General features: G+C 46.3%; 3 protein-coding genes and 1 long non-coding RNA gene across 12 annotated transcripts; 2 read left to right on the top strand and 2 right to left on the bottom strand.

Annotated features, from left to right (window-relative positions):
* Positions 1-97,809: 97,809 nt before the first annotated feature.
* Positions 97,810-125,521, bottom strand: LOC103225371 (uncharacterized). Of its 4 annotated transcripts, XR_012089753.1 has the most exons (5): positions 124,956-125,521; positions 115,022-123,446; positions 114,129-114,268; positions 111,404-112,700; positions 97,810-99,201 (listed from the first exon to the last, which is right to left on the bottom strand). It is a non-coding gene; the product is annotated as an uncharacterized lncRNA (long non-coding RNA). The 4 variants fall into 4 exon arrangements; XR_012089752.1 differs by lacking the exon at positions 97,810-99,201 and having other exon boundaries at positions 109,281-112,700; XR_005243008.2 differs by lacking the exon at positions 97,810-99,201 and having other exon boundaries at positions 109,281-112,700; positions 122,722-123,446.
* GRHL3 (grainyhead like transcription factor 3) lies at positions 122,709-168,859 on the top strand. 2 transcript variants are annotated; one of them, XM_073007699.1, is made up of 16 exons: positions 122,709-122,878; positions 134,601-134,787; positions 137,824-137,885; positions 139,325-139,670; positions 139,921-139,994; positions 140,479-140,632; positions 140,835-140,946; positions 142,176-142,270; positions 144,622-144,780; positions 145,203-145,281; positions 145,401-145,534; positions 147,391-147,425; positions 149,485-149,573; positions 150,374-150,459; positions 152,934-152,998; positions 166,669-168,859. In XM_073007699.1, the coding sequence occupies exons 1-16, from the start codon at positions 122,862-122,864 to the stop codon at positions 166,853-166,855; spliced, it is 1,881 nt and encodes a 626-aa protein (XP_072863800.1). In that variant the 5' UTR covers positions 122,709-122,861; the 3' UTR covers positions 166,856-168,859. The 2 variants fall into 2 exon arrangements, with proteins under 2 accessions (XP_072863800.1, XP_007978208.1); XM_007980017.3 differs by lacking the exon at positions 166,669-168,859 and adding an exon at positions 157,168-158,767.
* Positions 159,497-215,558, bottom strand: STPG1 (sperm tail PG-rich repeat containing 1). Of its 2 annotated transcripts, XM_007980018.3 has the most exons (10): positions 215,461-215,558; positions 212,320-212,438; positions 202,565-202,702; positions 192,903-193,021; positions 185,252-185,353; positions 180,981-181,151; positions 174,901-175,009; positions 171,195-171,360; positions 163,345-163,535; positions 160,815-161,128 (listed from the first exon to the last, which is right to left on the bottom strand). In XM_007980018.3, exons 3-10 carry the CDS (start codon positions 202,632-202,634, stop codon positions 161,052-161,054), a joined length of 1,005 nt encoding a protein of 334 aa, XP_007978209.3. In that variant the 5' UTR covers positions 202,635-202,702; positions 212,320-212,438; positions 215,461-215,558; the 3' UTR covers positions 160,815-161,051. The 2 variants fall into 2 exon arrangements, with proteins under 2 accessions (XP_007978211.3, XP_007978209.3); XM_007980020.3 differs by lacking the exon at positions 212,320-212,438 and having other exon boundaries at positions 159,497-161,128; positions 215,461-215,515.
* NIPAL3 (NIPA like domain containing 3) lies at positions 215,452-271,439 on the top strand. Of its 4 annotated transcripts, none has more exons than XM_007980027.3 (12): positions 215,452-215,561; positions 220,980-221,328; positions 240,580-240,648; positions 242,461-242,632; positions 245,541-245,600; positions 249,821-249,966; positions 253,421-253,517; positions 256,764-256,899; positions 259,514-259,602; positions 261,105-261,168; positions 262,849-262,943; positions 267,463-271,439. In XM_007980027.3, exons 2-12 carry the CDS (start codon positions 221,236-221,238, stop codon positions 267,660-267,662), a joined length of 1,221 nt encoding a protein of 406 aa, XP_007978218.1. In that variant the 5' UTR covers positions 215,452-215,561; positions 220,980-221,235; the 3' UTR covers positions 267,663-271,439. The 4 variants fall into 4 exon arrangements, with proteins under 4 accessions (XP_007978218.1, XP_072863801.1, XP_037861771.1 ...); XM_073007700.1 differs by lacking the exon at positions 267,463-271,439 and adding an exon at positions 264,867-267,443; XM_038005843.2 differs by lacking the exons at positions 215,452-215,561; positions 220,980-221,328 and adding an exon at positions 217,569-217,699.
* The last annotated feature ends 16,197 nt before the right edge of the window (positions 271,440-287,636 follow it).

Genomic DNA, 287,636 nt, shown 5'->3' with positions numbered 1-287,636 from the left:
CTCTAAGAGCTGAATGTGAGCATGAATATGAGATGTATAAAAAGAAAGGTGGAGAAAATGGATTTCCAAATTTTTGACCGTCAGGACTGAAATCTCTTTTGGCATTTTCCCCAATATTTTAATCCAAAGATTTTGAAGAAATCTTTGCTTTCTAAAGATTTTAAACCATTGTTGTTTTGACTATTATTCTTCTTGCTGTTGTTTTAATGTAATGCTGGAAGGAGGCAGAGTCCAGTATAAGAACAAGGAGACCCATTTGTATGTGGGAGTGGAATTTAAGACTTTACCAACTGCAAGAACACAAACTCCAAACTGACATAAGTGCAAAAGGAATTCTGCAAGGTCCCCAGATTGAGAAGTTCAAGGACGGACGTGGCTCTGGGATGGCGCTAGTGGAAACAGATTCCGATTGGCCTGGCTTGGTCACATGACCTTCCCTGAGCCAACCAGTGTGGTAAGAAGAATGGGCTACTGTCATTGGCCTCTCTGGGTAGAATGCCCACCCTGGGGGAGAGGGGAAAGGGAGTACTCTGATTGACAGCTCCTCCAACTACAGGGAATGGAGGAAGATGGGTTCTCCAAAGGAATGTATGCTGCAGAGACAAAGAGCGTACACCCACTGCCGGGTTGCAGAGGAGGAGTCCTTAGAGATCATCCACATCAACTTCCTACCCTGAGAGTCTACACTCTTCAGCATCCTGGAGAGACCAGCTGGATGCTGCTGCTTGGACTCATGGAGTGGGGGACGAGATTCCCCTATCTTTTGGGGCTGACAGTTCTGTTTTTGAACAGTTCTAGTTAGGAACATCGCCCTTACTTTGACCTGCCTCCTTGTAATTTACCCCAGTCATCTAATTCTTCCTTTTGGGGCCTCACAGAAGAAAACAAAGCCCTTCTCCCCATGGCAGAGATGTTAAGTCTCAAGATCCTTCTTGTAGATGGTGCACAGAGGACAGCCAGTTTCCTGGTGTCAGAGCGCCAGCCTGGGAACCAGGAGACCTCAGTTCCAGCCCTCAGGCCGGCGTTAATGCAGCGAAGTGGCCTTGCTTGGAGGGAGGTATACACTGTTCCCATTTCACAGGTAAGGATACTAAAGGAAAGTTAAGGGACATGCCCGAGGTCACACAGGTGGAAATGGGGAAGCTGGAACTCACATCCAGGACCACGCAATTCCAAAGCTTCCTTTCTTTATCACTTTGTGGTCTTGAGAAAGTTACATCCTTTCTCTGGGCCTCAGTTTTCTCATTTGTAATTTGGGAACTTTTATGTGCATTAGAGTTCCCTGGCTGGAGTGCAGTGGCGTGATCATGGCTCATGGCAGCCTCAATCTCCGGGGCTCAAACGATCCTCCTGCCTCAGCCTCCTGAAGAGCTGGGACTACAGGCACATACAACCACACCCAGCTAATTTTGTTTATTTTTTGTAGAGACTCGGTTTTGCTGTGTTGCCCAGGCTGGTCTTGAACTCCTGGGTTCAAGTGATCCACATGTTTGGGCCTCCCAAAGTGGTGGGATTACAGGCGTGAGCCACAGCTGGAGGGCTTGTTAAGACACAGGTTGCTGGGGTTCATCTCCAGAGTCCCTGGTTCCATTTTTTTTCTGAGGTACGGCTTAAGGATTTGCATTTTAACCGGTTTCCAGGTGATGCCGGTGATGATGGTGCAGCCAGTCAGAAACACTGTAGTATTTGATTCTAGCTCTAACATACCGTGATGTGGGGTGGTTGATATATTTTACCTTTCTATTTAGTTTGGGCTTAGACCCCTATTTTTATTATTTATTTATTTATTTATTTATTTATTTATTTATTGAGACAGAGTCTTGCTCTTTGCCCAGCCTGGAGTGCAGTGGTGCAATCTCAGCTGATTGCAACATCCACCTCCTGGGTTCAAGCAATTCTCATGCCTCAGCCTCCCAAGTAGCTGGGATTATAGCTGTGCGCCACCATGCCTGGCTAATTTTTTTGTATTTTTAGTAGAGACAGGGTTTCACCCTTTTGGCCAGGCTGGTCTTGAACTCCTGACCTCAGGTGATCCACCCACCTCAGCCTCCCTAAGTGCTGAGATTACAGGTGTGAGCCACTGCGCCTGGTCAATTTGGGCTTAGACCCATTTTAAATGGTGTGTGTGTGTGTGTGTGTGTGTGTGTGAGAGAGAGAGAGAGAGATACAGAGAGAGAACAGACAGAGAGAGAGAGAGAGAGAGAGAGAGAGAGAGAGAGCAGGCAGCCAACATTTTGCTCTGCAGTAAACTTAATTCCAACAATTGTCGAAGGAAATTCAAATAGGTAAAGAAGTGAAGAGAACAGTTTGAAAATTTGAGTGTAAGCTTTGACTCCATCAAAACTTAACTACTAATAGCCTACTGTTGATCGGAAGCCTTATTGATTACATAAACAACATATTTTGTATGTCATATATATATACTGTACTACTACATATATTATATACTGTACTCTAGTAAACTAGAGAAATGAAAATGTTAGTAAGGAAACCATAAGAAAGAGAAAATACATTTACTATTCATCGAGTGGAAGTGGCTCATCATCAAAGTCTTCATTCTCATTTTCTTCATGAGTAGGTGGCGGAGGAGGAGGGTTTAGTCTTGCTGTCTCAGGGGTGGAAGAGGCAGAAGAAAATTCATATATAAATGGACCCTCACAGTTCAGAGCCATGTTCAATGGTCAGTTGTATATCAGTGGCTGCCTGGGGCTGGGGAAAGGGAGGAAATGGGGAATGGCTGCTAGTGGGTAGGGTTTATTTTCCAGGTGATGAAAACGTTCTCAGATTAGAGAGTAGAAATGGTTGCATGACATTGTGAATATATTAAAAACTGTGCATTTTTAAAGGTGGATTTTATAGTATGTGAATTTTATCTCAGTTGGGGGGTGGTTTCTAGGGGCGCACAGTTTGAGGGTGGCAGAACTGGGATTTGAACCCAAGGCCATGTGGCAGCCTGGGAAAGAGCCTGTGATTTCAGATCTTGGCTCAGCCCCGATCTTGGACCAGCCTTTTCTGTCTCAGCAGGCAGTGAGGCATGGTGGGGGTCGGACATTCCCTCCAGGCCCCGGCATGGAGGACTCCAAGTGTGGCCCTGCTCAAAGAATCCGAGGGAGCAAAGGTGCAGGAGTGGGAGAGGAGGGGAGGGCCATTCTTATTCAAGAACCCCCTCTCTCTTTCCTGTAAGAACAGCCAGGCTCTTTCCAGCCCCACCTTTATCTGCCGCTTCCAGGCCTGGGAAGGCCGCTGGCGCTTGACAGCTGTTCCCAGGCTGCAGGACTTGCAGCGGCAGACACGGTGTGCGCCCAGACTTTTCTGGGAACGCGTGCGCGAACCTGCTGCCCGGCAGCTCGATGGCTGGGAGCCCAGTCCTAGCTCACAAATGGGGCTCTTCTACATCCCGCTGGACGTTGTGGGCCTACTACTTGCGCTACATCCTCCTGGTTCTCCTCCCTTTAGAAAATTCTTTCTGGCTTACGCCTGTAATCCTAGTACTTTGGGAAGCCGAGGCAGAAGGATTGCTTAAGCCCGTGAATTTGAAGCCAGTCTGGGCAACAAGGTGAGACCCCCGTCTCTACAAAAAAATAAAAAATTAGCCAGGCGTGGTGGCATGCAGCTGTTGTCCCAGATACTTGGGAAGCTGAGGTGGGAGGATTTGTTTAGCCAGGGAGGTCGAGGCTGCAGTGAGCTAGGATTGCACCACTGCTCTCTGGCCCGGGCCAGAGTGTGAGACCCAGTATCAAAAAAAAAAAAAAAAAAAGTTTATTTTTCTTCTTATCTCTATCTTTCTAATAATACATTTTGAATTACACAGGCAATAGATGAATACATTTTCCTTTCAACACATTAAAATAACACTGACTCATCATTCCCCTATCCTTTCTCCCCTCCCTCTCAAAAGTAACCATTATTATTATCAGTTTGGGAGCAATATTTTCAAATATATTTTTCTATGGGCCCATAGAAAATACATGATACTGTGCATTCCTGTGTGTGGGTTTTTTGTTTTGTTTGTTTGTTTGTTTGATGCTGAGTCTCACCCTGTCACCCAGGCTGGAGTGCAGCGGCATGATCTCAGCTCACTGCAACCTCCGCCTCCCAGGTTCAAGCGATTCTCCTGCCTCGGCCTCTTGAGTAGCTGGGATTACAGGTGCCCATTACCACACCTAGCTAATTTTTGCATTTTTAGTAGAGACAGGGTTTCACCATCTTGGCCAAGCTTGTCTCAAACTCCTCACCTCGTGATCCACCTGCCTTGGCCTCCCAAAGTGCTGGGATTACAGGTGTGAGCCACCTCGCCCCGGCCCTGTGGGTGGTTTTTATATGAATTGTGTCATACTCGGTTATTCTGCTGCCTGCTTCCAGTATTTTATTCAACAGAACTTCCTGGAGAACTTCCCACAAGAGTACATGGATATCGCTTGCTTCACTGCTCAAGGTACCTTCCACGGTTCATATGTGCCTTATTTTATAAACTGTTTCTCAATGGATGTGTGGATGTTTAGACTATTTCCAGCTTTTCGCCATAAAACACCCCAATGATTACCTTTGTAATTGGTCCCATGTGCACTTCAGCGTTTTCCGAGATGGATAATAAGGAAATGTGAGTCTGCTGGGCCATAGGGTGTATGCATTTTGTTTTATTAATTTATTTTATTTATTTATTTTTTTGAGACAGAGTCTTGCTCTGTCACCCAGGCTGGAGTACAGTGGTGCAATTTCGGCTCACTGCAGCCTCCGCTTCCCAGGTTAAACGATTCTCCTGCCTCAGCCTCCCGAGTAGCTAGAACTACAGGCATGTGCGCCACCACACCCAGCTAATTTTTATATTTTTAGTAGAGATGGGGTTTCACCATGTTGGCCAGGCTGGTCTCAAACTCTTGACCTCAGGTGATCCACCCGCCTTGGCCTCCCAAAGTGCTGGGATTACAGGCCTGAGCCACTGCTGCTGGCTTGGTGTGTGCATTTTAAAATTTAACAGATACTGCAAGTTGCTCTCCATGGTGGCTGAACCAACTTCCTACCAGTAGGATATATAAAAATATCCTTTTCCTAACATTCTTGTCCATCTTAGATCTCAGCCAACTTATAATGTTTTGCCAAGAGAGGTTCCTCACTGTTCATTTGCGTATTCATGGGCTTTTTCTAGAAGTTCCAGGTTACTGGTGTAGGGGAAGAACTCAGGAATTGGGGTCAGGCAACCTGACTATCCACTGTGTGATCAACTGTAGACCCAACCTTGTCTCCATCTGCTGTGTGACCAACGCTAGACCCAACCCTGTCTCCATCTGCCTAAGAATCTTGGTCACGAGCTTCCTTTTGGTCCTCTGTTTCTTTATTTTTGAGGTCAGAGTTTCTTCCTCCTGTAGACCCAACCTTGTCTCCATCTGCTATGTGACCAACGCTAGACCCAGCCCTGTCTCCATCTGCCTAAGAATCTTGGTCATGAGCTTCCTTGTGGTCCTCTGTTTCTTTATTTTTGAGGTCAAAGTTTCTTCCTCCTCTAAGAGTCTGTTCTTCTTCCTCCTCCCAGTGCTGGAACTCTGAAATCCCTGAGTAAAGCAAGGCGTTCAGAAGCTCCCCCACTGCAATGCGCACGTGTTCCCACTGGTGGGCAAATCTTTAACTCTCCTGTTGCTCACTTAACGCATAGCGCTCCAGAGATGTTCTGAGCAGCATACAGCAGATGACAGGGACAGGAAACCAGATGGAAAGGGATTTATTATTAATTTTTCCTTCACAAAACTATACTTTAGAAAAGTGAAATGTGCTCAATGCCAAAAATTGGGAAAGTATAGAAAATTAGAACGAATAAAAATAAAATATAATCTCACTCCACAGAGAGACTCATTGTTACCATTTGTGAGTTCAGTACATAGATAATATTTTATGTATATGTTTAGTAGTTCATATTATATCGTGAGTATGTCATTTAAAATATTTTTTAAAGTTTTAACTAAAAATATTTGTTTTAGAGATAGGGTCTTGCTCTGTCACCCAGGCTGAGTGCAGCAGCACCATCACAGCTGCCTGAAGCCTTGAATTGAGCTCAGGTGATCCTTCTGCCTCAGCCTCCCAAGTAGCTGGGACTGCAGGCATGCACCTCCATGCCCGGCTAAGTATTTTAATTTTTCAAGAGATGGGGTCTTGCAATGTTGTCCAGACTAGTCTTAAACTCCAGGTGTCAAGCGATCCTCCCACCTTGGCCTCCCAAGTTGATTTTTTTTAAAAGATATGATCTCACTCTGTCATCTGGGCTGCAGTACAGTGACGCAGTCTTAGCTTACTGCAGTCTCAACCTCCCAGGCTCAAGAAGCCCTCCCACCTCAGCCTCCTGAGTAGCTGGGACCACAAGTGTGCACTGCGACTGGCCAATTTTTTGTATTTTTTGTAGAGAGGGTTTCACCATGTTTCCAGGCTGATCTCGAACTCCTGAGCTCAAGCGATCCACCCACCTCAGCCTTCCAAAATGCTGGGATTGCAGGCATAAGCCACCATGCCCAGCTATTTTATTATTATTATTATTATTATTATTTTAAATGATTGTTTTCAAAAAGGCTGTACCAATTTGGGTTCCCACGAGAAGACATGGATAGGTGAATTTTTAAACAAGCACTGTGGCCCTCATCAACCTGGACGCACACTCTGGTCTCTAAGGGATGAAACAGCTGTGCTGGGAGGGAGCTCCTCTGAGAGGGTGGTCAGAAGAGCCCCCAGGCACCACCTCCACCACGAAAGGCACCCCTCTCCCCTAAAGCTTAGATAACCAGCTGCATTTCCTAAGAGTGAGCACCAGGGGGCACCACATACCAAAGGAAAGTGGTCCAGACCATGAGACCGCGCATTAGACCTCTTAAGAGAGAACGTTTTTTTTTTCTTAGCCTGGGGTCGTCCAAGGCAGAGAGAAGCCCAACTCTCCTGGCTTCCTTGACATTCTCCTTACCTGACGTTCTGCAGCCTCTTGGGAGACTCTCGGAGGTACCCATAGGAGGCTGTGGGAGACAGAGGGTCATGTCCAGAAGGGAAATGGCAGTGTATGGCTTCACAGTAAGAGCTGGGGCAACTTCCCCGTTGTGTCTTTGATGTCTTTGCATCACCGTTCCAAGCCTCAGTTTTTCTCATGTGTCAAATGGGAGTGACAATTTCCTGCCTCGCTTTACTGTGTGTGTGTGCGTGTGTGTGTGCGTGCACGCGCGCGTGTGTGTAACTTATGCCAAAGTGCTTTGAAAAAACAAAGTTATTTGAGAAGTCCTAAGGATGTCTGCTGAGTTGAGACTAGGGTGTAGGGGGTGATATGTTTGGCTGTGTCGCCACCCAAATCTCATCTTGAACTGAAGCTCCCATAATTTCCACGTGTTGTGGGAGGGACCTGGTGGGAGATAGTTGAATCGTGGGAGCAGTTTCCCCCATACTGTTCTCATGGTAGTGAATAAGTCTTATAAGATCTGATGATTTTATAAAGGGTTTCCTCTTTCACTTAGCTCTCATTCATTCCTTCTTGTCTGCTGCTTTGTAAAACGTGCCTTTTGCCTTCTGCCATGATTGTGAGGCCTCCCCAGCCACGCGGAACTGTGAGTCCACTAAAACTCTTTTTCTTTGTAAATTACCCAGTCTCTGGTCTTTATTAGCAGCATGAAAACGGACTAATACAGGGGGTAAGGGCACATGGAACAAGACTGGTTACTGCATTAGTCCAGGGAAGACAATGGTGATGGCAGCTGTGAAGGTGGTGAGTCGTGGCTGGATTCTGGATATATTTCAAGGGGAGAACCAGTGAGATGTATTGAAAGATTCGATGTCGGGAGTGAGAGAAAAAGGGGGTCAAGGGTGATACTAAGGCTTTTTGTCTTGAGCCAACAAAGACTAGAGATGCCTTTTACCTAGTGGGGAAGGTGGTGGAGGGATGGTTTGGAGGTGCATATCAAGAATTCCGTATTTGGACATGATACATTTGAGATGCCTTTTAAGTCACCGAGTGATTGAGCAAAGACAGAAGTCAGAAAATTGAGCCTTTTTTGTGGCTCACGTCTGTAATCCTAACACTTTAGGAGACCGAGGTGGGAGGATCACCCAGGAGTTTGAGACCAGCCTGGGCAACATAGGGAGACCCCATCTCTACAAACAATTTTAAAAAATGTTAGTGAGGTGTGGTGGCACACATCTGTGTTCCCAGCTACTTGGGAAGCTGAGGTAGGAGAATCACTTGGGCCTGGGAGGTTGAGGCTGCAGTGAGCTGTGATCACACCACTGCACTCCACCCTGGGCAACAGGGCAAGACCCTGTCTCAAAAAAAAGATTTAGCCTTGATTCCTTTTCTCAGGGTCCTATAAGGATCACAGTATACAATAGATTGGACTAGATCGGAGATGAAAACATAACACACACATGCAGCCACTTCCCTTCCAGTGCCGCTGGCAGACGCCACAAATTCATCACAGCACTCAGGAATCCTCTCAACCCAGAGCTCTAGGCAGCCTCTACCAACCCGGTGGAGATGATACAAAAATGAAAACTCTCCATCATCCTGCACTGGGCGAGAGACCCAGGAATGCGGTTAAAACCATGAGCTTTTGTGCTAGAGAGGCCTGGGTTGGGTAGCTAATCTAGCTACCAGCTAACTTGAAACTTCAGGAAAAAACTGTTTCTCAGTTTCTTCATCTGAAAAATTGGATTAATAGTAGTTCCTATCTCATAGGGCTATTGTGAACATTGAATGAGATCATCCAATAAAATTATTTAGCATAGTGCCTGGGACACAGTCACCTCTTCATCAGTAAAAGTGGCAGCAGCAGCAGTAATAGTTCCTGTTGCATGGTGTTACTCCAGCTTGAACATTCCAGATACATCCGTCTTATGTTCTGTTTCTGACGTTGGACAAATAGTGTAATGTTGGGACTGTCCAGCAGGAGGCACTGCTGACATGTACTTCTCTATTGCCCACAGAGGTCCAGGAAGTGGGAGGCAGTTTTCCCTGGAGCAGTGTCCTCTGATGATTGCCCTGGCAGAGGCCTCGGGTTTTCCTCCTGGTACAGTAAACCAAGCTCTTGGCTCCTCCCAGACAGCAGTGTCTCAGCTTTCTTCCTGGGTCTGGTCATCTCTTCTCAGATCCTGTTCCTGGCCTTCTCCTGCTTATAGGCTCCAGCCAAGCCGCTGAATCTGGCAACCCAGGCCCTGGCCAACCTTTCCTTCTTGTCCAGTCCCTCAGTGGCCGCCAAGTTCCCCAAAGCCAGCAGGCACATGCAGGACGTGCCTGCTTGGAATCGGTGTCCTGCGTCCTCTCTCTTCCCCTTCAACTCTGTAAAATCCCTTTTTCCGACTCTTCCTCTTCAGAGATGGAGCCGAGCAGGACTAACCCTGCTGTGCAGATGGAACAAAAGGCAGGGACCTGTTCCATGATGCTCCCAAGCTCAGATCACATTGAGCTAAAGGGGAACCTGGGAGGTGGGTCTCCTGAGCCTCAGGCACAGGTGAGTCACTCACCACTCAGATCGCACTCATCTTCAGACTCAGGTGTTTACTGGGTGCTCACTGGGCATCTTCTGTCTCTCGGCCCTGTCAGGGCTTGACCAAGATGAAGGGAGACTGTGCTGAGCTTCTGGAGGCTGAGACTGTGCTGGGCCTCAGGAGGCTGAGACGGGGGCTGGGCCTCGAGAGGGAGAGAGGGGGACTGAGCCTCAGGAGGCTGAGATGGGACTCCACTGGGGGATGGCTGCTGTGGATCATAGGAGATAGACAGTTCTACCTACCCTGCGATAGGGGATGGGCAGCCAGGGTGCTGTCAGAGGACAGATTTCTGGATGCTTGTGGAGACCCATGAAACCACAGGCTCCCTAAAAGCACGTGTCTTTTTAAAAGGGTCCATCTTGGATCCATCTTTCCCCATGCTCACCATTGAACATGATTCCCCAGCCCTCTACAGCCTCAATATCCCTTTCTTGGCCAAACAGAATCTCTTTCCTGATTCCCTCATCGGCCCCAGGGCATACATCCCCACCTCCCACACACCCCTGCTGCACACACCCCCCTGCAGCTTAGCATCAGGTGAACTCCTGGGAAGGCCCTGGAAAGGACCCAGCAGGTGGGGGAGCAGCCTCTGAACCACCTCCCTTTCTTCCCTTGCCCTCCTGCCTCAGCCACCATCTCCTTCCATGTACTCCTCCCTTCATTCTTCCTCTTGGCGTGGCATCCACAGCCTACAGAATATCTGTCCCCAACCCTTATCGCTGTCCACTCCCAGCCTGAGTTTTATATAAGGAAGATGCCAGGACTTATCGCTTGATAAACTCCAGCGTGCCTTTGCCTCCCTCCCTCCCTCCCTCCTGCATACGAAATCTGCAATCTTTGGCATGTGTTTGTTACACAGAATGCCACCAGTGGGTCATCAGCTGTCGCTGTGAACAAACAAGAAAAAGAAAATGCAAAGCAGGCCGCTGCTCGGTGCGCCGGTGCCCCAAACCACAATGGCACACCTGGTGGTTTTCCATGGAAGGCGGCCTGAGTTCAGCCCACGTGTTGGCCTGGGGACATCGCATGAGTCAGCTGAGGTGGATAGTCGTTCTTATTTATGGTGATAAAAATACCTCTCTTTTTCCTTTACATAAAAGCAATACACATTAGCTGTAGAGTAATTAGAGCTAGAGACTTTAGCTACAACAAGCAAAAACCAAAGGCATACCTGTAACGCCTCCCCTCCCCCCCGACTCAGGCTCCTAGAAGTGATCACTGTGGGCTGCCTGGGAGGTGCGTGCAGACCACACACCTTTTTTTTTTTTTTCCACTTATACAAAATGAGCTCATACTGTACATATTGTTTTACAACCTGCCTTTTTTGTTGAACAATATATTTTGAGTAAAAATTGCTAACATTTTAGACTTACTGTGGGCCAGCCCTGTGCCAAGAGCTTTGCTTGTACATCAAGGATGTCATTTAGTCAACCCTAAGAGGTCAACTATTTACTGCCCCCATTTTACAGAGAGGACATCAGAGGGTCGAGTATTCTGTTTAGCCCAAGAGGCGGTAAGAGGTGGAAATCCCTTGTCCGGGAGGCAGAAGGCTCCAGCGCCTCAGTGACTGACAAGTCTCTCAATGGTTCAGGGCCTTGGGCTTCTCATCTGTAAAGTAAGGGGGGCTGGGGCTGAACCAGAGCAGCCTTCTCCACTGGGGAGGGGGCAGCAGACCCCACTCCCACTTACAGAGGCCACCCCCTCTGAGGCCTGCCTTCCTCCTCATTCTGAGTCTGACGCCCACTAACCTCGTGCCAAGCACTGTTCTAAGTACTAACAAACTACCTATTCTTTCTTTCTTTTTTGTTTATTTTTTAGAGACTGGGTCTTTCTCTGTTGCCCAGGCTAGAGTGCAGTGGTGCAGTCACAGCTCTCTGCAGCCTCAGCTTCCTGGGCTCAAGTAATCCTTCCACCTCGGCCTCCCAAGTAGCTCAAACTACATGCATGCTTCACCATGCCCAACTGATTTTTTTTTGAGACGGAGCCTTGCTCTGTCACCCGGACTGGAGTGTGGTGGCATGATCTCTGCTCACTGCAACCTCCACCTCCCATTTCAAGGGATTCTCCCTCCTCTGGAGTAGCTGGGATTACAGGCAGGCACCACCACACCTGGCTACTTTTTGTATTTTTAGTAGAGGTGGGGTTTCACCATGTTGGCCAGGCTGGTCTTGAACTCCTGACCTCAAATGATCTGCCTGCCTTGACCTCCCAGAGTGCTGGGATTACAGATGTGAGCCACCACGCCCAGTCCCAACTAAGTCTTTTTTTTTTTATTTTTGTAGAAACAGGGTCTTGCTATGTTGCCCAGGTTGGTCTTGAACTCCTGGCCTCAAGCAGGTCTCTCACCTTGCCCTCCCAAAACACTGGGATTACAGGCATGAGCCACTGCACCTGGCCAGTAGGTGTTATTTCTATCCCCTTTGTACACAAGAGGAAACTGAGGCACAGAGAGCTAAAGTAACTTGCCCAGTGTCATTCCATTAATAGGGGCAGAGTGAGGACCCAAACTCAAACTCTTCTGACCCCAGAGATTGTGTTCTTAACCATTACCAGTTGCTTTGCAGCATTGCTCTCCCCACAGGAAGAAAAACATTTTGATATATGTGTTCCTATGACTTAGGAAACATATATATATATATTTAACTGAAATAAAAATTTCCCAAAGTAAAAACATATCCTTACTATGCAAGATGCCCTCTAATCAATTAAAAGAAAAATCTAGCAACAGCCACTGCATGTCTTGCAAGACTCATAATGGGTCGTGAACTATAGTTTGAAAATCAGTGCTAACCCTATCCCTCTCTGCCCAAGGGGAACCCCCTTTATTGGGTCCAAAGGCTTTCGCTTGATCCTAGGAAGCAGCTGGCATAGGGACTGCGACCCCATTTCAGAGGAGAGAGAAGTGAGGACCAGAGAAGGGTAGGGCAGGTCCTGCCAAGGTCACGCAGAGAGGACTGGAATTAAGATCTAGAAACAGGCAGACGGCAAACCCGGGCAAAGCCGGCCTTCCGTGCAGGGAGCTTTCTTCAACACAGCCCCTGTCATGTTGGTAATTACCCCTTATTGAGCACCTATCCTTTGCAGGGTGTCACATACAAGGCTTAGCTCAGTTAATCTTCAGAGCAACCCAGGCAACAGAGAGTTAGGAGCCCCATGGTTTAGAGGTGGCAGCTAAAGCTCAGAGAGGCAGAGTGACCAGGCTGAGGCCACACAGGGTGCAGGAAGCCATGTCTGGTTTTGGCCCCACTGTGTTTCTAGAATCAAGCTCAGGGCCTGAAACGTGACAGGGCTCGGGAAACGTGTGTCTGTCTGACTCCAAAGCCTTCTCTTTCTGCCATTGCTCTGTGGTTCCCACTAGCCCCCTTTCTGGGAGGCATGGCCCTGGGGCGGGGCAGGCGCCAGGGTGCTTGGAGGCTTGCTGGGCGAGGGTCCCTGGAGTGACACTCTTCGCTGAGTTTCGGTTCCAGGTCCCTGCATGCTTGCCTGGCCCTGCCCTGTCAGCTGAGAGGGAGGGCGGGAGGGATCTAGACCGCTCCCCTGGGCTGGGGTGGAGGAACCCGCCTGGCGCCTGGGCTCACACGGCCTCTCCCACCCCTCCGCCGCTCCTGGCTCACCTCTCACTCCCAGACTGGCCCTGGGTCTCCCAGGGGGGCCAGAGAAAGGCCGGTCCTACCTCCAGCCTGAGTTTGATTCCCATCCCTGGGGCTCCCTCTCACTTCCCCAGCCCCAGGCACAGGGAGTTCCTACCCGTTCCCCATAAGAGAAGTGGTTGTGGGTGAGAGGGTTGAGTCTCAGGGTTAACCCCAGGGCTGAGCAAACAGACTTGGTCTTGCACTGTGTTCCTTTTGGGCTGTGCACTGTTGGTGAGTCTCCAGTCCCCACCCCCAAGGTACAGTCCCTCAGGTAGCCCTACCTTCCCTGAGCAGGAAGGGGTCTGAGCTCCTAGCAGGAAGCCCGGAGCTGAGTCAGGAGATGGTTCTAGACCTGGGAGGGGAGGAGGGGAAGGAAGGAGGAGAGCTAGAGGCCAGGGCAGAAAGCCAACAGCTGGCTTGGACAGGGCATTGTGTGGTTTGGAAGGTGCCATGTGTCCCAGGGGAGTGGCATTTTCACCTCCACCCTCCTCTCTGCCCATCTGGACCCCACCCCTCCACTTTAGCTGGCTCCACACTCCCTCCCTGCAGGAAGTCTTCTCAGGTGGACACCACCCCACACTGCCTGGCATCACTTTGCATCCCCTGGGAGGGAGGGAGGTGAGGCTGAGACGAAGCCCAGTGATATCTCACAGTTATGAGCCTCCGCATCGTAGACGCCCTCTTCCAACCCAGGCGCAAAATGCTGGATCCCTCTTTGGAAATGGCCTCAATTTGCAGGTGAAATACCCACACACACATACACACACGCACACACACGCACACACGCCCCTATCATTACTGGGGAATCCTATCTTGGTTTTGGCTAGGAACAGATGTTTCCAAATTAAATTCTGGAGGATGTCCATCCATTTTTACCCACCCACCTAACCGTCCTACCTCAGATAGATTTGGGATCACACGATTTAAGGATTAAATGATACAAATCCGATTTATGGAATGCAGACTTTCTCAGATCCTTTATAGTTAATGCACCTTGTGAATCTCTGAGCATCTGCAGTTTCCCAAATTTGCTTGACCTCAGAATTTTTTTTATTTTTATTTTTTATTTTTTGAGACGAAATTTCGCTCTTGTTGCCCAGGCTGGAGTGCAGTGGTGTGATCCCGGCTCACCACAACCTCCGCCTCCCGGGTTCAAGCGATTCTCCTGCTTCAGATTCCTGAGTAGCTGGAATTACAGGCATGCGACACCACGCCTGGCTAACTTTGTATTTTTAGTAGAGACGAGGTTTCTCCATGTTGGTCAGGCTGATCTCGAACTCCTGACCTCAGATGACTGCCCGCCTTGGTCTCCCAAAGTGCTGGGATTACAGGCGTGAGCCACTATGTCTGGCTTTTTTTTTTTTTTTTAAATATAGTAGAGCATCTCTTGGGTCTAGAATGCTATTGAGCACCTGTTGAGAAATGCTAGGGTACAGAATATTCTAGAAAGTGCAGACCCACCTTAGCATTGAGTTATAATTATAATAACACAACATACTTCCATGGACTGGGGGCTTACTCTATGTCAGACTTTTATGTGCTAGATATCAGCCCATTCTCAAAACAGATGGTGAGACAAGCATTATTCTGGAAGGAGGGAAGAATATCTAGGTCATTTGGGTGAGGTAATTTACCATAAGCTGCCAAGCTATGGATCTGGCATTACCTGAGTGATATTTCAAATATTTATTGCCCTAGATAGCACAGGCACTGACCCACGTATTGGAGATGGGAATGTGCCGAGATCCCCCGGTGGGCTGGGCATTAGCCCTTCAGTCACTGGATTGTGGAGAGGTCTGGAAGGCTTGAGGGTAGGGGATAGTACCCCTGGAGAATCAAGAAGGTTGAGAGACCCTTGGGGGACTCAGGACAGCAGCTGCTTATGAACCAGTTTGGAAGCATTTCAGTATTTTGCCAACTTTGTGGATGTCCCGGTGCTGACTGTAAGCCTGGACCGGACCACCGTAAGCACCCTTCCCGCCCGCTGGGAGGAAGCAGAACGCTGGGTTCTGTCCAGCAGCACATTTTGGTTTCACTTGCAAACTGAGAAACAACCCAGGGTAAAGATTAGGCAGATATGGGTGTGAATCCCAACTCAGATTCTTTCTAGGCACATGGCTTTGCTTTGGACAACTTCTGGCCCTTTCTGAATCTCAGTTTCTTTACCTGTAAAGTGGGGAAACGTATTGCTCGCCTCATTGGGTTGTGAGGATTAAATGAGGTGTTACCTGTGAAGCCCAGCACCTGGCATATGTTGATTGCCCTGCAAGTGAGAGCTCTCACCAATAAGGACTGTTGACGTTAATTGTCAACAAAATTGTGAGCTGTTTCAGCCTTTTGTTGTTGTTGTTTTGTTTTTTCGAGACGGAGCCTCGCTCTGTCGCCCGGTTTGGAGTGCCATGGCCCATTCTCGGCTCACCGCAACTTCTGTCTCCTGGGTTCAAGCAATTCTCCTGCCTCAGCCTCCCGGATTGCTGGGATTACAGGTGCCCGCCACCGTGCCCAACTAATTTTTTTGTATTTTTAGTAGAGATGGGGTTTCGCCATGTTGGCCAGGCTGGTCTTGAACTCTTGACCTCAAGAGATCCGTCCCCCTCAGCCTCCCAAAGGGCTGGGATTCCAGACATGAGCCACTGCGCCCAGCTCAGCCTTTCTTTCGGGAAGAGAGCATAGGTTTGGGACTTTTCATCTGCCAAATCCTTCTTTCTGGACACTGTCAGACTGTAGATTGAGCAATGAAACTGGAAGGTAACATGAGAAATATGACCATGAGCAGCTTCAAGTTGTTGTTAGATTGGCTTCTGCAACATGCCACCTTGCACAGGTGCCTCGTGAACTTGGACAGAAGTACATTTAGCCAATCAGAATGTAGCAATGGAGTGTTCCTGTATAGGTCATCCAATTAAAGTACAGCAATGTCCCTGGCTGTTTATCCAGTTAGAACTTGGCCATGTTCTGATCCTGTGCAGGCTGCACAATAAGGACTTGGATCTGTTGTGTGCTGGTCAATCACACATACAGAGCTGCTGGTTTGATCTCTGCCAGAGCTGAGTTATCATCATGAGTTAAGAGAGCTCTTTAAGGCCAGGCTCCGTGGTTTGCACCTGTAATTCCAGCATTTTGGGAGGGCAAAGCAGGAGGATAGCTTGAGGACAGGAGTTCAAAACCAGCCTGGGCAACACAGTGAGACTCCTGTCTCTACAAAAAAAAAAAAAAAAAAAAAGCCAACCGGGCATGGTGGCTCACGCCTGTAATCTCAGCACTTCAGGAAGCCGAGGCAGGCAGATCATGAGGTCAGGAGTTTGAGACCAGCCTGACCAATATGGTGAAACCCCGTCTCTACTAATAATACAAAAAATTAGCCAGGCATGGTGGTGTGTGCCTGTAGTCCCAGCTACTCGGGTGGCTGAGGCAGGAGAATTGCTTGAACCTGGGAGGTGGAGGTTGCTGTGAGCTGAGATTGCGCCACTGCACTCCAGCCTGGGTGACAGAGTGAGACTCCATCTCAAAAAAATAAAAATAAAAATAAAAAATAAAAAATTAGCCGAGGGTGGTGGGACACACCTGTAGTACCAGCTACTCAGAAGGCTGAGGTGGGAGGATCTCTTGATTCTGGAGTTCGAGGCTGCAGTGAGCTGTGATTGCATCACTGCACTCAGCCTGGGCAACAGAGTGAGACCTTGTCTTAAAAAAAAAAAGCAAATTAATATTAATACTTAATAATAAAATTGCTAGTGTTGTTTATAACAAATATTATTTGTTTTATTATTTCCTTGACAAAAACACTTTTTAAAATGACCTATGCCCTTTGTGAGAAGGTCTCTGGAAAGGACACGCACTGGTTAGAAAATTGGGAATGGTTTATTTTAAACAACAAAAGCAGCCCACAGTCCTCATGTGGACCTTTGCAGAGGGCCTCACAGCCAGGAACTTCCTCTGACCCCTGGGTGGCCTCGACCAGGCCCTTCTCAGTGGGAGCGGCCTTGGCTATTTGTGAGTGAGCTGCCTGCCCATTGCCCATGGGTCAGTCCATGGGTGGTTTGGGTCCTCTGGCCAGGGTGGCACCTACCTCAAGGCCAGTCACCTGGAGATAGGGGCCAGGTTGTACAGACTTGCCACCCACTTCCTGGAGCAAACAGCTGGGGGTGATCCCCAGAGGGGATGTACACATAGCATACTCCCATTCCAGCTAACGGCCCCAGCATTCTTACGGCTGTCCAGATGAGGCCTGGCTAATTACTGACCAGTGGACAGCGGCGACTGAATCCCCGGCAGAAGCTGTTGCCTCTAAACAGTCCAGGGGGTCCTTGCAGCCTGGGGGTTAGTTTCTTTTTGCCCACCCTGCAAAGAGGTAGCATTCACCATTAACCACAGAAAGAAGGATTTGTGTTCAGTTCAAGGAAGTCTTACAGTTCTCCAGGGGTGTCCGGACTCTGAGATGGGGCCTCGGGAGCCACAGTTTGTTCTGCACAGCAGAGAAGCCTGCCTGCCCAGCTCAGCGTGATCCAGCTTCAGAGGCGGAGCGCCAATGGATGGGGTGTTTGGTCAGTGAGCAGAAGGCAGCATGTGTGGCTGGCTCCCGGGGCAAGTAACTCTCCCTGCCTGGCCTCGGTGTCCCTATGTGTCAGATGGGGATGCTGGAAGACATGATTTCCAGGGTCCCTCAGTCCTTGCTTTTAGGTCTCATGCCCCTTGTCTGGCCATGTCCAATGCTCCCTCTGCTCCTCAACCAACACCCTCTTTCTTAACCAGACAGGCATCCTCTTGACCCTACTCCCCTCCCCTCCTCCACAAAGCCCTCTCCACTTTCCTTCTCCTGTGCAAGCTCTGTCCAAGCTGCAAGATCTGACTAAATTGCTTCTCCAGGAAGTCTGAAGCCACCTCTGGCTACATCAGTGCTCATGAATCTCCCTCTCTCTGGGTGGTTCCACATGCAAAGCCAGAACCTTTGAACTTCTTCCAGGTTTCTGGAAGAATAACAGTTAATACTAGATAGCACTGCCTGTGTGCCAGGAGCTGGAGCAAACCTCAGGCACATGTTAACACATGTCATCCTCACAGCTCTGCTCTTATTCCCGATTTACAGATGAAGAAAGTGAGTCCGGAGGGATTAAACACCTTGCCCACAGACACACAGCCAGTATGTGGTGGCTGTAGTTGGCTTCAGAACCGTGCTGCCCAGGAGGGCGGCCTCCAGCCCTGAGTGGCCACTGAGCACTAGAGATGTGGCTGATGTGAACTGAGACGTGCCGTGAGTGTGTAATGGACACCAGGTTTTGAATGGTTGGTGTGACAAAAAGAATGCACTATATCACATTAAGATTCTTATGTTGATTTCATGGTGACATATTTTCCATATATTGAGTTAAATAAAATATGTTGTTAACATTAATTTCACTCCTATCTTTACTTTTTGATATGGCTATAAGAAAATTTAAAATTATATAGTTAAAAATTAGGGTTAGAATTATGTAGTTGAAATTATGTAGACAGTGCTGTTCTAAAATCTGTGTGCATAAGCTCTCTGCTGTACTGCCTGTCTCTTGGGTAAAGGTGGCGATAGTGGTGATGGGGGTAGTGACGGCGATAGAGGTGGTGATAGAGGTGGTAATGAAGGTGGTGAGGGTGATAGAGGTGGTGATGGAGGTGGTGAGGGTGACGGAGGTGGTGATAGAGGTGCTGATGAAGGTGATGAGGGTGATGGAGGTGGTGAGGGTGACAGAGGTGGTGTTGGAGGTGCTGATGAAGGTGATGAGGGTGATGGAGGTGGTGAGGGTGACAGAGGTAGTGATGGAGGTGGTGATGGAGGTGGTGATGGTGATGGAGGTGGTGATAGAGGTGGTGATAGATGTGGTGATGGAGGTGATGAGGGTGATAGAGGTGGTGACAGAGGTGGTGATGGAGATGGTGAGGGCGATGGAGGTGGTAATAGAGGTGGTGATGGAGGTGGTGAGGGTGATAGAGGTGGTGACAGAGGTGGTGATGGAGATGGTGAGGGCAATGGACGTGGTGATAGAGATGGTGATGGAGGTGGTGATGGAGGTGGTGATAGAGGTGGTGATGGAGGTGGTGATAGAGGTGGTGATGGAGGTGGTGAGGGTGACAGAGGTGGTGAAAGAGTGGTGATGGAGGTGGTGATGGAGGTGATGATAGAGGTGAGGGTGATAGAGGTAATGATGGAGGTGGGAGGGTGATGGAGGTAGTTATAGAGGTGGTGATGGAGGTGGTGAGGGTGATGGAGGTGGTGATGGAGGTGGTGAGGGTGATGGAGGTGGTGATGGAGGTGGTGAGGGTGATGGAGGTAATGATAGAGGTGGTGATGGAGGTGGTGAGGGTGATGGAGGTAGTGATGGAGGTAATGATGGAGGTGGTGATGGAGGTGGTGAGGGTGATGGAGGTGGTGATGGAGGTGGTGAGGGTGATGGAGGTGGTGATAGAGGTGGTGAGGGTGATGGAGGTAGTGATAGAGGTAGTGATGGAGGTGGTGAGGGTGATGGAGGTGGTGATAGAGGTGGCGATAGAGGTGGTGAGGGTGATGGAGGTGGTGATAGAGGTGGTGAGGGAGGTGGTGAGGGTGATGGAGGTGGTGACAGAGGTGGTGATGGAGGTGGTGATGGTGGTGGTGATGGATAGAGGTGGTTATGTGATAGAGGTGGTGATGGTGAGAGAGGTGGTGAGAGGTGGTGATGGTGATGGAGGCAGTGACAGAGGTGGTGATGGTGATAGTGATAGAAGCGATGATGGAGGTGGTAAGGGTGATGGAGGTGTTGATGGTGATGGAGTTGGTGATGATGATGGAGGTGATGATGTTGATGGTGATAGAGGTGGTGACGGTGATGGAGGTGATGATGGAGGATATGGTAGAGGTGGTGATAGTGGTGAGGTTGATGGAATGTTACTGGTAGTGGGGTGGATGATAGATGAAGCCATCTTACTATGGTCTGAATGTTTGTGTGCCCCCAAAATTTATATGTTGAAACCTGAACACCAGTGTGAGGATATTAGGGTATTAGGAGGAGGGCCTTGGGGGGTAATTAGATCATGAAGGCACAGCCCTCATGAATGGGATTAGTGCCCTTATAAAAGAGGCCGCAGAGAACTCCCTTGCCCCTTCCGCCAGGTGGGGATGCTGTGAGAAGCCGTCATCTGTGAACCAGAAAACAGGTCCTCACCAGATGCTGAATCTGCTGGCACCTTGGTCTTGGACTTCTAGCCTCCAGAACTGTCAAGTACAAATTGCTGTTGTTTAGAAGCCCCCCAGTTTATTAGCATTTTGTAATAGCATCCTGAACAGACTAAAACATCTCATTACAGAAGCTAATATTTTAAAAGAAATGCATGTTCATGCACCTAGTGAACAAAATATGCTGTGCACCTACTGTGTGCATTTTGCTGAAAAATACACGTCCACTGTAAAAAAAATGCAAACAATACAGAGAAAGTGAAAGTTTCTCTGTGTTCTTTTATTCTTTTACTTCAGACATTGCCACTAGTTACAAGGGAGTACAGTCTTTCAGCCTTTTTTTGTTTTGTTTTTTGTTTTTGTTTGAGATGGAGTCTTGCTCTGTGGCCCAGGCTGGAGTGCAGTGGTATGATCTTAGCTCACTGCAACCTCCGCCTCCCAGGTTTAAGTGATCCTCCTGCCTCAGCCTCCCGAGTAGCTGGGATCACAGGCATCCACCACCACGCCCAGCTAATTTTTGTGTTTTTAGTAGAGACAGAGTTTCACCATGTTAGCCAGGCTCGTCTTGAACTCCTGACCTCAAGTGGTCCACCCACCTCGGCCTCTCAAAGTTTTGGGATTACAGGCATGAGCCGCTGTGCCCAGCCTTCCGGCCTTTTTATGTATACAGAAACATGAGGAAGATATATACTTAAAAATCAATGGTTTAATAATATTTATGCAGTTCTGTAACCTGTTTTCTCACCTGGCAATCTGTCGTGTCTATTTTTCTCATCAGTATACGTAGATTTGTTTTATTCTTTTTACCAACTGCATAGTATTCCCCTGCATAATTCTGTCAAAGTCAATTGATGCTCACTCAAGTTGTTCCTAGTTTTTACTATTATAACCAGTGATACAATGAACATCTTGTATAGAGGTCTTTGAACTTTTGTGCCAGCATTTCTATAGGATCGAGTTGTAGAAGCAGAATTGCTGGACTAAAGTGTCTACACATTTGCTATTTTGCCTCAGATTGCAAATTGGTCCCTCAGAAATTACCCTCTTGAACATGCTATGTGCAAGTTCCTACTTCATCCTATTTTAGCTTCATCCACTTTTGCTAGGACAGGTGCAGTAGCCTGTGAACAGCCTTCCCACATTCCCCTTGCTCCCCTCCATCTTCTGTCCTTACAACAGCCAAAGTTGCTTTTTTGAAATACAAACCTGACTACATCATTACCTCCCACTTCCCCCAACCCAAACCTTTGGGGGCCACACTGCCTTTATGGCAATGCTTTCCCATGCCCTGTGAGGCCCCACGGGACCTGGCCTCTGTTAACCTGGCCAGCTTCTCTGATGCATGCTTCCTCTCTACCTCTGCAGCCACGCCAGTTATCGAGTCTCCTGCACTCTGTTCTTTCCCACCTCAGGCCTTTGCCTGAGCTGTATCTGCTGCCTGGAACACCCTTTCCAGCCCTCATCCTGCCCTTTGCTGTTTGACTCCTACTTATCCTTCACCTCTTTGTCCAAAGGGCACCTCCTCAGGGAAGCCCTCCCTGATCTGAAGCTTAGACTAGTCCCTCAGGGGATGCCATCCCTCCTTCAACACACCTTTTTCTATTGGTGAGTACCTGTTTGTCTGTGTGACTATCCTCTTCCTTGAAGGAAAGGGTCACTCCTCACAGTACCCCCCAGGCCCCAGAGCAGTGTCTGGTTCCCAGACACTCAGTAAAGATTTCTCCAGAACAATTTTTTAATCATATAATTGTTCATAAAATTTTGACCTGTGAAATAGGTTTTTGTTTGACCCTCTCTGCAACCTTGCAAAGGAAGCAGGGCTTGCAGTACCATTGGCATTTTATAAGGGGGAAACTGAGGCACTGAGAGGCAAACTTCTTCATCTGAAATCATTCAGCAGGTAAATGGCCAGGGCGCGGGACTCAAACAGCTCTCCCGATTCCAGCTCTTCCACTGACATTTTTCACAGCTGAGCTCACGTGGGGCTCCGAGTCCCTCCTTTACTATCTTCAGAAAATTCCCTCTCTCTCAGTTTTTCTTTTGCTTCTATTGCTACGTCTTCGATCTGGCCTTTTATGATTCTGAACAATAAGAGACTCACAGACGTGCTAGAGGGAGTCGACCCCTTGCAGACGGGGCTCAGGTGCCTCATCTTACACACGACAGAACCGGGGTGCAGAGAGTGCTCATCACCTGCTCATGGAGATGCCCACAAAGCATGTTCATGCACCTAGTGAACAAAATATGCTGCGCACCTACTGTATGCGGGTCCCTGCTCTCAGCACTGAGGACGCAGCAGCAAACAAGAGACGCTCAGTCCTTGATCTCAAGGAGCTGACATTCTACAGGGAAAAGACAATACATAAACTCAGTAATTTCAGAATATAATGTGTGTCATGGAGAATTTTTTTTTTTTTTGAGACGGAGTCTTGCTCTGTCGCCCAGGCTAGAGTGCAGTGGCCGGATCTCAGCTCACTGCAAGCTCCACCTCCCAGGTTTACGCCATTCTCCTGCCTCAGCCTCCTGAGTAGCTGGGACTACAGGTGCCCGCCACCTGCCCGGCTAGTTTTTTTTGAATTTTTAGTAGAGACGGGGTTTCACCCGGTTAGCCAGGATGGTCTCGATCTCCTGACCTCGTGATCCGCCCGCCTCGGCCTCCCAAAGTGCTGGGATTACAGGCTTGAGCCACCGCGCCCGGCCGAATTTTTTTTTTAAAGGAGAAAGGGATACAGAGTGACTGACCATAGTGGTCAAAGGGGTCTCTCTGAGGAGCTGACATTGAGGTGAGACATGAATGATGGGAAGGAGGGAGCCATCAAAAGTTCTGGAGAAAGAACATTCTAGGGAGAGGAAATGTTAATGCAGGGGGCACAGCCAGAAGCCCCAGGTGCCTCGTGCAGAGTGAACAAGGCTAACAGTGGGGGCTGAAGCAGAAGGAGAGGAAGGCAGGGGCCAGAGCAGACAAGATCTGGAGGCCATGGTGAGAACAGTGGCTTTTCCTCTATTGTGACATGAAGCCAGCGGACAGTTCTGAGCAGGGGAGTCATACAATCTGATTTGCATTCTTAAAATACCACTCTGGCTGCTGTGTGCAGAAGGGCTATAGAGGGGCAAGGTGGACAAGATGGCACATTAGAAGTGGTTGGTAGCACGGACCAGGCTGGTGGAGGTGGTAGAAGTGATGAGTTGGATGCAGGACATATTTTTACAGTGGACCCTGCCAGGCTCGGTGGCTCACGCCTGTAATCCTGACACTTTGAGAGGCCGAGGCTAATGGATCACTTAAGGTCAGGAGTTCGACACAAGCCTGACCAACATGTGAAACCCCATCTCTACTAAAAATACAAAATTAGCCAGGTATGGTGGCACATGCCTGTAATCCCAGCTACCTGGGAGGCTGAGGCAGGAGAATTGCTTGAACCTGGGAGGCAGAGGTTGCAGTGAGCCAAGATTGTGCCATTGCACTCCAGTCTGGGTAATGAGAGCGAAACTCTGTCTCAAAATAAACAAATAAACAGTGGACCCATGAGAATTGCTGATGGACGGGATGTGGGGCGTGAGGGAAAGGAGATGAATCCAGGGTGCCTGCTGGGGTTTTGATCTGAGCACTTGGAGGGAGGGGTCGGCTGAGGCGCGGATGGTGAGCAGGTATGAGGGGGTGGGGCTCAGATTTTGATTGGGGACTTGTGAAGTTTGAGAGGTTAATGAGACACCCAGGCGGCCCAGGAGAATGGACAGGTGGGTCTGTAAATCTCGGCTGGGGCAGAGGTCCACAGATGTATGCACTTGAGAGGCATCGATGTAGAAACAGGACAGGAAGGCCACCCGCCTGCTGACTCCCCGCCAGATGCTCCTTCCCTCTCTCACTCCTGCAACCCTCCAGGCAGATCTCCCGGGAGCAGGCGGCCAGGTGGGCCCCTGTGGAGATGCAGGGCCCTGCCTTCTGCTTTCCCCTCCTGCCCTGGCTCTGGTCCCTTGGCAAACAGCCCTGAGCCTCCTGGGCTGCTAGATTTCAGAAAAGCGTTCCAGTTTGGCAAAGTAAACACAGTCGAGGAGAAAAGCAACACCTTGCAAAACAGCGCCAGGCCCCCAAAGGAGAATTTTCTTGGTCTTTTCTTTAACTTTCAGCACTGGCCTCAAGCCAAGAATGTGTCCTGTATTTTCTTCCTTGGTCCCTCCCCAGTGCCTACCCCATCCCTGGTGTCTAAGATCTCCAGGACACTAATCTGCCAGCATGAGAGCAGAGCGGCTGTGCTGGGAAGCCCCGGAATGGCAGGTCCTCCTCTTTCCTCCCACAAAGCCCAGGGCTTCCAGCTCCTCAGGAGGGCAAAGAGGGTGGCTCTCGAGTGGGACTGCCTAGCTCTGAGTCCTGGCTTGGCTGCCTCCTGCACCTACAAGCCATGTGACCTCAGGCAAGTTACTTCCCTCTCCGTGCCTCAGTTTCCCACCCTGTAAAATGAGGATGATAGTGGTTCTACCTGATAGGCTTGCCTGAGGAATGAATGAGCTGCTATATGCAAAGCTTAAAATACCTGACAAGTAGGGAGGACTCCATAAATTATAGCAGTTCTTACGGTTGCCCTGGGCTTGGACAAGATAAAGAACACAGGCCCAGAGGGGTGCTGCCTGAGTTCTAGGACCAACTCCACCCCATACCACTCAATCCCTGAGTGCCTTGGGGAGGTCCTCTCTAGCAGAACTCCCTCCCAGGATTGTGGGGCCTACAGGGTCTGTGCCTGGAACAGAGGCCTGAGTGCACAGGGGATGTTGACTAATGGAAAAACAGCGGTGCTTGCTTACCTGGGCTCCCTAAACCCAGTTCAGGCCTCTGACCTCAGCCCAGCCTGAGAGGGACTGTCAGGCTTTGCCCACATTCATCATGACGGTGCCTGAAATCCCACCATTATTGCTTCACTTCTTTGGCTTAAGACTTTGCCCTGGTTAAAATACAGAGAGCCCAGGAAAGGGTCACCCATCCAGTTTTCTGTCATTTGTCCCTAGTGTAAACGAGTTTGTTAGCTGTTTTTCTGAGAGCAGGTATGGGAAGGGCAAGCATGCCCTCCCTCCAGGCCCTCCCCTCCTCTGCTTAGACCCTCAGGACTTCTGCTGCCTGCTGAGGGGAGTCCAGGCTCCCCAGCCTGGCCTGCAGCCCATATGGGGTCTGGTCCCCACGCGCCACTTGTGTGCATTCCCAACAGGCACACATGCCCCCATGGCCAGCCTGGATTTCTCCTTCCCACTCACTTGGGCTTTCTGGCTTTGGTGCCTTTGCTCATTCAAACCTTGCCGTCAAAATTCCGTCCCATTGCCCCACCCTACCATGCGGTTCTTTGCCTCTCTTGGAAGCTTTGTGTCAAAGCTTCTCAATCTCAGTGTGCTCCTGACATTTGGGGAAATATCATTCTTTTTTTTTTTTTTTTTGAGACGGAGTCTTGCTCAGTCACCCAGGCTGGAGTGCAGTGGCACCATCTCAGCTCACTGCAACCTCTGCCTCCCGGGTTCAAGTGATTCTCCTGCCTCAGCTTCTGGAGTAGCTGGGATTACAGGCACCCGCCACCATGCCCAGCTAAATTTTGTATTTTTAGTAGAAATGGGGTTTCACCGTGTTGGCCACGCTAGCCTCGAACTCCTGACCTCAGTGATCTGCCCACCTGGGCCTCCCAAAGTGCTGAGATTACAGGCACCACCTCCTCAGGGGACTCCCCAGACTCCCCACCTAGGACCTTCTCCCCCAGCAAGTTGCTCTGTTCCTTTATCCCACTTTATTTTCTTTGCAGCCTTTATCGTGATCAGAAACTATGCTCTCTGTTTACTCACTTCCTTGCCTCTTCATAATCTTCCCCAACCAGAATGGTCAGCTTCTCATGCAGGGGACTCTGTGCTGTCTACTGCTGCCCCCTCAGAGCCAAAACCTGTACCTGGCACACAGTAGGCATCCGCGCCCGGCCTAGGGTGGGATCGTACTTGATTGTGGGAACCATTCTGCTCATTGTAGGAGGTTTAGCACGTCTCTGGCTTCTACCCACTAAAAGCCAGCTGCATCTCTCCAGGTCGACAAACAAACATGTCTCCAGACATTGCCAAATGTCCCCAGAGGATGGCAGTTACAGTGGCCCCTGGTTGAGAACCACTCACTGATGTATAGTATATTGCATATTGCAAAGGGACTGGGGCACCCGGGGTCGCACCTGGCCCTGCTCCTGCTGGCTGTGGGGCTTGTGCGGGAGCTATGTGAGCCTTGGCTTCCTCAGTTGCAAAGTGGGCATAAAAAAGCCTGTCTCGCAGATGACATTGACAAGTGATCATTGTCGCAAAGTACCGTATCTCACTTTTAATAGGTGCTTGAAAAATTGATGCTAAAATTCAAATGACAGCAATGCAATCTGACTTGGGCTAAATTCTTCCTCCCCAGTTTTCCTCATTGCAGGAAATGGCACCCACTCCGCAGCCCGGTTCAGCCAGGCCCCACACCCTGGAGTCTTCCTTGATTTCTTTCTTTCTTTCTTTCTTTTTTTTGAGACAGGGTCTCACTCTGTTGCCCCCGCTGGAGTGCAGTGGCACGATCACAACTCACTGCAGCCTTGACTTCCTGGGGTTCAAGTGATCCTCTCACTTCAGCCTCCTGAGTAACTGGGACCACAGGTGTGCGCCACCATGCCTGGCTAATTTTTGTATTTTTTGTAGAGATGGGGTCTTACCATGTTGCCTAGGCTGGTCTTGAACTCCTGAACTCAAGTGACCTGCCTGCCTTGGCCTCCCAAAGTGTTGGGATTACAGGCATGAGCCACCATGCCTGGTTATCTTCCTTGATTTCTATACCCCACATCTGTCATCAGCAAATGCTTTGTCACTTTGTCCAAAACCATCCCAAATCCAACCGTTCACCCCAAATCTCTCTCTCCCACAGACAGTATAGCAGCTCCACGTGAGCCTGATTCCACCCCACCCCTCCAATCCACTCTCCACAGGCAACCAGAGGGTCTTCTTCAGATGTGACTCGAGTCAAATGCGCAGGCCTTATGGTGGTCTTTACCTGACCCAGCCCTGCCTACCTTTCCTCTGCTGGCCCATGGGCGTCATCCTCACTGGCCTTGTTCCTGAGACAGAATTGCCTGTAATCCCAGCACTTTGGGAGGCTAAGGCGGGAGGATCGCTTGAGCCCAGGAGTTCAAGACCAGCCTAGGCAACATAGTGAGACCCCATCTCTAAAAAAAACAAAAAAAGATGAGGCAGGAGGATCACTTGAGCCCGGGAGGTCAAGTCTGCAGGCAGCCGTGATTGTGCCACAGCACTCCCACGTGGGTGACAGAGTGGGATCCTATGTCAAAAAAAAAAAAAAAATTGCAACCACTGCCCCCATGGCCTGGGCATTTGGGGGTGCCTGCCTGGCACACAGGGTCTCAGCGCCAGCTGACCAGGGTCTTCATGCCTGTCATGTCCCTGCTCCCGCACCACCTCCTCAGGGACCTCCCCAGACTCCCCACCTACAACCTTCTCCCCCAGCAAGTTGCTCTGTTCCTTTATCTCACTTTATTGTCTTCGCAGCTTTGATCGTAATGGGAAACTATGCTCTCTGTTTACTCACTCGCTTGCCTCTTCATAGTTTTCTCCAACCAGAATGGTCAGCTTCTCATGCAGGGGACTCTGTCCTGTCTGCTGCTGCTTCCTCGGAGCCAAGAACTGTACCTGGCACACAGCAGGCACCTCATAAGTGCTCTGTGGAATACAAGACTCTAGCTGTAAAGTGTTGACCATCTTGGAAATGCAGCTCAGATGCCATCTGTCCCCACCCTCTCCCCAGATGGAAGCCACCAAAGCCTCTCTCTCTCTCCCTAGGCTAAGCCCTGTGGCCCTGTTGTCAGTTCCTTACGGAATGTGGCCCATGTTCTCAGACCCACAGTCAGCTCCCGGAGGGCAGGGCCAGGTCCTGCTGATTCCTGTATCCCCACCGAGCATGGCACTTGTTCACACCCATAGAGAAGGCTCGGAGTAAATACAGACCGGGGCAGTGGGTACCCAGGAGGAAGTGCAAAGAGCCCCAGCACTTGCTGTTTGTTTTGGGGCAAACGCACTCCATCTCTCATGCTGCAGGGATTAAAGATGGATGCAAATTCTCCGACATGCCTCCCATGGACCTAAGGGGCCTGTAACTGCTTTGACCAACAGGAAACAGCAGAAGTGATGCTGGGCCAGGTCCTGGCTCAGACCCTGAGAGACTACAGCTTCACTTCCTGTCATTTGGAGCCTTGAGTGGCCAGGTGAGAAGGCTGACCACCTTGCCGCAGATGAAGAGGGGCTCGGGTGAGCCCAGCCTCACAGCAGCCCCCACCGAGCTGTCAGAGGTGTGAGAAAAGCTGGCGGCCCCTTCAGATGAGGTCAGTTGAGTATTTCCAAGTAACCTCAGTCAACGCTACATGAAACCAAAGAATTGCTTGAATTCCTAACCCACGAAATCCCAAGATATAATAAAATGCTATCTTAAATCAACAACTTTGTAATAGGTTACTGGGACACATGTCAACTCTGATCTATGGGAGGTGGCTGCCTGGGACGCTCCCTTGAGCAGGCATCTGAAGCCGAGATGGGTTTGTTTCGGTGAAGAAGGGTTCTGTGATCTGTTAGTGATGTCTGCCATGAGCACAGGACGGGAGATGTGGAGTTAGCTGTGCTGCACATTTCATATTCCTGGCAAATTGTCTGTCGACTACAGTAGGGCATAATTTAATTTCATTTAATTTTTTTTTTTAAAGACAGAGTCTTGCTCTATCATCCAGGCTGAGTGCAGTGGCACAATCTCAGCTCACTGCAACCTCCGCCTCCTGGGTTCAAGTGATTCTTGTGCCTCCGCCTCCCACGTATCTGGGATTATAGGTGCACACTACCACACCCGGCTAATTTTTGTATTTTTAGTAGAGACGAGGTTTCACCATGTTGGCCAGGCTGGTCTCAAACTCCTGATCTCAAGTGATCCACCCACCTTGGCCTCCCAAAGTGCTGGGATTGCAAGCGTGAGCCAATGCGCCCGGCTGATTTTATTTAATCTTCATGGGTCGCGTTTATCATCTTCATTTTGTAAGTGAAGAGACTGAGGAACAGAGAGATTATGTAGCACATCCCAGCTAGAAGGTCCCCCAGCTAAAGGCAGGCAGAGGAGGGTCTGTGGCCCCAAAGTCCACACTTTCCCCGCAAAACCAGGTAAGAACACAGGTGTTCCTCGGAGACAAAACTGTTCTCCATGGCAGGTTCACAGACCCGCTCTGTCCTGATTGATCACAGATCCCTCCCCATGTCTTCCGTCTTCACCAGCCCTCAGTCCTTGTGACCAGGTCTGGCTCTACTCAGGAACTGGGACAGCTGGCACTAGGCCAGCGTCACCAGCGCCCCCAAACTGCTGGGTTTCCCCTCTGTCATGGGAGGCTGGCGCTTAGGTATCTCTCAAGGGTGGAACCAGACAAGTGTATAAAGAGCTTAACGAAATACCCGTTTCACAGCTCTCAGAGCCAGGCAAAGCTAAGTGCTCTGTGCAAAGTTCTTGGAGAGCAATTATGAAAACCTTTCTTGGGGGAGTCGGAAGCCTTGTGGTGGGGGTGGGGGTGGCAGGGAGTGGGAAGAGGGAGGAGCAGGGTTGACAGCTTAGGCCCGGCTCTACCCCTTCTTGGAGGTGTGATCTTGAATAAATGATTTCTCCATTCCTACCCTCAGTCTTTTCGTCTAATTCAAGTGGGGCTAATTAGACCTACTTTGCTTGGTAATTTTTAAGACAGAGGATTTAATTAAGTGAAGTTCTTTGAACAGTGCTTAGCACACACTGGTGCTTACTAAACTTTTCTTATGAATGAATGAATGAATGAATGAGTGAATGAATGAATGAACGAGGATAACTGTTGACCGTGCTGAGGTGTATATGCGGGTCTGAATCCCATACTGGTTTGGCTGGCTTTCTGCACTCACTATGCCTGGAACAGAGTAGTCACCTAATATATATTTGCTGAAAAAATTCTTCTAAGTCCAACTTAAGGAAGTTTTCAGGCACACACACACAAAAATCATACACTGCATTCCAAAGTAGATAGAATTTATTCAGGTGATGATAATACCTCAAGTCTTCAGACCCAGTATCAGGAAGCCTCATCTGTGAACCAGGAAACAAGCAGAAAAGACCTCTGAACACACGAAAGTATAAAGTTCATGTGCCAATACTTATGACTTCTTTCCTAGAAATACCCTCTGACTCTCATTTGTAACCTAGTTACTCTTGGTTTACAAACAACTTTCATTAAGGTTTTCAAGCCCACCTTAGACTAGAAGAAGCAAGCTGGAGAGGAAGACATCCTGGAAGATAGAGAAGTACTTGTACAGAAACAATTCCAGGTTGGGCATGGTGCTCACGCCTGTAATCCCAGCACTTTGAGAGGCTGAGGTGGGAGGACTGCTCGAGCCCAGGAGTTCGAGACCAGCCTGAGCAACATGGCAAAACCCTATCTCCACACAATATACAAAAATTAACCAGGCGTGGTGGCATTGCCTGTAGTCCCAGCTACTTGGGAGGCTAAGGTGAGAGGATGGCTTGAACTCAGGAGGTCAAGGATGCAGTAAGCCATGACTGCACCACTGTACTCCAGTCTGGGTGACAGAGCATGACATTGTCTCAAAACAACAACAACAAAAACAACCAAAAAGACAAAACAAACAAACAAACACAATTCCAGCAGGAAGTTGGGCTTCAAATCCATAAAATAGGAATAACAAAAATTCAAGAAAACCCCATGATAATGTAAATCCAGGTCAACTGCCATTGGCAATTGGCTCCAGGTCCCTAGAAGTCAAGACCGGCAGGTGGCTATACATAAGCTAATGCGAGATTGCATTTGAAAAGATTGGAGTTTGTGGGCCCCACTTTCAATGTTCTGGTGGGGGTTCTTCTACGGCAATACTTCTCATTTATTGAGGACTTCATATATTCCAGGTGTTTTATGTACATGTCCTCATTTAATTTTACAATCAACCTATGAGATGAATACTGTTATCCTCTTAATAGAGAGCATGGCTTCTCATCCTTGGCACTGTTGACTTGTTTGCGGGGCTGTCCTGTGCGTTGTAGGAAATTCAGCAGCATCCCTGACCTCTGCCCACCAGATGCCAGTAGCAACCCCCACCTCCCAGTCATGACAACAAAAATTGCCAGATGCCCCCGGCACAGAATTGGCCCCAGGTGAGAAAAATTAGAAATGTGGGAACTGAGGCTCAGAGAGGGTGAGAGTTGTCCAAGATCACACAGCTTGCAAGTGGCTGGGCTGGGATTTACACCCAGGTCCACAGGTGCCAGGCAGAGCACAAGCTCTGAAGCCCTAGAGATTGTGCGTAAGTTACTCCACAGAGATTGCCAGGAGGCTCCAATGGGATCATATCTCAGAATAGAAGTCGTAAGTGGCTGTTCTGAAGCCATCAGTGGCTGACCTAGGCTCGTTGGGGATGACCTTTACACTTGGGGACAAATTCCCCTGAACTGTATCCTTGGTCTCCCTGACTGTCTCCTCTCCTGCATTTCCATAGAGGTTTCCTTCCCACAATGTGGAAGCAGCCATGACGGACCATATCTGGGGCCTTGGTATCCCATTTTTGTTAGGCAACTGGTGTCTTTAAAGGGTGAATTTTGGGAAGAAATAATACCTCTTCTATCTGGGTTTATGGGGCTACCATCTGAACTGGCTGTCCTACTGAGGCCATAAGTCAAGGATGATAGTTAGGGTTAATGGAACCCAAGGACCCCAGTGAATTCAGCGGGGCCCGTGTTGAGGATTCCCAGGCCATAAGTGGGCTCAGCGACGAGCAGGGCCATCTGGCCTGGGTGCGAGAGGGGGAGGGTGGCAAGCTGTTTCCATCCCTGCCTTGGGATTAGAGGGCGTTGATCCTCTGGCAGGTCCTGGGTCAGGAAGGCAGGGCTTCGGCAGAGGAAGGGGCCTCTGCATCCTTCTGGGCCTCACTCACTCTTATCTGGGCCTGGAGGAGCTTGAGTGTTTTGGTGGGGTATGCTCTGGGGGATGGAGTGGGGCCTCCTGCACACGGAAGTAGAGAGGGAGCTGAGCGCTTGCTGAGGCTGCTGAATCTGAGGCTGAGTGCTGTGGCAGGTGACACAGGTAACTTCGTCTCGTGCGGCCGTCTGTGTTTATTTCCCTCCTATCTCCCTTCCCCCACCCAGGGACTTAGTGACTTCTTGTTTATTTTTAGTTTTTTGAGACAACTTTGTCACTCAGGCTGGAGTGCAGTGGTGTGATTATAGCTCACTGCAACCTCGATCTCTTGCGCTTGAGCGATCCTCCCACCTCAGCCTCTCAGTAGCCAAGACTACAGATGCGCACCACCACACCGGCTATATTTTTTGTATTTTTGGTAGAGACAGAGTCTCACTATGTTGCCCAGGCCGGTCTTAAACTCCTGGGCTCAAGCGATCCTTCCGCGTTAGCCTCCTAAACGGTTGGGATTACAGGTGTGAGCCCCTGTTCCCATCAACCTCTTGTTTAAAAGAGCTCAGCTGTGCTATGGGGAATGAAGGCAAGAGCTCCGAGGCTGTGCTTTAAGCAGACCACCAAAGGGAGCTCTGTGCTCCCTTCCCCAGGACAGCAGGGTTCAGTGAGAGGTCCCCAAAAGAGGTGGAATCTCGAAGGACAGGACTTGGAGCTGTCCCCACTCCATTAACAACTGTGGAGGCAGAGGACTTTGGCCAGAAGATTCATCACAGAAACCACCCTCCCCACGGTGAGCAGCTGGTTCAGATCTTGACCTAGAGGGATTGGGGAAGCACCCGAAACAATTTCACCATTATCTAGAAGGATGGCTTCACACACATGCAACAGCCTATTGGGAAGGTTTTTTTTTTTTTTTTAAGACAGGGTCTCACTCTGTCGCCCAGGCTGGAGTGCAGTGGCACCATCTCGGATCACTGCAACCTCTGCCTCCCGGTTCAAATGATTCTCATACCTTAGCCTCCTGAGTAGCTGGGATTACAGGTGTGCGCCATCATGCCTGGCTAATTTTTGTATTTTTAATAGAGACGGGGCTTTGCCATGTTGGCCAGGCAGGTCTCAAACGCCTGGCTTCAAGTGTCCACCCACCTTGGCCTCCCAGAATGCTGGGATTACAGGCATAAGCCACATGCCCGGCCACCATACGCTATTACCAGTGGTTTTTCCTGGGGAAATAGAATTTTGCATGACTTGTCTGTAGTTTTTCATTGTTTGTGTGCTTGCCTGTTAACAAACATAGAGTCAGTCTTCCGTATCCATGGGTACCGAATCTGTGGGTTCAGCCAACTATGTGCCAAAAATATTCAGAAACAAAGATGGGTGGTTGCCTCTGTACTGAACATGTACAGGCTTTTTTCCTTGTGGTTATTCCCTAAACAATACACGATGGCAACTAATCACACGACATTCATATTGCATTAGGTATTATAAGTAATCTAGAGATGATTTAAAGTACAGGCATACCTTGGAGACACTGCAATGAAGTGAATATCGCAGTACACTTGAGTCACACAAATTTTTGGCCTCCCAGTGGTGTGTACACTATACTGTAGTCTATTAAGTGTGTAATAGCATTATGCCTAAAAACAATGTACCCATCTCAATTAAATAATACTTTATGGCTAAAAAATGTTAACAATCAGCTGAGTTTTTAGTGAGTCTTTTGGCTGGTGGAGGGTCCTGCCTTGATGTTGATGGCTGCTGACTGATCAGGGTGGTGGTTGCTGAAGGCTGGGGTGACTGTGGCAATTTCTTAAAATAAGACAATGTAGTTTGTTACATTAATGGACTCTTCCTTTCATAAAATATTTCTCTGTAGCATGCGGTGCTGCTTACCATTTTCATCCATGGTAGAACTTCTTTCAAAGTCGGAGTCGATCTTCTTAAACCCTGCAGCTGCTTTATCAACTAAGTTTATGGACTATTCTAAATCCTTTGCTGTCATGCCAACCATGTTCACAGTATTCACACCAGGAATAGATTCCATCTCAAGAAACCACTTTCTTTGCCCATTTTTAAGAAGCAACCTCTCATCGATTCAAGTTTTATTATGAGATGGTGGCAACTCAGTCACATCTTCAGACTCCGCTTCTAATTCGAGTTCTCTTCCTGTTTCTACCACATCGGCAATGACTTCCTTTACTGAAGTCTTGAACCCCTCAAGGTTATCCTAAGGATTGGAATCAATTTCTTCAAAACACCTGTGAATGTTGGTATTTTGACCTCCTCCTATGAATCACAAATGCTCTTAACAGTATCTAGTAGAATGGTGACTCCTTTCCAGTAGGTTTTCAATTTACTTTGCCCAGGTCCATGAGAGGAATCACTATGTATGACAACTATAGCCTTACAAAATATATTTCTTAATAACAAGACTTGGAAGTCAAAATTAAGGCCAGGCACAGTGGCTCACACCTGTAATCCCAGCACTCTGGGAGGCTGAGAGAGGTGGATCATGAGGTTAGGAGTTCAAGACCAGCCTGGCCAAGATGCTGAAACCCCACCTCTACCAAAAATTAAAAAATTAGCTGGGCATGATAGTGGGCGCTTGTAATCCCAGCTACATGGGAGGCTAGACAGGAGAATCGCTTGAACCAGGGCGGCAGAGATTGCAGTGAGCCTAGATCACGTCACTGCACTCCATCCTGAGTGACAGAGCAAGACTCCGTCTGAAAAAAAAAGAAAGTAAGTCAAAATTACTCCTTGACCAATGAACTATAGAATGGATGTTGCGTTAGCAGGCATATAAACCACATTAATCTGGTATCTCTCCATCAGAGCTCTTGGGTGACCAGGTGCATTGTCAATAAGTAGTCATACTTTGAAAGGAGAATCTTTTTTTTTTTCTGAGCAATAGGCCTTAGCAATGGGCTTGAAATATTTTGTCAACCTTACTGTAAACAGATGTGCTGTCATCCAGGCTTTGTTGTTCCACTGACAGAACACAGGCAGAAGAGATGTAGCATAATTCTAAAAAGCCCCATGAATTTTGGAATGGTGGGTGAGCACCGGCTTCAACCTAAAGTCACCAGATGCATTCGTCCCTAATAAGAAAGTCAGCCTGTACTTTTAAGCTTGGAAGCCAGGCAAGGCATTGACTTCTCTCTAGCTATGAAAATCTTAGATGGCATCTTCTTCTAACAGAAGACTGTTCCATCTACATTGAAAGTGTAGCCGCCTTCATGAATGACCTTAGCTAGGTCTGCTGGAGAACTTGCTGCAGCTTCTACATCAGCACTTGCTACTTTGCCTTGCGCTTGTATTTTTTTTTTTTTTTTTTTTTTTTTGAGACAGAGTCTCGCTCTGCCACCCGGGCTGGAGTGCAGTGGCCGGATCTTAGCTCACTGCAAGCTCCGCCTCCCAGGTTTAGGCCATTCTCCTGCCTCAGCCTCCCGAGTAGCTGGGACTACAGGCGCCCGCCACCTCGCCCGGCTAGGTTTTTTGGTTTTGTGTGTGTGTGTTTTTTAGTAGAGACGGGGTTTCACCGGGTTAGCCAGGATGGTCTCGATCTCTTGACTTCGTGATCCGCCCGTCTCGGCCTCCCAAAGTGCTGGGATTACAGGCTTGAGCCACTGCGCCCGGCCGCCTTGCACTTGTATGTTATGGAGATGGCTTCTTTCCTTAAACCTCGTGAACCAACCTGTGCCAGCGTCAGACTTTTCTTCTGTAGCTTTCTCGCCTCTCTCAGCCTTCATAGAATTGAAGCACGTTAGAGTCTTGCTCTGGATTAGACTTTGGCTTTAGGTAATGTTGTGGCTGGTTGGATCTTCTATCCAGATCACTCAGACTTTCTCCATGTCAGCAATAAGGCTATTTCACCTTCTTATCATTTGTGTGTTCACTGGATTAGCACTTTTAATTTCCTTCAAGAACTTTTCCTTTGGGCTCACAAGCTGGCTCACTGGTGCAAGACGCCTAGCTTTTGGCTTATCTCAGCTTTCAACACATGCCTTCCTCACTAAGCTGAATGATTTCTAGTTTTCAGTTTAGAGGGAGTGACATGCAACTCTTCCTTTCACTTGAACACTTACAGGCCGTTGTAGAATTATTAATTGGCCTAATTTCAATACTGTTGTGTCTCGGGGAATAGGGAGGCCTGAGGAGAGGGAGAGAGATGGGGAACAGCCAGTCTGTGGAGCAATCAGAACCCACACAACACTTACGGATTAAGTTTGCCATATTGTATGGGCACGGTTCGTGGCATCCCAAAGCAATTACAATAGTAACATCACTGATCACAGATCACTGTAACAGATATGATAATTAGAAAGCTTGAAATATTGCAAGAATTACCAAAATGTGATACAGAGACATGAAGAAGGATCGTGCTGTTGGGAAAATGACGCCAGGAGACTTGCTTGACACGGAGTTACCACAAACCTTCCATTGGTGAAAAACATGATATCTTCAAAATGCAGTAAGATGAGGTTTGCCTGAATATGGGAGGAGGTGCATAGGTTATATGCAAATAGGAACCTGAGCATCTATGGATTTTGCTATCTTCAGGGTTTCCTGCAACCAATCCCCCACAGATACTGAGGGATGAATGTATATTGCCTTGAGAATAAGAAAACAACCAAACATCTTAGTTTTAAAAACATATATATTTTTTCTGAGTTTTGCATTTTTGCCCTATATTTTAAAGTAAATCTTAAGCACAGCACAACATTTGATTTGATTTGTATTTTGGAAGGTTGTTTTGCATAAGTGAAAACCACCTGAAGTCTTATGACATGAGGTGAAGGGTGAAAAATGATTTTATTAAAAATACAAGGTAGAGGCCGGGCACAGTGGCTCATCCCTGTTATCCCAGCACTTTGGGAGGCCGAGGCAGGCAGACACTTGAGGCCAGGTGTTCGAGGCCTGCCTGGCCAACATGGCAAAACCCTGTCTCTATTAGAAATACAAAAATTGGCTGGATGTGGTGGTGGGCACTTGTAATGCCAGTTACTCGGGGGGCTGAGGCAGGAGAATCGCTTGAACCCAGGGTGCAGAGGTTGCAGTGAGCTGAGATTGCACCACTGCACTCTAGCGTAGGCGACAGATGAGACTCCATCTCGAAAAAAAACCAAAAAAAACACACACACAAAAAAAAACCAAGGTAAAATATGTTTGTAAAGTGGGAAATATGTTTTCCTCCCATCTAATTACTGCAGAAGTTTCCAGAGTGTAAGAGATGCTGAGCCCTGTGCCGGGTGCTTCAGAGAGTGGTGCAGTGGCTGGGGACATGGCTCCAAAGCCTGACAGTCAGGTTCTATGGCCAGTTCCCACTCAATCACCAATCACGGGAAGTTTCTCAACTCGGGAAGTTTCTCAACCACCCGAGGCTCAGTTTTCTCACCTGTAAAGAGAGAAGAATCATGGTGGTATCAGTGCAGGACACAGAAGTCATTCAGGGTGTGGTAAGCAAGATTTAACACATGGAATGAGGGGCTTACAAAATGATTTGAAGGGCTGAGGGAGCAAGTTCTAGGGCCTCCAGAAACCGCATTTAGAATTGACCTTCTGGGGAGCTGTTACCTCTGGGTCCTGCTCAAGACAAACACCCTAACTGCCAGTCAGGAGGTGGGAAGGCAGATTTAGAGGCCACCACTGCAACTGTTATTTATTTGTTTGTTTATTTGTTTTTGTAGAGACAAGGTCTCACCATGTTGCTCAGGTTGGTCTCAAACTCCTGGGCTCAAGCTATCTGCCTGCCTCAGCCTCTCAAAGTGCTGGGATTACAGGCGTGAGCCACCGCACCTGGCGTGCAGCTACCTCTTGGCACCCATGCATAAGGGCCACTGGAGACTACTGGAGAAAAATCTCGTATTTCCCAAACTTTGCATGTCAGAAGAAATAACTAAAAAGAGAGGGGAAAGAGGCTTTTCCTCTTTTCCACCCACAAAAATCACACTAGAGCATCTAATTGGCAGAACCTAATTCATATCCAAAATCCTAGGTACAAGGGAATCTAGGAAAAGCAGTTTTTAGTTTTCTAATCTTGTCAATAAAAGGTGACACAGGCCGGGCGCGGTGGCTCACGCCTGTAATTCCAGCATTTTGGGAGGCCGAGGTGGCTGATCATAAGGTCAGGAGATCAAGACCATCCTGGCCAACACAGTGAAACCCCCTCTCTACTAAAAATACAAAAAATTAGCCGGGCATGGTGGCGGGCACCTATAGTCCCAGCTACTCGGGAGGCTGAGGCAGGAGAATGCCGTGAACCCAGGAGGCGGAACTTGCAGTGAATCGACATCACGCCACTGCACTCCAGCCTGGGCGACAGAGCGAGACTGAATCTCAAAAAAAAAAGAGTGACCTAGTCTGGGTCCTGTGAGAAGCAGAGGACAAGAATTAAACATGCAAGGATTTTAGTAGGGGAAATGCCTGGGAAGAAAATAGGGAGCGAGTCAGGTAAGGCTTGGAGAGCCCTCAGATTGCAAAGCAAGTTTGACTGTAAGTGAAGAAAAGAGGAGAGAGGGTTGGGTAGAAGAAGCATTGTAGGCTGTGCAAACTTGGAAAGTTTCTGCAAAGCCGACTGGGAGTCCTTGAACCACAGTTGGTCGCGAAGCAAGTCCCACATCCCCAAGGAATGGATCTGGTTAGTTAAATATCCCTGCTCTACTCAGTCATGGATAGGAACATCCCATGGGGATAGATTTCAAAGCACAGCCGTTGAGACTCTGGGCGGTTCCATTACCTGTAATAGGAAGTTTGCAAGGCAGTGCTCATGGCTGCCCCTCCAGGTGCTCAAGGGTGGAATGGAGTTTGAATAAGTGAATCCACAGCACCCACCCTGATAGCAATGCCTGTTTCCTAGGGTAATTTGAGGGTTAAATGAGATAATATGAGCATAGCAGTAGAACAGTGCCTGGCATACAGCAAGTAAGTGCTCAGGAAATGTTAAGAGTTCATGGGAGCTTCAAAAACAAGGAGACCCCGTCTTGATCTCCAGGTCCTCCCCACCGTCTGTGGGAGACCATGCTGAGCATCCTGGGAAACAAATCCTCATAGGAAGGTGTGCTGCAGGCCTAGAGGGTATACACTGGCTGCGCGTCCTCATCAGCAGGGAAGCATGTCACAATATGGATGGGCTCCAAGCCCCACCCTGGATGTTCTGATTCAGCTGGTAGGGTGGCTGTACATAGGTTTCACATGAAACCTGTAGTTCTGAAGCCCAGGAAGGTTTGGGACTACCATGGGGAAAGAAGGCAAGAAAGACTTTGAAGAAGAGATGGAGCAAGATGAATAGGAGTTGAAAGTGAAGGAGCGAACATTCCAGGTGGAGGGAGTACTGCCTACAAAGCAGTGTGGTTTCAAGGAACTCAGGGTGTTTGGGGGAACCACAAGGATCTCAGTGTGGTTGGTTGTAGGATTGTTTTTCTCTTACTGAACATTTACTAGTGGCCAGGTTCAGCCCAAAGGTCCTAGCATGTCTGCATCACTGAGTCCTCTCAATGGCCCTATGAAGTCGGTATCATTATCACTCCACTTTGCAGATGAGGCAACTGAGGCTCAGAGAGGCCGAATGACTTCCTCCAGGTTACACAGTTTTTGTTTTGTTTTGCGGGGGATGGAGTCTTACTCTGTCACCTAGGCTGAAGTGCAGTGGCATGATCCTGGCTCACTGCGATCTCCACCTCCTGGGTTCAAGTGATTCTCTTGCCTCAGCCTCCTGAGTAGCTGGGACTACAGGTCCCAGGCATGCCACTATGCCTGGCTAATTTTTGTATTTTTAGTAGAGATGGGGTATTGCCATGTTGTCCAGTCTGGTCTCGAACTCTTGACATCAGGTGATCCATCGCCTCAGCCTCCCAAAGTGCTAGGATTACAGGTGTGAGCCACTGTACCTGACCTACAGTTATTTTTAAGATGAAGTCAAGCCAGGTGTGGTGGCTCATGCCTGTAATCCCAGCACTTTGGGAGGCAGAGGTGGGAGGATCACTTGGGGCCAGGAGATCAAGACCAGCCTGGCCAACATGGCAAAACCCCATGTCTACACAAAAATACAAAAATTAGCTGGGTATGGTGGTACACGCCTGTAATCCCAGTTACTCAGGAGACTGAGGCACTAGAATGACTTGAACCTGGGAGGTGGAGATTGCAGTGAGCTGAGATCACACAACTGCGCTCCAGCCCAGGAGACAGAGAAGACTCTCAAAAAAAAGATGAAGTCAAGGCTAGAATCCATTTGTGTCCAAAGCCCCATACTGTTGACACTCCTGGGAGAAGCTGTAGGAGCAAACGGGATCTGTAAGGGACATGTGTGTGTGTAAAGTGTGGCATCTAAGAACACAAGTTTCCATGTCATCAGAAGTGGGTTCAACCTGCCACTCATTGGCTGTGTGGCCTTGGACAAGTCATTTAGCCTCCCTATGCCTTGTCTTCATCTCAAAAGTGAAGTTGTGATGCTCACCTTATGTGATGACACGCATTATAATAGGAAAAGCACTCAGCACAGGGCCGGGTACACAGGAAACACACTGTGACTGGGAACTGTTACTACTCACTTACGCAAATGCATCAGGACTTCAACTTGCAGGTAATGAAGAACCCAGAAGCATTTCAAGCAGGGAGATTGTGAATACCCCTAGAGGCCTACTAGGGAGTAAAACCTCAAGTTAAAGAAATGCCATGCAAATGGTGAGCTTTCAGGCACCACCCAGTCGCCAAGGAGGCCTTGGGGCAGGTGTGAATTGCAGATACAGCTGGCTTTGTGCAGTTCAGGGAGTCTCACCACGTCGTCCTCAGTACCCACCCCCACCCCACCCAGTGCAGCAGAGAGCAGCTTAAGTCACCCCAGAAAATCTGAGATGCTTCCCCAGCTGAGCTGGGGAGAAAGCCATCTCACAGTGCCCAGTGTGACCATGTTGGTGCCACAATTTGATAGAGATTCAGTGTATGAGACCGTTCTTGCATTGCTATAAAGAAATACCTGAGACTGGGTAATTTTTAAAGAAAAGAGGTTTCCTTGGCTCACCATTTCCCAGGCTGTCTGGGAAACATAATGCTGGCATCTGCTCAGCTTCTGGGGAGGCCTCAGGAAACTTACAATCGTGACGGAAATTGGAGGGGCAGCACACACGTCACATGGCCAGAGCAGGAACAAGAGAGCAAGGGGGGAGGAGCCGCACACACACTTTTAAACAACCAGATCTTGTGATAACTCACTATTGCGAGAACAGCACAGGCGGGGGTGTGTGGGGTGGTGCTAAAGCATTCATGAAAAATCACCCCCATGATTGATCACCTCCCACCAGGCCCTACCTCCAACATTGGGAGTTACAATTCACATGCGATCTGGGACCAGATCCAAACCACATCACTCAGTTCCTTAACTATTAAGATAATACACCAGAATGTGAAGTGTCGTTATTCCTTGGGTGGAATCACTGGAGGTTCTTTCTCACCCCCTTGTGTTTTTGTATATATGCCACCCTGAGTATGTGCTGATTTTGTTTTGTTATTTGGAAAAGCAAAATAAATGTTATTTAAAAAGACGAAAAGAATCCCCTCTGTGGGAGACTGACTCACACCTCCCATAGTTACACAGTGAGGGGTACTCCTCTGCAGGAACAGGGCAGTGAAAAACGTGAGAGCTGCCAGTCCTTTGTCCTCATCTGCAAACCCATGATGCCTTGTGTGTGGTTTAAGGCAGAGGTCTCCAAACTTCTTAGTCTCCAGACCACTTTACACTCTTAAAAATCACTAAGTGATGAGGCACAGTGGCTCACACCTGCAGTCCCAGCAATTTGGGAGGCTGAGGCAGGAGAATCACTTGAGCCCAGCAGTTTGAGATCAGTGTGGGCAACATAGTGAGACCTCATCTCTACAAAATATTTAAAAATTAGCCAGGCATGGTGGCGAGTAGCTGGGACTCCAGCTACTCAGGAGGCTGAGGTGGGAGGATTGCTTGAGCCCAGGAAGTTGAGGCTGCTGTGAACTGTGATGACACCACTGCACTCTAGCCTGGGCAACAGAGTGAGACCCTATCTCAAAAAAAAAAAAAAAAAAAAAAGAGAAAAGTCATTGAGTTTTGTTATATTTGTTGCTAATTGTCATACTAGAAAATGAAACCGAGAAATTTTAATTAATTAACTAGTTTATTTATTTAAAGTAGTAGTTCTCAACCAGGGGCAGTTTTATCTCCCAGGTGACACTTGACAAGGCTGGAAGCCATTTTTGTTTCTCACAGCCGGGGATAGGGCATGCTACCAGCATCTAGTGTGTAGTGAGGCCAGAGACGCTGCTAAGCATCCGAGATGCATCCTACCATACACAGATGTGCCCCCCATAAACAGAATTGCCTGGCCCAAATGTCAATAGTGCCAAGGTTGAGAAACTGATTTAAAGTGAGGATAATAAATTCATCACACGTTAACACAAAACATAGTTTTATAAGAAATAACACAATTTTCCAAATTAAAACCAATTAAAGGAGTGGCATTATTTATTATGCATAATAATGTAATAATACATTATTACTGTATTTTTGCAGGTCTCTTTCATGATTGGCTTCACAAGAGACAGCTGGATTATTTTTTCTCCTTTTTTTTTTTTTTAAACAGAATCTCACTCTGTCGCCCAGGCTGGAGTGCAGTGGCACAATCTTGGTTCACTGCAACCTCTGCCTCCCGGGTTCAAGCCCATTCTCATGCCTCAGCCTCCTGCACAGCTGGGATTATAGGCATGTGCCACGATCCCTGGCTACTTGTTTTGTGTTTTTAGTAGAGATGGGGTTTCGCCATGTTGGCCAGGCTGGTCTCGAGCTCCTGGTCTCCAGTGATCCAACTGCCTCAGCCTCCCAAAGTGCTGGGATTACAGGTGTGAGCCACCGCACCGGATTCTTGTATCTACTTCCGCATTCAATCTGTTGCAATGTCACAGAGCTCCCGGAAAACTCCATTAAATATTTGTGAGTGAATGACAGTGATAAAGACATCATCTCAGGGTGATTATAATGGTTTTGATCTTGTGGGCCCCTCCAACGGTCTTTGGTAAAAGGTGAAACATTCAAAGGGACTTCAGGATGCCCAAGGGTCCACAGACCACCTTTTGAGAACTGCAGCTATAGGAAGATCTTCCCAGATGATTTCCAGAAACAATTAGTGTGTTTTGGATGTGAACACATCTGGCTCTGCTGTCCTGGGAGGGCAGTTGGGGGAAGGAATGGGGAAAAACCCACTGAGCCAGCCTCACAGACCCCACCCCTCCCTTCTCCTCAATGCTGTCAGCTGCTAGACAGTCAGTCATTGTAATTTCTAAGGCCAGATCTCACGTTTCACCTTGGGGGCAGAAAACAAGAGGCTGGAGGAGTGGGAAGAAAAGAAAAGAGGAGAAAAAGTAGGGGGAAGTGGGCTTCCCTGGCTGCTTCTGAGAGCGAAGAAGGCGTGCTCGCTGCTGGCCCTGGGTCCCTGTGGGGTGTGGGTGTGTGTAGAGGGCCCATGCCTCACCTTGCCCATGAGCCCAGCCCTGGGAACAGCAATCGAGGTGGCCCGCCTGTCTCTGAGTCACCCACCTGAGTTTCACAGGATGTGATAGGCTAATTTTGACAAGGAGAGAGGGAGCCCCAGCCTTTGAGGCTCAGGAAGGGTGAGCCAGGCTGAGACCAGCGTCTCTATCCTTATCTCTGAAAGGAGCAGTAGATCCAGGTCAGAGGCCCACCAGCTCCCCTGACCCTGCACTGCCCCCAAGGCAGGCCCTTCACATTCCTGGGGTGGAGGGGATGGAGGGTTCCAGCCACCACACTTCTAGGAGCTGGGGAGACAGCAGCACAGAGGGCATTTATGGAATACTTACTGCATTCAGGATCTGAGCTCATTCTTTGTTGTGACTGCCACCTTTAACCCTCAGAATAACTGGTACTTTGGGAACTGTTGTTATTTCCATTTTAGCCATGAAGACAACACGGCCCAGGGAGGAAAGAACTCGTTCAAGTTCCATGCCAGGGAGATGCAGAGCTGGGATTTGATCAAGGTTTGTCTGGCTCTGAAGCCCAGATTCTTAACCTCTGCCCTACAAGTTGTGCCAAATTACTCATGTACTCATGTGCTCAGGTGTTACTCACATTCCTGATTGTGGAGGGCCCACTCTGAGCTCTGTGCTAGATGCCAGAGATACAGACAATAAAACGCACTCCCTGTCCTCGAAGCTCTTGGTCTACCAGGTGGGAGGCGCGGGGAGTGTAGCATTGAGCAAGCGGACAGGTTATCGGAATGGATTGTACCCAGTGCTGTGATGGGGTAAGCAGAGTGTGAGGAAGCCAGAAGAGGCTCCGGTTGCAGGATGGGGAGAAGGAAGCTAGAGTGGCATCCCAGAGGAGGTGACGTATAAACTAATGACAAGTAGGGACCCCCAAGCAAGGGAGAAGAGGAGCATCTTGGGGTCACATACCACATGCCCCTGCTCCCACTTTTGACTTGTTGCTAGGACACTACTTCCCAGCCCAGGAGGGGTTCCAGGATTTCTATTGCAAGCCCCCAGCCCCTATTTACCTTCTGTTTCTGGGGCGAGAACCAGATGGGACCCTCGCTGGTAGAATACTAGCAGCCCCTTCCCCTGTAGGAAAGGTGGGACCAGCAGTGGTGGATGGGGTCTCAGGGTGGCTGCCAGGCCCCAGGGGGCAGGAGGCCAAGTCATCTTTTCGAGTAGATATTTGTACATGAAGCACTCTTTCCAGGCACTAACCTAGGCGCTGGACATAAAGTATGTCATTGGAATTTTACAATCCTGGGAGGATGAATTTCTTAAAATATGAAAGCCCTTTCACTAAAGACCTTACATCATTTCAAGCTCACATACTTCGAGACTAATATCGACAAAGGTGGCTCGTGTGTTTGTTCACCTGCCAAAGTGACCTGAAAGCTATGATGTGAAGAGGCTACAATTTTCTTGGTCTGCCTGCTATGAAATTATGCAGGTTTTGATACATTAACCACACCTGGCTAATTTTAAAATTTTTTGTGGAGACAGGGTCTCACTTTGTTGCCCAGGCTGGTCTCAAACTCCTGGGCTCAAGCAATCCTCCCATCTTGGCCTCCCAGAGTTTTGGGATTACAGGTGTGAGCCACTGGGGCTGCCCCGAAATCATAGTTGATATAAACAGAATAGTCTCTATGTATAAGATTTATATCTTCTGTTAATTGAAGGCCTTAATACAGCCATCCAAGGCTGGTTTACTGACCTCCAACCGTCAGCAAGGGAGATGTCTGGAGAAACATGAGGGAAAAGGAAAACACATGCAGAGAATCAAGGGGATTTATTGGGTGACTTCCAAGGAGCGTGTGTGGGAACCTTGCGTCCACTCAATGCACAGCACCTCACAATATGCTTTTTTCATTTAACATTCTCCCTGGACCTCTCTCTAGGTTGACTCTTGTGATGCTACCTCATTCTTGTTAATTATTTCATACTTTTTCATTACATGGCTGGGTGACTCGGTTCACCCCTTCTTCCACTGATAGCATCCAGGTCGTTTCTGATTTGTTGCAGTGATTATTGCAGACAATGTTGCAGTAATCATTCTGAGATATATGTCTTTAAAGACTGGGCTGTGCTAGCCCGTTGTACTAGTGTGTTCTCATGCTGCTAATAAAGACATACCCGAGACTGGGTAATTTATAAGGGAAAGAGGTTTGACTGACTCACAGTTCAGCATGGCTGGGAGGCCTCAGGAAACTTACAGTCATGGCAGAAGGGGAAGCAATCATGTCTTTCTTCACATGGCAGCAGCAAGGAGACATGCCAGACAAAAGGGGGAAAAGCCCCTTATAAAATCATCAGATCTCCAGAGAACTCACTCACTATCACAGGAACAGTATGAGGGCAACTGCCCCCATGATTAAATTACCCCCCACTGGGTCCCTTCCATGACCAACAGGGATTATGGGAGCTACAGTTCAAGAGAGATTTGGGTGGGGACACAGCCAAACCATATCACCCGTGTAGCATCTTTGTGCAAATTAGCAAAAAATGCCCGTCCTGTAGACACCAGCCTGTAATAAAGTAGGCAGCTTGGCAAGTGGAGTGTAGGCCGAATTCCAGCCCTACATGCCCCATCAATCTGGTGTCCTTCTTGTGCAGTGAACAACCTGCGCATCCTTACATGATTGTCTCATCTTCCACAGTCTGTTTCTTTCTCCCCCTGTAGGATGGCTCCCTAAACATTAGACTGCCAGGACGAAGGGTTTGTGTGCTTTTTTTTTTTTTTTTTTTTGGAGACAGAGTTTCCCTCTGTCTCCCAGGCTGGACTGCAGTGGCGCAATCTCAGCTTACTGCAACCTCCACCTCCTGGGTTCAAGCAATTCTCCTGCCTCAACCTCCCAAGTAGCTGGTATTACAGGCATTTGCCACCATGCCTGGCTAATTTTTGTAATTTTCATAGAGACAGGGTTTCACCATGTTGGCCAGGCTGGTCTCAAACTCTCGACCTCAGGTGATCCACTTGCCTTGGCCTCCCACAGTGCTGGGATTACAGGCGTGAGCCACCGCGCCCAGCCCTGTGTGCATTTTTAATCATAAAATATTCTGCTACATTTTTATGTGTATTTATAAAATTATATTTGCTATCTTGGAAGGTGCTTTTTAAGTATATTTCGATCCAACATATTTGGACTGTCTTTCCTGTTACTACCAATTCTATTTTTGTACAGTGATTTTTCTTAACAGCTTTTGGGGTATAATTGGCGTATAATAAATTGTACCTATTTGAAGTGTGCAATTTCATAAATTTTGACATATGTATACACTGTGAAATCATCACCAGAATCAAGAGAATTAACATATTCATTGACTCCAAAGGCCCCGTGAAAACCTCGCCTTCCCTCACTGGCCCTCTCTCTCCATCCTTAGGCAGCTTACTCATCTGCTTTCTGTCACTATCGTTTAACTGTTCGTATTTCCTGGATTTCTGTAGAAGTGGAATCAAACAGTATGTACTTTTTTCCATCTGGCTTCTTTCAGTCAACATAATTATTTTGAGATTCACCCATGTTGTTGCATGTATAAATAGCTCACAGCCGGGCACGACGGCTCATGCCTGTAATCCCAGCACTTTGGGAGGCCAACATGGGCAGATCACTGGAGGTCAGGAGTTCAAGACCAGTCTGACCAACATGGTGACATCTTGTCTCTACTAAAAATACAAAAAATTAGCTGAGTGTAATCCCAGCTACTAAGGAGGCTGAGGCAGGAGAATCTCTTGAACCCGGGAGGCGGAGGTTGCAGTGAGCCGAGATCACGCCATTGCATTCCAGCCTGGGTGACAGAGTGAGACTCGTCTCAAAAAAAAAAAAAAAAAAGCTCATTAATTTTTATTGCTGAATAGTATTCCATTGTCTGAATATACCACAATCTGTTTATCCAGTCACCAGTTGATGAACATTTAGGTTGTTTCCAGTTTAGGGCTATGAAAAATAATGTCCTCTTATTCAGATTTGCTCTGAATATGCATGCACAAATCTTTGAATGGACACAAGCTTTCATTTCTCTTGGGTAAATCCTAGGATTGCAATGGCTGGATCACATAGCTGGGGTATATTCAGCTTTTTAAGAAAATCCCAAACTGCTTTGCAGAGTGGTTGTACTATTTTACATTGCTAGCAACAGTGTGTGAGAACTCTGATTGTTCCACATCCTCACCAACACTTCATACAGTCTTTTTGGCCGGGTGCAGTGTCTCACACCTATAATCCCAGCACTTTGGGAGGCTGAGGTGGGAGGATTGTTTGAGCCCAGGAGTTTAAGACCAGCCTGGGCAACATAGTGGGACCTTGTTTCTACAAAAATATTAAAAAATTAGCTGGGTATAGTGATGCATGCCTGTGGTCCCAGCTACTACTCAAGTCAGGCTAAGTGGGGAGGACGGCTTGGGCCCAGGAGGTTGAGGCTGCAGTGAGCCATGTTCACACCACTGCCCTCCAGCCTGGGTGGTGGAACAAGATCCTGTCTAAAAACAAACAAAAAGCTATAGTCTTTAATTTTCACAACTGTATGTTGAGCATCTTTTATGTGTTTACCATCTTAGCACTGTATTTGGTGAAGTGTCTCTTCAAATCTTCTGCCCAGTTTTAATTGGGATGTCTGTTTTCTTACCATTGAGTTTTCAGAGTTCCTTATATGTTCTAGATGAAAGTCCCTTATCAGATATATGATTTGCAAACATTTTACTGTTTGTATTTTACTTTTGCATTTTATCATTTTTATTATGTTTTACTTTGTATTTGTTTTATTATCTTTATGTTTGTGTATCTTACTTTTTTTTTTAGACAGAGTCTCATTCTGTCACCCAGGCTGGAGTGCAATGGTGACAAAAAACTTTTTGATAAAGTTTTTCATGTTTGTTTGTTTGCATATGAATATCCACTTGCACATTGCTTTTAGTGGTGAGAAAGAGCCATTTGCCAGCAAAATTTTTCCCCGTTCTTCAAGACAAATACTACCTTAAATGCTTTACTTTCTGCAGTGTCTTGTCCACTTGGGTACTTGGTGTTTGTTGAATGACCGAATGTGTCATTAAATATTGATGAACCAACGTGGTAGGCCTGGTGGGCTGCTCTCATGCAGGCTAAATCCCCCAAGACTTGGGAGAGTAATCTGAATTTCGCGTATGGCCTCAGGTGTTTGAAAATGCACTCACAGAACATTTAGGCAGGAGGACCAGATTCCCACTTGCCTGTGTTTCCTGAGAATGATGATGAAGGATCCCACATTGATGCTTATACAGAGCTTGATTCAGGCAATCACAGAACTAGAGCTTCAGGACTGGAAGGAATCTCAGGGACCATTGCTCCTTTCTCACTCCCTTCCCTCTCCTCCTTTCAGGGGAGGCAGGACAACACTGTGGTTGAACACAGACTTCAGAGCCCACAGACCCGGGTTGGAATCTGCCTATCCTGCCAGTTGCCCACATAAATCATGCTGTCTCTAACTCACCTCTGGGCCTTTGCACATGCTGACCTGCCTGCCCGAGCCCTCTTCCCCAGCTCCTTGTCAAGTAACACCTTCTCTATTCTTGGGGCTCAGCTTAGACTTCATTTTCTCTAGGGAGGCTTCTCTGTCCACTGCCCACCGTTTCCTCCTGAGCTAAAGACTTGCAAAACATTCTTTCTGTTGAGCACACCACTCACCATGCTGCCTTGGAATTGTCTGTTTCTTGTCTCTGTCCCTCAGTAGCCTGTGAGCTACTCACATGCAGAGATCCCATGTAATTTTGCATAATCCATTTAGCTTCTCTAAGCCTCAGTTTACTGACTTCTAAAGTGGGGATAAAATAGCATTTCCCTCACCAGGTCATTTTGTAGATTAAATGAGATCATCCCGGAAAATTCATATACAAGCCTTGATTTAGTCCTTGGCACACACTATGTGTTCAAGAAATGGTTTAAAAGGATGATGATGGTAATAACGACAATTGTATTTTTCAACACTTGCTGCTATAACAAATAAGCAACAAAAGTCTCAGAGGCTTAAAACAATAGAAGTCATCCACTTCTGGGTATATGCCTCAAAAAATTAAAAGCAGGCACACATATTTGTACACTAATGTTCATAGCAGCATTATTCACAATAGCCAAAAGGTGGAAACAACGCAAATATCCATTGACAGACAGATGGATACATGAAATGTGGTCTATTCAGAGAATGCAATATTGTTCAGCCTTAAAAGGGAAGGAAATTGGCCAGGCATGGTGGCTCATGCTTGTAATCCCAGCACTTTGGGAGGCCGAGGCTAGTGAATCAACTGAGGTCAGAAGTTCAAGACCAGCCTGGCCAATATGGTAAAACCCCCATCTCTACTAAAAATAGAAAAAGTGGCCTGTAGTCACCACTGCACTCCAGCTTGGACGACACAGCGAGACTCTGTCTCAAAAAAAAAAAAAAAAGGAGGGCGTGGCGGGCAGATCACCTGAGTTCAGGAGTTTGAGACCAGCCTGGCCAACATGGTGAAACCCGGTCTCTACTACAAACACATAAAAAATTATCTGGCCGTGGTGGTGGGTCCCTGTAATCCCAGCTACTCAAGAGGCTGAGGCAGGAGAATCGCTTGAACCTGGGAGGTGGAGGTTGCAATGAGTGAAATCATGCCACTGCACTCCAGCCTGGGTGACAAGAACAAAACTCCGTCTCAAAAAAAAAAAAAAAAAAAAAAAAAGGAAAAGGAAGGCGACTACAACATGGATGCTACAACATGGATGCTACAACATGCTACAACATGGATAAATCTTGAAGACTCTATGCTAAGAGAATTAAGCCAATTTTAAAAAGACAAATATTATATAATTCCATTTACATGAAGTACTTAGAGTAGTCAAATTCATAGATACAAAAAGTAGAATATGGTGATGTCAGGGACTGGGTTGGGAGGAGATGGGGAGTGGTTATTTAATGGGTACAGAGTTTCAGCTTTACAAAGGAAAGAGTTTTGTGAACAGATGGTGGTGATGGTTGAACAACGGTGTGAATACCATGAGCTGTACCCTTAAACATGGTTAAAACGATCAATTGTATGTTATGTATTATCACACAAAAAAAGAATGTTAAAAAAGAGTTCATTCTTCACGGTAGTTATATCTAAATGAGGGTGCTCTGTTTGGGGACTCTCTTCCATGCAGTAACTTTAGGGACCCACTTTTTTTGGCATCTTATGCCTCTGCTAGCCATCTTCAACGTGTGGCTCCCATTGCCAGCCTAGAGCAGGTGCTGCAAACTATCCCCCTGGGCCAAATCCAGCCAGCAGCCTGTTTTGTATAGCCCTAGACCTAGGAATGGTTTTACATTGTTAAAGGGTTGTGACTAAGGCAGAGAAAGAGAGGAGAGGAAGGATGGAGCTAGGAGAAAGGAAAGGGAAGAGGAAAGAGAAAGAGAAGAAGATATGATGGAAACTATTTGTGGCCTGCAAAGCTGAAAATATTTAGTATCGGATCCTTTACAGAAAACATTTGTTGGCTCCTGCCTTAGAAACATTTCTATTCTAGGTAGCTGAGTGGTCCACATCACCTACATCCATATTCCATTGCCTGGAACTATCATGTGGTCATGCCTGACTGCAAGGAAGTCTGGGAAATGTAGTCCAGCTGTGTGCCCAGGAAGAAGAGGAAGTGAGCTTGGTGACCATCTGACAATCATGACGGTGATGAACATCATGGTTGTCTCTCGCTGTTTCATCCAGTGGAGGAGTCTTTCTCAGCCCAGATTAGTCCAAGTCACTCATAGTGATTCCCTCTCTAGTGACTGGTTAAGGAACCTAGGCTGAAGCTGGCAGAGAATGGCGTTCCTTGGGCAACAGTTATGGGCTCAGCGGTGGGCAGGGGACCCTGTCCCAGTCAGACTGAAAATAACTTTTGTTTGACGGTTGAGGAAGAGGCACTCTTTCTTCCTCCAGCTGTGAAGAAGAAAGCATGTGGCGAGAGGAAACACTAAAATCAGAAGGTGACCATCCTTCAAAGGTTGCAGAAGGAACCAGCCTTAGGCGGGACCAGCACTGTGCCCTGCAGAGCAGAAAGACAGGAAGAAGCTGGGACCCCGCAGGCTCTGTGGGGCTGCTACAGGACCAGCCCTGAGGCCTGCCCAGCCTGTGGACTTCCAGTGATGAGGCCCATAAGATCCCTCCTTGTCGAGGCCACTTTGAGTCACAGTTTCTATTACTCCCAGCCAGAGCACCCTTGCTGATCTGATGGCTTCTAGAACAACCTTGTCAATGGCCAGAAACCCCTCAGAGCCCAGTCTCTCTCCCTGGTTAACAGGTAGAACTGCTGTCAAGGTTTTTCATGTATGACGCCCAAATTCGCCTCTCCACATCTTCCACCCATTTTCCCACAGCGTCAGAACTGAAGGAGCCAGGAGCCTCCATTTTGAAAAGGACTTTTCATTTCAGCATCTACAAAGCTTCACTTTTGAGATTTCCCTTACAATCTGTGTTTTTATTTGCCAAACTTTTTTTTTTTTTGAGACCAGGTTTCACTCTGTCACTCAGGCTGGAGTGCAGTGGTGTGATCTCAGCTTACTGCAACCTCTGTCTCTTGGGCTCAAGCAGTCCTCCCACCTCAGCCTCCCAAGTAGCTGGGACTACAGGTGCATACCACCACACCCGGCTAATTTTTGTAGTTTTTGTAGACATGGGGTCTCTCTATGTTGTCCAGGCTGCTCTCGAACTCCTGGGCTCAAGCAATCTGCTCACCTTGGCCTCCCAAAGTGCTGGGATTACAGCTGTAAGCCACTGTACCCAGCTACCGAACATTTCTAAGTTGGATTTTAAACAATTCAATTTAAAAAAATTATTATTCTTAGCAATAGTGTCCATGCATTCTTGGGTGAATCATTATTAATTTTTCCTGAGGTACCTTAAAATAAATGTATACATATGCAATTATTAACAGAAAACATGAGTCTGAACATGAACTGAAATCATCTCCTGGCTCACACTTCAGGAAACTCAGCATTCACTGATCTGGGTGGGTTTGTTTCCTACAGAACTGGGACCCCTTGAGGGCAGGGGACACATCTTCTAAATCTCATTTATGCTTCAGAACAATTCTTTGAAAAAGGGATTCTTATCCTCTTTTGCAGATGCAGAAACTGAGGCCTCGGAGAGGTGAAGGGACTTGTCTGAGGCCAAGCAGGGAGTAGATGGCAGATCCAGGGCTGAGTTCTTATTTTGAAAGTAAATTGTTCTTAGAGAAGGCCTTCAGGGACCATCTAGCACAATGCTCTTTCCTTCCCTTCCTCAGGACACTGACCCAGAGAGAAGTGACTTGCCCAAGGTGCCGTAGAACCAAGCCTAGAACTTCTAGTCCAAGACTATGTCTATTGTGCCACATTGCCCATTGCAGTCCCTCTGGCTTGTTCAGAACACAGCTATGGAGATTTCACCAGATTTGTCATCTGCAGATTATTTTTTTTTTGAGATGGAGTCTTGCTCTGTCGCCCAGGCTGGAGTGCAGTGGCCGGATCTCAGCTCACTGCAAGCTCCGCCTCCCAGGTTTACGCCATTCTCCTGCCTCAGCCTCCCGAGTAGCTGGGACTACAGGCGCCCACCACCTCGCCCGGCTAGTTTTTTGTATTTTTTAGTAGAGACGGGGTTTCACTGGGTTAGCCAGGATGGTCTCGATCTCCTGACCTTGTATCCGCCCGTCTCGGCCTCCCAAAGTGCTGGGATTACAGGCTTGAGCCACCGCACCCGGCCTCATCTGCAGATTTTGAGGCACTAACTAGTGCCATAGCTCAAGGCCTTGTGTGTGAGTGCCTGTCAGATCTTTGTGGCTTGCTAAAGACAGCTGGACACTGGGCTGGTGCTACAGCCAGTGCCTATAATATGAACCCTGTCATCCTTGGAGAAGCACAAGATAATCTTTCAGTTGTGGGCATATGATGTAGACTGGGGTAGTGGTGTGCTGTTCAGGAAAAAAACCAACTCTGATCTGTTGCATTTGCTGATTTCTATGCTGTAGAGACTCCCACCACAGCTAGTTTTAAGCTATTACTCTAACTTTACTACATGCAGAGTTAGGAAGAGATGAACACAATGGCTCTGGAGAGCTGGTTCAAGCTGGCTTAAGCACACTCCTAGATCAGACCAATCAGAGTCTGTCTTACTAATGAGCATGACTGTCAACTGCATCACTCCAGGGGTGTCCACTGGACATGCCGTGGGCTGCTGTGGTTGTGGGTAGGCACAAGGGCAGGGTGGCCTCTTCCTCAGCCTCTGCAAGTCTCCTGACCCCCAGCCCAAGAGACCTTAAGTAAGATAGTAATGTCCATTGTTTATTAGCTACTCTCAGCTCCCCCTTTATTAACTGTCAGAATTCATTTAACAAATAATACTCTTTATTTTCAAATAGTTTCAGACTCATAATAAGTTGCATACAAAAAGAGTTCTTGCGTACCCTTCACCCAGCTTCCCACAATGATAACATCTTACACAACCAAAGTACACTGTCAAAACCAGGAAATTGACATAGGTACAATACTGTTAACTCAAAAACAGACCTTCTTTGGATTTTACAAGTTTCTACATTACATGCACTCTTATGTGTGTGTGCTCGTGTTTCTCTGAAATTTTATCACATGTACAGGCTTGTATAACCATCACCACAATCAGGATACGGAACTGTTCTATCGCCCCAAATAAACTTTCAGAGCTTTTTTCTAACAAAAATGCCCAAGTATTAGAATGAAAACAGCATAGATTTTGGAGTCAGTCCTATTATTTTCAAATCCTAGTTTTTTCCACTGTGTGACCTTGGGTACATAGTTTAACCTCTCTGAGCCTTACTTTCCTCATTTCCAAAATGTAGGATTGACATAAGGACTGAATTAGAAAATTACTTCTGTAGAGTGCCAGGGATATAGTAGATGCTCAACAAGTGTTAGTTCCTTCCCAGGCTCAAAGGAAAAGTCTGGGCCCTTATTCATGCTGAAGATTCAGGGGCATTAATGAATTCTGTCTTCAAGACCCTGGGTTCCATATACTAATATAATATTTGGAGTTTCATCTCTTAGTAAGAAAACTCCAAGACCCAACATGTGGTCAGGTGTCATTTTGCTGAAACTAATGTTTGAATTCCACAAGGGAGGCTGGAGTTTGGAAGATAGTGGTTTATTTGGCTAATAAGCCTAACAAAGCCCCCAGGATCTGCATATCAGCAATGGCTTTGCCATTACCTCACTACTTGTGCTAGTTAAGTAAATGAAAAGAGAGTGAAGAAGTCTAAAAAACTGCTGGTTCCTAACGTTTAGATGCATTCAAGTAGTCAATGCCAAACATAGGAGGAAGCTAATAATGATAGCCACATGCTGGGCACTGTTCAGGGCTTTATGTGTGTGAATTAATCAAATCTTCACAAATACCCTATGAAGTAGGTACTGTTATCATATCCATATGTTATCATAGATGAGGAAAACCAAGTCAGCGAGAGATTAAATGATCTGCTCAGGGTTACTGCATTAGTAAGAGGCACAGCCAGAATTTGAACTCAGGCGGTCTGGTTCTAGAGTCCACACCCAGACTGACCATCCCACACTATTCATGAGAATAAGCCCACCTCATGAATTCTGCAGAAACAACAAAGAAAGCATTAGAGAAAGTATTCCAGCTAGGGCTGCTCTAGTACATGAAAACAAGAGTTTTGATGCTCCCAACACCCTTTTATTTAGCACCTATTACATGTATATATTGTGCTAGGTCCTGGGAATAGAATGCAGAGGAAAAGTATGCATTTGGCTCCTGCCTTGCTGGAGCCCACAATGCAGTGGTGGTGCCAGACACCAGTTAAGGAATCATAAAAGTCAATATAAAATCATAAAACTGCTTCAGTAGTGTGCTGAAGCAGTTCCCAGTGCTCTAAGGGCCTGTGAAGGAGGGTTTTGGTCTAGTCAGGATGGTCAGGGAAGTCATCCTTGAAGAAGAGATAAGTGTGCAGAGATCTGAAGGAGAAGCAAGAGTTATTCAGGCAAAGAGGGAATGAGGGCGGCACCTCTGAGAAAGCATTCCAGGAAGAGGGAGCAGGAAGTGCAAAGATCCCATGATGGGAGGAAGCAAGGGTCACTCAAGGAAGTAAAAAGAGCTGTGGCTTGAGGGGAGAGACAGGAGAGCAAGTTGTGAGAGGGCCTGGAGGGCCACATGGGCCACAGGAAGGCTTCAAGAGCAATGGAAATCCTTCCAGGAAGTTCCATTGTGCGCTCAGGGGTGTATGTAGGAGACCCAATACAGTTTGAGGAAGCACCAAAACCACTGAATTCTGACAATCCTGTGAGTGCCGTTCTCTTCCCTCTATAAATGAGAGGACTGATGACCCAGGGTCCTCAGAAAGTCTCCGCGTACAGCCCTCTATCCTGACAGCATTTCCTCACCTCTTCTTGTCACAGCCCCTTTGGAAATCTGATGAAAGCTAGTGGTAACCCTCACCACCAGGAAACTGTACTCACACATTTTGAAAATCTTGCAAACACTTTCATGGGACTCATGAAACTCTTAAAACCCTCCAGACACTTAAAACCCTCCAGAACCCCTGACGAACTGATTTTAAAAGAGAATCCAAATTCCAGGAGGCCGAGGCAGTAAATGATGAATTCAAAGAGATGAACTGTCAAATGGGGGAATTTTAGGCAATAACCTAGATCAGGTCAGAGGGTGAGAAATCGGGACAGTTTTCTGTTGTGATATGAGCTCCCAAGTGTCTAGGCCCAAATGGATGAGCTATGCCATCCATCCATCCACCCCTCAAAGTATTCATGGGGCACCTCCCCACCCCCACCCCGTACCAGGTCTTGTACTCAATTCCGGGAGCACAGAGATGAATCAGACACAGATCCGGCCCTTGAGGACCCCAGTGGAAGCAGACTTAGCCACAGATAATTATTTTCAGGTTAATACTAAAATAAAGGCAACTGCAAAACACAAAGCAAGGCCCAACAATTCTTTCCTTGCTGGGGCTTTAAAATATACCTCTTACAGATGAGAATATGGTAAAAAACAACTGGAAGGAGAGTGTTATGAAACTCTTAAAGTCTTAAAGTTGCGGAGGGATTATCTTCACACTAGAAGCCCCCACTGCTCGTAATATACCTGGGGGAGAGCTGGGGAAGGAAGGAGTTGAGAATCAAGAGTTAAAGGGCTGGAAACCTTTGCATGTCCCTAGGCTACTGACTGCCCCCTAATGACAAGCTACAGAAGGCAGGGGCCAGTCTTTCTCTTCCTCAACCATTGAAAGGGCCCATTTCATCTGGTGAAAGGTCAGCCCCGGACCAAGGCATGCAGGAAGGCCAGGGCAGCATCACAGACCAGGCAGACATCAGGGCGAGATGGAGCGCTGACCTCAGGGATCCAGGTGAGCCTTCCCTGCCTCACTTAAGGCCACCGGACAGGAGGTGTGGAGTTGGAGTTGAGTAAAGGCCCGTGTGGGTCTGTCTATTCCATCCTCTCTTCTCACCCTTCAACCTGAATTGCAGATTACCGAAGAACTGGAAGAGGCTAAGGTTCTAGTCCTGTCGTTGTGGATCCTGGAGTTTGTGATGTGTTATCTGAGGGCGTGTGAGATAGTTCATTTGACAACTGATAATAGCCATTCGTCTATATGCCGGGCACTGAGGTACTTTCATCTCACTTAAACCTCTTAAGTTCACAGAGCTAGAAAATAGAAGAGGAATTTGAAACCAGTGGGCCAATTCCAAGGCCTGTGCTTCCAACTACTATACTCCTCTGTCTCCCACTGAGAGAGAGCTTGTGAGAACTGTGAGTTCCTCGCAGCACTCAGTGATGGCCAGAGTGGCATTGTCCTAAAAAGCCATCTGCTCTCGTCCTTCCTGCCCCAGAGCTCCAGCAGTCTTCCCAGAGCTCTACATCCTCACCTCTTTTGCACGCTATCTTCACCTCTTTTGAGGCATGGATATTTTCTACTTTGTATTACATTTCTGCAACTGTTTTTCTCTTTCTGCAAGGAGGCAGATGCTCTTTGTGGACACGGGCACATCTGCATCATCTTGATGCCCCTCTTGGTGCTTGAGTCACGGCAGCCATCAATCGAGTCTTATCCAGACTTCCAAGTAATGCACGGGTAATTTCCACCATCTTGGTCTTGGATAGGCAATGCTGCCAAGCACACAAATTCTGTTCCAGGGCCACAGAGGACACCACTCTGGCCAGTGCCTCATAAACGTGCGTGTGAAGGATAGACTCGAGTCCATCTGCACATTAATGGCCGTGAGGAGCTGGCACATAGGGAAGAAAGCCAGGTCAAGCTGTGAACTGCAGAGGAGTCTTGGACGTTACGGGAAACGGCTCCTTCCCAGCTATAGCTGGAGCCAACCCTGTCCCCTGGGTGACCTCATAGCCCGGCCTCAGCTAATTGGCTCATGGTGATACAGAGAGGCGTGCTGGTGTAGAGGCTCTGTCCAATAGGAGAGCTCAATGTTGGATAGTGGCAAGCAGACCCAATCAGGGCGTTCCATTAGGAGCTCAGCCGCTTGGTGCAGCCTCGGACTGGAAATTTACACTCAGCCGTTAACACCAAAAGTGGTTTTTCTGGGCCACCATGTTTGCCTGTGGAGATACGGGCACTCGCACCCACAGTCGGCTGCATGAGGCCGTTACAGGGTTGCTGCAGGGCTGGTGGCACCCCCAGGCTCTCTCTCTCTTTCTCTCTCTCTCTTTTTTAAGTCCAGCTGAATATCATAGGTGCGCTCTTTGGGGGCCTTGTCCCTGGAGTTTTGCTATTCCTGTTCCGTGATGTGGTCTCTGTCTCCTCCAGGAAGCTTGTTGTCACTGCATTCTGTTCTTCTAAAAAACAGAGAGACCTGGGAAATTGAATAAATTGCACAGTCACGCAGCTATGATGGAGCAGTTAGTATTCCGTACCGGGTCTGTCTTACACAAGTCCACTCTTAACCACGTAAGACAAAGTAGCAGAGCTAAGGAGCAATGTTTGCTCATTCTGCCTCCCAGCAGAATTTCACAAAGCCCTTGACTCTGTGACAGCGCAGTCCTCCTACTCGTAAGATGATGAGCGGGATAGAGCACAAGTTCCCACATCTCTTGCCCGAATTACAGCATTTTTAGAAAAAAATAAGTTCAATGATCCTGGCTGGCCCTTGCTTCTTCCTCTGCATAAGATACTGACGGGACTAATGATTGTGCCTCAGTAATCTATAAGCACATGTACCCTCACACCCAAACTTTCATAAGGTTTTGCTCTAATGTAACTTCTGAGTAGGTTTGATGTAACTTCTGAGCACATGCAGAACCACCCCTATCTTCATATAAACTGGACTTAAATAGTGTTTTGAAGCAGTCTAACATAAACTCTCTGAAAGACTACCAGGTTGCAATCCTCTTAATAAAACTAATTATTAGGCAGGGGACGATGGCTCACAACTGTAATCCCAGCACTTTGGGAGGCCAAGGTGGGCAGATCACCTGAGGTCAGGACTTCGAGACCAGCCTGGGCAACATGGTGAAACCCTGTCTCTACTAAAAATACAAAAATTAGCCGGGCGTAGTGACACACGCCTGTAATCCCAGCTACTCAGGAGGCTGAGGCAGGAGAATCGCTTGAACCTGGAAGGCGGAGGTTGCAGTGAGCGAGCTCGCGCCATGTCACTCCAGCCTGTGTGACAGAGCGAGACTCCGTCTCAAAAAACAAAAAATAGAAAAAGTAAAACTATTTAAATGCCTGATTTTTCTTTAGTTGGCAACCACAAGGCTGTAGTGTTCCCCCTAGGTGGTCTTGGAACCCACGCTGTCTTGCACAACCCAACGAAGTCTTTGTCAGCCAACGTCCCTGAGTACATCCCTCTCATCTCCAGTTCACAGGCTCAGAGAGGTGAAGTGACTTGCTCAAAACTGCACAGGCACTGAGTATCAGAACCCAGTTTTGCACCCAGGTCTGTATGATTCCAAGGTCTTCATAATTACAGTTCAAAGTAAAACTGAGCTTCTGGTTAGAGTCTTGTGTGGCTGGATACTTCCTCAGTGTTTGCCTTGGCTCACCACAAACCTAGAAGCATAGGGAGGGCATGACATCTGTATGCTGGGGTTTGGCATAGGGCTGAGCACAGAGTAGGTCATGAATACATGCAGGCTCCGTGAAAGTATTCTCTCTCGTCTCCTTGCTTCATTGCCCAGTGTCATGATTAGGTCACCTAGGAGACACAATTACCTTAGTATAAATCCATCAGTTCCTCAAAACTAGTGATTGAGAGTAAAACAGTGAATGACTGGTGAGCCTATTGCTTCTTGGCAGATCCGTGGTGAATTTCTCATCAGACTTTCAAGGCTGGCAGGTCGACATAGCACATGGGAAAGAGCACAGGCTCAGAAGTCAGAAAGGATTTCAGACCTTTCCTCTAATTTACTATCTGTAGGACTGTCTGGTTTCAGTTTCTACCATCATATGTAATAATTATCAACTTGACAAGTACACAGCACATTCATTTCCAAATGTCCATATATATATATATGTCAGCTAGGAAAGTTGGTCCAAAAAGAGGACTCATTCCTGGGTCTCCTAATTCGGGGTCTGATCCTTTTCTCCAAATTAATGTCTCAATCTTCGTAAGCCATACTTGGGGTCAAATCCTGGCTCTACAACTTTTTCGTTGCCTGATCTTGATTGGGCAAGGATTGCATGGAATAATTAAATATAAATATTAAGTACAGTCATGATTATAGTATAGATTGTAGTTTTCTGACCCTGCTACTGAATGTATAATCCTTGAAGGCAAGCCTTTTTCTTATTCATCTTAGTTACCCAACTAACTAAGTAGCTCTGGCCACACACACAGATACATTTACTGAGCACCTACTACACGCTGAAGCACTTACTACATGCCCACTGTGCTGAAGCCTCCATGTGCATCATCTCTTCTACTCCTCACAGAAATTCTGTGAATGGATCATATTACCCCATCTTGCAGATGTGGCAACTAAGGAACAGAAAGTTGAAGTAATTTCATTAACACAGTGCCAAGTTCCAACACAGGTCTGCCTGATTCTGGAGCCCACGTGGTTGATCGCTGTGCCACCCAGCTTTGCTGAGAAGTTGTTCAGTAACCATGATATATGGGTGATGAATTGTAGAGTTGAGTCAATCAACAGCCAGTTCAGGCAGCCAGACCTACAAAGCGTGTGATTTTGTCATCTGTGTGTTCTTACCTCCAGTGACATCTGAAAGAGGTCTTCCTCTAGTCAGGCTCTCTTTCCCCAGAGCCCTGGAGTTAGGCAGCTCTCTTGGGGCAAAAGCCTGCCTCCTGAAGCCTGGCCCGGCCCCCCAGTGAAGGCAGAGGGCTTGGCGCTGTGCTGAGTGCATATTAGGCATTCAGGACACCTTGTCAGCTGATGGAAAGGTCAGTTGGTTGATGCAGAGAGCCTATGGGACACAGCCCTAGTTGTGAAACTGCTCTTAGTTTCAGAGCAGGGAGAATTTCTTCCTGCCCACCTTAGAAGGGAGGGCTGCCTCGGGGCCAAACACCCTCATGGGAATTGAGAAACTTATAAGGACAGATGCAGGTGTGGTAGGTGGTCCTGAGATTTTCCAGTCCCTTCCCCTCTCCCTGTCCTGTGAATGTCTCCACAGCCATCCTAATAATCATACGGTGCACTGGAGTTCACAACATGCTTTCACATATGTGACCCCATTTTTGAGCCTTACAGCAATGCTTTGTAGGTAGGTGTGGATGGGAAGCAGCATGGCCTGGTGGCAGAGCCCAAGTTGTAAAGTCATCAGACCTGGTCCAGATCTCAGCTCTACCACTTCATCGCCTTATGACTTTGGGAAATTTTCTAAACCTCTCTGAATCTGGACTTTCTTTCTCTGTAAAATGGGGATAAGAATAGTCCCTCTGTCACAGGGCATTGCGAGAAGTAGGTGCCATTTGTAAAGTTTCCAAGAACCCAAAAAATGAATATTTTAAAATTAGGTATGCCTTACATATTTATTAGATAGTGTGTTGCCCCTTGGATACATGACTTGCCCAAGGTCACTCAGGTCGTAAGCAGCAGAGCTGGGACTCACACTCAGTTTTCCTGGTCCTGAGGGATGGTAGCAGTCCATGCTTATTGTATTCCAGCTGACCTGAATAGGATGGGAGAAGTGTCCTTGCCTGTGTTCATATCATGCTTCTTAGGGATAGGAGTAGACATCAAGTTGGGGAGGGGTCTAGCACTCAGAGGTAGCAGCATGGAAGCAGGGCGGGATGGAAGGTAACCGAGAGCCCCTCTGCTGTGCCTGGTGTCCTTCCCAGCTCCCTGCCTGAGGTCTCCTCCCTGCCTGTCCTCTGCCTGAGGTCTCCTCCCCCTGCCTGTCGTCTGCCTGTTGCTGTAACTTTCCATTGTCTTGGTGGATTTCCCAAGATGAATGCACCACACCTCAAATGAGCTGTTTGACAAATGATAGGATGCTCTTGGTTCATCCAATGAATGAATATTTATGAAGTCTCCACAAGGTCTACAACCCTGTAATCAGGGCTGGAAGGCGGAGATGCTGGACAACAAAAGATCTGGGCCCGCAAGGATTTTCCAATACAGCAGTGGACCCAAAATCAGTACTGGGCGGATGTATTTCTGTGCCCTCCACCTACTTCCTAATTTATACCCACTCAGCATCAGTCCCTCCTTTTAACTCTGCACGTAGCAGGTGGAGCATGGCTTAGGTCTCCGAGGGCTGCTTGGCTGGGTGGGTTTAGAGAGAGCCAAGAGCAGACGGCTATTTAACATTCCCTGGGAGAGGGAGGAATGAATCATAGTTGTCTTGGGCGGTGAATGTCAACTGGCCCTGTCACTAATCAATACTGGGCCCAGGAGTGGTAGATTCTCGAAGAGAACCAGGGCAGGGTGTCCTCTACATCCCCAGCTCTCAGGCCTTACCTGGAATGCAGCTGGCTTTCTGGGAAGGCAAGATGACAGGGGGAAGCTTGGATGCTTTGGGTCTCATATTGGAGCCTTTTCTTGAGCCTAAGGTCTTCTTTGTGCCAGCCTATCACCTCCATAGCATGTGACAAATTTAAGAATGTGCTACTTCCTAGGCCTCTGGGACCCGCTTTCTTGTCCTTTTTCCTTAAAAAGAAATGAGTCTAAACCATTTGGAAAAAGGGAAATGTAGAAAGAAGTTTTAAAACCATATTTAGACCCACCACTCAAAGCCAACCACAAGTTTTGGCGTCTTTTATTTGAATCCTTTAAAAAACACTTTGACATTATGCTAAGTGAAGTAAGCCAGTTACAAAAAGGCAAATACTGCACGATTCCACTTCTGTGAGGTATCTAAAGTCATTCAAACTCATAGAAACAGAAAGCAGGGTGCTGGCTGCCTGGGACTCAAGAGAGGGGAATGAGGAGTTGTTTGGTGGGTATAGATTTTCGGTCATGCAAGATTAAAAAGTTCTAGAGCTGGCTGGGCATGGTGGCTCACGCCTGTAATCCCAGCACTTTGGGAGGCCGAGGCGGGCGAATCATGAGGTCAAGAGTTCAAGACCAGCCTGGCCAACATGGTGAAACCCCGTCTCTACTAAAAATACAAAAAATTAGCCAGGCATGGTGGCGGGCGCCTGTAATCCCAGCTACTCAGGAGACTGAGGCAGGAGACTTGCTTGAACCCGGGAGGCAGAGGTTGCAGTGAGCCAAGATTGTGCCACTGCACTGCAGCCCCGGTGACAGAGTGAGACTCTGTCTCAAAAAAAAAAAAAAAAAGTTCTAGAGCTCTGTTATATGACAACGTGCATATAGGTAACACTACTGTACACTTAAAAATAGTTAAGGGGTAAATTTATGTTGTGGAGTTTTTTGTGTTTTTTTTAACCACAATTACAAAAAACACTTTGCATATGGCTGCTCTACCAGATATGAAGTTTTTTGTCCTGCTGTAGTCACTTAATGTAAAATATTAAAGCAAATCTAAATTTTTGCTGCCATTATTTTGAATGGATACATAATACTTCACTAGGTTGAGACACTATAATGTACCTCACATTCCCCTTTGGGACACTGTGGTGGTTATTCCACTGTGTAAGTAAGGATGCAGTGAGAATTTCGTATATGAAGGTTCTCCCTATTCACAGTAACCGGAGCCAGTCTCCCTGAGGAGGAGGTACAGGATCAAAGGATATCAACATACCCGTGCTTTTAAGACACATTGCCAAACTGTTTTCCAAAACAGTTCTGCTAATTTCTACTCCCACCAGCCAGGAATGAGAGTTCCTCTTTCACTACACCCTTGGCAACCTTGGCTACTATCGTTTTCTCAAATCTGGGCTGATTTGGTAGGCAACCATTTGCATCTCGTTTTAATTTTTATTCCTTCGATAACTAACGAGACGGAACATCTTTCCATGTGTTTGTGAATTGCTTATTCCTGTCTTCTAACCTTTCCTTCCTTCATCCATTTAGCTTTCGGCGCCTTCAAGGTTTTTCTCGTGGAGTTGTGTAAGTTCTCCCAGGACTGAGTTTCTGCTACATCGCAGCCTGGGATGGCACAGGCAGCATCCCCTTCTCTAGCCCGTTCCCCCTCAGAGGGGCCTGTCCGCATCTTCCTAATTCCTATACATTCTTCAAGGACCAGTTAAGGCTCCACTTTCTCTCAAAAGCCTACCCTGCCAGCCACAATCTCTATTTTTCTTCCCCTCTCCACTTTATTTAAGCACAATTCGGCATTTTAGAACGTGCTTATATTTTCAGAATCGTTCAGATTGGGTCTCTGTGTTCTACCACATCCTATCTGCCAGGAAGTGTGGGTCTCTCCTGCACTAGTGCAGTGCTAGGCACAGATAAGTGAACTTGGCAGCAACCTGCCAGTTCTAAAACTAAAGCCTATAGACTTCCTCTGGCCTCTGGCCATCCATAGACTTCCACTTCAGGAAAATCATGGTGTTTTGATGACGGCTCCTCTACTGACTTAATGGGACTAAATTCTTCGCCCTTGCTGGGCCTTTGTTCCCTCAGTTGGCAAATGGGATGATGGCTTTTACCTCACTTGGTGATGTGAGGATTAAATGAAATAATTTGAAACAAGGGTTTTGAACACTTCTTGGTATAAAATAAACCCTAAGAAAAACTAAACAGGAGCTATTACTGTTTCTTCACCACCATTCATGTCTCTCCCTTCCTTCAGAAAACTTGATTTTTCCAAGATGTCATCTCTACTGGTTTCCTACTGTCACTGCGATGAATTACCCCAAACTTAGTGGCTTAAAACAACAAAGATGTATCCTCTTACATTTCTACGTATTAGAAATCTGAAATGGGGCTGGGTGTGGTGGCTCATGCCTGTAATCCCAGCACTTTAGGAGTCTGTGGTGGGAGGATCATTTGAGGCCAGGAGTTTGAGACCAGCCTGGACAACATAGTGAGACCCCATCTCCACAAAAAGTAAAAAAATTAACCAAGTGTGGTGGTGCGTGCCTGAAGTCCCAGCTAGTCAGGAGGCTGAGGTAGGAGGATTGCTTAGGCCTGAGAGGTTGAAGCTGCCGTGAGCTGTGATTGTGCCACTGCACTCTAGCCTGAGTGGCAGAGCATGACCTTGTCTCGAAGAGGTAAAAATAAATAAAAATAAAGAAGTCTGAAGTGGGTTTTGCTGGATCAAATCCAGATGTCATCAGGGCTGTGCTCCCTCCAAGGCTCTGGGGAAGAACCTGTTTTCTTCTCTTTATCAATTTCTAGAGGTTGCCTCCATCCCTTGGCTTGTGGCCCCTTCCTCTATCTTCAAAGAACATCACTCTAGCCTCTGCCTTTGGTCCTCACTTCTTTCTCTGTATCTCTGACCCTTCTGACCATAAAACCTGGTGATTACATTGGGCCCACCCAGATAATCTCTCATGTCAAGATCCTTAACTTAATTACATCCGCAAAGTCCCTTTGAGCAGGTAAGTTAACATATTCACAAGCTCTGGGGATTAAGACTGCACGTTTTGGGGGCCATCATCTAGCCTGCCTTCCTATTCATACCTATTGATTTGGCCTCCACAACCCTGTGCACTTGGCTCTTCTGCATCCTCCAGGAAGGGGCGAGAGGGAAAAATGAATGGTCCCTGAGCAAGCCCTGTGGTAGGTGCCCTGATTCACCTGGGGATAGAGATTCTTACATTTCCACAAGGAAATGGAGGCTTAGAGAGGCTCAGTGCTTATCTAAGATCACACAGCACAGCCAGGTTTAGAGCCCTCCCGGGCTGGCTGACTCCAGATCTGTGTTGCTTTCACCACCCAAGGATGGTGTCTCACATTCAGGGTTGTTCTCTATTCATTTAAATTCAGTTCAACACATAGGTCTTGAGGAAGGCACCATACAGTAGATAACATAGTTTTCTGTAATTTTATGTAAAATAGTTTTCTGATTTTAGGCAAGTCATGTGACTGTCAACCTTAGTTTCCTCCTGTGCGAAAGGAGGCGGAGGTCATAGAAAAAAAGAAGGCCATGAACAACCACTTCTCAGGGGAGGAAACTCAAACGGCCAGGAAACACATGAAACGATGCTTCACCTCATTCATAATCAAGGAAATGTAAACTCAAACAATAATGAGAACCTCCATGGTTCTTGTTGCCTCATCAAGTGAAATTTGACCTTTGAGATGATGTAAGCTGTGGGCTCTGTCTCTTTGTCTCTTGGTCTCCCCTACTTTTTTCTCTTCCTTTCTTTCTGTTTTTGTTGTTGTTGTTTGTTTTTGAGAAAGGGTCTCACTCTGTCACTGGAGTGTAGTAGCACAATCATGGCTCACTGCAGCCTCCGCCTCCTGGGCTCAAAAGATCCTCCCACCTCAGCCTCTCAAGTAGCTGGGACTACCAGTGCACACCACCAACCGCAGCTAATTTTTGTGTGTGTGTGTATTTTGTTTTGTAGAGACTGGGTCTCCCTGTGTTGCCCATGCTAGTCTTGAACTCCTGAGCTGAAGCAACCTGCCTGCCTTGGCCTCCCAAAGTGTTGGGATTACAGGCATGAGTCACTGTGCCTGGCCTGCCTATGTTTCTAGAAGCAGATAGTGTGCTCCACAAATGCTGTTGGTGGCTTCAAACCCATCATCCCAGCACTCCAAATGTTCAATCTGGTTTGGGAGAAAATGCCTGAGAGTTGATCCCACATGTTGATTTAAACTAAAACCTTCAAAATGTTTGGAGGAAGTAGAGGGATGAAGTGTGTAGTAAGGAAAAGGAAGAGTCATCTCGGGCCAGCCCATCCTGTTTCCAAGGGAAACCTTGTTCTCAAGACAGGCACCTAACAGAATTGCCTTTTCAATTTATCTGTTTACTCATGTATTGTTTATTCACTCGTAATCCGTATGAGGACAGGGACCTCATCTGTCTTGTTCATTATATTTACGATATTGCCTGGTGCATAGGAGGTCAAGGAATGTGTGTCAAGTTGAATGAAGGAATTGCTTCTCTCTGGACCTCAGTTTTCTTACCTGGAAATTGATTGGGCTGAACTTAGTTTTGATTCATTGGTTGGTTCATTGATTCATTCAAAAATGTTGATTAAGCCCTTCTATGCCAGGCCTTTGCTAGATGTTAGGCATATGATGTTGAAAAAAGCAGACGGCAGTCCCTCCCACCCTAGAGTTTTGATCCGACCATGGAGCCAGACATCCACTACTTTCATACAATTAGCTTTAATGATACAGTGTGATAAGTGCTCCAAAGGAGAAAATACAGAGTTCTATGGGGGCATTTGTTTAACAGGGGAAACCTCTAAATTGAAAAATTGAAACACCTTGTTAGAACTGCCAGTCCTCAAGCGAACCTATTTTTTTGATAAGCAAATGAATGTCCCCGTGATGAAGAGCTCCAGACCAGTTGAAGTGGCTAAAATCCCACGAAGTCAAGGGTTTGCTGGACCCCACCCAGGATTCCCATCACATGGGGCTGTGGTCCCTCCAGTTCCACCATCAATAGGTTGGAACTCACCTTGTTCAGGTACCTTCACCAGTTCTCCATTTCCAGACTCCTCACACTAGAATCGAGGTCTTCTGTAATCTGACTCCCACTTTTCTGGTGAGCCTTATCCGTCCCACACTGTGCACCCCAACAATGCTGGGCTGACCCCAGCATTGCCACTCATTACCATGGGGCCTGGGTCAGGACCTTGGTTTTGTCACCGGTGAGATAATGGGATTGGACTAACATGATATTCTGGTTTTATAAATGGTATATGATCCTGGGATCACTCCCCCAAAGCACTGCACACTTTTCACCTTCATGCTTTTATCCAAGCTATACTGTCTGCCTGGAAGACCACAGTTGCCACCTGCGATTTCTATGAGATGAGACTGATATTCTAGATTTCTCTCCTTCACGATGGAGCTCAAATACCATCTTCTCCAAAAAATCCCAAGAAATTCTTTCTCTGTATTTTCAGAACAATATGCTTGACACTTTATTAGGATACTTATTACCTTCTACCATGCATAGCTGTGTACAGACACTATAATCTAGTGTTTGACTGTGGACTCTGCAGTAAAACAAACCAGGATTCAGGTCCCAGCTTTGCCATTTATTAGCTGTGCAAACTTGGCAAGTCATTTAACTCTCTGAGCTTCCATTATCTTATTGTGAAGTGGGAATTATAAAGCCTTCACTGTGTTGTACAAACTAAATGTGAAAATAAACAGGAAGCATTTTACAGTACTTGGCAAACAGCAAGGGCTAAACCCACGGTCACTCTCTCCTACTACATCCTAAGTCCCTTTGTAACAGGAACCAGAGCTTATCTGTTTCTGTACCCTGCCAAGAGAGCTTCAAGAAGAAAAGAGAAATGAAGTAACCAATGATTGCACATCTACTACAGGCTAGGCATTGTCTTGTATATACATATTCCTTTTAATTCTCACAACTCATTGAAGTAGGTATTATAATTACTCCCATTTTACAGATGCGGGAATTGAGGCTCAGAGAAGTGAAGTGCCTTACCCAAGGCCATGCAGATGATAATTGGTGGAGCTGAGATCTGAGCAGGGATGTGTGCCTCCAGAGGACAAACTGGCTCTGAGTAATTCAAATGAACTTGTTCAGCACAGCTTAATAGGTCTCCTAGAAACTATTCCTAAAGTTTACGGCATTGTCAGTTTACTTCTGTTTCCCATATGAGAGTGTAGGTTCCTTGAGAGCAGGGTCTGTGTCTTACTCCTCTGTATTTCCCATAGCCCCAAATATCTACAAGTGTGCCTTAGACATAGGCATTTGCTGCATGGATAAACAGATGGATGGGTGGACGGATAGATGGAAGGATGGATGGATGGATGGATGGACGGATGGATGGGCAGAGGAACCAATGACTGCATGAATAAAAGAGTCCCCAGAGGAAGTGCTTGCCTACCGACCATTCTGCTTGAATAGCTCTCTGCTCCCTTCCCCAGGGATAGCCCAAGGGCCCAGCTGAGAGTGGAAAAGAGTAGGGAATAAAGTACACCCCATGTGACCACTAAGTTATCATTATGGTGGACGCCACAGTGGTCAGATTCCAGCTGCAGGAGTCATGCCGGCTTCTGGCCTCTGGAATGCCACCACGGTGGGGCAGACTTCTTGGTGACCATTAAGTGTGGAGCCAGGGCCTGATTCATGCTGCAATCTTTCCTCCCCCTTTCTCTCCACCAGCACCCACAGCCCCACCCTGATTCTTGACCACAAGGAGAGAGACCAGTGGTCAGATTTTGCCACAGAGCCACCACATCCCCAGAGAGGGTTTTGGCCCAGAAAGTAGGTCAAAAGCCACTGCCTCTTTATGGAAATAGTAGCAAAGGCCCAAGATGCTTAATCACCAGGCTTACCTGATGGTATCACTGTCTCCCCACATACCCGGGAGGGAGGGAGGGAGCTGTGGGCGATGTGAGTATCCCCAGCCCACATTCACCTGGGCGGGATGAAGGAGATGATGTGTTCAAAGGGCACACATCACCTGTAGCACAGGGCCTGGCCTGTAGTAAGCGCTCAGTAAATGGGAGCTGCAATTATTAGTGTTACCAATTATCATTAAAGGTAATTAACTGCTACTGAAGTGGTGCTTCACTCTGGCTACATCTAGAAAGGATTTTAAGCCCATGGTTTGGAACCCAAGTCCATGTCACACCCCTAAGTAATGAAAATAAAAGGTAAAAAGGCAAGATTGTGTTTACTTAGTGCCAGGCAATCCATAAAGTAGAATCCAGGGCAGCTGTTAAGTCACTGGGTGGTGCCATATTTTTTGCCAGTATTTGGACTGCAGTGCCTAGGTGCCCAGCTGTGAAGTCAGAGGGACTGTCAACTTAGTGCCAGTCACTTATGCTTCCAGAGCCTCAGTTTCCCACTCTGCAAAACTAATATACAAAGTCCTACCTGTGGACTTATTGAATGATTAAATGAGCACAGATACCCCCAAGCTTAGCCACAAATAAGATCCCTGGAATAATGATATGAATACAAATCCCTGCGTTTTCAGGACCATAGCAGGTGGGTCTAATACCTTAGACCACAGACCTACTTTGGGGAACTGTGAAGTCAACCTATACATGGGCTTTGCGCAGTTCTTGGTGTTAGTAACTTCTCAGTAAATATAGTCATTCCTCGGGGTCTGAGGGGGATTGGTTCCTGGACCCCTCCAGGATACCAAAATCTGAGGATACTCAGGTCCTTGACATAAAATGATGTAGTATTTGCATATAACATACACACATCCTCCCATATACATTTTTTTTTAGGGGATAGGGTCTTGCTCTGTTGTCCAGGCTAGAGTGCAGTGGTGTGATCACAGCTCGCTGCACCCTCGACCTCCTGGGCAAAAGCAATCCTCCCACCTTGGCCTCCTGAGTAGCCAGGACCATAGGTATATGCCACCATATCCTAATTTTTTTGTACTTTTTGTAGAGACAGGGTTTCACCATGTTGGCCAAGCTGGTCTCAAACTCCTGAGCTCAAGCCATCTGACCCCCTTAGCCTCCCAAAGTGTTGGGATTTCAGGCATGAGCCACTGTGCCCAGTCCCCTCCAGTATACTTTATTTTTTATTTTTTTGAGACAAAATCTCACTCTGTCACCCAGAGTGGCATGATCTCAGCTCACTGCAACCTCCACCTCCTGGGTTCAAGGGATTCTTGTGCTTCAGCCTCTTGAGTAGCTGGGATTACTGGCATGTGCCAACACACCTGGCTAATTTTTTGTATTTTTAGTAGAGATGGGGTTTTGCCATGTTGGCCAGGCTAGTCTCGAACTCCTGACCTCAAGTGATCTGTCTGCCTCTGCCTTGCAAAGTACTAGGATTACAGGTATAAGCTACTCTGCCCAGCTCCCTCCTGTATACTTTAAATCGTCTCTAGATTACTTATGATACCTAATACAATGTAAACTCTATGTAAATAGTTGTTTTATCATATTGGTTTTTATTTGTATTATTTTTATTGTTGTAAAGTTATTTGTTATTGTATTTTTAAAAATATACTCTAAGTTCTGGGGTACATGTGCAGAACATGCAAGTTTGTTATGTAGGTATACACGTACCATGGTGGTTTCCTGTGCCATCAACTCATCATCTACATTAGGTATTTCTCCTAATGCTATCCCTCCCTTTGCCCCCCACCCTCTGACAGGCCCCGGTGTGTGATGTTCCCCTCCCTGTGTCCATGTGTTCTCATTGTTCAACTCCCACTTACGAGTGAGAACATGTGGTGTTTGGTTTTCTGTTCCTGTGTTACTTTGCTGAGAATGATGGTTTCCAGCTTCATCCATGTCCCTGCAAAGGACATGAACTCATCCTTTTTCATGGCTGCATAGTATTCCATGGTGTATATGTGCCACATTTTCTTTATCCAGTCTATCATTGATAGGCATTTGGGTTGGTTCCAAGTCTTTGCTATTGTGAACAGTGCTGCAATAAACATACGTGTGCATGTGTTTTTATGGTAGAATGATTTATAATCCTTTGGGTATATACCTAGTAATGGGATTGCTGGGTCAAATGGTATTTCTGGTTCTAGATCCTTAAGGAATCACCACACTGTCTTCCACAATGATTGAACTAATTTACACTCCCACCAACAGTGTAAAAGCATTCCTGGCCAGGCATGATGGCTCAAGCCTGTAATCCTAGCACTTTGGGAGGCTGAGGCAGGCAGATCACGAGGTCAAGAGATCGAGACCATCCTGGCCAACACAGTGAAACCCTGTCTCTACTAAAAATATAAAAATTAGCTGGGCATGGTGGTGCACGCCTGTAGTCCCAGCTACTCGGGAGACTGAGGCAGGAGAATTGCTTGAACCCAGAAGGTGGAGGTTGCAGTGAGCTGAGATCATGCCACTGTACTCCAGTCTGGCAACAAAGCAAGACTCCATCTCAAAAAAAAAAAAAAAAAAAGCATTCCTATTTCTCCACATCCTCTCCAGCATCTATTGTTTCCTGGCTTTTTAATGATAGCCATTCTAACTGGCATGAGATGGTATCTCATTGTGGTTTTGATTTGCATTTCTCTAATGACCAGTGATGATGAGCTTTTTTTTCATATGTTTGTTGGTTGCATAAATGTCTTCTTCTGAGAAGTGTCTGTTCATATCCTTTGCCCAATTTTTGATGGAGTTGTTTGTTTTTTTCTTGTACCTTTGTTTAAGTTCCTTGTAGATTCTGGATATTAGCTCTTTGTCAGATGGATAGATTGCAAAAATTTTCTCCCATTCTGTTTATTCTGATGATAATTTCTTTTGCTCTGCAGAAGCTCTTTAGTTTAATTAGATCCCATTTGTCAATTTTGGCTTTTGTTGTCATTGCTTTTGGTGTTTTAGTCATGAAGTCTTTGTCCATGCCTATGTCCTCAATGGTATTGCCTAGGTTTTCTTCCAGGGTTTTATGGTTTTAAGTATTACATTTAAGTCTTTAATCCACCTTAAGTTAATTTTTGTATAAGGTGTAAGGAAGGGGTCCAGTTTCAGTTTTCTGAATATGGCTAGTCAGTTTTCCCGATACTGTTTATTTAATAGGGAATCTTTCCCCATTGCTTGTTTTTGTCAGGTATGTCAAAGATCAGATGGTTGTAGACATATGGCATTATTTCTGAGGCCTCTGTTCTGTTCCATTGGTCTATATATCTGTTTTGGTACCAGTACCATGCTGTTTTGGTTACTGCAGCCTTGTAGTATAGTTTGGAGTCAGGTAGCATGATGCCTCCAGCTTCCTTCTTTTCTTAGGATTGTCTTGGCTATATGGGCTTTTTTTTTGGTTCCATATGAAATTTAAAGTAGTTTTCTTTTTTTTTTTTTAATTATGTGAAGAGAGTCAATGGTAGTTTGATGGGAATAGCATTGAATCTACAAATTACTTTGGGCAGTATGGCCATTTTCACGATATTGATTCTTCCTATCCATGAGCATGGACTGTTTTTCCATTTGTTTGTGTCCTCTCTTATTTCCTTGAGCAGTGGTTTGTAGTTCTCCTTGAAGAGGTACTTCACATCCCTTGTAAGTTGTATTCCTAGGTATTTTATTCTCTTTGTAGCAATTGCGAATGGGAGTTCACTCAAGATTTGGCCCTCTGTTTGTCTATTATTGGTGTATAGGAATGCTTGTAATTTTTGCACTTTGATTTTTTATGCTGAGACTTTGCTGAAGTTGCTTGTCAGCTTAAAGAGATTTTGGGCTGAGACAATGGGGTTTTCTAAATATACAATCATGTCATCTGCAAACAGACACAATTTGACTTCCTGTCTTCCTATTTGAATACTCTTTACTTCTTTCTCTTGCCTGATTGCCCTGGCTAAAACTTCCAACACTATGTTGAATAGGAGTGGTAAGAGAGGTCATCCTTGCCTTGTGCTGGTTTTCAAAGGGAATGCTTCCAGCTTTTGCTCATTCAGTATGATATTGGCCGTGGGTTTGTCATAAGTAGCTCTTATTATTATGTATATGAGATATATTCCATCAATACCTAGTTTATTGAGAGTTTTTAACATGAAGGGGTGTTGAATTTTATTGGAAGTCTTTTCTGCATCTATTGAGATAATCATGTGGTTCTTGTCATTGGTTCTGCTTATGTGATGGATTACGTTTATTGATTTGCATATGTTGAACCAGCCTTGTGTCCCAGGGATAAAGCTGACTTAATCGTGTGGATAAGCTTTTTTTTTTTTTTTTTTTTTTTTTTGAGACGGAGTCTCGCTCTGTCACCCAGGCTGGAGCGCTGTGGCCGGATCTCTGCTCACTGCAAGCTCTGCCTCCCGGGTTTAGCCATTCTCCTGCCTCAGCCTCCCAAGTAGCTGGGACTACAGGCACCCGCTACTTCATCCGGCTATTTTTTTGTATTTTTTAGTAGAGACGGAGTTTCACGGTGTTAGCCAGGATGGTCTCGATCTCCTGACCTTGTGATCCGCCTGTCTCGGCCTCCCAAAGTGCTGGGATTACAGGCTTGAGCCACCGCGCCCGGCCCCGTGGATAAGCTTTTTGATGTGCTGCTGGATCTAGTTTGCCAGTATTTTATTGAGGATTTTCACATCGATGTTCATCAGGGATATTGGCCTAAAATTTTCTTTTTTTGTTCTGTCTCTGCCAGGCTTTGGTATCAGGATGATGCTAGCCTCCTAAAATGAGTTAGGGAGGAGTCCCTCTTTTTCTACTGTTTGGAATCATTTCAGAAGGAATGGTACCAGCAACTTTTTGTACCTCTGGTAGAATTCAGCTGTGAATCCGTCTTGTCCTGGGCTTTTTTTGGTTGGTAGGCTATTAATTACTGCCTCAATTTCAGAACTTGTTATCGGACTATTCAGAGATTCGACTTCTTCCTGATTTAGTCTTGGGAGGGTATTGTGTTCAGGAATTTATCCATTTCGTCAAGATTTTCTAGTTTATTTGTGTAGAAGTGTTTATAGTATTCTCTGATGGTAGTTTGTATTTCTGTGGGATCATTAGTGATATCCCCTTTATCATCTTTTATTGTCTATTTGATTCCTTCTCTCTTTTATTCTTTATTAGTCTGGTTAGTGGTCCATCTATATTTTTCATCTTTTAAAAAACCATCTCCTGGATTCATTGATTTTTTGAAGGGTTTTTAGTGTCTCTATCTCCTTCAGTTGTGCTCTGATCTTACTTATCTCTTGTCTTCTGCTAGCTTTTGAATTTGTTTGCTCTTGCTTCTCTAGTTCTTTTAATTGTGATGTTAGGATGTCGATTTTAGATCTTTCTTGCTTTCTCCTGTGGGTATTTAGTGCTATAAATGTTTCCCTCTAAAAAGTGTTTCCCTCTAAACACTGCTTTAGCTGTGTCCCAGAGATTCTGGTATGTTGTGTCTTTGTTCTCATCGGTTTCAAAGAACTTATTTATTTCTGCCTTAATTTTATTATTTACCCAGTAGTCATTCAGAAGCAGATTGTTCAGTTTCCATGTAGTTGTGTGGTTTTCAGTGAATTTCTTAATCCTGAGTTCTAATTTGATTACACTGTGGTCTGACAGACTGTTTGTTATGATTTTTGTTCTTTTGTGTTTTCTGAGGAGTGTTTTACTTCCAACTATGTAGTCAATTTTAGAATAAGTGTGATGTGGTGCTGAGAATAATGCATATTCTGTTGATTTGGGATGGAGAGTTTTGTAGATGTCAATTAGGTCCACTTGGTCCAGAGCTGAGTTCACGTCCTGAATATCCTTGTTAATTTTCTGTCTCATTGATCTGTCTAATATTGACAGTGGGGTTAAAGTCTCCCACTATTATTGTGTGGGAGTCTAAGTCTCTTTGTAGGTCTTTAAGAACTTGCTTTATGAACCTGAGTGCTCCTGTATTGGGTGCATATACATTTAGGAAAGTTAGCTCTTCTTGTTTCATTGATCCCTTTACCATTATGTAATGCCCTTCTTTGTCTTTTTTGATCTTTGTTGGTTTAAAGTCTGTTTTATCAGAGACTAGGATTGCAACCTCTGCTTTTTTTTTTTTTTTTTTTTTTTTTTTTTTTTGTCTTGGTAAATTTTCCTCCATCCCTTTATTTTGAGCTTATGTGTGTCTTTGCACATTAGATGGATCTCTTGAATACAGCACACCAATGGGTCTTGACTTTTTATCCAATTTGCCAGTCTGTGTCTTTTAATTGGGGCATTTAGCCCATTTACATTTAAGATTAATATTGTTGTGTGAATTTGATCCTGTCATTATGATACTATCTGGTTATTTTTCCCGTTAGTTGATGCAATTTCTTCATAGTGTTGATGCTCTTTACAATTTGGTATGTTTTTGCAGTGGGTGGTACCAGTTTTTCCTTTCCATATTTAGTGCTTCCTTCAGGAACTCTTGCAAGACAGGCCTGATGATGACAAAAATCTCTCAGCATTTGATTGTCTGTAAAGGATTTTATTTCTCCTTCGCTTATGAAGCTTAGTTTGGCTGGATATGAAATTCTGGGTTGAAAATTCTTTTCTTTAAGAATGTTGAATATTGGCCTCCACTCTCTTCTGGCTCGTAGGGTTTCTGCAGAGAGATCCACTGTTAGTCTGATGGGCTTCCCTTTGTGGGTAACCCAACCTTTCTCTCTGGCTGCCCTTAACATTATTTCCTTCATTTCAACCTTGGTGAATCTGACGATTATGTGTCTTGGGGTTGCTCTTCTTGAGGAGTATCTTTGTGGTGTTCTCTGTATTTCCTGAATTTGAATGTTGGCCTGTCTTGTTAGGTTGGGAAAGTTCTCCTGAATAATATCCTGAAGAATGTTTTCCAACTTGTTTCCATTCTGCTTGCCACTTTCAGGTACACCAATCAAATGTAGGTTTGGTCTTTTCACATAGTCCCATATTTCTTGGAGGTTTTGTTTGTTCCTTTTCATTATTTTTTCTCTAATCTTGTCTTTACACTTTATTTCATTTAGGTGATCTTCAATCTCTGATATCCTTTCTTCTGCTTGATCAATTCAGTTATTGATACTTGTGTATACTTCATGAAGTTCTCGTCCTGTGTTTTTCAGCTCCATCAGGTCATTTATGTTCTTCTCTAAACTGGTTGTTCTAGTTAGCAATTCCTCTAACCTTTTTTCAAGGTTCTTAACTTCCTCTCATTGGGTTAGAACATGCTTCTTTAGCTCAGAGGAGTTTGGTATTACCCACCTTCTGAAGCCTACTTCTGTCAATTCGACAAACTCATTCTCCCTCCAGTTTTGTTCTCTTGCTGGCGAGGAGTTGTGATCCTTTGGAGGAGAAGAAGTGTTCTGGTTTTTGGAATTTCCAGCCTTTTTGCGCTGGTTTTTCCTCATCTTCATGGATTTATCCACCGTTGGTGTTTGATGTTGGTGACCTTCGGATGGGGTTTTTGTGTGGACATCCTTTTTGTTGATGTTGATGCTATTCCTTTCTGTTTGTTAGTTTCCTTAAAACAGTCAGGCCCTTCTGCTGCAGGTCTGCTGGAGTTTGCTGGAGGTCCACTCCAGATGCTGTTTGCCTGGGTATCACCAGCAGAGGCTGCAGAACAGCAAAGAATGCTGCCTGTTCCTTCCTCTGGAAGTTTTGTCCCAGAGAGGCACCTGCCAGATGCCAGCTGGAGCTCTCCTGTATGAGGGGGCACCCACCAGATGCCAGCTGGAGTTCTCCTATATGAGGTGTCTGTCAATCCCTGCTGGGAGGTATCTCCCGGTCAGGAGGCATGGGGGTCCAGGACCCTCTTGAGGAGGCAGTCTGTTCCTTAGCAGAGCTCAAGCACTGTGCTGGGAGATCCACTGCTCTCTTCCCAGCCAGCAGGCAGGAATGTTTAAGTCTGCTGAAGCTGCGCCCAGAGCCGCCCCTTCCCCCAGGTGCTCTGTCCCAGGGAGTTTTATCTATAAGCCCCTGACTGGGAGTGCTGCCTTTCTTTCAGAGATGCCCTGCCCAGAGAGGAGGAATCTAGAGAGGCAATCTGGCTGCAGCGGCTTTGCTGAGCTGTGGTGGGCTCCACCCAGTTCAAACTTCCCAGAGGCTTTGTTTACACTGTGAGGGAAAAACCACCTACTCAAGCCTCAGTTATGGCAGATGCCTCTCCCACAACCAAACTCAAGTGTCCCAGGTCGACTTCAGGCTGCTGTGCTGGCAGCGAGAATTTCAAGCCAGTGGATCTTAGCTTGCTGGGCTCCATGGGGTGGGATATGCTGAGCTAGACCACTTGGCTCCCTGGCTTCAGCCTCCTTTCCAGAGGAGTGAATGGTTCTGTCTCGCTGGCGTTCCAGGCACCACTGGGGTATGAAAAAATACTCCTGCAGCTAGCTCGGCATCTGCCCAAATGGCCACCCAGTTTTGTGCTTGAAACCTGGAGCCCTGGTGGTGTAGGCACCTGAGGGAATCTCCTGGTCTATGGTTTGCAAAGACCATGGGAAAAGTGTAGTATCTGGGCCGGAAGGCACCATTCCTCAAGGCACAATCCCTCATGGCTTCCCTTAGCTAGGGGAGGGAGTTCCCCAACCCCTTGTACTTCCTGGGTGAGGCAATGCCCCACCCTGCTTTGGCTCGCCTTCCGTGGGCTGCACCCACTGTCTAACCAGTACCAATGAGATGAGCTGGGTACCTCAGTTGGAAATGCGGAAATCACCCGCCTTCTGTGTTGATCTCACTGGGAGCTGCAGACTGGAGCTGTTCCTATTCAGCCATCTTGTCAGCCACCCACTTGTTACTGTATTTTTAAGAAATATTTTCCATCCACAGTTGGCTGAATCCTTGGGTACAGAGTGCTGACTATAAGTTGTTATCCAAAGCTTCAGAGCTGTCCTTGAACCCCCTATTCCTTACCTCTGCAAGTACCTCTTTTGACTTACTTCAAAATTAAGTCTAAATCCAGCCAGGGTTTGGCATGTCTATTGCTGCCACTCCAGTGCATGCCACCCAGATTCCTGCAATTGTTCTCCTTGCTTCCACTCTTGGTCCCTGCAGTCCCCACCAAGCAGCCACAGTGATCTTGATCTTCAGATGGCTAAATCAGAGCATGACACTGAAAGAAAAATCCAAGCCCTTCCCCAGGATCTGCAAGAACTGGCCCCTTCTGGTCTCTCCACCTGTGTGTTGATCAGCTCCAGCCACAGTAGCCTTCTTGCTGTTCCTAGAATGGACCATGCTTGCTCTCACCACAGGGCCTGTGCACTTGCCAATTCCTCCATTTTCCTGCCAGGATGTGGTCAAGGCTGTCCCATTCTCATGACTCACACTTCAGCTCACACATCCCTTCCTCAAAGCAGGCTTTATGTTTTAAAAATGTTTATTCATTTATTATTTTTATTTTTTGGGATAGAGTCTCACTTTGTCACCTAGGCTGGGGTACAGTGGCATGATCTTGGCTCATTGCAACCTCTGCCTCCCGAGTTCAAGTGATCCTCTCACTTCAGTCTCCTGAGTAGCTGGGATTACAGGCACCCGACACCACGCCTGGCTACTTTTTGTATTTTAATAGAGACTGGGTTTCACCATGTTGACCAGGTTGGTCTTGAACTCCTGACCTCAGGTGATCCACCCTCCTCTGCCTCCCAAAGTGCTGGGATTACAGGCATGAGCCATTGCGCGTCACCTAAGCAGGCTTTTATGATCCCCTTTTCAATGTTGCCCTCAACACATGAGCATCACTTTCTTCATAGTAACATTTGAAATGATCATTTTCAGTGGTTTATGGTTTGATAGCTCCTATGAGGGGCAGATCTTATCTATTTTGTTCAGTTTTATGTTCTCAGAGCCTAGAGAGAGTGCCTAGAAAATATTTATGAGTATCATACATATTTTGCTAAATGAATGAATAAAGTTATGATGACTGTGGTTATTGTAACTTCTTTTCCTTTTCAACAAGCACACCCTGAGATATTGTAACTCCTTAAAATGTCTGCAGTAAGCTTAAAAGGCAATGGTAGGTTTTTTTTTTGTTTTTTTTTTTTTTTAATGAGATGGAGTCTTGCTCTGTCACCCAAGCTGGAGTGCGGTGGCAGGATCTCGGTTCACTGCAACCTCTGCCATTTTCCTGCCTCAGCCTCCCGAGTAGCTGGGACTACAGGCGCCCGCCACCACGCCCAGCTAATTTTTTGTATTTTTAGTAGAGGCGGGACTTCACTGTGTTAGCCAGGATGGTCTCTATCTCCTGATCCACCCACCTCGGCCTCCCAGAGTGCTGGGATTACAGGCATGAACCACCGCGCCTGGCCGATAATGGTAGGTTTCAAAACAGTATGGCACTATTTTCCCTTTTCTAAAATTTTATTTCCAAAAACATATGCACACACATATCCATGTTTACACATACACATGCATATAATATACATAACACACACACACATTATACATACCCAAAGTATACACAAACATCTATAAGGGGATACATAAAAATATTAATTCTTTTCTTTACAATCAAGATACATATGTTTTAAAATCAGAAATAATCTGTAAAACAATTGCCATTTCAAAAACATCAAAGTTGAAACAATGTTTTTGATAAAGAAAACAACCAATAGGAAAAGGAGAATGTCCCAGGGCCTGAGCTTAAGCCAACGAACATCCTATTTCATTTTATTTCCAAATTCCTGACAGCCAAAGGGGTCTCGTGCTGCTCCCAGACATCACGCGTGCTGGTCTGGAGAGATGTGCTCTTTCCTGGTGTTCAGCTCCGGGAGGAACAGAGAGAGCATGGGAACGTTGAGATAAAGGGCGTTGTGCAACGTGGTGAACAATGTCCTCAGCTTCGCCAGTGACACGGACACATTCTTCATGAACTATTTGTCACATCCACCCTCTATAAAAACTGGGGTATAACATCAAATCACAACTCAGCGAAGATATTTTTGCATGTGGCAAAACTCAAGTGCTTGCATCCATTGCCCAACTCATGGATGGAATCACAGACGCTTATACAATGCTGACAGCCTGCCAGGCTGTGTGCTGGGTACTTTACATACATTAGCTGCTTTAATTCTCATATTAGGAGATGTGCCCTAGGAGATGGGCACTGTTACGTTGCCATCATCATACCCATTTTACAGATGAATAAACTAGGTACAGAAAAGTTCAGCAACATGCTGAAGGTCATACGGCTGGTCAGTGGAAAAGCTGAGATTTGAACCCACGCAGGCTGGCTCTGGCACTCTGGGCTCCTTACCACGAAGCAATACTGCCCCCCAAAAACCAGGGGCCCGGGGGAGTTACGCAGTCCTTTCGACTCACACTGACTTGTCTTACTGTCCACCCAGATATGTTGACACTCGATTAATTTAACCAGCCCAGCCAGGCATATTTCACATGGCACCGTTCTTTAATTAAGCATGGCTAAAGGCAACTGGCTTGTAGGTTTGGCACAGTAGTTTAGAATGGTAGGAATGTGCGTTCTGGGAGCAGATTGCCTAGGGTTTGAATCGCAGCTCTAGCACTTTTAGCTGTGTAACAGGAAACTTAACTGTTCAAGCCTCAGTTACATCATCTAGAAAATGAAAGAACTAACACTGAGGTTGTATTGGGGTTGTGGAGATGAAAGGTGGTCATCACTATGAATGTACCTGTCCTAATACCCAATTCTGTTGAGAAGGTATGTGATAAAAATTAGTTATTGAGAGGCCAAGCCCACCAGCCATTCATTTATTCAATTTCCTCTTCCATAAAATGGGGAATAATCATACTTACTTCACAGGGTCGTTCAAGTAATTTAATCCAATAATGAATGTACAGTGCTTAGCATATGTACTATCTGTGCTTAAAAGTCAGGTATCATTGTTGTCATCACTTGCTGCTAGTATAACAAGGTGGGCAAGAGTGGAGGCTTGGCCAGGCACAGTGGCTCACGCTTGTAATCCCAGCACTTTGGGAGGCCGAGGTGGGTGGATCCAGGAGTTCAAGACCAACCTGGGCAACATCATGAGACTCCATCTCTGCTAAAAATACAAAGAAACTAGCTGGGTGTGGTGGCACTTGCCTGTAGTCTCAGCTATTCAGGAGGCTGAGACAGTGGAATCAACTGAGCCTAGGAGTTCAAGGTGGCAGTGAGCTGTGATTGGGCCACTGCACTTCAGCCTGGGTGATGGGAGTGAGACACTGTCTCAAAAAAAAAAAGAAAAAAAAAAAAAAAAAAAAAAGAAAGAAAGAAAAGAAAAAGAAAAAAGAAAAAAAGACTGGGGGCCCTTCAAAGTCACCCAAGCTGGGCTCAAACCATGGATTCCGGGGCAGGTAACATCATCTCTCTAAACCTCATTTTCCTCATCGAGGAATGGGATAAATAACAGTCCAAATGTGACAGTGTGTGTAATGCTTTGGCATGCTGCCTGGCAATTAAGCCCTTCGCTACTATTCTCTCTAATGTGTGTTTACTGACTGCCCACTTGGTCCTAAGCACCTGTCCCTCTTGGGCAGGAGTGGGCTGGTCCTCCATCTGAGAAGTCCTGGGCTGGGGTCAAGGGTCTCCATTTGAGGATCCTTGGCTTGTAGACCATCTGGTCCATGGCTGGCATACATACCACACTAGAATGACCAGCTGCCCCCAGGAAAGCCAGCCCGGGTCCTGGCAGACTGGGTGGGTGGAAGACAAGCTGTCTTGAAGCTCAGGAATGAGCACATCCTAATGCCTCTGAGCTTGGCAGACACCTTTGGGAAGCGGAGACCCATCTTCAGGGCCAGACACCCAGCCCCAAGTCCTGGCCTGAGGGAAGCTCTGGTCGCCAGCACCCCGAGCAGTCACTTTGTGCCTGAACAGAGCTTCCTTTGTGTGGTGGCAGCAGTGGATAACTGCTCCTGGGTGACAGGTTACTCACTGAAGTGCAATCCCTGATTTAATAACTGGAGCAATTGCTAGGCTGCCACAGCAAGGCTACCGTGTTGGCCTCCAGGGGCAGGTGCCACAAGGGTTGTCACTGTATCCTGGGGAGGACCCCAGAGCCTCCATTCCAAGACGTCCAAGCTACATCCATTATCTGCAGTGGGGTTTGAAACTTCAAGAAGGGGCTGGGTGCGGTGGCTCATGCCTGTAGTCCCAGCACTTTGGGAGGCTGAGGCAGGTGGATCATTTGAGGTCAGGAGTTCAAGACCAGCCTGGCCAACACGATGAAACCCCATCTCCACTAAAACATACAAAAAGTAGCCAGGTGGTAATGGCATGTGCCTGTAATCCCAGGTACTTGGGAGGCTGAAGCAGGAGAATTACTTGAGCCTGGGAGATGGAGGTTGCAGTGAGCTGAGATTGCGCCACTGCACTCCAGTCTGGGCAACAGAGTGAGACCCTGTCTCAAAAAAACAAAACAAAACAAAAACAAGAAGGTCCTCAGAAAACCCTGGATGTCTTCAAGCTAATGGATCTAAAGTTTTTCTGGTGCTAACAGCAACCCCGCCCAGCAGGAATTATCATCTGCGCTTTGTAGATGAGGAAACTGAGGCTCAGAGAGGTTGAAGTTAAGCAAGTCGCCCAAAGGACCTCAGCCAATCCAAAAGCCTTTCTTGCTGTCCAGTCATGACATCCCTGGTGGTGTTGAAAACAGGGGGAGCCTGAGGGTACTGATTAATCACCACCGCTTAATCTCATTGAAAGCAGTTATTAAGTTGGTGCAAAAGTAATTGTGGTTCTTGCCATTACTTTTAACGGCAAAAACTCAGCAACTTTTGCACCAACCTAATACCATGTGGCAGGCTCAGGGCCAAGCAACAAGTGTGTATTGTCTCCTTCCATCTCAACATCACCTCCCCTGAGAGAGATGTCATTATTCCTCTTAACAGAGGAGAACACTGAGACCTATGGAGGTTACTTGTCCCTGATCCCACAGCTGGTAAGTGGCAGAACCAGAATTTGAACCCACATTTCTCTGTGAGTAAGACAGATGGTGAATTATTACCACATACTGATTGAAGCAGGAGTTGGTAACATGGCAAGTCTTTTAAAACCCTTTTTTATTAAGTACAATACACATATGTACAGAAAAGTGTAATATACATTATAGAAAAGTGCACCAATCATGAATTTTCGCAACCTGAACACTGCCATCCACACCAAGGTGCAGAAGCAGAACTTTCCCAGCAACAGACACACACACCCTCATCCCCCTGTCCTGACCGTTATCCTGACTTCTAATCTCATCAGTTCATTTTGTCCTCTAGCTAAATGAAATCACATATCATGTGTCCTTTTGTGCCTGACTTCTTTCATACATTATGTTTGTTACAGCAAGTGTGTTTTTCAACGTTTCATTATAAAAGTTTTCAAACATCACAGCAAAAGTTGAAAGCATTTTATAGTGAATATCCTTAAACTCACCATTTAAATTTTACTATGAATGTTGTACTGCACTTGCTTTTCTTTCATATAAAGCCATTCTTTTAGACTTTCATTAATGCTCCAACTTCATTATGAATTTACAAGTAAATTGCAGGCATCAATACAATTTCCTTAACTACTTCAGCATGCACATATATTTGCTCACAACTTTTATCCTTTTGATGTAAAATTTATGATGAAATGCACAAGTGCTTTTTATTGAGTTTTGATAAATGTATACACCTGTGACCCCAAACTCTATAAAAATAAAGAACATCCCCATCACTCCAGAAAGTTCCCTCATGCCCCTTCCCAGTCAATACTTTCCCCTCCAGCACCCTAGGCAACCCACTGTTCTAATATTTTTCCACAGTGGATTGGTTTTGCCTGTTCTGAAAATTCATATAAATGGAATCATACCTTGTATAATCTCTCATGTAAGGCTTCTTTCATTCAATGTAGCGTTTTGAGATTCATCCATGTTGTTCCTGCATATCATTAATTCATTCCTTTTTATTAATGGGGAGTATTCTTTTGTAGGCATATATTGCAGTTTGTCCATTTTTCTATTGATGAACACCTGGGCTGTTGACAGTTTGGGGCTATTATGAGAAAGGTGCTATGAGCACTCTTGTACAAGGCTTTTTGTGAACATATGCTTTCATTTCTTTTGAGTAAATACTTAGGAGTACAATGACTGGGTCACAGGGTAGGTGTATGTTTAATTTTATAAAAAAAGACAGATCTTTTTCCAAGGTGGTGGTATCACTTTATTGCACCACCAACAATGTATCACTTCACCACCAACAATGAATGAGAGTTCTAGTTGCTCCACAGCCTCATCAACATTTTTTCTAATTTTTTTTTTTTTTTTTTTTTTTTTTTTGAGACAGAGTTTGCTCTGTCACCCAGGCTGGAGTGCAGTGGCATGATTTCAGTTCACTGCAACCTCCACCTCCCAAGCTCAAGTGATCCTCCCACCTCAGCCTCCCAAGTAGCTGGGTCTACAGGCATGTGTGGCCATGCTGGGCTAAATTTTTCTATTTTTCGTAGAGACGGGGTATCACTAGGTTACCCAAGCTTGTCTCGAACTTCTGAGCTCAAATGATCCACCCCACCTCAGCCTCCCAAAGTGCTGGGACTACAGGCATGAGCTACCACACCTGGCTGGTATTATCCATCTTTTTAATGTTTCTGGTAGGTATGTAGTAGCATCTCACTGTGGTTTTAATTCACATTTTTATTAAAAGCACCTCTTTCTCCAGATGGATACAGTTCCTTGCCAAGGCTCACAGCTTAGCAAGCAGAGTACATGCTCTGTCATGCAGAGCACAGCCTGCCCAATGACCCATGGTGGCTGTGCTTCAGGTCTCCATGGTGCCTACTGGGCAAAACAAACAGGAGGCAGCCCTTGAAGTACCATATTTATTTTAAAGAAAAATAGCATTTATAGTGGTTGACAGTGGCCTCTGCAGTTAGACTGTCTGGGTTCAGACCCCAGCCTCACCACATACCAGCTGTGTGACAATGGACAAATTACTTCCCACTTCTAACTCTTCATTCCCTCACATCTATTCATAAGTTTGTGGTGAAGATTAAATAAGACGGAACATGTAACATGCCTAGCACAGAAAACACTAGTAAACATTAGTTGTTTGGTTATTGTTCTATCTGAGTAGAAAAGTTACACGCAATTTCTACAAATCATAGAAAATGAAGAAAAGTAGAAAGAAGCTTAAAGTTACTATAACCCTGACACCCAAAGATAACTGTTATTAATATTTGGCACATTTTTCTAGTATTTGTATATAGGATTAAAATTTTTATTATTATTATTATTTTTATACAGTCTCACTCTGTCACCTGGGGAGGAGTGCAGTGGCATGATCTCGGCTCACTGCAGCCTCAACCTCTTGGGCTCAAGCAATCCTCCTGCCTCAGACTCCTGAGTAGCTGGGACCATAGGCACACACCACCATGCCTGGCTAATTTTTTCATTTTTTTGTGGAGATGGGGTCTCACTTTGTTGCCTAGGCTGGTCTGAAACTCCTGGGCTCAAGCTATCCTCCCACCTTGGCCTCCCAAAGTGTTGGGATTACAGTCGTGAGCCACTGTGCCTAGCCTAGAATTGTTTAAAAACACCAATGGCATCATACTCCGTATACAATTTCATACCCTCCTTTCTATATTTAACTCTATGTCATTAACATTTTCTCATGTCATTGCATGTTCTTCAAAGCTCCACTCCTAAAGGCTGTGGAATGTTCCAGCAACAGGTGCTGCACTGTGTCAGGTGATAAAGCAGTGGGTTGAAGATCAGTGATTCCAGAAACAGCCTTGCATCCTCTTGACTACATGTGATTATTCCCTTGGGATATTTTTAAAGCCTTTGATAAACATTATCAATTTGGAGCACCAGGTCAAAACCACATCTTTTCACTTTTTCCTAAATATAAAATTAATGCAGTTTGTGAAAAGAAGAAACAATACATGATTGTGAAAAATAGAGTGAAAGCCCCCTCCCTCCCCAATAATCTCACTAGTAAAGAAAAATCACTTTGATGTACATGCTCCCAGACCTTCTATTCCATACATATGCAACCATAGATATAAGTACGCTAACCCAAGAGTAGAAGGGGATGCTGGAGTCTGCCTGTGCCTGGTTCAAGTCCTGACTCTGCTGTGTATTCACTGTGTGACCTAGGGCAAGTTAATTCACCTCACTGTGCCCTGTCTTCAAAAATTGCTTCATTTGTTTCTGGAGTTATTTTTCAAATATCTCCAGGTTCCTCAACATTCTCAACCCTGAATGGATACAGGAGAGTCTGCTGGAGTCTGTACCTGAAACTGGGCCAGGGATGCCTTAGCCCTTTGGACCAGATATTCCTCCCGTGCTGCTGTCCTGGAGGTCCCTGGACCACAGGCGAGGTTGAGGTTCCCCAGCTTTGCAGCAAGTAAACATTGATTCACTTGGGCACACGGGGTAATTGCACAAATTGCCCATGCAGATGGGTGCCTCATGCCTAGTTACCCAATGCTTACCAAGGTAGGTGTGGTTACCCCAAGACAGGGGGGTGCCCAGGCCTCACCCACTACTTGGAGGCCCCACTCATAGTCATCATATCAGGGAGTATGGGGGATGCCATTTGGGGCCTCCTCAAAAAAGACACCACCTGCTCTAGCCCAGGAAGTCAAGCTGTGGTTGCCCACCTTGGGACAGTAGGGACAGCTTGCTGGGCTTGTAAATAAATGTGGAGCAAATCACAGTGAATGACCCACACCTCACTTAGGCCTTCACCAGGCATTGCCAAATGCTGCCTTCTCTTTACTCGCCCAGGAGCCCGGGCACATTGGTGTCTTCATTATTTCCGAGTGGATCTTATTCAATAACCCAGGGAAAACCAACAATGTGACTAGTTAAAATCTTAAGACACACTCTGTTTTGTATCTGTAGACTCTACTGAGCTACTTCCTCCGGGAAGAAGGAATTGGGCCACTTGTTGGGTTTATTTATTTACTTATCTACATGCATCTGGACAGTTTTGCATTATGATTCATTCTGGGAAAGCTGTATCAGATGGGACCACATCCAAGGAGGAACCGGGTTGGGAAAGGATGCTGGAATCCCGGAATCGCCTCCTCAGTCACCTCAGAATCAGGATTCTTCTCTTTTTTTATGATTTCTCCTTCACAATGAGTTTCCTCCCCAGAAACCTCACTAACCCTGAAACTTTTTGAACATTTTCCACAGGTAAAGGAGGCTGGTCTTCTGGACTCAGCTGAGTCCTGGGTGACTCAGGCTGAGTCCTCAGGAAAACCCCAGGGGCTCAGGATGCAATGTGCAGAGTCCCAGGCCGGTGGCCCAACCTCCTCAAGCCTTGTCTCCTCATCAGCAAAATAAAAAGTTCCCTCTTAGGGTGTTGCAGTTTTCAATACAATCACACTGTGGATCAGGCTCACTTCGGGGCCATTGCACATTCTGTTCCCTTTTTCTGAGATACAATTCCTCTCTTCCCATCACCACTCCAGCCTCTCAACTTGGTTAACACCAACCATCCTTCCAGCTGTAGTTTAAATATCATTTCTGGCCAGGTGCTCATGCCTGTAATCCCGGCACTTTGGGAGGCCAAGGTGGGCAGATTGCTTGACTCCAGGAGTTCAAGACTAGCCTGGGCAACATAGACCCTGTCTCTACAAAAGTAAACAAAATTAGCCCAGTGTAGTGGTGTGTGCCTGTGGTCCCAGATACTCAGGAGGCTGAGGTGGGAGGATTGCTTGAGACCGGGAGGTTGAGGCTACTGTGAGCTGTCATCATGCCATTGTACTCTAGCCTGGGTAACAGAGCAAGACCCTTTCTCAACATTAAATAAATACGTAAATATTATTTCTTCAGAGAGCACCTCAGCCCAGTGCAGATGCACAGTTCAAAGCACACACAGTCCCTTGAACTTTTCCTTCTCAGCCTCATCACATCTGTAATTTAAGTAACTCTTTGTTTAACATCTGCCTCCTTGGCCCAGCCCGGGAGCCCCATGGGGTAGGGCTGGGTCTCTGTTGCTCACCCCTCCATCCCACTCCTCATGCAGGTCTGGCACTAGTGGGCACTTGGGAAACACAAGTGGCCCTTTCAGAACCCAGGAGATGGCCTGTGGATCTGGAACCTCCAACACCCACATGAGGTCCTTCGACTTGGCCTCTTGCGTATAACGTTCGGGCCAAGGCCATGGAGACAGTGGCATAAGCCTTGGCATTCAAGCTGTGCCCCCCTAGAACTTGGGGTTCAGTCAGTTCCCTGATTCTGTGGTCAGATTAGGGGTGGGCAGGCCCAGACAAGCCTGTTCTGGAGCAGAGGCCGCCGGGGCGGGCAAACCCTGAGCCTCACCCACGCTGCTCCGTCTCCGGAGCACACGCAGGCTGCTACATGCCTAAGGAAATGCGGCAGCTGCTCCCCAAATGCAGCTACACCCCGACCTCCATCTTGAGAGAGAGGAGAGCCTGTGGTGGAGAGTGCGGCCCCAGCAGGCACCTGTGCTGATGGGAAAACACACAGACAGGTCAACGAATACACGTACACGCACGCACATACAGACTCTACTCGGAGACAACTTCTGGGCAAGGCCCAGCCCTCTGCTGTGGTTTTGCTTGGGCCCAAATATTTCTCTTTGTTGATTTATGAGCTGAGGAGGGTGAGAATCCCGATAGGCACAGCCCAGGCACAGGGACTTGGTTGTCTGTGTGCCCTGGGGAATTACATTGAGAATAAGAACAATGCCAACAGTGGCAGCTGCCAAAGCTGCCTTTTAAAATCAAAGACTTATATGTGCCAGGCACTGTGCTAAGCCCTCTGTACATGACCAATCTTTACTGAGGGCCCACTGTGCTCCAGGCTCTGTGTAAGGCTCTTGGGGCACAGCGATGAACAGAGGAGGTATGAAGTTGTGCCTTCCTGCAGGTTATGGTGGGGAAAGGCACATAGTAAGCGAAACAAACAAGTAACTTACATAGCAGGTTAGAAGGGGCGTGTGCTATGGATGGACATAAGGTAGGAAAGGAGGAGAGAGGAGTGGAGTTGGGCAGGGGAATGCTGTGGTTTTTTTTTTTTTTTTTTTTTTTAATGTTTTTATTTTTGAGACTGGGTCTTGCTCTGTTGCCCAGGCTGGGGGGCAGTGGTGTAATCACTGCTCTCACTGCAACCTCAACTTCCCAGGCTCAAGCCATCCTTCCACCTCGGCTTCCCGAGTAGCTGGAACTACAGGTGTGCACCACCACGCCCAGGTAATTTTTTTTTTTTCTTTTTTGTATTTTTTGTGGAGACAGGGTTTCATGTTGCCCAGACTGGTCTCAAACTCCTGGGCTCAAGAGATCCTTCCACCTTGGCCACCCAAAATACTGGGATTACAGGCGTGAGCCACTGTGCCCCACCTAATGTTGTGGTTTTAAACAGCCTGATCAGGCTCCCGGAGAAGGTGACATTGTATCGTCTCAGGTCACCTTCTTAATAAGCTCCTCTGGTCTCACTATTATCATCCCCATGTTATGGCTGACAGAGCTGAGGCTCAGATGGGGAACAGATGTGCTCAGAGGGTCTCAGTCTGTGACAGCAGAGCTAGGATTTGAACCCAGATCTCCCTGATGTCAAAGCATTAGTTAACCAGACATCCTGCCTTCTGGCACCATGGCCTGCCCCTGCTTGCCACAGCCCTCGGGGTGCAGGCCTTCCAGGACCGGGGGCTGTGTTCAGATTCCATCTGCTGGGTTACCTGCCGGGAGAGGGCAGCTGCTGAGTCTCCCTAGGGCTGGCATTCCTGCTAGGCATGTGTCTCCAAGTCAGACCTGTTTGGGCTGCACAGCCCAGCCCCTGAAAAAGTTCTTTTGTGCTTTCTCAAAGGGCCTCACAAGAGGGTTAAACGCCCTCACATTAGTGCTAATTTGGGGCTGACTTTCCTATTCAGCCAGGGACAAAGCGGTATTTGCACAAGGACCTGAGGAATGGGACCACACGCACTGCCAGGGAGCGGGGGCTCTGTGCCCACCGCCCTCCGCCCACCCTCCCTGCCTTCACAGGCACCTATTTCTCTCACAGGTAACTGGAGCTCTGCTGGGATTCTGCGTCCTGTGGCTCTAGCTCTGCCCGGAGATTGGAGCAAGTCTTGGCCCCAGTCTTTCCCAGTGAAAACCCTCTATGAAGGGATGGAAGGGCCCATTACAGATCCCTATTGTCATGGACAAGAAATGTTTGTCATCATGAAAAAATAGAAACAACCTAAATGTCAATCAAAGGGGCAAATGGTTAAACACATAAGAACGAACATTCACATCACACAGATATTTAAAAAGAGTGAGGCTGGTCTCTGGACACAGCAACACAGAAAGCACATACAGCCTGCTGTGAAGCAAAAAGATAAAACTGCAAAAGAACATACACAGTAGGATCCCATTTAGGTTCATTTATTTTATTTTATTTAATAATTTTTTTGAGATAGGGTCTCCCTCTATTGCCCGGGCTGGAGAGCAGTGGTGCAATCTCAACTTACTGCAGTCTTGAACTTTCCAGCTCCAGTGATCCTCTCACCTGAGCCTCCCGAGTAGCTGGGACTACAGGTGTGCACCACCACACCTGACCAATTTTGTGTATGTGTGTGTGTGTGTATAGAGACACCTGTAATCCCAGCACTTTGGGAGGCCAAGGCAGGTGGATCACTTGAGCTCAGGAGTTTGAGACCAGCCTGGGTAACATAGGAACACCTCATCTCTACAAAAAATGTTTTAAAAACTGGCCAGATGCAGTGGTTCATGCCTGTAATCCCAGCACTTTGGGAGGCTGAGGCGGGTGGATCACTTGAGATCAGGAGTTCAAGACCAGCCTTGCCAACATGGTGAAACCCGTCTTGATTAAAAAAAAAAAAACAACTTAGCTGGATGTACTGGTGCACGCCTGTAGTCCCAGCTACTCGGGAGGCTGAGGCAGAAGGATCACTTGAGCCTGACGGGTAGATTGTGCCACTGCATTCCAGCCTGGGCAACAGAGTGAGATCCTGTCTCAAAAAAAAAAAGTATAAATGTGTATGTATGTATGTGTGTGCATGTGTAGGAGATAGACAGAAGTACATTGAATGAAGAATTTCTGTGTTGTTCTGTACAGCTGACACTCATTACTTATGGTAGTTCTCCTCCTATAAAGTCACCGCAAACACTGACTTCCCAAATACAGAACCATTGCTCCTAGGATAAATCCAAGGTGAAATTCCTGTGAGCCACTGATCACAACATTTTCATCAACCAAGCAATATGTAACCCCGTTTTATGTGTGATTCTGTTAAACACACTTGATTTAGTGTAAGTTGTTGCTTCATTAACATTGACCCCACTATAACTCATGCACGAATGAAGCTTATCTAACATGTATTTTCTCTCTGTAAGGCACACCACAGCTTAGGAACACTAGACAACACTTCAGCCCTACACTTAGGAGCTATTTTATTATTTATTTATTTATTTATTTATTTTGAGACAGGGACTGGCTGTGTTGCCCAGGCTGGAGTGCAGTGGTGTGATCACGGCTCATTGCAGCCTTGATCTCCCAGGCCTAAGTGATCCTCCCACCTCAGCCTCCTGAGTAGCTGGAGCCACAGGCATGCACCACCTTGTCTGGCTAATTTTTTTTATTTTTGTAAAGACAGGGTCTCACTATATAGCCCAGGCTGGTTTCCAACTCCTGAGCTCAAGCGATCCTCTCAGCTCGGCCTCCCAAAGTGTTGAAATTACAGGCATGAGCCACCGCACTCAGCCTTGGGGCCCATTTTAAACAGCAAAATCACCCAAAAAAGCACAAAAAGTGAAAAGTGCAGAATTAAATAGAGCATGGTATGACATTTGTTGACTGTATGACAGCTGAAACAAGAGGGCATGGCCTTGCTTTGTTCAGACTCAGCTGGGAATGTAGCATCGGGCAACCCAAAGTTTTTGCTGCTCCATGCATGTGTGTGAAAGACAGTGAAAACCCCGTGATATTGATTTTGGTGTTGCAAATATATTTTAGCGAGCAAGCAAATCTGCAAATATGGAATCTGCAAAGGATGAGGATCGACTGGTGATACTTTTGAGGTTCGACTTGGCATTCTACAAGCTCCCTGGTGCCACGCCAGGCCTCTGGCCAGCTGTGTGACCTTGGGTGTCAATATCTCAACTAGACTTCCTCTCCTTTGCAGAGTCGTTGTGAGAATTAAGTGAAATGATGTCTGTAAAACACCTAGCACAGTGCCCGACACATAGTAGGTGCTAAAAAACCGGCCATTATGATATGGTTCATGCCTGTAATCCCAGTGCTTTGGGAGGCCAAGGAGGGAGGACCACTTGAGGCCAGAAATTCAAGAGCAACCTACCTAAGCAACATAGCAATATCCCCTCTCTAGAAAAAAAATTGTTTTTAAACATTAGCTGGGTGTGGTGGTGTATGTCTGTAGTTCCAACTTGGGAAGCTGAGGCAGGAGGATCACTTGAGCTTGGGAGCTGGAGGCTGCAGTGAGTCATGATCATACTGGTGACACAGTGAGACCCTGTCTCATAAAAGCAAAAAACAAAAAAAGTGCATTGTTACTATTATCATTATTGGCCCGGGACCCTGTGTTCTATACTCTGGGTGGCAGGGTGGTTGTAACCAAGGTTTGGGGACGGTCTGTCTGCAGCAGAACTCTGGGCTGGCATCATTTTCATAAATTCATTGTCCCATTCAGCCCCTCTCTGGGTACTCGGAAAATAATCTGAATGTTGAAATTTGTAGGCAATAAAATGATTTCATGACACAGGCCAAATCAGGACTTTTCTCCTTTGTCATGACACCTTTCTCCTCTCCTCTGCTGTGGCCCTGGCTCTCCACTCTCCCCTTGAGCTTCCCATGGCACTACTTTGCATGGATCCCACTGGGTTATGGTTAACATTCAAGAGTCCTGGGCACAGGGCCAGGATGGCAACTCGTCCACGGCAGGAAGCAGCTTACACATCAGTATTCCCCATACTCAGCACAGGGCCTGGCACAGATCAGTGCCCTGTGAAGGGCCATGAGTTGAAAAAATAGTGACCTAGAGTGTACTGGGCATCTCACCCAAACTTCCCTGACACAGAATAGAAAGCAATGAACAGAGTTAGCACTCAATATGTATTTGTGGCCCGGGCACGGTGGTTCACGCTTGTAATCCCAGCACTTTGGGAGGCTGAGGCAGGTGGATCGCTTAAGGTCAGGAGTTCAAGACCAGCGGGGCCTGCATGATGAAACTCTACTGAAAAAAACAAAAATTAGCCAAGCGTGGTGGTAGGTGCCTGTAATCCCAGCTACTGGGGAGGCTGAGGCATGAGAATCTCTTGAACCCACGAGGCAGAGGTTGCAGTGAGCCAAGATTGTGCACTGCACTCCAGCCTGGGTGACAGAGAGAGACTCCATCTCAACAAAAAAAAAAAAAAAAAAGGATTTTTGGAAGCAGGGAGGAAGGGAGGAAAAGGAAGGAAATAAGAGGCATGCCTGACCTACCAACTGGATGATCAAAGTATGAAAGAACCAAGAAACAAATGAAATGGAATTCCTCTCGTAGCTCTCATTCTCTGGAGAGCTCTCCTTCTCATCATTGGAAAAGGAGAGAAATTAAATAAGTTGATCTTTTAAATAATAAGCACTAGCATAATAGGAGTATTTACCATGTGACCAGCTGTGTTCTGTTCATTTTGAGTGTATTAACTAATTTAATTCTCACACCAATTCTAGGAGATGTATTTCTGTGCCCTTTTCACAGATGAGCAGACTGACGCTCCAGGAAGCCAAGTAACAAGCTCAAGGTCATGTGGCTGCTCAGTGGAGCAGCTGGTTCCAGAGGCTGCCCTCTGGGCTGGGATTACTTTGGTCCCTCCGAGGTGTTTCAGGAGGTGGACCCCTGCACAGGTGGTGATGACACAGGCCTGGTATTGTGTCCTGCTCATCCTGTTGCTCAGATCCTCGGGTGTGGACTCCTTTGCTTGCCTCTTGCCCATTTCTCCACAGTCTAGCTCTAACAGACATTTTCAGTTTGATCTCCTTCTACTTCCTTTCCCGTACCCGATGCTGCACCCAACCCAGCTGCTCCCTGTTCCCTGCTCACACCCTGTGCATTCTTGTGTCTAGGCTTTTGCTGCTGCTGTTCCTTCCTTGGCCTGGAATGTGTTCTACCACCCCCGACTCTCACAATCATCCCCACCTCTCCAAGTCCAATTCAGGTGCCACTTTGCCTGTGAAGCCCTTCCTGGCCGTCCGTTTAAAATGTATTGCGCCTTGCCCTGCTCTGGGCTTCAATAACTAACTCTTGATCATCTCCAGCCCCCAACATCCTACCCTAAGAAACCTTCATTGACCAGCGGCTGGACTGAATTGCTTCACCCCTCCCCACCCCAGATGTTGAGATTTGGGAGAGCAAGGAGCTCTGTCTAGCTCACATCCTGTCCCCGCTGCCCAGCATAGGACCCAGCATAAGTACACTGACAGTTAAAGATGGTTAAAAGTGACCTACTCCGTGTTCAGCCACTAGCTGATGATGACATGCTGGTGTCCCTCACCTTCCGTTCCAGGATTCCTTCAGGTTCCCTCAATACACTTTCCACTACAATCCTTGGCCATGCTGTTCCTTCCACCTGGAATGCTCTTCCTACTTCGGCTGCTCAGAGAATCCAGTCTTTCCAAGTTCAGTTCAACCTCCCTTCCTCTAGAAAGCCTTCTCCCTCCTTTGCCCCAGAGCTAAATCACTTCTTTTGCGTTGTCTCTGCACTTCACACCTGCCTGGGTGGTTGCTAAGCTATACTGCAGTGAGTTTTCCTGTCTGTCTGTCCCAGGTGGGTCTTTGAGGCTGGGGACATGACAGACCACCTCTATGTCCCCAGGACCAGATACAGTGATTTTAAAGCATTTTTAGTGGTGGAACTCTCTCTTCAAAAGCAAAATCTATAGGTATCTCAATATAAAACAGATACAAGAAAGCAGTTCTTGGCAGAAGGGGTAAGGGGGCTGGGGGCAGCCCTGCCTGTGTGACCATCTCAGACCCACCAGGGACGCTCTCTCAGAGCTCTGGAGCTCCCGGGTCTCACAACACGGTGTGAAAACCCCTGACTCAGCACCACACCTGGAATAAGGTCGCTGCTCAACAAATTCTTTTTAAATGATTTGAAGGCCAAACACTTTCAGGATCCAAAGAATGAATTTCTTAGAGTGGAATTTCAGACACCTTGCCTGGAAGAAGAGACGCACTGGGGCTTCGGCTCAGGAGTCAGGGGTTCAAGTCTCAGCCCCCTTGCTCCCTGGCAGGACAGGGACCTCACCTCTCTGGACCTCATTTTTTTCATACATAAAATGAGAAGAAAAGTAACACCTACAGGTGTAAGGGCTACCGGTTGTGGTTATTTCTAGGCATTGGGGCTCTCTGCCCCTCTCTTCTCCCTAAATCACATCATTCATGTCCCACTGAAAAAAGATCCACTAGCCAGGCACGGTGGCTCATGCCTGTAATCCCAGCACTTTGGGAGGCTGAGGCAGGCGGATCATGAGGTCAGGAGTTCGAGACCAGCCTGGCCAACATAGTGAAACGCCATCTCTACTAAAAATACAAAAAAATTAGTCCGGCATGGTGGTATGCGCCTGCAGTCCCAGCTACTCAGGAGGCGGAGGCAGGAGAATCGCTTGAACTCGGGAGGTGGAGGTTGCAGTGAGTGAGATCATGCCACTGCACTCCAGCCTGGGCGACAAGAACAGAACTCTGTCTCAAAAAAAAAAAAAAAGAAAAAAAAGACCCACTGCAGTCGGAGTGTAGGCCAGTCTGGTATAACAATTTGAGCATGGGTCTTGGCGCCAGATCCTGGCTCTGGTCTCTGAGCCTCAGTTTGCTCATCTGCCAAACGGGGATAATAACAGTAGCTTGTGGGGTAAAGAAGGTTTGTAATATAGAGGTTAAGTGTGTGCACAGGTCCAGTTGCCCTGCTTTGAGACCTGGCTCCCTCATTTTCCAGCCCTGTGACCTTGAGCAGATTACTTAGCTCTATGTGCCTGGGCTTCTCCGGCTGTAAAAAGGGAGTAATAATAGTACTCCCCTCTTAGGAGTGGATAAAGTCATAGACATGAAATGCTCAGAACAGTGCCTGGCACATAGTAACTGCTACATATGTGTACCCAACTGATACCATCCCATGGGGCGGTTGTGAGGATTAAATTAGAATATAAATAAAACATGTCCAGCCTAGGGCCTGGTATACGGTAAGAACTCAATTCAGAGGAGCTGTTATTTAATATGACTTTGGCTCAAATTCAGCATGTTACATATGAGCTGCTAGGGTGGGGGGAGAAAAAAAACCTGGGCAGCAATTCTAGGGCTTGCAATCTCACTCTGCGATCTCCTGTGAAAGGGGCCGCAGCAGCTTCTCTCCATTTGGGTGGGTGCCCCACGGTGCAGTTCTGGGTGTGTCCTGCTGCCTGACTCAGAGACAAGTGCCCTCTCCCACCTGTCCCCCACCCATCTCCCACAGCACCCTGTGCCTGCCCATCCATGTGGTGATTAGACCTGACCCCGAAAGCAGCAAGATTTTATCACTGCCCCAGGGCCAGGGACAGCAGGAGGGGTTATAATTATGGGTTTCATCGAAATTGTGGAAATGACAAGCGCTGCTTTCTGCGGCTCCTCTAAGGGCCCTGCTGGGGCCCTCCCTAACCCCTCCCACCTGGGTGCCCCCAGAAGCCGGCACTCCCAGTCCATGGCAACCTACAGTTACTGACAACTTATTACAAGTGTTCTAAGCGTTTTATGTGAAGAATCTCATTTAATCCTCACCAATGGTATTATTTCCCCCATCTTACAGGTGAGGCTCAGGGAAGCAAAGTGACTCACCCTAAAGTATGTGGCCAAGACAGTCTCCAAGGACTTTCGGGCTCTTTGGCCCATGATCTTAACCTCTACCTGAGTTTGCATCAAATATGGCCCCAAAATCTGGTTGCAGTCAAACAGTTAGGAAACTGGGCCCCGAGTTTGGCTGTGGCTCTCACCCTGTGCGATCTGCACAGTCACGTTGCCTCTCTGAGCCTAGGTTTCCTCTTGAGTTCAGCATGAGGGCCAGAGAAGGAAACAGGTGTAAACGTCTATTAATGCCTGGGATGGATAAGGCTCCATAAGAGTCAGCTGCCATTCTTTTGCTGTTGTTGATACTGTTAGGCTTTATTGGTGGAGTGATGAAATCACCGAATACACAGACACAAAAATCAGGGCATTGGGAAACGTCTTCGTACTGGATGTGCCACGGGTAAGATTTGATCATACATTCTCCAATTTCTTCCAGATCCTGAGTCATGAAAAGGTGGGCTGAGTCATGCATGGGGCTTCCATTTTGCTTATACTGAGCCAACACGTTGTGAAATCTTTAGTAAGCAGCAGGAGCTTTAATGGAAAGCAAATTAAACTCATCCCCCGGTTTGCTGGGGGGGCGGAAGCCCGTCAGTGAACCTCTGTGTCGCTTGGTTTCTCTCTAGCTGAATGTGTCAGTCTTTTGCCGGGAAGCTCACAGTGATCATAGCATCGAGCCTGGAGCTCTTGGAAGGAAAGGGGTTTGAGAAGTCCTAGGTCTTCCTCCCCGCCTCTCCCTTTTCTTTTTAATAATGTGTTTTCTTCAGCCTGTGATAAATGACTGGGAGTGGAAGATGCCCAGTAGGGGGAGGGAAAGGGAGGGATGTTGTTTACTTATCTGCGAGCACATCGCCAAGACAAAGCTTGGAGTTCTAATACTCTCCCGTGCGTGACCCACTTCCCTCTGTGGCCCAGAGCAGGTATCGCCCTGATTTGCGGGTGACTCTGAATAATCACCTCCCTCAAACTTACTCACCTCTCCCAGCAAGGCAGGAAGGAAACACCACGCCTGGCCTTGGGCAATCCCGGGGACCAGCCAGGATTCCATTAACCCCAGAAGTGAACCCTGGGTTCCACTGGCCAGGCCCCACCTCCCAACTGCGTTGGGCTTCCTTGGGTAATTTATGAGCTTCTCCACTTTGGCTGTTATTATGCGCCTCTTGTTAATGAGCAGGCTTAGGGCATTCAGGATTTCCTTAATTAGTGTTTCCTCCTTCCGGAGTATTCTGTCTTTGGACTTTTATAGGTCGTTAACAGCCTTGCAAAGTCTGACACTGTAACAGGCAACTGGGTTTCTTTACTGGAAAGGAGAAGGGGGAGGTGGAGGGGCAGATAGAAGCTGCTTCAGGTCAAGGGGGGGCTCTTGCTCACCAAAGGCCATCAACTCACCATTTTCTGTCCCAAGGGGACAAACACAACCCATGCGGCTACACGGGACTGAGGAGATTTTGTATCTGCATTCCTTTTAAAATGGAGAGACCTGGAAATTGGTCTCCAAAGACAGCAAAGTAATGTTTCATTCACTGCTCTTGGGGGCTTCCTATTTTCTGAGCTCAGTGTGTGCAGTTGCTTTCCCGGAAGGCACGTTTTCCTCAGCCTCAAGGCCTCTCCAGCTGAGGTGGCTGAGGGAAGGACTGGAGTGAGGGGATGAAGTCCTGGTTGACAACAACACCCTTCTTTTCATACTTTAGCACTTGACACACTGGCACGCTTCATAAAACAGGTGGCAGGCACGGTGGGGCCAAAGTGCTGATTCAGTCATGCCACTTGCCTTTCATCTTGAGCTTGAACTGTTGAACAGACACGCTTAACAAGATGGAGGGGTTTATCTCCTGAAGTCACTGTGCGGAACCATATTCATCTCCCAGGACGCTGTAGGGGAACCATTTTCTAGTTATAGAGTATTAATAATTTGCCCAGTGGGCTTAAGAACTATTGATATGGTCATTAATAACAACAAAATCTATTGATATTTTTTTTGAAAAAAGCAAGCTTAGGCCAGGCGCGGTGGCTCACGCCTATAATCCCAGCACTTTGGAAGGCCGAGCTGGGTGAATCATGAGGTCAGTTCGAGACCAGCCTGGCCAACATGGTAAAATCCTGTCTCTACTAGAAATACAAAAAATTAGCTGGGCGTGGTGGCGGGTGCCTGTAATCCCAGCTACTTGGGAGGCTGAAGCAGGAGAATCACTTGAACCCAGGAGGTGGAGGTTGCAGTGAGTTGAGATTGTGCCACTGCACTCCAGCCCTGGTGACAGTGCCAGACTCCATCTCAAAAAAAAAGTAAAAAAGAAAAAAGCAAGCTTATAAAACACAGTATCTTGTCTGCGATTCCATTTTTGTGGAAAACAATCTACTATGGAAAGAATAGGTTGGAAGGTTTTAAAATATCAACATTGAATGGTGGAATAACGTTTTTAAATTTTTAGTTATTTATTGCCTTTGGTAATTCTGAAAATTTTCTCCAACAAACATATATTACATTTGAAATAAATAATAAAAGCAACCCTCCGGATATTTCTGGTAAATCCAACCCCAGCTTAGCTTAAAATTGTCTCCCAGATTCAGACAAAAATATCTCGAGGTCAGTGGCTAATTTCTGCTTTTATGCCTTCTTCAATTCAGCCCTGCTGCCCCGAAAGCCCAGGGAGTTGAAGCTAAAGATAAATCATTAGGCTGGGTGCGGTGGCTCACGCCTGTAATCCCAGCATTTTAGGAGGCCAAGGTGGGTGGATCACCTGAAGTCAGGAGTTCGAGACCAGCGTGGCCAACATGGTGAAACTCCATCTCTACTAAATATACAAAAATTAGCCAGGGCATGGTGGTGGGTGCTCACAATCCCAGCTACTCCGGAGGCTGAGGCAGGAGAGTCACTTGAACCCCAGAGGCAGAGGTTGCAGTGAACGAGATCACGCCACTGCACTCCAGCCTGGGCAACAGAGCAAAACTCCGTTTCAAAACCAAAAAAGGGAAATCATTGTTCGCCATTTGTATTTGACTCAGTGGCCCCTTTGTCCCTCTAGGCCTAGCTTCTCCTATAATGAGAGCTGTCACAGAAGGGCACGGGGCAGGAGTGGCTGTCTTTCCACAGCCATAAAATGTTTGTTTTCCCCTTGCCTCTGCTTTACCCTGAGAGGCTGGGATTAGCAACACTGTACAGTTCTGAGTGGGGCTGTTTATCAAAATGTGCTGTTTAAACCCAGATTAAGGCAACCAGGATTTTGAGTATGGAACCAGCTCTGTCTCCCAGCCTTTCTGGTCTGTCTGCTCCTCAGCCGGAGCCAGGAACAAGCAGGACCCTGGGGGAAGCCTCTCTTTATGAGGCTTCTGCTACTAAATCTCTTCAGCTTCCTCAGCTGGAAGCCTGAAGCGAAGCCTGGACAGTCTTGGCATCACTTCACCTTGAGCAAGGGGAGGGGTTTATTTAAAAAAAAAAAAAAAAAAGCTCTAGACGATCAGGAGGATGACAACAGGTCATTTGGGAGTGAAACACTTTTTAGTGATGAAGCCTGAAAAGGGATTTTGAAACCCCAGACAGTAGTTGCTTATGCGACGGGGAGAAACAGCCCTCAGGCCACCAGGGTCATTGCTCCTGGGGATGTTTTCTGAGCCTCCCTTCTGCTCCTGGTTGCAAAACACAGTGGTCTGTGCAAGAGCCCTCCAAGCCGCCGCCTGTGCGCCTGGTCCTGCAGCCCTGCTGCTGCTTCTGAGGCGATTATGTCCTCCCTAAGGAAGGCTTGGGTGAGGAGGAGGGCTGGTGAAGTGGGGCATCTTCCTCTACTTTGGAAAAGGATGACAGAGGGGACCTGCCCTTAGCTCACTGTTAACAGAAAAGGATCTCGGGAGAGGCTTCTTAGTTCTACTGGTGAAAGCTGTCAGGCTTGGCACATGGAGAAGGAAAGCAGCAGGAGGAGGAGGAAGAGGGGAGGGCAGCTGGAGGAGGAGGAGGAGAAGGAGGAGGAAGAGGAGAAGGAGGAGGAAGAGGAGGAGGAGGAGAAGGGAGAAGAGAGGGCAGCTGTGTGCTTTTGTACCACTGAACTTGCCCCTGGTGAGGTGGGTGAGAGCCCAACACCCCAGCAGTCTGGGACCAGGGCAGAAGCTGCATAGTCCAGAAGGGACCATGGCCTGTTTGTTCCTGGAAGAGGGCAGCGCATAGCTGGTGCTAATAAATATTTCAATGAACAGTCAGCCTCTAGTGGGCAGTCAGCAAATGAAGGAGTCTTGGACAGCAGCAGTTAAGAACTACTAAGTTAACTCCTAGTTAAGATTAGAGTTGGTGGATCTGAGTTCACATCTCAGCTCTGCCACCAAGAGCTGTGTGGCCTTGAGCAAAGGGGAACCGAATACCCACTACACAGGGTGGTTAGGCAGACTAAGAAAGTTCGCAGTTGACCAGATGCGGTGGTTCACGCCTGTAATCCCAGCACTTTGGGAGGCCAAGGCGGGCGGATCACGATGTCAAGAGATCAAGACCATCCTGGCCAACATGGTGAAACCTCATCTTTACTAAAATACAAAAATTAGCTGGGCATGGTGGCCTGTGCCTGTAGTCCCAGGCTGAGGCAGGAGAATCGCTTGAACCCGGGAGGCAGAGGTTGTGGTGAGCCGAGGCCGCTGCACTCCAGCCTGGTGACACAGTGAGACTCTGTCTCAAAAAAAAGAAAAAGAAAAAGAAAAAGAAAAAAAGAAAGTTCACAGTGCAGAGCAGGAGCCTGGTAAACAGTGGATAGTCAAGAAATGAACGAAAGCTTCAAACAATAACTGGGCAGCATGAGAGACCTCTGAGGGTGATGGAACCATTCTGTGTGTTGATCGTGGTGGAGGGGACACAACTCCATACCTTTACCAAAATCCATAGAACTGTATGCCATAAAGAGTGAATTGTACTTTTTTTTTTTGAGACGGAGTCTGGCTCTGTCGCCCAGGCTGGAGTGCAGTGGCGCCATCTCGGCTCACTGCAAGCTCCGCCTCCCGGGTTCACACCATTCTCCTGCCTCAGCCTCCCGAGTCGCTGGGACTACAGGCGCCCGCCACCGCGCCCGGCTAATTTTTTGTTTTAGTAGAGACGGGGTTTCACCGTGTTAGCCAGGATGGTCTCAACCTCCTGACCTCGTGATCCGCCCGCCTCGGGCTGCCAAAGCACTGGGATTACAGGCTTGAGCCACCGCGCCGGCCCTGAATTGTACTTTTTTAAACTTTTAAAAAATTGGTTGTCTCAAACATTCCTTCTGGTTTTGACATTGTATGGATTTCTTCACCTATAAGATAGAGTTGTTGCTGGAAAAAAATGATGTAATTGATATGATTCTGGATTTTGGTGGAAAGAAAAAGGGTCTGTATGGTATAGTTTCATTTGTTCACTCTAGCATCCTCTTATCAGCCTGCTTTTGGTTCCTTCAGGACTTACCCAGGGAGTGGTCAAGGATGGCCACTCAGGACCTCATTTGGTGTCCAGGGGCAGTAAGCTCTCAGAGGTACAACATCCTTTATGGTAGCCCCTGGTCCCACATGGCTATTATGACTTGAAATGTGGCTGCCTTAATGAGGGAAGTTAACTTGAAATTTTATAATCTTAATTAACTTACATTTAAATTTAGAAACCAAATCAGTGTAAAAGATTTTCCTATTAAATATAACTATTGTTTTGGTAGAACTACTTCTTAATTTTATTTATTTTATTGTTAATATTTTTTCCTGAGATGTAATTCACATACCATAAAATTCACCATTTTGTTATTTATTTTTAAATTTTTGAGACAGGGTCTTGCTCTGTCACCCAGGCTGCAGTGCAGCGGCACCATCACAGCTGACTGCAGCTTCAAACTCCCCAGCTCAAGGGATCCTCCCACCTCAGCCTCCTGAGGAGCTGGGACCACAGGTGTGAGCCACCATGCCTGGCCAATTTTTAAAAAAACTTTTAGTAAGACAAGATATCACTATGTTGCCCAGGCTGCTCTCGAACTCCTGGGCTCAAGTAATCCTCCTGCCTTAGCCCCTCAAAGTGTTGCAATAATAAGTGTGAGCCACCATCCTGGGCTTTTTTTTTTTTTTTTTACATTTCACCATTTTAAAGTGTTACAGCTCAGTGGTTTTAGTATATTCACAAGGTTATGCAACCATCACCACTGTCTAATTCCAGAACATTTTATCACCCATCCCCCAAAATAAAACCCGTATCTGTCAACCGTCTGAATTCCTCCCTAACCCCTAGCCTCAGGCAAACACTAGTCCACTGTCTGTCTCTATGGATCTGCCTATTCTGGACATTTTATATAGATGCAATCACTTAATATGTGTCTTTTGTGTCTGGCTCTTTTCAGTTAGTGTATGTTTTCGAGGTTCAACCATGATGTACTCCTTTTATGGCTGAATAATATTCCATTGTATGACTGTACCAGGTTTTGTTTATTCATTCATCAGCTGATGGACATTTGGGTGTTTCCATTTTTTTTGGCTACTAGCCCTTGAAAATATAGCATTCAAATGAGATGTGTTGTAAGGGTAAATCAGACTTACAGAAAAAATAATAAAAATACCTCAATAATTTATTTATATTCAATACATTTTGAAATAAGTTTTTTTGTTTGTTTTTTTGAGACAGAGTTTTGCTCTTATTGCCCAGGCTGGAGAGCAACGGTGCAATCTCAGCTCACCACAACCTCTGCCTCCCAGGTTCAAGCGATTCTCCTGCCTCAGCCTCCCGAGTAGCTGGGATTACAGGAGTGTGCCACCACGCCCGGCTAATTTTGTATTTTTAGTAGAGACAGGGTTTCTCCATGTTGGTCAGGCTGGTCTCGAACTCCCAACCTCAGGTGATCCACCCACCTCGGCCTCCTAAAGTGCTGGGATTACAGGTGTGAGCCACCATGCCCGGCCCAAAATAAGATTGTTTGTATATGGAGTTCAGTAAAATATACCATTGAAAAAAACAAGCCTAGAAACAAAGCAGAGGAGGTGTGACTGTAGGGGAGGGACGGCAGGGACCTTCCTCCTCAGGTCTCTTTGTTCAACTTCCTGCACTCAATGGTGGACTTAGAATGAGGGATGAGGGAGGGCCTGGGAGGAGCAGCCACTTTTGGAGTCACTGTGCCTTGGCACTTAGGGGAGCTGCAGAAAGCACAAGTCCAGGCAGGCGTTGGTAGATTTCCCCCTGGGAGGGGACTCAGGGCTGGATTAATTGAACAAAAGGAGTAACTGGAGTGGCCAATGACAACACTGCCTTCTCCTGGCACCTGGCCTGTGCCAGGCTGCGGAGTTGCTCAAGGCACTTTTTGCTCAAGTACCTGCAAGCTCCTGTGCTCCTCTCCTTTGCGGGGGAGCAAAGGCAGCAACATGAGAGGCTTCATTGTCTCTGGGAAGCAGGGCTAGAGACCAGGCCCTGCTCTGTCACTATTTTGCTGTGTCCTTGGGCAAGTTCTTTCTGCTCTCTGGGTCTTGATTTCCTCATGGGTCAGATGACAGGACTGGATTAGATAATCTATAGGGTGTTTTCCAGCTTTAACATTTTAGAGTTTTGAAAATAGTCCTGAGTCAGACAGAGATGGGATCAAAGCCTGGCTTTATCCTACCAGCTGTGTAACTTCTCTGTGCCTTGTTTCTCTATCTTTAAAATGGAGTAAATAATAAATAGTGACTTCACAGGGTTACTGTAAGGTTTAAATAAGGTAACTGTTGCCAACACTTGGTGCTTACTATTACCAAACACTGTCCTAAGTGCTTTGCACAGATGAGCTTATTTAATCCTCCCAGCAAACCCAGGTTCCTATGGTGAGAATGTGACAGAGAGGATTTTGGACCCAAGTAGTCCAGCTCCAGAACCTGTTTCCTCGTCCACCATGCTAACCTGCTTTCAGTACAGGTAGGAGGCTATGTCCTCAATAAATGCTGGAGGGAGAGGGAGGCAGAATTCTATGACTGTTAAAATACTTCTGATGGAAATGCTAGTATGTTCCCCATTAAACAGATGGAGAAACCAAACTCAACAGGACGAACTGATGAGCTCTGGACCACCACCAAAATGGTGACAGAGCAAAACCCAGATACCCTGGCTCAGAGTTCCCCCAAGTATTTGGAACTGGAGTCGATCTCAAATTACACATGCAAATCTATTGGCAGATAAGCAGCCCCAACCCAGGCTGATCTCAGAAAGTATCGCTTGGCTGATTAATATCTGAATATCAGGGCCGCGTTTCTGGAAATGCCTTTGCCTTCCTCAGTGCATATTCTCTGAATTTCATCCAGGTACAATTCCTAGTTGTTAAGTGTTACTCTTAGTAAGAATTGGCTGTCTAGGGTGCTTTTAAAATCACTCTTGGCTGCTTCTAAGATTGAGCTCAAATATTTCTTGAGTGTCTACTGTGGGCAGAGCATGTGCTAGGCACTGGAAATATGCAGAGATGAAGGAACTACTTCCCGCCCTGCCCGCTGGGAGTTCTCAGTTGAATCAGGCAGATAGAAGACATTCCCTTGCTTAAGAATAATTGTTTAAAGATGGACAAAAATGATAAAACTCAGTGATGGTGACTGTGCAGGGAAACAGTCACTCTTATTCCCTGCTGGTGGGAAAGGAACATGGTCCAAACTTTCTCGAGGGCAGTTCGATAACAGTTATCAAAAGTCATAAAACTGTGCCTACCCTTATAACCCTGCAATTCTACTTCTTGAAATTGGCCCCAAGGAAATAATTATGGCTGGGCACAAAGGTTTAGCCATAATTATGTTTGTGCAGCGTTACGATAATGAAATACTGGATACACCCTTGTACGTCAATGGGGGACTGGTAAATTAGGCATGGGTCTTCCACACGAAGGTCACCAGAGAATATTTAATGCTACAGAGGTTCACATTGTTACCCAGTGAGGAGAAAAGGCAGGATACAAAAATGCCATCAGATAGTGTGGCAGCATTTTTTCCGTAAGAATATGCCTTTTCCAAAAATTAGCTGGGTGTGATGGTGGATGCCTGTAATCCCAGCTACTTGGGAGGCTGAGACATGAGAATCGCTTGACCCCGGGAGGCGGAGGTTGCAGCGAGGCGAGATTGCACCACTGCACTCCAGCCTGGCGACGGAGCAAGACTCCATCTCAAAAAGATGAAAAAGAATATATGTTTTCTACAGTAAGAGCTAACATCTGTAGTCATTTTTAGGCATTATTTCAACCCTGTAACAGATACTCTTTTTAAAAAAATTGTTTAATAAACTCTTAACTATCATAGGTGCTCTTTAAATTATTTTTTGTGGGGAGGCCAAGGCAAGCGGATCACCTGAGGTCAGGAGTTCAAGACCAGCCTGGCCAACATGGTGAAACCCCGTCTCTACTACAAATATAAAAATTAGCCGGTGTGGTGGTCCGTGCCTGTAATCCAGCTACTCGGGAGGCTGAGGCAGGAGAATCGCTCGAACCCAGGAGGCAGAGGTTGCAGTGAGCTGAGATCATACCACTTCACTCCAGCCTAAGTGACAGAGTAAGACTCTGTCTCCAAAAAAAATAAATAGCCAGGCGCGGTGGCTCACACCTGTAATCCCAGCACTTCTGGAGGCTGAGGTGGGCCGATCACCTGAGGTCGGGAGTTTAAGACCAACCTGACCAACATGGTGAAATCCCATCTCTACTAAAATACAAAAATTAGCCGGGCGTAGTGGCGGGCGCTTGTAATCTCAGCTACTTGGGAGGCTGAGGCGGGAGAATCGCTTAAAACCAGGAGGCGGAGGTTGCAGTGAGCTGAGATCGCGCCACTGTACTCCAGCCTGGGCAACAAGAGTGAGACTCCGTCTCAAAAAAAAAAATAATCAATCAATCAATCAATCAATATTGTTTTTAGAGACAGGTCTCACTGTTGCCCAGGCTGGAGTGCAGCGGCTGTTTGGAGGTGTGACCATAGCGCACTACACCCTTCAAGTCCTAGGATCAAGTATTTCTCCTGCCTCAGTCTCTCAAGTAGCTGAGACCACCAGTGTGGACCCAGCCTCATAGGTGCTCTTTTTATCTCATTTTACAGTTGAGAAAGTTGAGGCTCTCCGAGTGTAAGAGACTAGCCCACATGTTATAGCTGGGATTGAAGTTTGGCTCTGAGAGCCTGTGCGGTTAACTCGGATGTAATTGCTTTCCTATAGGCAAAGAAAACCATACAGGAGAATAATGGTGGTTCTCTTGGGATGGCGAATTATGAATACTTAATTTTTTCTTCATTATAATTATCTGCATTTTCATTGATTTTTTTTCCTCTCAATAAGCATTGGTTGTTTTTGTAATTAGAAGAAAAAAAGTTATTTCAAATAACATTGGCCTGTTGAACTCAGAAATCACAAAAATGAAAAGCTTGAAATATAAGAGAGTTTATCCTTGGCAAGTCCTCCACCTGCCAGAGGGTTGTTTCAGATGGAGGACAGAAAACCCTAATGTCTGGTCTTCAGAACTCCAATGGAGGACCCTCATCCCCAGCCAGCCCTCAAGCCAAATCCCAAAGGGCGAGTTTCCAACCAGCAGGTTCCTGTCTTCCCATCAGCCCTGAATTCCATAGCCCAGTCTTCGCTAGCAATTCAAAGCTGGGCACCCAGAGCTCAGTGGCCCCATTCATCATGTGGGAAGCCTTCCCACCACCTCATTTCAGAGTGAGTTAGGCAGGAAAGCCCAAAGCAGGTGGCAAAGATTATTTAAAAACAAAGATTTTTTTTTTCTCCAAATTAGCTAGGGATCCCTAGAGTCACTACCCACCAGGAAATTAACCCCTTTTTGTACTCACAGGGCTGACTGGCTATTGTGATAGCTGTTCATTATGAAACTGTCCATCACAACTGCTGTTAGAGAACTACCTGCTGGGTTTCTACCACCTGAGGAAAGGAAGGCGTGGGGAGAAGGCCAAAATACCGTTGTGGGGGGTGTGGAGGTGTAAGGGAAGACACGGAGGAGGGATACAGGTGGTTGTAATCATAGTAAAAGCAGCAAAATGTTAATAAACTACAATGAATGTTTCCTGAGTACTTACACATGCTGGGGGGTTTATATGCATTATTTCATTGAATCTTCCCTTAAAACCCCATGAGGTAGGCACTGTTATTACACCAGTTTTGCAAGTGGGAGAGCGGTCAGGCTGAGTAAGGTTAAATAACTTGTTCAAGGTTATACAGCTGCTAAATGGAGCAGTTAGGATCATAAACTCAAGTCCTCCTCTTGCTAACCACCCACCTGGAGGCCTGGGGAGCTCCCAGAGAGCCTCTTCTCAGGGCGTGCTTCATATACACACTTTACACACATTTTCAATTTCAAGACTTGCTGTTTTCCAGTCTCTTGGCCAGAAAGATCTCACAAGGTTTTTTTGTTTTGTTTTGTTTTGTTTTTCCTAGATTTATGTGATGCCACTTTGGAGGTACTCAAGCTTGATGGCTTTGAGATCTGCCTGTCCTGGGTTTGTATCCTATTTCCAGCACTATACGTTGTTGTATTTCGGGCCTCAGTATTACCAATGTAAATTAGAGACTGAAAATTAAACATACATGTCCTTAATCACACAGTAACCATAAAGTTTGGAAACACACTTATTTTGCCTGTATTTTAATGTAATCGAGTTATACCATTCACATTTGTTATGCATATTTTCCTCTTTTCAGATACAGAGTAGCTCATGAGATAGATCTGAACTCATGGGAGATATATATATATATATTTTTTTATATTATAAAATTAAATATGTGTGTAAAGAACTTAGCATGCAGCCTGGCACATAATAGGTGCTTAATACATGAAAACTGCTGTTGTTTGTTGCTTTTGGGCCTTAACTCAATCTCACAAATGTTTGTTGAGTGTCTGTGTGAAGGCCCTAGAGGCAAGCTCTTATGTAGTGGGGAAGGCAAACAGACATACACGTAAATTATTCTCAAAGAAGGCAGTCTATGTTAAGCGAAGTGCTGCCAGTATAGACAAAGTGCACTGAGAGAATAAAGGACAAAGTAGTGAATTCTTGCCAGGGAGATCTGGGTGCTAAGATTTTTATTTTTAGATTAAATTGACAATACAGAGAAATGTAGATCTTCAGTGTACAATTCAATGAATTTTGGAAAATGTATTCACCCATGAAACTACCACTGGAATGAAGATCAAGAACACTGACATACCCTAAAAATCCCTTCTAATCAATCCTCACTCCCCAAAGGCAACCACAGTTCTGTTTTTTCCCCACAATAGTTTTGCCTGTTCTTAACCTTCATACAAATGGAATCATTCAGAATGTCCCCTTCTTGTGTCTGGCTTCTTTCATTTAACATGGGTGATAAGGTTTGAGCTGAGCCTGAAAGCACCACTAGGATTGAATAAGCAGCCATGGAGGCAGGGGAGAAAATATGAAGTATAGGGAATAGCTTGAGAAAGAAAAGGAGACAGATAAAAGTGAATTGGGGACTGGTGTGACTACAGAAAGGGGTACCCAGTGGGGAAGAGAAAGAAGGATGGAAAGCTAGGTTGGAGCTTTGTTTTGCAGAGTTTTCAATGCCAGGACAAAGGCATGTAGACTTTATCCTGAAGGCAACAGGGAGCCAGCCAGGGAACAGAAGAGTGGACTGATGAGATCTGGGTTTTGAGAAGATGTGTATGTGGCCACAACAGGTAGATACAATGAAGTTCAGAAAGTCTGGAGGCCTGGAGACCAGTTATTTGATTGTTTATTAGTTCATCCATTCATTCACGATGTCTGCCAACTTTGTGATCAATAGTCTGCTCATTCATTCATTCATTCATTCACTCAAAAAGTATTTATCTGGTACTGAACTCTAGATTTTGGTTTCTGGCCATTACATCTCTGGCTTTATCCATTGACTAGGAAACAAGTAAGTTTGCTAAACCCTTTCTGCTGGTTCTTCCTTTTTTTAAAAATTGAGATGGGATCTTACTGTGTTGCCCAAGCTGGTCTTGAATTCCTGGGCTCAAGCAATCCTCCTTCCTTGGTCTACCAAAGTGCTAGGATTACAGGCGTGGGTCACTGCACCCAGCCTCTGCTGGTTGTATCAAATTCTCTCCCCACCCCAAAATTCTGGGAAATCCTTTTTTTTCTAGTAGTGGGCTCATCAAATCCTGCTAAGAAAATCTTCATTCCCATTGGGTATGTCTTTTCTAAAAACCCAATTGGGCAGGTATCACCTTAGATTATTTTATATGTGAGATAATAAGTAAATAGCCCAGAGAAACAGGAAGAGTTTAAATAAATGAAGGCAAGGTCAACTCTATGCCTTCTTGGAGGGCTGGGGACAGTGTTTCCCAAAGTGTGTTCCACAGTGGATCACTGGTTCTGCAGGTTGTTATAGGATTCAGTGGGGATGGAGGAAATGAAATCATGGCCATCTCAGTTTGGGAAATACTGGGTTGAAAAACAAACAAAGTAGGTTTCCTGACTGCAGGACTTTTCAGAGGCTTGATGACTATGCCTTGTTCATTTCTAAGAAGAGGCATGAATCTTTTCTGCCTGGAACATCTCAGGCATTCCTCAGAATGCATTTCTCAGAATGCATTTGTGAGAGAATGTATTTCAGAATGTATTTCAGAATGTAATGCAGAATGTATTTCTCAGAATGCATTTGTGAGATTCGCTGACATGACTTGAGAGAAATCAAAGCAGTTCAGATCCAGAAGAGTTATGGAGCAAAATGCCCGTAAGGCTGGGCCAGAGTAGGGAAAAGCCCGGAGCAGTGAAGAAGAGGGAGCTCCTTCCACAGGAAGGCACAGGAAAAGGAGAAGGAAGTGTGCTTGAGCCTTGCCTCGCAGTTGCATGGAAGCAGGAAGAGGAAAGAAACTTCCCAGCGGGAAAAGGAACTGGTGCAGGGCTGAACTGGGACCATGGAAAGACATCTGTATTGCAGAATTCCTATGGAGGAAACTTTATCTTCAAAGTGGCTGCAGCTGGAGCCTATATTTGCTGGGCAGGAGAAAAAGGAGGAAAAAGTACATGGCTACTGGCCATGGGATGTGACAAGGACAGGGAAGCAGTGTGCTCCTTCGTGATCCCCACCCCTAGAACTGGCCTCTTTCCCACAGGCAGAGAAGTGAAGAGCGCTGAGTTCTGTCTTCTCATTGTATGGCACACTCACCTCCCTCATTGTGCTTCGGTTCCCCCAACCATCAAAGGATGAAAAGGTAGGCCTTCCAGAAAAAGAGTCTGAACCTTCCAAAGGCGGCAGGCAGATCTGTGCCTCTTCATAGCTGGCAGAGCTTCACCAATAGGCTTCAGACAGGTTTGCACACAAAGTCACCGCGGTAGTTGAGGTTCTGAAGTAACAGGGGATCTGGGTGCAAATACCAGCTCCACCACTTACCTTGAGCCAGTCACTTTACCTCTCTGGGCTTTTCATGTTTCAGGTTTTTTCACCTGAAACACTTGGGCACCAGGACCTTAGTAAAAGGTACTTATGTTTGTTAGTAACATCACTAAACTCCTCTAAAGCCCATTGTCTCTGTAAAGGGAAATTTGTTACATTAAGATGGTTAAGAGACTTTGTACTATAAGGGGCAAAAACTGGTAGAACGAGTTGAAACTGATTGTGTTTTATTTTCTGTAAATCCCACCCGTGTCATCCCCCTCAGGGTTCAAGCAGGGCTTAAGAATAACTCAGTGGAGACTCTTGTGAGTAAGGGGGATGCTGAATGCCTCCTCCATTCCCAGCATTGGTCTCCTGCTGGGTGTGACTCAGACTGCGTAGTGGGCCAGGAAGCAGGGGGTGGGGGTGTCAGAGGTCACTAGGCCCCAAAAAAGATAATGTTCTATTTCCCAGGTGGGGCCTGTTTTACAACAGATGGGGACATCACCAGGCTCTAGGGACAACATCCCTCCCTCACCATAAACTAATCCATTCTGGTCAAGTGGAGGATAATTCTTGCCCAAGGCACCAAAAAGCAGAATCCCTCAGGTCTGATGTTTGGGGTCAGCTGGTTTTCTCAGGCCTGCTCCCTTTGTGATGCAGGCTTCGCTTTTTAGCCTTACACCTTCCCTGAGGCCTCCTTGGGGCTCCAGAAAGCTTTCTGCGGTCTTGCAAACAGTTAGTTCATTCACCCTATCTGCTCGAGAAGGTCCTGCCTAGAAACTGCAGGATGGGGTGACTTTTGAAGATGGTGTCAAGGCCCTGGGGTTTATGAAATGTTATCTTGGCTGATAAAGGCATCTGCTGTTATTTTTTCCTTTGTTTTCTTTTTTTGTCACCTTCAAAGTCACAGATCTCAGACGGTTAGAAAGAACCTGAGTGACCTTCAAACTCAAACCATTCATTTCGCAGTTGAAGAAACTGGCTCAGAGAAGGAAGATGACTTGTCTGAGGTCACACAGCCAGCAAGCAGCAGAGCTGGAACTCAAACCTTGATCTCTTGCCTCTCGGTCCTGTGCTGTCTCTCCTGCTGCATAATATTGATAATCACTATGGAGCATTTACTGTGTGCCAGGCAATAAATTAAGTGCTTTATATGCATTCAATCCTTAAAACCATCCTATGAAATAAATACTACTACTAATCCCATTTATAGATGAGGAAACAGACTCAGAGAAACAAGTTATGAAGCTTAGGGTCACGGCTAACAAAAAGCTGAGCCAGGTTTCAAACCAGATCAGTCTCAAAACCCGGAGCTTGTAATCACTAACACTAATCTAAGGCATAAGACTTCTCTTTGAGGGGCTTAACTTTCAACATCCCCAAACCACCTCACAGGTTTCAGGGAACCCATAAGGACTGGAGAGAGAAAGAGGGTGAAACAAAAGGCTCCCAAACGGGTCCCATTCTGATGGGGCTATCCCAAGTTGTCACTTTAGTCTAAGAGCAGCCAAATGGAACACTGTGACCCTACGCTGGGTAATCAGTCAATTCAGAGGCCCCTGGTAGTTTTGAAATATGGCCAAACAGGCAAAGCCATAGGTTAGAGAGTCAAGCCACTGTCACCTGCCTATCAAGACTCATCTTCTTAGAGGTTTCTCCAGCGCCCATCAGTGGGTAATACTGAGGATGTCTGCACATGACCCAGGAGGTGCACATGACTGAGCTCATTGTGAAAGGAGACAGGGCTGCAGGTGAAGTATGCATATTCATAGAGTATTGGCAAGGCATGAATCAGATTTCTAAGGAGACTGGGCAGAGAGCAGCAGTCATGCTCTCATCCTCTGAGGCAGGGGAACCTGATGACTAACCCCCATCATCAGGCACATTTGCCTTGGGCTGAGTGCCCCAGGTGGCAGAAGCAAAGAAAGAGACAAGGAACTGTTTCACTGGGGTGGCAAGAGATGCCCATCCCTAATGATAAAAGACAAGGGCTGATGCTTATCAGGTCTTAACTATACACCAGAGTGGTACTGAATGTTTTGCATGTGTTACCTTACTTGCAAAAACATCACAAGTGTGAAATTATGCCTACTTTACAGATGAAGAAACTGAGGCTCAGAGAGCTCAAAGGACTTGCCCAAGGTCACACAAGTAGTAAAGGGTTGAGAGCCAGGATACAGACTCACGTAGACTGGCTCTAAAATCCAAGCTAGATGTGCTCCACCTTCTGTGTATGTGTGTGTGAGGGCAGGTAGTCGGCAGTAGAGACTTCTGCATCACCTGAAGGGTGAAATTAGAGAAGTCTAATGGACTCCTCCAACACAAGAGATTTTATGAAATTTGACAACAAAACAATGTTTCCAAACATCTAGTTGCAAGCCAAGGAAAAGTTTTCAAGTAGAAGGGTTTCATCAAGGTTCCCCCACTGGGCTTGTGTACAGGAATATACCTTATTCATGTATCTCCCCAGACTGTGGCATAGCTGCTTGAACTGAGCGCGTCCTCACCAAGTTACCTGAATGACTGCTGAAGCAACATAATGTAGCAGTTCGGCTTTGGAGCCAAACAGCCTGGGTTGAGATCCCAGCTTGGGTCCTCTGGCGCTGCATGACCTGATCAGGTTTCATAGCTTCTTTTAAGTCTCAGCTTCTGCATCTATAAAATAGAGGTGGGCACTCGTAAGGACTGAGTGAAACAGGACAGGTAAAGTATACAGACCCAGGCAGAGAGTTAAGTGCTCAAAAGACAAGAGCTGCTATTATAATTGGTGATGATTAAATAACTCTCCATACTCATTGAATGGATAAATGAATAATGCATGCGCCTAGCAATGTGACCGCATGTCCGAGCACTGGCTGAAAGGGTGAGCAGGGGCAAGTGAGGGGTGGGGAGATTGATGGTGACTTCTGAGCGGTTACCGTCCTGAGGGAAGAGCCAGAGGGGCCTGATCTTAACGTAAGATATGGTTCTTAGGCCCCTGCAGGCCACAGTTTCTAAGTCCTCCTCTTCTCCACTGCTGGACCATAGGGCCCCAAACTGATGGCCTTGAAAAATTCCCTAGCAGGCCAGCGGTGGATTCAGAAAACCCCTCACCTGAATGTTCAAGGCCCAAGGTTGAGCACTTAACCTCTGACCACATGGCCTCTGCCTTCCTAGGGGGGATACAGGGCCCAGAAAGGCCTCAGCAAAACTCTCCCTCTCCCTACCCTCTCCAGTGATATCAGATCTAAACAAACACCAATGGCAGCCTTTGAAGGAACACTCCTAAGAAACAGGACGGGTTAGGACCTTATGGATTAGTTGTGCCTATCTGAACCTCTCTAGGCAGAGCAGGTCCCTCCCTGCCCTGCCCCACCTCACCCCACCCCACCCTATCCTAGGAAGGCAGCACTGATCCTAGCCACCTACTCACTCCATTCAGCACTGGGGCACCAAGACCCTCTGTCCAAGCCAGACCTTGGCCAATTTTCCTCTGTAGCATTTCAAGGAAATCCTCATCTTAACCCTCCAGGCCCCAGTTTGACCCCTGCAGAGAGGAGGAAATACATTTTCAGTGTTGGTTGCCGTGGGGGTAGTGGGGAGAAATACGTTGTCTCCACGATGCTGTCTTTTATTTGGAAGTGGGCAGTGTCTTGTTTAATGGCCTCTTTTAAGACAGACCCAGCATAGTGGTTGGGTTGCTGGGGCCTGAGGCACAGGTGAGGGCTCACCTGCGGCCAAGGCAGCTGGGTTCTGTTCTTTCCAACAGGCCCTTTCCTTCCAGGACTGAGGCTGCATTCTCCCCGGCTCCCCTCTCCCTGGCTGCCTCCTGATCTGGCTAGTTCCTAGCAACAGAGGAAGAATCTCAAGACAGCACTCTGGCTGCTGCTGCTTTCTCTGCCTGAGCAGAGGATAAGCCTTCTCTGATTTGTTACTTTTAAATAAAGTTTCTTTTTCCTATTAACAGAAGAAATAATGTCCACAGAAACAAAAATAAAGCAAAAAATCACCACTGACCCCAATATCCATAACGCTCCCCGGGGTGAATTATTGTTTTCTCTATTCATATAAATGGATGTTTAAAAGAGGAATGGACTAATTTACTAAAAGTAGAGTAAACGGAAAACTTAAAAGTAGGGAATCAGACCCAGATTCAAGACTTAGCTCAGAAACTCCCTGAAAATAACCTTAGTAAGTTTCACTCCTGGGCCTCATTTTCCAAATAAAGATAATAGTACTTACATCATAAGGTGGTTGTGAGAATAATATGAGGTCAAACACTAAGCCCAGTGCCTGGAACATCATAAGGACACATAATTGCTAACAACTGTACTGAAAGCACAGTAAATAACTTCCATGGTACTCAGGAAGCCTCCATAGCATCCTTTTAAACTTTAGCGGGGCATGCAGCTACATTCAGGTATCTTAATTTACTTCACTGAATCTCCTCTGAAGGGTATTTTTATTAATTCTAATTTTTCAGGATTATAAACAATGCTCTGACGCATATCCTTGTAGGTAACTCTTTGCACACAAAGATTATTTGCTCAGACAAAATTCCTATGAGTGAAATTGCTAGATCAAAGGATGAGCTAAACTTGAAAGCCAAAGCTTGGACGGGCTCACTCTCCTTCCAGCAAGGAGCACGCTTGTTTTCCCTTGCCAGTACTGTGATTAGCATTTTCTTTCATCTTTATCAACTGGATAAATGAAAAAAAAAAGAACTGCTTGTTTGCTTTCAGAGACTTTTATTTTAGGAAGAGCTTTCAGGGTGACGTTAGACTCCATGATTCCTCATGTCCAAGAAAGCTCCAGGAAGGAATGTAGGTGGTGTTATTGGAAGAACTGTGATAACAATCTAAAGTACAGAATATAAAAGGGCCTGAGAGCTGCCCTTTTCATGTCCTGCTGCTCTGCAGGCACAACTTCCAGGTCCATCTATGCCTTCAAAGAAGGGCCATATTCTCATGGCCTGGTGCGGTGGCTCATGACTGTAATTCCAGCACTTTGTGAGGCCGAGGCGGGCGGATCACCTGAGGTTGGAAGTTTGAGACCAGCCTGACCAACATGGAGAAACCCCGTCTCTACAAAAAATACAAAATTATTGGGCGTGGCGGCACATGCCTGTAATCCCAGCTACTAGGGAGGCTGAGGCAGGAGAATTGCTTGAACCTGGGAGGCAGAGGTTGTGGTGAGCCAAGATCACATCATTGTACTCCAGCCTGGACAACAAGAACGAAACTGCGTCTCAAAAAAAAAAAAAAAAAAAAAAAAAGGGTCATATTCTCTGTGTAGGGTGTGTGACCTATCCCTCTGCTGAAGAACATTATAATGAAGCTTTTACTTTAAATGTTGAACGCTCAAATGAAATGCTACAGAATATTTTAATGAGCTTTGAGTGAGTGCCCAGGACAGCACTTCTGTGATCCCTTAGGACCCATAATTATATCTAGGGTGATGCTTTGTCCGAGAAGGCAAGGGTCAATCCAAAGTTCTACATGTAACCAGGGGCACTCTCTCTGAACCTGTCTAACAAATGGGGCCAACCATGCACTCTTGTCCCCTCCTCCGGGGGCAGCTGTATGGATCAGAGGAGACGAAGCACAGGAGAACACTTTGAAAAGAGCTCTGCATCTAGCAGGGACTGTTTCTAAGGGAGGCTGAGGGCTGAATGCTGTGAAGTTAGCTGTGCACTGGGGCTGGAAATGGCAAGTGGCTGAGAGGCCTTTTTTCTCAGCTGGTTGCCCCCTATAACACCAGCTATCTTTTATTGGGTACCTATTTGCCATAGATTTTATGTCAATATCTCATTTAATTTAATCCCCAGGCTGACTCCACTGAAGTATGATGGGAAATTACTTACAAACATGAAGTCATGGGTGCATGATAATAAGAGGGAGTAGAGGAATTCAAACTTGGAGGTCTTCCCTTGGGTAGTGGTGGGGGGTGGGGTAGAAGGCAATACTTAATTTGCCAAAAATGTCAGTAATGTGTGAGATTATATTCATTCATCTGTTTTTCATTTATTCAACAAACATTTATTGAACATCTATTATGTTGAGACACAGGACAAGTGCTATGTGAGATTTATTTTTCCTTGTATGGTTTCTGCCCTCCAGAAGCTTACAAATCCTATCTGCCTTGCAGATACTATCAACCAACCTATCTGCTTTTCTTCCCTCCCTCCCTCCCGTCTCCCTTCTATTTATCTATCCTAGACCTTGTTCCAGAAAGGGAGTAGGAAGCTTGAAAGGACTATTTCCACAACTTTGGGATCAGGCCAACTTTGGTTTGATTTCATCTCTGTCACTAAGGGGAAAGCCAGGTGACCTTAGATGTTATATCACCGCTTTGGGACTGTTAACGTCTTCTGTAAAACAGGGATACTTATGGCGGCTACTTCCAGGCCTCTTGAATTACATGATATATATGTCAAGCACTAGAATAGTGCCTGACACATACTGTGGACACTGTTATCTAATCCTCACAGCAATCATTTCACTGAGGACAAACTGAGGTAGAAGGAAGCAAAGTTGCTTGTCCAAGGCCTCAGGCAGTCACCCTCAGAGCTGACGTTCTTTAGTAACTTGGCCAACCATGTGACCCCATTTTACAGGTAGGAATGGGATAGAGCATCTACAGCTAGCATTACGATGTTAAGTGCTCAATAAATGATAGTAATTTTAATTGGAAAATCAAAATGAGATCAGATAGCTAAGCTCACTGCTGAGAGCCTGCAAGCCAGACAGCCTCCCATCTCCATTCCTGTGCCTCCTGGGGATCTCTGGGCAAGGACTCAGTCTTCACTCTCTTCATCCTTGCCCTTGCCCCAGGAAGGATGGGGACACAATGGTCATTTGTCAATGGGAAATTATTTTGGTTTAATGACATTTAAACTGAGGCTTTGTATAGAATTTCTAATTACAAAAGCAATGCAAGTTCAATGTAGCCCATTTGGGGGAAGACAGGGAAAATACTGAAATCCTAGTATTTCAGTGCCCACAGAGAAGCACTGTTGACATATGGGTATATGTTCTTTCAATACTTGAATATAGGTCAACAGATTTGCATTAAGAGTTCTGGATAATTAGAAAGCATTCAAGTGTTAGAAAAGGATGGCTGTCAGCAGGGTCCTCGTGTTCGGCAGCGCGTGTCCCGTCTGGTAAACGGTGCCGTCGTCGTTCAGTACACCACTTTCACAGACACACAGAGGAGCCCTGGCTCTCAGGGCTCACTTACAGTGGCCCTAACTTTTACTGTTCTCCAGCGTGCCACGGAGAAGTGTCATACTCTTTGGGAACAGCGGCTTCTGGACAGGCATGATCGTGAAAATGAGGGGAGGGATGAAGGACTGTGCAATCCTCCAAGAGGGCAGATCATAACGTCTGGAGAAAGAACATCAGTAATCTAGAAAAGCAAATCAAGATGATTTTCATAGGGAACTCTACCCTTATAGTGATTCACTAATCTGGTCTTACAGAGAGGGAAATTGAGGCTCTGAGAGGAGACAATTTACTCAGTCACACAGTAAGTGGCCAGAGGCCAGGCAGAACTTGAGCCCAGGGCACTCCCTAACTTAGTCCAGTCCTGCAAGAATGGAATCAGAAAGATGTGGGTTCAAATCTCAATTCTTTAACTTACTAGCTTTTGTTGTTGTTGTTTTTTTCTTTTAAAGAAGCTCACTGTTTGCCCAGGCTGAGTGCAGTGGCACAATTTTGGTTCACTGCAACCTCCATCTCTCAGGTTCAAGCAATCCTCCTGCCTCAGCCTCCCAAGTAGCTGGGGTTACAGGTATATACCACCATGCCCGGCTAATTTGTTTTCTTGGTAGAGACAGGGTTTCACCATGTTGGCTGGGCTGGTCTCAAACTCCTGATCTCAAGTGATCTGCCTGCCTCCTAAAGTGCTGGGATTACTGGCATGAGCCACCGCACCCAGCTAACTTTTGACTTCCAACAAATCATTTAACCTCTGAGTCTCAGTTTCTTCACTTGTGAAATAAGGTTAATACCGTCCTCATTAGATTTAAATGAGAATTAAATAAGAAAAAGAAAAAGGCTTTTCTAACAAGTATTGAGTGCTAGATGCCAGGTACAGATAATGTGCTTTATCTCATTATCTCATTTACTCCTCACAATAACCGCATAAGGGGGTAATACAGTTTTTATATACACTTTACAGGTGAGGAAACTGAGGCTCAAAGAGCTATAGCCACTTGCCTGACATCATGTAGCTAGTAGGTGGTTGGGCTGAGATTTGAAAGGCGGCCTGTGAGTCTCAGAACAATACTATCTTATCACATAGGTAAGTCTTAGCACAGTGCTCGCAAAATACAAACGCTAACTAAACAGCAGCCCTCATTATTTACTGTCGTTATTGTGGATATAATTATTATGTTACATGTAATTGGCTGGTCTCTGTTTATGTTTTTTTAAACTTTTTTTTTGTTGTTTTGTTTTTGGAATAGCTGTTCTGTTTTAAAGCTCCTCTGCAGAGGAACCAAGAGCTGTGCTGATCCATGAAGGGGAAGTAGGTGCCAGCCTTGCTTAGCCCCACGGGAGCAGGAAGGGGGCAGCAGCAAAGCATGGGGGGCATCTCTTTAAAGGCCTGGCATTTCTGGGTTGTTGGGATGAAGGAACAGCACTTGTACCTCCTGCCCAGGAGGTTAACTCCTATTGAGGGGTCTGGTGACCTTACAAACTGGCTCATGACATCCCTGCCTACCTAGCCCAGACCACCAGTCCTTCTATCCCATCCAGGATACTTCTGTGGCCTTCCTGTGTGTGGAGACATAGAAGCCCTCTGCCCTGTGATTTGGGTCTCTGCTGATCTCTGAAGATGGGCACAGGTGATGAAAGAGGCAAGACCTAGAGGCAGAGGGAGAGGACCCATTTTTAAAAGCCTAGCGAGCACAGACACGCCACCTGGAATCCCAGCCTCCCCTGAGCCCAGCCAGCATGAGTCACCCACAGCCCTTCACCTGTGGGTTGCAACACGGCTGACAGAAACTCCACAGCCTTCCAAGAGGTGGGCAGACAGGTACATACAGAGGAGTGTGCCATCCTTTGGACTGCAATAAGTTTTGCAGTTACAGTTGGCACCCAATAGCCCTTCGGCCACCAATAACCTCTGTGAAGCGGTTGGGTACCCAGGCTCTGCTCTTGGATTAAATCCCAGCTCTAGCTCTACCACTGCCTAGCTCTGCAGCTTGAGTAGTTTACTTCAGTATTCTGTACTGCAGTTTCCTCATCTATAAAATGGAGATATCAAAAGTGTCTTTCTCCCAGGGTTGCTATAAGGATTAGGTGAGACAATGCATGCAAAGGCTTGGCACAATGCCTGGTGCCTGTGGTATATGAAGCACCTACTAGGTGCTAGACACTGGAGATTCCACAGTGAGCAAAACAAAGTCTTTGCTCTTATGGAGTTTACATTCCAGAGGAAGGGAAGAAAGACAATAAACAATTAGAAAAATATCATAGGTCATATTACATTATATCATAAGTCATAAGGGCTCTGCAGAGAACAAACAGCAGTGTGATCCAGAGTGACTGAATGTCTACTTTATTAACAAGGGTGACTGAAGAGAGCTGTTCTGGGGAGGTGGTTTTATTAGCAATTATTTACTATTATTTATTAGGGTCCCCTGGGCTTCCCCCAACACAGCTTCCAGGGAGAAACCAACCTCCGAGAGTTCTCAAACCCAGTACCCCCTCTCCAGAGCCCTGACCCCACCCCAAGAGGGCTCCTTTGAATTCCCACTTTACCCTGAAAAACCTCCATAAATTGGCAGGAGTAGCTGAAACCTCATTTGCCGTTCCCAGAGAAGAGAGAGAGAGGAGTGGGCCAAGTTGAGGTTCCCAGGAAGATAGAGCAAAGAGATAATTTGCCAAAAGGTGGGGGAGGGGAGAATTGAAAGAGAGAGGGAAACAAAGATGCCAAGATCTCTGGCTTAGATTTAATTTCAAACTAATCCTGGAAGAAGCTCTTTAAAAAGCTCTAACATTCTCCTGTTTGTGTTTGTGGATATTCTGGGGTTTACCAAGCTTGTTCTTCATAGAAGACAGCTCACAGCAATTACTCCACAATTACTTCATCTATCAGGCATTGAATTTCTCCCAAGTTCCCCATACAGAACGAAGCACTTGGCGCCTGTGAAATGACCAGCTGGCTGAGGCTTCGGAGGCCCCTTCAACTTTTCTATCCCTTCTGTGCTAAGCAGAGGTATGTGGCTTGCCCACACCCCCTTCACACCCAATAAAAGCCTGGTCTCCTTTACTCCCCCACCCCCTGCCACCAACACACATCCCGCCCAGATAAACTCTTGTTTAACTCTTGTAAACTCCTCTAGAACAGTAACCCTGTTTTTCCGGCCTCAGTTTCTCCAGAACCCAGAGTAGGGTCTGGCACACAACAGGTGCTCAATGGATGTCTGCTGAATTGAGGCCACTGACTTCAGCCCAAGGGGCAGCCAGACTTGGAGTGAGATGACCGCAGATTGGATCTGGGCTGGGACCTCGCTAGCTGTGCCCTTGGGCAAGGCGCTTTGCCTCTCTGGCCTCCGTTTCCTCCCTCATCTGTAAAATGTGTGTTGAAGAGGAAGGGGGAAGCGATAATAAATCTATCACAGTGGGTTACTCTAAGAACCAAAAGAAGTCACTTGAGTAACTGTAAAAGATTATTCATAAGTATTATCTTAAAGGGGAAACCGAAAAAAAGGGAACTTATACAAAGATCTACCCGGGAAAAGTTTCTCTCTCCTTCGAGAATTCCCCAGTGGTACAGAAGGAGGGGGCAAAGAAATGTGCGGGTGGGGATGTTTCTGGGTATCTGGGACCACTAGAAACAGGAATCAAGTTTCCCTTTAAGCCAGGTTATCTGTTTGTCCCTGTACTTTTCCTCTAGTTATCTTGCTTCTTTCCAACATTTTTTTCTCCATCCCTCCTCCCTCATCTCCACCCCCCACCCCCTCACCAAGGAAGGAATTGGCCAGCTCCACCCAGCCAGTCCCCCATAGCTCCGCCCTCCTCGGCGGGCTAAGAGTTAACAGCTGCACCTGTTGAGGTATACCTCCAGTCGCGGGCACCTGTACCTGTAGCCAATCAGCGCCAGCGCTGCTGGGAACCTACCTGTCAGCAAAATCTCGACACCCAAACCTCAACATAAATCAAACACTTCCCTGGGCAGAGAATGTCTGTGTCAGGCAAGAATTAGAGACAAGCGGTCAGCAGAACCTCAGTGCTGATCGTCGGAGCCTGGGAGCAGGAAGATGTCGAATGAACTTGAGTGAGTAAACATCGGTGGATACCTGCCGCTCTCGGGGCGTGGAGGCTGGATGGGGTTTCCTGGAGGGGGAAGAGCGGGGAGGCCGGCACCGGGATTCACAGAGCAATTTGTAAGGGTAAATGAATGGGCTGACGATCTTTCTTTGGCGTGTCAAGGCAAGCCCCAGTCTCATGCTAGAGGTGAGTGTTTCCCTGGGAAAATAGTTTTTCTCATTCTCTTTGCTGAGCAGTTTCGAGCCAGGCAGGGAAACACAAGACTGAAACTGTGAAGGTTTCTGGCACCACTTTTTGATCCTCTGAAGGGGCCTTGGAAATCAGACAATCCCAGTCCCATCGAGGCTTTCTATCTTCTTGCCAAAAGGAACTTCTTTGAGGTAGTTCTAAGAGCTGTCTTAGGCAGAGTTGAGTTTCTCTAAAGGGACTTGTTTAGTGGGCTGGAACAGTCCCAAGTGGGAAGGTTACAGTGTGGTGGTTAAGCATGTGTACTCTCTGTAGTGGGCTTGACCTAAGTTCAAATCCAGGCTCTGTCCCTGGGTGATCTCAATTTTTCTGGGCTTCATTTTCCTCATCTGGAAAACAGGTACAAGAATGCTTTGTAGAATTCTTGAAAGAGTTAAGTGTGATAAATGCTGTAAAATGCTTAGCGTAAAGCTATGGTCTAAAGATGCATTCAGTAAAATGTGGTTCATCTTATTCAGAGGCAGTTCTAAGGCTGGGGAAGCTGAGAAGGGATTTTTGGTAGGTCACCTCTGTTGGCTGGCAGGATGCATGTGCTTTCCTGCCCACATCTGAGATTTAAGATCCTGACTGACTGATGCTCATCTTCACCATGGTGTCCTTCTTGGGGTCCAGACCTTAGAGAAGGTGGGATGAGGCTGGGATCTAGACTGCTTTAGATTGGGTTCAGGTTGCTGGCAGGAGAAGCCGGAACCCTTTAAACATAGGCTCTCCTTTTCCTGCCACCCTCAGAGGTGAGTGGGCAGAGGCAAGGATTGTACCATCTTTTTCCTAACTGCTCCTCAACAGACTGTTTTAAGAACTTGAAGATCTGTGGGCAGAGCAGTGCCAGGTTCTGATTGCAGACAGGATTCTATGTTCTAGCTAGCCCTTCAGCTCTTCATGTTCACAGCACAATCACTTGGTTGAACAGGCACATTTCTTTTGAATGAATTTCCCGGGGTTGACAATGTATTGACAATTGGACCACAATGAGAATAAGAGCAGGAGCATTGGTGCTGACACGTGGGTTCAAGTCCCAGCTCCAGCACTTACAGCTGTGTGATGTTGAGCAAGTCACTTATTCCTCATCTGTAAATTGTGGCCAACAGTAGTATCCACCTCATGGGGTTGTTAGGGGATTTGACAACTTTAGAATAGTGATTGCTTTTAAGGCTGGTGGAGAACATGCTAGTAACACCATTGTTCCTTCATGTAGAAATAACCAATCAATGAGCATTCCCGAACCTCTTATTTTTCCATACTTTGAACACACAAAAAAATCTTTGAGATGTGTCTCCATTCCACTTAAATTTGCTGGCTAAAACTGCGGAGGCTACAGACAGAATCTATTCATTGCTGTACGTTAGGGGGTATGTGTTCTGAAGCTGGGTTACTTGAACAGAAAGGTTTCCTGCTTTTCTCCTCCCTAATGGTTTGGATTTGAAGTCAGATCCGCTGACAGTTGAGGCTTCTCAGTTTGGGGTGGGGTGAGGGAAAACCAGTTGCCTGCTGAGTAATTGCAGGCGGACTCCAAGCCACCATTTGAGATTACAATGGCAGAGCCTGGGGGCTCGGCTGCCCCTCCTGATAAGGGGAGGACACCCGGTGCTTGGCTTACAAGTTCTGAGCTGCTGTTGCTGCTGCGGCCTCGGCATTCTCCTAAAAAGTGCCAAAGAGGACTGGCCATAGCTTACAGCTTGGGCCCTCACGGAATGGCCAACTCTGGCCAGGCCTTGATATAGTGGAAAAAGTGAGACTTGCCTGTCACTCTAAATTCTGCCACTTACCAACAGCAGGATCCTGGTGAATTTGTTTGTCCTCCCTGACTCTCAGTCTGCTCATTTGTCTGTAACACCTACCTGGCAGGAACAACTGTGAGCTCCCCAATGTGGACCGGGAGCGCCATCCGCGCCCGCCCGGTGGGCAGGCCCCAGGTGTAAGGCGGCAATTCGAAGGCTGGCCCCTGAGAAGCATGGAGGCCCCGGCGGTGTAGTTAGAAACCAGCTGGCGGTGGCTGGCGGGTGCTGAGCGCCGGGCCTTTCATGTGGTCGCAGCGCTCTGGGTGCCTGGAGCCCGCAGCCCTGGGCAGCCCCGGGCTACAGCAGGGCGCAAAGGATCCTGGGCTGCGGCCGTGGGCGCCGGAAGTCGCCGCCGACCGCCCGGGTATCGCGGGAAAACAGCTAGAGCCCGCGAGGTGGCTGCCGTCGGGTTTTCCTGAAGGTGCGTCGGGGCCCCGGGGAACTGGAGCCGCTGGCGACCTCGCTGGTGACCTCCTGTTCCCCGCTGGAGCGCCTGCCATCCCCCGGCCCTCCAGGCAGGCCCCGTTGACAGCCCAGTAGAGTTTCGCCGCAAAAGGGCTTGGCACACAGTAGGTCTAAGGCACCGAGGCAGGAGCGTCCCCCGCAGCCTCGCTCCGTGCTCTCTGGGCCCCACCACCGCCGCCGCCTGGAGTCTCCCCCCCAGCCTCGCAGAGGCGCGACTCGGTTGGGGGATGGGGCCGAGAAGCGTCGCAGTCCTGACCGCGGCCGCCGCCGCCGGTCTATCTGATCTCCAGGAGCGCCGGCTCCAGACTGCCTGGAGCGCTGAAAGAGTTAACCAGGAACGCCTCCCCGCTGTGGTTTTGTGGTCGAAACCATGATTGCCAGGAGCAAATTTTTGTCGTGCACGAGGTGTGTTATTAAAAGTCGGGGCTACGCTGCTGCTGAATGAAAAGTTAAAAGCCCTCTTTGAGTTCGGGCTATAAAACTGGCGGACTGGGCCGAGAGGCTTGAGCCAACCCTAACGGCGGCGGCCCGGGCTGCGCGGGGGTCCTGCGGCTCCACCAGCTGCTGGGAGCAGACAGGCGCCCGGACCCAGGCCAGGGGCAGGCCGCGCAGTCCCAGCAGTGAGTGGCCGCAGCCAGGCGGTCGGCAGAGCTCCCACTGAACCACCGGAGGAGTGAAGAGGGGCAACAGGGCTGAAACCCAAATGGGATCATCCAGCTTTCTCTGTTAGAACAAAAATGACAGCCAACATTTATGCAGCGCTGACTCCGCATCTGACATTGTGTCCAGTCCTTGATAAATACACGCTCTTCTTTAACCCTCCCAACGAACTAATGAGGGATGGGAGTGTAAATGCAGTTTTGCCGAAGAGGGGACCCAGACTTGGTTCAGGCTTGCCCAAGGTTTCACGGAAGCACTGGGATTATAACCGTGTTTTAGCGGAGCAGCCATAAGCCACCCTGCTTCCTCTGTGCTTAGACTCTGAAAAGAAGGCAGAGAAATACGCCAAACTGTTAAGAGTGGTTATTTCTGAGCAGAAGAATGTGGATGAATTCCATTCTTCCTATTTTTCTGTAGGTTCCACATTTTATGTATTTGTTGTATTTTACAAACCTATGTTACCTTTGGAATCGTTAGGGGGAAGAGGGAATCGTTATTTTGAAAGAGAACACCTAGAACAGTGTTCTCAAACTGTGACCCGTGGGCCAGCATCATCATCGTCATCATCACCTGGGAACTAGTTAAAAATGCAAATTCTCAGCCCCACCCTAGACCTACTGAATCAGAAACTGGGGGTACGGCTCAGCGTTATGTGTTTTCACAGGCCCTCCAGGTAATTTTGATGCGTGTCCAAGTTGTAAAACTGTTGGCCTGGAAGACCAGGCAGAGGACTGGGAAGCAGGAGGTTCCCAAATCCACTATTGACCTGCAGTGTTGTTGCTGAGTCAGCAGGCTGAGAGCTTAGTTCCAAGATCACACCTGTGTTTAAAGCCCAGGTCTGCCACCTATAGATTGGGTGGCTTGGATGAGCTCCTTAACCTGTCAGTTTTTGCGCATATAAGACGATGATAAAAATAGCCACCTCACAAGGCATGTATGAGAATAAAAAGGCACAAGGCCTGACTCTTAAATGATTGCATTCCTTTCCCTCTCTTGCCTTCCCTCCTCTCTCTGGAACTCACCGTTCCCATCTAAAATGCAGCAAATAATCCTGGCTGGCTGCCTCCCTCTCTCTATTCCTTTTGCCTCCTAAAAAGGTTAGAACAACTGACCTAGTGAAAGTCTTGAAGGGAAACTATCTCACCGTTATTTGGTGCTATTTTGCTAGGCTTTTCCAGAAGGTCAGCAAGAATTGGGAACTTTCAGGGCAGGGACTGAAAGGGGACAGAACAGTGTAGCCACATGAATGGCAGTGGCCTTCACCTTTTTGTCCTCAGCACCCAGTACGTGGTCATTTACAGAGTAATCCTCAGTAAATGTTTGTGAGTGAATAAGTGAAGGGATGTGGCACCCCGGGGTTTAGAGGTGGATTTCAACTTCTTTCACACCTCAATTGAACAACAGATGGGGGCGGGGGGCGCGGTAAGGAAAATTAGATAAGACACCAAGAGGAGAATATAGCACGAAGGAAAAATTCCCATACAGAGAAGAATTTTTAAAAGCGAAGAAAGAGAGTTTCTGCTATAATTAGGAAAGGGCACCTAGATAATTTACATGCAACTAAAAGTGTCCGCTGGAGCCTGACCACCGTCAGCTTGCCCGCCTGGCTCCTGACGATGAAGCTGGTAGTGCGTGTTCCTCTTAAATGGAAATCTGCAAGCATCAGGTCTGATTCTGTCAGCTAGGAAGAGGTATCCCAATTCATAGGCCGGAGAAAGGCTGTGAGTTGTGCAATTTGCTGGGGACTGCCCTACAACGTATTAGTAATAATAATAAAAATAGTTCACATTATTAGGTGCTGGCACTATGCTGATTGCTTTACCTGCATTATCTCATTGCATCTTCCAACAGTAATACTTCACAAAGTTGTAAAAAAATAAGACAATGATTAGAAGTTGTTGTCAGCCAGCACCTGGTACTTGGTAATCCCTCAGTGAACGGTAGCTCTCATAATAATTCTGTGAGGTTCGCATTCTCATTGCCTCACATTTTACAGGTAAGAAAACAGGCACAGAGATGTCAGGTTGCTTGCTTGAAGTCACACAGTAAGTAGCAGAGCTGGACCTGGAACCCAGGTCTGTGAAACTCTGGGCCCACTCCCATAACGATGAGTTCATACTGCCGCATTCAAACTGGAGTCATTACAGAGGCATGCCCTACACTCTGCCATTTCCCCATTGAGGCCCCCAAATGAGCCCCCAGCCCATGTGACAAGGCACATTTCACAATCTGTACACCCAGAAAACCAGATGGGCCACTGGCAGGCACGAGAACCCTGGGGCACCCCTGTCGTGCCCAGGGAACATCGTGTGTGGGGCTGACTGAAAATGATTCCTCTGTGAGCAGTTGTGTCAGGGCCTCCCTGTGGGTGATTAGAGAGTGATTGATCACCGTTAATGAGGTTGGGTGGCTCATGGGAGTCTTTAGCAAGTCATTGACTGGGAGTATCTGGGTGTCAACACCCAGCTCAGGCGGCCCCTGGGACTCTTCCTCCTCTGGCTGAAGGGAAGTGGGGTCTAGCCCGCTGGATCTGCCCTGTGCCACACACCTCCTTTGGTGTTGGGTTTTCTTCCCACCTTCTGGAAAATGGAGTACTTTCTTTTCCGTAGTTTAACTACTGAGTCCCATCCTGCTGTATGCTTCATGTCCTTAGGCAGGTCCCTCTCTGGAACTAGATCTCTGAGGTCTCTCTGCACCCTCAATCGCTAGGATTCTCACAGAAGGAAATGATACCAAAAGTTCTCAACTAATGGCTGAGACGGCATTTCCTTGGTCTTATTGGGGGTTTTAAGTAGCTCAGCCAGAAAGCAGTGGGCATTTTGAGTCAGAAGAGACTTGTTGGGATGAAACCCACGTTACCACTCTAGACTTTCACCGTCCTGGTGCCCAGAATGAGGCATGTTGGAGCCATGAAGGCTGAGGCTGACTGGACATGGAGCAACTGGCACCACACCCCTGCTGTGCTGAGAGCCAGTGAACTGGGGAAAGGTCCTATCCCCCCCTCCCAGAGCAGGGGCCCTGGCAATTTGCACTTCCACAGACTGGACGGGAGGCCTCAGGAAGTGAGGCCTATCAGGTAGACCCCTGAGCTCCTCTCTCTTGATCTTGTTGCCAACTCTCTCCTAAATGGAGAAGAAGCCAGACGGGAGACTCTGAGGAGGCGGCTCTGTGAAGGTTCTGGATGCTGGGAGCCAGAGACCTCAGTTCTACGCCTGATGCCTTGAGGTACCAGCTGGGTGGCCTTAGGCAAGCCAGTGGCCCTCTCCATGGCTCAGTTTTTCCTCAAACGAGGACAGTCATACCTTCCCTCCCTCCCTGACAAGGGCGTTGCAGGATCAGAGGTGATGACAGATGTGTGAGCACGTTGAAAAATATAACACTATGCAAATGTGAGGGATTATCAAATCTTGGATTTCCTCCTTAGTGGGCTGGCTTTCCTTAAAACAAGGTGGCATATGCAAAGCACCTGGCTCACACCTGGCACACAGTAGGCGGACAAGCTCTGGGAGCTGTCCCAGGCAGATGCCTTTGATCTTGCCTTTCCTTTCATCTGGAAGGTCCAAGGTCCTCCCAACTCATCTCCATTCTCCCTCTTCCCCTCCAGCCTTCTTCTCAACCAACATCTGTCACTCCCTTGGGTTGAGGCAGGTCAGAAGTCCTCTTGTTTCTTTTTCTTCATAGCTTTCCTCACCTATCTAATGTTAACTGCTTGTTTTTGTGGTCATGTATGTCTTGCTGCCACTAAAATGCAACCTCCATGTCAGCAGGGATGACCTCCTTATCTTTTTCTCCCAGGACAGGTTCTGGCACATAGTAGTTACTTGATAAATATTTGTTGAAAATGAGGGATGGATGGTTACGTGGATGGATGCCACCCAGGTTTATTGCTTTTTAAATCTCTCCTACATCCCTTCGTGGAAAGTAGTGGTTTTTTCCTTCTTGGAAAAGTGCTAGCCATGGAGTTCCCAGGCCAGACCCTAGGAGTCCTGGCTTCAGTCACCTAGACCCCTGCAACAGATCACCTCACATCTCTGTTGTATATTTCCTGGTCTGTAAAGTAGGGATAATAACACATCACATATGTTGGGAGGCTCTGTGAGATAATGGAAGTTGGGCAAGGTGTTATTACACTATCTCTTTTCTTTTGAACAGAACCCCATTCACAGACAGGAGGCTTGTGGGGGGATGATAAGAACCTCAGGCAGAGTCTCCCCTTTACTCCCATTTGGAGGTTCTGGGATGATGATGGTGATGATGGCTATTATTAACTGAGCAATTATTCTCTGGCAGGCTCTAGGCTAAACACATTTCTTACCTTAATGTACTTCATTTTCCTAACAACCCATGAGACAAACCTTACTCTAAACTAGCCACCCCTAATTACTCTCCATTATCTTACTATGTTAATTTTCTTCACAGCACTTATTACTAACTAAAAATAACTAATTTACCTACTTGTTTATGGTCTGTCTTCCCCAATTAGATTGTAAGTTCTAAGGAAACAGAGACTTATCTGTCTCATTTTAGTTGATTCCCAGTGCCCAGAAGAGTCCCTGACTGGCACACTGGCGCACAGAAGACACTCAGTAGACCCATTTAACAGATGAGGAAATAGAAGGGCTAAGTGCCTTACCCAAGGACATGTAGTTAACACACCCATACACTGTGACCCTGGTGCTGCCTCCTTCTATGGTGCTGCAGGTTCTGGTGTGCTGTATCTGGTAGAGATCTGATGGCAGGCTGTCCATGGCAGGTCTTCCCTCCTCCCTCATTTCCTTTTCACTTTCTGATAGTTTAGTTCAGACTTGGACAGGGACACCAACAGAGAATCTGTGGAGGCCCCGGGGAAGCTGACCTCATAGGTTGGGAGTCCCCTGGTTTCCCTCTTTCTTCTGGCCCTATCACCCATGAGTAGGACTCACTGCTTCTTAGAACTCTTTTCACATTGATCCAGTATCAGCTCCTGGGACAACTTGTTTTTTTTTTTCCCCTCTCTCTCACCTCCTGGCTCCTCAATACTCATTTGTAATCTTTAAGAGAGCAGAGAGCCAAAAGTTCTTGGATTTTAGGATTCCACACACAAGTCAATACTAACCTTATCCATTAAGACTTTCTAGAAGCCAAATGCTTGGTTCTAGAACATGAGGTTATTGGTGGCAGGAGCAGGTATGGGAACCAGGGCACTGGGACTCCCAGCCCCTGACCAGAAACTCTTACAGTCATCATCTTGCCACCTTCCTCCTGCCTTGTGTGGGTGGGAAATTCCTTTCTGCCTTGCAGCAGAGAATTAGTTCAATGTGTTTTGAGAAGGGAAATTTCCAGAATAGGAAAGGCATCTAGAAAAGAGACTAGCACAGGGGTTGAGCGCTATACTGTGTAGTCTGACAGCTCCAAGTTCAAGCTGAGCCTCCGTCACTTATTGGCTGAGTGACCTTGAGCAGGTGATGTCACCTATTTGAGTCTCAGTTTCCCCTTCTATAAAAGGAGATGATAATTCCTGTCTCTCGGGGCTATTTGTGGAGTAGATGAGATGACACACAAAAACAGATGGCACTATGTTTGCCAGTGGTAAGTGTTTAAAGTACAGAAGCTGCTGTTTATCAAGGAATCAGACTTTGACATCCCAACAGGATAGACGAGACCTTATAGGCCAGGAGACCCACCCAGGTGAATAGCAGACATTGTTCTTTTGTTTCGGTGTTACTTTGTTGTTGTCTTCTAAAATTTATCTTTTTTAAAGGGTAAGATAACTCAGCATCAAAGCTGATAATGGTCAACCCCTAGAGTCAGCAGATTGGGGCTCCAGGCCCAGACCTGCCACTGACTTGCAGAGTAACCATGTCTTGTACTACTTTGCAGCCCCTCCATGCCTCACCCCGAGCTGACCCGGAACGCAGTGATGGCTTGCATGAATTACACACTTGTTTTGTGCCAGGCACAGTTTTAAGCATTTTTCTTGTGCTGATGCATTATCCTCATTATGTTAGTGGAGGGTGCTTTTATTAGATTTGTTTACAAATGAGGAACACTGCTAAGCACTGGTGGTCCTCACTGACCCAGGGGGTGGGATCGATCAGGCATTTCCCTGCTTTTCCCGTGCCTCGTTGGTTGGGAGTTCTCATTAGCTCAGGGCTGGGCAGACAGTGAGGGTGGTCACCCTGGACTTGCTCAGTAAACTCCTCTAAACTCCAGGCCCAGGAGGCAATGAGGAGGGACCTCTTCGCACCTCTCCTTGAGGCCCCTTGATTTATAGCAACAGAAACTCAGGGTGTGCCTCCTGCACCCCTAGAACAGGAAAGTTTCTGTCATTTCTCATTCCTGTGTGACAGCTCCACCTCCCTTCCTCTCAGAGCCCAACTCCTCACACCTCGGGGCCGGTGGGATGGGAGACGCTGTCCTGGATGAAGCCGCTGGGAGAGCTGCCATCTCCTGTGTGCTGAGGTATGGCCTGGCCGGCTGTTTCCACTGCAGTCTGAGGATATGGGCCCGAGTGGCCTGGCAGCAGGAGGGTACTTCATGCACCTGATTATAGGGGTCTCTGCCCACCCACTAGTCTGCCACTGTGCCGCAGTTTTACCACAAACACATTTTTCTGCTGTGATAAAGACTGTGCCCCTGCATCAACGGAAAAGCAGTGTGGCCGAGTGGCAAGTGTGTGCCTTTGTGCTCGATAAGGCTGAGTTGAAATCCTGGTTGTCTCATGGACCAGCTGGATGATCTTGGACATTTTCTTGTTCTCTGCAAGACACAGGTTCCTTTACCTTAACAGACACAAATGATCCTTACCTTGTACTGTCCTTGTAAGAAGCAGGGCTAATGAACGCAGAACATTCATATGCATCATAGTAAGTGGCAGCCGGCCTTGTTCTTAGGTTCCTAACAAGGGAGATTTTGCCTGGCCCATGTAGAAAGGGAGGCACTGGGAAACCAGGAGACCAGTCAGTGCCCACTTCATCACTGGGGCTCTCTCTTCATAGCCTGGACCATCCCATCTTCATACACTCTTTGCTCTAAATTGAACACAACCAGAACTTTTCTGCTTCTATGCCTTTGTTTATGGTTAAGAGCACGTGCAGTAACCAGTGATTCCTCAAAATGTGGTCCCCAGACTACCAGCATCAGCAGCACCAGGGAAGTTGCTAGAAATGCACATTCTCAGCCACCCGGAGCCAGTGAATCATACACCCCGGGGGTGGGGCCCAGTAATCTGTGTGTTTTTAAATTAATTTTTAAATAAAGGACACATAATAATTGTACATATTTATGGAGTACAGTGTAAGATTTCAATGCACCTTTACATTGTATAATGACCAAATCAGGATAATTGCCATATTTATCACTTTAAATATGTATCATTTCTTTGGGATGATAACATTACAAATCTACTCTTCTAGGTATCCTGACGTATACACTACATTGTTCTTTGCTGTAGTCACCCTGCTGTGAAAGCGATCTGTGTTTTAACAAGCCTTCCAAGCCATTCTCATGCAGCTAAAGTTTGAGAACATTATTCTGTACCATTGCATCACCCTGAAGGAGCTTGAATCCCCTCTGGGCCACTCACTTACTGGGACCTTGGACAACTCTCAACTTATCTGAGCTTTAGTTTCCTCCACTGTATAATAGGAATAATAATAGTATCTGCCTTGCAGGGTTATTTCAAGTAACATGGTAATTTATGAAATGTGCTTAGCTAGTGCCTAACACATGGTCAGTGTTCAATAAAGAGTAGCTATTATTTTTACCATTCTCATTATTTTTCTGTGTTAGGTCCCTGTTCCTTCCCCCGATTGCTGAGTGAAATAATCCCCTGTGCTGAGTTTCCCCAACTAAAATGTCTGCCTGCTCCAGAAAGCCTTTCCTGATTTCTTTCCTTTGAGCCCTTGTGGCTTGTCTCTCGAGCGATATAATGCCTTGTATTTGTCCAAGCTTCTCAGCACCATTACCTGGGTCCTGCCTGCCTCTGTGTGCTTTGTAGCCTTCAACTCCAGTTCCTGGCTTCTGAGCAGCTGCTCGAAACTCTATAATAAAATTGGTCTGAAATGGCATTTCCCAGACCAGGTTCTGCCTAAGGGCTTCCTTGCCCTGGCTGTCTCTGTCATAGACCACGCTTTCTCCCAGACTTGAAATGATCTACAGCCTTCGGTGCCTTTCACAGTCTTGAGGACAACTTCTTCAGTAGAACTCATGATGGGTTATCTGGAAATTTTATTCTTATCACATTGCAGCTTGTCATTGGCATTTCCCATTCTTTACACGAATTCTCTTTGAATAAGTACCTACTATGAAAGTATTTTATTGAATCCACTCTGTAGTCTTGAAGATCAGGATGATGGCCCTCATGCTGTGGATGAGGGAACTAAGGCCCAGGTCAGCAGCTTCTACATGGCAACATTTGGAATTGATCCAACTCCAGAGTTTGTGTCCCTTCCTCTGCCCCACACTGCCTAATGGTGGCAGAAGAGACAGTTTCATGTTTTCAAAGCTAATAACTGAATTCCTGAGCGTTGGCCTGCAGCTGCCCATTCATGGACCTTCCTCTGGGATAGCCTAAATTTGACCCTCCTTACTTGCATTCAGTTTCAGGTCTGTGCGGCTGCTAAAGAACGATCCAGTCAACTTGCAGAAATTCCCTTACACTAATGAGGATGAGGCCTGGAAGACGTACCTAGAAAACCCGTTGACAGCTGCCACAAAGGCCATGATGAGAGTCAATGGAGATGATGACAGCGTTGCAGCCTTGAGCTTCCTCTACGATTACTACATGGTACGCCTGCCCCCTCTGGGCATGCCCCCCTTTTGACTGAATGGGTGTCTTCGCTTTCAGGCCTCATGGCTCAGCAGCCCACCATGACCACCCCAGCCCCTCATCTCTGGGCCTTTGCACAGTGCTGTTCCCTCTGCCTGGCACCCTCCCTTTCCCATGGCTAATCCCTACTCTCAGCTTTGGGTCTCAGCTTAAATGTCACTTCATTCATTTACTGGAGGGGAGCCTTTCTTGTCTGGGTGCCCTCAGCAACCACCATCATCATCCTTGATGCTATCAAGAATGCTTAGAAGCTTGCTGTTTACACATTTATTTCTTCCATCTTCTGCACGAGACTGAGCTCCTAGAGGATCATTACCGAGTCTTCAGCCCACCATACAGCCTGCCACACGGCGCATGACACGTGCTGACCAAGTAGACAGTGCCTGACCCACCCCTTGCCTGGTCCAAGCACGTTCTATGACAGCAACACTCTTGTACCCCACCATCTTCTTTCTGCCCCTGTCCCTCGGATCTTACATTTCCCTGTCATCCCCACCCATGTGGTATAGCCCCACCACCTGGAGCATACCTCCTGCTCTTTAACTTTCCTTCAGGGCCCTTCCCAAGGCCCACCTTCTCTTAGAAGCCATCTGCCACCTCATCTCCCTCTCCCAAGGGTCTTACTGTCCTCCCTACTCCAGCTGACATTATGTCTTTTACTGTTCTCTAACTACTTCCAGGGTCTTGGCCTTGTCTCTGGGAGGCTGTTGGCTCCTAAGAATAGGAATTAGGCCCTCCTATATCTGATAAGTAGGGGTTGGGCCAGTCAGGAATCACAAGGGTATAATACGTGATACAACCCCCCTCCCACCTCCAGTGCATGTGCCAGACATTGCTAATGGATTGCAGCCTGCATTCTCATGAAGGGTACAGGTGGCTGCAGAATCTTTGTCAATGTAGTAGTCCAGGTAGGCCCTACCCATCTGTCTGAATTGTCACAAGACAGCAAACTGACATGCTGTCCCTGGGCTGGGTAACTGCTCCAAGAAACTGTCCTAGATTGGGGGATGGGGGCACACAGGAGCCAATTATTGAGAAACTTGAAGATTTAAAGCAACCTTGTACATAAGACCTCAAACTTAACTAGCCCAAGAAGTATTTTATTCACTGCACCTCAAGAATAAAGGCACATTCTTTGCATGAACTCAGAGGCCAAGGGGATTCCAGACAGGAGAAAGCCCAAAACTATCCTCTGGCTTTGGTTCTCCTTCTGGAATGGTCTGGTTACCCTACCCTCCTTCCTCCCCAGCAGACTGGTAGCATCCAGTGAGTGTTCAGCCCAGGTCAGTGGAAGAGGCGTTTGAATGGCTGCCTCAGCTTGGGGCCATGGTAGGAGCCAGAATTCTAGATCTAGGTTCAAACTCCAGCCTGGGATTTATAGGTTGAGAATGGACCATAAATTACAACCTGACTCCTTGTCCCCTTGGGAAGAAGCCATTCCGGGGCCAGGATGGTAGAAGAGAGGCTCTGAAGGTGCCACTGATAATACTGGTTTTCGCGAAGTACAGTGTCTCAGTGAGATACACCTGCCCTGGCCTCCCCATTCCAGAGCACTCAGGATTCAGAGCAGCCCCCTGAACAGTAAGGACATGGTCTGATGGTATACAGGGAGCACTAAGTCAGGAATTTGAGACCTAGTCTTGCCACAAATGTGGCTTTGGGCAATATAGTGCTAAAGGCAACTGGTTACCATTTCTTACTGAATGTCCACCACTGTGTCAGGCACCTTCCTTCATACTCTCATGAGGTGTGATGAAGAGTACAGGCTTTGGAGGCTATGCTGGGTTGGGGTCCTGGTTCTAGCTGTAACAGCCTTAGAGACAAATGAATTAGAATGTTCTAAGATATAACAATATTATAATTATACTCGTGAAAGGTCGCATTTATATAGTGCTCTCCATGTGCTAGACGCTGTTCTGAGCGCTCAAAGTGACCCCTGAGGTTGGTATTATATTATGATCTCTGTACAGATGAGGATATGAGGAATGGAGAGGTTAAGGGACTTGTGTAAGGTCACACAGCTAGTATGTGGTAGGTCTAGGAACTGAACCCAAGAAATCCAGATTCAGAGTCCATGCTCATAAGTACTAAGACAATAGAGTCTCTCTGAGCCCCCATTTCCTCATCCAGAGAATGGTGATGATACTAGTAGACATCTCAGAGTGATTGTGAGGATTAACTTAGAAATGAGAAGGCACTTAGTATGAGGCCTAGCCCATAAGAAGTACTCTATTAAAAAAGTGAGTATTTTTTATTAACAAATATTTATAATCCCCTTTAAGTAGGTATTATAACCACTCACTTGACATATGAAGAAACTGAGTCTCAGAGAGGCGTAGTCATTTATCCAGAGTCACACTGCATTTTCAAGTGGCATTTCTAGGACTTACGCCAGGCCTGCCTGACTCCAAATTTCATGCTCCTTAACTACTAAGCTTGAGGTTCTTCTTCCCACTCCCTGACTTGGGGCTCAGACTAATCATAGCTAGAGCTCCAGCCAGTGGGAAGGACCGGAGGGTTTTCTAGTGACCAAGTGTATTAGTCTGTTCTCACACTGCTAATAAAGACATACCCGGGACTGGGTAATTTTTAAAGGAAAGAGGTTTAATTGACTCACAGTTCAGCATGGCCAGGGAGGCGTCAGGAAACTTACAATCATGGCGGAAGGGGATGCAAACACATCCTTCTTCACATGGCGGCAGCAAGGAAAAGTCCCGAGCAAAAGGGAGAAAGCCCCCTTATAAAATAATCAGATATGATGAGAGCTTACTATCACGAGAACAGCAGCATGCGAGTAACCGCCCCCATCATTCAGTTACCTCCCACTCCCATGTGATTATGGGAACTACAATTCTAGATGAGATTTAGGTGGGGACACAGCTGAACCGTATCACCAAAGTTACTCCCCTGCCTGGCCAAAGCTGCAAAAGGGGGTTGAGGCTCCTACCAGCAAAAGCTTAGCCATGCATAAATCCTTCCTTTCTCTCCTCTCAGGGTCCCAAGGAGAAGCGGATCTTGTCCTCCAGCACTGGGGGCAGGAATGACCAAGGAAAGAGGTGAGGCTTGCCCACACCCTCTGCCTCTTTGCCCTTCCCCACCTCCACCTGGGGCCTCTTCCACACAGGTTTGACTTATCCATTAGGTACAGGAGGCGCAGTGTTGAGGGCCCACAACACATTTTGGGATCCACGATAGTGTTTTCATTTCTTTTAAAATTAAAAGAAAAAAATCAATATAATCCAACTTGGATTATATTTGTCTTTATACCAATGTACTTATTAAAGATATTGTTAAATATTTTGGAAGGGGCCAGTGAAGGCAGAGCCTAGGGCTCTTGAAAGTCCTAATGAAACTCAGCTTGAAAACACACACACACACATACACACACACACACACACACCCCAGATGCCTGTAGGCCATGTGGGCTGGAGTTTACTGAAAACAAACTTCAAAGCCTTAGTAATAGAAAAGCGCTGGAGGCAGCTTTTCTTTCTGCTTCAAAACCCTCTCCCCTGCAGTCCCACAGCCTCTTGGGGAGGGAGACCTGTGTTGGGGGAGGGACATCTGGGTTCCCTTACTTCTTCCCCTGGCATTAGTGCCCCAGGGCATTGACGGTCCTTTCCTTCAGAAGGCAGCCCAGGCCATGCTTATGGCTAGATGGGCACTGGAAAGACCTTGCCTCTCTTTCTCCACTTTCTCCTTCCTGGCCAATCAGGTGACTTCTCACAAATGACCCTGTCGTGCCTCTGCTGGGAAGCCTTTTGAAAAATTCAAACAGGCATTGCAGCTCTTCTCATAACCCAGCCTGGGCCTGTATCTGGCTCAGGGCCAGTCCCCTCCACTGCCAGGAACAGTGGGTTTGGGTACATGGGGACCTTTCTCAAAACTAATTTTAAAAAATATCATTAGCTCTTCTGATTACAAAAGTAACACCAGTCTCTTGCAAAAGATTCAAACTCTTCAGAAATGTATAAAGTAAAAAAAAAACCAATTTCTATAATCCTGTACCCCTCTCCCGCTTAACAGTTTGGGGTACATCCTTCCAGACCTTTTTCTAAACATGTGTTAACTATACTCACAGATACACATTTCCCCCACCCTCCCCACTTCGTACACACCCCGCTAGGGTTGACTCCATACAGCTGTTTTGAAGTAGGGACATTTTGACACAGAGACATTTGATTTTGGCTAAAAATAAATGATTAAACTTTCAGGTTTTTGTTTGTTTGTTTGTTTTTTAAATTAACAAGTACTGTAATGGATAAAACAGATGTTGCTCCCTTAACCCTGAGCCTGTACTTGGTTCCATTCTCAACACCTCCCTGCTCATCCCCGTAGCCAGTTGGGCTGCTACAGTGACTTATTTCGTGCATGTTGGATGGGCTGAACATTACACTGGATCAAAGGCCAGTGTGTCAGTTGCCTTCCACTCTAGCCAAGGACCTCCTTCTACCCCCAGAGAGAAGTATACTGAGCCCCTTTTCTTTCTCCCCAGGTACTACCATGGCATGGAATATGAGACGGACCTCACCCCCCTTGAAAGCCCCACACACCTCATGAAATTCCTGACAGAGAATGTGTCTGGAACCCCGGAGTACCCAGATTTGCTCAAGAAGAATAACCTGATGAGCTTGGAGGGGGCCTTGCCCACCCCTGGCAAGGCAACTCCCCTCCCTGCAGGCCCCAGCAAGCTGGAGACCGGCTCTGTGGACAGCTACCTGTTGCCCACCAGTGATATATATGATAATGGCTCCCTCAACTCCTTGTTTGAGAGCATTCATGGGGTACCGCCCACACAGCGCTGGCAGCCAGACAGCACCTTCAAAGATGACCCACAGGAGGTGAGGGCCCATCCCCATTTCCCTATAGCATAGATATGTGTGTGCATGTACAGAAGGAGAGAAGATAGTGAACAGATCAGAGCTTTGGAATCCATGGGGGAAAGCATCCTAGAGCTGAGACAGGATTGCCATGTACTATTGTCCAAGTTGTACACTGTACAAGCTGCACAGCTGTAATGCAGAGCCCTGGGCTGAGGCTTCCCAGAGTGAATGTGATCATTTATTCTCTTGGGGCTGTGTTTCTCTGCAGTCGATGCTCTTCCCGGATATCCTGAAAACCTCCCCGGAACCCCCATGTCCAGAGGACTACCCCAGCCTCAAAAGGTAACTTGGTCTCCCTGGACCCTCAGACACCTGGGCAGTGGGCAGGAGGCTGCAGACAGAGCCCCACACTGTCCCCAGGGCATAGCAGGCACAATCAATTAATGAGAAGTGGGAGATGAAGGCAGATAGATAGAGGGAGAGAGAACGATTCCCACTTCCTGTCCCTGGGCTGTGACAGGGAGCTCAGAACTTGCACCTTATCAGAAAACTGAGGTTCTTTTATCCTTAGTTGCCCCTGGTTTTGTCACCTCTCAAGGTTCTCTCTAATTTTCACTGGGCCCTCATTATTCAGCAGGATTGTGGCTCAACAAAGCCATCAAATAGAACCCCAACATTGAAGAAACTGGGGCCCAAGGAAGTAAAGTTATTTTCCAAGGTCGGACAGCAAGTCTGTAACACAGCCTCAGGTTTCCTGCCCCACTGCTCTCTAGGGTACTTCCTGCCTGGGAGCCCAGCCTCACTGTCCTCTCCCTCCTCCCTGCAGTGACTTTGAATACACCCTGGGCTCCCCCAAAGCCATCCACATCAAGTCAGGCGAGTCACCCATGGCCTACCTCAACAAAGGCCAGTTCTACCCCGTCACCCTGCGGACCCCAGCAGGTGGCAAAGGCCTTGCCTTGTCCTCCAACAAAGTCAAGGTGCGTTGGCGTGGAGCAGCTTCAGAAGGGCTGGAATGGGGCAAGATATACCTCCTCCTTGGGCTAGCCACGGACCCTGGGGAAAGGCTGTTTGATAATAGCCCATGGCCACAGGGTTGGGGAAACTGAGGCAAAAGGGCAGGCCACTGGACCCAGGCTCTAGGAAGAGGCCGGGAGTGACTGTGACCAACTGTGCTTGTAGAGTGTGGTGATGGTTGTCTTCGACAATGAGAAGGTCCCAGTAGAGCAGCTGCGCTTCTGGAAGCACTGGCATTCCCGGCAACCCACTGCCAAGCAGCGGGTCATCGACGTGGGTGAGAGCCTTCTCAAGCCTCCATTCCAGCTCTTCTCTCTCCCCCCACCCCCGCACCAATCAGGCCTTTTTCTTGCTCATCCCTGTTTCCCTACCCGGCTCTGACCTCTGTCTCCAGGTCAAACACTGTGGGGTTTGCAAGGATTTGCATCTGTTAACTAGAAGTCGTGGCCTGTCTTCTGTATTGCTTTGGGATAAACAGGGCCCTGGGGACCTAGCAGTGTGAAATAAATAGGCCCCTGAGATGCTGGCCTGTTTGTCCCCATCAGGAGGCTGATGAAGACACAAAGGGACAAGATAAGGTGCAGGCAGCAGGTGGTTCAGAAGGCCTGAGGCACAGCACAGGATGTTCAGCTTTTGGGAGCTGGGCAGAGGAAAGGCTCTCTGTGGGTGCCACCTGGTCCCCATCCCTAGCCCTGAAACAAGTGGGAGGCACAGCCCCCCCTCAAGTCTTCAGCTTCTGGCTCCCTTACTCCCTTCCTGGCTGTGTGACCTGTGTCACCTCACCTTCCTGAGCCTCAGTTTGTTCACCTCTCAAACGGGCTGAGGCCAGCTGCCTTGCCTGCTTACAGTGCTGATTTCTGCTTCGGAGCTGTGTGCACTGGGGAACACGATACACACAGGGGACTGTTCAATGATTTGTCCGAGAGGCTGGACAGCAGAGTAGTAAGGAGCATGGGTTCAGGAGCCAGACAGATCGGAGCTCCAGCCCCTACTCTGCCTTTTATTAGCTGAGTGACCTTAGCCAAGTAACCAAACCTCTCTGAGCTTCGTTTTCCTCATATATAAACTGAATATTCAAAGCATAGTTGTGAGGATGAACTAAGGGCTTAGCATGTTGTAAGTGCTGAAGGAATGGTACTTGCTAATCCTACTACTTTTGCTATTGCTCTTACTACTCCTATTACTGTTGTTATTAGCATACTGCTGCTGCCGCTTCATCTGGAACTCCCAAATCACAGCCATGGTGAAAAGTACAACCTCCACCCCCAATATGATGAGTCTATTTGGCAAAGCTTGGGGTTCCCTCTGGGGCTTGGGGCAGATCTGCTTCTCAGGCTGGATCTGTTTTCCCATCTGTAATCCAGGGCACAGGAATCCCTTTTCCTCCCTGGATTGAAGTGTGGTTCTTGGGGGAGAGGATGTATGCCCCTGCCAAGAGTGAGGCCCAGTCAAGTGGCCCCAGATCCCTTCCTTTCTGACTCTGCTTCTGGTCTCTTGTGGTTTCAGCTGACTGCAAAGAAAACTTCAACACTGTGGAGCACATTGAGGAGGTGGCCTATAATGCGCTGTCCTTTGTGTGGAACGTGAATGAAGAGGCCAAGGTCAGTGCTGAGGGCAGTGGCTGGGATGGGACTGGGCTGCCCGGAAGTCCCTATTCTGGGGCAGAGGCTTTCTTGCACCTAGGAGAGTGGCATTTGCTCTGATGAGTGTACCCATGGAGGAGGCAGGACGTAGTGTGGTGTGGAAGCTCAGGCTTTGGAGCCAGGCAGGCTGGGTCTGCATCCCACCTTTCCACCTGTTGGTCCAAAGTGTGACTTTGGACCAGTGCCTTAGTCCCTCTGAGCCCTGGTTGTTTTGCCTGTAAAATAGGAGTGGCATCATAGCACCAACTGGTAGGTTGTAGTGAGGAGCAGGTGAGATAAGTAACAGGTAGAGCATACACCTGGCCCAAAAGTGGCATCTGTTGATATTACTCCAGTCCACCCATTTAGTAGATGGGAAAACTGAGCCTTCTGCATGGTCACACAGCAAGCCACTGGGGGCACCCAGGTGTCCTGACTTCTTGGCCAGTGCAGAGTGTCACATGCAGGAGAAATGCGAAGGAGTCCGGTGAATGAGGGCTTGAATCCCAGTTATCTCGCTTCTCTGAGCTCATAAAAATGAGAACAGTGACCTGCCTGCTAGGATTGGAGTGCAGACCCCACAAGATCATGCATGTCTACAAACCGGAGAGGCCTGAGAGATGGAGCCTCTGGTGATGTTTTCATGCCAGTAGTTAAGCCGTTAAGATCCTTCCAGCTTTAGTGCTTGAGCCCAGCCGCGGGCTTGCCGTGTGCTCATGGGCCTCGCTGTGTCTTAGTTTGCTGTTTAGAGAGCCGGCCTGGTGGAGAGGCACTAGTGTGGGAGTCGGGAGCTGAGTACCTTTGGCCTGTCCCTTCTCTCCCTGGACCAGGCTTACCTTACTCACCAGGTTCAGGTCCAGCTCATCTCAGGGGCATTTCTGGCCTGGAGAGGCTAGGGAGCTAATGCCTGCCTCTCTGCCTGCCTCCAGTGATGGCCAAGCTGCCTGGAGAAGATGGAGGTGCAGGAGCTCAGAAAACACAAAGGGAGCACAAAGGCAGGGATTATTATTATTCAGACAGGCACCGACTGGAGGAGGAGCTGGGGCCTCGGGTTCAGGGAGGTGGCGAGTTTCATGGGAAGGGAGAAATGGGTTTCGGTGGGGATTTTCTCACAGCCTCTTAAGCCCCCAGGCTTGGGTCTTTCTCAGGTGCGAGCTGGGCGGGGGCTACATGAGGGCAGAGCTGGCTGAGGGGGAGGTATGTCTGGCATGTGCCTGGGGGCCTGGTCCGCACAGCCAGAGAAAGAAGGGGGTCTGCTCAGACACACACCCCTACATCCTGTTTGGGTCAGGGTCATTTCCAAAGGAAGTGTTCCAAAGACCAGGGGCCAGCCTGCGGTGCAGGGGCCGGGGTTCCCATGGAGCCCCGGAGAAGGACAATCACCAGGTGATCTTGCTAGGCTTTGCCCAGCTGAGACCGACGCCAGGCGACCATCAGTTGGGCATAGGCTTTGGGATGAGACTTCCAGCTGTCCCTCTCATGGCAATAGTCACAATATATCAAGCATACACCCCCCGACAGCCTCACAAGATAGGTTTCATTATCCTCATTCTGCAGACAAGGAAACTGAGGCTCAGTGAGGTGAAAGGATTTGTCTGAAGCCACACATAGCTAGTGAGCGGCAGAGCCCAGCTTCCTGCGGCAGGTGTGGGCGGCCCCACCGCCCGGCTCACTTTGTGATGCCTCACGCCTGACTCCCTGGGGGAACAGCAGCAATTATGGCCCTGCGCAGAGCTTCTAGTTCCCCAACTGTAAGATGGGGTGACTAGGACGCTCCCTTGCTGTGTGTGGGGTGGGATCAAATCAGCGGGCAGAACCTCTCACTAGAGGGTCCTGCTGTGGCTGGAGTGGGTGGCTGGGGTGGAGAGGAGCTGTGTCTCTGGGCCAGCAGGAAAGTGGTCTGCCTGTGCTGGGGACAGGGGACTCAGCCCTTTTCCACCTCCTTGTCCTGAGTTGCAGAAAAATGAGGCTCTGAATCTTAAGCTCCTATAGGACTCTTGACATGGCCCCCAGTCTCCACCCCTTGGGCTGCCCTTGGCAGTCTAGCAGAAACTGTACCAACAGAGGTGAAGGGCCTGGGCTGTGAGTCTGGGTTCAAACCCCTGCTGCACCACACACTGCCCGTGTCACCTCACAGGAAAGTTGCCCCCACCCCGAGCATCAGCTCCCCATCCGTGAAAGAGGAGTGCTGATGTTTGCCTTCTAGGGGCCCAGTGAGGCTTAAGGGTGAGCAGGAGGCATACAGAACGCTAGAAAAACAGGATCACTGTGGGACGGTGGGGCTGGGCACCTGGGCAGGCCACTTACCCAGCGGCCCCCTCTGTCTCCAGGTGTTCATCGGCGTAAACTGTCTGAGCACAGACTTTTCCTCACAAAAGGGGGTGAAGGGTGTCCCCCTGAACCTGCAGATTGACACCTATGACTGTGGCTCAGGCACTGAGCGCCTGGTACACCGCGCTGTCTGCCAGATCAAGATCTTCTGTGACAAGGTGACTGGACCGGGCAGACCCTCTACTGGGTCCCGGGGAAGTAGAAGGGCCACGCCCTGACCCATGCATCCTCCTAGCCTCTCTGGGTTGTCTGTCTCTCTCTGTTTTTCTATCCCTTCTCCTCCTTCTTCTCTGTCTCCTCCTCCACCCCCACTCCTCCATCTCTCTGTCTGTCTGAGTTTCTTCTTTTCTGTCTTCTGTCTGTCTGCCTCTCTCATGGTCTGTACTGACCTCAGGCAAGCAGGGCCAGGCCCCACTGGTCAGGCTGGGCCAGGTAAGCTGGTACCTTCCCATTTCCTGGTCTTGTTCTGGAAAAAAGAAGGACCAGAAGCCTGGCCCATATTTAAGATGCAAAGCAGCAGCTGTGAAAGTAGCTAGCCCCTCCCAGGCCCCTGGTGACCCTCTCTCCTTCTCCCCTGCAGGGAGCTGAGAGGAAGATGCGCGATGACGAGCGGAAGCAGTTCCGGAGGAAGGTCAAGTGCCCTGACTCCAGTAACAGTGGTCAGTGGGGATCCAAGGCCTGGGTGGGTTGGTCTGGCGTGAAGGGGAGAAGGAGACCAGAGGTGGGAGGGACCTGAGTGGAAGGACCTGGGGGCACATGGGCTTCCTTCTCCCATCAGGCGTCAAGGGCTGCCTGCTGTCAGGCTTCAGGGGCAATGAGACGACATACCTTCGGCCAGAGACCGACCTGGAGACGCCACCTGTGCTGTTCATCCCCAACGTGCACTTCTCCAGCCTGCAGCGTTCTGGAGGGGTGAGGCCAGGGCTGGGGTCTCGGGGAGGGGCCGAGAGAGGGTCCTGGCTCCTGGGTGGGGCCTGCCTTAGTGCAGACCAGTGGGGAGCAGCCTGCCACTCGGCCAGTTTCAAGACCTTTATTGAATCACAGGGGTTTAAACATGTATTTATGGTCCTATAGCTTCAGTGACCTATTGAACTGAAGAGAAGAACGTTATGAAGAAACAGATTTCATAACCATTAAAATGTTCATGGTTAGGGCACACAAAGAGGAGGCTTCTGATATCTGACCCCAAATTTGACTGCAGCCACATGGAATTCTCATGGCAGCACTTGGGGTGCTCACCGTGTGCCAGGTGTGGCTCTGAGCGTTTCCCAGGCATCACCTTCCTTACCCTTCTCTACAGCCCTGTGAAGTCAGTAATAATGTCTCCCTGGATCCGTGGGGTAGAAATAGAGGCACAGAGAAGTTAAGAAACCTCCTGAGATTGCACAGCTAGTGAGTGGCAGAGCCAGGATCTGGACTGAGGCACCTGTTCAGAATCCACACCCTTCCCCACTAGCTGCTCCGCCTCTCAAGCAGCCGGGACTGAGTGCCTGGCAGCCAGGAGTGGGCTGGGTTCCCTGTGACAGCTGTCCTCCGAGAGACTGCACCGACCCCCTTTTCCAGGCACGGTCCCACAGCAATTCAGTGGCAGGGTCAAGACCCCAGAGCCTGTCTCCCAGTGCCCTTCCTCTGGAGAGTCTGAGCACTTCCTTCCTTCAGGGGTACAGCTCCGCACTGTTTCCTCAGGAATATTTATACAAATGGACCTCGGTGTACAAGGCATGTTTAGTATATTGACTTAGGACAGTGAGGTAGACAGTGGCGCTGAGAAGAGCAGCCAGTGCTGACAGAGCTTGGCACAGGTGCAGAGCACTGCCTGTGTCCCTCCTCTCTCTGCCGCCTTGGGAGCAGCACTGTGGCCCCACAGCACAGGCGGCTGTGTGAACCTGTTCTCTCTTGACTCTCCTCACTCTCTCACCAACTAGGGGCCCTGAGTAAGGAGATGACCACTCAGGGTGAAGGCCCCTGTGGCCAGGTTGACAGTCAACCTGTGGGGGATGAGGGCAGGCCAGTCTCCACACCTGTGAGCCTGGGAGAGGGGAAGCCCAGGGCAACAGCCGACAGAGAGCCTGAGTTTGAACCCCGACTCCTCCTCCTGCCGTGTGTGTCATCTCTAGAGGCTCTCTGCTCTCTCTAGGCCTCGGCTTCTTACCTCACAAGACTGGGTGATGCCTGCCCCAGACCGACAGTGCCAGGTACACTGTAGGGTCCAAGAAGAGGGCCTGTGGCCAGGCTTAGTGGCACACACCTGTAATCCCAGCTACTTGGGAGGCTGAGGCGGCAGGATTGCTTCAGCCCAGGAGGTCGAGGCTGCAGCGAGCTGTGATGGTGGGACTGCGCTCCAGCCTGGGAGACTTCCCTCCAGCAAAAAAAACAAAAAAAAAATACCCTCTTCCCATCGCCCCCTTGGCCCTCAGCTCCAACTGCCTAGATACTGGCCACAGGACCATCTGCAATTCCCGGCCCTTCTGGGCATGCTGGGGCCCAGGTGGGGCTCAGGGCGGCTCTGCTCTGACAACACAGCTTTAGCACCTCCTGTGTGTTCATTGAGTCCCTGACCTGTCCAGCTTGGGCTGGGTGATTCCTTTCCACTCAACATCTCAGGTCACCTAAGGGCCCTTGTCTGAGCAGAATGGGCTAGAAAGGCATTGTAACAGTATTCTCCCCACCTCCCACCAAAAATATTCCTCCCAGAGAGCCTCCAGCAGCCAGGCGCCCCTCTCATCTTCTTGTGTGTGATGGAAAATGTCTTTTTCGCTTCATTGCAGGCAGCCCCCTCGGCAGGACCCAGCAGCTCCAACAGGTATGGAGAGCAGCAACCACACGCCTCCCTCCACACTTGTGTCCCCTCCACACCTGTGCCCCCTCCACACCTGTGCCCCCTCCACACCGGTGTCCCCTCCACACCTGTGTCCCCTCCACACCTGTGTCCTTCCACACCTGTGCCCCCTCCACACCTGTGTCCCCTCCACACCTGTGTCCCCTCCACACCTGTGCCCCCTCCACACCTGTGTCCCCTCCACACCTGTGTCCCCTCCACACCTGTGCCCCTTCCACACCTGTGTCCCCTCCACACCTGTGCCCCTTCCACACCTGTGTCCCCTCCACACCTGTGCCCCTTCCACACCTGTGTCCCCTCCACACCTGTGTCCCCTCCACACCTGTGCCCTTCCACACCTGTGCCCCCTCCACTCCTGTGCCCCCTCCACACCTGTGTCCCCTCCACACCTGTGCCCCCTCCACTCCTGTGCCCCCTCCACACCTGTGTCCCCTCCATACCTGTGCCCTTCCACACCTGTGCCCCCTCCACACCTGTGTCCCCTCCACACCTGTGTCCCCTCCACACCTGTGTCCCCTCCACACCTGTGCCCCTTCCACACCTGTGTCCCCTCCACACCTGTGTCCCCTCCACACCTGTGCCCCCTCCACACCTGTGTCCCCTCCACACCTGTGTCCCCTCCACACCTGTGCCCTTCCACACCTGTGCCCCCTCCACACCTGTGTCCCCTCCACACCTGTGTCCCCTCCACACCTGTGCCCCCTCCACACCTGTGTCCCCTCCACACCTGTGTCCCTTCCACACCTGTGTCCCCTCCACACCTGTGTCCCCTCCACACCTGTGTCCCTTCCACACCTGTGTCCCCTCCACACCTGTGCCCCCTCCACACCTGTGTCCCCTCCACACCTGTGCCCTCTGTGCCATGCCCATTGCCCCTAGCCTACTTTTCTCCCTGTTCCTTGTAAGCTAGGGCGTGGGGCCAGAGGAGGAAGCCACAGGCTTCCTACCCCAGCTCCCAAGCTAGATCCATGCTCCTTTCTCACTGAAACTGCCTGGGTTTTTATGGGTTTGTTTTATGTGAAAAGTTGGCAAATCTCTGGCGAGACACCCGCTTGTAAAAAAGGGAAAGGAAAAGAGTCTGTGGCGGTGCAGATTCAGAGAGAAGAGGGAAGCTGTGCTGGAGGCTTAGGGGATGAAAACCCTCCATCTCCTTCCCCAACACACAACCACTGGAGGGCCTAGCTGGGGCCTAGGAAGGGCCTTCGTGTCCTTCCTTCTGTCAGCCACAGCCTTAGTGCCCTGAGCAGTCCCTTCCCCTCTCTGAGGCTCAGCCTACACGTTTGTCAGATGAGGAAAACAGCCTTGAGAGGGTGAGGAGAGTGGCATGGATATGGAATCTTCGTAAGTGGGAAAGCGCTTTATGAAGATCATTTGTTGTTATGATCAGTTTCTTCCCTATGAACAAAATGTACTTTTCAGATGGTGCTTTCACCCCAAATTGTGTCACCTGTCACCTCACAACAGCCTAAGAGTTAGGCAAGCAGGGTTATTGCCCTACTTTATGGATGAGGAAACTGAGGCTCAGAGAAGTGAAGTGCCTTCTAGTCACACAGCTGTTAAGTCACGGCAGCAGGACTGGAACCCAAGTCTGTCTTATTCCAAAGCCCACAGTCCTTCCATCCCCACTGCCTTACATCTGACCTGAATTCTTTTAAAAAGGAACGATGATGATGATGATAAGTCCACATTTATTGAGGCCCTACTGTGCATCGCAGTGTTCTAAGAGCAGTGTGCATGGTCTCCTGTGGCCTCACACCACTCTATGAAGTATTGCTATCGTTGCTTTCTCATCACCCCATTTTATAGATGCACCCAGGTCACACAGCTAGTGCGTGGCAGGGCTGGGATTTGAACCCAGGCAGTCCAACTCCAGACCTGCTGCTTTATCCCCACTATCCCTCTGCTTTGTGTCCACCCTTGTGTTTTCTTCCCCATTTCTAGGGCCCCTGGAGGCCCAGCAGGGTCTTTCAGCCTCTAGGGGCCCCCGAGTTCCTCACAAGCTCCCCCACTACCATCCCCACAGGCTGCCTCTGAAGCGTACCTGCTCGCCCTTCGCTGAGGAGTTTGAGCCTCTGCCCTCCAAGCAGGCCAAGGAAGACAACCTTCAGAGAGGTGACCGCCCGCCCTCCACATTTACTCACGGAGCCCACCCCAGCCTCCTCCTCCCTCATGATGTCCTGGAGAGGGCACGAGGAGCTGCCTTACTCCTTGCAGCTAGTTTTAGGTCAAGACGGGGGTGGGGGTAAGGAGGGCACCTCAGGCCTCTTGGAGAGACTACCACAGGACTGGTGGCTCCTGTCTCCTGAACTCGTGTGGACGTGGGCACCCTGGGCAGCTGGCATAGTCAACAGGCTCAGTATGCTGGGCGGGTCCCCCTCCCCCACTTTTTCTAATGGGGAGTGGGAGAAGGGTGGGGTTTTGATGTCTGGCTTTCTGGCTTTGACCCTCTAAATCTGTGACTTCTCGGGGTGGGGAACAAGCCCAAACCTCTGGGGGCTGTAGCTGACCGTCAGAAAGAAACCAACTGGCAGCTAGGCTCAAAAGCTTCCAGCAGCCATGAATCGAGCTATGCGCGGCACCTCACGTTTCCAGACACCGCCATCAATTCCCACAATGACTCTACGAAACAACGGACAGAGCCTCCATTTTATAAACAAATAAAGTGAGACTCCGTGATATTAAAATCACGTTTGCAAGGTCCCCTGGCTGGCAGGTAGTAGAGCAGGGGTTCAGACACCCTCACATCAGCACAGCTTAAGAAGATATGTGGGAATCTGCAGAGCTGGCCCAAGGGCCTCCCAGCTGGGCACAGCCCCTCAGCAGAAGTCAGTCTTCAAGTAACGTTTTCAGATTCCCCAGCCCCTGTTCACATTCTCTTCCTTGTACTCCTCAAGCTGCCCCTTTCTTTTCAGTTCTGTTGTATGTGCGGAGGGAGACTGAGGAGGTGTTTGACGCCCTCATGTTGAAGACCCCAGACCTGAAGGGGCTGAGGAATGCGGTAAGCTGCCTGTGAACCCCGCCCACCATGGCAGACCCCCTCTAGGCTCCTGTCCCCACTCCTCACCATGCAGTTCTGATTTCCCACAGGAGGGAACCTTGGCTTGCTGGTGGCCTACCCGTCCCACCCTGTTCAGGGGGCCTGAGGGGCCCTGCCAGTGGGGGTGTGCCTCCGCGATGTTATCTCCCAGTCAGAACCCTGACTGCACCCTGGGAATCGCACACACCATAAATCCTCCTTAATCTGATGGCTGCTATCTGACAGGCCAGGGTTTTTTGTTGGCTTTGTAAACCTGTTTCTGTTTTAATGGGAATGGAACCCAAAAAGGCCAGGCCCCAGAGACGCTCTCTTTCTTTCCCAGGGGGCCTCATTCCGCCTGCTTGTGGCTGGCTGGGGGCCACTGGCTGGGGTGGCCGAAGGCAATGTCTGTGCAAGGAGACCTTCCCCAGCCCCCTAAACCACCAGAGAGCGGGCAAAACAGCCCAGTCCTGAATAAAACCCATAGCCAGCTTTGTGGCTCCACCAAAGACTAAGCAAACAGCCTCCACCAGGGCCAGCTGTGCCTGAAGGTAGAACCACTCAGAAAAGCCAGATGGTGTCAAGATTTCAGGCTGGCAGAGTGAAAATGGCATCAAATAGTAACACTAGCTGACCTTTATTGAAGGCCCACTATGTGCCAGGCAGTTGGTCAGACATGCCGCCTGTGCTGGCTCATCATGTGCCCTTAACAACCCTGAAAAGTGGGTACTATTTGTATCTCCTCATTTCCCGAGGATACAGCCTCCGAGAGGTCGGGTGACTTGCCAAGGTTCCTCAGCTCCAGGTGACAGAGCCGGGATGCCAGCCCAGGCTCTCCTCACACTGCTCGGCTGCGTGCTCTTTACACATCGTCAGCCCTGCTTGGCATCAGCCCCAGGAAGTTGGGCTCACAAAGACCATTAATGTCACCTAAATATGGACTCAGAGGCTTTGAACAATACCTTAAAGGGTCAGTTCCCCATCTAGTGCCTGCGCTCCCTGTCTCAAGCAGCGCTTCCAAGCTGGTGCCCACTTCTGACCTGTGTACTTCTAGGAATGGAGAGTTCACTACCTAGGGGGCAGCCATGGTGTCTTTGTCCAGTTTGTCCAATTTGTGGTGAGACAGTTCCTGAGTTCTTCCTTAGACTGACTTGAGATCTTCTTCCTGGTAGCTTTCAGTCACATCATCATGAAAAGAAATAGTAGTCTAAGAACTTTTCTTGCCAGGAGGAATCTCTGTTAGGGCAGAGAATAACTGAGAAGTTGAACCCGATCCTTTTTCTAAAGTGCCAGAGAGGATGACCTCTACCTGAAACCCAGGACCTGAGGTTTGCTGCAGCTGCTAGGCAGCTGGTACTAATCCACACCGATGTCTTACAGAGCTGTTACCCTGGCACAGGCACTGGGCTGAGCCCTTTACGTATTTGTCTCAGTTCATGTGCAGAACTACCCTGTGTGTACATCCTATTACTATGCCCATTTTACAAGTGAGGAAACCTAGGCTCAGAGAAGTAGGAGTGACCTGTCCAAAGTTCTGCATGTTCAGGTGGCTCAGCTGGGACCAGACTGGATCTGCCTGCCCCAGAGGAATCTTCAGAAGCTCTGGGGAGACAGGCTGACGCTGGCTGTGTCATCTCAGGCAGGTCACTCAACAAGCCTCTGACCCATAGTCTCCTCATGCAGGGAACTAAGTTCCAACATTTTCGGATGTGATGGAGTCAGTTAACCTGGGGTCTAGGCCTTGGGTGTGTGACTTATCCTGTTTGAGCTCCGCATGCTCGCCCATCAAATGGGGTTAATAATTCCGGCCTAGACGGGGCAGATGTCTGGGCTTTCCCCTGTCACAGCAGGGCAAGAAGCATCCTCATTGCTCTGCTTCTAAAAAAAACGACACTGACTGCTTATTCAGGTCTCAGTATGCGCCAGGAGCTGTCCTAAGTGTTTAATGTGGATCAATCCACTTCATTCTTCCAGCAACCCTCTGAGGTGGGCACTGTTTCTGTGTCCACAGGTAGCTTGCACGAGGCCGGCCAGCTGGTACGTGGGTGCACCTGCAGCACTAGGACAGTTTCAGTGTCTGATGGACCAGTTCAGGGCAGTGATAGATGCTCTTCAGGATATTTTTCAGCCACTAAAAATGCTGCTTGACAACTGTTTGTTGTGATACAGGAAGGCTTGTAATAGGATGATAAGTAAAAAGATACATAAAACCAGGTGGAGCCTAGAAACATTTATACACATAACCGTACACATGACCACAAGATGGGAGACACATACTCAGTGTCTGTCTCTGAGAAACAGGGTTATAGATGGTTGTAATTTTCTTCTTCATATTTGTCCACAATATGCATATATTTTACTTTTGTAATCAGGAAGTAAAAAAAGTGATGGCATAAAAGACTTGTCTAAATCTAGCGTGGGCAGCAGGCAATGAATCACCTATCTTTTCCTTTCAGATCTCTGAGAAGTATGGGTTCCCTGAAGAGAACATTTACAAAGTCTACAAGAAATGCAAGCGAGGGTGAGTGCCTAGTTCACCCTCCCCCAGCTGGTTGCTCAGTGCTGAGCAATGTTTGTACTTGGCCTTTGTGGAGGGGCTGAGGGGCTGTGGAGTTGGGGTGGACAGCCCCCCAGCCAGGCCAGGGCCACTGGTCACCTCTCCATCTGCAGAGACAAGACATGGGTCACAGTTGGGAAGGATGGGAGTGGGAGACAAGTGGAGGGGTCTTTACATATGATCTGCTGGGTGGGGTGGAGAGAGAAGTGGAGGGTCATGTGCCAGAAGACCCAGGTTCAAGGCCACTGGGAAATCAAGCCATTTGATTATAATGATTATAGTGACCACCATCCACTTGACCACTCACTATGTGTCAGACACTAGACTGAACACACCCCACTTAACCCTCACAGCCGCACTAAGAGTCCTTATTTGACAGATAAGGAAACTGAGTCTCAGAGGTCATAAGCAGTGTTCAGGGGCAGGAGAAGTGGATCAAAGGCATGAGGCAGGCAGGCCCAACGAAGTTGCTAACAGAGCCGTAGGCAGGAAGGGAGTAGCTGGCGATGAGTCTGGAAAAGGAATTGTGATTGGGAGTCATTTTGAGGGAATCCAGCCAGGGATGCTCCACAGGCCTCCTCCACCTTTGCTAGCCAGACTAGGCCAAGAGTAAAGCTGTACCCTCTAGGGGCAGGCAGTGCCTGGCTGCCTACCGTGGGCTCCTGAGGACCGCAGTACCTTTGTTGTCTGCTCAGAAGATCCCTTGGGAAAGGGAGGTAGGTCCCCTGGTCAGAGTCAGTGAGCCTGGCCTCTGCAGCCCTTCCTGAGTAGGTGACTTCACCAGCCTGGCATAGGGCCCCCAGACAGTGAGGAATTGTCACTGCTATTGCCAGCCCAGAGGCCCTGGAACCAGAGCCCTGGGAAGTGCACTCCCAGCCCCTATGCGCATAGCTCCAATCTGATCCTCTTGCTGTGGACAGTCTAACTCCAGCGACATTTGCTAGTAGCCCCTTGGAGGTGCTCAGCCGCTTGCCCCATGGCTATTGCATGTGGATCTTCCTTTTTAGAAGACTTTGCAAAGTGAGGCAGGTTTTATACTCAAGCTGAGTCCCCATCTCATCAGGCCTAGAGGCCTGGCTGCCTTCCTCACAGGCCCAGTCCTTCCTTCCTTCCTCCTCCTTGGTTCCTACCTAGCCTTCTACAGAAGGCTGAGCGTGGGGCAAGGTGTCCATCCCTGCAGCCCCTGGGAAGGGTTTTTTTTTGCTTTTAGTCGCATACATGTCTAGTTTTTTGTGTGTCTTTTTTTCCAAGTTTCGGTTTCCAACTGAGTCTCACATGCTCTGTAGAGTGAAATCCACTTCATGGCGAAGGGCAGGCTCTGCTTTGCCCAGACAAGCCCAGCCACACTCTCCCTTCAGCACTGGTGCCCACGCCCCCTGGCTGCAGCCCCGCCTGTGGCAGGCCTCCCTCACCAATCCCACTCCAGGCCAGGCTGTGTGATTGCGTGGGGGGGTGGGAGGGTGGGGTGTGCAGAAAGGATGTTCCCCAGCCCCACTGACTGAGTTGCCAGAGGCTTCCCCTTAAGCCCCAGCCAGCTATTGAAATCATAATTCTAAAACCTCCCATTCATGGGGCACTTCCTACACACCAGGCACTGGGCTGCATCCCTCCCGAGCACCACTCACGGACCCTTTGAGCTGGGTACGATTATCTCCGTTTGTATGTATGGGGAAACTGAGGTCTGCAGTAGTTACAAGGTCATGAGTTAGGAACTGGCAGAAGCATCCCCGATTTCTAAAGCCTGTACAGTCATCCACTGTGTTATCCTGCCTCCTGCTTGTTCCTCTAACCGCTAAGCAATGTGCAAATAAAGGATACAGCCAGACTGCTCAGTTTATTTGTCCAGCACCATAGCCCAGAGCATCACTCAGCAGCCCTTCAGAGGCACCCCACACACCCCCACGGCCATGAAAACCTCAGCCCCAGGACTGTCTGAAATGTCTGAATGACAGTGTTCCCCAAAATACCTCCTAGGAGAGGAGAGTCCAGGCTCATCTTCTGCCTGCCTCCAAGTCCTCATGTGAGAAACAGGAAATTCTGATCAAAGGCCTGGTTTATTTTCATGAAACCCTCCCGAAAGTCCTCTGGACGAAGGTGGATAGAATCAGCTTTACAGGCACCACAAAGTGCTGGAAAGATGAACAAATACATTGTTTTTGCTGGCAGCTGGCCAGGGGTTTAATGTGACCCAGGACTGAAGACAGCTAGAAGGTGGAAAATAACAAGAGGCCCACATTTGGTGACAGTGGTTCTGCCTCTCAGGGGTCTGTTGTCACTGACTTATGAGAGGAGGGGTCTGTGAGCCCATCTGGAAACCCTCTTGTGCAGGTGTGAGCAGGTGTGAGCTTGGCAGGTGTGAGCAGGTGTGAGTTCAGGGTGCTGGGAGGCCCTGCTGGGGAGTGGGAGGGATCCAGCCTTCCAGCTGGTGCACATCAGGTACTTCACAGTGCCTGGCACCTAGAAGCACCCAATAAATGGCAAACAAAACCACCCTGATTTTGACAAAGCGCCCTCCCCTCTGCCCAGTTCTGGTCTCCCCTGGTCTGTTTCCGACCTCCAGTGCCCAGACAAAGAGCCCTCTGTGAAATGAAGGAACTCCAGGCAGGACCCAAGAAAGGGGAGCCTATGATTACACACTGGCAGTCAGCACTCAAACCACTGAGAGCACAAGCCTGGATCTCCTTCCTGAAAGTGGCCGGGAGAGAAAACTGGATGTGGGCCATGCCTTCGGGTCGGGGGGTCCTCGTGCCTGCCGCTCCTGCGCCACTTCAAAGAACTCTCCCATAGCCCTGGATTTTGCCCTCCTTCTATCCACTACTTCTGAACTTGTACTTATAGGGCTTTGTTTCCTTCTAAAAATGATACAGTAGAAAGAGACAGAGGTTCAAATCCCAGCCCTGCCATCTAGGAAATGTGTGACCTTAGACAAATAACTGTTTCTTTGAACCTCAGCTTCCCCATCTATGAACTGGGGTAATATAAGGATTCATCCTCCCAGTCCCTACTAGATTCAAAACTCCTGGAAGGCAGGAACTAGGTCTAATTCATCTCCATATGGTCCTTGTTTTTGAGCAAGGCCCTGCACATGGAAAGGCCTCAGTGAATATAGGGGGGAATGGGAAGATGAAGGCCAGGTGGGCAGGTGGATGGAGGATGGTGGATGGGTGAGTGTGTGGGTAGATGGTGCATGAGTGGGTGGGTGGGTGCATAGCAGAGGGTGGATGGGGATGTGAGTGGGTGGGTGCATGGTAGATGGAGGTGTGTATGGGTGGGTAGATGGTGGGTGGGGGTGTGCTTGGGTGGGTGGATGATGGATGGGGGCTATATGTGAATGGATGGTGGATGGTGAATGGGTGGGTGGATATAGCCAACTCCATTACATGCTCAGAAGACAGCAGGGAAGGGGCAAAGAGAAGATTGATGTGATCAGCTCAAGTCACATCTCGGTGGGTCCTTCATCAGGAGCAGCCCCTAGAGGGCTGCTCTTTGGCATAAACAATGGCTCTGACTCCCTGCAGGGGCCCACAGCCATGAAGGTTCTGTCTCTCTCAGGTTGACCCAGGTCCTTCCCTGGAGAATTTGGGGAGAGAGTGGGCCTAGCCCCTCAAGTCTATCGGACAATCCTCCTGAGATTTCAGCTTCCTGGGAATGGAACTGGGAGGGGCTTGTGTGGCAGCTGCCTCAGGCTCAGGCAGGCATGGCTGAGTGACACATCCAGGCCTCTTGTTGAACCCAAACCACCACCCCTCCTGGACTTGAACTCACACTTCATGTCTGAGTCCTCAATATGGTGACTAAGGGAGCACTGCATCTCCCCCAGATCTACATACTAGTTGCTTGAGTGTCCATCCTCTGGTGCACCAGGACAGAGGCAATCCGGCGTAATAGCTGTGAGCGTGGGGGCCAGCAGGCCTGGGTTGAGTTGTGGCTCGGCCACTGGGCATTGTGCAGTAAAAGAGACTGTGACTCCCCGACCTTGTGGGGTTGTTGTGACGATCAGAGGGAAAGTTTGTGAGGTGCCTAAAATGTGGCAGGTACCCACTGGGTATGACCCGTCACTCATCCTGGTCTCTCAGAAGGCCTGAAAACAGGGCGCCTGCTGTGTTCCAACCACATCCCCTCTTCCCTTCCAGAATCTTAGTCAACATGGACAACAACATCATTCAGCATTACAGCAACCACGTCGCCTTCCTGCTGGACATGGGGGAGCTGGATGGCAAAATTCAGATCATCCTTAAGGAGCTGTAAGGCCTCTCAAGCATCCAAACCCTCACGACCTGCAAGGGGCCAGCAGGCACGTGGCCCCACGCCACACACAACCTCTCCACATGCCTCAGCGCTGTTACTTGAATGCCTTCCCCGAGGGAAGAGGCCCTTGAGTCACAGACCCATAGACGTCAGGGCCAGGGAGAGACCTGGGGGATTCCCTGGCCTGAACCCCCATGGCATGCTTGAATCTGCTCCCTGAACTTCCTGCCAGTGCCTCCCTGTAGCCCAAAACAATGTCACCATGGTTACCACCTACCCAGAAGACTGTTCCCTCCTCCCAAGACCCTTGTCTGCAGTGGCGCTCCTGCAGGCTGCCTGTTAAGATGGTGGCGGCACACGCTCCCTCCCGCAGCATCACGCCAGCTGGTGCGACCCCCACTCTCCGTCTTCCTTCAACTTCAGACAAAGGGTTTCTCACCCTTTGGTCAGTTAACTTGAAAACTCTTGATTTTCAGTGCAAATGACTTTTAAAAGACACTATAGTGGAGTCTCTTTCTCAGACTTCCTCAACGCAAGATGTAAATAGCCCCAGTGATTGACTGGAACAAAGTGACCGCCGTGTAAAACTACTGCCTTGCCACTTACTGTTGTATACATTTCTTATTTACGATTTTCATTTATGTTATATATATATATATAAATATATTGTACATATATGCAACATTTTATATTTTTCATGGATATGTTTTTATCATTTCAAAAAATGTGTATTTCACATTTCTTGGGCTTTTTTTTAGCTGTTATTCAGTGATGCATTTTGTATACTCACGTGGTATTTAGTAATAAAAATCTACCTATGTATTACGTCACATTACTTCACATGCTGCACTCGTTCTTTTTGGGAGAGTCTGCTGGGAAGAGAGGGCCACAGTGGTCGGGGTCTTGCTCGTCTTTCTCCCTTTGCTCTGGCTCTGTGCTGACAGCGTGTTGTCCTGGACTTGAAGGATGCTGGGACGTGCAGGGCACCAGTGGAGCAGAGGTGCCACCTCTGGAAGGCAGCAGATTCCTGCTACGCAGATGTTTGTCTTTGAATGTTACAACCTCAGGATCATTGACTCTGAAGAGAAAGTCCTGGGAAGGGTGCAGAATGAGCTTGAAGAGGACCTCACAGCTGGGGCCAGCAGGCAGCACCCAAGGCTGGGAGCCACATGACCTGAGTCTTGTGCCAGCTCTGCCCCTATTCTCTAGGCCAAGCCACTTTCCCCAGAGCCAGCTCCTACAGCTCACAGAAGCAATCGCACGCGTCTCGTCCCAACTCTGCAGCAGTGTGGTCGTGTTGGCACACTGAAATCAGTCATGGTGACAGTCAGAAATTGACAAATACTACAAATCAAGGCCTTTATTTTCCTTAGAGAACAAATCACAGATTCAGGCTTGCTTTCTTTTCATTTATCTTTTTTTTTTTTTTCCTTGAGATGGAGCCTCACTCTGTCACCCAGGCTGGAGTGCAGTGGCGTGATCTTCGCTCACTGCAACCTCCGCCTTCCGGGTTCAAGCGATTCTCCTGCCTCAGTTTCCCGAGTAGCTGGGACTACAGATGCCCACCACCACGCTTGGCTAATGTTTGTATTTTTACTAGAGGCAGGGTTTCACCATATTGGCCAGGCTGGTCTCGAACTCCTAACCTCGTAATCCACCCGCCTTGGCCTCCCAAAGTGCTGGGATTACAGGCATGAGCCACCGTGAACGGCCAGTTTTTGTCTCTTAGTTCAATTCCTTCACTGCCTCATTTAGCTTTTTTAAGCTGCCAAGTTGAAGTGCGTCTTTCTTCCTTTGGGAGAGCAGACTTTCCAGCCACTGCTACCTGTAGCAGTTTCTCTGGTATGAAGTGCAGGACATGGTCTCCGTCGTTTGTTTGTAATTATCATCTTCAGAGCCTCAGGACTCACCGGTGGGTCTCCAAGGTCACTACAAAGTGAGGAAGGGGCTGCAGCAGGCCCTGTATATCCCCCCCAACTCCATCACCGCAGCTCTGCTTCTCCCCATTTAAATATTAGGATTTCTTGTAAATGTTTGTCTGAATAAAACTTTTTTTTAAAGAAGTGTGAAAACCATGATGCCTATAAGAACCTTCCAGCACTGACAGAGTCTGTGGTCCTAATTCCCAAGCCCCTACCTAGAGTCAAGGCTATGGGCAGGTGAGTCTCTAGCCTAAGGCACAAAAATTAAGGGGTGCCCAAAAGCTCGATAATCAAGATAAATAAGTTTAATGCAATATTTTTTAAATTAAGGCAAAAAAAAAAAAAATGCATGGTGAACAAAACATCACAGTTTTGAAGACAGGATTCGTATTACTGATGTTTCCTTTTGCCTCGGGTTCCCATTAGGCTTGCCTGCCACTGTGGGAGGGACCCAGTGGGGCACCCAGAGTTGCTCTGCCAGGCCAGGCCTCACTGTGGCTGTGACACCCCCGTGATGTCAGAATGAGGTGATGCGTGGAGGTTAAATGACAGAGGAGTGTGGAACCGCAGCCATGCTGTAGGTGCTCCGTGTGTATAAAGTTCCCATCTCCTGTCCTCCTTTCCAGCTCCCCTCCCAGAGCCAGTCAGGAAGCTGGAAGGTGTCGCTGCTCAACCTTCACCCGTCACTGGAATCACCTGGGTGGCTTTTACCCCCTCCTGCCTCCCCACTGCCCAGACCCCACCCTGGAGGGGTTAAATCAGCATTTGTGGGTGGGCCCCAGGCCTCGGTACTTTTTAAAGTCCCCAGGTGGTTACAGTGTGCAGTCAAGGCGGAGAACCACTTCTCTGGAGAGGCCACAGACGTACAGGCCCTGGAGCCTTTGTAACCTCTCAGTATCTGGCAGGGTGAATGCACAGAGAGACTTACAGTGTCAGTCAAAGTCTGCTGGGAGACGAGGGAAGGAACCTGGCAGCTCCCCACCCACCGTGCACCTGTGCAGCCTCCACCAAAACCACCAGGGCACCTTTCTTTTTCCCTCCACATAAAGAGACAAAGGCTATCAGGCCTAGACAGGCTATGTGGACTCCATGGAGGGGCCTGTAAGCCTTGAGAAAATTCAGTCCCGCCGGCAGAGGAAGTCAGGGAAAAGCGCAGCCCCTGGGCCCGGCCACCGCCATTCCAAGATGATCTCCCACTCCAAAGAAGAAAAAGGTCTAAAAGGAGTAAAGAGAGGCCTTTCCAAACAGGTGGTCACTTTAGAAAGAAAGCTGTGGACTGGTGGAAAAAGCATCACCTGCCTGCAGGTACCTTTTGCCCAGTAGACATACCGTGAGTGAGTGAGTGAGTGAGGCCAGAAAGGAACAAATGAGAAAGGCAGGAGTGAGGGAATGCATGAATGTGTAAATGAATGAAGGAATGACACAGGGAAGGGTGGGGCTTCCAGGCTTGGCCACCTTCAGGGTGGACTGCTCCTCCTTGAAGTCTGCACCTCAGGAGTCCCTTCAGTCTGTGGCAGGGAGTCGTGCCGGAAGCCAGCCTGGATGGGTGCGTGGGGAAGCAGCCAGAGGGCTCTGTCCACTCCTCCCTTCTGCTCAGGAACCCACTGGAGTCCGTGGGGCTGGGGTGCAGTCTCCAGGGAGCAATGTCTCCAGCTCAAGACAAAGGCAATGGCAGCAGTCCGGCTAGCACGCCAGGCCAGAGTGGTAGAGCCAGGCCAGAGTGGTAGAGCCGGCCCCCAAGTTGTCAGCTGCCACACACATGGTCAGTCTCCTCCTGAGGAATGTCCTGGGGAAGCTGGGCGGGACGGGCTGATGGCCGGGGTTCTCCTCGACCTTGTGTAACATCCCTACAGCACCGGGATCCATTTCTTGTCCTCGTTGTAGAGGAAGGACTGCTTTCCCGGGAGCTCTGGCTTGTACGTGGCTGTGAGGGGAGAGAGAGGAGGAGGCATTAAGAGAGAAAAGGCCTATTGCTGCAGTCTCTGGCATTCTACCTCAGAGCTGGAAAGGCCTGGGGACCCCTGTGCCAGCCCCTGTATATTACACGTGGGGAGACAGAGCGAATGGAACTGGCCCGAGGTTATTTGGCTCTTAACCGGCCCAGGCAGGAGTCAAACTCTGGCTTCCTGCCTTCTTTAATTCTTTTCAACTTCTTTAACAGAACAAAATTTACAAAACTATTTTCTATGAAATTCGAAAAGAAATTGAGTAAAGCAATATTCTTGAAGCAAGGTATTAGCTTCATGGGGTCTTGTTTTGATTTAGTTCAGGGGTTTCCATAAAAGCAGAAGCCATGACAATTGCAGACACGGTTCTCTAGGAGATGAACAGGGCTTGGGAATTGCAGCCCCAGGCGACCAGAAACTCTCATGTTGATACTGACTTGGTTAATGAGGGTCCTGTGTGCGGCCTCTCTGTTCCTATACTTGGGAAGCTGCTGAGGGGAGCCCATGGCAGTCCAGGTATATCTGAGTTTACTGGAAGCTGAGCAGGCAGATGCCGACACATACATGTGCCCAGGAAACCCCTCGCAGAAGCCCACCTTGGCATGGGTGATCAGAGTAGCAGGAGCTGCCTGTCTCTGTGTGCCAGGTGCCTAGCACCACAAATGGCATGGAAAAGTCATTCGGGCAATGCTTCTAGAGGATGTGGCCGAGCAGGGTCAAGCCAGGATCCCTGCCCATGCCCTGCCCTCTCTGGAGCTCACCCCTTGTATAGAGCATATGCATGTTTGCAATGCTGAGTTCTCCTTGACTGACCAGATGAGCCCCAGATCAAACCTCTATAGCCTTGCTGGTGTGATTATCACCACATTTGCAAGGCCAAAGCTATGAGAGTGACTTTCTCCCTGCCCAGTCTGCCTTATGTTAGTCTCACCTGTGAGTATGGAGCGGAAGGAGTCTCCCTACCTGACTGCAGCCTCTGGGGGCAAACCCAGGGCCCAGGTCATCTTGGCTCCTGAGCACAGGAGCATCGTCAACACTCACGGAAAGGCTGAGTGTAACCAAGCTGGCGGCCATCACAGCTCTGCCTTCGTCCTCCTGTGCCACCTGCCACACATGTCAGTCCCCAATGCTTTGGCCATGGTCAGGGTGTGGTAATAGCAAAAGTGCTCTATAGAGAGCTACAAATAGGTCAGGAAGCACAGAGACTGCCCATTGGAGTGAGTCCCTCATGATATTAGCTCCCAGGTAGATCCCAGATATAACAGGGGATCCCTACTTATGCTTGTCTGTAAAAAAGGCGTGGCGCTAGATGGCTGAAAAGTGCTGCTCCGTTGGACAATCCCTGGTTAATTTCATTAACAAACAAGGCACAAATGGGGAAACGCCTGGCACTGACCGCCATGAATTCGCCACGGACCTGTGGCCAACCTGCTCTCCAGGGCTTCTTCAGCTGTAAAATAACCTGGCCACACTAGACCAGTAGTCTAAATATTTTTAAGAAAAAGAACTTTTCTGGCTGGGCACAGTGGCTCACGCCTGTAATCCCAGCACTTTGGGAGGCCAAGGCGGGCTGATCAGTTGAGGTCAGGAGTTCGAGACCAGCCTGGCCAACATAGAGAACCCGTCTCTGCTAAAAATACAAAAAGTAGCTGGGTGTGGTGGCATGTGCCTGTAATTCCAGCTACTCGGGAGGCTGAGGCACGAGAATTGCTTGAACCTGGGAGGTAGAAGTTGCAGTGAGCCAAGATTGCACTACTGCACTCCAGCCTAGGTGACAGAGCGAGACTCCATCTCAAAAAAAAAAAGTAAAAAAAATTAACAATGACAAAGAAAAAGAACTTTTCTGACACACTGACAAAAGCTATGGCCTCCTTTCCCAGAAAATAATGTCTATATGTGCCAAGTCTGCAGCCAATTGCAGAGTCACAGATCCCTTCAAGACTACCTTTGAGCCTTTTAGATGTTCATGGTCCTCAGTATGAATCCCTGGCCTGGACCATCTCTAAGAGCCCCTTCACCTTAAAAAACAAAACACTTTTGTACTGTGAAAATGTGAATGGATAACGCTTCCAAATCTACTCTCATCCCTGTCACCTATTTGGGAAACAACCTATAAATCAGGGGCATGTGATGACCCAAGAATGACAATTCCAGAAGATTTGGTTTTTACAATCATTTAAAACAATCCTCTGACCTGGGCCAGGCAGGCCTGGCTGAGCGGGCACCGCTGTCCACTGGCTGGTATTAGACACGAATGACGCGCTCGAGATGAAATGCTTGCGGGGACCTAAGTAGTCCACAATCTCATACTGACCAGGACCTGGGAGAGGCGGCTTCGGGGGCAGAGGCGAAGGCTGAGCAGAGAAGTTCAGGATGGGGTTTTTCCTTTGGGAAAGATAAAACGGGAAGATGTCACTAAGGCAGTCTAGTGGGGAAGGCATAGTTTGTAGACGCAGCCAAGGCCTGCACAGCACCAGGTTGTCTGGAAGAGGACTGGACGTGGCACCTGGGCAGAGTCCTAGCTCCACTGGTAGTGAGCTGGGAACCCCGGGATCTGTTTCCTCATCTGCACATGGCAATCATGATAGTAACTACTTTGAGGTCAGGGTTGTCAGGATAAATGAGATGATGCACCTAAAACACAGCACTCAGGACAGGGCCTGGCACACAGTGAGAGCTCGGTGTGCACTGTTGGAGATGTGGAGCTAATCAGAAATGGCAGGCAGTGTATATCTCATGTGCCAACTCTGATTGATTGGTAGTGCCTAGCTGGAGTTCTGTGAAAGAAACTGAGGCCTCACATGACTCAATGCGAAGAGGCCTTGGTGAGCCACTTGTGATGTCTGCCATGGTTAGGGAAGAGAAAGAAGCATCCCACAGTCTAGAGATTTGCCATCCCAAGACCAGCAGGTCTTTAGAGGCCACCGTAACATTGATGTTCCAGAATCCTACTAAATATCATCCTGGGGAGGCAGGAGGCATGAGTGGAAAAGCACTGGGCTGGAAATCAAGAGACTGCATAACCCTTACACTTACACTGTCATTGTTTTCAGGTCTGTCTTCCCCTCCTTCAAGAAAGGGAGTCTATCTTTTATTTCTGATATTGAGACATTAAATGAAAGAGAAATAGGACCTGTACTTGAGTCCCAGCTTGGTCATTAATTCATTCTGGGCTTCAGTTTCCCCATCTGTAAAAGGAAGGAATTAGACAAGATGACCTCTGAGGTCCCTTCCTGCTGTGACCTTTCATCAGGCCTTGATTCAAAGTTCTACTGGGTTGTCAGAGATTTCTGGGCTTGTTACAGGAATCATGCTACTCTCCCAACCATGCAATAGAAGGGCTGCCTCCTTCTGGCTCACACCCAGGGCTTCTTCTAAAAGGCTTCTCACCAAAAGGGGAGAGGAGGTACTCTGCACCGAATGGCCAAAGGAGCCTCCCCCAGCGCTCAACGACCAAGGGAGCCAGCCCATCCAAGCAAAGGAGGGGACTTGGGATTCCTGGCCACGGGGGCACTACTGCACTTTAGCCAACAACTTCTTAAACACAGAGAGCTTGAGGGGACCCAAGTGATATCTTCTTCAACCTCCTTAGTTTTCTAAAAATGTTGGTGTCCAGATCCAACTGATCCAAAGTTATAGGCACGTTCATAGGAATTCTGGCATGGAACTCAAGTCTTTGGCGCCTAGCAATATGGAGGAAAGCATGATGGCGGAGGGGACTGAGTTTAAGGGTCACAAAGACCTGAGGCTGAATTCTAGTCATGCTACTTCCTGGCTGTAAGACAAGGCCCCTGATCTCTCTATAGCTTAGTGTCAGTATACACAGCATGGCATGGAGCAATGACACTAACTTTATAAAAGAGTTACGATGACTAGAGAAAAGGTATGTAAAGCACCTACTAGAGCACCAGCACATAGTAGGTGCTCAATAAAGGTAGTTGTTATTCTTCTGATGATCCCTGTGTCAGCGTCACTGTGTGCTGCTTGGCGACAGACAGGCAATTGGGCCTCGTAAAAGACTGATTTGGGGCCCTTCCACCCCAGAGTCATGCTAGTCATCATAAATGTGCTTGGGTTCACATCTTGTGGTGGAGGAACAGCTGGCGTGGATGCTTATATTTAGAACAAAGGTACCCACAGGGAAAGCGGGGACATGCTGCCTCCCTGTTTGCTGTGAATCTGCATGGAAGAACTGGTTATAGGGTGTAATCAACAACCTCTCCCCTTATAAATAAAAGCTGGCTTCTCCTTGTTCTGGCTTGCGGTTCCCCCTTCAAAACACCTCCAGACATTTGATGAGTTTGTGGCTGGCATCATAGAGAGACAGGTTTGATTCCTGGAAATTAAAGCTGGAATGAACCAACCATTGTATGAGGTCACCCCATCACTGGTCTGGGTCACTCCATGCCCAAGATTCCCACCCTGTTCTTTGAGAACACCATGAGGTGTCTGCTTTCTTAGCCAAGGACAGCCTGCAGGAGGCTGGAGCACGCTAAGTTAATGACTCACCAGTGTTCTTGGCAAGACGGGTTAGAGAGGTCCCTTGTCTTCCATTCCTTCAATATGCCCAGGAGAGGCTCAGAACCTTCAGCCTAGCTCTATGGATCTTTCATGAGCACCAGCCATGTGTGTGACTCTGGGCCAGATATGCTTGGGAATCCAGGCAGTTCTGTACTAAGACATGGACCCGAGTGTCCTTAAGGGCTTGACAATCTGCTGCCAGAAACAGCCATGACTGGTGACAACTTCAGGCAGTACAGGCTTTGCACTCAGACAGAACTGGGTTTGAATCCCCTCTTCTCCATTCACCAGCTATGTGTTCTTAGAAAAGGCTCTTAACCTCCTTAAGCTTCAGTTTCCTCATCTATAAAATGGTGGAAATAATACCTATCACCCAGATTGTTAGGAAGATTAACTAGTGCTTTACTTGTAACATTTGTTTAAAAACATGAAATCTGTTAGAATAGAGGTTTAAAAAAACAAAAACAAACAACAAACAACCAAAAAAACCCCAAAACAAACAAACAAAACTGCACTGAGAGCAGAAAGAGACAGAGACGGGGGACATTAATTCCAACAGGATGAATCCAGAAATCCACCCAGAAATCCAGAAAGTCTTCAGGTGAGGGGCATTTCCAGCCGAGGGAACAGCAGGCGCAAAAGCATGGAATGGGGAAAGCTGTAGCCGTTAGGGCAGGAATTGGGACACAAGGAGACAGACGCTGAGCACCTAGACTGCCTTCAACCCTCCATCCACCGGCGAGTTCCTGGGTTGTTCACTGGCTTCTGACCCTCCCCACTTACAAACCCTGATGAAAAGTTAAAGGCAAGATCTATGTATGGCCTCTCAATCCAGCCTAATCTCCCACGTACCGCTGCTTCCGTTTTACCTTCCAGAAACACCCAACACAACACAGTTCAGCAACTCCATGCCTTTGTCCCTGCTGCTCCTTCTGTGAGGAACACTGACTTTCCCCGCAAACTTGAATTCAATTCTTGACGTTCTCACTTCCTTCAGGGAAACTTCTCTCCTCCACCGACACCCATCTCACCACCCCCCACCTGACTGTCTTGGATGTTCCCATGCTGTGACTCAAGTGAGGAACATGAGTTTTGGAGATGGATTTTGGAGGCAGAGGGACCTGGATTCAAATCCCAACCCCACCATGGTAAACAGCCTGCACTTCACTGTAAACTCGGAGTGACACGCCCACCTGGAGGAGAGGGGGAAGGATGACGGCAGGTCGCATCTGAGAGCTCTCAGCTCAGAGTATGCGGCCCTTGAATACATTCTGGCTATTCCTTTGCACTTAAAATGTTACATTTTCTATGGCTTTTACTTGCCTAGCTCTTTAAGGGAAGGGAGTGTGTCTTCCTCGCTTTGAGGCCCCCAGCCCTATCCCAGGAACATTTGCTGAAGTGCAGAGAAAAGCAGAGGGCTGGCAGCAAGTAAAGGTGCCCAGGCATCTGAGGCTCACATGACAGTTTCATCCTCATCCAGGGCTGGTCCCTCCATGTCGAGGTGGGGCTGGCAAATCACAAAGGTCAGGTCAGATCAAACCCAGGGCAGCCCACAGTGCACTGTGACCAGGGCTTTTATGAGCCTCATTACTCAGTTATAAAAGCCAACCTGGCCCTGCCCCGTGGAAAGAAAACATCTATCAAAGACTCTGAGTTGGCCACAACTGGATTAAATGTGTTTGCAGCTTCCAATGCGAGCTGTTTGCAAATCACCTAAGAATAATGAATGTCTTAGAGGACTCAGCAGGCCACTTGGGGAAGGCATCCGAGACCCTCCAGCCACTCCCAGGCACACATTCACTCTGCCTCAGGGATTCCCAGGGTTGGGAGGGATAAAGGGGCAATTTTTCTCATCATTAAAGGGCAGCCGATTGCCTCTGGGGTGGAATGCAGTATCTATTTAACAGGGTGGCGGGTGACAGATCACAGCCGCTTGGGAGGAAGCATCCCATATCGAATTGAAAATCCCAGGGGAAGTTAAGGTGGGCCCAATCTAATTACCAAAATTGGAGTGGGGCCAACGGGGCTTGATTTTTCAGCTCGAGCTGTGACAAGACAGCGTGTCTGTGCAAATCCAGTGGCTTAAAACTCCAGGAAGCAGATCAAGGGTTAGAAAGATGACCCTGATTGTTGCACCTCCTTGCCGGGGAGCATGAGTTGGAAGGCAGTGCCTAGGAGGAACTATTTTGATCTCCAAAACTCTCACCGTGACTCACCCTAAGTCATTGAGTCACCACTGTGACGGATATTGAAGACCTCAGAAGTGAAACCTTGGCTGACGCTTCACTTTGCTTCTGAAGACACCCTGGTAGCTGAGAAATCCTCTTAGCTTTTGATTCAGCAAGGTGGCCATGGCCAAGGAACACCCGATGGCGCGACCTTTAGCTAAGGAGCTCAGAAATGCCAGTGCTAACAAACAGCCAGCCCCCAGCACAGCATCTGCCCTATGGGGCCACACTAGAAACCCTAGGGAGACACAGAAGACCTGCTCACCTGCTTTGATAAAAATACAAGTTACCATGTGAGTTTTGTGGGTTATCTCCTTTTATCCTTGCCACCACATTATAAGGTATTCTTATCCCCATTCACCAAAGACGACTTTGAATTCACTGGGAGTTAAGTGACCTCCCTTCCCCCAGGCCCACTTGGCTGGTGAGCGGGGAAAGTGGAGGTTCCACGGTACTGACTTTGGAGTCTGCGCTAATCAATTCACTGCCCACGGTGCCTCCATGGCCTCCCCAGGAGACGTGATCAGCTGTTCCCTGCCCTTCTCAGAGCCTTTAAGATGCCTGTGCAGACTTCGATGTTCTCAGGGGCAGAGGGTTACCATGCAGTGCTTCTCAGACTTATTAACCAAAGACCTTTTATTTATGAAGCATTGACAGACAGCCAGCGATCCCTAGAAGCCCCAGACACGCACCCCGCTGCACTGCCCAGTGGGAAGACGGCCCCACGGGATATGCGTGGCCACACACCCCTGAGGCCACCTAACCCAGCATTTTGCTGCAGGCTCCTCCACTTGGCTTCGAGGCTGTTCCCAGAGGAGGCTGGCTGGAGGCGTGGTGTCCTGTTCACCTGAGCCTCCGGTACAGAACTAGAAATCTATAGAGTCTGATGACTGACAAATGCAACCACCATAAAATAAGAATGATCTCAAACCATCTGCTCAAACTTGAGCAAAAGCCAGAAGATACTTCTCCAGATAAAACAGTTAAAAACCAAGTGTCCTCCACTCTTATGTTATTTCACCATTTTCCTTGAAGAAGCTTCCAAATTTGGGCTGGGGGCTTGAGCTGCCATGCCAAATAACAGCCATATTGTATAATATAGCCTAATATGTCTATAGGATATACAATAAACCACAGCTATCATTATAAGGGTAATAGCTATTTTCTTTCTTTTTGAGACCAAGTCTTGCTCTGTCACCCAGGCTAGAGTGCAGTGGTGTGATCTTGGCTCACTGCAACCTCCACCTCCTGGGTTCAAGCAATTCTCCTGCCTCAGCCTCCTGAGTAGCTGGGATTACAGGTGCACGCCACCACACCCAGCTTTGTATTTTTAGTAGAGATGGGGTTTTGCTATGTTGGCCAGGCTGGTCTTGAACTCCTAGCCTCAAGTGATCCATCTGCCTTGGGCTCCCAAAGTGCTGGGATTATAGGTGTGAGTCACCACGCCCAGCCGGTAATAGCTATTTTCCAACATCTTCTCATCGAATCTTCACGGAATCCCTACAAGATTCTTATCTCTACTTAATAACATGAAACTCAGGCTCGGAGAGAAGTCTCTGGAAGGTACAGAGCTGGGATTCATACTCTGGTCGGCCAACCCCAACACCTGTCCTCTTGACCACCTTCCTCTGGCAGAGTAAAGGAACAGTTGCTTGTAGAGACGCTGCTTGCCAGCCTGGAGGCGGGAGGTCTCTGGAGAGAGGTTTTCCAGAGAGAGAGCTGTTTCTGGAGACTGGCCTGCCCCAGCCCCTAGCCCTACAGCCTGTACAAGGCCAGCCTGCAGAGCCCTAGCCCTGGAAGGCAGAAGGGACTCCTCTGGTGGATTCCAGCGGTCTCAATCCCCTCTCCAGATTCTAAGTCCAACTTGGCAGATTCACAACTCTCACCTCTCTCTAACCGTGGTCCCCTTGCCCTAGGCTGATGATCAGACTATGCCCAATGTTGTCAGCCTCCCTGGGTTGCCTGGACTTCTGACCCACTGTGGCTATGGCTCCCACCACCTGCCTGATCTCTCTGGAGGGGCCCAGGTGGATATATGGTTGGTCCCACCTGGCCAGCCCTCCCATTGGCCAGCTCTGTCTGGAGGGGCTGCACCAGGGTGAGAGCTGAGATGGTAACAGGAGGACTAACCCTAACTGCTGTTAGTTCCAGAAGTTCTAGAACCATTCGAGAAATAAATAAGCCCTGTGAGTGTTTGAGACTCTTAGGTGAGAGTAATATAAAATGTGCAGGATATTAAACAGGGTAACACAAATCCCTGTATTTATTTTTTAAAATCTGTGTTAATATTGAGTCACCAGCTGCAATGCCAATGCCAAACATATATTTTATTTACCTTTTTTTTTTTTTGAGACAGGGTCTCATTCGGTCACCAAGGCTGGAGTGCAGTGGCACAATCTCGGCTCACCACAACCTCAGCCTCACAGGTCCAAGGGATTCTTCTGCCTCAGCCTCTTGAGTAGCTGGGATTATAGGCATGCACCATCATGCCTGGCTAATGTTTGTATTTTTAGTAGAGACAGGGTTTCACCATGTTGGCCAGGCTGGTCTCGAACACCTGATCTCAAGTGATTCACCCACCTCGGCCTCCCAAAGTGCTGGGATTACAGGCGCAAGGCACTGCGCCCAGCCAAACATATATTTTTAATTCTGAAAGCAATCCTATGAGGCAGGAATTATTCCCACTTTACAGATGAGGGCATGGAGGCTCAGAGAGGTTAGAACTCTGCCCAAGGTCACAGAGCATAAAAACAGCAGAGCTGAAGTACAAATCCAGCAGGTATCACCAACTCCAAAGTTGGGGCTTAAACTTCCATCAGTGTAAAGCTGCGAGAGCCGGACTGCTTCTCAATGTCCTGCCTCTCCAGCGAGGATCTTATGTTACAAAAATACAACAATGTCAGCACCAGGGGAATCCAGCATCACAGGGAATGAGGACAGACTTCGTCCTGAGCCAATCCCTGTGGCTCCTCACTTTGGCTGTGTGGACTTAGGCAAATCTCCCGCCAAATCCGAAGCCTTGCTTCCTCCTCTATGGGGTGAGAATAACAATTCTTTCAACAGGATTATAGTAATAATTGAATACAATTTTAAGTTCCTGGCACACAGTAGTTGCTCAATAAATATCAGGCATTCAACAGGCATTTATTGAGCACCATTATATGTGACTAAGGGCCCCTGAAGAGTGGCCTGGCATTGTGTTCTGCTAAGCAGTGACACCCCTTCCTTTCCTCTATGTTGGGCTCCTTCCCCATAACCACCTTTCAAAAGAAAGATCAGAATGATTGGGACTCACGGGAAAAGAGTCTTTTTTGGAACTTTTGTGCAATCGCCAGGGTTGTAATAACCGGGTCCCGGGCCTGTTGATGTCAGTTTTAATCCACGGTTGGTTTTTGATTTAAAACAAGACATTAATGTGTTTGGCGACTGCTTCACAAGGGATTCGTTGATATCATAATGCCCTACGGAGAAAGAAATTTTATGACAGACTAAGGAACTCTTCTCAAGTAAATAAAAAGCAGTACCCAAGAACACACTTGATGGCTGCAAGGCAACATCAGTCTAGGATGGTCAAGTGGAAGGGCTGCCCGAGATAAACAAAAACAATCCTCACCAAGCAGAGAACAGATGGCACAGGAAGCACACACTTAGCTGATTTAGTTCTCGTACTAGCCTGGCAAGATGAGTATTACTGCTTTCATTCTAAATGTGAGGAAACCGAGACTCAGAGATATTAAATAATTTGCCAAAAGACATTCATCTAACCAGGGACTTAGATAAATCTCTCCACCTTGCTGAAGCCCAGTTTTCCTTCTCTACAAAGTAAGAATAATAATTCTTCTGACAACAGAGTTGTTATGATAGTTGAATAATATTTTAAGTTCCTAGCATATAGTGGTTGCTTTGTAAATATCATGCAGTCAACAACTATCTTTTTTGTTTGTTTTGAGATACAGTCTTGCTCTGTTGCCCAGGCTGGAATGCAGTGGCACGATCACAGCTCACTGCAGCCTCAAACTGCTGGGCTCAGTGATCCTCCCATCTCAGCCTCCCGAGTAGCTGAGACTACAGGTATGTACCACCACGTCCTGAAAATTTTTTTTAAAATTTTCTTTTTTGGTAGAAACGAGGTCTTATTATTTTACCCAGGCTGGTCTTGAACTCGTTAGGTCAAGCAATCCTCCCACCTCAGCCTCCCAAAGTGCTAGGACTACAGGTGTGAGCCATCATGCCCAGCTAACATGTATGTATGGAGCACCACTATGTAGAGACTGGTCTGCTTGTCTCCAAAGCCCACACTTCCTCACCATGCCACAATGCCCTGTCTTGAGAAACTGTGACAAAATAAAATGAATTTGTGTACAAAGCTTTAAGGAAGAAGAGAATGACCAAAACTGGGGTGAAGAGGAAGCCATCTCACCGCTAAGTTGTCAGTAGCGCTGTGCATGGATGTTCTCCACTACTCTATTCATGTTAGCAATCAATTCAGAACAATCACAATTTCCAATAAGACAATACTGGTTCCTTAATTTATGGTACCATCATATAATAATATACTATATATTTATTTAAAATGATGTTCCAAAAGGATTTTTACTAACATGAAAACAGGTTCCCAGTATCAGCTGGGCACAGTGGCTCACACCTATAATCCCAGCACTTTGGGAGGGCAAGGTGGGCGGATCACTTGAGGTCAGGAGTTTGAGACCAGCCTGACCAATATGGTGAAACCTCATCTCTACTAAAAATACAAAAAAAATTAGCCAGGTGTGGTGGGGCGTGCCTGTAGTCTCAGCTACTCTGGAGGCTGAGGCAGGAAAATCACTTGAACCCAGGAGGCGAAGGTTGCAGTGAGCTGACATTGCACCACTGCACTCCAGCCTGGGTGACAGAGCAGGACTCCTTCTCAAAAACAAAAACAAAAACAAAAACAAAACAGAGGTTCCCAGTATATACTTAAGTTTTTAAAAAAGCAGATGTCAGTAGCATTTACAATATTGGATAACTCTCTCTCATATTCTTTGTTTCATATATATATTTCTACTAAAAAGGTTATAGCAACACTTGAATTACAAAATACGGAAAACAATGAAAAGCAGAAGCAAGGAATAGAAGGCATTTATGCTGCCACTACCAGAGAGAACCAGCTGCCAGGAAGCTGGGGTGGGGGGTGAGAAGGTACCAGGTATTGAACTAGATGAGCCTGGATTGAAATCCAGCCATGGGGCTGGGTGTGGTGGCTCACACCTGTAATCCCAGCACTTTGGGAGGCCAAGGCAGATGGATCGCTTGAGGTCAAGAGTTTGAGACCAGCCTGGCCAACATAGTGAAATCCCGTTTTTACTAAAAATACAAAAATTAGCTGGGCGTGGTGGCACATGCCTGTAATCCCAGCTACTCGGGAGGCTGAGGCAGGAGAATCACTTGAACCCAGGGGGCAGAGGTTGCAGTGAGCCAAGATCGTGCCACTGCACTCCGGCCTGGGTGACAGAGAAGACTCCATCTCCAAAAAACAAAAACAAAAACTAAAAGAAATCCAGCTGTGGGACACCGGGCCCACCACCTGCTTTTCTATCACCTCTGTTGGTGAAGTGGGGATAAAGTAAGAAGAGCTCACACTTTCTGAGCACATGATTACGTGGTGAGTGCCTGCTCCACGGGGCTTTGGAGCATTCAATGAGAAAATGAATGTAAGGCCCCTGGCACCCACAGGGAGCTTAACAGATGCTAGTACCCGCCCTTCCCCTCCTGTTCTGTGTTGTAAGGGGCTGGGGGCTTCTCAGGATCCCCCCCGGGAGGGAGCAGGAGCAGGTGGTGGACTGTGGAGGGGCCCGCATCCCAGGGCTCACTGGCAGGGACTCTGGCCAACCCCAGGGATGCTGGCTTTGTTCTTCTGTATAAACAGACAAGGTGGGGTTTTGCCCATGGATGATGCAAGGCAGGGGAGCATGAACTGGGGCTGAGCCTCCTAATTAGCGCTGGTTTTGTTATTCAGCTTCAGATTGATCTTTTCAACTTTAATCTGGATTTGCTGAAATCTGACATGCACTACAATTTTATCCACACCCCTCTGCAAGAGGCATGATTGCAGAAGCAAACCTTCCCTGCTCCTCCTGGTTTGGGCCCAAGGCTCCTGGGGTAACTCTGGTGCCCAAGGATCCTGGGGGTGGGGCGTGGTCTGTGGGACCTATTTGGGATAATCTAACATAATGAGTGCTCCAGGACTGGCGGTCAGAGAGCACAGGAGAGGTGCAACACCTTTCCCCAAGGCCAGCAGGGGAAACACTTGGAGGAAAGCTCTTGTTATTCCTGAATCTTGGAGGTTCCAGAAGGGACAATGGAATGATAGAGGACATGGGCTCCTTAGTGAGATCTCTCTGGGCTTGTGTCTGCCATTTACCGGCTGTGTGACACTGGGCGAGTCATTTCAACTCTCTGAGCCTCCATTTCCTCATCTGAAAAGCAGGGCTAAGTGGACAAACCTACGAGGGCAGACCTGCAAGACTGCATGGAAACCACTGAGTGGGTGCCCCGGAAACAGAGCTGCCTCCTCTGTTTCACGACTAGATGATGAAGTCACCTCTGGCATAGGAGAAAAGGAACATGGCAGCTGAGTGTAGAAGGAACAGGATGTATGGTCATGCCCTGTATCTCCCACCCCTCCCCAGTGGCTTCTGATGGCACCTGGGGTATACAAATGTGCACACTTCTGAGGTGAGAAGTCACTTCTCCACTTGGCTGCCCAGAGCAGGTATGCCAGGTCATAAAAGGGGAGGCCTGGAAGCTGCTTTGGAGGCCCATTTCCAGAGGCAGCCTGTCCTCCTGGTGGGGAGAGCTGGCTGTCTTCTCACCTCTTCTCTTTGTTCAGTACCTGCCTGCTACTCCTCCCCACCCAAAGACTAAATCCTTCCAAAGACTCCCTATGAAGAAGTAGGTGCCCTGCAAATCAAACCTGGGACACTTAACCCTTAGGTCAAGGCCAGGGCAAAGCAGCTGCTTACCTGGGGGAGGTCCTTTTTCAGCAAAAACAAAAGATCCTCTTTGGGTTTTTGACATAAACCCGGCTCGGGCACAGACGTTGTTTCTCTGCTTGCAGCAAGAGACAGAGGCCTGCGGGGAGAAAATACACCCAATGTACTCAGTGCCTTTCCTCTCTTTGTCTTCGTCATCGTGCCTGGACAAGTGGCAAATCTACGTAAAAAAAAAAATCAAACTGAAACCCGTCCTTCTTAGCAAATGTACAGATGTGAGCTGTAAAGGTCACACTGGCTGTGGCTTCCCCGTCATCCCAGCTCAAGTGGTCTATGAGTTTGTGATCCCCGGAAAATGCTGGTCGCTCAACAAGGAACAGAGCACACAGCTAGCTGCAGGCTGGCTTCCAGGCTCACTTCTGCTAAGGACAGGCTGTGTGGTCCTGCATCTGTAACCTCTCTGAAACCAAGTTTCATCATCTGTAAAACGGATTGGACAGTCGGCTCCACTTGCTGTGGAGTTCCGTCAGGGAGTAGGGGTGGGCCAACAGAGATCACCTCTAGGAAAGTGGTTTTTTTTTTGGAAGTGTGTAATGCTACACCTGAAAATTATCTTCATTTTGTTGCTACTTTTTTTTTTTTGAGACAGAGTCTCACTGTGTTGCCCAGGCTGGAGGGCAGTGGTGCCATCTCAGCTCACTGCAACCTCTGCCTCCCGGGCTCAAGCAATCGTCCCACCTCAGCCTCCAGAGTAGCAGGGACTACAGGCACACACCACCACACCTGGCTAATTTTTTTGTAGAGACAGGATTTCACCATGTTGCCCAGGCTGGTCTTGAACTCCTACACTCAAATGATCTGCCCACCTCGGCCTCCCAAAGTGTTGGGATTACACGCATGAGCCACTGCACTTGGTTTTCTACTATTTTTACTGTTTTCAGGACACACAGTCCTACCCATCCCCATCCTCATTCCTAGGTGCACTGCTCACTGTTCAAATAGCCCTTCTATAAATGCAGCATTTGGGGCACACAAGAAAGTCGTATCATTTAACATTGTGATCACATTTGCAAGCACTCCCTTGTCTCGACTTTCCTGAACTGATCAGAAATGAAGCATTCTGGCCGACTCATGAAATACATTTGAGAGTGTGTGATGTGTCCAGAACTCTAAAAATAACAGGAAAAAACCCTGAGATCATTCTTCTGTTACACATGAATCATAAATATTTTAAATACCAATTTGCAGTCTCCTGTATTCACTGGAGAACAGAGGCAATACAAATTAAACCTGTGATTGCTGGGGATATTTGCTGAATGAGTGAAACTATTTGCTAGGGCCAGGATGGTTTGATTTGCTGTGATACTCCTTTGTCAAAAAAAATGTTTCTTGAGAAATGCAGATGGCATTTTGATTTTGTGTTTACAAAGGTGGAGGAATTTAGCTTTTCCCAGGGCCCTAATGGCTAGACGGCATGCAGAGAGGGCAAACAAAGAGACCAGATGGGACAGGTTAATTACTGGACATGGGGAGTGGGGGAGAGGAGCCAGGTTGCCGAAGAGAAGGTAATAACACAGTACCAAGGAAGAGGACTCGAATAGACAAGTGAGGGATGGTGGCAGCAAAGGCAGAGAAAGGCTTTGACAGACCTCAAAGCACAGTGTGGCTAACAGGATTACTGCATTTCTACTCCTCACCAGTTGACTCAACCATTGTTCTCCTGGCCTGAAAAAAAGCCACCTGTAGACAAAACAGTATGTCAGCTTTATTTTTCACCCAGACAGAAAAGCAACTGAAAAAGGGAACATTTTTGTATACGCTGAGTGTGCGTCACTGGAAGATTTCCCCATGGGGCCAGGAAAATATTCAGCAGGTTAAAAAAGACTGAAGCAGATTTATTGTATTGCCATGGAAAGAAATCTAAGAAGAAAATGCATGTGTGCTGTGTACAGCATAATGCTAACACTGGTGGAGGGACAGAGGTAGGAGAGAATATGAAAGAAACTGCACCTGGTTTGTTTTTTGTTTTGTTTTGTTGTTTTGTTTTGAGATGGAGTCTCACTCTGCTGCCCAGGCTGGAGTGCAATGGTGCGATGCTGGCTCACTGCAACCTCCGCTTCTCGGGTTCAAGCAATTCTCCTGCCTCAGCCTCCCGAGTAGCTGGGGTTACAGGTGTGTGCCACCATGCCTGGCTAATTTTCGTATTTTTAGTAGAGGCAGGGTTTCACCATATTGGCCAGGCTGGTCTCGAACTCCTGACCTCAGGTGATCTGTCCGCCTTGGCCTCCCAAAGTGCTGGGATTACAGGCATGAGTCACTGTGCCCAGTCTGCACCTGGTTTCTAACGCAGTGGTTTGCTTTGGGAAATAGAATTATAAGGGACTTCCACTTTCTAATTCATGGGTTTCTACAGGGCTTGAATATATTTTATGATGAGCGTGTATTATTTTCAGGGTCATATTAAGACAATAATGAACAAAAAATGTGCACCTAAATGTATCTGTTGGCAGAAGGACACAATTCTGACTTGGGAAGTGGTCCTTTCTAGATTAACAACTGTATATTACTGGAAAGTTATTCCTTTGATATTATAAACACTGATGGATGCTTACTGCATCCCAGGACCTGTGCTGGGCATTGGAGACAGGAAGCCGGGTGAAGGAATAGACAGCGATTTGGGGAGAATGGCGCATGAAACACTGACGGTGGCGTCCCTCAGCTACAACTGGGAGGCTGCAGAGAGGGGCATCCACACAAACAGTCCATTCTTGTATCTGTCTCCCTAGTAGCCTGGTTGCCACTTGGGATTGGCAAAGGGGCAATGGTTAAGCCCCTTTCTGATCACTTTCTTGGACCACACCTTGCCATCTCTCCAGTTAGCATAATAGTCTCCTTGCTGGTTTTTCAGAACCCACTCTCCAACCCACACTGCAGTCCATTCACCACACAGCAGCTGGAAGGAACTTTTAAAAAAACACATCAGAATGGCTGGATGCGGTGGCTCATGCCTGTAATCCATGCACTTTGGGAGGCCGAGGTGGGTGGATTACAAGGTCAGGAGTTCGAGACCAGTCCGGCCAACATGGTGAAACCCCATCTCTACTAAAAAAAAAAAAAACAAAAAAACAAAAAAAACAAAATTAGTCGGGCGTGGTGGCATGCGCCTGTAATCCCAGCTACTTGGGAGGCTAAGGCAGGAGAATTACTTGAACTGGGGAGGCGGAGGTTGCAGTGAGCCAAGATTGTGCCACTGCACTACAGCCTGGGCAACAGAGCAAGCCCCCGTCTAAAAAAAAAAATCAGATCACACCACCCCACACCTCCAACCCCCTCATGGGCTTCCTAGGAGCCAGAGAACAAAATGTAAACTTCCTCCTGGGATCTTCAGGGCCCTGCGTGAACTGGCCGCTGCCTGTCTGGTGCCCCCTTCTCCCCCTCCTCTTGCTCATGCTACACTAGCCACTCGACCTTCCTGTAGGTCCTCGTGGGCTGAGCTCCTTGCTGTCCCAGGACCTTGGCACATGCTCTTTCTCCAACCCTGGCTCTTCCTCAATCCTTGGGTCTCAGCCTTGGCGCCTTCTCTGACCACCAAGTCTAAAGTATGTGGTACTGCCAACCTCCATATCTCCCACATATTCTCCCTCAGGCTCCAGCTGACCCTCAAATTGACCACAGTTTGTAATTATTTTGTTTGTTTACCTGTTCTTTTCTGAATTTCCCACTGGAATCTAAGCTGTATCACCAGCCTGGCACGGAGGAGCAATAGGATCCACGGAAGGAAGCCTGTCAGGGCTGGAACGAGGTGACTCTGACCTTTCCCCAGCTTTCCACCCCAGTCATCCACCAGTGCTCACTGATGTGCAAATGATGCCTTCAAGCTGGGTAATTTTGGCCAAGTCCCTTCACCTCTCTGAGCCTCAGCTTTCACTTCTTTATACTGGGAACAAGATAATCCACGTTATGGATTCACTTGTGAGTATTAAATATGATTAATACATAACTCTTAGACCAGCACTTAGTACATGAGAAGGGCTTCATCCTTCTCCTCCTCCTCATCATCATTATTTTCAGGCTCTGAGTATGCCGAGGGAAGACTGCCTGGAGTTGTACTGCCCAGTATAGTAGCCACAGGTTGCATGTGGCTATTGGCCCTGGAAATGTGGCTGGCCCAAATTAAGATGTGCTGGAAGAATAAAACATATACTGGATTTTAAAGACTCAGTACAAGGAAAATAATCTTCCTCAAATATAAAATTCATAACTTTTATATTGATTAGTGTTGAAATGATAATATTTTGGATCTGTTGGGTAAACTATATTACTCAAATTAACTTCATCTGTCCCTTTTTCTTTTTAGATGTGGCTACTAGAAAATCTTAAATGAGGCCGGGCACAGTGGCTCATGCCTGTAATCCCAGCACTTTGGGAGGCCAAGTCGGGCGGATCACGAGGTCAGGAGATTGAGACCATCCTGGTTAACATGGTGAAACCCTGTCTCTGCTAAAAATACAAAAAATTAGCCGAGTGTGGTGGCGGGTGCCTGTAGTCCCAGCTACTCAGGAGGCTGAGGCAGGAGAATGGCCTGAGGCAGGGAGGCAGAGCTTGCAATGAGCCAAGATCGCACCACTGCACTCCAGCCTGGGTGACAGAGCGAGACTCCATCTCAAAAAAAAAAAAAAAAAAAAAGAAAATCTTAGGGCCGGGCATGGTGGCTCAAGCCTGTAATCCCAGCACTTTGGGAGGCCGAGATGGGCGGATCACGAGGTCAGGAGATCGAGACTATCCTGGCTAATACGGTGAAACCCCGTCTCTACTAAAAAATACAAAAAAACTAGCCGGGCGAGGTGGCGGGTGCCTGTAGTCCCAGCTACTCGGGAGGCTGAGGCAGGAGAATGGCGTAAACCCGGGAGGCGGAGCTTGCAGTGAGCTGAGATCCGGCCACTGCACTCCAGCCTGGGCGACAGAGCCAGACTCCGTCTCAAAAAAAAAAAAAAAAAGAAAAGAAAATCTTTAATGATGTCTGTGGCTCCCATTTTACTCCTAGTGGACAGTGCTGGCCTAGCAGGCACTTATATTACTTGGGACACATTATAATTGCTTGAATCCATCATAGAAGGTGGGCAGGATCTTTGTAGTCAGAAAGATAATTATTAATTATAAATATTATGAAGGAAAAAAGGAAATGGCATAATAAATGTATAAAGCCAAAATAGCTTGGAAAATGGCATAGTAACATTAATATCTTAAGTACAATTCATGTCTCACGCACTTCAGAGTGCTTTCATGTTCGTTGCCTTATGGTAACACTGTAGGGCAAGTAGAATTGATTCCATTGTACTGTGGGGGCTGTGACTTACTTGCCTCATATTTAAGAGTAAGTAAATACCCTTCATGTACTAACAAAGACAGCCCTACCAATCTCCATGTATTGTGTGGTCCTTGTGTGACTGGTGCTGTCCTGGGCATGCAGCATACATTATCTCATTTAATATTTGCATTGACACGATGAGGTGAACATACATCCCCATTTTACAGATCAATAAACTAAGCTCTGGAAAGGTTAAGGGACTTGCCCAAGGCCACGCAGTTAGAAAGTGGCAGAGACGAGAGCTAACCAAACCTTCCTGAATCCATCTCTTAACCATCCATGCCATTCTGCCTCAGTGAATACAAAGCGATCATAATTGGCACAGCAGAGCACAACTGTTAAAACACCTATTTTCTGATATGAAAGTTTATTTTCCCTAGAAGAACCTAAAAAGTAAATCACTAGTGGCTGCAGACAAAGTGGTAAATAATACACCCATTGTTACAGATGAGAAAACTATGTCCCAGAAGGGTTACAGGATGAGAGTAATTAGAATATGTGTTTCTCAGGGCAGTGGCCTCCCCACTTCATACTGGCCTCCACATTGCCCGCCCTGATCTCTGGGGCCTGCAAACTTCCTGAAAGAGACTTGTACAGCCTTAGGCACCCATTGGGTAGTCAACAAATGCTAACTGGCTTGACAATTGCATTAAAATATGATGTCCCCAAGATCCCCTCTTCCTTTTATTTCAGTGAACCATTCATTTGATCTATATTTAGCAAGCAAAGGCAGCGTTCTTACATTGTAATAGTTTGGTGCAGGAGTTTCAAATTTGAGAACTTTCATAAAACTTGGCAACTGGAACATGCTGGAACATGAATTACTAAAGTCTCTCTTGGAAATAAACTCCGATGGGATAGTGTATGCATTCGCTGCAGGGTATTTAGAAATGATGGTGTCCAATCGGGCGCGCTGTAAGGAGACAACCAAAGGAATCAGCATTGTCACATAATATTTTGGCTCTGAAGAACAGATGTCAAAGAGATGGTGACCAGCACAAGGTCTAAATGCATTTTATAAAAGGCAAAACTCTGGCAGGTAACAACGATAAACTGACCTCGGGCTTTAAGGATCTTCCCTTGGAAAACACAAGTTCAGACCTGTACTCGCTTCTGTAAACTAACTCAAATTATTCATCTTCTGTTTGGGACTTGGCAAAAATGATTTTGCCATAAATGCATTTCCACCCAATCCTGTTCCAGGCCACTTACCCTTGACTCATCAGCTGTTGGGTAATTTACGTGATAGGAAGCTTTAGACGCTCTTCTCAGCCTAGGCTTTTCTTCTGAGCAAAATCTCACATCTTGTTTCTAAGATTAAATGATCTGAACTGCCTAAGCAACGAGTTTGCTTCAAACAAAGCTCCAGGGGGCTTGTTGTCCATCCGTGCCTCCTACTCTCCACCAAATTACTGTTTTCATCAAATCCTACAGTATTTTCACTGTTTAACAGAACCAATCCCACTCCTTTCAGAAAGCCACGATAAAATATCTTCAGTTAAAAAACAAACAGAATCAATGTTTGTCAAAAGAACAGGGACAAAAGTTACAGAAACTCAGTGATAACATCACTTTCCTCTAAGATAGCATGGCAAGTATTAGAGTCTGATAAAACAAAATATTTCCTACTATTTAATGGTCAAAAGTTTGAGAACATTGCCCTGGATTTTCTCACTTCATAGGAATCAATAACTACACCAACACAGAACATGGGTGAGCCCAAAGGAAGGCATTAGGGGCCCCTACTTCACTCTGTGGTTGGTGGTGACGGTCCTCAGCGTCTGGTTTATGGATCACCACTAGCATTTGGGTGGGTGTAGTACCACCAGAAGTGGGAGTGTTCTTGTCCAGAGCCTAAGTTGTTCAGAGCCTAACCTGCGTTCAAGCCCCAGCTCGACCTCAACCTCTTCAGTAATGGGGAGTTAACTCCAAAGCTGGTCTGTTCCTTGAGTATCCAACTCTGCCAAACTCGAATTCTAATAAGAAGTGGCCGCATGCAGTGTGTAAGGATTTGCTGATGCTCCTAGAAGTAAGGTCACCCCAGCCTTGAACATGCTTCGTCTTTTTCATTCTGGCCAAGAGTTAACCAATACCTTTGGTGGGTTTTTGTGTTGAATCCTCACGACAACCCTGAGCAGTGGATCTTATGATCATCTCTACTTTTACAGAAGCTGAACTTTCTTAGCTAATTCAGGTGGAGGACCAGCATTCTTACCCAAGCAGTCGGCCTCCACTACATGACATGGATCAGAGATCCCATTCTAAAGAGGAAAACGTCGAGTGGTATGGCCCTGGGGTAACAGCAAGCCCTTTCAATCATAGACTCTTTTTTGGTTTAGAACACCTACAACTTACATTTTGAAAATGAAAAAAATTCTTCCCAAAAAAGTTCCAGTAGAGGCAATGTTTTATAAAGTATCATAATAGAATTAGTCTCCGAGTGTGGCTACAGTAACACTCACTCACCAACACTACACACGCCTTGGTTTACTTGCCAGATCTGTGGCCTCCAATCTGGCCATACGCCGGCATTTATGAACTTCTCTCCAGCACCTACTAACTTTTCTAGAACCACTCCTGCCAGCATGCAAATACAGAGAGGCCATCAAACTCTCCGCCCACCTGCCTCATACACTTCTCCTAGTCAGTACTGTGGAAGATTCTGGAGCAAAGATTTGGAATATACTAGTAAAGCTCTTTATATCATTCGGACTTAGAGAGATGACAGGTCTCTCAAAAGGTTGGGTGTAGTTGTTTCAACAGTCATGAGGAAGTTTCAAAAATTTATAGACCCACAGAGTTTTTTGGTCAGCCTCACCCATAGTCACATTCCTACTGGTCATTCTGATCTTTCTCTGATGAGAGTTACTTTTAATTCCCTTCAAGTCTTGGGATCCAGAAGTGGAGGAGGTGCTAAAGGTGAAAGTTACTGAAAGAGGCAGTGGGGTGGGGGGATATGAAATGCTCATCCAGTTCACACAGGAATGAGGTAAGATGCAGGGATCTCCCGCTAGATCTCCATCGACCACTTCAGGCACCCATGCCCAGGTACAGGACCTTAAGTGTTTATACTTGAGTGTAACATAACTATAAATACCAATTCCCATATTTGTGAAAGGGAGGAGAGTGGGAAGCCTGAACAGCTCAAAAGTCTGCCTTCTTTGGGATTTGGTTCTGAATTTTTTAAAGGCCTGTAAGGTGTGGCTAGGTTCTGTAACACTCAGCTCTTGCCTTGGGCCCCTTCTCCTCCAGATAGTCCGGCTTTTCATTTGGAAAGTTACCGCACGCAAAGCCTTGTAGACAACCAATCATGTCCTCTGATTCAGTCTCTTTTTTGGCACCAAGGAGGAATGGGCAGTGCCATTATTTAGCAAAGAAGTTCTCGGAGAGAAAACCTAGGTGTTGCAGGAAGTATTGTTTGTGACTCAGGTGGTAACAATCATAATATTTAGCATGTTTATAATGCTTTGCTGTTTCACAGAGTATTTCACTCATTGCAATGTTAATTTGCCCAGTGCCTCCAGGGAGTCTCCACTTTCATGAGGCAACTGGGACACAGAAGGGTGACGTGCTTGAGGTCACGTCAAGAATCCACAGCTGAGGCAGGATCAGGTCTGAAGTCTTGTCTTCTACACCAGGACTTCATGAGACGGCACTTCTTTTGAATTTCTTTCCTAGCAGCGCTGGTGGCAGAAAAATAAGTAGAGGCATGGTTGTTCTGTGAACCTCCTGAGGCCGTGTACAAACTCAGCTTCTTCAGTAATGGGGAGTTAACTCCAAAGCTGGTCTGTTCCTTGAGTATCCAACTCTGCCAAATTCGAATTCCAATAAGACGTGGCTATGTTTAGTGTGTCTTAAATGATCCCTTTGTGTGGTTAAAAAAAATCAATTCCAATGTCAGGCATCAGAATACATCTGTGCAAGAAATTATTATAACTTTTAAAGGAAAAAGATGGCGTATGTTTATTAATTTAATGTTAGAGTCTGGGCTTGCTTTCTTTTCACTTTTTTTTTTTTTTTTTTTTTTTGGCGCAGGGGGTTGGGGACAGAGTCTGCCTCTCTCATCCAGGCTGGAGTGTGATGGTGAAATCATAGTTCACTGCAGGCTCAACCTCCTGGGCTCAAGTGATCCTCCCACCTCAGCCTCCTGAGTAGCTGGGATCTATGGGCACACATCATCACTCCTGGCTAATTTTAAAATTATTTTGTAGAGATGGAGACTCACTGTGTTGCCCAGACTGGCCTTGAACTCCTGGGCTTAAGTGATGCTCCCACATTGGCCTCCTGAAATGCTGGCATCACAGGCATGAGCCACTATGCTTGTCCACTTTTCACTTTTCTTCCTCAGGTAGCCTTACCCTAGTTTGTATCTTTCCCCTTGCTGTATCTATTTTTCTTGACCATTTATCTATTTTGCTGTATCTATTTTTCTTGACAATGTATAAATATTTTTAAGAAGCCTATCTTTACCCAACTCTGGTCAGGGTCATTGGCAATTCATATAGCTGCTCAATTGCTACAGCCCTCAACCAAAATTAAGTCCCATATCTTACAAAGAGAAGGAATGGGGTGGGCCAGTACATTTTGGGCCCACCGCTGGCTTTCTTTTTAGTCCTATCAGATTTCTCAATAGTTTGACAACCAATTAGATTAAGCATTGTAAAAATCATATTACACCAAGATGTATAAGAGTAACAATTTCCTGGTATGCCTAAACATCTCAGGAAAATACTTGCTTAGTCCACTCACTGATGACAAAATTGGTTTGGCAGGATCAAGTCCTGAAGATTCCTCTGGTTTCTCTTCCCACCCTGGCAATGGGTAGAGATGGGAAAAAGTTACTTAGAGACACAGGGTCCAAATTACCTGCATGAAATTTGAGGAGGCAGTTACTCTCCTAATTAGAACCATGGGCCTTTGGAGAGAAAGGACCAGATGTCCAATTTACAATTATGCAATAAATGAAGGAAATTACTGACCAGTTAATGCTTTACTCAAGAGAAGTGGTCTCACCATTGAGGGAAACATGCATGTTCCTTTCTTGGACAATGAGACACTGTTGGACACTGGTGACTGATGAATGACATTGTAGAATCCAGGACCTGGGATATCATTCTGAAAGGGAAGAGAAGGTGGCGTCATGGAGATATTTCAATTCCATTGTGCTTTTCCACAGGATTTACATCCATTAACACTGAACCTTACCATAATCCCACAGCACAGGCGCTACCACCACTTGGCGGGTGACAGCCTGGCTGTACCATTTCCTGACTTGCCCGATCTTCGGCTCAGTTACCAAATGGTGGGGCTGGAATTCCAAGCCAGGATAAGACTCCTAAAGCCCTTGCCCTTTCCACTATGCCCTGCCGCATTCCAAAAGAACACAGTTGTTTTTCATGTCATTAGAGAAATGGGCCTAAAGTGGGACACTGAACGCGGCTGATGTACAAGGCAGTGTGCAGTGATTGGGTAAGCCAGACCCACGGCAAGGGAAGGGTGAGCGATTTCACGTTCACCCCACCCCACCTGACTCAGCTTCCTCCTCAGCCTTTCAGAAGAGAAACCAGGGAGTGTCTCTGTTTATAAAGCAAAATGAAACAAAAACAACCTTCATCCCAAACCAGGCCATTTCTAACTCTCAGACAAAAAGAGGCTAGCTCTTGAGGCTCAAGCGCTGAACGATGCAGGCATGTGAGACAGAAATAAGTGAGAGGTCATTTCCAAGTTCATTTCTGCTGCGGCAGCTCATTGGGCTTTCATCGCATTTCCCATGCTAGTTACCAGGGGAAATAAATGTTGACAGAAGCTGGCTGAGCGGTGTGAAACGCTACGGATGCTCCACTGTCACAAGAGGCTCCTGGGTACCTGCTTGGTGCTAGACGCTTTTCCAAGTTGGTCTCATGTTCACCATCAGTCAGTGAGGAAGGGATTACTGCCCCTTTGATAGATGGAGACACTGAGGCACGTGAAGATGAATTTGCCCAAGGTCCCACTGCTGTAAGTGGCAGTACCTGACTTCAGTGCCAAGCGCGTGGTGTGTGCTGTCTTGTTTACTCCTCACACAAGCTTTCTACCGTGAGATATGGTCAGGGCCACTTTAAGGAAAGTGAGGCCCAGAGACATTGGGCCATAGCTAGTAAGTGGCAAACCCCGGAGCTGAACCGAGACAGCCTGACTCCAGAGCTTGCCATCTCCAATCTCTGCCACTCAGGCCTGTCCTGTCTCTACCATCCCTACTGCCTGCCTTAGGGTAGAAAGCCCAAGGTACCATCAGTACCTTCCAGGACTTTCCAGTCTGGCTGGGCAGTGTATAATTATGGTTTCATATAGGGGATAGAGTCAAAGTGCAATTAACAGGTTCTTCTGTGCTGCCTTTTAAATGCAGTGAGCCCTTTCACCCTTGCCCCATGGCAGGTAGGGACAGGGGAGCTGCTTCCTGCTTTAGGTGAGAATGATCCTGGTGGACAGAAGAGGAACTGACTGTCATGGAGAGTGAGGCAGGCAGCAGGAGGCACTGCGGAGCCAGGTACTCCAGCACCCCAGGCCAAGAGCTCAGGAGAACGCTGCTGTTGTGGATGCAGATGCAAAGGGCTATGGGGAGACAAGGAAGAGATTTTTCTAGGCAGCTGTTTTCAAGACAAGCATTAATTTATTGAGTGCTCATTGTGTGCCATGCACCGTTCTGAGGACTTTACATGTACTATTAGCTCACTTAATCTCCATTTTAAAGAAGTTGGGGCCAAAAGAGATAAGGCCCACATAACTAGTAAATGTCAGAGCCAGAACCGAGGCACTCTGACCGCAGAGTCTGCTCTTAACCACGAAACCAAACTAACTTTCAAATGAGATTGTATAGGATTAAAAAAATCCCCACTGGGTTATGAATCAGAAATTGTAGTCTCAGTGCTGCCACACGCTAAGTGATACTGAGCAAGTCACCTCTCTGGGCTTCCTTATTTGTAAGTCCAAGGTGTTGGGCCTTGGGGTGCTTTTGAGCTTCCGGAGTCCCTGAATCTAGGAAAGCTGACGCAGGAAGTGTCACTGTGACTCTTCTAGGTTAAATAGCAGACAGTGAAGACACACACCTCTAGCTCCCGGTTATCACCACGCTCTGAACCTGACCATCAGTTTGCAAGAATTTTCTGAGCACGCTTATGTGTCTGAGGAGCTAGGGTTTCCAGACAAAATACAAGACCTAAATGCCTGCTCCATCCTACCTGCCTAGTTAAATCAGAATTTCAGATAAACTGCAGATGACGATTTTAGTATATCCCATTCAATATTTGGGACATACTTGTACTAACAGAGTTGCCATTATCTGAAATTCTAATTTAACTGGACATCTTGTATTTTCATTTGCTGAAGCTCACAACCTTCCTGGGCTTTAACCACACTTTAATTCTGCCACTTTGCAAACTGGCTTGAGTCCAGGGCAAATGGGAAGAGGACTGTTACCACCTCGCCCGGAGGAACGGAGTGCTGCCTGTTTGTTCTTAGCAAGCAAAAGGACAGTCCTCCAGGCAGCAGCAGCTGGAGCTGGCCAGCGGCAGCTTGTGAGGAAAACTTAAAAATTCCAAAATGTTGCTGGTGGTGGCTTGAAACTAGCCAGGATGGGAGTATTTATACCACAAAAATGGGCAGATGCTACAACTCAGCAGTCTTCTTCAAGGAGGGTAAATGGTGGTTGACCAGCACGCCACCACCTTCGTGCAACGCCCAAGTAGGTCTCTGGGAGGGGAAGGTCAAGCATTCTCCTGCAACTTCTAGAGGTGGGCGGATAGCACCCTAGGAGAGACCTTTCGCCTGTGCGATAATAGTTCCTGCAACTGACGTTCTGTGACTTGGATGAATTTAGGCCTCTCAGAGCAAATCCCAGAAAACGAGAATCCAAGTTGTGACTGGTGTGAACTTAGCCACTCCTTGGTTTCTTGGCAAAAACCAAATAAACAAACAAAACAAAAACACGTATGGGGAGGGAGACGGGAAGAGAACTCACATTTACTAGCATACTATGGAAGCCCGGTGCCGGCTGCCCTACCAGCTGTCTCCTTCGCTGCCTCTTAGCGTGAGGATTAAAGGGGTCAATACACATAAAGCGGGTGGAACAGCACGGATGCAGCCCGCCATCATCATCACCATCACCACCATCACCATGCATGACGTTGCCTACTACTGCCTCTATGGAGCCAGGACCCTCCCTTGGGAGTCACAAACCTTCAGAGTGGGACTGAGCAGCTTATTAGCAGTCTCTTGAAGTCCCCTGAGTGGAATGGGGCAAACATACAATTTAGCAGACACTGATTGAAACCTACTGTGCATCAGGACCTGTGCTAAGGGTGGAAGATACAGGCGCAACCTGTTAGCAGCTCACAAGGTCTAGGAATGGGAGGAAGGAGACGCATCACAACAGTGCTCGTGGATGGATGTGTGGTCGTGACTCGATGGGAAATGTGCAGACTTGAGTTGGGGTCATTCAATCCATTTTTGAGGGATTTGTGGGGTCTGGAAAGGACAGCAATGACCACTGCCCAAGAAGCCCCTAGGCAGGTGGTGGAGGTAAGACAGCACACACATTAACCTCGTGTCAAGGGCATAAGACGGACTGTGGGAGGTGTTTCCACCTGGGGAAGATGTTGGGGAAACAGGATCTGAGGACCAGAAGCTGCTACCTGCGTTCATCCTCACTCTGCCCAGCCTCGACTGCACAAGCTACTTCCCCCTGTTTTTGTCTCGGGATCATTATCTGAAAAGTGTGGATAATGATGGGATGTAGCTCACAGGGTTATTATGGGGATTAAATGAGGTAATAAATGCAAAGGTCTTTGAGTGCCAGCCCAGTGTTTGCAGACCCCTTTGGAAGGGGTGCTGGTGACTGGATATGGAGAAGTCAGGCTTCACAGAGCAGGGAGGCAGGGAAGACCCTACTGTGGGTCAGATATGCAGCTGAGGGCACACTTGGGGTGGCTGTCCCCTTGAACATAGTGACTTCTGCAAACTGAACCTCCTTTCATTTAAATATCCCTGGTCTAGTGTCATATCAAGTTAATAAGTGAACAATATTAACTTTGTATGATTTCATCACAAATTAACCACTGGCTGGCTTCCCATCTGGAAGGGGAGATTTACTGTGTAATGGTATTAACATACATTTTTAAGTTGTGCCCATCTAGAGCACATAGTACCGATGTTCTACCAGTATTTATTTATTCAAGCCTGGAAGGGATGAGGTTTAGAACCATGAAATAGTCATTCCTGGCAAGGGCTTACCTACCTATTGCAACATCTTTATTTTTAGGATGAGGAAACAGAGAAGCAAAGACATTAAGTGGTGTCCTTAGGGGTACACAGTTTCGGAAACAGTGACCACAATCCAGGGTGAAGTGGAGACAGAAACACGGAGGCGGGGGTAGAAAATGTCCAACAGGCCGCCGGGCCATGCTCTGTCACACAGATCAGGCGTGTCTCTTCACCTACGCAAAGTTACCAGCACATCTGTAAATAACTCGAAAATGTTCAGGAAAACAGACTTCATTTCTAGCAGCCAAAATTGCCATTCCAGACACTGAGCTTTGTGAAGGATTCCTTGTACTCTGCAGTGAGATTCTCATGGGGAATGTGAGCTGGGCAAGGGGGCCCTGATGGTTCACTGCAAAGTTAGCCTCAGAAGGTAAGTGCACATTTCAAAGGGCACTGATTCTCTGCGTCAAAGATGTGCTACGGTGGGTCACAGGACTACTGTGAGGAGGCAGCCATGTTCGATCTGGAGCAAGGGTGTGTGCGACTAATTCTTTAAGAAGGGTGGTGAAGCCCTGGAGTTTTAAAATCTGTTTTTAATTTGTATTGCCTCACTAAATTATCAGGTGATGTTAAACAAGATCTTTAACTTCTCAATGCCTATTTCCCTCAGGAAAAATGGGAATGAACCATAGAATAGGATCTTTTTTTTCTGTTTTTATAACTTGAGGAGACCTCAAAAATTATATAATCCAAATTTTATGTTTCAGTTAAGGAAACTGAAGCCCAGAAAAGTCAAGTGATTGGTTTAAAGGCACACAGTCAGTGACAGAGTAGGACACAGAAAGCCTGACTGATGGATCCTCTGCCCTTTCCATAAAATTCCATCCTTATATCTAAAATGTTTACAAATGCCGAGATGAAAGTTTTCATGTTGTCAGGTAATACGACCACATTTTAAAAGTTAGAACCCAATCTCTGAGCAATTCCTGTCTTTATTCAATGCTGCCTGTAGGTTTGGCTACCTGCCTCCTTGGTTCGTTCAGTTGAAAACGTTCTGAGAAGCAATCATCTTTCCAAACACTAACTTAAGAAGTCAGCCCCTTTGCTTTCTGAATTTGCGTGTTCAGAACTAGATCATGGGGGATGGGGCCCATCCACGCTAGCTGACATCCTCCCCTGTCTTCAGCTTGGTCTGTTTTGCTAAGGCCTTTTCAGAAACTTGCTGACTTTCACAGGACAAAGTTACAGCTCTGCGGGCCACAAAGGCAGGCGTGGTGCAGTGTGTGGAAAGAGCAAGAGGCTTTGGAGTGAACTAGACCTGGGTTGAGGTCTAATTCTTTCAACATTGATTCAGCAAACATTTCTTTTGAGCCTCTTATGTGCCAACCCTGTGTTGTGTGACCTTGGGTGGGTCATTTAACTTCCCCAAGCCTGGGTTTCCTCTTGTGTTAAATTAAAATAATAAACCCTTCCTTTCAGCACTGTTCCGAGGATTAGAGATAAAAGGCAGTCTAAAAGTACACATGGTAAGGATAAGTAAATGGTGGCTGCTATTGTTTTTATCGGAGGCTGGGCTGCAAATATCCTAGAGATGGACAATATATTACCATTAAATTGACAAATGGGAAATCAGACAGAAAATGGGAAAGAATCAAACAGTTAAAACAGAGAAACTAGAGAGAGAAGAAAACTCCTGAGCAAATATGTATTGTCTTTAGAGAAAACCTACAAGTGATTTAAAACTGTGTGTGTGTATTTGTGTGTGTACACTCTATTCTTTATTATTTGCTTTCTTAGAATCCTAAAATATCAGAAGTGGAAGAAACTTAAAACATTCTCTAGTTCAGCGTTCTCATCTACCAAGGAGGAATCAGGTTGAGGGCACCAGGGCTAGCCAAGGCCCCTCACTCCATGCCTTGGCTCCATTCAGAACCTAGATCTCCTCATTCCCTCTCTGCCATCTGGGCAAGGTGATAGGATGAAAACCATTTTCAGAGAGCAGCAAAAGACATGTGAAATGAGGACTCCTCCAAAAGAACATTATTCTAAAGGTCTTGCTTAAATGAATGAAGGAATGAAAAATTTTTTAGATTCTAAGGACGCCTGTGAGTTGTTTCTGGTTGCTTCTGTCCCCTGATGGTGAGAGAGGAGAAAGTCAGGTCCCATAAATCCCAAAGATTAAATAAGGACCGGTCAGGAACCACGCAGAACTTTCTGGGTTAGAGAGGAAAAGAGATGCGGCAAGATTTAGGGAAGTGGGGGAGGTGGGTAACACAGGAATATGATAACATGTTGTGGTAGTGGTGGTTTTGAGATGGAGTCTCATTCTGTTGCCCAGGCTGAAGTCCAGTGGCGTGATCTCAGCTCACTGCAATCTCTGCCTCCTAGGTTCAAGCGATTCTCCTGCCTCAGGAGAGGCAGTAGTTGGGTCTACAGGCATGCGCCACCACTCCTAGCTAATTTTTGTATTTTTAGTAGAGATGGGGTTTCACCACATTGGCCAGGCTGGTCTCGAACTCTGGACCTCAAGTGATCTGTCTACCTTGGCCTCCCAAACTGCTGGGATTACACGCATGAGCCACTGCGCCTGGCTAATAACACATTGTTTAAGGAAGTTGTTTGTTGTTGTTGTTGTTGTTTTAAAGTAGGGCAGGGCTCATTACAAAGGTAATTTTTTTTTTTTTTTTCCAGACAGGGTCTCGCTCTGTCACCCAGGCTGGAGTACAGTTGCACTATCTTGCTTCAATGCAACCTCAACCTCCTGAGGTTCAGGTGATCCTCCTTCCTCAGCCTCTTGAGTAGCTGGGTCTACAGGCACGCACCACTACGCCCAGCAAATTTTTGAATTTTTTTTTTTTCTTGTGGAGATTGGGTTTTGCTTTGTTGCCTGGGCTGGTCTGAAACTCCTGGCTCAAGCAATTAATTCTCCTACCTCAGCTTCTCAAAGTGCTGGGATTACAGGCATAAGCCACCGTGCCCAGCCCTCCAAAGGTAATTCTAGATGTATTTTACTCTTCTTTTCCTCTTGTGTTATTTGAAGTCATGTGATTTCCTCTCACAAGGATGAGGAAGATTTTTGTTTTAACTTTTTACTTAATTGATAACACTTGGGAATTTTTGCAATTTTTCAGTTTTATAATAATTTTTAAAATATATTTTTTTCTTAAAATAGTTTTGGTCCAGTTCAATATTTTTGGCGCCATAAATCCGGACATAGTTGTTTTTCCCTGGATGTTCCATTTTTCAGGCTCATTCTTACAGTTAGTCCAGTCGTTGCCCCTCAGTGGAGCTGGTGCCGCAGCTCCTGGGAGCACACTGCCCTCCACTGTCCACAGAGAGACACAGCAGCCAGACAGAACGTGCCTGTCCCGCAAGGCTAAAATCCAGACTGTTTAAAACGAAAGAACCCCTAAGACAACGTCATTACCTTCTTTTGAGAAAATCTCTTGGCTTGACTACTGAATCCTTTTTTTTCTGATTCTTGTATTACTGAAGCTTGAGATTTAAAAGGAATGGAGGATTGTGTTGGATATGCAGCAGTAAAACCTAAACAACAAAAATGAAATAAAATCAAAATGAATACAAAACAATGATTGACAAATGTGGAAAACACAAAGGTGTATATTAAAGTTTTATTTTAAATGGTAGAGAAGAGAAACTTGCCTTTTGACAGGAAATAGACATGAAACAGGATTAAAAAAAAAAAAATTCCCCACTTTCTTTCCCTCTCGGCAATTTATCAGACTTCCCCCCTCCAGCTCTTACACTAGTGAGATGTGGTCACATAAAGTCCTTAAAGCAGGGCTGTCCCGGGGAAAAGCAAGGAGATGATAGTAAAGACATTCTTGCCAGGCAGGAAGGAGACAGCAAAACTATTCTGGGAGCAGCCTGGACAAGGCGTGGTCAGAGGACAGAGGAAGCGTCCTCACTGCTCCTTGGCCTAGATTCAGACACCAGCATTAGGCCGTTAAAATCGAAAGAGGTTAGGGAAATCCCAGCGTGGGGCTGGCTCTCACTTTCCAGGGCACTGTGCAAGACAGGCATAAGTTTTCGTTTCTGCTTTGAGCAGACATGGGGTTAAAAGGCAGAAAGGGCTTATCTATAGAAACTGAAGTTAAAAGCTTGTTTGTCTAGGTTGTGATGTGTAAATGCATGTCTGATGTATAAACTCCCCTCCTGCTGAGACTTCCACAACTGCTAGAACTTGGCGGCATCTGTCTGCATAGCAGGTTGATTATAGACTCTAACCTGGAAGTGTAATGGACTCTGACTCCAGTTTTCTGATGTTTGATGGCTGATAGCTCTTCAGCTTCACCACTCCCTCATTCCCTTCTGCCCCAACACTGGGCAAGTGGATGAGAAAGCCCAGTGCTCCCTCCTGTGGCAGCAGCTGGAAGTTCAAACCATGCAAACCCCTGCCCTCAGTCCAGCCCCGCTTTCCAACCACAAGAAAACCCCCAAGCCAGGCTCCTTTCCCTGCTCTCTCAAGCCATCATTGGATCAGGTTAGGAAGGCTGTGCTGCTGTCCTCAGAAGGCCTCACTATGTGGGTGATAAGCCTTTTCCTACACCCTTGATGAGCATGTGTGTGGCACCATAAGTCTTGACATCCAAACCAAATTTTGGGTGGGAGGGTGCATCCTGACTCTGTAGGCTGTTCACAACAGTAAGCCAAATTATTTTAACACCAGAATCCTAGCCCTCAGAGAGAAAATACGTGCAGAAATGGGGAAAAACAGTCAAGGGAAGGAAAGAAGAAAGTATGCGTCAGCCATAGCAGAGGGTGGTGTGTATGGAGACTATCAGTAAGGCTCATTTCTTCATCTCTGACTTTTTATAAAAAACCAATACTCCTTTTCAGAGTGGGAAGCCTGAAGACAATAGGGACCCCTCGAGGGGTACAATCATGAACCAGCTTCACAGATGAGGAAACTGAGGCTTAGAGGGATTCAGTTATTCATCCAAATCACCCAGCACTTAAGGGGAACAGGTGGGGTGTGAACATGATTTGCCTAATGAGCCCAGGCTCTTGAGCTCTGAACTGTGCTTCCTCTTCCTGAGCTGGCCTCTAGCAAGTGCTCAATAAACAGATGACTGATACAATGGGGAGAGGGACACTTGAGCCTAATCTGCCTGGGTGGAGGACAAAGCAAGTAAAAGGAGCTGAATACATGTTTAAGTAGAAAATATTTGGGGATATCAATATACAGTAAATGTATTCTTCTCCTCCCCTCCCCATTTAAGCAGATGAATGGCTGTGTTTTGGGTTTGTTTGCTTTAAGAGAGCTATACAGCAAATCCAAAGGCAGAAGCAGCTGCAAGACTTACTGGCCTTTGTTTCTAAAAACCGAAGCCTATAGAACAGCTGAGAGAGTGTGCAGAGGAGGCAGTAAAGAAAGAGAGTTGCTTTAAAAAGGTTACTGGAAGGACGTTCTCCTGGGGAAAGGAGAGGTTTCTGCCTGACTGGAAAGGAGATCCAAGGCTTCTGGCTGTAACAGAATGGCATTTATCAGAGCAGCCCTCTTGATGAAACAATTAAAAAAGTAGAATTTTTGAAAAACACTCTGGATGACTAAATTCCTATTTCTAACCGAAACGGGACTAGATTTGCCCTCCCAGCTGGGAAAAAAAAAGTTAAAAATGGGCAGGATATACAAAGCAATCAAGACACTGGACATCAGGCAACAAAGGACAGGGATCCCTGAGAGAAGCAAAATAAATGAGGTTGGCAATAAGACGGCCCCCAGCTTTCTGCCAGGAGGAAATCTCCAGACCACAGCACAGGAAGAAGGGATCCAGATGGGGCCCCGTGGACTTCCTGAGGTGAGGAAATGGATCTGGGAGTCCAGAAAGGCCAAGACAGCTAAGTTCACAGAGCAGAGTACCGGAGAAGAGAGAGCTACCCAGATGGAGAGCTATGGAGTTCTGCAACAGGGTCCCCTGAGTAAGTTCCTGGGTATTGACCGACACATGCACATGAGAAAACTACGAAGGGCTGGAGAAGGAACCACCTGGCAGAATTCAAGCGAGCAATCCCGGAGGCTTCCACAGGGCCAGGAATAGCTCCTGTTTTCATGAGTCACAGCAGGAAAACCTCCTAATTCATGGAACACAGAGGATGCAGGAGGATTTCGCCTCAGAAATAGGGCCAAATTACCCCTAGACTAAATACTGTTCTGGTTCCAGCTAACAAAGCTTTAAAGCAAGACCTGAAAAGATCAAACTGTTTCCAAACAATTTAACTGCATCTCAGAACAAAGCACAAGAATGTTTATGGGACTACAAAAACAGACAGCACCTAAGAGGTAAAATTCAAAATACCTAGCATTGATAAAAAATTAATAGGAGGAAGAAGGACAAACTATACTTCAAAGTGGGGAGAAAATAAACAATCAAAACCAACTCGGAAATGATACAGATGATAGAATTAGTGGAGAAGAACACTGTAACTGCTATACTAACTGTATTTCATATGTTCAAGAAGCCAGAGAAAAGACTGAACATATTAAGTAGACATGGAAGATAAAATGAAAAGATCCAAATCAAACTTTCAGATGTGAAAACTAAGATATCTGAGATTAAAAATACACTAGATGAGATGAATAGCAAATTAGAAGAGAAAAAGAAGATTAGCAAACTTGAAGATATAGAAATAAAACTATACAAAATAAAACACAGAAAAAGGACAAGAAAAAGGATTAGTGAGCTGTATGGAAACTTTGAGGAGCCTAATATATATGTAATCAGGCTCTCAAAAAAGAAATATGAGGAGAGAAGAAACAGAAAAAAATAGTTCAAGAAAAAATGGTTGAAATTTTTCCAAATTTGATTAAAAAAACTATGGACTCACAGATTCAAGAAAGTCACTTAACGTCAAATACAAGAAACATGAAGAAAACGACACCGTAGGCCAACCATAATCAAATTGCTTAAAAAGTGACAAGAAGAAAATGTTAAAACTGGGCAGAGAAAAAAGACATGTCACATGTGAAGAAACAAATATGAGAATGACAGCAGATTGGTATTGAAAACAACACCCTTAAGGCACTAAAAGGAAAAAAAAATAAAAGTAAAATCTGTCACCCTAGAATCCTGTACCCAGTAAAAACATCTTCAAAAGCAAAAGCAGAATAAAAACTTTTAAAAATACATAAATATTGAAAGAATTAATCATCAGCAAATGGGAGCTACAAGAAATGTTAAGGGAAGTCCTTCGAGTCAAAGAAAATGATACCACTTGGAAATCTGAATCACACAAAGGTATGAAGAGCTCTGGAAATAGTAAATATGTGGGTAAATAGAAAACATAAAACTATGAGAATAAATTGAATAATTTAAATATAACATTTTAAACATTTAAAAAGTAATGATTATAGGCTGAGCGTGGTAGCCTGTAATCCAGCACTTTGGGAGGCCTCCTCACCAAACTAGCCAGGCATGGTGGCAGGTGCCTGTAATCCCAGCTACTCAGGAGGCTGAGTCAGGAGAACCGCTTGAACCTCGGAGGCCTAGGTGAGCCAAGATTGCGCCACTGCGCCCCAGCCTGAGCGACAGAGCAAGACTCGATCTCAAAAAAAAAAAAAAGAAAACAGGTCAGGCGCGGTGGCTCACGCCTGTAATCCCAGCACTTTGGGAGGCTGAGGCAGGCGGATCACAAGATCAGGAGATCGAGACCATCCTGGCTAACACAGTGAAACCCCATCTCTACTAAAAATACAAAAAAATTAGCCGGGCATTGTGGCGGGCGCCTGTAGTCCCAGCTATTCAGGAGGCTGAGGCAGGAGATTGGCGTGAACCCAGGAGGTGGAGCTTGCAGTGAGCCGAGATCGCGCCACTGCACTCCAGCCTGGGCGACAGAGTGAGACTCCGTCTCAAAAAAAAAAGAACAACAACAACAAAAAGATATATACTATAAATTCTAAAGTATGTAAGGATCAACAAACTTTTTCTAAGGGCCAGAGAGTACATATCTGTCTATCCATCTATATCTATCTATCTATCTATCTATCTATCTATCTATCTATCTATCCATCCACCTATCTATCTAATTAATCTATATTTTGAGACAGGGTCTTATTCTGTTGCCCAGGCTGGAGTGCAGTGGTGCAGTCATAGCTCTCTGCAGCCTTGACCTCCTGGACTTAAGCAATCCTCCTGCCTCAGCCTCCCAAAGTTCTGGGATTGCAAGTGTGAGCCACCATGCCCAGCCAGATAGTAAATATTTTAGTCTTTGCAGTCTATTTATTCTCTGTGGCAACTATTCAGTGCTGCCATTATGGAGTAAAAGCAGCCACAGACAATACATAAACAAACTGGGGTGGCCGTGTTCCAATAAAACTTTATTAATAGAAATAGGCAGGGGGTCAGATTTAGTCCAACGGGCAAAGTTTGCCAACCATTGCTTTAAGGTAACCACCAGGAAAATACTACAAAGAGTTATTCCTAATAGGCTAACAAATGAGATAAAATTGAAGCATTAAAAATAACACAAGAGACAGAGAAAAGGTAAATAAAGAACAGATGGGACAAATAGAAAGCACGTCACAAGATGACAGACAAACTTATACACCAATAATCACATTAAACGTAAATACTCTAAATATCCCAATTAAAAAACAGAGATTCTCAGATTGCATAAGAAAGAAAGACCCAACTATATGTTACCTCCGAGAAACATACTTTAAATATCAACCCAGAAATAAGTTAAAAGTAAAATAATGAAAAAAGATTTATTATGCTAACACTAAGCAAAAGATAGATATTATCAGATAAAGTAGATTTCAGAGCAAAAAATATTACCTGCATTAAAGAGAGTCATTTCATAATGGGATCATTATGAGGGGTCAGCGCCTCAAGAGAACCTAACAGTCCTAAATGCTGATGTACCCAATAAAAAGAGATAGAAAATATAAGAAGCAGAAACTGATAAAACTGCAAGAAAAATAGAAAATTTCAAAATTATAGTCAGAGATTTCAAAACATCTCCCTCAATAATTTAAACAAGTAGAAAGATCAGTAAAGATATATGAAACTTGAACAAAACTATTACCTAACCTGACCTAATTGGCATTTATAGAACACTCCACCTATCAATTCCATACAAGCTGTCCCAGAAAACTGAAGAGGAAAAGACATTTCCAAACTCATTCAATGAGGCAACCACTACCTGATACCAAAACTATACGGTGTCATTACAAGAGGGAAAAAGATCACTAGGGATCAAGAGCCCTCATAAACGTAAATACATAAATTCTTAGAAAAATTTTAGCAAATCAAATCACACAATATATAAAAAGATAATACATCATGACCAACCCCAGTAATGCAAAAATAGTTTAACATTTGAAAATCAATATAATTCATCTTATTAACGAACTAAAAAAGAAAAACCAAATGAGTATCTCAGTAGATTAAAAAAAAAAATCATATACCTGTAACAGGTACTCTTTTTATCTGGCTTCTTTCACTCACCATAATTACTAAGAGATTCATCTCTGTTGCTGATATATCAATACTCCATTGCTTTTTATTGTTGAGTAGTATTCCATTGTATAAAAACATGATGTTTATTCGTTGGTGATGTAAATTTGAGTTGTCGCCAGTTTTGGGGTATTACAAATAGAACTGCTATGAGCATTTTATCTACAAGTCTTTAAATGGAGATAAGCTTTCATTTTGTGGGGTAAATGCCTAGGAGTGGAATGACTAGATCAGATGTTTAACTTTTTAAAAAACTGCCAAACTATTTATCATAGTCACTGTACTTTCGTACATCCCCACTATTAGTGCATGAAAATTTCCGCGACTTCACATTGTCATCAGCAACGGGAAGTCTTTTTAATCGCAGGCATCCAATTAGGTATGTAATGGTATCTCATTGTGGTTTTAATTTGCATTTCCCTGATAACTAATGATGCTGAGCATTCCTTCATATGCTATTTTCCCTCTGTATATCTTTTTTTTTTTTTGGTGAAGTAACTGTTTAGTAGATACAGAAAAAGCTTTTCATAAAATCTAATATCCTTTGATGATTAAAAGAAAAACTCTAGCAAACTAGGAATAGGAGCAAACTTTGTTAGTCTGATAAAAGGTGTCTGTAACAAAAGCCTATAGCAAACATGATACCAAATTGTGAAATATTAAAAGCTCTCCCTCGAGATAGGGAGTGAAACTAGTACAACTGCTATCATCCTTCTATTCAGCACTGTACTGAAGGTCTCTAGCCAATACAAATGCCTACATAAAATATATTAAAAACACATAAAATATAAAATATATGGATGAGAAAGGAAGAAATAAAGTTGTCATTTTCACAGATGACAAGATCGAATATGGGGAAATTGCAAAAGAATCTATGGATACCCTATAAGAGGTAATAGTTGGATTTAGTGAGGTCGCCAGAATCAAGGTCGATATACAAAAATCAATTAATATTTTTGTACACCAGCAACAAACAATTTAAAATAAAATTTAAAATTACCATTTATAACAGCATAAAAATCAAATGCCTAGAATAGATATAACGAAGATATGTAAGACTTCTACAAAGAAAACTCTAAAACATTGAGAACAATTTAAGGTAACTTAAAAGGATCTATACATGGATTAGAGAAGTTAATATTTATTGTAAAGATGTAAATTATCCTTAAATTGATTTCTAGAATCAATGTAATCCAAATTAGAATGAGAGTAGAGATTTTTTTAAGACATTAATAAGCTGATTGTAAAATTTTTATAGCTACCCTGATTTGATCATTACACATTGTATGCTTGTATCAAAATATCACATGTGCACCATAAATATGTATAACTATTACATATCCATAAAAATTAAAAATAAAAAAGTAAAATAAATTTATATGGAAATGCACTGGGGTCAAGAATAGCCAGCATAAACAAAGAAGCACAAAGTTGAAGGGCTTATGCTACTAAAGAGTTATTATAAAGTTACAGTAACTAGGACAGTATGATATTTGAACAGGATAAATAATCCAGAAGCAGAGCTGCATATGCCTGGACACTTGATTTATGACAAAGATAGCAACAGCAATACAGAGTAGTAGAGAATGAGCAGCCTTTCAATAAGTGGTGCTGGGTCAACATGGAAAACAACAGACTTGGGTGTCTTCCTCATACAAAAACAATTTCAAGTGAATTGTAGATCTAAATGTAAAAGGTAAAGTAATAGAGTTTCTAGAAGAAACTATCTTGGGATGGGCAAAGATTTCTTAAGTATTACTAGAATAGACATATACACTAAACATAAAGAGATTGATAAATTGGGCTATATTAAAATCAAGAGTTTCCGTTCTTAGCACATTGTTAAGAGAGTGGAAAGGAAAGTCCCAGGATAGGGGAAGACATTTACCTATAGCTAACAAATGACTTGTTTCTAGAATAGTTAAAGAACCCCTATAAATAAGGACAGAATGGTTTAAAGAACGCCTATAAATATATATTTAAAAAAAAAAAAAAAAAAAAAGAAAGAAAGAAAAACCCAGCAGAAGAAAATGGGCAAAAAAGTTGAACAGTCACTTCTCCAAAGAGAATATCCAAAAGGCCAGTCAACATGAAGAAGTGCTCAATCTCATTGATCTAAGGCAATGCAAATTAAAACTATTATGAGCTTAAAATGTTGGTGAGGATTTGGAGCAGGTGGAATTCACATATATTGCTTGTAAGGAGGTAAAATTGGCACACCTACTTTGGAAACCGTTTGGCAATATCAACTAAGCTTACCCTAAACATACCCTATGACCCAGCGGTTCCACTCCTCGGATATAGACCCATGAAATACATAAATATGTGTCCCACAAGACAAGCACAAGAATAGTTACAGAAGTTTTTATTCATAATAGCCCCAAACTGGAAACAACCTAAATGTCCTTCAGTAGTAGAATAGATAAATAAATTGTGGTATATTCAAACAAGAGTAATAAAATGAACAAATTACTGATACATAAGATAAAACAACATGAAGTTAAGTCTCTGAAACATAAGTGAAAAAAGCCTGAGAGAAAAGAGTTCATATTATATGATTCACATTTACACAATGTTCAAAAACAAACTAAAGTTGTTAATGATGTGGGAAGTCAGGATAACCGTAGTGTTTACTTTTGTGGGGAAGGGAGATCATATCTGAGAAGGGACAAGGGCTTTTGAGATGCTGCTGACATTCTGTCTTGGTCTGAGAAGTAATTCCACAGGTGGTGTCTTCTTTGTGAATATTCATTAAGCTATACAATTAGGATTTGTGCGCTTTTCCTGAATATATACTTATGCTTCAATTTAAAGAAATATTAAAGAAAAAGAGAGTGCAAAATCAGAGGATGGGAGGAAGAGAGAGAGATTCCTCTGGATTTGAGACCAGCAGTGACTCTGGAAGCCCACCAGGGAGGTGATAATAGCCTGGAAAGAAAAAGCGCTAGAGCCTAGGAGGATCTCAAAATGATGTTTCCAGTCTCAGCAATAATTCCTAAACCATAGGTATGGCCCACAATACACTAACAAACCAGAACACTAGTTTGCCAGAAAACTAGCAAAACCAAAGGGAGCATGTGAGCTGGGACACTGGGGATCTCACCAATGTGGATGGTCGACCAATGACCTGAGTATTCCTCCCCTCCCCAACCCAGCCTCCCGGGATTACACTAACTACTGGGAAAGTTCCAAACTTAAAACAGCCATGAGGGAGATAGGATTTATGCTGATAATAGCTGGAGTTATCCTTTCCAACAACCCAGCAGAATGGGGGTTTGCAGTCATACCTCAAGTTGGGTTCTAGGAAATAAAAAAAGATCTCTTACATATCTAAATTTGAGGATAGAGATTCTTACCAGATACATAGAAATAACAAGTCTGGGTTTTGTTTATTTGTTTTTTATTTTTAAAGAGACTTCCTCCTTCTTCTCTCATCCTTTCTTCTCACAGTTTCTTCCAAACAGTAGGGCCTAAAATCATCTATCTGATATGCTTATAAGGATCGCCCTGTGGATATAACCCAGGATTTACTATTCCCCCCAAATTTGCTCTTATGTACTAAAATAAGCATATGTCAGGAGCTATCTCCTCCCTGCAAAGACACGTGTACCTTTCTGTACTTCAATGGCACGTCTGGGATGTTTGCCAGTGCGTTCATTTTTCTGTGCAGAGTTGTCCATGTTAGCAAAATACTATGACGTGTTCCATTTGTTTGATGAAAAGCTCTACTGCGTGTTCTCCTAAGCACCTGAAACAGCAAAACACAGCATTTGTAGAGATCATTTCACATTGGTTAATTATTGCAAATGGGTTCTGTTCTATCTACAGAGTAGACAGAAATGGTATGGGTGCCGGCTGAGATCTACCAAGTCCAGTGACCCAAAGCCCCAAGCACACTGTGCTACCTGCAGTAGGAACTGCATAAGAAGTCACTGTTGATGTTGCTGACAGAACTACCAAAGGCTTGGCTTTTATTTTTATTTTTTGATTCGGAGTTTCGCTTTTGTCACCTAGGCTGGAGTGTAATGGCGTGATCTTGGCTCACTGCAACCTCCGCCTCTGCTCCCCCTCCGGGTTCAAGTGATTCTCCTGCCTTAGCCTCCTGAGTAGCTGGGATTACAGGTGCCCACCACCTGTAATTTGTATTTTTAGTAGAGACGGGGTTTCACTATGTTGGCCAGGCTGGTCTCAAACTCCTGACCTCAGGTGATCTGCCTGCCTCTGCCTCCCAAAGTGCTAAGATTACGGGTGTGAGCCACCACGCCTGGCCTATTTTTATTTAAATTTCGCTTTACTGAGATATAATGTATATACAAATAAAATTAATCGGTGTTAGTTGCACAATTCCAAGTTTTGGCAAATGTTTACAGTCGAGTTAAATACCACCACTATTAAGATATTAATCTATATGATGCTGAGAAGCTCCCTGTGTCCCTTTGCAGTCAGTACCCTCCCAGCCACTGCTCTGCTGTCACAATTGTTGCCTTTCTACAATGTCACATAAGTACAATCATAGAGTAGACATTCTTTTGTGTCTTTTTTCACTTAGTGTAATGCTTTTGAAATTCTTCCATATTGTTGCATAGATCAGTACTTTGTTCCGATTGTTCTACATCCTCACCAACATGTGTTTGCTCAATCTTGTTAATTTTAGACATTCTAGTGATTTTACAGTGGTATCTCAGTGTCATTTTCATGTGCTTATTTATCTTCTTTAGTGAAGTGTGTTCAAATCTTCTGCCTTTAAAACAAAAAAATTGGGGCCAGGCATGGTGGTTCACACCTGTAATCACAACACTTTGGGAGGCTGAAGCAGGAGGATTGCTTGAAGTGAGGAGTTCAAGACTAGTGTAAGCAACATAGTGAGACCCCGTCTCTACAAAAAATAAAAAATTAGCCAGCCTGTAGTCCCAGCTACTCTGGAGGCTGAGGTGGGAGAATTGCTTAAGCCCAGGAAATCAAGGCTGCACTGAGCCATGATAGTGCCACTGCACTCCAGACTGGACAGCAGAGCAAGAGCCTATCTCAAAAAAAAAAAAAAAAACCACACACACACACACACAAAAACCAAAAATGATTGGATTTCATTGGGTTATTACTGAGTTGCAAAAGTTAATACATTCTGGATACAAGCCTTTTATCATATATGTTTTGAAAATATTTGCTCCCAGCTGATGTCTGCCTTTTTATTTTCTTAACATTATCTTTTGAATGCAAATTTTAAAATTTTGATCAAATTTGTCAAAATTTTCTTTTAAGGTTTTAAGATTTCTTTTGTCAGATCTAAGCAACTGTTGCCTAGGTCACAAATATTTTCTCCTACATTTTCTTTTAGAAGTTGTATAGTTTTAGCTCTTACATTTAGGCCTAGGATCCATTTTGAATTAAATTTTGTATATGGTATTAAGGTAAGGGTCAGGTTCATTTTATTACATTTGGAGATTCAATTAATCCAGCACCATCTGCTAAAAAGAATATCCTTTTTTCACTGAATTATCTTGGCACATTCATAAAAAATCTACTGTGTGTGTATGTGTTTATTTAGATATATATAGTGCTATTTCTAGATTCTCTATTCTGTTCTTTTGAACTCTGTGTATATCCTTATACCAACAGCACACGATCTTGCTTTAGAATAAGTTTTAAAATCAGGTAGTTCCAACTTTGTCTTATTTTTCGAAATTATTTTGCCTATATTAGCTCTTGTGCTAGCCCTTTTACCATATAACTTACAGGTCAATTTCTGCTAAAAAAAAAAAAAAAAAAAAAAAAAAAAAAAAAAAAAAACCTCCCTGGATTTTGATTGAGATTGCATTGAATCTATAGAACAATTTAGGGAGAATTTACATCTTAACTTTGTTGAGTGTTATATTCCATTAATATGGTATACTCTCCATTTATTTAGATATTATTTAATTTCTCAGCAATATTTTACAGTTATCAGTGTACAAATATTGCACATATTTTCTTAAACTGATTCCTAAGTATTTCATATTTTTATGTCATAAAAATGGTCTTAAAATTTTTTAAATTTCTAACTGCTTATTGCTGGTGTACAGAAATTTAAGTAATTTTTATATATTGATACTGTATCCTGCAACCTTGCTAAACTTTTTTTTTTAGTTCTAGTAGCTTTTTTGTCAATTAGGAATTTCTACATATATAATCATGTCATATATGAATAAAATGTTTTATTTCTTCCTTTCTAATTTGTATGCCTATTATTTCTTTTTATTGTAATATTGCAATGACTAGGGCATCCAGTACAATGTTGAACAGAAGTGACAATAGTGGATATCTTTGTCTTGTTACTGGCTTGAGTGGGAAAGCATTCAGTCTTTCGGCATTAAGTACAATGTTAGTTGTAGGTTTTTTTTAATAAAACCTTGTTATCACTTCTAATCTTAGTTTCCTAAGAGTTTTTAACAGGAATAGGTGATCAATTTTATCAAATACTTTTTCTGCATCTATGGAGATGATCATATAATTGTTCTCTGTGAATATATTAATTGAATTACATTGATTGATTTTCAAATGTTAAAACAACCTAGTGTTCCTGGAATAAATGCTACCTGGTCATAAGATATTATCATATATTTTATATACTGAAGGATTCAATTTGCTAAAATTCTGTTAAAGATTTTTGCATCTGTGTTCACGAGGGCTATTAATCTGTAGCTTTCTTTTTCATTTTAAAAATGTCTTTGATTTGGGCATCAGGGTAATGCTTGCTTCATGAAATGAGTTGGAAGGTGTTTTTTTTCTCTTTTAATTTCTGGCAGAGTTTGTATAAAATTGGTGTTAGTTCTTCCTTAAATTTACAAGTGAAGCCGTCTGGGCCTGGAGTTTTCTTTGTGGGAAGATTTTTAATGACAAAGTTCATTAACTTAATAGATACAGGCTCTTCAGATTATCTATTTCTTCTTAACTGAGCTTTGGTAATTTGTATATTTCAAGAAAATTTTTCCATTTCATCTGTCATGAAACTTACTGGCATAAAGTTATTTATCATCCTTTCAATATCTGCAGATTCTGTAGTAATGTCCCTACTTCATTCCTGATACTGGTAATTTGTGTTTTACATATTTTTGGCAAGTCTGGCTAGAAGTTTACCAATGTATTGATTTTTTTTAAAAGAAAACAGCATGTGGTTTTATTGATATTTCTCTACTGTTTTTCTAAATTTTCTATTTCATTGACCTCTATGATTATCTTTTCTTTCTTCCTGCTTACACTGGGTTTCATTTGTTCTTCTCTTTCTAGCTTTTTAGGTGGAAGCTTCAATAATTGAATTTAGATCCTTCTTTATTATTACTATTATTATTATTATTTTTGAGACGGAGTTTTACTCTTGCTGCCCAGGCTGGGGTACAATGGCACAATCTGGGCTCACTGCAACCTCCAACTCCCAGGTTCAAGTGATTCTCCTGCCTCAGCCTCCCCAGTAGCTGGGATTACAGGCGCTCGCCACCACATCCAGCTAATTTTTTGTATTTTTAGTAGAGATGGGGGTTCACCATGTTGGCCAGGCTGGTCTCGAACTCCTGACCTCAAGTGATCTGCCCACCATGGCCTCCCAAATTGCTGGGATTACAGGTGGCATGAGCCACCGCACCCAGTGCCTTCTTCTTTCTTAATACATGTATTTAATATCTTAAATGTTCCTGTAAGCACTGTTTTAGTAGCATCTATTTTAACATGTTGTGTTTTCATTTTTCTTTCAGTTTAAAATATCTTTTTTTTTTCATTGTAATTTCTTTTTTATACATGGCTTATTTGAAAGTCTGATGTTTAATTTCCAAGTAGTCAGGGGGATTCTCTAGTTATCTTTTTGTTGTTGATTTGAATTTTCCTTTTGTTGTTGAATGGGGGTTTTTATAAATGTCAGTTAGGTGGAACTGGCTGATAGTTTGTTCAAGTCTTTTACATCCTTACTGATTTCCAATGTATTCATTCTATCAATACTAAGAGAGAAGTGTTGAAATTCCCATATTATATTATTGTGAATTTGTTTATTTCTCTTTTAAGCTTTGTCGATTGTTGTTGTGTATTTTGAAGCATTATTACCAGGTGCATGAACATTTATAATTTTTATGTTTTTGGTGAAGTGACCCCTTTATCATTACGAAATACCCTGCTTTATCCCTGGTAATATTCCTTGTTCTAAAGTCTATTTTTCTGATATTAACATGGCCATTCCAGCTTTTTTTTGATTACTATTAGCACACTCTATTTTTTCTGTCCTTTTACTTTTAACCTGCTTGTATCTTTATATATAATTATTGAGTTTTCTTCACACTTCTGCTGGAAGGAATGTGTCTTTATATTTAAAGATGTTTTTTTAAAGACAACATATATTAGGTCCTGGTTTTTAATCTAATCAAACTCTGCCTTTTGATTAGAGTGTTTAGAACTTTTACATTTAATGTAGCACTTGATATGGTTGGGCTTAAACCTATCAATTTCCTACTTGTTATATGAGCCTTTGTTTCTTTCTTCTTGGATCCTTTGAGATTAAGTGCATATTTCTTATGATCCTTATCTTCATTTCTGACTTATTAGCTATAATTATGTATAGTGATTGATTTAAGGTTTACAGTATACATCTTTAATTTATCACAGTCAAATAATAGTACACTACTTCACATATAATGTAAGAATTTTACAATACACTTCCATTTCCTACCTTCCATCTTTTCTGTTACTTTTGTATACATTTTACTTCTACATATATTATTAATTTCATATTGTTTTTAAGTACTCAATTACCTCTTAAAGAAATTAAAATAAGAAAAAAATGTATTTTAACTTTATCATTTCCAGTGCTTTTCAATTCTTTGTGTAAATTCAAGATTCTTTCTAGTGTCATAGTCCTTCTATCTACAGAAATTCTTTTAACTTTTCATGTAGTGCAGGTCTTCTGATACTGCATTCTCGAGGTTTGTGTCTGAAATGGTCTTTATTTTTCTTTTATTTTTTAAAGTTATTCTCACTGGGTATAGAATTATGGGTTCATAGTTTTTTCTTTTGTCTTCCTACCTCTCCCAAGAACTTTTATATTATTCCATTGTCTTCTGACATGCATAGTTTCTGATGAGAAGTCCACTGTAATTCTTTTTTTTTTTTTTTTTTTTTTTGAGGCGGAGTCTCACTCCGTCACCCAGGCTGGAGTGCAGTGGCACAATCTCGGCTCACTGCAAGCTCTGCCTCCCGGGTTCATGCCATTCTCCTGCCTCAGCCTCCTGAGTAGCTGGGACTACAGGCGCCTGCCACCGTGCCCGGCTAATTTTTTGTATTTTTAGTAGAGACGGGGTTTCACTGTGTTAGCCAGGATGGTCTCGATCTCCTGACCTCATGATCCGCCCGCCTCGGCCACTGTAATTCTTATTTTGATTCCTCTGTAAGTAATAATTCTTTTTTATCCATCAAATTTTAAGCTTTTCTGTGTATTACTTTCATTCAGCTATTTGATTTTTCCCAATTTTTTATTATGGTAAAATACACGTAACATAAAAATTTGCCATCTCAACCATTTCTAAGTGTACAGCTGAGTGGAATTCAAATTCATAATGTTGTGCAACCATCACCACTATCTGTCTCTGTAAATCTTTTCATTTTGAAAAACTCAAATGCTATACCCATTAACTAATATGGTACTTCCCCAGTATTTCCTACAATATGGTGTTTCCTCAGTATTTCCCCATTCCTTTTTCCCTGCAACCCCTGGCAACCACCATTGTATTTTCTATTTCTATTACTTTGACAACGCTATGTGCCTCTCAGCAGTTTTATTTTCATGGTACCTTGGCATAATTTTCTTTATGTCTTTAATGTTTGGGTTTGGTTTTAATGAACTTCTTTAATCTGCAGGCTATAGTTTTCATCAAATTTGGAAAATATTCAGCCATTATTTTTTCAAATATTTTTTCTACCTCTGCTCCCTTCTTTCCTGGGGCTACAGTTATATTAGATATATTTTCCCAAAGGTTATTGATATTCTGTTTATTATTTTTAAGTCTCTTTTCTCTCTGCCCTTCATTTGGGTAGTCTATATTGTCATGTCTTCAAATTCACTGATTTTTTTATTTTTTTATGGAATCTCGCTCTGTCACCCAGGCTGGATTGCAGTGGTGCAGTCTTGGCTCACTGCAACCTCTGCCTCCCAGCTTCAAGCAATTCTCTGTGTCAGCCTCCCGAGTATCTGGGTACAGGTGCCTGCCACCATGCCTGGCTAATTTTTGTATTTTTAGTAGAGACAGGGTTTCACCATCTTGGCCAGGTTGGTCTTGAACTCCTGAGCTTGTGATCTACCTGCCTCAGCCTCCCAAAGTGCTGGGATTACAAGCATGAGCCACCATGCCCAGCCAAGTTCACTGATCTTCTGAAGTCTCGACTCAGCTGCAAATCCCATCTATTGTATTCTTATTTCAAATATTGTATTTTTTCTTTCTAGAGGTTACATTTGGGCTCCCTTTCTATGTCTTCCATTTCTAGCCTCATCGTGTTCAGTTTTCTTTACATCCTTGGGCATATTTGTAAGATTCATAATAGCTGCTTTAAGGTTTCTTTATACTAATTATATAATCTGTCATTTTTAAGTCTGTTCCTATGATTGATTTTCCACTCAGATATGGGTCATAATTTCCTGTATCTTTTCATGTCTGGTAATTTTGTATTAGATATTAGACATTTTGAATTTTACATTGCTGAGTGCTGGGTTTTGACATATTCCTGTAAAGGACGTGGAACACTTTTCAGTAACTTGTAGATCCATCTGACCCTTTCAAGCTTTCAAACTGTGTTACGGCAAGTCCAGAGCAGCTTTTACTCTGGGAATAATTTATCCCCACTACTAAGGCATGACCTTTCTATGAACTATACCCAATTCCTATCTAATACCATGTCTCTCCATTCTGGTTTATGGTAACATGAAACATTCCCAGATCTGTTTAAACCCCAGAAATTGTTCAGCCTATGGTCTTTTGGTGGGTATTTCCCCAGTCTTAGTTTATTCTCATGCATGTGCATGAGAATCTTATGTGAATGTGCTAATGACCATCTTAGCACATTCTCATGCATGTGCAGATTCCTGCTCGGCCAAAAATGTAAAGAGACCTCTCTTTCAGGTTTCTGAACATTTTTGGTGCAGCTCCTTCCTTTAGGGTTCTCCCTATAAATTCTAGCCTCTTTGGCCTCTCTGAATTCTTATTTTTATCTTCTCAACTCATTTGGAATTCATTTGGATTTCCTACAATATGACCTAAAAACTGACCTCAGTACTAAATAGGGGCAATTGTAGGACTCACTTTGTTTTTCTTCCTTCAGGGATTATTATACTGTGCCTGTTGTCCATTGTGAGTTGTTTAACATATTTAACTACTTTTTAGTTGTTAATAGCAAGGGCACAATGTAATTTCCATAGCAATTATTTTTCATTAGCAGACTTGGGTTTCATTTTGCCCATTTTTTTCCCGAAGGAACTTATACCATTTACATATACTAATGAGTAAAGGATTGAATAAATGATCTGATGCTCTACTAGTCCCTTTCCCCACAGTATTTTTCCTTACTTTAGTCTGTAATCCTCACAGCAGCAATTCTCGACTTTCTTTGGTGGACAATCTATACCAAAAATTTGATATTTAATAGAATTATTGACAACATTCTTCAAGAAATTAAGAGATTCAAAACAACAGAAACAAGTCAATAATGATCAAAGTACAATCATCAATCCAGCTTAACAAGGTCTTTTAGTGTCTACAAAAGCAGCCGCTAGGGCTGGGTGCGGTGGGTCACTCCTGTAATCCCAGCACTTTGGGAGGTTGAAGTTGGGGGATAGCTTGAGCTCATGACCAGCCTGGGCAACATGGTGAAACTCCGTCTCTACAAAAAATATAAAAATTAACCAGGGATGGTGGCATATGCCTGTAGTCCCAGCTACCTTAGGGCCAGGGCAGGAGGATCACTTGAACCCAAGAGGTCAAGGCTGCAGTGAGCTATGTTCATGCCACTGCTCTTCAGCCTGGGTGTCAAAGTGAGACCCTGTCTCAAAAAATAACCAAAGCAGCCACTATTCATTTACCACCCCTCAATGTTATACCATTTTAGTAAGAACCATCTACTGCCCTAGCTTTAATAAAGCTGTTATTAAAAAATGCATTAGTGTTCCTGAATTATGAGTGATTAGAAAAATAGTAAGCTTCCTGTTATACAGTAGTCCACCTTGTCTGTAACTTCATTTTCCAGTTTCAGTTACCCATGGTCAATTGTGGTTTGAAAATACTAAATGGAAAATTCCAGAAATAAATAATTCATCAGCTTTAAATTATGGACCATTCTGAGGCATGTGATGAAATCTCGTATCGTCTGACTCCACCCCACCTGGGATGTGAATCATCCTTGTCCAGCACATTCAAGCTGTATTTGCTACTCCACCATTAGTCACTCAGTAGCCATCACGATTGTCAGATCCACTGACATGTTGTCTCAGTGCTTGTGTTCAAGTAACTCTTACTTTACTTAATAATGGCCCCAAAGCACAAGAGTACTGATGCCAGCACTTTGGACATGTCAAAGAGAAGCTGTAAAGTGCCTCCTTTAAGTGAAAAGGTGAACGTTCTTGACTTAATAAGGCAAGAAACAACTGTATTCTGAGGCTGCTAAGATCTATAGTAAGAACAAAACTTTTATCCATGAAATTTCAAAGGGGAAAAAAATTGGTGCTAGTTTTGGTGCTTCACCTCAGACTGTAAGTAGCCACAGAGCATGATAAGTGCTTACTCAAGATGGAAAAAGCATTAAATTTGTGAGTGGAAGATATGAACGGAAACAGTCTGATTGACAGTAATCAGTTTGGGTATTATCCATTGTTTCACTGGCATCTACTGGTGGTCTTGGAACATATACCCCTTGAATAAAGGAGGACTACTGTAATAATAATGTATGTACACTGTCAACATTTAAGAAAATATGATAAGTTACAACAAAATTTTAAGTAATCCCCAATCCACAGCCGGGCACGGTGGCTCACACCTGTAATCCCAGCACTTTGGGAGGCCGAGGCGGGTGGATCATGAGGTCAGAAGATCGAGACCATCCTGGCTAACACAGTGAAACCCCGTGTCTACTAAAAATACAAAAATTAGCCAGACATGGCGGTGTGCGCCTGTAGTCCCAGCTACTCAGGAGGCTGAGGCAGGAGAAGGTCAGGAGGTGAAGGTCACAGTGAGCCAAGATCGCACCACCGCACTCCAGCCTGAGCAACAGAGTGAGACTCCATCTCAAAACAAACAAACAGACAAATAAAAAACAATCCCCAATCTTACCACCAAAAGACTACACTATTCCAGTCTTCTCACTGCATACCTGTGAAGGCAGGATGAGAGCAGGTGCAGGCCAGATGTGAACAGAGCACTGCCCAAATGTGCCTCACTGGTCCACTTGCTTGTATAACTGTTCATGACAGGATGGCATGGGCCTAGAATCTAAGAAAGAGCCGTGAAGATATACCACCTTGTGAATCAACAACATATGTTTAAGCAATTCCTAGGTGGGGGCCAGTGCAGCAGTCCAGAGTATCCAGTCCTGAGTTCAAGATTATGCTCGGCCACTTAGCTCTGATTCTGGATGAGTCACTTAACCTTCTGAGCCCATTTCCTCCTCCATAAACCGGGAGTGATAACAGTACCTTCGTCTCAGGCTGATCCATGTGAAGTGGTTAATACTGCCTGTCCTGCAGCAGGCTTGTGTTAATGTAGGGTTTTAATATATGCACAGGGATATCAAATTAACAACTTAAAATAATAGCTATCATTTATTGAGCCTGTACAGTCCTAAATGTCTTCTATAGAATACCTCGTGCAATTTTTACAACAATCCAGTGAGGTATAATCCCCATTTTTCACAGATGAGAAAACTGAAGTTTGGTGGGGGGTTAAGTGACTTGCCCAAAGTCACATTAGAAGAAAGGTGGAATCAGGCTTTGAACTCAGGAAGTCTGACTTCTACTCACTCCTTAACCTCTAATAATCTCTCAGGCAGCACACACTAAATATTAACTTGCTAAATTTTGACATTTAGTACCCGAGTGGGTATGATTGGTTTGTTGTTATTATTTTTAGAAACAGGATCTTGCAGTGTTGTCCAGTTGCTAGAGTGCAGGGGTGCAATCAGCTTACTGCAACCTCAAACTCCTGGGCTTAAGTGATCCTCCCACCGCAGCCTCCAGAGTAGCTGGAAGACTACAGACACCAGCCACCACACCTGGCTAGTTTTAAAATTTTTCGTAGAGACAATTTCTCACTATGCTGCCCAAGCTGGTCTTGAAATCCTAGCCTTGAGCAATCTTCTCACCTCAGCTTCCCAAAGCACTGGGATTACAGTGAGCCACAGTGCCTGACCTGGTTGGGTTTCTGAAGTTAGAATATTATATACAGTTTTCAAAATATGAAGCAAATAAGGGATGGCTGGGTGGGGGGCAAATATTTGACTCTTTTGAATATTCACAGAATGCTAGGTTTCATCAGAACACAGTTTAAAAACTCCTGGGGGAAGTTCACTGTTGGGCAGTTCTAATTGCTAGGAAGTTCCTTCCTGAATCAAAGCTGATTCTTTTTTTTTTCTACCCGTCCTAATTCCCACCCTTGGAATCAACTCAAAATAAGTCTCATTTCTCTTCCACATTGGTGATTTTCAAAATGCAAGTCAGAGTCTGTAGTCTTTTGTGAAGTTTTAGTTTGTCATATGCGTGTGTACGCGCTGGATGACAATATAAAATGCATTTACCATGAGTCACAGTCAAACTGTTTGAAAGCCACTATTCTATATGACTAGTCTGTAAGAATTTGAAGGCAGTTGTCATGCCTCACCACCTAAAGACTAATCTTCTTCTCCATGGGACCTCCTTGGCTTTTGCATATACCTCTGTGTTGCACGGGGAGCTCCTTTCTTCACCGTACTGGGGCATCATCCTGCGGTCCTGTCACCAAATTTACAAGACTGTCTGTTCAAACCTTCTTAGGCATGACTTCCCTGGCCACCCTCTCTTAAGAAGCACTAACTAATCTCTCTCTAGCCCCTTACTCTGCTTTTTCAAAGCACTTTTCACTACCCAACATTATATTGTATGTTTATGACTTTATTTATGATCTTCCCCAAAAGAAAGTTCATCTCTGAATCTTCAGTCTATTTCCTGGCATACAGTATTTGCTCCTTTGGCTGGGAATGGTGGCTCACACCTGTAATCCCAGCACTTTGAGAGGCTGAGGGGGAAGGATGGCTTGAGACAGGAGTTCAAGGCTAGCCTGGGCAACATAGTGAGGCCCTGTCTGTACAAAAAAAATAATAATAGTAATGAGACTTTTTAAAAATAGTATTTTCTCCATAAATATTTGTGGAATGAACGAATACTAGAGGTAGACCCTTTTTGGCAATTGTGTGTATAGATGTGCTCATAGTATCTTTCCTGCAGGAGTTAGATTCCATAAGGACAGCTCACATGGTCACAACTATAGGCACAGTTTCATTTTATCATCTTTTATGTTTTTAAAACAGTTATATATGCTAAGTATTATCACATAGTTTACATCATACATGTTACTGTACAGGGTATATAAACATGTACTAAACTATGTATACTTTAGATGGAATTTTTTTGGATGTCCTGAGTAGTTTCGACCGTAGGGATTTTTATCTACTCAGTTATAAGCATCTTGAAAGCAGTCTACACTTTTTCAAAGCACTCTCAGGTAAATAACCCATTCGATAGTCTTCGTTGGCTGAGCAAGTGTGTCAGGGAGCTGGAAGGAAATTTAGTGGCGCGCTAGTAACCACCAGGTTCCAATCTCACCCTTTTATTGTACAGATGGGTAAATCGAGGCCCAGAGCAGGGAAGTCGTTTGCTGGGGGACACCCCCTGAGCTGGGGGTGCTTGCGGAATTCCAGGGCCGAGCTAGGTGGAGCCCCGAGGGCGGGAAGAAGCCACCATGGTAGTTGCCCCTGCGTCGGGGCGTGTCCTCGGTGGTTCCACCCGAAAAGTGGTGACAGCTGGGGCTTGCCTGCTCCACCGACCTCCTGCGAGAGGCGTGGGCGTCCGAGCCTTCTGGCTCCGCCTCCGCGAGTGCGCAAAAGTTGGGAGGCTTCAGTGCCTGGCAGTGGGTGGACGCCAAAGATCTGACCTGTCTTTGAACCTCCCAACTTTTGCGCACTCGCGGAGGCGGAGCCAGAAGGCTCGGACGCCCACGCCTCTCGCAGGAGGTCGGTGGAGCAGGCAAGCCCCAGCTGTCACCACTTTTCGGGTGGAACCACCGAGGACACGCCCCGACGCAGGGGCAACTACCATGGTGGCTTCTTCCCGCCCTCGGGGCTCCACCTAGCTCGGCCCTGGAATTCCGCAAAAACCTGGAGGTCGGGGGATCTCCGTGGGCGTCCCACGCGGAGGACATGATGCGCCGCGTCCTCTTCCCCACGATCTCAAGAAACGGTCCCCCCGCCGGAACTGCCTCCTACCTGGTCGGGTCCCGGCGGCTGAATCTGGCCAGCCCAACCTCCCGGTCGCTATGGCAACCACAGGCCTAACATTCGCAAGTCCACCTTCCGCCGTCCCGGAGGTAACTCTAGCCAATGGCATCCTCTGTTTCTTTAACGTGAAAAGTTATTAACCAATCATTAAAGGCGTTTCAAAGTCTGCAGCGAAGCCGGCCGAATTTTAGGTTTTAGGTTAATTACATCCGGACCTGTGGCGGGTTGGGGAACTAATAAGAGATTTATCTAGGCCATGCCTCAAAAGTCTTGTGATAAACCAAAAGCCTTAGAATTTTGCTCACTCAAAAATCTTGCTTCAGAGAATATACCTAAGAGAATTAACATGCATCCAAACCCTGTTTCTTTTTTTTTTTTTTTTGAGACAGAGTCTCTATCGCCCAGGTTGGAGTGCAGTGGCGCAATCTTGGCTCGCTGCAACCTCCGCCCTCCAGGTTCAAGCGATGCTCCTGCCTCAGCCTCCTGAGTAGCTGGGATTACTGGCTCTCGCCACCACGCCAGGCTAATTTTTTTGTATTTTTAGTAGAGACAGGGTTTCACCATGTTGGCCAGGCTGGTCTCAAACTGCTGACCTCAGGTGATCCACCCGCCTCGGCCTTCTAAAGTGTTGGGATTACAGGCATAAGAAACCACATGCCGCCCCAAGCCCTGTTTCTAACAGCACAAAAAAAAAAAAAAAAAAAAAAAAAAATTGACATGGGCGACTATACAAGGGCAGCCACTTGGTATTCCAGGAGACCCTCTTCACACACTTCAGGGCAGGGTGGTCGCAGCGACCATGTCACTTCCCTGCTTAAAGTCCTCCAATGGCTCCCCTTTAAATTTAGGGTGAAATCCGAGTTTTTTTGTTTTTGTTTGACGGGGTCTTGCTCTGTTGCCCAGGCTGGAGTGCAGTGGCGCGATTTAGACTTGCTGCAACCTCCGCCTCCCGGGTTCAAGCGATCCTCCCGCCTCAACCTCCTGAGTAGCTGGGACCACAGGCACTCGCCGCCACGCCCGGCTAATTTTTAATTTTTTTTTTTGTAGAGATGGGGTCCCACTATGTTGTCCAGGCTGGTCTCAAACTCTTGGGATTAAGTGATCCTCCTGGCCTCCCAGAGTCCTGAGATTACAGGCGTGAGCCACTGCGCCGGGCCCCAAATATATTATTTATAAACTGTCCCTGACCCGTTCCTCAGAGAGCAGCCCCAACCACGCCCCCAGAAAAATCTCTCAACAGCCCTGCTGGCCTTCGGGCAGTTTCCACAATGCACCAGCTTTTTCCTCTCTCGTGTTCCCAAGGAGCTTTCTCTGCCCCGCGATCTGAGACCAGAACTGCCTCTTTCTCATTGTAGATGTCTAGGCCCAAATGACATTTCATCGTATGTAAACGGGCTTCATGTCTCACTCATGGCTGTGACGATCTGAAAGCAAATGCGTGTACATGACAACGTGTGAGCGATGAGAAGCTTGTCATCTGTAAAACTCCATGCGCGTGTTAATTATCATAACTGTGATAATTATGTACATTATAGAAACAACCAAGCGCTAGGCTCGTTTCAGGACCTTCAGGATTGCTGGGAGGCTTGATATCCAACAGGTGTTCCGGGAGGGCAGGAAAGGAGAGATATGTTTGGCCCCAAGTCTCGCGAGGGCTTTAGGGAGCGCTGGGTCTTCAAGGACGTTTTAGATTTGAATAGTTGATGAGAGCGTCGGGTAGGGGAACAGCAGGAGCAAAGCCCGGAAGGTGGCTATGGGGGTAAGAAGGGAGGACACCTGGTAGGCTGCTAAAACCAGGCCCACCTGCCGGGCAGGTGGAGGCGAGCAATCACCTGAGCTCTCTAGGACAGCGGGAGAGGGGGCAGGGGAGTCGCCGCAACATTCTTCCTGTGGCCGCTAGGGGGTCCCCGCACCAGGTGAGCGCCAAACTCTAGCCCCAGGTCGCTCCCCTATCCTTCAAGCAAGCTTTGCGGCGCAGCCAATTGCCGGGGGCTGTCCCGCCCACCCCCCGTCCTCGCAGCCACTCGCCTGCGCGAAATGTCTGCCAACTTCTGACTGGCAGGCAGCCTGGCAAATCAAATCGCGACCTCTGAAAGCAAAACACTGCAGCATCTTGGCAGCTCTGAATTGGGAAGGGATGAAGGAGGCTGTGCCTCCGGGTTGCACGAAGAGTCCAAGTCATTTCTCAGAAGGTTTTGATAGGTGGGCCTTAGAGGAGACGCCGCCGGTGAGTAGTGATTAACACTGGGAGGAAGGGGAATTGAATTTAACCTTCGTTTTTTCTGGAAAGAGCGAAGTCACCTAATGTCCCCTAGTATACATACCCTTCCTTGTTGCTGTCACCAGCCTCGCCAACCTGGGTCCCGTTGCCTCAGAATGTTCTTTCCAGTTTTGTATCGAGGCTAAGAAGAACAGGGGCATGGGCTACCTTAACTAAAGGTGATGCCAGGCTCTACCAAACCAGGAAGTAACATGGAGTAACTTTGCCAGCATTTCTCCTCTTCGTGCCGAACGGCTCGGACTTCCTGGCGGCAGCAGATGGTGGAGTTAGCAGGTGGGATGAGGGGAGGCGTTCTTGGTCTAAGCCCGCTTCTGGAACAGAGGTGCTGTCTCCTCCAGTTGTAGAGTTTCCAGCTCAATGGGAGGGGACGGAAAAATGTAACCTTCTCGTGAGCCAAAGTCCAGGAACGGGAAGCTTGGCAGGGAACTGGCGCTCACCTCCAGAAGCCAGATCGTCAGGTGGTGGGAAAGACTGTGTTTTATTGATTTGTTCGGAAAGAGGCAAATTCGAATACAGACGCTATCCTAAGCGGCCATGAGCCACAGCTCTCTCGTCTGTAAAACGTGCTCGGTGGGATTGGTGAAATCGGTCATGGAGATAAACGGGGTGGGAATGGAAGCAGAGCACCTAGTGAATTATCATTCCTTTCTTGGGTCAGTGACCACGTGCTCTAATTGTGGGGTGGCTGACAATGCAGAGGTGACTGCTTGCCTCTGGGGCATATGTAGGTCCTGGAGAAATGCTTCAAAATCAGGAAAAGAGAGTCACCAGGCAAAGAGTATGTGTCTTATAAGGGAGTAGAGCTTGCAAAGGGTTCCTCCAGGCTTTCAGTCCGGACTCCCACCCAGCTGAGGGAGAGCCCTTCTATCTTTGCAGGCGATGCCTCAGAGGCCTGGGAGTTCCTGAGGCAGAGAGGGAAGCTGCTTTTTAGAAGAAAAAATTAAACCACAGCAATGCCAACCACCACAAACAAAAGCAAAACCGGAAAAGCACTTGAGCAAACTAACTAGTCTAAAGGATGTTAAGAGGCCTGGGTTCCCACCACTCCCTTGACTGACATGCCGCTAAGGGCTGTTGGCTTTCTCTGACCTCCTGTAGGTGAGGCTGAGTGTATCTGCTTGTTGGAGCTCTGGAGTTGCGGTGGATTAGGCCTTAGAAAGGCATTCTTGACTGTGAAGGGGCCACAGCGCACGCGGTGCTTAACTGGCCTGCATTTAGTGAGTCGGTTGGTATGTATACAAGTCACTGTCAGGCTCTGGGCTAGATCTCAGCTGGAAGCAACTGAACAGGGTATTCCGCAGACACCTCACGGGAGTGTGTGCTCCCCCATTTCGTGACTGCTTCATGGTCGAATGCTTCTCGGGGCCTCTCAGAGGTAGAAAGAGCCCTGAGCCACTCTTAAGGCTCTTATGGTTATTACAAATGCTAAAACATCGTTACAGACATTTAACGCAATAATGCTTTTCACATGTACGTGAAAGTATAGTGAATAATTATGCTTTCCACAAGATTGCAAACCCATATTCATAGGGTTTTGCAGGCAGGGAAGTCTAGCTATGGGGTGTGAATTACCTGATAAAGTTACCCGGTGAATGCTTACATCTCGTGTCTGTATACTGGATACATAACCTCGTCTGCAGGTAGTAGCAATAATTTCATCCTGAGGCCCTCTGACAAAGTGAAACCAAGCCAAATGGTTTCTGTAGCTGTCCCTGTGCAAAACCTGCAGCTGTTGTTTCCTAGTGCTGGACATGGTGTTCGCCTCATCACATATGTATGTGCTATTCACACCATGAATATTTGAGGCCATGTTATTACCCCCACTTTACAGAGCAGGCAACTGAATCCTGGGCCTAGGGCCGGATAGCAAAAGGAACTGACAGCTACAGGATACACAGGAGGCAGCTCTCTGAAGCCTCAGGGAGTGGCAGAAATTGTTTAGCTCACAGTGAGCCCTCGGTAAATATTTGTTGGATGAATGCATGAGAGAGACAAGAATGGGCAAAATAAATAATTAATAAATAATTAAACATGGGAGAATAAAATTAATTAATAAAATTAATCCTAACAGCAACTCACATTCATGGACCATTTGCTATGCCTGCATTTTGCATGTATGATTTCATCAAATTCTCAAGACTGCCATGTGGGGTGGGAACATTATTATCTATATTTCACAGCTGGAGAAACTGGCTGAAAAGTTAAATGACCTGGCAAAGGTAAAACAGGTAGCACGTGGCACATCAAAAGCAATTTAAAACATTTTTCTATTAAAATAAATATAGACTATGCAGTAGACTACATTTTTTAAAAAATGTATAACAAGTCCTCAAAGAAACCCCTAACACTTTTAAGTAGGGTCTTGGCCATGCCTCCTAGGACACTAGGAGTATACTTTCTCTTCTCTGGTAGAAAAGTTTGAGAAGTGGCACACACCTGTAATCCCAGCACCTTGGGAGGCTGAGGGAGGATCGCTGGAGCCCAGCAAGTGGAGGCTATGTTTGTGCCACTGCACTCCAGCCTGGATGACAGAGTGAGATTCTGTCTCCAAAAAAGGGAACAGTTTGGGAAGCACTGAAAATATAAGTCCAATGAAATTAGCAGGGATTCTCATCATTGCTGGATTTATTTGAGGCCATGTTATTACCCCCACTTTACAGAGGAGGCAACTGAATCTCTGAGAGGCAAAGTTACCTGGTCACACAGGTTTTCCACCTCCAAGACCAGTGTTTCCTCACCTGTGTCAGGCCGACCCTCAGTAGCAGGCCAGTTCTTCTGTCTTCCATGGAGGTAGCTTTTCTTCTGATTCTTTCTTCCTAAGTTGAAACTTAAATGTTCCCTTTTTGTGGTAGTGGAATTTTTTTTTTTTTTTTTTTTGAGACCTGGAGAAGTTAGTATTCTACTTCTTGTGCTCAAGAGCTATGGAAAAAGGGAGGATTTAAGTTGGGTGCGATAGGAGGAAGGAAGCAGAGTGGAGGAGGAAAGGGGACATTTAAGAGCCAGAGAGAAAGCTTTTGAGATAGATGAGTCAGGTTTGTATTAAGGGGAGGACAAAGGCATGATAGAACTTGTTTTTAACTGCTAGAATTGAATTTTGCAGAATTTTTTTAATGGACTCACTTGTCATGGCCAGTTATGTTTTATCTGAATGGTATTCTCAGGTAACAAAGCTGGGCTCAGTGTTTCCTTGTCCATGCATATTTAATGTTCCTCTCCACCACCCTAGAGCACCGCAAGAACTGGAAAACACGCCCCTCTCTGTCTGCTGGGAGAGCCACGGAGATTGGCACTTCTCTAAGTGAAGCTGAGGAGAAGGCTGTAAATCAGCCAAAAGAGCCTTGAAGCATTCTTTTGGCATGAGGAAGTGATGGCTGCTGGAGGGAAGTGAACACCACGAGGAGAGATGGCATCTGGCCTGGACCCCGCCTAGCAGCAGCTCCACCTCCTGAGCCCGGCCCGGCGGGATGCACCACTAGACCACCATGGACGGAGCCCACAGCGCAGCCCTGCAGCTGCAGCAGCTGCCTCCCACAAGTAGCGCCAGCACCCTGAGCGAGACTTCCTTCTCCTACAAGGCAAGGGCTTTTTTGGGGTTTGGGAATTTGTATTTTCCTAACAAGAAAGTTACACAGTGCTCTGCATTGGCTAACAGATATATATGGGGTCTGTATGCCTGTCACTGGCAGAAACAGGCAGGCCCTTCACACAGACAAGGGAATGTGTAATCAAAAGAAAAGAGATAGGCCGGGAGCGGCGGCTCACGCCTGTAATCCTAGCACTTTGGGAGGTGGGTAGGTCACGAGGTCAAGAGATCGAGACCATTTTGGCCAGCATGGTGAAACCCCATCTCTACTAAAAACACGAAGATTAGCTGGGCGTGGTGGCACCCGCCTGTAGTCCCAGCTACTCTGGAGGCTGAGGCAGGAGAATCGCTTGAACCCTGGAGGTGGAGGTTGCAGTGAGCTGAGATGGTGCCATTGTAATCCAGCCTGGCAACAGAGCGAGACTCCATCTCAAAACGGGAAAAAAAAAAAAAAAAAAAAAAGAGATGCTCATTAAAATACGTAAAAATAGGGAGGCAGAGATACACCATAAAAGGTATGGAATAAAAGGAATGCATTCCCACTTAGTAGATTTTATTTTTAAAAAAATCACCTACTCTGGACCAGTTGTGGTGGCTCCTGCCTGTAATTCCAGCACGTTGGGAGGCCAAGGTGGGAGGATCTCTTGAGGCCAGAAGTTTGAAACCAGCCAGGGCAACATAATGAGACCCCATCTGTACAGAAAAATTGAAAATTAGCCAGGTGTGGTGGCATGCGCCTGAAGCCCTAACTACTCAAGAGGCTGAGACGAGAGGATAGTTTGAGCCTAAGAGTAGTTTGAGGGTGTTGTGAGCTATGATTACACCACTGCACTCTAGCCTGGGTGACAGAGCAAGACCCTGTTGCCAAAAAAAAAAAAAAGAAAATTATATATATATATATGTGTATATATACACACACACACACATATGTATGTATGTATATCACCTCCATTATTTGGAGATAATTTTCATATTTCAGTATAGATCCTTGTTTTTTTCTAGTATTATAAATTTGGGGTCACATTGCGCATAAAGTTTTGTATCTTGGTTGTTTAACTTGACCTTGCTTGTGGAATATTTCCCCATGTCATCGAGTAGTGACTGAAAGCATACTTTTTGAATGATTGCCCAATAATCTGTTGAGCTGCTGTGTCAAAATTTGCTCGACAGATCCTCATTGCTGGATATTCAGGCTATCTCTAATCTGGAGTGGCGGTAAACCGTGAACATCCTGGAGTGTAAACCTCTGTGCTGATCTCTCATCCTTTCCTTAGATATAGTCATATAGGTACAATGAATAGGCAGAAGGGAATGAACCTTTTTTAAAAAGGGGGTTTTAATGTCAGATTTAAGTGTTTCTAAACACCTATCAATGCAGCATCCGATGACTTGGATTTATTGAAAATTATTTTTTTAAAGATCAGAGAGGCCGGGTGTGGTGCCTTATGCCTGTAACTTCAACACTTTGGGAAGCCGAGGTGGGTGGATGGCTTGACCTCAGGAGTTCAAGACCAGCCTGGGCAAACATGATGAAACCCTGTCTCTACCAAAAATGCAAAAAATTAGCCAGGTGTGGTAGTGCACACCTGTGGTCCCAGCTACTCGGGAGACTGAGTTGGGAGGATCACTTGAGCCAGGGAGGAAGAGATTGCAGTGAGCCAAGATTGCACCACTGCACTCCAGCCTGGGTGACAGAGTGAGGCCCCACCTCAAACAAAAAAAAAAGAAAGAAAGAAAGAAAGAAACAAGATCAGTGACTGCTAATACCCTAGAGCTAAAGGAGACTTTAGAGATCATCTCATCAAACCTCTCATTTGATGGATTGGAACAGTGAGGCTGGGAGGTGAGAAGTGACGTACTTAAGATCCTATAGCAAGTTGAGAGGAAGAGCTAGAACTTCCTCTAGCTCTTCATTATTTTAGATAATAATGATGATCATAATAACAATGACTAATATTTATTGAGCATTTATTCTATCCCAGGTACTGTGCTGAGTTCATCACATGCCTGTCCTTGGGTAATCTTCACACTAGCACTACACAGTAGGTCCAGGTTTCTTCCTCTGTAGAATAGTAGCTGCCTCCTGGTGGTGGTGAGGATAAAATGAATTTATTCACGTGAAGCCCTTAGGCAATGACCCACACATAATTTCCAACATTTGTCAAGTGCTAGTGCTAGCTGTTACCATCTTTATCCCCACTTCAGAGACAAGGAAACTGAGACACAGAGAAGTTCAGTAATGGCCCTGACTGGCACAACTAGTAAGTTGTGCAACCAGAATTGAAACCCGAGTCAGACCGGCTGCAGAACCCACGCTCCTAACTGCAGCACTGCTCTGACTCCCCAGTGTCCTGACTCCTCCTGCTGCCACCACACCCCAGCGTGCCCAAGGAGGGGACTCTGCAGGTCATTAAAGGGCTTTTGTCATTTTAATTCCATCTGACCAGCCAGGTGGAATATGTATGGAAATTATGAACATTTGTCTGGAAGTAGACTCGTTCTAGAGCAAAGATTGACTCTGACATTCTCAGCGGACTCTGCCTCACCAAGCAGACCACTTTCAGAGCCAAGATGGCATGATTGTTTCAGTGTTGGCATCTCACTCCTTGATCTTCTTTCCATGAAAACCTGTTGTTTCCCCTTTCTGTGCAGCTGCTGTATTCATCTAGGGCTCTGTTGGGAAGAGTATCAGACTGAGAACTGGGAGACCTGAGTTCTTGGCCCAGCTCTGTTATCTCTGGCTGTGTGATCTTGGGCAAGTGTCATCCCTTTGCTATGCCTCAGTTTCTGTCTCTGTAAAATGAAGAGGTAGAGTTCATAGATGGTCCCCAATCCTGCCTAACCACCTGAAACACCCGGGGAGCTCAAAAATATGCAGATTTCTAGGCCTCAGACTCATCTCTCTGCCTTCACCCTTTTACCCCCTCATCTCTACTCCCCTGCAAATTGTGGTTTTGCATAGCTAGGCTAGAAACCCAGAACGTGCATTTTGTAAAACCTCTTCAGGTGAATCAGATAATCAGCCAGGTGTGGGAATTTCTGGACCACATGATCTACGAAGCTCCTTCCCGCATCAACTCCATCATCCTGAGAAATCAGGATCTCAGGCCACCATGTCTTAGCACTGATATTCAAAGTGAGCAAAACACTCTTCTCAAGTAGGCAGTGTTACTGTTTGCATCTTTGGAGGTGTCCACGTGCTTCACAGAGCATTATGCAAAATGGAGCAGGGTTTCAAGTCCAAAAACACTTTTTCTAACTAACCTTTTTATCGACATATGGTATGCATACAGAAAAATATACAAATCATAAGCTCTAGATGTCAAATTTTAATGAAAAGAGAGCATACATGTTACTGATGCCCAAATCAAGAAACAGAACATTACTAGTACCCAAAAGTCTCCTTGTGCCCCTGCTAATCACTCCCCTCCCCGCAGGGGTAATCACCCTCTCTTCAAGTCAGAAAACGCATTGATGGTGGCACAGTCTTGACTTCAGAGGAAATTCAGGAGCTGCTGGTCAGCTTGAGTGAATACTGCCTTACATATTGAAGGTGCTGAGTGCTTTCATTCTGTGAAGGAACCAGAACATTCCATTCTGCTTTCGATATTCAGAGTCTACACCATTTCTAATGTAATGATAGAAGCTGTTATCTTGAATTTTCCCTGGGCCTTAATTTATGGAGATGACAGAGTGACTCCATGGATGGCTAATGCCGTTGAAGAATATTTTTGTTGCTTACGTTTCCTAAAAGAAGGAGGCGCATCGTGCTGCAGAGGGCCACACGGGACACACCAAGGTCAGTTGGTTAGAAGCGGAGGGCATGTAGGGAAAGCTTAGATCAGAGCCTTTATTGTGTTTCTCTGTGGGAAAGGCACGGCAGGACGGGGTGAACAGTTTAGGACTGGCTGATTTGAAGAACTCTGGGTTGTCTGGTATGTAGCCCTGGGTTGATTTAGAGCAGGGGAAATATTGACCTGGGGTGTGAGAGTTTAATAAAGGAGATGTTTGCAGCTCTGGAATGGTTAGTTAGCATATGAGAGGCATGCTCCTTAGAATATAAAAAAATCAGTTAATACAATTGGCCCTGTGATGAATGGATGCCAAATGGACAAATATAAGAATCTAAGAAAACTCAGAGCACTTTCCCTGATGAGACTTCTAGTAAGTTTCCATTTTAATCACAAAATCAATTCAGTTGCCTAGTATGGAATATCTTCCTGCCAGAGCAAAGATGAATAATTCATGATGCCTCTACCAAGGATGTATGAATTGAGGTGAGGGACAGGCATGGTTGTGATGATGACCGAGCTGACTGAAGTACTGGGTGGGGTAAAGAGAAGAGGACCTGGATCCAAATCCCCACTCTGTTCCTTCTTAGCTAAGTGACCTTGGGTATATGGTGCAACACTGCAGAGCTCCTGTTATCTCATCTGTAGAATGTTGGTTTTCATCCTTCCCTCCCAATGGCTGTGTGGATCAATGAAAAAGCACCTAACGCAGTGTCTGACCATGTACTAGGCATGTAGGAAGCATGTGACTCAGAAATGCCACGGGGTTTCCAAGAGGAACAGATGAAGGTACACAGAGTAGAGGCAAAGGTGTGGTTAATTCTGCGTGGGGATGGGGAGAGGGGTTTTGAGGGAAAGCTGTCTCCTTTCTCGATTTTGTTAAGGCTATTTTGATTGCAAGGAGTAAAAACCCATTTCAGAGAAGCTGAGACAAAAAGGGAAATTATTATAAGGCTAACAGGGTAGCTCATGAAACCCTGTGGCAGGAAAGGCAGTGGGGCTTGGAAGGTGCTGGAACTCATGCCTCCCCTTCAAAAGAGGGAAGACCTGAGTGGCCAGGTTGGGTAAGGTATCTACCTGGTCCACTTGGTGATGGCCAAGGAGTGCCACTCAGCTGATGCCACCTGGCAAACATGGTTTCTGAGGCTCTACCATTACAGGCAGGTCTCAGAAAAGTGATCATGTGGGCTGGGCAGGCTGCTCACAACTCATCTCTCACCTTTGGGAGGAGGAAAATATTGAGAGACAGCTTGATGGCTGGGATGAAGTTAGGAGCAAGCTGTTTGTCCTTGAGTTGCAGCCCTGCCCTGTGCCCTGCCCATCAGGGTATAAATTTTGGTTGTTGGGAAGGACACTCTACTACACGAAGCCCCAAGGCTGAGCTGCCCAGGAAGCGGCTCCCAGCAGGATATTGACACTGTGGAAGCTTTACCTCAGCCTGGAAAAGTCAGGCCTCTATTCTGCTATTGAGCGAGTAGACATTTCATCTGAGCACCTACTCTCTCCAGCTTGTGCTGGGTGGGGCGGGAGCTATGTAGATAAAGTTTCCAACCCACAGCCCAGGACGGCCTTGCATGCAGCCCAACACAAATTCATAAACTTTCTTAAAACATGTGTTACCCAAGACAGTTCTTCTTCTTCCATTGTGGCCCAGGGAAGCCAAAAGATTAGATCATCAAGACAGATTGTCCCTGGTTATAGTCTAAGAGGGAGGTGGGGAAGATACATTTTCACAAGTGTCTACCCCCAAGACAGAATTCGACCCAAAATTAGAGATACAACAGAGTGTTAAGAGCATGGCCTTTGGAATCAGAGACTTGGCTTCAAACCCTGGCTCTATTACCTTTCTTCTTATTTTTTTGGGAGACAGAGTCTCCTGTGTGGCCCAGGCTGAGTGCACAGTGATTATAGCTCTCTGCACCAGCTCTGTTACTTTCTAGCATTATAACTTGGGGAAAATCATATAACCCCTCTGTGGGTAAGTTTTACACCCGCCCTATAGGGTAGTTATGAGAATGACTGGAATTTACAGATGAGCAAACTGAAGCTGCCTGCACCACTCCCTGCTTCTGCCTTTGGAAAATCCTACCCAGCCTTCTAGCGCAAGTATCACCTTTTCATCCATGAAACCTCTGTCAGTCTTCCTGGCAATAAAATATAGGTCCTTTAGCCACCCTTTCATAACCAATTAACAATGACTATTGTAATCATCATAATAAAAGCAGCTAACATTATTTACTTATAGGACAGGAACTGTGCTCATCCTCACAAAATCTCTCATGAGATAGGTACTGTTATAACCCCATTTTACCTGTGAAGAAACTGGCACAGAGAGGTTAATTAACTTGCCCATGGCCACACAGTCAATGGGTAGCATAGCTGGGGTGAGTAGCTTTGCCCTTACCTCACTTCTTTTGCCAGTAACCCTCCCCATTGAGAGACTGCAGCACGGGCAGAGTGGTCATGGTCTTGGTTTGTGCCTCGTGCCTGTGTATGTTAATAGAGCCCCCTTTCATTCTCAGAGTCTTCCTTTTTTTTGAGATGCAGTTTCAGTCTATCGCCTAGGCTGGAGTGCAGTGGCGTGATCTTGGCTCACTGCAACCTCCACCTTCCGGGATCAGGTGATTCTCATGCCTCAGCCTCCTGAGTAGCTGGGATTACAGGCATGTGCCACTATGCCCAGCTAATTTTTATATTGTTGGTAGAGACAAGGTTTCACCATGTTGACCAGGCTGGTCTTGAACTCCTGACCTCAGGTGATCCAAGGAGTCTCCCTATTTGGAAGGTATATAGTTATTACCCTAAATATAAGGCTCCTGGTAGTTGGGAGGCCTCATACTTCCTCACCCATAAAATACTGGGACCAGAGCGGTGTGGGGAAACCCTGACAGTTGCTTATTCTGTGACTTTGGCCGAGTCTTGGGCTTTCTTGGGTAACAGATCTCCACCGGGAGCAGCTCCTGAGATATTTGCCTGCCTTCTTCCCTCTCTTCCACCTCAGTTGACACTGTCTATTCTACTCTGCCTTGTCAACTTGATAAACAGTTGGGAACCTGATTGGGTGTTGCCTCAGAAGAATCAACCTGATCTGGCAGTGCCCAAGCCTGGGGCCGCCCAAGACAGTTCTCACCCCTGCCTCTGAGCTGGGAACCATATGTTCCACTTTGCACCGTGTCTTTGCTTAAGGGACAAAGTCACTGATTCCAAGGTGGAATATCCCTGTTCTGGGTTAACCGTGCACGTGTACTTGTGAACGCTCCACCTCTAAAATAACCCCAATGAAGACATACAGCGTGGTTCCTCAGCAAAAAGAGGAGCAGAATAGGTTGAGAAGGCTGCCAGTGGGGTTCAGAGGTGGAAGCTGGCCAGGCACTGCCCATTCCCTCCCTGCAGCAGAACTGGGCACCCACATTTGTGGTTTCCAACCTGAGTGTTGGAGGAAGGGCTTGCTGGCGGGAGTCATTTTTGCTCTCCATTGCCCTGTGTCAGGCACTGCAGGGCGTCTCGTAGGTGTGTGTACAAGCCATGTAACCCAGGGCTGGTGGCAACTTCTTGGCCTGTCTTTGAATGCTCATAAAATTGGACCCATCATCACTTCACAAGGGTTTGGGGGTGTAATTAATGTTAATGAAGCCCTTTGAAACACTTCGGTGGAGTTATATGAGGCTATTGCTAATCATGTCTGTCTCTAACTGGTTATTACATGTGGACATTCACTTGTTATTGGAAATGGCTTTTAAAAGAAACCTCAGCCACCTGTGTCCTTAGTGGAAATGCAGCACTGATAAGATTATGGTTTTTTTCCTAATTGACTGTGCCACCTTTGAAGGACACTTCATAGAACACAATGGAGACAGTCTGGAGGAGTAATTATCATCAAGAGCCTGGAAGTCAGGCTTAGATGCTAAAAACAGGATTCATAGTAACACCCATCTCATAGCGTTGTTTGTGGCCCTAAGAGGAGGGTGCCCAGAAAGGGCTTAGCACACCATGTGCTCCATCAATACCAGCCTTTATTATCATACTAAGTGTTGGGGATCAGAAAACCATACCTGAAAAAGAAAGCCTCAGAAGCAAAAGTTCCTCTCTGACCTTCTCTTGCTCTCCTTTCTCTGGCCCCTCTTCTCCACCAGGCTAGCCATAGAAACTACAGTCCCTCTTCCCCAAGGCAGGTCATAGAAACCAGAATCCCTGCAGGCACTGAGGTGACTCATGCTTGTAATCCCAGAACTTTGGAAGGCTGAGGCGGCCTTTGAGCCCAGGAGTTCGAGACCAGCCTGGGCAACATAGTGAAACGCCGTCTCTACTAAAAATACAAAAATTAGCTGGGTGTAATGGCATGCACCTGTAGTCCCAGCTACTCAGGAGGCTGAGGTAGGAGTATGGCTCGATCCCTGGAGATAGAGGTTGCAGTGAGCTGAGATCACGTCACTGCATTCCAGCCTCATTCCATCCTGGGTGACAGAGCGAGACAGCTACTCAGGAGTCTGAGGCAGGAGAATGGATTGAACCGTTTCTGGCAAATGTAAACATTGGTATTTTTTTAAACTGTTAGATACTCTTAACTGAAGCCCTTGGTATAAAGACCATTCGGTACCTACTATCAGCCTTCTGAAAAATATATAAGCTGTTCTTTAAGTGTTGAAAATTTTACATCATTCCCTTTTCTCCTTAAATTTGTATTTCCATTCTATTTCCCTCAAAGAATTTTATTCCAAAATTGTGTATTTTAATACTTGAAAGTTTTGTGGACTCCTGCCATACTTCCATTAAAAGGAAAACTTTGGACAAATGAAATGTAACAGAGTTATTTGAGTTAAGAATGATTCATGAATCAGGCAGGCACTCAGAACCAGAAGAGGTTCAGAGAACTCCGCTTTAGTGGCCTGAGCAGCAGGCTTTTATAGGTTGAGTGCAGAAGCAAAGCAAAGAAATGGCTTGATTGGCTACAGATAGGTGCTTGCCTTATTTGGGTCTGATTGGAGGGAAGTCCCTAGTTAGAGGTTAGTTGATGCTTTGATTGGTTATGCCTAAGTTTCATTTTACTGGTTACATTCAAATTCAGTTTGCTTACATAGGAACCCAAGGCCCTACAGCTGTCTCAGCCTGATGGCCTCCCAGTGAAAAATTTTTCATACTTCTCTATAAGAAAGATGTAGAATAGGTAATGAAATTTCATTTATTAAAATTTCCTTGGATATAAGGTTCATAAGTGTTGATTTGATCAGAAGAGTATTTTATTGGTATGATTGACTGAAAGCTGTTAATGCAGTATAAAGTTTTACAATGATTATTAAGCAAAAAAAAAAAAGTGTATTAGAAATGAATATCTGAATGAGAAGAATGAGGCTTTCTTTAAAAATTAATTTGTGTATTCAAGATAAATATTACTGATTGCTAGAATGAGGTAGAGTTTAGCATCCATTCTATTGCAAGTTTTGGTTCCCATAGCTAAAGTGCTAAGAACTTTATTCACATTAGTATAAGTACCTGGAATGGAAGGAGTGTTGGTATAGCAGTATCACTAAATTCTTTTTTTTTTTTCTTATTTTTGAGACAGAGTCTCACTCTTGTTGCCTAGGCTGGAGTGCAGTGGCGCGATCTTGGCTCATTGCAACCTCCACCTCCCAGGTTCAAGTGATTCTCCTGCCTCAACCTCCCAAGTAGCTAGGATTACAGGTGCCAGCCATCACACCTGACTAATTTTTGTATTTTTGCCAGAGATGGGGTTTCACCATGTTGGCCAGGCTGGTCCTGAACTCCTGACCTCAAGTGACCCACCCGCCTCAGCCTCCCAAAGTGCTGGGATTACAGGCATGAGCCACCATGCTAGGCTCCAGTATCACTAAATTCTTTAAAGTCTTTCCAAGTTACATGCTAAAAATCACGTTATGATAAACTATTTTCATCAGCTAACAATATGATTAGAGCCACCTTCATTTTTGTTCAAAGCAAAGTACTGGATGCACCTAATTTACAACAAGATTTGTTTTGCTTTCACAATTTCTGTGAAGTTTACCAAAAGGGCTTATCAATTATGCCTGTAACTTTTTTCACCTAAAGACACCTTGTGTTAACCTGATGTATCTAGAACGGGTCAGGGAAATTGAAATACTATTTTTACTATACCTTTGCTTATGCTGTACTTTAATGCACGTATATTTTTACATTTATTATGTAGTGTAGTGTGTAAGTATTTGTACATATATTTCAAGTATAAATGATTTTATTTTATAACAAACTTTGAATATATTTTTGTCAAAGCTTAGAGCAGCAAATTTAGCTCATTCAATCTGTGTAACAGATCTGGAATATAACCTAATTAACAAAGCTAGTCCTTATTGTCCAAACATCAGTCAAACCAGACTCTGGCTTAGGAATATTCCAACAAGGGCCAAACTGTCCCATTCCAGTGTCATGCCTTAACAGGAATATGGATGACACAAGGAAGAAAAGTCATTCTTGGAATGGGTGTTACAGCATCTTGATTATCACCAAAGAAATGTGGGAAACAAAATTTCAGAATTCCCCTTGATTTCCTGGTGGTTTTACAATTTGGCAATGTACCAGAGTCAGATTCTAAGGTAAATGAAGGACAAGCCTCTCTTTGATCAAATGGGAAAAAGCTGCTGTGAAGGGTGAAATGAGAAAGCAGAATATAACGAAAAGCTAGCAAAGAACATGGAGGGACATGAAGATAGGTGATCAAGTCCCTTAAAACTGTCAGCATCACCTCGTGGAAGAAAATCTCTGGCCCCAGTCCAAAGAAGATGGCCTTCTAGTCCTTGGAACCCTGATTTCTATTTTATTTATTTTTTTATTTTATGACCTCTAAGGGTTCAAGTGAAATGATTTCTCTTTTAGAAACATAGTCCTAATAACGTCACTCAGAGCCTCCCTGTCCTCTCTAAGCCCAGGTCCAGGTCCAGTGTCTTGGAATAGGGCTTCTCTGGTTTCTTTCCATCTTCCCTGGACCCCTTTTAAAACTGGATTAAAGGGGATTCCCTTTAATCAGTTCCCCAATCCCATTTTTCCCTGAGTCTTTTCCCCTTACATCAGCCATCTTTCTCTCCCTCAAAAGTACTTGTTTGTTCCCACCTCAGGAGCTTCCTATGCATTGTGGAATGGCTTTCTCCACCCCACCCCACTACTCCAGGTCTTCAGGCCTCCCTTCAGAAATCATTCTTCAGAGATGCCTTTCTTGACCACCCCCCAATACACACACTAGATCAGGTCCCTGTCATGTAGAGTACCCCGTGCCTCTCCTGTGTAGCACTAACCACAATGTGATTACATAGTCAGTTCAATGTATGTTACGTGAGGACAAGGACAGGGCATGGCACAAACTAGGCACTGAAGGAACAAATGACTGTAGTGCCATTCTTCCCTTCTCTGTACTTCTTGTGCCCATCTCTAATAGATTGTGATTTTTTTTTTTTTTTTTTTTGAGATGGAGCGCCACTCTTGTTGCCTAGGCTGGAGTACAATGGCACAATCTCGGCTCACTGCAACCTCCGCCTCCCAGGTTCAAGCAATTCTCCTGCCTCAGCCTCCTGAGTAACTGGGATTACAGGCATGTACCACCACGCCCGGCTAATTTTGTATTTTTAGTAGAGATGGGGTTTCTCCATGTTGGTCAGGCTGGTCTCGAACTCCCAACCTCAGGTGATCTGCCCACCTCAACCTCCCAAAGTGCTGGGATTACAGGTATGAGCCACCACGCCCAGTCAGATTGTAATATTTTAAGTGTCTGTATTCTGCATTAGCCTGGAAGTCACTGGGTCAAGAACCAATTCACCAGCTCCCCTATTTATTACTATTTATTCAATACCTACCCTGTTCCAGGCCTGTTATAGAGCTTTATATATTCCATAGTTTGACATAATAATTATGAGCATGGGCTCTGGTGTCAGACTACCTGGGTTCCATCCTTCTTCAGCCACTTACTAGCTATCTCTTATCTGCTGTGCCTCAGCTTCCTCACCGAGGAAAATTAGATGATAATAGTACCTGCTTTAAAAGGTTGTTATGAGGATTAAATGAGGTAGTATGTTTGAAGTACGTAGAGTAATACTTGGCACATAGTAAGTGCTTGATAAATGTTAGTTTATCATTATCATTGTTGTCATGATTTCTAATCTTTACAACAAGCCTAGTCTGTCAGTTTCCAAAGGCTGAGCTCTCTCTAGTAAACTCGATCACCTCCCACTGGCATGTGCCTAACACATAGGAGGTTCTCACGATGCCCTATTGTTTAATGATGTTTGAATCTAACTATGATAGCTAATATTTATTGAAGGTATTTATCGAAGGCTCTGAGAAGCCCCATAGTAAAGAAATCTGTATCCATAAACCCTCTGACTTGTGCTAGAAATCATGCTTTGTTACTTCCATGGGTTTATCTTGTTTCATTCTTGCAACTGCCCTGAGGAGTAAGTACGCTTAATAACTCCATTTTACAGTTGAGGAAACAAATGCCCAAAGATATGTCCAAGTCACAGTGTCATGAAGGACAGAGGCTGGATTCAAGGTGAGGTCTGCCTGACTCTAGAGCCTAACCTCTGAATAACCACACTCCACACACTTATTGTGCTGGAGCAATTCCTTAGGATTATGATATCCTCTTAGTTTCCACAAAATACTGTACATTGTAGGTTGACTTCTGCAGTCCTCTTCAGCCACAAATGTTGGTTGAGGGGGTTGGGTATGCTCTGCCTTAGGCCGGGTGCCATGTGAAGGTTGGAAGAGCAGGCCAGGCATGTAAAAAAACTCAGGCTGAAAGTCTGAGAGCCTAAATTTTAGCTATGGTCCTTCCATACTGCCTTTGCTACATAATATTAAGCCAAGTAGTTCAGGTCTTGTGCCCAGAGTAAATTCCTCCTTTGACATTCCACCTTTTTCTCAGCACTCTCTCAATTATTGCCATTGATTTGTGCTAGATTAAGTCATGTATTCAGGAAACATAAACTGAGTTCCTTCTATTGATTGGGAAAGAAAAGAGAGACATGGAGACTCCAGTTAGATATCATTTCTAAATGAAAGGAAGGCAGAATTCCGTCTACCCATATCAGATGATTAAGTTTTAAAAGGAATTAAGAAATCTGTGACAATAATAGCATAATGGGTGGGGGAGAGAGATGGAACAATATAGGAGCAAAGGTTTGTATAACACTAAAATTAAGTTGCTATTAATCTGAACTAGATTGTTATAAATTAAGGTGTTAATTATAATCCTCAGCACAACCATTAAGAAAATAACTCTAAATATATAGCAAAATAAATGACAAGGGAATTAAAGTGGTACACTAGAAAACATATCTACCACAAAAGAGGGCAGTAATGGAGGAATTGAGGAACAAAAAGAGACTATAGAAAACAAATGGCAAAATGACAGAAGTCCTTTCTTATCACTAATTGTTATTAAATGTAAGTGGGTTAAACTCTCCAAGTAGAAGGCAGAGATTGGCAGAATATATATTTTAAAACACTCAAGTATGTGCTACAAAAGATTGTCTTTAAATTCAAAGACACAAATAGATTGAAAGTAAAAAAGAAGAAGATATTCTGTGTGAACAATAACCAAAGGAGAGCTGGAGTGGCTGTACTAATAGTAAACAAAATAGATTGAAGATAAAATTGTTACAAGGTACAAAGAAGGACATTGTATTATGATGAAGGGGTAAATTCATCAAGAAGATGTAACAATTGTAAAATATATGCACCTACAGAGCCCCAAAATACATGAAGCAAAAACTGACAGAATCAAAGGAAGAAATAGACAATAATAGCCAAAGACTTGAATAGCGAATACACCACTTTTACTAATGGATAGAACAATTAGGAGATCAGCAAGGAAATAGAAGACTTGAACAACACTGTTAAGCAACTAGAACTGACAGAAATCCATAGAATATTCCACTCAACAAAAGCAAAATACAAATTCTTCTTAGGTGCACATGAGCATTTGCTGGGATAGAGCACATATTAGGACAGAAAACAAGTCTCATTACATTTAAAAGATTGAAATTATACAAAGTATGTTTTCTGATCACAATGGAATGAAATTAAAAATCAATCACAAAAGGAAATTCACAAAAACAAAGTGGGAAATTCACAAATATGTATAAATTTAACAACATCCTCCTAAATAACCAACAAGTCAATGAAAAAAATCCAAGGGAAATTATAGGAACTACCTTGAGACAAACTGATCCTAAAATCCATATGGAAATCCAGAGGACCCAAAACAGCTAAAACAATCTTGGAGGAAGAAGAACAAAGTTGAAGAACTCACACTTCTGATTTCAAAACTTACTACAAAACTACAGTAGTCAAAACAATATGGTACTGGCATAAAGACAGACAAATAAATCAATGGGATAGAATTCAGAGTCCAGAAATTAACCCATACATCTATGATCAATTGATTTCAACAAAGATGCTAAGACTATTCAATGGAGAAAGAATAGTCTTTTCAACAAATAGTGCAGGGATAACTGGATAGCCACATGTAAAAGAGTGAATGAAATTGGATTCCCACCTCACACCATGCATAAAAATTAACTCAAAATGGATTGGAGAGCTAAATGTAAGAGCTAAAACTATAAAATTCTTAGAAGGAAATAAAGGTGTTCATTTAAATCAGGCAACAGTTTTTGTCTCTTTTAGTTCAGTTCCTTCATTGCTGCCTTCTTTTGTGTTAGATAGATATATTTTGTAGTGTACCGTTTTAATTCCCTTGTCATTTCTTTTACTATGTATTTTGAGTTATCATCTTAGTGATTGTGCTGAGGATGACAATTAACACCTGAACTTATAACAATCTAGTTCAGATTAACACCAACTTAATTTTAGTAGTACATGAAATGTAGTACCTATATAACTCCATCTCTCTCCCCCACCCATGATGCTATTATTGTCACAAAATATGACACCAAAAGCATAAACAACAAAAGAAAACAATAGATAGGTTAGACTTCATCAAAATTTAAAACTTTTCTGCATCAAAGGTAGAAGTCTAGGCTCTCTGTGTGCTCTCCGTTGACACCATGGGGAGGAGGACACCTCGCCACTGGCTCCCTACTTAGCCTTTCCTGATAGTCCCAGCAGGGGAGTTGGGGGGCTGACTTAGTTCATTTGGGCTGCTGTAACAAAATGCCATAAACTGGGTAGCTTATAACAACAGAAATGTATTTCTCACAGTTCTGAAAGCTGGGAAGTCCAAGATCAAGGCACCAGCAGATTGGGTGTCTGGTGAGGGCCCGCCATCTCATAGATGGCACCTCCTCCCTGTGTCTTCGCGTGATGGAAGGGGCGAGCAGCTTCTCTTGGGCCTCTTTTTTAAGAACACTAATCCCATTCATGAGGGCTCCCCTGCATGACCTAGTCACTTCCCAAAGGCACCACCTCCTAATACCATCCCCTTAGGGGTTAGGACTTCAACATATAAACTTAGGGGGTAGCTGGCTCAAACATTCAGACGTACAGGTACCTTGCTCCTTGTGGTGTTTGGAGTTTGGAGGTTATTGTCTAAAAGTGTTTTTCTTGCCAAGCTTCCTATCAGCTTATCCTTTGGTAGTGAGAGGAGGCTTTTCTTGGGGCTTTTGTTTTCCCTGCTCCACCCCTGTTGGTATTTCCAGAGTGCTGGCTTCTGCATCTACAAGTTTGGGATGTATGAGGCAAAAAGAATACGGAATACCCAAGAAGCTCACCATATGCCATTCTTTTCTAGCTTGTCTGCCTTCTTCTCTCTGCCTTCAGAATTGTCTTTTTTTTTTTTTTTTTTTTTTTGAGACAGAGTTTTGCTGTTGTCACCCAGGCTGGAGTGCAATGGCACGATCTCAGCTCACTGTAACCTCCACCTCCTGGGTTCAAGTGATTCTCCTGCCTCAGCCTCCTGAATAGCTGGGATTATAGGCACCCACCACCACACCCAGATAATTTTTGTGTGTGTTTTTTTTTTAGTAGAGATGGAGTTTCACCAAGTTCGCCAGACTGGTCTGGAACTCCTGACCTCAGGTGATCCACCTGCCTCGGCCTCCCAAAGTGCTGGGATTACAGGCATGAGCCACCATGCCCAGCCTTATGTTTGTCTTATATGTGATGACCAGGGTTTTAGTTGTAAGTAGCAGGAAGAATAGGGAAGAGTACATCTACTCTATCTTACCAGAAGCAGATGTTCTATAATTGACTTTTTAAATGGAAAGTTATAAGCTAATTTTTGTGTGTGCAGGGAGCATTAAAATATTGAAACTAAGAGTAATTATATTTGTAAATATAATTTATTAGATTTATAATAATTAGTTCTGTGGTAAGGTTTTATTTCAAAAAACTAAATTTGAATAACATATTTCTTTTTACAAAAGAAAAGCAGATTGCCTTTTTTGTCCACCAAAGCCATGCCTCTAAGAAAGGGGAAGAAAAAACCTCACTCATGTTTATGAGAAGTTGGACTAATAATAAATATGTCCCAAACTGCTTTTCCCCAAAGTGTTGATTCTGTTGAGCTTTTTAGTTGCAAGTAACAGAAACAAGTTCTTAAGCAAGAGACCGGACTGTTCCTGGCTTCAGGAAGGTCCAGAGCGAGGATGGCTCCAGGGTCCTGAGGAGCAGCAACTAATAATTTGTTCGGGCCTCACCTTGGGCTGAAGGGAGCCAGCCTTTCTTCAGCCTTTGTGTTTCTCAGTCCAAGATCTGGATCCTAGAGAAAGAGATTCTGGCCTGCCTGGCTTGGGTCACACTTGGGCCATGGTGTCTAGGGAAGATGGAGCACTGGGAATGACAGTTCCAATAAGACTGTGTCCAATGGGGAGGGGATGGAGAAGAGTCCTCCCCAGCAAAATCAGAAGAAAAGGAAAGGATTAAAATGTTAGTCAAGTGAGAGTCATAGATGCTTACTCCAGACACCCATGGCTGGATTCCAAGTTAAGAGTTCTAGAGCCAAATGAGTTTGAGAACCTGAGTGAGACAAGGAGAAACTCCTCTGAGAGCCTCTAACATGCTCTGGGGGCCTCCCAGCAGTGGGTAGAGGATGCATTGCCTTTAACTACATGGTGCTTTTCTTGCCTTGGAACCCCATTAGCATGTCTGGGAACTCGGCTGGGGAAACCCTGGCTGGGCAGGTCTCCAGCAAGCCTTTTAGCTCTGAGATCCTGTGATCCTACAGGAAGGACGTGTTCTGCCCGCAGGTGGCTTTATTCCATCTTGCTGCTCATCAGGTGAGTCAGAATCAGTTCCCAGCTCTGACCTTTTCCACGTGGGGGACATATCTCAGATGTGGTGAGGTCACGGTGGCAGAGCTGGGACTAGACTGGAGTCCCCTGGCTCCACGTTTTTCCCTTCTGTGGCAGCCTTGAGCCTTGTTGGGAGAGAAGTTAAGGACAACTGTCCATGGTGATTTCAGTTGGTGGGCCTCCCTCTCGGTCCTCCTGCCCTCGCCTGTCCCTGGCCAACTGCCCCTTCTCAGGGAAGACCTGCCCTCAGCTCTCTGAGCCCCGCGATCTAGGAGAGGGAAGCTTCGAGGGAGGATTGACTTCGCTATTACTGCTGACTCTGTCCTGAGGAGGAAGCCTCGGCCAGCTCTGGCCACTGCGGGGCAGCTTGCTAGTTATCTGTCTTTCCAGATGGACTGAACATATGACAGGGAGGACTGTTTGTCTTGTTAACTGCCGATTCCCTAGGGCCTGTCCCATGCCTTGAAGAATGGGCAGGATTTCACCAGGGAGGGGAGCCAGCTGGAGTTGGGAAGAGAACATGCTGGGAAGGAGGATGCGGCAATGGCCAGCATAGAGCATTCCTTGGTGTTCAGTGGTGGAATAAGGCCGAAGGGTGTACTGGGGACTCACTATAGTGTGGTTTAAATGCTAGTACACTTTGGCCCAGCAATTCCACTTATAAGAATTTGTCCCAAGGGACTAATCCAGACAAATGCACAAAAATGTGTGCACTAGGCTCTTCAATCAGAGCATTGTTTTTTAAAAAGGAAACATAATAGACACAGGGGACTCCAAAACGGGGAAGGGTTGGGGTGAGGGCGAGAGTTGAAAAATTACCGATTGGGTACTGTGTTCACTTATTTGGGTGATGGGTTCACTAGAAACCCCAACCTCAGCATTACACAATATACCCATGTAACACACCTGCATATGTACCCCCTGAGTCTACAGTAAAATTAAATGAAAAATTAATAATAAAGGAAACAACCTAAATATCCAGTAATAGCAAAGCTATGATATAAAACATGACACATCCAAAAATAATGAGTTATTTGACATTTAATAAAAATGACAAATTAGGTATGCCTGACAGGGAAATGTGTTCTTAATATGCTAAATAAAAAAGCAGATTATAAAACAGATGGTAATCTTATTTTTATAAAGTACATTAACATTTCCATTGATATGTAAATTTATGGACAGGAAAATGTTTGCAGGAATAAGAACCAAAATGTTTACAGTCATTATCTCTGGGTTATAGAATTAAAGGTGACTTTTCTATTATGGTTTTGGTGTTATTGTTATTTTTATTTTTCATTTTTTTCTCATGCTACCTTGTCTAATTTATTATTATCTATATGTATTTCCTAATTACTCTACAATGAATATGTGTTTGGTACTCATTTTATAAAGTAAAAAATTCCGTGCCAGGAAGTCTGAACCTAACTCATAGGTGATGTAAATTAACTTTTTATAAATTGAATAATTGAAAATGCCCTAAGCAAGTGAGCCAGTTAAAAGAGTTTCATTGAAATCCCTCTGGGAAATTGAAGACTCTGTTGACAAGATAGCAAAAAGTATTCTCTGGCCTGTATTTCTCTTGTAAATTCTGATTTTGGAATGTTGCTTTTCTGCACAAGATGATGGCAAGTTAATACTTTTTTTTTTTTTTTTGAGACGGAGTCTAGCTCTGTCACCCAGGCTGGAGTGCAGTGGTACATCTCGGCTCACTGCAAGTTCTCCTGTGTTCACACCATTCTCTTGCCTCAGCCCCACGAGTAGCTGGGACTACAGGTGCCCGCCACCACGCCCGTCTAATTTTTTGTATTTTTAGTAGAGACGGGGTTTCACCGTGTTAGCCAGGATGGTCTCGATCTCCTGACCTCGTGATCCACCCGCCTCGGCCTCCCAAAGTGCTGGGATTACAGATGTGAGCCACCGTGCCCAGCCCGCAAGTTAATACTTTAAAGGGAATAGCACAGCAGGTTTCGACCTTGTCAGGTCAGTGTGATTGGGCCACCAAAGTATCCAATTCGGGACAGCGTTTTATAAACTAGCAAAGCAGCCAGATTAACCTGGAGTAGTAAAATTCCAGTTGTGGGTCTGGAATGTGGCTTTGTCACTGATATTGTTTTTCTGGTTTTGTTTTGAGGCAGCAAATGGTTGAGTATCAAAAGTGTCCTGGGGCCCCCTGGGTTGTGCCCAAATCATGTCTACTCCTGTGAACTTTCCTTACAGGAAAACCTGATCGGCGCCCTCTTGGCGATCTTTGGGCACCTTGTGGTCAGCATTGCACTTAACCTCCAGGTAAGTTTCAGTCACCAGCACTGTCTGGGGGCAGAGACACAGCAGATAAGTCAGGGTGTCTTATCCAGGTCCAGCTGCCTCCTTTCTACAGGGCCTTGCCTACTCTATCCCTGGGCTGCACCTGGGACAATACCTTGTGGGCCGTTCCAGGATTTCTCTTGATTTGGTGGCCCCACTCCATCCCGCCCTCGCTCTCCTAGCCAGGTCCTCACCGTCTCTCCTTGGGCTTTGCAGTGACCTCCTGCTAGCTTCCCTGGCTCTGGTATCATCCTCTCTTTGCCTTGCCACATAGCTGCTGGAATTACCATAGTTTTGTCAAACTCAACTCGAATTACAGCATTGTTCATTACTTACAAGCCTCTGGGATGCCCTGTACAGCTGCTGGGGACCCCCTTACTGACTTCCAGGTCCCCTTGGCCTGTCTGAGTTCACAAGCAGCTGTGGTGTGGAGCAAGTTGATAGCTAATGAGCTTCTCATGGGGGCACCAGGGAGCTGGTGCTACTGGCATGCAGGCACAACTGGGGTTTGCACTGGGGGAGTGGGACAGTTAATGCCCCTGGAGGCTGCCTTCTGCCAGGAGGCGTGGGAGGCAGGGAATAAAAGGTCCAGGCTCTTATCCTCTGCTAGGATGATTCTAAGATGAGATTCACAGGGTTTTTCAGAGGGTCCCCTGTGGGACTGAGCCCCAGTTGCCCACGGGACTAATTCACTCATGAACCATCTTTCATCTCCGTTCCCTGCCTCACTTTCCCCCTCCCTTACTTGAGCTCCCTGGAATCATCTCATACAGACTATCAGCTCCCACATTCTTGTCTCAGGGACTGCTTCTGGGAAACCCAAATAAGACTTGATACCTGCTAACAGGATGAATCCCACAGCACACTGGCCGACTTCACTCCACCAGCACTGCCCAGCTTCTGCCTGCAGTGAACTGCTCTCCCTGGCCCTGGAGCAGGCAGGAGACTGTGATCCCTGTGGGCACACACATGGGCACACACCTGTACCCTATGCATCTCAGCTCTGGCGTGTGTATGTTTCCATGTGTCGCTGAGACCGTGTGGTCTCTTAGCTACTTGAATGATTCATTCTCTTCTTTCTCCAGGGCAGCATCTCTGGTTATTTATCTGCTTCTGGGCAGCCCACGTCATGATCCTCCCCAAATGGCAGACTTGGTCCTTTAAATCAATGTGACTTTCTAGCCTGTTAGTTACCACCTCAGTTTCCATGTCACAGGTTCACATTTCTCCAAAAAAGAATATTGACCATGCTTGAGGCACATAACCACCCCAGGGAGAGCAAGGTCCACTGATACCCACACAACTGCCCAGTGAGAGCTGCTGCCATGTAGACAGGAAGGAGTGTGCTGTACACTCGGGCATCCAAACATGAGGAATCCTGGAAACTGCAAAGAAAGGGAGGAGGTCGACCCAAGGGCCAGGCCACGTGGGATCCTTAGACTATGGCTCCCACCCTGAGACTGCACATTGCCTGTGACGTGCATTAGAAATGCCTGTTCTCAGGCTCACCCACACCTCTCTGGGACTGACTCAGGATGAGGCCCAGGCGGGTATTTTGTCAGAGCTTCTCAGGGGCTTATAAGGATTCCCAGCGTGTTGGAGTACTACTGTCCTAGAATAACCGTCTAGTATTTAGATCCCTACTGTCTTACTCTTCTGTGAGTCAGGACTCCACAAGAACCTGACAAGTCTTCCCAATTTATTTTCAAGTCGGGGGTAGATTTAGGGTAACTACATCATAGCATTTTTTTCCCCAAACATATGAGCAAATTACATTATTTCTCGGGTTTCTAGAAGTACTGCCACATCCGCCTGGCAGGCTCCAAGGATCCCCGGGCCTATTTCAAGACCAAGACATGGTGGCTGGGCCTGTTCCTGATGCTTCTGGGTGAGCTGGGTGTGTTCGCCTCCTACGCTTTCGCACCGCTGTCACTCATCGTGCCCCTCAGCGCAGTCTCCGTGATAGGTAAGACCAGGGCTGCCCCACCCTCCCCTGGGGTGCTCCCAGCTGTGTGACCAGAGTGCCACTGCCAGGATCAAAGGTTCCATTGAACAAACCAGCTTTAGCTTGGATAGTAATAACCTAATACAAAGGACTTCAGACACACCAGGCCCTGTAAGTGCTTACAGATATTAATTCTGCTAATCTTCCAGCCACCTGTTGAGGAAGGTGGTGGTGTTATCCCCATTTAACAGATGAGGAAACTAAGGCACAGGATAATGAAATTACTTTCCCCAAATGACACTAGTGAGTAACAGGGCTGGGATATGAACTGGGCTGTGTGGCTCCAGGATCTGTTTAAGATTCAGAAAGTTTATTAAGATTGCTTTTTATTTCTAAAAGAAGAAGGAAGATAAACCTTAACCCCTGTATCTTTTCACCGTCAAGATACATTGAGTTTGTCACTGGGTGCAGTGGCTTGTACCTCTAATCCCAGCTACTTGGGAGGCTGAAGTGTGAGGATCACTTGAGGCCAGGAGTTTGAGACCAGCTGGGGCAACATGGAGAGAACCCATCTCTACAAAAAAAAAAAAAAGAAAGAAAGAAAAACAATTAGCTGGGCGTGGTGGTGTGCACCTGTGGCCCTAGCTACTTGGGAAACAGAAACAGGAGGATCTCTTAAGTCTAGAGTTTGAGGCTGCAGTGAGCTTTGATTGCACAAACACAAATTAAGCTTTTGTAGGGTTTGGGGCCAGGCCAGGCTGGTCTCAAATTATTGAGCTCAAACTATCTGCCTGCCTTTCCTCCCAAAGTGCTGGTACTACAATCATAAGCCACTGCACCCGGCCATTAACTTTCTCATCTGCCGGCTTTCTATGATTTCCATAATCACTGAACCAGTGTTTCAGAACTTTTGAACCAAGTAAAAGACAAGGGAGCTTTAATGTTCATGAGAACACAAGCAAAACAAAATTAGAAAAAAAAAGAATTTCTTCTTAAAGAAAAGATGTTAATAGATTAGTGAACAATAGCTTTTTTGTATGCATAGCAGCCAGGACAATGAACTTGCTTTGAAATATTTCTTTCCATTTTACTGGCAAGCACTACTCTGCCCAGATGCTCTTCTCTGCTCTTAAAGGGGAAAGTCATATTTTGGGTCTTATTCCTCCTTGAGTTAAGAGGTTCTCTTCTATACAAGGGATGGCAGATGTGTGGTAACTATGTGCCCCTCCCTTCCTGTGCTCAAGGCAGAGATCATTAATCAATCATGTCACTCCTTCCTAGAGAGCGGAGATGGGGCCTCAGAATTCTCAGTGTTTCCAACAGTCACTACCAATCACCAGGAGTTGGCAAAGGAGCAGAAACCTATTTACTTTCCCTGATCCTGTCATAAGGCCCTGTTTTTCCTAACCAGGGTTGGTGAACTGACAGCTTACAAAGTGAATGAGGTCCTCAGACATGGTGTATGTTTTTTCCCACACAATATTTTTTTAATGTAATTTGAATGTCTTTAGCTGAGGCAAGTGGTTTGCCAGAGTCTCAGCCTGTCCCTATAGTCTTACTTCCGGACCACTTTCTATGCTTCTGTTATGTTACTCCCCAGCCCCTCTATGTGATCATACCTGTAGCCTTATCACTCTGCTCTGCCCACTGCAAGTATCTCCAGAGGGCTCCCAAACCTTTTTCCCAAGGAGAAATAAGTGTCTAAGTGACTGGTGCTTTAAATATTAGTCTTTGAATTTTAATAAGGTTCAAATAACCAAATTCTTTTATTTTTTTAAAGAGGCCAAGTTATAATGATAAAACTTCAGATATCAGCCACTGGGAATTAAGGGGCCCTACAGCTTCTGAAGTCATCCAGTGAGGAGTAATATTAAAAATAATAATGATTATCACTTATTGGATATCTATGACTTAACCATCACTGCTCCAGGTACTTTTAGTAATAATACCAGCTTAGTTATTGAGGTTGACTGTGTGCCAAATGACTTACATATATCATTGAATTACCCCTATCATTCGGAAAAGTAATTTTCAATGGTATGCTGGTAAACCACCTCTCAGAGAGACAAAGGAGAAGAAAACGAAGAGGAGAGGGAGGGATGGAGAAAAGAGATGGAAAGGTGGAAAGGAGAAAAGGAAGACCTGATTTGTAGCACTTGCCAGTTTATATGGTATAGACATTATTACTCCTACTGTGGCTGATTTCAAACTGCGGATGGTTTTCTGAATGTTTAACAAAATATTTAACATTCTATGAGCTGGTGCCAGCTGGATCTAACACCGTATTTCATAGATTAGAGAACTGAGACTCAGGTGAAGTGACATATCCAAGGACACACAGCCAGAAGAGGCAGAACTAGGGTAGGGAGTGATCCAGGTCTGTCACAGTGACTGCCAGGCCTATTCTTTTGGGCAGTCCCAAGGGTGTTTGAGTACATCTGTGAACATGGAAGAACCAGGAAGAGGAAAGAGCCGGGGAAATGTCAGAGGTGGGTGTTATGGTGGAAGAAGTAAGAGCCCTGGCCTCCTGCAGTCCTGAGTTCAAGTCTTGCCTTCCCCTACCACCTTCATGATCTTGAGTGGGCCCTTTACCTCTCTCAGCTTCAGTGTCCCCATTTGTCAAATAGGAATAATGAGAGTACCCACCCCCAAGGGTGAACATGCCAGAAATAACTTGTGTAAATCGCCTGTCACACAGCAGGTACTCAATGCTTCTGGCCTTGTAGGAAATCCTTAGGAAGGAAGGCTCCTCTCTGAGCCTCCCTTTCCTAGATGGAATCACACAGGAACTAAGTTCTTGGCAGCGTGAGTGACAGGTTAGGAAGTACCAAGTTCCAATGCAAAGGAGCCACACAGAGGGCCTGGGCGAAGGGATGCCCTTTCACTGACAGCAGCCTCAATTCCCTTTTCTTTGTGCTTCATTTTTCAGCTAGTGCCATCATAGGAATCATATTCATCAAGGAAAAGTGGAAACCGAAAGACTTTCTGAGTAAGTTCAGGGATTTGAACTGTGTCCTTAATTTTATATGAATGCTTTTTTTTTTTAAAATTGTAAAACCAGTTCACTCTAATTCAGAGGTTATCTGCCTGCTGCTCTCCTCTGTGGTTCTATGTTCTGCCCTCAACAGGCTCCTGAGAGCTGGAGTTTTTAATCAGGGGTTATCAAGCCTGGCCACACATCAGAATCATCGGTGAAGCTTTTGAAAATGGACTTTTATCCACCCCATTGGATCAATTTTGAGCATCTATTATTGGGATTTTAGGAGGTCCAAAAAAAGAAACCCTCTCTCCCTGACCAAGTTCTAAAGCAATGGGAGTCAAACACAGGCGATCAGAAGTCATGCTTTACTCCTAATAAAAGCTAGATTAGGGCATTTTAGGTGAGCTAGATTAAAGCATGAAGCTGCTTAGGTGAGCAGCCAAGGGAATGTCCTTGCACTCTCCCCACAGGACCCTCCAGCTCCCAGTCAGACCTTGGGTGGGTCCCCCCAAGAAACACTTGGGTTTACAGAGTGGAGACACTTAGCAAGAATTATTGCTTCACATAGTTTGGGCCAGAGAAGGAAGAAAAAAAGCCCCAGTGTTTAATTTTTAAGTAGATTAGCTCCATCCAGGTTGAGAAATGTAGACCAACAGGGCAAGAGGCAGAAGTGTCACTTTAATGGAGGTCTCTCCACATGGAAACCCAAGGAGTTGGGAAGAAGCGTTCCCCCCAAAACACCTACTGAGTGCCATGTTGTTTTATAGGTGCTGGGGACACAGCAGTAGGATAGATGGGACTTCTGCTCACAGAGATTATAGTCGTGTGTGTGTGTGTGTGTGTATGTGTGTGTATGTGTTGGGGGAGGGGAGAGATAACAATAAACAAGTAACTAAATGAAATAATTTTAGGTTGCAGTGAGTTTTTCAGAGAAAATTGAATGCTTTTGGGGACTGGGGAGATGGGAACACTTTCCTAGACTGATCAGGGTCAGACTCTCTGAGGAGGTGATTTTCCCCCCAGTTTTTATTTTAATTTCAAGGGCACATGTGCAGGATGTGCAGGTTTGTTACATAGGGCAACGTGTGCCATGGTGGTTTGCTGCACAGATCATCCCATCACCTAGGTATTAAGCCCAGCATCCATTAGATATTCTTCCTAATGGTCTCCCTCCCCCAAACCCCTACCCTCCAAAAGGCCCCAGTGTGTGTTGGTCCCCGACCATGTGTCCATGTGTTCTCATCATTCAGCTCCCACTTACAAGTGAGGACACGCAGTATTTGGTTTTCCATTCCTGCATTAGTTTGCTGAGAATAATGGCTTCCAGCTCCATCCATGTCCCTGCAAAGGATATGATATTGTTCTTTTTTTTGGCTGCATAGTACTCCATGGTGTATATGTACCACATTTTCTTTATCCAATCTGTCATTGATAGGCGTTTAGGTTGATTCTGTGTCTTTGCTATTGTGAATGTGCTGCAGTGAACATATGTGCACATGTATCTTTATAACAGAACAATTTATATTCCTTTGGGTATATACCCAGTAATGGGATTGCTGGGTCAAATGGTATTTCTGCCTCTAGGACTTTGAGGAATCACCACACTGTCTTCCACAATCATTGAACTAATTTACACAAGGAGATGATTTTTAAGCCCAGATCCAGTTAATGCTAAGGAGATTTCCATCCCCAGGTCTGTGGGCAGGGTTTTCCACATACTGGGAGCCACAGGTGCAAGGATCTGAGGCAGGAACAAGCTTGGTTTGTCCAGTCTCAGTAAGGCTGTGTAGCCAGAGGGTAATGAATAAAGTGAGAGTGAGATCAGGGAGACGTGGAGGACTGGCTGATGTGTAGACCTTATGTGCCATACTGAGGAATTGAAGAGTGAGGTGATGGTGGCCCAAGCTATGTCCTCAGAGATTCTGAGCTCTGGGCTGGGAACGGGGCATTGGCATTCTTACAGAGCTCACCAGGGTGAAGTGTATACTGATGTCTGCAAATCGCTTTGAAATGCATCAAAAATAAGATGGATTAATGCATGGATACAGAGATGGATAGATATGTGAGAAAACAAGTATGAAAGGTCAATTTAGAATCTAGCTGTTGGGACTATGGGTACTCATTATACAACTCTTTGAACTTTAATGTACGTCTGAAAAATTTTAAAACAACTTCAGGGAGAGAAAATTTCCAAGATGTTGTGGATATACAGCCAGGTTTGGGGACCACTCTGCATCACTGATATAGAATAAGATCAAGGTGGGACCAAGAGGCCCAAAAAGAAAAGAATTTTACTCTGAAAAAAAAAAAAGCAGAACTTTGCCAAAAGAAAAAAGTAGAGACTTTGGAGCTACTGCCAAGAAGACCAAACGACAGACTGAATTTCAGTAGTCTTAATGATGGGGCGGGGGGTTAGCGCTGGTTCTAAGACCAGTATAGAAGTTTGCATCCCTTTGGGAATACTCTAGGTAGTCCTAGGATGAGAGCCATGCTAGTGCAAGCAGTACGCTATGTGACTTGGAAAAAGAAGGCCCCTCTGGGTATTGGTAGTTTTGTAGGCACAAGCCTTGATGAGCAGAGCATGGGCTGGATTTCAGCCCATCTCACCCATTTAGCCAGGTGCCGTTGTGCAGTAAGCAACCTGCACCGCTGAACATGGCTGTCTTACCTAGAGTTCCATTACATTCAGCAAACATTCACTCAGTGCTAGACCTGTGTTGGACACTGCAGGTGTAGAGATAAGTAAGACCCATCCCTGCCCGAAGAAAACTTTAGATAATAGACTTACTTTGTTGAGCTTAACCATGGCTCATTCATTCATTGAACCATTGAACAACCGTTTTTTGAACACCTCCTACATTTACGAGGCCTAGTACTAAGAATAAAGATAAAAGACGTTTAACATAGAATCACATTTTCTCTAGACAGTGGGATGAAATAGGCAAAGTTAGTTCTATCCCAGAAAAGTCCAGAGGCCTGTGGTCACCGTAAGTGTGGCTTAGAACTCTCAGCTGTTTTTTGGCTGCCTGGGGCTGGGCTGGACCTTGGAGGCTTTTCACCAACCTTACAGAGTTCAGTAGGAGTGTGACAAGACTCCAGGGAAGAGACAAGAGCCATGCCACCTGGACCACTAACAGTCTCTGACAGGTCTGTGGAGTAGAATATTGATAGTAGTTATATAGTTATTATATAGTTCCCTTGACATTAGGTTAAATAACCAGTTGGGAAAGGATGAGGTGATTTTTAAAAGGTACATGTTGAGCTCTGAAGGTTGGCCTTTATGTTTTGTTTTATTTGGTTTTTTAGTTTGCCCATAAAGTGATTTTAGTTTTAAAATGTTACCTATAAAATGTGCATTAAAATCACAGTCCAATACTATCATGGCTAAAATGAAAAAGACAAAATGTAAATGTTGACAAGAATGTAACTAGAACTCTCTTGCTCTACTGGTGGGAGTGTAAATTGCGACAGCCACTTGGGAAAAACATTTGACACTAACTACCAAATTGAACATCCACATATCCTATGGAGGAATTCCACCCCTCATTTTATACTCAACAGAAATGCATACATGTGTTTCTCAAATGACATGTATGAGAATGTTCACAGCAACATAACTTTTTATAACTCCAGGCTGCAGACTCCTCAAATGCCCCAAAGCAGTAGAATGGATAAATTGTGTTATATTTACACAGTGGATCACCGTACACAGTGAGAACGAATGAACTGCCACCGTGCCCCACAACGCAGATGGATCTCAGAAACATGCTGAGTGGATACAGACAAAAGAGATCACACTGTATGGGTCCATTCATATAAAGCACAAAGCCAGGAAAAGCTATCAGTGCTGTTACAGGTCAAGATAGTGTTACCCCGAGGGTGGGGTCGAGCGATCAGTTTCACAAATGAGAAATTTCAGGATCTGACTCACGTTCTCTTTCTCCATCTGGGAGCTGGTTTCATGAGTGTGTTCACTTTGGGAGAATTCCTCAAGCACTGTTTGTATGCATGTTATACTTCATTAAAGTTTTTTTTTTTTTAAACTGTTTTTTGTTTTAACAAAATTAAGGAAGATCATTTATTTTTTAAAGTAAAGAAAAACCAAAAATACAAACAATAACAGGTCATGGTATGTTGCAGGAGAAGCCTGTTTTTTCGTGGCTGAGAATGTGTACTGTTTCTCGGGCCTGTTGTTACAATGAGTCCGTGACCGCCTCTCTTCCCCGCAGGGCGCTACGTCTTGTCCTTTGTTGGCTGCGGTTTGGCTGTCGTGGGTACCTACCTGCTGGTGACATTTGCACCCAACAGTCACGAGAAGATGACAGGCGAGAATGTCACCAAGCACCTCGTGAGCTGGCCTTTCCTTTTGTACATGGTAAGAGAAGCCTCCAGTCCTTCCCCCTGAGATGGCAGGGGGGAGATCAAGTCCTAGAAACCAAAAACATGAACACCCAGCAATAGGGCGTTCCGTGAATTGTGGCACATTGTACCAGCATGAAAGACCGTGCTTCTGGAGACTATGCAGTCCATGGTGAAATGCTTGTTGTATTTATGTCCTGAGTAATATCAAAACCATTATATAGTATGATGCCAGTTTTATTTTTTAGAGGTGGGTATAGATATGGTCATGTAATATATCTATGAAGGCCTGGATGGGAAAGCAAATTCCATCAGTGGTTGGCTCTGGGAGATAGTGTTATGACTCAGTTGTTATTTCCTCTTCATCTTTCTGAATTATCCAAAATGTCTACAGTAACCATTTCAAACTTTGATGGTAAGGGGAAGAAAAAGTTAAAACTGTAAACAATTTAAGAATGTTATTTTATTGTTTTTCCCGGTATCACACTGCTGGTAGAAGCCCAGGAGACACGGGAAACTTTGTCTCCTAACCCCTCTGCCAGAGCTCAGTCCTCTGCCCCAGTTCTATCCCATTTTAAGTCTATAAATCAACTGATTAAGGAAAACATCTAAAGTATTTGATAAAGCTATTGGTACGGTCTTGTTCCATGCCCTGCGCTGTGCTAAATACATTTTTATATATCATCTCAGATTCTCTTAACCCTATAAAGTAAATGTTCTTCCCATTTTATGCATGAGAAAACCAGGGCTCTAAGAGGTTAGCTGACCTGCTCAGAGTCCATAAAAGCAGAGTTGGATTTGAAGGCTGGGCCCACCTGGCCTCAGCCTTCCTTCCCCGTGGCCTGCCGACAAAGGTGTTCACTGTTTTCCTCTGAGTCTAGAGGCCCTGGAACATCCTTTTTCCTCAGTTTATCCACAAGGCAGAGGATCACTTCCCCTGAAATGGGGGCTGTGTCATTTCCCAACTGGCAGCCAACCCCGGCATGTAGTTGGTGACAGAGCAAAAGACCGCCTCCTTGGGCAAAGCTTTACCCCAGAACAGGCCTTTCACTCAGGAAGTCTTGGGCTTCAATCCTCTAAGTGCTGTGTGGCCTTAGCCAAGTCGCTTTCCTTCTCTGTTTCCCTCTCTGTAAAATGGCAAGAATCTCTGGACTTAGAATTGCTATTGGGAGATCCAGGAAGTAGCATTTAAGTCACCTAGAACGTGGTAGGTGCTCAGTGAATGACTGTTGTCTTACTTCATCATGACCAGGAGGCAGTGCTGCCAGCTGGAGAGATTTGGCCAAACCAAATTCAGTCAATATTTATTGAGCGTCTGCTGTGTGCTCGACACTATGGTTATAAAAAATAAATGAGACATGCCCACAGAACTCATGGACTATTGGGAGGCACCGCATATGCACAGCCATCTCATGATATAATATCCAGTGCTATTCCCGTGTTCATTTTAGAATCATGGAGAATGGGCCACGTGTGGTGGCTCACACCTGTAATCCCAGCACTTTGGGAGGCCGAGGCAGGAGGATTGCTTGAGCCTAGGAACTTGAGACCAGTGTGGACAATGTGGCAAAACCCCATCTCTATTAGGAAAAATTAAAAATTAGCCAGGTGTGTTGGCACGTGCCCGTAGTACCAGCTACTAAGGAGGTTAAGGTGGGAGGATAGTTTGAGCCCTGGAGGTCAAAGCTGCAGTGAGCCATGATCACAGTACTGCACTCCAGCCTGAGTGACACAGTGAGACCGCATCTCAAAAAAAAGAAAAAAGAAAAAAAGCATCATGGAGAATGGCTGAACAATTGGGGCCCCTCAAATGCAGGCACAGTGGTTGGGAATGTTGATGACTGGCAACACATCCACTTGATGAAGTGTTCTGCAGCAATTAAAGATAATTATGACAACTTCACACAACATGAAGATTGTTTATGGTAACTAAAAACAGCCCAGTCCAAAATTGTGCATTGACTATAATGACAACTCGATAAAATATGGATTCCCTGGAACAAAGACAAAGAAGAAACAGAGGGAAATGAAAGCAGCTGTGTTTTAGTGGTCTCTAATTAGAAGGAATGTTTTACATGTTTCAAAATGCCCATTAATGTTTCTGTGTTGTTTTTTATACTAAATCAGCTTTGATAAGGGGTTTGGGGTAGGCAAATGCGACTAGGCTGTTGTCAAAGTTTTCTGCTTTCGTTGCACTGGGTGCTAGGGCTGGCTCAACTTCTTGGGAAAGTGTTAGCAAATATCTGGGCTTTTAAGGGGTGGCAAGGACAAGTTGTTGATGCGAGGAGGGGGAGCTTCTCAAACTCGGACTTGCCATCGTCTAATGGTAAGTTTCTACTGATAGAGCACCTTCTAAACAGCAGGCACTGGGCCGCCCATCTCCAGACGGTGTAGTCTAGCAGGAAAGTGCATGGGCGTGGGAGCCAGACTGTCCGGGTTTAAATTCCTCTGTGTCATGCACGGGATCGTGGTAGTACCTGCTTCCTAGGGTTCTTGTGCTGATTTCATGAGATTAAGGTAGATAAAATGCTTAGAACACTACCTGGCATACAAGGAGACATCATTAGTGTAAGCTGTGATAATGACGCCTTAAAAAGAATTCTTATCCCTATTTCCCACAGGGTTAACTAAGGTTTAGAGAAGTTAAGTGACTTACCCAAGGTCACACAACTAGTTTAGAGGCAGATCCAAGGTCAAACCCAGGTCTCCCTGACTCCACATGCCTTCCTCATTCTATTCTGTTAAACCTCACACTGGAAGCTTGGCTGGGGGCACGGGGAGTATATACTCATATTCTTTTTTTCTTTGAGATGGAGCCTCGCTCTGTCTCCCAGGCTGGCATGCAGTGGCACGATCTCAGCAATTCTCCTGCCTCAGCCTCCTGGGTAGCTGGGATTACAGGCAGATGCCACCACACCCAGCTATTTTTTTTTTTCTTTCTATTTTTAGTAGAGACCAGGTTTCACCATGTTGGCCAGGCTGGTCTCAAACTCCTGACCTCAGGTGACCCGCCCACCTCAGCCTCCCAAAGTGCTAGGATTACAGGAGTGAGCCACCGCACCTGACTTCTTATTCTTGACCAAAGAGCTTGGTGAACAAGTGTCTCCCTCTTGGACTGACCCATTGTTTTAATGGGGATACCCATGGAGCAGTGGAGTGGGAAGAAACTTTCTCAGCCTGATGAATCTTGGCCCTCCAAGAAAGAGTGGACATGAGGGCAGCACCTCACCCTCAAAGCTTCAGCCTCAGGACAACGGGGAATTCCTTCTCAGTACTAGCCAGGGATTAGAGAGATTCACTCTGTTTCCCTTTTCCCCTGAATGTCTAACAGTAGTTTGGGAAATGCTGACTCATAGCTCAGTCATTCCCTTTCAACCCTGTGACTCTGATGAAGGCCCAGCCCACCAGGGTCTCCCGGTCTCACCTACCTCTGTGGTCCCCACTGACCCCCTGCTCGCTGCCTTCCACAGCTGGTGGGAATCATTCTGTTCTGCTTGCTGCTCTACTTCTACAAGGAGAAGAACGCCAACAACATTGTCGTGATTCTTCTCTTGGTGGCGTTACTCGGTAAGTTGGCATTTAGATGATTGACTTTTGCCACCACCAAGAAGCACCAAATGGAGATGTGGGTTTTGTTTGCAGAGCTTTGGCCCCTGGACACAGAAGCTGCTTGAGGCTGGCTCAGGTTGTTCTGTCTCCATCAGTGGCTCTGGGGAGCTGGGTCCCTGCTGACTGGAGGCAAACTCCTGTCCTCCAGGAGCCTCCAATCTAAAGGGAGAAAATAGCAGTAAACAGCTAGCCAAATTCATAGGTTATGTAAGTTTGGGCAATAACAATTCCAATGAGGAAGAGTTAAGCAGAGTGAGGATGAGGTGAGTTATGTTGTTTCAGAGATGGCACAAGTAGAACACGCCCCAGTGATTGGGCCCTGAAAAGATCCATGCAAAACCTATCAGAGCTTAGGAATTCATTCTGGATTCAAAGATGGGTGCTGTGGAAGAGATAGCTCCTGAATCAGCTTGAGGCTAGAAACTGCATATTAATTTTTCCTTTTTTTGAGACAGTCTCACTCTGTCACCCAGGCTGGAGTGCAGTGGTACAATCATAGCTCACAGTAGCTTTGACCTCCTGGCCTCAAGTGATCCCCCTGCTTCAGCCTCCCAAAGTGCCAGGATTACAGACATGAGCCACTGTGCCTGGCTAGAACAGTGTATAATTTTATAGCTAAATAGAGCTGTGGGGAATCCATCCTTCCTGAGAAGGAGAAGCGGACAGAGGTGGAGGAGCAGGCTGGTGTCAGGGCTGGTGGAGCCTGCTGCTGCGCTGGTCTTGTGTCTCTGGCCTCAGGCTAGTGACCCTCCCTCCTTAAGCCACACCGTCCACTTCTCTAAAGGGGGGTATGAGAACATCCAAGTCACAGAAGGGAGTAGGGGTTAAATGAGATGTGCACAGGTGCCTAATATGTGCATGTGCATTTTTCTTCCAACCTTCCTACTGTGCACCCTACCACGGCCACAAGCCATCAGCCAAATACATACCTGTCACTGAAGACAGGGTTTCATTAATTAATTTTTTTTTTTTTTTGAGACGGAGTCTTGCTGTGTGCCCCAGGCTGGAGTGCAGTGGCGCGATCTCGGCTCACTGCAAGCTCCGCCTCCCGGGTTTACGCCATTCTCCTGCCTCAGCCTCCCGAGTAGCTGGGACTACAGGCGCCTGCCACCACGCCCGGCTAATTTTCTTGTATTTTTAGTAGAGACGGGGTTTCACTGTGTTAGCCAGGATGGTCTCGATCTCCTGACCTCGTGATCCGCCCGTCTCGGCCTCCCAAAGTGCTGGGATTACAGGCTTGAGCCACCGCGCCCGGCCCTCATTAATTAATTTTTTAACAGCTCTGTTGAGATATAATTTACATACCATAAAGTTCACCTGTTTAAAGTTTACAATTCAGTGGTTTTTAGTACTTCATAGAGTTGTGAAACCATCATCCTAATCTAATTTTAAAACATTTTGTCACCCCAAAAAGAAATCCTGTGCCTATTAGCAATCACTCCCTGTTCCCCTCTTCCCAGCCCCAGGCAACCACTAAGCTACCTTCTGTCCCTGTAGATTTGCCTTTTTGAACTCCTTCATAAATAAAGTCATATGCTTTGTGGCCTGTTGTGACTGGCTTCTTTCACTGAGCATGATGATTCTGAGGTTCACCCACGTCATAGCATGAATCAGTCCTTCATTCCTCAATGACTTTGTTTTCAAAGTGGATGGGAAGGATCACGGCCCTGAAACATCCTCTCCTCTTACGTAGGAAGGCCAGAAGGTTCTGAGGCCATTGGCCAATCCCCTTCTCACTAAGGAGGACTCCCTGATGACAAGTGCTTAAGTGGCTGCTGGTGTTTGGAAACTGTAGCCTAATGGGTGAGGAGCCCGAGAGACACTGTGGGCGGGGGTGGGTATTGGCAGGAGAAAGAGAAATAAACCAAAGCTGAAGAATAGGAAAGCAAAGCAGAGCAGCTGGGACCAGGACTTCACTTGGACCACTCTTGGGGGCTCTCTCTAACTCCTGTTTGGCAGGGCAGTCTAATGGTCTGTAGTTAGAAGCCATTTCTGAACAGTAGGGTAGAGCGAGGGTCTCCAAAGGGAGGTGAGCAGGATGCTCCGCTGGGTACACAGAGAGAATATTAAAACTTCAATCATTTTTTCTCTGCCTTTTAATTTATATTCCTGTACAAATTTTATAACGTGCATACCATTTAAGTACAGGGTCACATGACTTTAATTTGAAAATAAGTACACACATATTGGAAATATTTGCACATATGCACAGGGGTGCGCCTTCCAAAACACTGGAGAAATGTTTTTAAAAATACAAGTGACCAGCCGGGTGCGGTGGCTCACGCCTGCAATCCCAGCTCTTAGGGAGACAGAGGTAGGAGGATAGCTTGAGCCCAGGAGTTCAAGACCTGCCGGGGCAATATAGTGAGACCTTGTTCTCCGCAAAAAGGAAAAAAAGAAATACAACAACAAAAAGGCCGGGCGCGGTGGCTCAAGCCTGTAATCCCAGCACTTTGGGAGGCCGAGGCGGGCGGATCACGAGGTCAGGAGATCGAGACCATCCTGGCTAACACAGTGAAACCCCGTCTCTACTAAAAATACAAGAAAACTAGCCGGGCGAGGTGGCGGGCGCCTGTAGTCCCAGCTACCCGGGAGGCTGAGGCAGGAGAATGGCGTAAACCCGGGAGGCGGAGCTTGCAGTGAGCCGAGATCGCGCCACTGCACTCCAGCCTGGGGCACAGAGCGAGACTCTGTCTCAAAAAAAAAAAAAAAAAAAAAAAAAAAAAAAAAAAAAAAAAAAAAACAACAACAAAAAAATACAAGTGACTGAGCACTAAAAAACCCAACAACTCCTAGGCTGTTTACACACCACATGTTTTTCCTGTGGTTGCTATGAGACTCGTGAGTTCATTGATCCACTCAGGGATCCTTTTGGCCACAGTGCTGGTCACTTTGGGCCTCAGAGAACTGAACTTACTGCCCATGCTTGGCAGTTTAGAAGTGACATCTAGGATTACCTTCAGGAGTTTGGCTTTCCTCCCTCCTTTAGGGTGTAGTCAGCACAGAGCATGGGAGTACACGGGAGAGGTGCACACGAGACCCAGTGCAAACGGTGTTTGTCACCATGCAAACTACCGGTTTGACTCTGTTCCTATTCCCTCCCCTCTGTCTCCCCAAGTGCTTTGGGGTTATAGACTGGCTTTCCGGACGTAACTCTCTGCATTTCCCTGAGGCTCCCCATTCGCCCTTGTCTCCCATCTGCAGGCTCCATGACGGTGGTGACAGTCAAGGCCGTGGCTGGGATGCTTGTCTTGTCCATTCAAGGGAACCTGCAGCTTGACTACCCCATCTTCTACGTGATGTTTGTGTGCATGGTGGCAACCGCCGTCTATCAGGCTGCGTGAGTTACAAATCCTTTTCCTGCTGAGCCCCACCATTTGGGCTGCTTCTCTTCTGGGGGCCTGATGACTTATGCCATGAAGCTACAAGGAGGGCCGAACATGCCACAGGGCCTGGCATCCAGCGTGGAGAGAGGAGCTACTAATTTGCTGAGTTATCACCTGGAGGGTCACTCAAAAGATGAAGCCAGGCCAGGCACAGTGACCCATGCCTGTAATCCCAGCTCTTTGGGAGGCTGAGGTGGGTGGGTCACTTGAGGCCAGGAGTTTGAGACTAGCCTGGCCAACATGGTAAAATCCTGTCTTTACTAAAAATACAAAACAAACAAACAAAAAAAGTAGCTGGGCGTGGTGGCACATGCCTGTAGTCCTAGCTACTCAGGAAGCTGAGGCACAAGAATTAAAAAATAAAAAAGAAAGAAATATGAAGCTAGCAGTGGATGGGTTTTTCCCTGCTGCCTCAGAATGTGAGATTTTCGTTTGTTTGTTTTGAGATGGAGGCTCATTCTGTTGCCCAGGCTGGAGTGCAGTGGTGCCATCTCGGCTCACGATAACCTCTGCCTCTGGGGTTCAAGTGAGTCTCCTGCCTCAGCCTCCCAAGTAGCTGGGACTACAGGTGTGTGCCACCATACCCGGCTAATTTTTATATATTTTTAGTAGAGATGGGATTTCACGTTGTGGGCCAGGCTAGTCTCAAACTCCTAACCTCAAGTGATCTGCCCACCTTGGCCTCCCAAAGTACTGGGATTATAGGCATGAGCCACCATGCCTGGCCAGAATGTGAGAAATTTGTGGTTGGAGGCAGACTTACTTCCCATCTTCTCTGGGGCAGGTGATCATCTCAGGGGCCTCGGAAGCATGGCCATCCCTAGGACGCACCTGCTTGTCTTCTGGGTTGGAAAGAAAAGTTGTCATTTATTGCCTTCAATATATCACCTCCAAATCTTCCTGAGTGGAAGGCAAAGTACCCCCTCCTCTTTCTAAGCATGAAGTTAAATAAAAGGCAGCAGCCTGAGGACAGGGCCTGTGTCTTGTTTGCGTTTGAGTCCTGGAGCCCAACAGAGGGCCTGGGAAGAGGAGAGGCTCTAGGAATGTTGTAGGTGACAAAACCTGTGTAGGTACACAGGACTCACCAGCACACGAGGCTGATTCAGCCTGGAAAGCTCAGGCTCAGACTCAAGGTCCACCAGCTACATGGCCTCCAGGGACCATAGGAGCAGCTGCTGCTGGCCCGGTGTTTGGTATGAGCCCAGCTCTTTTCTCAGTGCTTTATGGAACCAGCTCATTTGGTCCTTACAACACTCCTTTGACGTAGAGGATATTATCCCCACTTTGCATAGGAGGAACTGAGGCAGAGAGGGTAAGAGGCTAGGAAGTGGCAGAGCTGAAATCTGAATCCAGGTGTCTGGCTCCCCAGCCCATGCCCTCACCGCTCTGCTCTGCTGTTGCCTATTCAGCTTCTCCAAGACTCAGATTCTTCACCTGCTGATGAGAACAACAGTCCCTACTTAAGAGAATCACATGAAGCTCTTAGGAGAACGGAGAACGTCTCTAGGGAAATGCCCAGTAAACATGAGCTGCTTCTATGATTATTGGCCTTGCTATTGTTATTTTGGTTATTATTATTTTTGGTCCCACTACAACAATTGCAGTCATCACCAGGGAGCCCCTGCCAGTCCAAGGCCCTGCGCTGAGCACTCCAGGTGTCACAAACATGGCTCAGATGCCCCCGCCCATCTCCTAAGGTGCTACTCATTCACTAACCAGTGCAGCCCACTGAGGGTGCTCAGCACCCAGGGACGGTGAGGGTAGTCACTCACTGCCCTCAGGCATTCACAGCCCTGGCTGGGGGACAGCCAGTGAACAAACTAGTACAGCCAAGCTGCATGCAGTGGCTCACACCCAGCTACTCAGGAGGCTGAGGCAGGAGGAGCATTTGAGCCCGGTAGTGAGAGGCTGTGGTGAGCTATCACTGTGCCACTGCACTCCAGCCCAGGCCACAAAGCGAAGTAAAAAAATAAAAGCAATTGAGTGGTGAGCATGGTGTAAGCAACTATGCAGAGAAAGGGCAAAGAATATCTTCCAAAATTGGGGTATTTTTTATCATAGATGGAGTGATTAGGAAGGACTCTAATTTTCTCTTTTTCCTATATTTATTGCAGTGATCACGTTATTTTCAAATTAAAAAGAAATTTTATTGAAAATAATTATAACACTAGGCAGAACGTGATTAGGGCTATAAGAGTTTCTGGGGGCAGGGGTATAAGAGATGCAGGAATGGCTCTTTTTAGTGGGGTGGGGATACAGGGGGGTGAGGAGAAGGGCATTTCAAGTGGCAGGAACCATGTGGCCAAAGGTGTGAGACCATGATGGCATGGCTCAGTTGGGAAATGGGGATGGGCCTTAGCTGTGTGTCTAGGGGAAGAGTGGGAATCAAGCATGGACCCCAGACCAGGGATACACGGTGCCCTGTAACATGAGGGTGGCATTTTTAGAAACCCAAGGAACGTTCCTAAATGTATCATCTTCATATTTCAAACCAAACTCTACTGTTGTCAGCTCTTAGCCTTTCCAACATCTCCACAGCCTACTGACTGGAGTGCTTTTGTTTTGAAGGTTTTTGAGTCAAGCCTCACAGATGTACGACTCCTCTTTGATTGCCAGCGTGGGCTACATTCTGTCCACAACCATTGCTATCACAGCAGGTAAGGGTGGTCCATTGCTAGATTTCTGTCTTCTACTTTAGCAGCAGGATATTATCCCAGAGTGGAGAGAGGCTGATTCTGCTGACTCGTTCTCCCCGTAGAGTGATATATGGGTTCATGGAGAATGTGCAGGATTTCCAGACAGAGAGACCCAGGTTTGTATCCACACCTGCACAGACACACATCAGCTCTGCAAACATCACTTAACCTCTCTGAGCCTCAGCTCCACATTCATAAAATGGGAGTGATAACACTTACCTCCGAGAATTGTAATAGGAATGATCCAAATGTGCCCTACGCCATACTGTGTGTACTTTAACAAGTTTTGCTATATTCTAACTCCACAACCCCCACTGGCTAAGTGACCACACATCTCTTCTATATAATTTTAGAGATCATGAATATGTATAGCACTGCAACATCATCGATGCTTAATAAGTGATCATTAGCATTACAGCCCCCTTTTCCTCTATTTCACCTCTAATTTTTTTTTCATTTTCTTTCTGTAGTGGCCTTAGAGGCTGCAATCATATAAAGCTGTTTGTTTGTTTAAATGGCATAATAGATAACTAAAATCTTCAGTTAAAAATCCAGTAAGAACTAAGTGCTTTCCTTTGATGAAAGCCTGGCTGTAAAGCCCTATGCTCTGCACAGCACTTAAGACAAGTGGTGCCGCCGTTCCTGTCTACACAGGAGGAACACACAAGGCACACAGTTTCCAGGGCCCATGCTGTGAGCAGCATCGGGGGCCATGAGGTATTGACCCAGAGCAGCCAGAAGCCATAAGCGAAGTCTTGGTCAAGAAGCTTGGTCAAGAAGCATGAAGTCCAGCCAAGGTTGAAAGGAATCGCAAACACCATGGTTGAGTGAGAACACAAGTCAAGGCAGGGAATCAGGAGCTCAGGAATACAGCTAGAGGCCTGTGTGGGTGAGATGATTCCAGACAAAGGCTGGCTCAGGGCAGAGGCAGTAGGCCCACCCCACTCCCATACCACAGGAGTAGACCCACAGACTTGGCATCTACTGGCCATACGAGGTTAGAAAGCTTTAACAACATAAGCACAAAGCCTTGTTTATCCATCTTAAGAAAGATGGAGGGGAGACGATTGCAGGCGCAAACTGGTAAATAGGGTCTGTGGTTTAGTGAGTGAGTGTTGATTGTCGTTTTCCTGCTTTGATTACGCACTGTGGTTATGGAAGACATAACTGGGGAAAGCTGGAGGAAGAGTGCATGGGAACTCTACACCATTTTTGTGCGTCTAATATTATCCCCCAATGTAAGTTAAGAAACATGGAGATCAAAGGGGCCTAAGGTGGAAAAAAGTTGACAACCTGATCCCCTAAATGGCTTTTATTCCATTCTTCTTGTAAGGCACAGTCATAATAAGTTTTGATCGTTTTGGTTTCCTAAAGGGGAGAGAGCTTAGCCAAATCCTAGACAGACTTGCAGATGGGTGACTTGAAAACAGCTCAGCGGTATTTTCTATGATTTGCTGCTGCAGGTGCAATATTTTACCTGGACTTCATCGGGGAGGATGTGCTGCACATCTGCATGTTTGCACTGGGGTGAGTTCTGTCCTGCTTGCCGGCCGCAAGATGTTGTGTGTAGAATTCCAAGCAGGTTGCCCCGCTCTCTACCTTATTGCTACAGCTGCCCCATCCTTTAGAGTCAGAGGAGCTGTGGGGTTTGGGAGCTTTCTCCCCAGAGGTGAGCATTTTCTTCCTCTAAGGGCTTTATCTTCCCCTTTCTTCTCTTTTGGACTCTAATCCCTTTGGCATTTCTCAAATACCACATTTTGACACATTGAAAAGTCTCTCAACCTCATCTCAGATCTAAGAAATGCATATTGAAGCCACATGAGATACCATCCTTTTGCAAAAACTAACAGGATTAATAGTATTCCACATTGGCAAGAGGATGAGGAGGCCAGCCCACTACCACACTGTTAGCATACTTTAATGTGGGAGGAAAATTTAACAACAGCAACAAAAATCCAAACAAGCATACTTTTTGATACAGTATTCCATTCTAATCATTTATCTTGGAAAAAGGCTTCAACAGGGATGCAAAGACACATGTATAGGGCTATTTATTAATTTTTAAATTAGTTGTATAAGCAAACAATTGAAAACAATAGAAATGCTCAGCAGTAGAATACAGGTGTTAAAAAATTATGCCATATCTAGATAATAGCATGCCATGCTGCCATTTTGAAAACTTGAGGCCAGTCCATAGGTGCTGACACAGAAAAAAATTAGCCAGGTGTGGTGGCAGGCACCTGTAATCCTAGCTACTCAGGAGGCTGAGGCAGGAGGATCACTTGAACCTGGGGGGCGGAGGTTGCGTGAGCTGAGATCGCGCTACTGGACTCCAACCTGGGCAACAGAGTGAGACTCTGTCTCAAAAAGAGATCAAAATAAAAAATAAAAAAAGAAGATGAATCTTAACATTTTATCAAATGAAAGGAACCAGACATAAAAGAGTACATAGTGTATGATTTAACTTACATGAATTAAAGAACAGACTAATTTCATCCATGGTGAGAGAAGTCAGGATAGTGGGGAAGGGCTGGCATGAAATGGAAAGGGGCCCAGGAAAACTTTCTGAGGGGGATGGAAGTATTTTCTGTCTTGACCTGGGTGATGATTCCACAAGTAAAATCCATTCATCTAGACATCTAGGGTTGGTGCATTTTGCTGCTTGTAAATGATACGTTAATGTTTAGAAAGTATGCTTGTTTATGTGAGCTATAGGAAAAAGGGAAAAAACAAAGCAAAACAAAAAATAACCTGGAAGGCTATACACCTGCCTGGCCGAGTGAGACCAAGAGTACACGGACTCTCCAATTTTTGTTGATTTTTACTATCTATACTTCAGTAATGATTGAAACGAATGACTTCAATTAAAAAAAAAAAAAACAAGTTTTAAAAGGCAAGGTTCCGAGAATCCTGATTAAATGGAAGTGAAGAGCCATGAGAAGCTCGCCCAGGAGAGTCTAATTTATTCTGATTACAGCTCATGGAGAGTGTAGGGCATGTGAGGCCACTCCAGCTATTGTTATTCAACTTGCATCTGCCCCTGCTGATCCCAGGCTGGCAGCCTCTCAGGGCTCCTTGGGCGGTGAGCCTTCCTCCGCAGCCTGCAAGCCTTTTTACCTCTTTCGCATCACCTGAGCCTGAAAGTGTGTCCCTCCCCAACCTTGCTCCTGGCCTTATTTCTCTTCCTGTCTTATCTCCATTCCTCAGGTGCCTCATCGCGTTCCTGGGCGTCTTCTTAATCACGCGTAACAGGAAGAAGGCCATTCCATTTGAGCCCTATATTTCCATGGATGCCATGCCAGGTAAGGTTAAAGCCCCGTGGGTCTAGCTGACCATCCATGTAGAATGACTGCACTTCCTGTTTAAAAAGAGACAACCAACTGCTGTGCTGTGCCTTTATCGTGTGACTGTTCTCTCACTGTCTTTTTTCTTTTCTTTTTTTTTTTTTAATCTTGTGCAAAAGGGTAGGCAACGGCTGAGGCACCTCAGTTGGTTTTGAGCACATCTTGCCAGTTCCGTGTCTATTTGGGGATCTTTTAAAGAAAATTCTGATTCATACTCATTATAATTAGGATCTGCAGCCCCAGGCTTCATGCCTGCAAATGGAAAAATCCATTCATCTAGTTGGAATGAAATGATGAGAGAGGGGAAGGAAAATGAGTGGAATGAAATTAAAATATTATAATCTCACTCCCTGGATGCCACAAGGGAGTAGATCATTCTGGAAAGCCTAATTTCATAGCGAGCTAAGGATTCATACTGAGAAACACAAATGTAAATGCCTGTAAGCCCTGACAGTAACATAAACATGTGAATCAGCCAAATACTGCCCAGCAGGGAGTGGTGGGACCTGTGGAGGACTGGAGAGTGCCTGTCTAGCCTAAAGGAATTCAGATTAGAAAAGTTAAGACATTGGACCAACCTCAGATTTGCTGACCTAAACTCTGTAGGTTGCTGGTGACCATTAGCTTTCGCACTTAACTCAACATTTTAATTTTATTTATACAAGATGGAACTGTCTCTAAAACATAATCTCCTGTCCTTCATTAACACAATCTCATGAACAAAATATAAACACATTGATGTAGACGTTAGAGGACTGCTTACTCGAGAGGTTTTCATGCTGTAACCCTGTGATGCAGGTGTGTTCTCAGGGCTGACTGGTGTGCCCCTACATTAAATGGCCCCAGGGTTTATGTGTGTACTTTTTATATTAGTTCCTCCCTTTTGTTATTAAGCTGTTGTCTGTCCTTCTTGCTGTAGCCAGCCTGCCTGAGTATAGCAACTCAATGTCAATGTGCTCCCTCAGCCCAACTTGTTCAAATTACAAATAAAATCAAAATGAAGGAGTTCTGAGTTGGGGGCCTAAGATTTCTACTAGGAGTTAAGTGCATGAGCTTTGGTGCATGAACTTTTTAAACGTCTAATCTGGCTGCTCAGATTCCTTTTTTGCTAACTTCCTTGTTTCTCGGCTGTGTTCCGGATAGATGAGGGCGCTGGATAGCTGAATTCCAGATAGGTGAGGTGTCAACTCTGTGTGTGCAAGTATGTGTATGTATACTTGTGTTTGTGTGTTTATAAACTATGTATGTGTATATATCAATATCAGTATTTGTGTGTGTATATATATATAGATATATAGATAGATAGATAGATAGATAGATAGATGTATTTTCTGGTGGAAAATAGAAGGTAACCTAAGGTAATCTTAGATATCAACATTCTGTGGTCTGTTTGTGGGTGTGGCTCTCAGCTTTTTCTTTGTACCTTGTGACCAGTGGGAAGTCAGCTGTTGAATTAGGGAGACCTTGCCCTTGCAGTGGCTTGTCAGGACACTTCCGATTGTAGGTGTTCTGTCCTGTGAAGAGCATGGGCTTGGAGTTCAGATGACCTGGATTCAAATCCCAGCTCTGCCACCTTCCTGCTGTGTGACCTCCCAAGGCCTCTCTTCCTCACTTGTAACTGGGATTCCTTCTTTCAGGCTAGTGGTTGTATGTGTAAAGGCCTCTTGCGCAGTGTCTGGGACATGGTAGATGCCTGGTTACATTTGGTTTCACTTCCCTTTTGCTTTAAAAACCTTTGGAAGTTTCACACATTTGTTTGACCTGGTGGCAGGTAGAACATGCAGAATAAAACTGCTGAACAGTCTCAGCATAAACAGAGGTGCTTTTCCAGCCACTTGGTTTCCCTGGTCAGCATTAGGACCTTGCCTTTTGTCTACCTAGATTCGTATCTTCACAACAGACAACTGCTGTTCAAGAGGTATTCAAATTCCAGAAATGTACCGCATCACTATTTGGAGAGCCTTTGAGTAATTCATGCACCTGAAAGACTTCTTAAAAATGAGAACGAGAAATAGCTCCTGACCTCCAGGAGCTGGCCTGGCACTCTCAGCCGGGCCTTGGCCCTCTCCTGTTGAGCAGAAACAATTTCACAGAACATTAACAGCAAACAAGGCCACTCTGCAGCTGTGATGGATCAGGACACAAGCAGGTGGAATGGGAAGAAAAGGGTTTTTTTCCTAAAGTTAAAAATAAATAAATAAATAAATGAAAGAACACAAACAGGACTACTCTGCTATCCTGTCTAAACACAGACAAAAAATGGACATTGTCCAAATCATGAAAAACACCAAACATCCCTCTTACCTGGCTGTGAGAGACGGCCACTTCTTTACCGGTCACAGCTTTAGCTCCAACCTAGTCATCTTCTAGATAAAAACTAAGATCCCCAATGACGGAATTAGCCCTGCTTCCTGACAGCAACCAACCCAAAGCAAAGCCTCACTTCCTTGAACCCACCCCAAAATCACCTAGTCCAAGCCAACCCCACAATAACTCCTTTCTAACCCCCTCCACCTCTCACATTGCAATGTGTCAATAAACCCACATTTGTTAGACTGGAGGTGTATTCCCGTTGGTCTTTGGCTGGAGGGCATTGACAAAATCCAAAAGGTAAACCAGGCCTGTTAAGCCAGCTCTCTTGCCTGAGGACAGGCACCTCCTCAGCTCTTCCACTTCCCTCTTCTGCCCTCCCCCAAAATCCAAACCACAGACTCTTAAATTGTGCCCTTCAAAGAACCATCAGTTAAGTCTTACACAATAGGGAGCTGAAAGGCCTTTCACGGACTGGGTCTTCCCCGGCCATTGGCAGAGTGGGTAAGAGCACAGGCTCTGGTGGCAGATCCCACCTCGGTCTCTCATTAGCTGTGTGACCTTGGGCAAGTTACTTCACTTCTCTGAATCTCTTTCCAGAATATGAGGACAGTAGTTCATCTCTGTCATTGGATTGTTTGGGGATTAAGTGCAGGTACATAGGGAAGCCACACAGCATTCAGTTAAGAGTATGGACTTCTGAGTTGAAAGCCCCGAGTTTGGACCCTGGCACTGCCTCTTACTAGCTGTGTGATCTCAGGCAAATTACGTGCTTCATTTCTGCTGCTTCATTTTTCTTATCAGTCATCCTGAGGATCAAATGAGATAGAACTTTGTAACTATTTGGAACAGTATCTGCCACCAATTAAATACTCAATACACATAACCATTGTCATTGCTATTGTTGTTACCGTTACTATTTAAAGTGCTTAGCCCAGTCAGGTGTCATAGCTCACACGTGTAATCTCAGCTACTTGGGAGACTGAGGCAGGAGGATCATTTGAGCCCCAGGTGTTCAAGACTAGCCTGGAAAACATAGACTCTGCCTTTAAAAAGAAAGTCCTTTAGCCCAGTGCCCAGGGCATATTAAATAGTTAGATGTCAGCTGTTATTATCATCATAGTTTCATTGCATTCAGTTTCTTATGACTCAGCCTGAAGGCAGAATTTGAAGAGTCTTAATTCCCTGGCAGGAAAAGTTGGCCTCAAAAGTAACCGGCCTGGCGAAACAGCTCACACCTGTAATCCCAACACTGTGGGAGGTGGAGCAGGTGAATCACTTCAGCCCAAAAGTTTGAGACCAGCCTGGGCAACATGGTGAAACCCCATCTCTACCAAAAAAACACAAAAATTAGCCGGACATGGTGGCATGCACCTGTAGCACCAGCCACTCGGGAGGCTGATATGGGAGGATCGTTTGAGCCCCAGAGGTTGAGGCAGCAGTGAGCCAAGATCGTTCCACTGCACTCCAGCCTGGGCAACAGAGCAAGACCTTGTCTCAATAAATAAATAAATGAACAAACAAACAAAACACATCCCTCCTGACCTGACTAGGGGAATTGTAGGACAAAGGTAAAGGAATTAAAGATTAAAGGCTTTGCCCTCAAAGGTAAATAGGAATCCCTTGTCAAAGTACCCAGAAGTAATAATAAGCAAATCTCACCTTCCCCTATATGTGTAGCAGGGACTTCAAAGTTAAAGGCCAAGATGCTCTCTCTGGGCATCATGATGCATCTGTCACCTTCAGGTGCCCATGACACAAAAATTACTCTCTTTCCTTGACAGTGTAACAGAGTTTCCTGGATCCTGATTTAATTCAGCAGTGAAGCGTTGGCATCTACCACGTTCAAAGCACAGTGCTAGTTCCATTCCACCTGGGGCCCACACCGACATTCCCACCTCACTTTAGGCCAACTGAGGGTTCCTCCTGACAGCAGCTGGTCTGTGTGCATATTTCCTGAAGATTCATCTCTTGTTGCTTAGCAACCGTAATAGTTCCAGTGTGTATTTGTGGGTGTTCTCTTTTAAATCTAAAGCATTCGGGAAATTGACAATGCACATGATTAGCTGCTGAGCACTATAATTAGTCTGTGGCAGGATAGAGGGAGATGCGGCCTCCTTGGCCCCCTTACCACGTAATGATTTGGGGAAAATGGATTTCATTTCAGGTATGCAGAACATGCACGATAAAGGGATGAGTGTCCAGCCTGACCTCAAAGCTTCTTTTTCCTATGGGGCTCTGGAAAACAATGACAACATTTCTGAGATCTACGCTCCTGCCACACTGCCAGTCATGCAAGAAGAGCACGGCTCCAGAAGTGCCTCTGGGGTCCCCTACCGAGTCCTAGAGCACACCAAGAAGGAATGAGACTCGCCTCCCTCTATTTATAACTGTCCCCACCAGGCTGACAGCGGTTCAACCCTGAATCCTAAAACTTGCCTTTCAAGTCTCATTTTGTTTTTAACTGAGAACGCTATGGATGATGATCTCAGAAAGCCTTTGTCCCTGGGAAAGGATGCGTTATCTTGGTCTTGGAAATTTCAGATGATGGGGGTGAGGGGATGGAAGCATTATTCCAGGTTGGCGGGATAGAATCCAGCTTCTGCCTGGATTAGCCCAGCAGGATTTGGAAAGCCTTTCTACCATCCTTGAGGATGGTAACTGAGCTTCCTCCGACAGTGACCAAAGGTTGCTGTATCCTTCAGAGCTAAGACAAGACGGAGAGTCTGCTGTTAATTCTCAAATCCAGCGAAAGGCTGGACACCTCTAAATCTCATCTTCCTCCACCTCATGTGCATGCCTGATCTCCCCAACACTCCTGGCGCCGTATCTGTGATAGCACTCGTGCTGCCTTCACATGGCAGGCTGGGCCAACCCTGGGTGGAAGGTTCTGCCATTTGTGTTTCAGAAATGTACATCTGCCTTCCAGTCATCTGTGCCCTTCTAGGGAAGATGTGCTTGATATGTTCAAATTGGATCTACTCTGAAAACGAATTTGATTTTGGTCCTGTGAGGACTACTTGTTTGTCTGCCTCCTGCCCCCAAAGGAATTAGGAAGTTAGGAGAAGGGGAAGAATAAGGAGGCTAGGAGAGGGTGATGATGCTTCAGCCCATTAAGGAAGAAAAGTCCCCCTTACTCTTACAAAAGGTGATTTCACCACTTAAAAAGGGATAGGTAGAAAATCTGGCCATCTTATGTGTTATTTTTTCCTGCATACCAGTGCCCCCTGGAAAGGTGGGGATGCTCATTTCAGAGACAGCCTCTTCACCTGTCCTCCGTCTCTCCATTACAGAGCCACAAGCCAAGCTCAAGTTACTGGTTAATTTCCTTGAAGTCAATAGAGACTCTCTGGGTCCTCATCCCCACGCATGTATGTCTGGGAGAAGCAAGCATTCTCAAAAACAGGGCTGTTGCTTTCTTCCTGGCTGCATGTGTGACTGTCTTCCCCTAGACTGTGTGTACTTTGAGAGGCGCAGATAAGGTCTGCAGACTTTAGTGGGCATAAGGATCCCCTAGAAGTGTGTGTAAAATGCAGATTCCTATACCCCAACTGCAGACACTCTTAAGTAGGACTGGAGTGGGGCCCAGGGGTCTGCATTCTTAACTGGTACCACCAGTGATTCTGCTACAATGCCACAATCCTGAGATTTCACACCTGGAAAGCTTAAGAATTTAAAAAGATGTTCTGCTAAAACCCCCAGGGCCCCATGCAACCTTGCCAGAAAGTTTCCTCCCTAGGGTTCCTTTGGAAGGTTAAATAATCCCCATAGGATCTGTGGCATTCTCCATCCAGTGAATACTACTTAGAGCTACACTCACCACTTCCCTAGACAGCCTTTAATAGGCATGATAACAGTGTTAATAGACCAGTGTGACAGATCACTTATCTTTGTGGATTGTGCTTAATACTGATTTAGTACTGATTTAATACCTTGACTTCAAAAACTGACATCTGTTGTCTGTGATAACCACTTCTGTATTGTGTCTTAACCACTTCTGTATTGTGTGGTCTTAACTACCTAAGGCGGCAGCGGGCAGTGGACTCCCTTCCCTTAGGATGGGGATCAACTCAATTCAACAAGATTTATAAGGCATTTACTATGTGCTAAGCATTTGGAAGACCCAAGCTACAAAGATAAGACATAGTTCCTGCCCTCCAGGCCAGCAGAGGGAGGCACAAATACCCAGGAATCTCTGATGGGTGTGAAGTGCAGTGGTGGGCCACAGAAAATGACCATCATGGAGACCCTGTCAAAGTTTGGACCCTGAGCCCAAAGGGGTATTCAGAAGTGGAGATGATTTTGGTCCCACTCATAGATGGGTGGCAAATCTAAGATTTGTATAAAGCATATGAAAGTAGGGTGATCATCCCCGAGGCAGAGGGGCCAGCATTTGCAAAGGCACAGAGATAAGAGGAGCAGGGCAAGAAAGGAGAGCCAGGGAAGGTGGTGGGAGACGAATCTCAAAGCTAAGTGGTGGAAGCTGTGCACAGTGGCTCACGCCTGTAATCCCAGCACTTTGGGAGGCTAAGGCTGGAGGATCACTTGAGCCTGGGAGTTTTATATCAGCCTAGGCAACATAGCAAGACCTTATCTCTGCTAAAAATTAAAAAAAAAAATTAGTTGGGTGTGGTGGGGCATGCCTGTGATCCCAGCTACTCAGGAGGCTGAGGTGGGAGGATTGCTAGAGCCCAGGAAGCCAAGGGTACAGTGAGCCACGATCATGCTGCTGCACTCCAACCTGGGTGACAATGAGCCCATGTCTCCAAAAAAAAAAAAAAAAAAAAAAAAAAGATAAGCAGTGGAGGCCGAATCATGGAAGGTCTTGAATACCTGGCTAAGGAGTTTAAAGTGTATCCAAGAGGACATGGGAGCCATTGATGGTTCATGAGGAAGAAAAGGGCAGGATCAGCACTGATGGAAAAGGAGGGCTTGTTCAGTGTGGAGGAGGAATCAGAAGGGGGAATGAGTTACCTTCTCCAAGCCCACAAGAACAAAAAACAAAAAGCAGGAATTAAAATCAGGTTTCACTGCTATTTGTGTATTCCTCCTTTCCCAAGTGATTTTTCTAAAGCTGGGAGTAGGGGCAGGAGGGAGAAAGAGAAGGTGAGCAGGGAGGCTATTTCGATGTGTCAAACCCAGGTGATCAGTAATAATTTGGGCATATATATGCTCCCAAACTTGCTCTGCCCCCCTCCTTCCCTTGCTTTTGGTATGGGCCTTTTAACCTTGGGCCAGCCGGCTTTCTTGAGATGAGTGAATAAAGTGCACTGTAATTTCAGGTCAGCTGTGGATCATGGGATCCTGCAGATCCAGGAACTGCTGCTGAGGCCTGGGAAGCTCCCTTGCCTGAGGGTTTGGGGCAGTGGCGTCATCCCACCAAGCTGAGCCTTGAAAGGGCTGAGCAGAAAGTTAAATGGTGGTTTCCTGAGTGGAAGCCACGCGTAGGTCACTTGAGTAGTCAGGAAGCACAGCTGATGTGAAGGCTAGTTCCTCCCTATCGTTGTCCCGTGGTATAAATGGACTGTCTGCTGATGGCCATACGCAGCACTGGGTGTTAGGATGGGGAAGGGGTGCATCAGGTTTCCACTCATAGCCCTGGTTCGTTATTGTTACTCACGGCTCTGACGTCCCCAGGTCCTCTTGAATGTCGCAAGCAATGTTAAATATCACACCTCGGTCTCCTTCCGAGCAGCCCAGGTCTCTAAAGCAAGGTCACCAAACTTGGGTTAAACTTCAGTTGCTATCACATCAAGGTTCAGGTTATGCAGATCTTGTAGTGTGGAGCTGAATTCTGGGTAGAGAAGGGAGAGCTGACTCTCCATTGCTTTCTAGTGGAAACCAGTCAGTTTGACGGCGCTGCGCAGGTACAGGACTCCATCAGGCTAGTGTTGGGGAACCAGCCCGGCAGCGTTCCATGTGAATTCCATATCCGTTCCAACACTGGCTGATAGGCAGACAAAAGGTTACTTGTGTGTTTCTCTGAGAAGCGGTGTAAATGAAGTCACCTTAGAATATATTCTGTGCGGATGCTTATATTTTGTTAACTTCACGACTTATGGCATGTCTTATTTTTCAAAAAAAAAAAGTACTAGGTGTGAATAACATTATGAAGTGGTATTTAATTAAAAATCCATGCAGTGACAGCTGAGTTCGTGTCTTATGTTTGGCTAATACTTCCTAGAATTATCTAGAACAGACTGTCTAGTAGAATTTTCTGTGATGACGGAAGTGTTCTGTGTCTGCGCTGCCCAACATGGTAGCCACTCTCGACATGTGGCTGTTGAATACTTTAAATGTGGCTAGTGCAACCAAGGAACTGAATGTTTAATTTCATCTAATTACATTTCCATATAGCTCATACATTAACAGTACAGATCTAGAGATGCCCATAATTGCAGTTGAGGCTCACTTGCGCTTCCCCTGCAACCCCGTAACCCTCACCGTGGTTAAAACCACAGACTCTCGGCTAGGCACAATGGCTCATGCCTGTAATCCTAGCACTTTGGGAGGCTGAGGCGGGCAGACCACCTGAAGTCGGGAGTTCAAGACCAGCCTGACCAACATGGAGAAAGCCCGTCTCTACTAAAAATATAAAATTGGCGGGGCGTGGTGGCACATGCCTGTAATTCCGGCTACTCGGGAGGCTGAGGCAAGGAAAGTCCCTTGAATCTGGGAGGTGGAGGTTGCGGTGAGCCAAGATTCCACCATGGCACTCCAGCCCGGGCAACAAGAGTGAACAAGAGTGAAACTCCATCTCAAAAAAAAAAAAAAAAAAAACGCACAGACTCTCTGTGTACACTGCTTGGATTTGATTCCTGGCTCTCTCACTTGTTAGCTATGTAGCATTGGGCAAGTTACTTAACCTCTCTGTGCCTCATTTGTGAAACAGGAATAACAGCATTATTAAGGATTGTTTTAGGATTGGATGGATTAATAGATGTAAAGTCTTGGAACTATATTGAGCATCCCATCAAGGCATTGTATTATATTGAAACAATGGGGTTTTTTTCTCTTTATTCTTTTTTAAATTATATAGTGAACACTTTTGATCTTAAGTATTTCCAAGCACATATGTCTCTTCATTCTGAGTTTCCAATTTACAAAGGCAGGTATAGTGTGGTACCTATATATTTATTGGTATAATCACAAAAATACAGAGTCATACAGACATATATTAAGCACTTACTGTATGCCAAATGATATATTAAGACCTCATATTTACATCTCACTTCTCCTTTATAACAGTTCCACAAGGTAAATTTTAATCATATCCTTTTATGATGAAGAAACAGACTGGCTGGGCATGGTGGCTCATGCCTATAATGCCAACACTTTGGGAGACCAAGGCAGGAGAATCACTTGAGCTCAGCAGTTTGAGACCAGCACAACATAGCAAGACCCCGTCTCTACTAAAAAAAAAACAAAAAATAAAAATTAGCAGGCATGGTGGTGTGTACCTATAGTCCCAGCTACTCAGGAGGCTGAGGCAAGAGGATTGCTTGATCCCAGGAGACTGAGGCTGCAATGAGCCATGATTACACCTCTGCACTCCAGCCTGGGCAACAGAGCAAGACCCTATCTCAAAAAGAAAAGAAATTGAGACTCAGGTCTCAGAGCTGGTGAACAGCAGAGCCAGTATTTGAACCCAGGACTGCCTGACTCCAGAACCTGAGCTCTTCCCTCTACAGTGCTGCCTTTCCTGGTGTGGGCAAGTGGGATTTTAGTGGGAGTAAGGTCTGCCATGGGTTAGGACATCACCTCTGGCCCAGTTTCAAAGGAAGGTGTGAACTTGAAGGACAGAAGCTCATTAGCTGAGTCTCTGGGGACCACATTTGCAATGGTCCCACCTGCTAGCCAGATGAGCCAGATGAGTGAATAAAATTCAGTCTGGCCGGGCGCGGTGGCTCAAGCCTGTAATCCCAGCACTTAGGGAGGCCGAGACGGGCGGATCACGAGGTCAGGAGATCGAGACCATCCTGGCTAACACGGTGAAACCCCGTCTCTACTAAAAATACAAAAAAAAAAAAACTAGCCGGGCGAGGTGGCGGGCGCCTGTAGTCCCAGCTACTCCGGAGGCTGAGGCAGGAGAATGGCGTGAACCCGGGAGGCGGAGCTTGCAGTGAGCTGAGATCCGGCCACTGCACTCCAGCCCGGGCTACAGAGCAAGACATCGTCTCAAAAAAAAAAAAAAAAAAAAAAATTCAGTCTATCAGCCAGGCGCAGGGGCTCACGCCTGTAATCCCAGCACTTTGGGAGGCCGAGGCAGGCAGATCACGAGCTCAAGAGATTGAGATCATCCTGGCTAACACGGTGAAACCCCGTCTCTACTAAATTTACAAAAATTATCTGGGCGTGGTGGTGCACGCCTGTAGTCCCAGCTACTTGGGAGGCTGAGGCAGGAGAACCGCTTGAACCCGGGAGGCAGAGGTTGCAGTGAGCCAAGATTGAGCCACTGCGCTCCAGCCTGGGTGACAGAGCAAGGCTCCATCTCAAAAAAAAAAAAAAAAAATTCAGTCTGTCACAGAGCTGGAGGGAATTTTAGAATCATCCACAACTCTCAGACTTTATTTCATGAAACAGTACAATTTTAAAATGGAGATTGACAAAGAGTTGCTTTTTATAGTTAATCTTGTTCTCATTAATTTTTTGCTGCTTATTCAGTTGTTATTTTTATTAGATTTTACTTTCTGGTTTCATGAAATAATAAAGTATTGAGATTGATATTGGCAAAAGGTTATGTCGTTAATCTTGTTCTCATTAATTTTTTTGTTTATTCAGTTAGTTTATATTTTACTTTTTGGTTTCATGAAATAAAAATGTTTAAGTAAATAGAGATTGGCAAAAGGCTACTAACTCTTTCTGTAGCTAATCTTGTTCTCTTTAATATTTCTTATTAGTTTCACTACAAAATCAGCTTTCTTTGTTCAAACAAACAGAAAAAAGGAAACAAAGTCCAAGGCATTGCTTAAGAAAAAGATGATGTTTGGTGCAGCAGCACCGTGTCCTGTCATGACCTTATTAAATGTCAAAATGCACCAAGCAGAATATTAAAATTAAATTATAAAGCAAATGCAAGCCAAGAAACAAACATTTTCCCATTGTGATGCCGTAAGGTATTCAGGTAGGAGCATGGTTCTGTGAAAGCTGCCCAGGTGTAAAGAGAGAAAATTCACATGGCAGCGAGCGCATTGCTTTTTGCCTTCTCCAGCTTATACTGAAATGTGAGGCACGCTGGATGGAAACTTTGATGCACTTAATTCTCAGGATTACTTTTTAAGAAGTTAAAAGACACAAAAAACCCAGAAAGCCCTATCTTTAACTCTCCTGTTTGTCTTTTAAACAACAACATCAGAAATACAGCTATGCGGTTGTCCCTCCACTCTGATCTTACAAAGCTCAGCTGTGTAGGTGTCCTGGGATGATTCAGGAAACTAGATAGCAATCTCTTATATTGCCTTATAATTATGAAAATATCTTCTATCAAAATTGTCAAGTCACAAATGTCTCTTCATATGAGTGAGACTAAGCATCTTTGCCTATGTTCATGTTCATGTACTTTTTTTTTTTTTTTTTTTTTTTCTGAGACGGAGTTTTGCTCTTATTGCCCAGGCTGGAGTACAATGGTGTGATATTGGCTCACCGCAACCTCCGCCTCCCAGGTTCAGGCGATTCTCCTGCCTCAGCCTCCCGAGTAGCTGGGATTACAGGCGCACACCACCATGCCTGGCTAATTTTTCTATTTTTAGTAAAGACGGGGTTTCACCATGTTGGTCAGGCTGGTCTTAAAACTCCTAACCTCAGATGATTACCCGCCCAAAGTGCAGAGATTACAGGCATGAGCCACCACGCCCGGCCACTATTTGTTGTGGTTTTTTTTTTTTGTAAATTGTCCATATGCTTTGCTCACCATTCTGTGGTGGTTTTGGTTTCTTATTGAGTTGAAAGTGCTCTTTGGTATCAATTAACCTTTTCTTTGTGATAACACCTACAATTATTTCCCCCCAGTTTGTTACTTGCCTTTTGATTTGCTTGTAGTATTTATTTTTACTATGAAAAGACTTTTTCTTCTGTGTTTTTTGTTTTACATATAATTATTTCTATATAAATGTTATTTACTTATATAAATATTTGCATTACATAATTGAATGTCTTTTCTTTTATAGCTTCTGGATTTTGAATCATAGTTTGAAAGGTCTAACTTATTCCAAGATTATAAAAGAATTCCCCATGTCATCTTTGAGTCTTTTTAGGGTTTTTTTGTTGTTATTGTTGTTGTTGTTTTTAAATATTGGACTTACTAGACAATAGTCTGGTTGTGTGTTTACATCTGAAAGCCACTTGGAGTTTATTCTGTTGCACAGTTCAAGGTATGGATCCAACTTTATTCTGCTGAGATAGCTACCAAGCTAGACCAATACCATTTATGGAATAGTCCAGCTGTGCCCTAAAGAATTGGATGCCACTTCTATAATACACTAAATATCTATGTTTTTGGGACTTGCCATTCTGTTCCATTGGTCTGCCTGTACATTCACCAGTAATACTGTGTCAATTATCGAGGCTTTCCAATATGTTTTCAAATCTGTTTGGACAAGTCTCAGCTCCTTGCTCTTGTTCAAACTTATGTTGTCAAATCAGAATATAGAAAGGAAAAAAAAAATACTCTACTATCCTGTCATTTCATTTAAAAAAGACATTAACACCAAAACAGTAAGAAGAGCAAAATCCCAGATAGTAATCCTTTAAACAGAATAATTTAGCTTTATGAAAAATGTCAGACATTGTCATTATTTGCCTGTTTTGCTGCAGGCCGATAAGATGAGAGCAGCATTGCAGAGCCACGCTTGGTCTTGGTACCGGTGTAAGGAGAGGGAGGGCCACAAAGAGGATGTCACTGGCTAGTCAGTTGCAGGCACAGAACTTGAACTCAGGTCTTATGATCTCTGGTCTTTTCCTCTTAACACCTTCTATATCCTAGGTCCACTACCCTTTACTGAGCTTTCACTCTGGGCAGGCACTTTACATGCATTATGCATTTCCTTCTCACAACAGCCCCACGAGGAAGCTGTTCAACCCCTGTTATATGATACACATGTGGAAACGAAGGTTCAGGGAAGTTCAGTAATTTGCCCAGGGCCACCTGGTGGGTAAGTGGAAGAGCCTGGATTCAAACCTACATATGACTGACTTCAAAGTCTGTATTTTTAAAAATTTTTCAGTCCATTATATATCAATAGACAATTATTCTAAATTCTTTATTTTTATTTATTTTTTGCACAGAATGAAACTTCCTTAGGTTCTGAGTAGCATGACAGCTATTAGCTTGTCAATCTTCATAAACTCCCTGGGCCAGGCCATCTGTCCTTTCATTGATATACCTAGTGTATCATGTCTTTTACTTTTTTCTTTTTATTTTATTTTATATTTTATTTTATTTTATTTTATGAGACGGAGTTTCACTCTTGTTGCCCGGGCTGGAATGCAATGGTGCGATCTCGGCTCACTGCAACCTCTGCTTCCTGGGTTCAAGCAATTCTCCTGCCTTAGCCTCCCAAGTAGCTGAGATTACAGGCTTCCATCACCACACCTGGCTAATTTTTGTATTTTAGTAGAGACAGGGTTTCACCATGTTGGTCAGGCTGGTCTCGAACCCTTGACCTCAGGTGATTCACCTACCTCTGCCTCCCAAAGTGCTGGGATTATAGGCATGAGCCACTGTGCCCAGCATGTATCATTTCTTTATTTTATTTATTTTGAGACAGGGTCTCACTCTGTTGCCCACACTAGAGAGCAGTAGTGTGATCACAGCTCACTGCAGCCTCGACTTCCCAGGCTCAAGTGATCCTCCCACTTCAGCCTCCTGTGTAGCTGGGATTACAGGAGGCACCACCATGCCCAGCTAATTTAAAAATTTTTTTGTAGAGACGGGATTTGCTATGTTGCCCAGGTTGGACTTGAACTCCTAAACTCCCGCAGTCTGCCTGCCTTGGCCTCCCAAAGTGTGGGATTACAGGCATGAGCCACTCTGCCTGGCCCAGGTATGTATCATTTCTTAGGCAGTCATGTCCATCAGGGTCAAGTCAGGAGACAGAAGCCATAGCAGTTATTGGAACAGAAAATTTAACATAAATAATTGTTAACTAGGGTTGGATGCAGTGGCTTATGCCTGTAATCCTAGCACTTTGGGAGGCTGAGGGGGGAGGATTGCTTGAGCTCAGGAGTTCAAGACCAGCCTGGGCAACATAGTGAGACCCTGTCTCTACAATAAATACATACATAATTGTTAACTAGGTATACATTTTTTTCACAAGGTAGCTGAAAGGGCAAAAGAGGGCTAAGGTATTGAGGAGAGAGCACTGTCAGAAGCCGCCACCATTAGGGCTGGGGGAAGACAGGTAACAGGTTGGAATCATTAAAATGCAGGTGCCTGGAGGAGGGGCCCTGTGGAGCTGAAACTCAAGCACTGAGGAGGCAGCCTCACTAGCTGGTGCTGTGTCTCAGCTTAGAGGAGAGGCCCTATAAAAAGGACACCCAGGCCAGGAGTGGTGACTCATGCCTGTCATCCTAGCACTTTGGGAGGCCGAGGTGGGCAGATCACCCAAGGTCAGGAGTTCAAGACCAGCCTGGCCAAGATGGTGAAACCCCATCTCTACTAAAAATACAAAAATCAGCCAGGCGTGGTGGTGCATGCCTGTAGTCCCAGCTACTTGGGAGGCTGAGGCAGGAGAATTGCTTGAACCCGGGAGGTGGAGGTTGCCGTAAGCCAAGATTGCGCCACTGCACTCCAGCCTAGGTGACAGAGCAAGACTCCATCTCAGGGGGGGAAAAAAAAGGAGACCCAGACCCATGAGGCTCTGGATGAGCCCTAGAGACCACAGATTGAAAAAGGGACACTCCTTGACCTTAAGTGGGGGAGAAAACAATTATTTAACCATGCCAAGAATATCTGTTAGTGGTTCCTGTTCAACATGGCAACCTAGGCACACACATCCACCTCTCAGCCCCAGAGTGGCTCTGGGCTTAGACAGTAAGTGCGAAGAACAATTGTGCTATGGGCAGCAATCTGGATTAGTGGGAAGACTATTTATCAGTCCTGTGGACACAGAACAACATTGGCCCCAGAGGGAGCCCTAAGAATTACTCTAAGCAGGGGAAGCTGGCCGGACGCCGTGACTCATACCTGTAATCCCAGCACTTTGGGTGGCCAAGGTGGGTGGATCACCTGAGGTCAGGAGTTTGAGACCAGCCTCGCCAACATGGTGAAACCCTATCTCTACTAAAAATACAAAAAAATTAGCCAGGCGTGGTGGCACATACCTGTAATCCCAGCTATTCAGGAGGCTGAGACAGGAGAATCGCATGAACCCGGGAGGCGGAGGTTGCAGTGAGCCAAGATTGCGCCGTTGCACTTCAGCCTGGGCGACAGAGCAAGACTCCGTCTGAAAAAAAGAAAAAAGAAAACAGTGGCAGATTTGGCTGTGGTCAGCCCGTGGTGGGGATATTGGAGCAGGGGGTGAGGAAACAAACGGACCTCCAGCTCTCTTCTGTCGGGAGACTCGCCTGCGGAGAGCTGGAGCCAAGTCCCACGTCCTTCAGCAGATGACTCGTCCCAAGGCAGCCAGCAACTCCATGCTCATGCACCTGAAGAGGAAGCCGATGACCAGACACTGCTCACCTCCTCCAAGATGAAAATCCACCCTCACATTCAGAGGATGACGGTAGGCTTTCGGGTAAACAAACGCACACAACTGCAAAGGAAATCTCTAGTAAGCAACGTGGTTCTTTATTCATAAATGGGATTGTCCACCAAGAATCACAAGACATTAGAGGAAATTCAGTAGCTTGAAAGAGAGAGAATAAAATGACTGAGGCCAGGCACAGTGACTCACACCTACAATCCCAGCACTTTAAGAGGCCAAGGCGGGAGGATTGCTTGAGACCAGGAGCTTGAGACCAGCCTGGGCAACATGGTTAAAAAAATGCACACAATGCATGGTGCATGTGAGACCCTGTCTCTATAAATGATGAGACCCTGTCTCTACAAAAAATACAAAAAATTAGATGGGCATGATGGTGCACGCTTGGAGTCCCAGCTACTTGGGGGGCTGAGGTGGGAGGATCACCAGAGCCCACTGAGATGGAGGCTGCAATGAGCCGTGATCGCAGCCCTGCACTCCAGCCTGAGCAGCAGAGCAAGACCCTGTCTCAAAACATTTAAAAAATAGAATAATTGAGTTAATATATAAGAGTGGCAGGATAATGTAGACAGGGCAATGGTTCATTAAATTACCTTCTCTATTTTGTGTCTACATGAAGTTTTTTTTGAGACTGAGCTTCACTCTTGTTGCCCAGGCTGGAGTGCAGTGGTGCGATCTCGGCTCACCACAACCTCTGCCTCCCAGGTTCAAGCGATTCTCCTGCCTCAGCCTCCTGAGTGGCTGGGATTACAGGAGCCCGCCACCACGCCTGGCTAATTACTGTATTTTTAGGAGAGAGGGGGTTTCGCCATGTTGGCCAGTCTGGTCTGGAACGCCTGACCTCAGGTGGTCCACCCACCTCGGCCTCCCAAAGTGCTGGGATGACAGGCGTGAGCCACCATGCCTGGCCTATGTGAAGTTTTCATAGTAAAAGATGAAAACTTAGTGTTACTGAGCACTTACTAGGAGCTAAGCACTGGATATACAGTGGAGAAGGAGAGAGAGTGCCCACCCCCATGCAGAGCAGTCAGAAATTAAAGCAAACCACATAAAGTGTGGTGAACGTTATAACTGAGGGAGCAATGACATTCACAGTGTCAGGACGGAGCAGGCAGCGAGAGAACCAGGAAAGGGAAATGGAAGCTGTGGGCGTGGCCCTAGCAGTGACAGAGCAGGCAGTGTATCTCGTGCCTAGAGCCTATCCTGACCCGGTCCCCAGGACGCAGGGCAAAATGAAAATGGAGGGGCCCTTAGATCAAAAACCAAGAAAAAGTGCTACCAAGAGACTTCTAAAAGCTTTTTTCTCTCTTTAGTAAGAGTCTCTTGACTTTTTAAATGTGTTACTTAATGTCATATTCAGTAAAGGCAAATTAAAATTTTAAATGATTAGCATGAATTTTTTTACCCATTCATCTTTATTTTCTTCAATACCCATTTTAAATGCAAATATAAGAGCACTTAACTCGTATCTGTAATCACTGAAAGTATAGAATTTGTATTTCATAGCTCATACATATGTATATTATTCTTCCCAGAACAGTGAGAACCCTGCACGAAACACACTCGACTGTGTTTATTTCATTGATTGCACATGTTCTACCACCTCTCTCTGCCTTCGGCTTGCTGATGAGTCAAGAAGGACTAAAAGGAAACGCCAGAAGTCCCAGCTACTCAGGAGGCCGAGGCAGGAGGATCGCTTGAGCCCCGGAATTTGACTCCACAGAAACTAAAAATTATTAGCCAGGAGTGGTGGCACACGCCTGTGGTCCTATCTGCCCAGGAAGCTGAGGTGGGAGGATGACTTGAGCCCAGGAGTTCAAGGCTGCAGTGAGCTATGATCATACCACTGTACTCCAGCCTGGGCGACAGCAAGACCCCAATTCTTAAAAAAAAAAAAAAAAAAAAGACTGAAAGGAAAAGCCACTGTGGGTTGCCCCACCTTTTCCTGTCTCTGTATGTCATCATTTTCAGAGTAAGCAGTTGGCTGACACAGGAGGTAACATTAGTAAGGAGGACATGATAGGGTTCCTTGTCCACAGCCGCCTTTCTGTGTTTAAAGAAAGTTTGGGTTGGAGGAGAAAGTGTGGCCTCCCTATTAGGCCAGCCTTTCCCCATTCCCACCCTTCCCCCCCACAGAATCATAAACATAACACACCTACCTTGTTTAAAGACAGGGTCGGCCTGGCACGGTGGCTCACGCCCTGTAATCCCAACACTTTGGGAGGCTGAGGCAGGCAGATCACCTGAGGTCAAGAGTTTGAGACCAGCCTGGCCAATATGGTGAAACTTTGCCTCTACTAAAACTACAAAAAAAATGAGCCAGGTGTGGTGGCACGCCTATAATCCCAGCTACTGGGTAGCCTGAGGCGGGAGAATCACTTGAACCCTGGAGGCGGAGGTGGCTATGAGCCGAGATCACACCACTGCACTCCAGCCTGGGCAACAAAGCAAGACTGTCTCCAAAAAAAGAAAGAAAAAAAAAAGAAGGTCTCGCTCTCTGTCTCCCAGGCTGGAGCGCAGTGGGGCAATCTCGGCTCATAGCCACCTCCGCCTCCCCTAGTTCAAGCGATTCTCATGCCTCAGCCTCCTGAGTAGCTGGGATTACAGGCATGCACTACCATGCCTGGCTAATTTTTTATATTTTTTTAGTAGAGATGGGATTTTGCCATATTGGTCAGGCTGGTCTCAAACCCCTGGCCTTAAATGATCTATCCACCTTGGCCTCCCAAAGTGCTGGGTTTATAGGTGTGAGCCACTGCACCCGGCCATCACACGCTTACCTTGGACCTGCTTTGCGCACATGTGATGGATCCAACAGAACTCAGTGCTCAGGGGCATGGTGAATGCTATATGTGAATGGGCAGCAAAAAACAGCAGACACATATACTGTGCCAGTCTGCCCACGGCTGCCTTGTCCCGTCTGACTTTGCTTACAGATGGAAAAATATTCAGAGATGAGATTGTTGAGGATTTCAAGATGATAAACGCGGGGCATTTAAACCAAGTGTGATGCCCACTGGAGTGTGGGGCACTGTGCACCTGCACAGCCCACAGTGCCCGGGAAGCAGGCCCCGGATATCTGTCCAGTGGAGGCCTTTCCAGGACACTCAGGCAATGCCCACTTCTTTGGACTAAAAGTCACAAACTGGTAGTTTCTTAGTGTGAAAGCTGCTCTGAAGCCAGCTCAAGACATGCCTCATCTAAGAGAAAGAGCACGTTCCTAAAAGTTGTAGGCATCGGTTTCCATCGAAATAAGTTATGGTGATTCAAAGAAAGAAGGAAAACAGACTCTGCTGCTCTGTGGGTACTTGCACTACACTGCTGCCTTCTGAAAACTCAAAGACTTGTCAATCAAGAAAAAGCTCAGCACCGCGTGGGAAACCTTTGAAGTGAAAGAGGGATACAGATGGCAGGGCTCTGAGTCAATTCACTTCAAGCCAAATCACCTGACACCAACAGCCTGATTGTCTAATGTCCCGCTTGGATAAATGCTAATTTGGCTAGGCGCGGTGGCTCACACCTGTAATCCCAGCACTTTGGGAGGCTGAGGCAGGCAGATCACCTGAGGTCAGGAGTTCGAGATCAGCCTGACCAACGTGGCAAAACCCAGTCTCTACTAAAAATACAAAAATCAGCCAGGTGTGGTGGCGTGTGCCTGTAATCCCAGCTACTAGGGAGGCTGAGGCAGATGAATCGCTTAAACCAGGGAGGCGGAGGTTGAGGTGAGACAAGATCGTACCACTGCACTACAGCCTGGGCAACAGAGGAAAAAAAAAATTTGTCTAATTTATATTTCAACTGGACCCTTTTATCTCAGGCCTCACCAGACCATGACTTTGGCTAATAATGCTTTTCCTTTTTATATCAGATGACTCCATCACAAGCTTCTAATAGCTGGAAATCATCCGACCTCAGTGTGACATTTTCTCTCCCCCATCCCCATCTTCTGTTTTTTTGGGGGAATGTTTTTTCTGTTTTTTCTCAGGGAATGCTTTGAGCGTACCATGTACTCTGCGATATCTCTTGGGTTTTCTCATCTTGCTCAGCTATTGTTGCCCCTCAAGACCAGCACACGGCAGCCCCCTGCTGCTCACCTCCCACTGCCCGGGGCTCACCACCTGCTCTGCCTTCCACTGTGGGTTTTCCCCACAAAGCAGGGCAAAAGCCCTCAGCAGCCCCTGGAAATGGCTCCATGTGAGCCTACAGGCCATGCCTAACCTCAAAAGACTTAATGAGCAGGGTTCCCCCCACCAATCCTCCATCCACGTAAGCCTTCACGGTTCAGGGGGCAGCTCTCTTTCCCTCCACCCGGAATCTCCAAGTACCAGAGAAGCTAGACCTGTTGGATTCCACTGGGCCCAAGTCCTTCCTTAAGAACTTAAGCTACATCTCCTTTCTCAAAGAGCCCGACACTGCTGGCCCTTCCAGAACTGAGGCCACTCAAGTCTTTACCCTTAAAGTCAAAAACTATTTCAGGCCAGGCAAGGTGGCTCATGCCTGTAATCCCAGCACTTTGGGAGGCTGAGGCAGGAGGATCACTTGAGGCCAGGAATTTGAGACCAGCCTGGCAAAATAGCGAGACCCTGTTTCTATAAAAAATAAAAACCTAGCCAGGTGTGATGGCTCACACCTGTAGTCCTAGCTACCTGACAGACTGAGGTGGAGGACAGCTAGAGCCCAGGAGTTGGAGGTTAAAATGAGCTATGATTGCGCCACTACACTCCAGCCTGGGCAACAGAGTGAGACTTGGTGTCAAAGAAAAAGAAAGAAAAGAAAAACATTTCAAATGGTAGATTTTTTTCAGCTTCAGATTTTTCTTTTTTTTTTTTTTTTTGGGACAAGGTCTCGCTCCATTGCCCAGGTTGGAGTGCAGTGGTACAATCATAGCTCGCTGCGACCTCTAACTCCTGGGTTCAAGCGATCCTCTAGAACAGATAGGTGCTCAGCACCACACCAGCTAATTTTTAAATTTTAAACCTTTTTTTTCTCTAGGTGGGGTCTCCGTATGTTGCCCAGGCTGGCCCCAAACTCCTGACCTCAAGCAATCTTCCCATCTTGGCCTCCCAAGGTGCTGGGATTGCAGGTGTGAGCCATCGTGCCCAGCCCAGAATTTTTATTCAGGTCTTCACCAAGTAACCCATTGCATTCAGGGTGATGTCAATCCAGCTGCTCAGGCCACAGCAACATCAAGGCAAATGCTGGCAGCATTTGAAACCATTCAAGGGGCTGTGTGTATTGCAGCAGGACCATTCACCATGATTTCTGGTTTGATGGCATAGGTGAGTTTTCTTTTCTTTTTTTTTTTTTTTTATACTTTAAGTTGTAGGGTACATGTGCACAGCGTGCAGGTTTGTTACATAGGTATACATGTGCCATGTTGGTGTGCTGCACCCATCAACTCGTCATTTACAGTAGGTACATCTCCTAATGCTATCCCTCCCCCGGCCCCCCAGCCCCCGACAGGCCTCGGTGTGTGATGTTCCCGCCCTGTGTCCAAGTGTCCTCATTGTTCAGTTCCCAGGCATAGGTGGGTTTTCAATGTCAACTGGATCTTTCGGGATGCTACCTGCAGCATAGGTAGAAGGAAGACCACGTGGCCTATCAAGTCATCACAAGCACAGGGGCAGGACTCTGGGAGGCAGCATGGCATCATGGCAAAGGGTGCCAGGCTCTGGTGTTCACTCTCTGCGATGACTTTGAGAAAGTACATAACCCCTCCAGGCCTCTGTTTCCTCATCTGTAAAACTGCGATAGTAACATTCCATTCCTTGTGGGTGTTTATAAGGACTGAATATAGGACAATGCCTCACACATGGTAAGACCTCAATAATACTCGCTGGGTTTTTTTGTTTGTTTTGTGTTGTAGTTTTTGAGACGGAGTCTCACACTGTTGCCCGGGCTGGAGTGCAGTGGTGGGATCATGACACGTGCAACCTCTGCCTCCCAGGTTCAAGTGATTCTTCTTGCCTCAGCCTCCCAGGTCGCTGGGATTACAGGTGCCTGGCTAATTTTTTTTTTTGTATTTTTAGTAGAGGTGGGGTTTCACTATGTTGGCCGGGCTGGTCTTGAACTCCTGACCTCGTGATTCACCCACCTCGGCCTCCTGAAGTGTTGGGATTACAGGCATAAGCCACCACACCCGGCCAATAATGTTAGCTGTTGTTACTATTTTTCTTTAAGCCACGGAGCAGTGTAAGTAGAGATGCAGCCGCCGGGCAGAAGGCAGAGAGCTTTGTGCCTCCCGTGTAGCTTCCTGCCTTTCATGTGGGTCTTGAGGCTACATTTTGGACACAACAGGGAGGGAGAGGGATTACTCTTCCAAAGATATCGATCCACTTCTCAACGGACATTTACAAGTTTAACTGTGCCTCCAAATTTGTGGGTATCTTTTTGAAGACCCACTTGGGGCCTCTGAGATGACAAAACCAGTCTGATTCCTGCTGAGGGATAAAGGCCTCTTTGTTGCCAAGATCAAGTGCAAGTTCTTATGCTGTTTTCTCTCAGCTCCAAACCTATCGCTGGCTTTGGAATGTTGGAGCTGGAACTCTCCAAAGCATCTCTCTGCTTTACCAGCTGCTCCCTGTGAGGGGCCTGTGAGGGAAACTGAGGCTGGAGGAGGCAGAAAGGACTTGCTCTTTCTTATCTACTTCCTGTTTCTACACACCACCCCAGGAACGCAGCTTTGCTCTAGCATAGCAGCAGCTGAATCTAGTTGTGCGATTCTTTCCAATTCTTGCACGACCAGCTTCACAGAACCTCCCCCAACCCGGGACAACAGCTCTCCTCCCTCAGAGGTCTATGTCCCAGGTCCACAGGGCCCCCTCCTCTTACTTTTCTTTTAAAAAACTGTTTTCTATATATAATTCACATACTATACAATGTATTCATTGAAAGTGTGCAATCCAATGGTTTTAGTATATCACAAATATATGCATCACCACACTAATTTTAGAATATTTTCATCAATTCAAAAGAATACAGGAAAAAAAATAACGAGTGTTGGAGACGAGATACAGAAGCTGGGAACTCTTCTGCACCACTGGTGGGAATGAAAATGATGCCGAGGCGGGCGGATCACAAGGTCAGGAGTTCGATACCAGCCTGACCGACATGGTGAAACCCCATCTCTACTAAAAATAGAAAAATTAGCCAGGTGTGGTGGTGGGCACCTGTAATCCCAGCTACTCAGGAGGCTTAGCAAGAGAATCGCTTGAACTCGGGAGGAGGAGGTTGCAGTGAGCCGAGATTCCGCCACTGCACACCAGCCTGGGTGACAGAGCAGGACGAGAGAGAGAGAGAGAGAGAGGAAAAATGATACAACCACTGTAGAAAACAGTATAGTGGTTTCTGTAAAAATTAAAAATAGGCGGGGTGCAGTGGCTCAAGCTTTTAATCCCAGCACTTTGGGAGGTCGAGGTGGGCAGATCACTTGAGGTCAGGAGTTCAAGACCAGCCTGGCCAACATGTGAAACCCTGGCTCTACTAAAAAATACGAAAATTAGCTGGGTGTGGTGGCACATGCCTGTAGTCCCAGCTACCTGGGAGGCTGAGGCACAAGAATTGCTTGAACCTGGGAGGTGGAGGCTGCAGTGAGCCGAGATGTGCCACTGCACTCCCACCTGGGCAACAGAGCGAGACTCCATCTCAAAAATAATAAATAAATAAGTGCAAGTCTAAAAAACAATTAAAAATAGAATTATCACATGATCCAGCAATTCTTCTTCTGAGTTATATATACACAAAAAAGTGAAAGCAGATGTATTAGTCTGTTCTCACGCTGCTAATAAAGACACACCTGAGACTGGGTAATTTATAAAGGAAAGAGATTTAATTGACTCACAGTTCCATATGGCTGGAGAGGCCTCACAGTCATGGCAGAAAGCGAATGAGAAGCAAAGTCACATTTTACATGGTGGCAGGCAAGACAGTGCTTGTGCGGGGGAATTCCCATTTATAAAACCATCAGATCTCGTGAGACTTATTCATTACCAGGAGAACAGCATGGGAAAGACCTGCCCCTGTGATTCAGTTACTTCCCACTGCGTCCCTTCCCTGACACGTGGGAATTCTGGGAGCTACATTTCAAGATGAGATCTGGGTGGGGGTCACAGCCAAACCATATTAGCAGGGTCTCAAACAGGTATGTGTACACCCACATTCGCAGCAGCATTATTCATGATTGCCAAAAGATGGAAGCAAGCTAAGTGCCCATCAGTTGATAAACAGAATGTGGTCTCTCCACACAATGGAATATCATTCAGCCTTAACAATGAAGGAAATTGGCTTGGTGTAGTGGCTCACGCCTGAAATCCCAGCACTTTGGGAGACCGAGGCAGGTGGATCACAAGGTCAGGAGATTGAGACCATCCTGGCTAACACGGTGAAACCCCGTCTCTACTAAAAATACAAAAAAAAATTAGCCGGGCGTGGTGGTGGACGCCTGTAGTCCCAGCTACTCGGGAGGCTGAGTCAGGAGAATGGCGTGAACCTGGGAGGTGGAGGTTGCAGTAAGCCGAGATCACACCACTGCACTCCAGCCTGGGTGACAGAGAGAGACTCCGTAAAAAAAAAAAAAAAAAAAAAAAAAAAAGGAAATTCTGACCCATGCTACAGCGTAGATGAACCTTGAAGCTATTAAACC

The sequence above is a fragment of the Chlorocebus sabaeus genome, chromosome 20, assembly GCF_047675955.1.
Source record: "Chlorocebus sabaeus isolate Y175 chromosome 20, mChlSab1.0.hap1, whole genome shotgun sequence".
NCBI lineage: Eukaryota > Metazoa > Chordata > Mammalia > Primates > Cercopithecidae > Chlorocebus > Chlorocebus sabaeus.
The sequence above is the reverse complement of the archived record's forward strand: the minus strand, read 5'-3'. Positions and strand labels throughout refer to the sequence as shown.

What these genes read in the sequence shown, in the direction of transcription:
- GRHL3 (XM_073007699.1), top strand. An exon ending in GCAGCGGGTCATCGACGTGG is followed by an intron (nt 140,947 to 142,175) that starts GTGAGAGCCTTC and finishes TTGTGGTTTCAG; the next exon opens with CTGACTGCAAAGAAAACTTC. An exon ending in ACGTGAATGAAGAGGCCAAG is followed by an intron (nt 142,271 to 144,621) that starts GTCAGTGCTGAG and finishes CTCTGTCTCCAG; the next exon opens with GTGTTCATCGGCGTAAACTG.
- STPG1 (XM_007980018.3), bottom strand. Translation starts at nt 202,634, where the DNA reads ATGGACAACTCTGCACAGAAAAATGAACGCACTGGCAAACATCCCAGA. An exon ending in CATGCATGTTTCCCTCAATG is followed by an intron (nt 181,152 to 185,251) that starts GTGAGACCACTT and finishes GTCTCCTTACAG; the next exon opens with CGCGCCCGATTGGACACCAT. An exon ending in TGAAAAAGGACCTCCCCCAG is followed by an intron (nt 171,361 to 174,900) that starts GTAAGCAGCTGC and finishes CTTTCTCCGTAG; the next exon opens with GGCATTATGATATCAACGAA.
- NIPAL3 (XM_007980027.3), top strand. Translation starts at nt 221,236, where the DNA reads ATGGACGGAGCCCACAGCGCAGCCCTGCAGCTGCAGCAGCTGCCTCCC. An exon ending in AGACTTCCTTCTCCTACAAG is followed by an intron (nt 221,329 to 240,579) that starts GCAAGGGCTTTT and finishes CTTTCCTTACAG; the next exon opens with GAAAACCTGATCGGCGCCCT. An exon ending in CAGCGCAGTCTCCGTGATAG is followed by an intron (nt 242,633 to 245,540) that starts GTAAGACCAGGG and finishes TTCATTTTTCAG; the next exon opens with CTAGTGCCATCATAGGAATC.